General features: G+C 34.1%; 2 protein-coding genes across 9 annotated transcripts; one reads left to right on the top strand and one right to left on the bottom strand.

The window, feature by feature from the left end:
* The first annotated feature begins 15,998 nt into the window (after positions 1-15,998).
* On the top strand, positions 15,999-68,265 carry SAMD3 (sterile alpha motif domain containing 3). 3 transcript variants are annotated; one of them, XM_074187572.1, is made up of 11 exons: positions 15,999-16,052; positions 16,282-16,380; positions 17,123-17,315; positions 21,308-21,421; positions 37,402-37,587; positions 38,144-38,228; positions 44,024-44,191; positions 60,382-60,582; positions 66,204-66,375; positions 66,628-66,710; positions 67,787-68,265. In XM_074187572.1, exons 2-11 carry the CDS (start codon positions 16,302-16,304, stop codon positions 68,069-68,071), a joined length of 1,566 nt encoding a protein of 521 aa, XP_074043673.1. In that variant the 5' UTR covers positions 15,999-16,052; positions 16,282-16,301; the 3' UTR covers positions 68,072-68,265. The 3 variants fall into 3 exon arrangements, with proteins under 3 accessions (XP_074043673.1, XP_074043674.1, XP_074043672.1); XM_074187573.1 differs by having other exon boundaries at positions 16,026-16,380; positions 21,311-21,421; XM_074187571.1 differs by having other exon boundaries at positions 16,026-16,380.
* Positions 68,266-70,667: 2,402 nt separating this feature from the next.
* On the bottom strand, positions 70,668-239,609 carry L3MBTL3 (L3MBTL histone methyl-lysine binding protein 3). Of its 6 annotated transcripts, none has more exons than XM_074187567.1 (24): positions 239,523-239,609; positions 219,053-219,123; positions 217,798-217,909; positions 198,147-198,258; positions 195,902-196,061; positions 193,904-194,036; positions 186,165-186,215; positions 180,031-180,115; positions 178,662-178,753; positions 174,085-174,189; positions 173,075-173,210; positions 161,451-161,542; positions 156,453-156,604; positions 151,238-151,314; positions 137,136-137,221; positions 133,609-133,719; positions 125,089-125,203; positions 120,969-121,071; positions 113,114-113,263; positions 111,828-111,986; positions 89,020-89,105; positions 83,162-83,331; positions 82,853-82,915; positions 70,669-74,336 (listed from the first exon to the last, which is right to left on the bottom strand). In XM_074187567.1, exons 3-24 carry the CDS (start codon positions 217,897-217,899, stop codon positions 74,193-74,195), a joined length of 2,484 nt encoding a protein of 827 aa, XP_074043668.1. In that variant the 5' UTR covers positions 217,900-217,909; positions 219,053-219,123; positions 239,523-239,609; the 3' UTR covers positions 70,669-74,192. The 6 variants fall into 6 exon arrangements, with proteins under 6 accessions (XP_074043671.1, XP_074043668.1, XP_074043669.1 ...); XM_074187564.1 differs by having other exon boundaries at positions 70,670-74,336; positions 193,904-194,039; XM_074187565.1 differs by lacking the exon at positions 239,523-239,609 and adding an exon at positions 237,714-237,744 and having other exon boundaries at positions 70,670-74,336; positions 193,904-194,039.
* Positions 239,610-243,142: the final 3,533 nt, after the last annotated feature.

Raw genomic sequence — 243,142 nt, 5'->3', positions numbered from 1 at the left:
TTATTAATAAAGAGAACAGAAAAGATTGACTTATAATAAAGTGTTTCCTCCAGGCTCAACTAATTCATATTTTCTTTCAGGAAAGACGGTCCTACTAAGCTAATCATAAACTCTTATTTGCTTTTGCCAATCTGGATACTTGATATGATATTAGGGTTGTGTGTCTGTTTATTGTTTAATCATTTCAGTTCTATCCAACTTTTTGTGATCCCATTTGGTATTTTCCTTGGAAAAAACTGGAATGGTTTGCCATTTCTCCAGCTCCTATGACAGCTGAGGAAACTGAGGCAGAAGAATTAAGTGACTTGCCTAGCATCACACAACTAGTAAACTTCTGAGGCCAATTTGAACTCAGGAAAACAAGCCTTCTTGACTCCACACCCAACATTCTAACCATTGTGAAACTAGTTAGAGTTACTAGACAGCAAGAATTTGTTAATTCCTTACTACAGGTCAACTGCAGTACTAAGTGCTGAGGATGGAAAGAAAGGCAAAAGATATTCCCTTCTCTCAAGAAATTCATGGTTTTAAAGAAGAAGCAAACTATTTGCAAATAAGATAAATACAGGATAAATGGGTATGGCGGGGGGGGGGACAATTTCAAAGGGAAGTCACTAAGACTAAGAAAAAGAGAAAATATTTCTCATAGAAGGTGAGACTTTTGGCAAGAATTGAAGGAAGTAAAAGAAACTAAGAGGTGGAAATAAAGGGAGAACATGAACCAGGCTTGGGGAAAGTCAATGAAGATGCTTGGAGTCACAATAGGAGTGTTTTATTTGAAACACATTTAGCTCCTCACACATGGAGCAGTAGCACTGGATCAAAGAGTATGTGAAAAGGAGCAAATTGTAAGATGATGGAGGGTTTAAGGCTTAAGAGAAAAAGGGGTTGTAAAGGACTTTAAAAGCCAAATAGAGCATCTATATATAATCCTAGTGCTGATGCAGAGGAGTATATATTTCCTGTTTGTAAATGGCAAATTGTTCCTTCAATTTAGTTTGGTTGAACTAATGGACTGCCATGATAGCTTCTATTCTCATCTTCTCAATTGAAGCACTTTGATAGTTTTCTGGTTGTTATCCTGCCATTATTCTCTCCTCCATCTAAAAATAAGATGAATAGACTTCCCAATGCAGGGTTCTAATCATAATTTTATCTACTCAAAAATCTCCAGGAGCTCCCCATTATCTGCAATATAAAATGTTGACTCTGATCTAATATTTTAATAGCTTGAATCCAGGAAGCACTTTAAGATTTGCAAATCACTTAATTCATTAAATCCTCACAGTAATCCTACTGCTACTAGTCCTTCAAAGAACAAAGACCAAGAAGACCAACCAAATAAATGAATGGAAGCATGAGTTGCATGATTATGTTTATATATTATAATAAGGAGGTGCTGTGCAAGGCATCCTTCTCATTTGTCTATACCAAAATTAAACATCAAGGCCCTGATTTCTAGGAAACAGAAGTATTGGAGATGGACTGGCTACTGCAGGACTCTCAGCCTTAAATGGTTTGATTCCTTCCATTTCAGTGAGGCACCACAGCACTTCAAAAATGCAGAACAAGCACAAGTCAGTGCTATGTGGTCCCACATGCAATAATCCTATCAGATAGATGATTACTATCATCCCCATTTTATAGGTGAAGAAACTGAAGCTGAGAGGTCAAAGTCACTTGCTCAGTTATACAACTGGTAAGTTTCTGAGAATTTGAACTCAGGTCTTCCTGACTACAAGTCTTATGCCCTAGTCACTTTGCTACCTTATTGCTAAAGGTCTTCTATGTTTAATCAACCTGCAAGTTGCTAAGGTTACTCAGGTATTAGGGATCTGAGGTCAAATTTGAACTCAGGTCTTCCTGACCACAGGCTCAGTGCTTCATTCATTGTGTTACTTAGCTGTCTAACAGACACAATTCCACTTAGAGAAAAATTCTGGAATATTTCTATGACTTTGATTTTGTTTAATAATCTTATAAATACACTATTAAATATAATTCATTGATTTGTGAAGTACTCATAAAGTTTAAGAGAACAAATGACTTACCTGTAGTATATCCACAAATTAGCAACTCTTATGTGTGAGACCCTAGGAACAGTGAAATAAATCCTGCCTTCAAGGAACTTAGAACTTACTTTTTTTTTTTAGGTTTTTTGCAAGGCAAATGGGGTTAAGTGGCTTGCCCAAGGCTACACAGCTAGGTAATTATTAAGTGTCTTAGACCGGATTTGAACCCAAGTACTCCTGACTCCAGGGACAGTGCTTTATCCACTGCACCACCTAGCCGCCCCGAGGAACTTAACTTTCTATGGGGTAAAACAACAGGCAATTAAATGAAAATTACAGTTTTGTTATTTGGTTGTGTCCAAATCTTTGTGATATCATTCACAGTTTTGGCACAGTTATTGGAATTATTTCCCATTTCCTTCTCCAACTCATTTGACAGATGAGAAAAACTGAAGCAAATAGAATTAAATGACTTTTCCAGGGTCACATATTTAATTTTATGGAAGAAGCAATATTACTGCTGGAGCATCAGGAAAGTTCTTAGGATATGACACTTGAGTTGAATTTTGAAGGGAGCTAGGGATTCTGAGAAGTGGAGATAAAGAGGGAATACATTCAAGGTATGGAGGGGGTGGAGGGAAGGGAAACCTGGACAAAGCAATGGATATGAAAGATGAGATGGTATATATATATAAGAACATAAATAAGGACAATTTGGTTAGAAGTGAGTTGTTAATCTGAATTCTGTGAACCTAGATTTTTAAAGTACTTTAGAATAATTGGTTTTCTTCATAATTCTATGTCCTTAACAACATTATTCTGAGAAGGGAACTAGAGTCTTCACCAGATTGACAAAAGGGTCTTTGACAGAAATGTCAAAGGATTCATTGATAGGTACTGCTGCCAAACATACTTACCAATATTTATCAATACTCCAAGCATATAGCCATTTTCTTTGCCAACTTTAATGTTTATAAACATAAAGTTTATAATTTAAATGATCATATTCTTAGTCATTCCCCAGAGTACCTATTCAATGGGAACAAATCTGTTTTCCCTCTCTCTCCAGGAATTTAATTTGCTACTTCTGAGCCTATGGTCAGGAAGACCTGAATTCAAATTTGATCCCAGATCCCTAATACCTGATGAACCTTAATCAAGTCCTTAATCTCTATATGTCTATTTACTCATGTATAAGGTGGTAATAATAATAATAGCATCTATCTCCCAGGGTTGCTGTGAAGACAAAAATAAGATGATGTTTTTATAGATTGTATCAGGGATGAACCCTTTGAAAGCAAAGAGTATCTTTTTTTCACTTCTTCAGAACCTTAGTATGTAATCTGGTACCTGTTACATGGCAGGCATTTAATAAATGTCTATTGCCAATCATATATGCCAATTTTAAAACACTATAACAACTTTAAAGTACCATATAAATGCAAGCTATTATTATTATTATTATTACATGCATTATTTCATTCTGCTCTCCTTCCACTATTCCCTTTTTCTGTTTTTTTTTTTCAAGTCAATGGGGTTAGGTGATTTGCCCAAGGTCATACAACTAGATAATTATTAAGTGTCTGAGACTGGATTTGAACTCAGTTCCTCCTGACTCCAGGGCTGGTACTCTATCCACTGTGCCACCTAACTGCCTCTCTCCCACTTTTCTTTATGAAATTTACCTTTTAAATCAGTGGTGTCAATCTCAAAAAAGAAACAGGGCCATAAAACCATACATAAGAATCCCTGTGGGCAGATGTTAATTTAGAAAACCACATATGAACATTGTCTAAATTTTATAGTATTTATATTTATTTATAGTATTTTTATTATTTATTGATATCTAATACTGTAGGTTAACTGCAGCCTGGTATGCCTGCCCACTGGATTGTCTGTTTTAATTGATTCTCCTTGAATTCTTTTTAAAAATTTATTTACCAATTTCAATATTTTATTTTTTTAATTTTTTTGTATTTTGAGTTTTACAATTTTCCCCTAACCTTCTTTCCCTCCCCCCACCCCCACAGAAAGCAATTTGCCAGTCTTTCCATTGTTTCCACAATTTCAACATTTTTAAACCTGAATTTCATAGGGCAGCTTCTGCCAGGCAACAGGTTTCATTTCCCTGCATTCAAGATCTTACCAGATGTTCTTAGTTATTACCACTTCTAAGTCTGTCTCCCTTGGAATTCAATTGGAGAAACAGGAATCCCTGCTAAAATGAGAAGATCAAACAAAGTTTGATCCTGGGTCCTTTCCTTGTTGACATAGTCCCATTTTCTGCCTTCCTTGTGCCACATTCTTAGTTTATAAACCTCTTTGTCACTGACCCTTAGTCCTTCTGAATCCATTAATCTTTACCCATAATATATTTTTTCTACAATAAAGACAAATATCCCACTACATTTTTAAGTGATCAAAGACATATAGCAATATTTTTAAAAAGATGTGATTTAAACCAAGTCTTCCATCCCCTATTTCATGTTAAAATATTAGACTAAGAAATACTGAGATGGTCAATAAACATTTTTGAAATTGTGTTATTCTTACTGAAAGGCAACATTGAATAGATAGAAGGAAAGTCTTGGAGTCAGAAAGACCTGGATTCAAGTCTTGACTTTGACATATTCTAGTTGGGTGACTTTGGGTATGTCATTTAACATCTGCAGGGCTCAGTTTCTACCTCTATGTAATTCAGGAGATTGGACTAGATAACCTTATGAAGACCTGTCTAGCTCTAAATCTGTAAAATAGATCCTTCATTAATTGTCTTTTTTCTTTCATCTTGATATTTTTTTTACAACTTAGTGACAAATTTATTCCAATTTAGTAACAAATTTAAGTACAACTTCATAACAATCTGAGGAAAAAGCCAAGACAGGAATGATGAGTGGGGGGGGGGGGCTTGCACTCAGAGGCAAAAGAAGGTGTCATTATATTCTAAGAGATTAACTGAAGGCTCTAACTTTAAAGGAACAGCATAAATAAAAGATTTTGAAGGCTCTTGTTACCTTTCAGAACTACAAAATTAGTCATACTCCCTGGCACCCATCACCATATAAACTGAGAATCTGGGAATGATATTAAGCAGATTTCTGAGCTGAAATAAATTATGTGGAAGACTGTTGTTTTAAGTTTCAAGATACATAGTTAGGAAAATGAAATGTCAGGAAAATGAAACGCTTAGTACCCAAAGTTGTGATGTTCAGCACCTCAAGTACTCCTTGATCATCTTTTTACCCGCCTTGTTGGATTCTAACCCCCACCTCTACTCCCCACATACCATGTCCTAGAGAACTTAATTCTTTTAATGCCTGGAATTTCTAACCTGAAGGGGGTTCACTAGGGTCCTCTATATCTGGGCCAGTTACTCCTTGATCACATTTTTGACTAGCATCTTGAATATTCTTTTTGCTCTCCTCTTTTATGACTTCCAGTTATGGAACTGAAATCCAACAATCAGTATTGTCATTCCTATTTGAAAGGATGGGTCCACCTACGTGTTGCCCAAGAACCTTGAAGTTGACACCTCTAAATTCTAGTCCCATCCACCCATTTTTATAGATGAGAAAATCAAAGTATTTTGTACAGACTGAAAGAATCCAGTTTTATAAGAAGAAGACATCCAATTTCATGATTTTAAGATTCCAATGGAAGAGAACTCATTTTGGGACAAAGAGTAAAAAAGAATATTGCTAGAATCTCATTAAATCTTAAATATGAAATAAAAGAACCCTTATAGTCTTCCTACTAATAGCATTAGACTGGGTATACCTCATCAAGAGAAAAACACTAGGGGATAAATAATAAAATACCTTCTCATGGATCACACAATTCAAATTATCCACCAACCAAGACCTTACTTGAATGTTTGATGTCCCTCCTCACCTACAAAATCTATTTTGGACAAGGAATTTCTCCCCTGGATGCTTCCAGAGAATCAGTTTTGATTTTGTGTACTCCCTCTCTTCTTTATCTTGGGTACCTGGAGTTTCTGGGTAACCGGGGCTTTCTAAATTTGAATCTCTCTCTGTGCCCCTTTTAAAGTTCAAATATAATTCAAATGTGTGAATTGACTCTAACTCAATCATCCAAAATAATTTACATGATTTCAAGGCAAAAAGTATCAGGACAAGAAATAGGGTCACACCTTATCCAGGAGATAAAACCAATACCAGATCAGAGGCCTTAACATAGGAGCAAGAGGACTTTACACCTCATCAAGAAGTTAGTTTTATCAATGGTATTTCACACTTTATCAAGCAGATGATTGTCAAGGTCAAAATAAAGTCCTAATCAGTGAAGTAAAGAGGACTTTATACCTTCTGAGAGAGACTTCAGCAAAACTAGAACAAAGGATCCAATCAGTTGGAGGAGGAAAACCTAGGTTAATGATTGGACATACCCAATCCCGATATATTTAAATAATAAATATTGTAGGGGAAAGGATAGAGCCCTGTAGACCACAGTTCTTCAGAAAGGAGTATTAACCAGGGCAGATTTCCTAGTACCCAAAGGATTTAATTTCCATTACTTTGTAGGATATGAAGAGAAGATATCCTAGAAGGAATGACACACACATAATGAATCACCAACAACTTGAGGAATTGAAAGTATGTTAATTAATGCCTGATATTTTTGAGAGAAGGAGGGAGGTATGGAAAAGAAATCTCTGATCAATAAATGGAAAGGTTGCAACTGGAGAGCAAAAAAGAAAAGTCAAAAATTGAGAAGGAAGGTGTCAAATGGGTTATAGTATAGATGTTGATGAAAATATGACAAAAGTATGTTTCATTATAGAACTGTAATGGAAAGGAAGAATGGCAAGGTGGAAAGTTCATGGACTCTGGAGTTGGAGAACCAGGATTCAAAACCTCTCTGATATTTACTGCAGCCTATATGAACTTATTCATGCAATTTTGCCTTTCTGGAGCTCAATTTCTTTATCTGTAAATTAGAGGGTAGAACCAGATTCTGAGATTTCTCCCAGTTCTAGATCTTTAATCCTATAATGCATAGACGGATGGATGTGTCTTTTCATAAAAGGAAAAGTAGATTACAGAATTTGGGACTAGAAGGAACCTTAAAGATAATCTAGTTGTACTGGTCATTTTAAAGATGAGGAAACAGACCTTGTGTAAGTAGTAAGGGGTTGAATTGAGGATATAATAACCAAAGTCTATTGACTGAAAATTCTTTTACCTACATTGAAGTTTAACTGATCTAGCTAAGGAGTTGAAACGAATTCCAAATTATATGATAGATCAGTCAGATTTCACAGTATCATAGATAGAGATTTGAAAGGGACCTCAAAGGTATAAAAGGGAACATTGAAGTTCAACAAGTTTAGGTGACTTACTCAAAGTCACATAGGTGTTAAACATCCAAGATGGCATTTGAATTTGGGTCCTCTGGTTCCAAAGTCAGTGTAATGTAAAGATAAACAGGAGAAGAATGGCATACATAATTAATCATCATCAAAATGGAGAACTTGAAGTAAATTAAATTATCCCTGATGGGGGGAGGGGAAGGGAGAGAGGAGAAGGAGGTAGCTTTAGTAGGGAAATCTATGGTCAAAAAGGGAAAAGATAGTAACTGGGGATGGTGGGTAGTAACTCAATCCATAAGAGAATGGGCTTTATCACTACTCTATTAACTCTAAATTGATTTGAGGAAGAAAATTTAATAGTACATTATGATTTCATAGCTATATAATTTGATGCCAGTCTTGGAAACAGAAACATACAAGTTCAAATTCCATTTCAGAGACTTATGAACTGCATGTCCTTAGGCAAATCATTTAATTTTTGCCTTAATTTCATCATCTATAAAATGGGCACAATAACAGCACCTACCTCCCAGGATTATTGTGGGGACAAAATGAGGTAATATTAGTAAATCACTTTGTAATCCTTAAAATGTTATTATTTACATAGCCATAAGAATAATATATATATAATAACAGCTAGAATTCAGTTATTATTATTGTTATTAATTTATATCACAGCATCCCTATTAGGATTATAGGTCATACTTTGCCCAGTCAATATATATATATATATTTTTTAATAGCTTATTTTCACTGAGACCAATCACTTGATCTACAGTAAGGACCAGAAATGCTATTTTCCATGGTATAATAAAGTGCTGAGTCAGCTGAGGGATACGACTAATTCCTATGAATTTTTTGGGATGTTCTTTTTGCCTCTGTAATTGCAATAATGAAGGAAACTAACAAAAAAAGTAGCAGTATTTTAAAATAAAAATAAAATTAGATATTTCATAGAATCACAGAATTTTGAAAGTTGGAATGAACTTAAAGAGTTGCCTAGTCCAATCCAGCTATTTCTAGAATCACAAGAGGCAGTCAGGAATGATTAAAGGTTCAAGTCTTTTTCTTCAGGTTTTTAATATTTTTATTTAAAGTTTTGGGTTCCAAATTCTATCCCTCTCTCCCTCCCTGCCCCTCCATCACTTCTATGGTAAGCAATCATATATAGGTTATACATATGTAATTATATAAAACATTTCTATATTAGACATTCTTTACAAGAAGATTTGAATAAAATCAAACAATGAAAGAAAAAGTAAAAACTTGTATGCTTTAGTCTCTATTCAATTAATATCAATTCTTTATCTGGAGGTGGATAGTATGTTTCATCTTTGGAGTGTCTTAGATCATTATATAGCTGAGAATAGCTGTCATTCATAATTCTTCACTAAAAAATATTACTATTACTAAAAACTATGTTGCTATTACTATGTGCAATGTTCTCTTGGTTCTGTTCATGTAAGCTTTTCCAGGTTTTTGTGAAATCATCCTGCTTATAATTTCTAATAGTACAATAATATTTCATTACAATCATATACCATATCTTGTTTAATCATTCCCAAATTGATGATATCCCATTGATTTCCAATTCTTAAGCACCATGAAAAGGGCTGCCATAAATATTTTTGTGCAAATAGATCAGATCCTTTCCCCCTCTTTTGGAATGTCTTTGAAATATACACATAGCAAAGGTACTGCTGGTTCAAAGGGTATTCATAGTATTTTAGCCCTTTGGGCATAGTTCCAAATGGCTCTCCAGAATGCTTGTATCTGTTCACAAGTTCACCAACAGTGCATTAAGTGAAACAGTTTTCTCACATGCCCTCCAACAAGCAACATTTTCATTTTTTTGCCATATTATCCAGTCTGATAGGTGTAAAGTGGTACCTCAGAGTTGTTCTAATTTGCATTTCTCTGATCAATATTAATTTAGAGCATTTATTCATATGACTATAGATAGCTTTGATTTCTTCGTCTGAAAACTGCCTGTTCATATTTTTTGACCACAACAATTAGGGAATGACTTACATTTTTATAAATCTTAATCAGGTCTCTATTTATTTGGAAATGAGGCCTTTATCAGAGATATGCATTGTAAAAAATTTCCCCAGTTTTGTGCTTTCCTTAAAATTTTGTTTACTTTGGTTGTTTGTGCAAAAAGTTTTTAATTTGATATGGTCAAAATAATCTATTACACATTTTGTGCTGCTCTCTATATCTTTTTTGACCTAAATTCTTTCCTTTTTCCATAAATCTGATAAACAATTGCATATTCTCTTAATTATTTTGACTTTATCTTGATATATATGGTATAAGGTTTCTACCATAATATTTTCTAATTTTCCCAGCATTTTTTTGCCAAATAATAATTTTTGTTACAAAAGTACGCTTCTTTACATATACTAAATTATTATGGCCACTTATTATAATGTAATTTATACTTAATCTATTCCACTAATCTACTATTCTCTTTTTTTTATCCAGTATCAGATTTCTTTGATAATTACCACTCTATAATTAAGTTTGAGATTTGGTATTGTGAGACCACCTTCTTTTGCATTTATTTTTCCATTGATTGCATTTATATCTTAAGCTTTTGTTCTTCAAGATGAATTTTAAGTACTTTTTTCTAGCTCTATAAAACAATTTTTTGATAGTTTGATTATTAATGGCACTGAATAAATACATTAATTTAGATAGAATTGCCTTTTATATCATATTGACTTGGCCAACACATGAGCAATTAATATTTTTGCAATCTTTTTATCTGTGTGAAAAAGTGTTTTATAGTTGTATTCATATAATTCCAGGATTTTTCTTGGCAGTTAAGACTCCTAAGTATTTTATATTGTCTATAGTTATTTAAAATAGAATTTATCTCTAACTGCTACTTTGTTGGTAATATATAGAAATGCTAATGATTGCTGAAGATTTACTTTTTCTGCAACTTTGCAAAAGTTGTTAATTTCAAGTAGTTTTTAGTTGATTCTCTAGGATTTTCTAAGTATAACATATCTGCAAGAGTGATAGCTCTTGAAATATAGACATAGAAAAGGTATTGCTGGTTCAAAGAGTATTTATATTCTAATTTCTTTAATATCTTTTTCTTCTCTTATTGCTATAACTAACATTGATAAAATAATATTAAATGATGGAGATGATAATGGGCATCCTTCCTTCATCCCTGATTTTATTGGGAAGGCTTCTAGCTAATTCCTCCTCACATAAAATGCTTGCTGATGAGTTTAGATAGATATTATTTATTATTTTAAGGGAAGCTCCATTTATTCTTATGCTCACTAAGATTTTTAATAGAATGGGTGCTGTATTTTGTCAGAGATTCTGCATCAATTGAGATAATCATATAATTTCTGTTGGTTTGATTATTGATATGTCAATAATGTAATAATTTTCCTAATATTGTGTGTTCTTCCCTCTTTGAGACAATTTTGATGAAAGTAAAGTTTAAGCTTTGCCCTACCAACCCCATTTCTATCTTTCCCTTCAATATAATAATTCATTAATGATTCTTTTACATAGGATGATTTACCACATTCAGTCTCCCCACTCCTTTTTGTTCCAGTGCAATTTTCATTCTCACTACTTTACTTTGTTTTTTTTGGGGGGGATATAATACCCCATATAATCAAAATGATATTATGTCTATATCCTCTGCTTACGTAATATTCCTTCTAATTGCTCTTATAGTAATGAAGTGCATAATCTTGACTGCAGCTCCATGACATTTTAATTGTTTCTTTTTGGTGCTTACAATACTTTCTCCTTTATCCGTGAGCTCCGGAATTTGGTTATAATGTTCCTGGGAGTTCTCAACTTGGGATCTCTTTCAGGTATTGACTGGTGAATTATTTCAATTTCAACTTTGCCCCCTGGTTTTAATAAATCAGAGCAGTTTTCTTTGATATTTTTTGAAGGACATTTTCTAAGCTTTTTTAAATTATGGCTTTCAGGAGTCTAATAATTCTTTGTTTTTGTTGTTTTTACTGTTTTTGTAAGGCAATGGGGTTAAGTGACTTGCTCAAGGTTATGCAGCTAGGTATTTATTAAGTATCTGAGATTAAATTTGAACTCAGGTCCTCCTAACTCCAGGGCCTGTGCTCCATATACTGCACCACCTAGCTGCCCCAAATAAATATTCTATTAGCTCTTCTGAATCTATTTTTCTAGATCAGTTACTTTTCCAATGAGAAATTTCACATTTTCTTCTATTTTTAAAACTTTTTTTGATGTTGTTTTATTGTATCTTGTCATCTTATAGAGTCATTAGTTTCCAATTGTTCAATTCTATTTTTTAAGTAATTATTTTCCTCAGTGAATTTTTGTATTTCATTTTTCATTTGACCAATTCTAATTTTTAGGGAGTTATTTTCCTGTGCAAATTTTTGTATATCTTTTCCCATGCTATTTACTCTTTTTCATGATTTTCTTGTATTACTATTATTTCTTTTCCCGTTTTTTTCTTCTACTTCTCTAATTTGCTTTTTAAAAGCTTTTTTAAAAGCACTTCCAGGAATTCTTTCTGGGTCTGAGACCAAATTACATTTTTCTTTGGGGCTTTACACATAGCTATTTTGGCATTTATTGTCCTCTTCTGAGTATATGCCTCCATTAATCTTATCTCCCTAGTAACATTTTTATAGTCAAGTTCTATTGGGGCGGGGGGTGGGGGCTCTTTTCTGTTTTTTTAATGACCTGGTGTTTTTTTATGTGAGTTTTGGATTCTGATCCTATTCTATTCCAAGATTTTTGTGCTGGGACTCTGGATCTTTCTTCTTTCACTGTGCTTCAGTGTTTAGCAGTTTGTTTCCTCTGGAAGTTAGGCTTCCCTTTTGGCTTGTATTGGCGTGGGGGTGCCTCCCTGTTGACTTACCTTGGGTTTGGGACTTAGCAGCAGCTTTGCTTCAAGGATTGGGACTTGCTGCTGGGTTGCTGTGGAAATAGGGCCTGTCAGCTAGCAAGTCCCAGGGTCAGAATCTTATTGTTGACTAGTTCACAGTGAGACTTAATGAATGGTTGGCAGTGGAATAAAGGCCTTTCTGGCTTATGCTGGGGTGGGGGAACCTTACTGCCTTGCCCACACTGCTTGGAACCTTGCAGAAGGCCCCCTGCTAAGAGCCTGGTGGCTACAGATGCTGTTGCTTATTCTTCTTCTGCCACTGCTCTTGGACCTTGCTCACCTCCCACCCCAGTAAGACTGCCCTTTCCTGCCATGCTGGTAAAACTGCTTCCCTGCTTCTAGATCAATTCTGAAGCATTTTTCTAGTTGTTTGGAAGGGAATTTGGGAGGACTTCAGAGGTTTCCTACCTCACTCTGCCATCTTGGCATTAGAAGTCTCGACTCAAACCTTTCCTGTTACAGAGATGTTGGCCAAATCACTGAACCTATTATTATCTCCAAGTAAATAAGAGTAACCGGAAATTATAAATGAATTACCACTGAACATTAGTAGAGGATGTTTCCACACCAGGGAGATCTCCACAAATAATGAATTCATAGGTCTAATCAATTTCTGTCTAATTTGTTCTGTTACCACCTAGTTTTCCCATGGAGTATTAAATACATATGCTAAATAATCTCCCTTGGCTATAGGTTGCTTCAATTCATTTTTAGCCTGTCTGGTCTTAATTGGGTGAGTTTGTTTTAATATTTAATATAGGTTTCCTTTATCAGCTACAAGTTAACCAATTAGCACTTGCAACCAGCTATGGTTACTCCCAGTCTACAGAAATTTTGCTATACAGTAGCTCTATTTGTTTTATTGCACTTTAAAGCCTTCAGAAATAAAATCATATTCTTTTATAATCTTCAAACTTAAACAAAATATCTTTGGAACACCTGACAGATGTTGAGTACTATCATTTCTACTTATGAAATTACCTAGTACAGTTAACTTCTAACATTTTCTAGGGGCATGGCTGGTTAGTTGCTTTCTTTTACTGTTGTTTTTATTAAAATCTGGAATTTAGTAAATAGCATTTTATTCTGTATTTGTAAAACTAATTCCCTGATCTTAGCTATTTATTTATTTTATTTTTTTGCTAGGCTTTTCTAATTTCTCCCCAAGACAACTAAGTGCATATTCCCAAAGATTTTAGCCAAGAATGTGAATATTGACTTCCATGTAGGGCAAAGCTAATGATAAAGGATTTTCAAATGTTCATTTTATTTACTTTTATATTCAACTTTCCATCCTTCCCTTTAAACTTTAGAAACTTTAAACAGGACTTTAAGAAAAGTATCTTCTGCTTTGCATACCTTTTTATCTTAGGGGTTTGAAGGATTTTTTTTTTTAGTTCTACTCTTCACAAGGAAGCAAGAAGTGTGACAGGAAGGTGTGATTTTTAATTTACACCAAAGCTCTCAGCAAATAATGACTTTTCACACCCTGTTATTGCTGCTTAGCCTAGGGGAGGAGTTGGGGGCTACTGTTGTCATATCAAATTAAATCCACTGTTGTCATGCAGAAGGACATTCTTCTTCATTTAACCCTTATTTAAAAATTTTTCAAACTTCATGTCTGTGAATATTTGATGAGGACAAGGCTTAATATTATTTGGAAAAGTCTTTGATTTCTAGGAAATGGTTTTTGTAGACCTGGTTTTTTTATTTTGTCAAGCAAGAAAACATGTTTTCTCCCTTCTGATCCTCATATTGACCAGACAAGTAGGAAACTGTGGCATATTTAGACAACTGCAGAAAATATGTTTTTATTTATTTTTCAGAACTTCTGAGCAAAAGGAGTTTTAGAGAATTAAATTAAAGAATGTGTTTGCTATTTTTCTAATGTTCCCCCCCCACTGCTTAGCCAGAAGGCAATTTCTTCCAAGTTACCAAGGAGGAGTTAGTTGATGATTGCATTGTCAAAACTTGGTAACTTAGAATGTCAGTTGAAATTTTCTAATTAAAAAATAGTCATGGAATATCTTAAAGACCAAAACTTGAGAATACTTTTATGATTTGTTCATTGCATTTTTTAAAGCTTGAAATGTAATTAATCCTAAGGCAAAGTCTACCTTCACAAATATAAATCAACAACTCTTGGGGCAGCTAGGTGGTACAGTGGATAGAGCACTGAAGTCAGGAAGACCTTTGTTCAAATTCAACCTCAGATACTTAATAAATGCCTAGCTATGTGACCTTGGGCAACTCATTTAACCCTATTGCCTAAAATAAAATAAAAAAGCCCTCTTCAATAATTTATTAATTTTAAAGGGTGATAATGTTAGGTTAGAGCTACCCATAATCACATAGCAGTATTTGAACCCAGGACTTCTTGACTCTGGGAGTCAGGATGCTAAGAGACTTGTCCAAGGTCACACAGCAGGACTTCATGGACCCAAGGTGTGGACCTATTCAATAGAACTATGTCTCTCCTCCTCTATTGAGTACTCCATTAACATATTAAGGTCAGGTGAAGGAAATGTGGTATTTAGCCTGAGGGAGAGAGTACAATAGGATAGAATGATTGTTTTCAAGCAGTTAAGGGGCTGTCATAAAGAAAGGGAATTAGACTTATTCTGATTGGTTAAAGAGAACAGAACCAGAAGCAAGTTACAAACAATCAGTGTAGGCTTGTCAGAAAAAAAAAATCTCCTTACAGCTTTCCAAAAGTAGATGGAGATGTAACGATGGAGTAGGGGAAGAGTAGGAGTTTTTCTTTGAGATGTCTTTGAGCAGAGACTGAATGGTCACTTGTTAGGAAAGTTCTGATGAAGATGTATTGGGTATCATGAGCTGAACTATTACCCTAAAGTCCCTTCAACCTCTTAGAATTCTGTGACTTTGAAATTAATCGTAAAAATATAGTCTGAATTGCCTTTAAAAAATAGACTAGAATTACAATTAAAGGCAATGGAATCACACAATTTCAAAGCAGATACAAGAGAATGTTGATTTAGTGATGAGTGATAACTCTTTTTAAAAGCACCAATAAAACATTTTCTAAATTTTTAATAAAAATTTTTAAAGAAGAGAAGAAAACAAATTTTGATATTACTAATAAATTTAACAACTTAGAAAACAAACTATATAGGTCTGCATTTGTGTATATGATACTTTTTCTTGTTCTACTTTGTGTTGAAATGTTGTGTTTAATTGATATTATTAAGGTCACAATAAAAAAAATTCAAAAAAAAAATCTTGAACAAATTAGTACACTCCAACTCCAGGAATTTTGCCTGGAATGATAATGCTTGTCCCTGCGGATTTTATGCCTGAGAAAAGGTGTTAAATTCTGCGAGAGTAATAGAAGAAAGCAAAAATCTTCAAGCTCTCCCCCTATAAACTTTGTATGGGTTTACGTTGTCACTAGCCACTCTTCTCCTTTCACCTTACTCAAGTAATTTAAAGCAGGGACTAAATCTCCATTCTAGCTGTAAGACAGCAAAGGGTTAACCATTCTTGGTTTACAATAAACATCTCCGGCTGACTTTTATCTTATCCTTCCTAAGTTCTCCCCCCCCCCCCCCCCCCCCCCCGTAAATGTCAACCACTTCCTGATGAGTCTGGTGGTGGTGAATTTCACACCTTTCTTTTCTTTGTGAAGAAACCTGGGTGTTAATGGTAAGGAATTGGGTACCATTGTATGTCTGAGGCTGTCTGTTAGAAGAGCTGCGGGATGCCAGTGGGGGGGGGAAGTAAAAAGAGGTGAAGAAGATACTGAAGAAATTAGAACTGGAGAGAGGTTAAGAAATTAGTAATTTCTTTTCTATGAATCTGTCTTTTTCTTCTTTTATTAGTCTATGAGTATGTCTTTTAAAACAGTTTTTTAAAAAGGTGCTTAATATTTAGAGGGTCAGGACCAGCTAAACCATAAGGAATTTTGAGATTGGAATCAAAACGCAACCTGGGCAAGACTGGGCAAAAAAAAAAAAAATCAACCAAGCCAAGAACCTCCTTCCTCTGTTCTACAGGTGCTCGTCTAAAACAAGCCATGGAAACTTGGTCAGTTGATCAAGTCTGCAGTTGGTTGGTGCAGAAAAATTTAGGAGAACTAGTTCATAGGTTTCGAGGTGAGTTGTGTATCTTTATGCTCGTATGACTATGCTGAGTAATTTAGACTTGCTGTTCTCCAGGCTATTTTTCATTTTGACTTAATTCTCCTACTTTTTTGAGTGTACCTGCTTTGGAACAAGGTAAGAAAAGTTCAGTTTCTTTGTTGAATGGAACTTGGTGCAAATCTGATACATTAATGCCGGTGAGAGAAGGGGGTATTTTGGGAAAATCCAAGTCCAAAATTAGATTCCTAAGCTTTATTGAAGATTGGTATTTGCTTGGGGGCATTTTGTGTTGCTTTACAATTTTTTTAAGCACGGAGGACCAAAGAGTTCAATGTTACAGTGTTGGGGATGTGGGAGTATCACTTGCCAGTTTGGGAGCGAGCTAGCAGATTGCTTCGGTAATTTCCCTGGAGTGGGCTTTTTTTTTCTCTGCTCACAAATGTCTATTACAAGAGAAATTCAGGCATCTTGCACTTTTTAAAATGGGGAAGTAACAATCCTTACAGTGACCCCTCTGATCAATCATTCTTCTGGGGGAAGGAAATAGCTTTGGGATTAGCCAAGGTTAAAGTTTCCCAACTGAAATGAAAAATGTAATTTTCATATATAATTGTCCATCAAGGGCATTTCGGATGAGCTCGAGATGGCTTTTGTCCCTTGGAATTGCTCAGGCAATGGCTTTGTCTTTTAAGTTCGCCTCTATTTTATATGTTGATAGCGAAAAACCGAAGTGATTTTCTTTTTTTTCCCCAAGAGGAAGAAGTGAGTGGAGCTGCTCTCCTCGCACTGAATGATCGGATGGTTCAGCAGCTGGTAAAGAAGATTGGACATCAGGCGGTTCTGATGGACCTAATTAAGAAATACAAGCAAAAAAACGAGGACCTGCCGCAACCTTCTGCAAACTCCAGAGTGATAACCCCATCAAAGCAAGCTGAAACAGTCCATCAGTAAGTGAGATGCTGAAAAGATTCTTTTGGGATACAGGCTATTCTGAGGTGGTCCTGCATAGTCAAAGAAAAGCTTTCGAGTGCACTTCCTTCAGTTTGCAGACCACAAAACATCTTCAGGCATACTGGGACTATTTTGGTAACATTCTTTGCAGAAGGTAATTTCCTCAAAGATTTAAGAATAGTGAAGATACTCTATTACTTCACTAGTATTTTTCCCAATTGCCACTGAAACATTGAAACGAATGGTTACAAGTCATATATACAGATAAATTCCTACTAAGAGTAATTTCTCCTTTACAATTGAAACATGTGCAATACAAGTTGTAACACCTTCTGAGAGCTCAAAATTTTAAAGTGGTTGTTTATTTTAGGCTTTTTATTGGTCTTCTTTTCAGGTTTCCCAAACTTCTTGCCAGGGACTCCAATCTCCTATCCAACTCCGGTTCTCCCCTAGAGGTCTCAACTTTATAATTTGTGAAAACACAGCTGTAACAGAGGGAATTTAGAAAACTGGGGGTTTTTTTAGAACCCTAAGATACTAACACAGCATTCCAGGGAAATCTGAGGGAGAAAATTCATGGTGGCAGTGCATTGCTTTTTGTCTTTTGTTTGTTTGTTTCAATGTATGTTTGGAGTATAAAATTATACAGAGAAAAGAAGTAGCAGGAGGAGTTTATACCTGCAAGATTCTCCTTTAAAAAAAGATACTCACTTATGATAGTTTCAGGCATATACATTTGATTTTAGTTTTATGGAACTGACATTTGGAAAGTATTTGCTCATTTGAAAAGGGTAAAAAAATACTTCTGGAGTACTTCTTTCTCTTTTGGGCTTGATAGAATCTTTTCTATACTGGGTGCTCTGATTTTCAGAGTATGTTCCTACTTCTGCCTTTTCTCCCCCCCCCACACACACACACATTGAAATCTAGGTTAGTATCTGAGTTTGAGCAAGTCATTTAAATATGAACTGAGGAGAATGTTTCTTTTCCAGATCTTTGATTGAAGTTCCTATTTTGATGTTCCTACTTCTTAAAATTTTATCTCTAAAGTAGAGGCTCTTAACTTGGGGTTGAATGGTTTCAAGGGATCTGTGAACTTCTGAGTACAAAATTAGTTCTTTTTTTAAAACTAACCTTTGGTTTCCTTTGTAATGTTATATATTTTTTATGCATTTTACATTCATAATTCTGTGAAGGGGTTCACAGACTTCATCAGAGAGATACATTTTTAAAAAAGGTTAAGAATTATTTTATTATAGTCAAAATGTCTTCCTGAGGGAAAAGTAAATAAGCACACAGATCAAAGGGCATAGACCTGAAGATGGAAAAGATCTTAGATGCCATCTATTCTCAACCCCTTATTTTATAAATAAGGAAACTGAGGTTCAGAAAAGTATACTGAGTTGTCTAGGTTCACACAGGGAGTAATGAATTACCTCTGTTGAGCTAATGGTAGGAATTTTTAGCTTATTTGTTTCCTTCAATCCAAGTTAAAAGAAAATTATGTATTTCTATATTCATAGAATAGAACAAATCAGGGTCTCTTTTATATAACTTTCATCAAGAGATTTACAAAGGGAATACATATGGTGAGAACTTAAGACTTCTGGCTTCCAATCCAGAACCTGGATCTTGTCATTATTGCACACTTTCTGAGAAGATTGAAAATCTCTGTCACCCCACCTGGTCAGAAATAGTTTTGAGTCTTCATTGCTACAGATTTAATTTCATGTAGCTCAAAAGAAATGCCAGCATGTCATGGAGAGCAGAATTTTCTACAACAGAAACCACAGTTTCTAACATCAATGGTCAATAGACTCAACTTAGCCTAGAGAACTGGTCTTAGAGGCAAGAGGATCTGGGTTTAAAATCCTGCCTCTGATACCTACTAATTGTGTGACCTTAGGAAATCCATGTAACTTCTCAATATTCTAGGCAGCTCCAAAAGCTATAAATGGCAAATAAGTTACGAAAACTTACAATGTTTCATCATCTGAGTATTTACTATATTTATCAAATCACATCTGTCCCCAAATCTATCCTGGTCAGTCTATAGTTCAGAAAGTGGTAAATGAAGCATGTTGACAAGGAGAAGGGATATGGTAGTGAGGGTAGTGAGGGTAGAAGACTGTCAGTCTCTCATTGCACTTCTGCCTCCTTCCTGTTGCACCCTGAACAGCTGCTTACCTTGTCTATCTCACCAGTCCTGGCTCAGTGCTGGCATTCTTCATTTGTGCATGATCTTGCCATCTTGGGCACAATGTAGGTGCCACTTGAGGCAGTTTTGCTCTTTCTGAAATTGTTTTAGAATATTCCACAGCTGAGTTGGGCTCATTCAAGCTGAGCAACTAAACGACCCCTTGCTTAAAGTCACTTCCCCTTTCTAAACCTTGGTTTTCTTATCTGATAAATGAAGGAAGTTAAACTAGATGGGTTCTAAGGCCCCTTCTAGTTCTAATTCCAATGGCTTGATCACTTAGTCTCAGGGCCCTAGTTTCTGCACTAATGAATGGGGAAAACACAGAGGATTTCCACTTATTTCATGTATATACTGCAACTGTTCATGCGAATATCAATTAACATTTATTCATAACATGTTGTTTGATCATTTCAGGCTTGTCCCATTCATGAGAAATACCTCCATTTTGGGATTTTCTTGACAAAGATACAAGAATGGGTTGCCGTTTCCTTCTCCAACTCATTTTACATATGAGGAAACTGAAGCAAAAAGTAACTTGCTTAGGTTCACACAGCTATGGCATATCTGAGGCCAGCTTTGAATTCAGGCAGATTGTCTCCCTGTTTCCAAGCCCTACTGTGCCACCTTATTCAGTGCTTACCATGTACTAATCACTGAAGATACAAACACAAAGATTCTCAGGGAAGTCCATATTGTTCTTTAAGAACCCCACTTCCAAGATACTACCTCATTAAATATGGCCCCTTGTCATAGTATGGACTGATTTTGTAATATAAGGAATCCCCAACAAGGAAACTCCCTCTACCAACATTGAGCTAGCTGCAAATTATAGTCTTGCCTCTAGTAATGGGAGGTTATGTATAGCTCCTAAGGTTACACAATCAGTATGTGTCACAGATTTTCCTAATTCTTTTTCCTCTCTCTAAACCCAACTCTTTAGTCTTTGTAATGTCTAGTTAAATTATTTAATTTCATGCCTACTCAAGAATTCAAATACAATCAGTTGTTGAAGGAGTTAAATCTCCAATGAATAAGGAACTATGCACAAGAAAGAACTATAGGTGAACATCCCTATTAGGTAAAAAAGGTAAATTAGGTAAAAATAATTTTATCTCTTGTGTATTCGGATTGCAAATACACAGCTTTATCTTTTATAAGGGGCATAGATTGCTGCCATTTATAGGTAATCAGCTTTTTAAAAAAAATTAGAGGGCATACTGAATACTCTGCCTGGCATTAGATCTTTAAGGAGTTAAGCAAAGTAACTATTTTCTTCTTAAGGGAAGTCCTTAAAGTTTGTACCAGCACTTCATATAATGCCTGGCACATGTTAGGCATTTAATAAATGTTAATTGATTGGTTGATTGTTCATCAATTGAATATGAAGACCTAGTTGAAGTTCTGGCTACATAAATATTGTAGAAATAGCTGTGGTAACTTTTTTTTGCAAGGCAAATGGGGTTAAGTGGCTTGCCCAAGGCCACACAGCTAGGTAATTATTAAGTGTCTGAGACCAGATTTGAACCCAGGTACTCCTGACTCCAAGGCCGGTGCTTTATCCACTATGCCACCTAGCTGCCCTGTGGTAACTTTTTAAAAAATTATTTGGGCAAGATAGAGTCTGGTAGGGAATAAAGACATTCATGACCATCTCTGGGTAGAAAGTCAAACCACAGTAATAAGAAGTCAGCAGATAAAGCCCCACTTAAGTGGCCTTGGAGGAAGTCAGTCTTTTAGTAGTTATTTGTTAATCTGTATATTCTATCCATGAATATACCTCTTTCCTAGCAGCATTGATGAAGACTTCCATAATTCCATCAGCAACACCCAGCTGGAGCCATCCTTTCATCCAAATGAAAACCTTGATGTTGGCTTAGTTGACCAAAGGGTCCTGAAACAAAGGTAAGTCTGTATGATATCTTCTGAATTGCTGATTTGATTTGATTTAAAAATGAGTAATTGCTCCTTCAAATGATTTTCCATGCTAAAAAATTTTTAGCATTTTTAGTAAAAACTCCCTCATATTTTTTTCTTCAGAAAAGGAATTGTAATCAAATGTATTTGACACTAGTATTTGATGGATAGAACATTTGGTTGGAGGATTTCATTTTCCAACTTTATTTATCCACTCTTGAGAATGATCTGTATCGTGAGGATTAACTGGAGTACATTGGTCTGTACTCTACCTGAGAAGCAGAGAAGTGTTATTAAGTCTTTTTGACTTTCTGGATATAAGAGAGGTACTTGTTCCAGTATTTCAAAAGATTTGTGATTGACTACTCCCTCCAGTGATGCTGAGCATCCCTCCAAGTCTTTGTAGACATTTCTTATGAATTACAAAAAAAATCCAACTGGTAAACAATATTTAATAATGAACCCCTGAATTTAATTAGGTTGAGCACCAGATGATGGACATGCAATACAATGCTGGGTCTGTATGCAAAATTTCTTCAGGATGGTAGAACCTACCTGAGGGTGTGGTCCACTGACATAGCAATCAAGAGGCCATTAGTGCCTTCATGACCAATGAGTCATTGGAAGAGGACTAAAATAAAGAAAAAAATTATACATTTTATTTTTTTAAATTTCTGTTCTTTGATGAATGGTTGGGATATTTCAACCCTGAAGTCAGGTTGAGAGGAAAAAATCAATAGGTCCACCAATCCAAGCACAATTTCACCAGGCAAGATACTGAGAAAAACCAAGAAGCTGAAGATGATTGAAGCAAATCACTTTGTATCACTTAAAGGTGAATGGTCCACAGAATTGTACTTTCCTAAAGTCATTGCCATTTAGGAGCTATACTAGCTACATCATTGTTAGCCTCAAGTGTCCTGAGGTCACCTCTCTATACCTCTTGTCCTAGATGGCTATTGAGCTTTTGAGTTTGAGATGTATAATAATGTATTCCCCCTCTCCCTCCTTTCCATGGAAACAGGCACTAGAGTAGACAGACAGCACAAAATAGAGTCAGGCAAGGTAGGTTGATAAGTTGCCATTTTGAGTTATATCTAGTTATATCATATATCCAGGAAGACTAGGCAGGGTTCTAGATTAAAAACTGGAGTTTAATAATGAGGCTAATAGACATGCAGGAAAAAGCTGCTTATGATATCTAGAGACTATGGGAAAGCATTTAATTAAGCATCCTCTGCATCCTGACTTACATCTTTTGTCCAATGGATCCTTCTTCCTAGCAGAATCATAGGTTTTAAAGGACCAAGATCAGAGAGAGTACATCTAGCTGGGAAGAATCCAGATCTAATTAGATTTTATGCTGTTATTATTTTAGGAAAAGATTGGATTTTAGGGAAATCTGATTGGATTTGGGATTCTACTAAAATATCTATTTTCCTTAGAGACATTTGGGGATTGGCCCCCAGAGGAAAACAGTAATGGGTTTATTAGATTAGCCACACAAAATCAGACTCTAATCCAACCTGTATGTAAAAGAATTTCTCATTATGTTATACGTGGGGTTGTCCATCTTGAGCTTAAAATCTTCTGGGGAGCTCACTACCTTTCAATAAACACTTAGACAACTCTGCTTGGTAAGATTTTTTTCCTGACATCAAACCTAAATTTTCTTCCCCCACTTTTTTTCCCCTTTTCTTTTCTGCCACTTCCACTCCTGGTGCTACCCTCTGAGGTCAAACAGAACCTGTCTTTTCTCTCCCCCAAATGGAAAAAATCCCTTTCAAATACTTAAGATATTTGTCATGTTTCTCTTGCATCTTCTCCAGGCTAAACATGTTCAATAACTTCAAATATACTTCATATAACTAGGACTCAGAAGTCTTCACATTCTGTTCTCCTTTGGACACTCTCCAGATTATCAGTGTCCTTAAATGTGGCACCCAGAATTGAACGCAGAATTCCAAGTAAGATCTCATAAGGGCAAAGTCACATGGTAATCTTCCTTGGAGGCAGTCTCTCAAAATTATATTGGTTCTCTTTGGGTGCTTCATCATATTGATGACTAATTGAAATTTCAGGCCACTACTTATGGTTAACCTTGCCTATCACTTGTGAGTTTGATATTTTATATGCAAATATTGTACTATATTTATTCCTATTGCAGTTTGTTATTAGATTTAGTCCAATGCATTCACTTATCAAGATCCTTTTGGATCTCAGCTGTCATCCAGAGTTCAAAAAGCTCCTTTCAACATTGTGTCATCTGTAAACATGATGAGTATGTGTTTATCCAAGTCGATGATTAACTGTCCTTAATATGCTTGCATTATACTTGTCCCCCCCACAAATTCCCCAGATTTGGGTTATGGATTCTAGTGATCAGTTTTTTTTTGCTTGTTTTTTTACTAAAAACAGTACTCACCAGAGTGCCTCTGTCAATACAACTTGACTCTATGCTCACCCCACTATTCTATGGCAGCAAACCATAGAACTCAACTCTGATTATCTTCTGAAACCCACTCCTACCCACTGTGAAAAGAAATGTAGGTATAGGAAAGCGGTGGTTTTCTCTGAAACAGCAGCATATCTGTTCAGAGAACTAGAACAGAGATTCCAGGAACAGGGGGTACATATGTATATGTGGAGAAGAGCTGCACCAAACCTGAAAGAAAGGGGATTGGTATCCAGCTGAGGACAATTCTTACTCTCCCTTCTGTCTTTTGGGTCAGGGAGTAAATCAGTGAAAAATGGAAGGATGCTGAAATAGATAGCTTTGAAGTCTTGCCTGGGAAATTAGATCTGTCATCAGAGGAGGGGAGAAGTCATAAAGTGAACAATAAGGGAATATAAAGGGGAAAAACAGTCTGGAATTACCAAAGTCCTCATGATGGAAAAAAACAAATCTCAGTAAAAAAAAATTGGGCAAAGATAAATTGAAAGCAGAGGTAAAGTAGGCTCTAAACAAGACCAAACAAGTCCAATCTCCAAATAAAGATTGCAAGACAAAGTAAATTAAATCAACAGCTGATGAGACAAAATACCTTGTAGATTTTCAGAGAGCATGGATGCACAGTAGGAAATTCCCAAATGGTTTAAAAGGAAAATAAGAATTGTGAAAGTAGAATATATGACTTACAGAGCAGAAATAGTTGTCAAAAGAAAAATCTTGAATCCATAATAGCAAGTCTCTCCAAAGAACTGAGAGAAAAAAATTGATTGAGAATAAAAATATACATCAGTGAAAGACTTCTGGTAAAAAAAAAATCTGCTCTTCCCAGATATACAAAAAAAAAATTTATAGTAGCACTTTTTGTGATAGCAAAGATTCGGAAACATAGTAGATTGGGAAAAGGCTAAGCATGTCATAGTACATGAATGTAACTCAAGGTTAAGTAATATTGCATTATTACTATGCTGTAAGAAATGATATATGGGATGAAAATAGAGAAACATGAAAAGAACTGATGCAGAGTGAAGTAAGCAAATCCAAGAAATAATATAAACAGTAGCTACAACAATATAAAAGGAAAGAACAAACAGACAAGAATTGAGTAAAGGCAACAAAATTATGGAAATCAAGCATGAATCTTATAAAGCAAGATGCAAGACACCCCCAAATTACTACTCTGTGGAGGTAGTCAGGCAGGCCACAGGTGTTGATACATTGTATTCATTATTAGATTTTTTCAATATATTCATTAGTTGGGATGACTTTCCCTCTTTTGTCTTTTTCTTTTCCAATGTTTTTAAAACCTATTATTTGTGACATGGGAAGGCCCTCTGGGATGTGGAAAGGGATAGATACTTAAGATAAGGATGATATAAAAATAAAGAAACTTTTTTTAAAGTTTAGGAAAAGGGAGGGGAAAAAGACAGGTTCTGTTTGACCACAGAGGGTAGCACAGTTTAAAGAGAAACAAATAGCAGTAATATTTCTTTTAAAGTCTTTGAAGACGGAATGTATAGAGAAACTTAAGAATCATGAGTCTCCCAGAAGAACACCAAAAGTCAAGAAATGGCTCAGAATTTTGCATATAGAAAAGAATTTGCATATAGAAAGAATTGCATATGAATAAAATATAAATTGTATAACAAAACTGGAGGAATACACAAATTACAAGGGAAACACCAAGACCAAACAAACTGAACTAAACTTAGTAATTCTAATGACAAATCACATATTTTGTAGGAGAATGACCATCAAATAAATAAAAAGGAAAGGAAAGGAAAAAAAGACAAAACTATTTTGCACTCACTAGAAATCCCCCCCACCCTTCACCAAACATCTTTTTAATGCTCTCTTCTAGACTTTCTTCAAGAATTAAAGACAAGATTATTATTCTCCCTATTTTTTTTCCCTGGAAAATTTGTGCTTCTCCATTCTTGAAGGACTTTCCCCCTTTTCTCTCATCTTTCAAATAGCACTGATAGTGTTGCCCTTTTCTTTCAGGAGCCCAGGATGTAGCTTGAATTAGGCGATTTGAATTATGATATAAAATTTCCTCCAAGACCACTAAATTCCTTCCTAAAATCTTTTCTTGATAGTTTCTTCTTAGAGTTTGGAGTCATATAAGTTTTGACATATACAAGGATAATTAGGGAGCTTTTTGGTAGAAATAAAAAAAATATTTTAGCATTTTAGGTGACTAAACAGAGAAAGGGAACCAAATGAGATTGTGTTATTTATTTCCATTTCTAGTACCAGATCAGGTACAGCCTTAGACATATAGAACAAATTCCCTAAATAATGTAGATTGTTCTGATTTCTATGTTAGTATTATGGTACATTATTGATATTAAAAAAACTCCCCAGCTCTGAACAAATAATCAGGTGAGTACCTTAAGAGACCCAAAACAATCATTATTCCTATAGATCTCTATAAGAATGAACTTCCATTAAAACTGTAGAATTATTGAAAGGAAATTTCCCAATAGAAATGAGAGCTCTCTGGGAATCAATAATTCAATTTAGTGCATTCAACTTAATTTAATTATCAAATAATTAGATGGCCTGGGATTACAAAGATAAAAAATAAAAAGAATACAAAAATAAAAAAAATAAATATCTTGAGGAACTTAGAATTGTTCTTTGCAACTTTGAGTCTCACAATTTTCTTTTTCATCTTTTCCCAATTAAAGCTTTTTAATTCTTCTTCACTCTGATCTCAAGGAGTAGGGATAGTGGAGGAAAAAATGTGTTCTTCCCCAAGGGCAACACAAAACGATTCTGGAATATAAGTGGCTTCTTTACCCCTTGCTAACTAGTAGATAATAAAACAAAATATTCAGTATGATATATGATTTCCTCAGTGTGGTAATTGCCTCTGTCAGTTTAGATTACAAAATTCCAATTCTCTGTAACTCTTAACCAAATATTGCCATAGATCTCTCCTCAAGGAACTTGCCAATCCGTTTCTTCTTGTTCTTTTTTTATATATTAGAAATAACAGTGTGTAACACTGGTACATTATTGACATAATCTATCTTTGGAGTCCAGATGTAGACATTGACTGTTCCTCTTCCCTGAATACTTTCTCCTTTCATCTATAGTCTTCTCTGGATTCCTCCTAATCCTAGCTAACATTTCATCTCCTATGAGGAGATTTTCCTGAGCTTCTTTAATGCTTATGCCTTCCCTCCATTGATTATCTTGTTTTTCTGTACATATTTTGTTTGCACTTGATTGTTTCTCCCATGATATTGTAGTTTTCTTGAGGGAAAGTATGATCTTTTAAGTCTTTCTTTGTATCTTCAGCACTTAATATAGTATCTGGCAAATAGTAGGTGCTTCTTAAATGACTACTGGCTGCTGAGGGATATGAAGGAGCATCATGAGTCTGAATCCTAATCCCAACAAGTTTTTATTTTCTTTTTTTCCCCCTTCATAGTTTTATTTATTAATAGTGGAAACATCTTTAAATCAAGGTAGTTAAAAGAGCAAAATGAAAACCAAATCAGTTTAAATGATTATAAATTTGAAATATATATTTAGAGAAAATCACAGATACACTAACAAAAGGTTTTGATTCCATTATGCCTAAGGAAATAATGAAAAAAATAAAAAAAAACATTTATTTTATTCTATGCCCTGTTTTGTCTTTTTTAGACTGCAACAGGATACATAAATGACAGAACAACGATGAGTACTAGGGAGCAGCTATCCAAGACAAGAGCCCCTCACTGCTCTTTTTATTTAAAAAATATTTTTATTTATGTTTTTCCAACTACATGCAACAATAGTTTTTTTCTGAGCATTTTTTGCAGGCTTTTGAGACTTTTCTTTCTTCCTTCTCTTCCCTCCTCTCTTCCTCTGATAGAAAATAGTCTGATACAGGTTCTATATTTATAATCATGCTAAATATAGTTTGATATTGAATATGTTGTGAGAGAAGAATCATATCCAAATGGAAGATAGAATATATAGAGAAAATGAAATAATAAATAAGACAAACTTTAAAAATTGAAGATAATAAGCTTAGGTCTTCATTTACACTCCACAGTTCCTTCTCTGGATATGGATGGTATTTTTCATCACAAGTGTAAGTTTTTCTTTTCAAGGACAACTCAGTGAGATATCAAGGAGCAAGCAGAGGGAGAATGTTACCAAGTCCAAGTTCACATTTTTCACAATGCAAAATAAGGAATTTGGGTACAATGTACTAGGAAGATGAGAAGAACAACAACCAATTTTCCAGACTAGTGTTAAAAAATTGCAAGAGGTCTAACAGAGTTTGTAAAGTGGAAATAGAACAAGAGATATTTATTTACTCAAAGGTTGTTTGAAGCCATCTGTTCTTCAAGTCTTTCTCACCTAAATAAGACTGATTGGATTCAGCCATCACTGATGCCACGTCACTGAGTGATACCTTGAATTAGTATTTCATGGGGAGATGATGTTGCATTCTTTTAAGATGATGACTAAATGGGCCTTTTCCATTAAGAAGCAACTGACCTGCTATGTCAGTAGTTTTTTGGAAGTTACTGAGGGAAAGTAAATTATAATTAGTGCTAGCTATAGCAGCTGTCCCAGATAAAACTCATTCCTTTAAGTGCTATTCAATCATGTTTCCTTTCCATTCTTGTGGTGTTTAGTTAAGGAAGGGTATGAATTAAAATAAACTTGTAGATGTTTCTTCTTTTTTAAAAAAAGACATTATAAACTTTATTAAATGTAAATAAAATTAATTAAACTTTCATTATAGTTATATATTAGAAAGAATTTCAGCACATCACTACTTGTCAGGCAGTCCTTCTGACTCAACTTCTTTTATTTGTCCATTCATTCCCTTCCCTTTTGCCTTTCATATGATTTCAATTAGTATATATTTAGTTCATCTGTTTCTGCTTCCCCATCCCCCATCAAATTAGATCTTTTGAGATTTCTTTATATTCCTTGCTCTTATCTATCTCAATTGCATTACACTATTTCATTACTCAGGCAAAGACTCCTTAAAGAATAGGTAGGAAAATACATGAGTATTAGAAAAGTCTGTTAGAAGAAACTGATAAAGATAAATAACTTCAGCTCCAATTTCACCATATTTCTAAAGGAACACAAATACTTTCTTTCCAGAGAAGCATCATTGCATATTAGCTTTGAATGAGTAAATACTTACTCTAATATTTTATGGAGAATGGTGGAGTACTAAGGGGTGACCTGAGAGTCAGAAACTCAAAGCTCTCATACATACAAATTATGTGAACTTGGGAAAATCACTTGACCTTTCAGTCTCCCATGTAATTCTCAGAGATTATAAATTATAGATATTGTGAATCTGCATCTGTAAATTCCCACACCAGTAATTCTAGAGATTAACTTAATCATTCTGGGATATAACTTTGTAACTCAAGTGTCATTCTCTTATCTTCATTTTCTCTCACCCCTCATCTAATCTACTGACTAGTCCTGTTGATTCTACCTCTTACCTTGCCAGTGCCTTATATTTGAGATTACTTCCAGTTTACCTGTGTTTATCATGTGTGTGTGTGTGTGTGTGTGTGTGTGTTAGCTGTTATATCTATATATGTTTTTCTCCATAATATTTTTGACTCACTTGGACATGTGCTGAAATATACATGGAACACAGATGTATTGATGTGATCACATTTGCAACTTTTTCTGGCATCTGACAAAGGCAAAAATTATTCAAGTATTTGGCTAAGGAGCAGAATATCATAATGGAAGGAATAGTGGGCTAGGATTCATGAGACATTGTTCTACCACTGTGAATCTGTGAGCCTACCCAAGGATTTCACTTCCTTGGGCCAGAGTTCCCTAACCTGCCATTCAGTTTTCTAAAGTTAAGTAGGCAGCAAAAGAGTTCTTTCTATGTTTAATAATCTATGGGTTTTTGAAAGTTTAGAGATTAGACTTTGGGATTTGATATCAGTTTAAATCCTTCCTTACATACTAGTTGCAACTCTAAATAAGTCATATAACCTTTGTCTGACTTAGTTTCTTCACAAGTAAAATGGTGTCAATAATAGCACCTACCTCCCAGGTGTGTTGTGAGGATAAAAAGAGATAATGTTTATAAACAACTTTGAAAACCTTAAAGTGGTACGTGAATGCAAGCTATTATTACTTTTACAAAGGTTGAGTTAAAACAACTTTTGGTAATAAGCTCGTTCACATAAACTGATGGGTGGTTAGATATTATCTGTCCTTGGTATTCTATATATCTTTAAATGTTAATTAATTGAACTCTTATTGAACAGAATGGGGAATAAAAGAGTCCTATAGGACTTTTCAGGGTGAACCATTCTTTGATTGTATCCATTCCCATTAATTCTTTTATCTAAGTAGTATCAAGGTTCATATTATGCTGATAGATTCAATAGCAAAATTGATGCCTATCAAAAAAGTTTTAATTTCTATCCTGAAAGATAGCTGCATAAGGCAGAAGGAAATTAAAGAAGTCCAGATGCAAGTAAAATTGCTCTGTAATTTCCCTGATCAATTGGAATTTCTAAAAAGAGAACATCCAACTGGAATCAGTCTAGATAATTGAGTTAATCAATACATTAAAAGTAGACTGCCTAATACTAAGATTAAGCAAGAATCCATTTACTTTACAGTATTTCTAATAAATGATCTAATCTCTACTTGGACACTTCTAAAGAGGGAGAAATTCCACATCTCAAGGCAGTCCATTCCAACATCTTACAGCCCAAATTGTTAATAAATTTTTCTTTGCCTCAAGTCAAAATTTGAAAAATTTGGATGTGCATTGCTTTTAATTCTGAAACCTGGACATTAGCTCAAAATGGGGGACCTGGCTATTCTGAGAGGTAGCATAGCCTAGACCATGGGTTCTTAACCTAGGGTCTATAAACTTGTTTTAAAAAATATTTTGATAACTGCTTTTCATTATAATTGGTTTTCTTTGTAATCCCATGTATTTTATTTTATTAACTTAAAATCAAGACTCAGAGGAGTCTGTAGACTTCACCAAACTATAACAAGGTCATATGACAACAGACAATATAGTTAAGAAATCTGTTATAGTACATAGAGAGCTGACCTGCAAGTCAGGAAGAAATGATATAGACAGGGTCTAATCCTGACTATACCACATACTAGCTGAATGATCATGAAACAGATGTTTAATAGCTCATTGCCTTAGAGAATTGCAGAACATTGCTGATTGGCCTTTATCAAAGTAATTTCTTCATTGGGAGATTTCTAAATCAACAAAATTACAGATTCATATCCCTCCAAAAACATAGTTATACTACTGAAGTTATACTATAAACATACATTATACTACTGAAGTATAACTTAAATATATCCCTTATTATTAGCTGATTATCATTAAAGTTTTTCTTAATACTTCAGTAGTATAATTATTTAGAATTACTGAATTCACAACCCTAATATGTAGTCTGAATATCAGCACTTCTTTCCCCATTTCTTCCATCCTTAGATTTTCTTACTCACTAGATATAAGACCAATCCATTAATAGAATATGAATTCTTTGAACTTCAGATCCTGAGCAGCAAAGTAAAGGTGTGCCCATTGCCTCATATATGTATGTATATATATATATATATATATATATATATATATATATATACAGAGAGAGAGAGAGAGAGAGAGAGAGAGAGAGAGAGAGAGAGAGAGAGAGGAGATGACATAGCATCAACTTGCCCTGGTCTTATAGGACCAATCCACATATAAACACAGTATTTTATGACTTAAAGGAAAAGTTATCATGTAGTCAGGTTACCCCTGCTTAAAAGATGCTAATGTCACTAAAATCTATGTAAGATACTGTACTTAACATAAGAAATATTTTAAACTTCAGTTTGAGTTATAAGGAAAGTGACAAAATATTTATAAAATGACTTATTGCCATCCTAGGCATTTGAAACTTGCTATTAGTAAGGCAGATAAAAATAAAAAAACAAATTAAATTTTCTTGCTTCAAGCTCACCCAAACTACAAAAGAATAGTGTTGTACCCCTTTTTAGTGTCGACAGTCAATTTATTATTTAATTATCTGACTACTACAGGAAGAGATGGGAAAAGCATAAAATGACCAATTCTGTTTGTGTGTGTGTGTGTGTGTGTGTGTGTGTGTGTGTGTGTGTGTGTGTTTTGGTTTCTTTCATAATCTCAGGGTTCCAAATCTTAAAACTAAAGCACTAGATTTTTAGTTGGAAATCTAGATTTATACTCAGGTTAAGGATGATGGGGAATTAGGAAAATTATTATTGATGTTTTGTTTTCTATATATTGCATAGGATCCTAGAGAAAATTCATCAACACTTCTACTACTATGTATTTACATCTACTTGCAAAGGCATCAGGGGATTTAAGTGAGTTCTGTTTGTAATCACTCAGTACTTTGCCCATTGGCTGTCCACATGTTCTCTCATTTTTCTTCTCTATTCTTGAATCATCATATGTGTCCCTAAATATGCATTTCATTGACTTAATCCTCTGTGAGTATTGTAAAGTGATGATTTATGTGGGTCAAAGGCAATAGAATAGTAAATAGCAAAAAAATCCCTAGAATTTGAAGCATTTGTGTTATGCATTCTTATTTGAAGACTGTCACTTAACTAGACCACAATTAGCCTATCTCTTCAATCTGAATTGTAAATCTTCTCTTGTTTGGTAACCAAAATGCAAAAATGTTCATATAAGAAGACAGCCAGTCCTTCATGAATAATATGCATGACTACATGCTAAACATTCTTGCCCAACTTGTAATTTTGAAGATTAGATCATATCTAAGAGGCCTCTATTTTTCTGTCTTCAGGGTTCAATAGTGAATAGAAATGATAACCATGTTCATGACCACTCAAGCATCCTAATTTCACTCACTAGATATGACACTAATCCATTGGTAGCTGTTTTTAAACATATTTCTTCATGTTCTTGTACATTCCTCCATACCTCTTTTTCCTCCCTTGATGTCTTAAATCTGTATATATTGCCATGCTATTAATTTTTATAGTGTACAATGTTCTAAATATATATTTATATTTATTTCATTATATAAATATATTTATATTATATTTAATATATGTTTAAATATTTATTTTTATAGCTGAACAGTGTTCTAGATTTATAGGTGTACAATTGTTCTAAATGCCTAATCCCTGAGCTCTATGAGTATAAAGGGGTATATAATTCAGGATACATTGATGAAGTTCAATAAGAGCCAAACCTGGTGGAGTTGTGAGTTTCTTTAATGTGGTTGTTCTGCCTTGTAGCTCATGAACATTTTGCCTTGTCCCTGAGTAGTACCTGTCACCTTTTACTGGTCTCTTTTCAGCAGTGGACCTAGTCTGAGCAGTGCTTCCAAAGTGAAGAGCAGATATGGAAATAAGAACAGCAAAGAGAACTCCATCTACATCCTCCAGTCTTCTTTCTATTATATATAAGTGAGGACATTATTAAAAGTCCCTTCCTTAGTAGAAAACTATTTATAACAAGTCTACTCTTGGAAAATGTGTTTACATGATGCAGAAAGTCTGGGCAACAGAGAAGAGATATGAGTTGATTTATTCTTTCAAACAGTGTTTATTAAGCACTCACTTGTATGCAGAACACTGGAGAAGATAACAAAGCTTCATTAATATGTAGTATCTGCTCTTATGTAACTCAGGATGGAAAGAAGAGATAATTAGAATCCATAGCATGATATGGTGTAACATGTACTATAACAAAGCTTAACAAAGTACAAAATGATAAAGATAACTATATTAAGAAGATACAGAATAATGTGCTATTTAAAACCCCAAATGTTTATGTGTTCAGTTTGGTAGCATTTGAAATCTAACTACAACATTGTAAAATCACAGCATGGTAACACTGAGAGCAGCTGAAATGCTAAAAGATAGCTTTGGGCTAATGTTATCTACCATTGAATAATATCAAGAACATTAAAGCCTCTGCTCAGTTATTACCTTATTGTTATATGCTCAATACATACTTTACATATCAAATAGCACATGCTCCAATGCCTAAAGTTGTCTCTGTTGAAGACCCCTGGATCTGCTTCAGGTCACAAATACAAGGTCCACTCGAAAAGTGAACTTTCCTTTAAGGAAGTTCTTAGACTGGATACATAAGTTGATCATCCATATGGGCTATTGTACCTTGTGGTTTATCTATTCCTTCAAACAATTTCTCTGTATTTTAAAGATGGTGTTACTTTGATTCTAATAAGTAAATAAATAAATAAATAAATATGACTTTTTTTGGAAATAAAGATAGTCTTAATATAGTACAGATCATTCCTTTTATTTATTTATTTTCTCCATTCTTGAATGTCACTTAAATGTCTCTACATCATCTTTAAGTTTCACCTTTTTAAGCATGAATGCAAAAATAGACAAAACAGATTTACTCAATACATGTAAATTTATTGAATGTCTTTTGAGTATTCAACACTATTCTACGTCATTTACTTTCCTATCAAAGATAAAGTAACATAATCTTTTAAAATATCATGTTGTCTGTGTTGAAGGCATGGGATGGAGGAAAAGGACCTGAAGAGGATCCAAATGGGGTTGATGTCAACCATTTTAGTAAAAGAAGAAAAACTGGAGCAATAACAGCATGACACCATGGTGGAAGGTAGAGGTGGTCAATACCAGTGCTCAGGGAAATGTCCTTCACCCATGGACATGACCACAGAAAACTTTGCAAGCACAAATATCAGCAGATGTTTTGTAACCTTCCATGTCCTGCTGAATATGTGCCATAAACCTCTACCGTAGGATAGCTGTAATTATGTTTACTTCACGCTGAGAGAAACTTTTAATACTGCATTATACTCTATTGCCCTGAATGTTCTTTATAACCAACAAATAATAAATTCAATAATATCCTATTTTCTCTACATCATTGTCAGTTTTGTGGCAGTCAAGATATAATTGACTATAGAATACTGTATAGAATACTGATTGCAAAAGCTTATCTTTTCCATTTTCATATCCTTTTGGGGGGAGGAGGAGGTAGGAGCCAGGAGACAACTAGGTGATACAGTAGAAAGAGTACCAGAATTGAAGTCAGAAAAACATTTCCCTAAGTTCAAATTTGGCCTTAGACACTAACTGTTTGACTCTGGGCAAGTCACTTAACCCTGTGGTCTCAAAAAATGGCATCTAGTATCTTGGCCAAGAAAGCCTCAAATAAAATTTATGAAGAATCACAAGACTGAAAATGAGTCAGTGCCTTTAAAATTTTGAAATCTCCAACATGAACATCATCTCTGTATTATTTGATCTTGTCTAGTGCTCTCTCTCTCTCTCTCTCTCTCTCTCTCTCTCTCTCTCTCTTTCTCTCTCTCACTCTCATTCAGTTTTCATGTTTTCCTTCCTTCCTTCCTTCCTTCCTTCCTTCCTTCCTTCCTTCCTTCCTTCCTTCCTTCCTTCCCTCCCTCCCTAGAGCAATAGGAAAGCATAATATAGCACTCATTCCCCAAAAGCATAAATTCTCAGTTCCTTCTAAGACTCATAACTCAAAAATATGGAATGAGAGGTTAGCCACTAGACATCTGAACTCACAACTAGACCAAGACTGTTGAGCTTCTCCAGCATAGAATCTGGGTCCCACTCACAATTTTTTTTTGTCATAATTCCATAACCTAGAGCCTTCCTATTGTGAATCTCAGGAACATACTGGGATTATTGAATTCCTAGACACCACCATCGGAGCCTTGGACTTCCCTCATTTGGACCCTATGTGCTGGCTTCCTTTTTTTCTTTTTTTAATATTTTGTTGATTCTTTTTTAAACATTGTTGTCACTTCACAATATTTCCTCATCCAATCCATTCTGTAATGAACTACAGTTAAGAAAAACAAACAAACACTGGATGTGTCTGATGTCATATGCCTCATTCCTCACCTTTGGTATAACTCTCTATGAGAGAACAGATTTATTTAAGTTTCATCATCTCTAGAGTCAAGATTGATCATTGACTTGATCTGCATTTGCCACATTTACTATTTTTCATTTACTTGATTGTGGTTATTAAGTACATTTTTATCTTTGTCTGCTTGACCCTCTCTATATCAATTTGTATAAATCTAAACAAGTCTGAATTCTCAATATTTGCCTTTTTATAGTACAATAATATTGCATTTCATTATAAAACATTTGTTCAGATATGCCCCGATTGATGGAAGCTCATTTTATTCCAGATTTCTGCTACCATACAAAGTGCTACAATAAGTATTTTGGATATATGAGACCTTTTCTGGTGTCTATTGACTTCCTTGGGCAAAATGCTTGGTAGTAATTTTATTGGAACACATCATTTTTCTAACAAAGAGAACAATCATTTAAAATGTGGGTCATACCTCTCTGCAAGACAAAGAGGTGTAGATGACCTCAAAATAGGAGTACTTTCATTTTAACCATTGGTAAACTCAATATCAGATATAAATAGTCTTATTATTTAGTCTCATTGTAAAGTTTTATTTATTAATATATATTTATTTATTTTACCTTAGATAGTACAAATACCATCTGCCTGTTGAACAAGAGTATTTAAAGTTATGGTTTGCCAGCATCTGCTGCCAAAGTAGGATTTATTTTTAATTCTTTATGAGTCACTTGTCTTGTGTAGAATTAGATTGAATTTGTGTTAGTTGGCATAGCTTGGAATTTACTCTACCCCCAGAACATCATTAAGATATTTTTTTGCTTTTCAAAGCCATGTAATTGTACACAAAGGGAAAATTCAATTCTTCTGATCTGCACAGCAAGGCTGCTATCTGAATAATATTTACTGACAGTTCACTTATGCACAGAGTAGTTCTAGGTATTGGACAGAAATGCTGCTACTACCTTTCATAATCCCACCTTTGGCATCACTGACTTAGGAAATAAGATAGGGATATCTTATTGAAATCAATGAATAGAGAGCAGATGAGCAGTCATCATGCAAAGTTCTGGGGAGGGGTGAGGGGCAGAATTGTATTGCTTGTTGTGGTTTTCTTGCTTTTATTTGAGTTATTTTTCATTTTCAAGGGAATGTCACAGTGGCTTCCTGTTCACCTGGTACTCCTTTCTCCTTTGGAGACCCCAAAATGTTCTCTAAATCACAAACCCAACTCCAATCATTCATCTGATTCTCCTCAGTTATAATCCTCCCCTCTATTAGAAGCAGTCTGTCTCATTGGGAACTCTTGATCCGTGGTCTCTTTTCCTCCAGATGAGAACCTAACACAAATCTACATTATGTTAGTATCTTTTAATGGAGAAAAGAAGGAAAAGGGATGGAGGCGAAAGATATTATAGAAAATAGAATTGTGCCAAGATAGTCATTCCTACTAGGTATATAAAGATGAATAGAATACATCCACCCAAGTGACTTCCCAGCCAACAATTTACATTATTGCTTAGGGCAAAGATAATAAATGAATGACATATATAATGAAAAATGAAAGTGCCTATTTTTATTATATTTTGTTTTGTTTTGATTTGGTTTGGCTGACAGAAAAAATATGAAACATCTTCTTGCAAGAAATAAGGCACTACAGTGGACAAAATCCTATATTTTACCAGACTTCCCATATGATGTCAAATGCATGTTAACTGAGCAAAAGTGTCCAGATCACAGCATGAGGATAAGGATCATTGAGTTTTTACAAGCAGACATGACAAAGTATCTGGAAGGATCATTGTAAGTATGAATTTTCTGGATACATTGCTTTAGGGGAGCATCTGTTCACAATGTAGTTTCTAAATCATACAGACTTGGTTCTTTTCAAGTGTTTAAATGATGAAATGCCAAAGCTTTCAACAGTGTCTATTATTCAAATGTTCTTATATATTCTATTTGTTCCTAAAAGGACTGTAAGTAGAGAAATTTGAGGAACCAATCACAATCCATCTGCTATTATGTAAATCCCAGTTTTGCCAAAGGAAGAGATTATAAGCTTATTTTTGTTAATGACCTCTTTGTAGAAAGTATTCTTGTTTAGGTTGGTCTAGAATAGAGGTGTCACAATTAGAGAATTCTCAAGCAGAAACATTAAAATGTAAGGGAAATGTTTTAAATATATAAATAAAATACTACATAACATAGTTAATATTAATTTGTAGTGTTCTAAGTTAATATGTGGTTGCAGGTATCCAGTTCTATTTGAGTTTAACATTCAAACTGTTCCAGATGACTTTTGAGCTGCTTTCCAAGAGATTCTTTGAAATCATTTCTCTTTGTCATCTTGTTTGAACAGGTATCCAACTACCCAACAGTACAATGATGTTGTCAATGCCCTGCTTCAGGCATATCCATTCCTTGATGAAAATGGCAGTGGTTTTGTAAGTATCTTCAGTGATTTAACTCTTTTTAACCTTACTTTTTGTTGTTATTATTATTCAGTCATTGTTCAGTTGTCTCAGGCTCTACATGACCCCATTTGGAGTTTTCTTGACAAAGATACTTGTAGTGGTTTGCTGCTCCCTTATCCAGCTCATTTAATAGATGAAAATACTGAGGCAAACAAGGTTAAAGTAATTTGCACAGGATCACTCAGACAGTAAGTGTATGAGGTTGGATTTGAATTCAGGTGCTCCTGACTGCAGGCCTGGCACTGTATCCATTTGGCCTCCTAGCTACCTCAATCTTATTTAACTTTAAGTACCTGTGGGCCTATGTATAAGAATTTAGTGGAAATATGTATAGGAGTGTCTAGATGAATCTGGACACCTCATTTGACTTCCCAGTTGCTTTAACTCTCTAAGGGAACGTGCTGACTTGCATTGATAAAAGTTTCCTCTCTTGGAAGAAATTTTAGAAGATACATATAGAAAGAGAACGCTGTTCTTCCCATGTAAAAATACTATTTTGTTGCATCATTTTCATATTTCCCTGACTGTCAGGTTTTCTTGACCTCTTCATCTTTTTTCTTGCCTTCTAATTGAACTCCAATGTAAATACTTCCTTCAGTAGCACAGAGTACAGTCTACACTTGGAGTAAGGAAGACTGGATTCAAATCCTGCCTTAGTCATAAACTATGTCACCCTGGTTAAGTCACTTAATGTTTTGCAGCCTCAGTTTCCTCATCTGTACAATGGGGATCTACAGCAGCATCTACCATAGGGGGTCATTGTGAAGACTAAATAAGATAATAAATATATTATACTGTTATATAAATGCTAGCTATTATAATTCCCTTTCTTCCCCCACCTCTGAGTTCTGAAGATTGGTTTGTATACTTTAAAAAGAAAGGGGAAAAAAGCAGGAAACCTGAGGACCTAGAAAGTTCTATACTAATCATTGTTTAGGGTCTAGTACAGTTTCCTAGATCCTGACCTGGAGCCTCAATAATCATTGTTTGCAAGCCTAACCAAAATGCCTTGTGATGAGGAAAGAGCAAAAGATTTGCAATCAGACAATTTGATCATGTTACTAAGTCCAGTGACATTTAATTTTTTTTAGTTAAAAGTAGGACAAGTGGCATCAACTGACATAACAATATTATTAAATTTTTTGCTTAAAAAATAAGTTTCCTTCTATTTCTATTTGCTTTGTCTTATAGATTTCAAAAAATGCACTACATCAATTGACACTGGTTAGCTTGAAGATATTCTTAAATTCTGGTTCTGTAATAAGCATAGTTTTCTCTCACTCTCATCTCCTTAAAACAAATATAGTGAATCAAAACAAATTACCTCATTAACCATGTCCAAAATGTATGTTTCATTTTATATTTTAAGTCCAGCACTGCACTTATAACAAGGTGGCAATATACCTCATCATTGGTCCTCTAGAAATGTGGTTGGTAATGGCATTGAACAAAATTATCAAACCTTTCAAAATAGTTTGTCTTCACAATAATGCCATTATTGTATAAATTTCTCTCCTCAATTCACTCTTCAAAAGTTCACACTGTCTTTCCTCATTTCTTCTGAAACTATTATTATTTCTTATGACCCAATAAAGAGTACATTGATTTTAAACAAATCACATTCCTGAACCTCAATTAAATATGCATAAAATGGGAATAATAGGATTATAGATTTAGATTTGAAAGAGAACATCAATGCCATCTCACTCAAAATCTTTAGATGAGGACCCTAAGGGTCAGAGAGCTTAGATGGCCAGTAAGAAGTGACAGAAATGAGATTTAAACTTCGATCCTCTGACTCAAAATTCATTATTTACTCTCCACCTTGGGGGGTACAATTTTCTGTCCAACCCAGAAACATAAATAGAGCACCAAACTCTGTAGTCAGAAGGACCTAAATTCAAATCTGATCTCAGACACTTGGTACTCATTAGCTGGTGACCTTGGGCAAGTCATTGCCTCAGATCCAGGGCCCTTTCCAGTCATCCTGACTCAAATCTGGTCACTGGACCCAGAATGGTCTAAGGTGGCAGCCATTATTTGTATAGCTCTTTAAGTCTCAATTACTATTTGGTTTAATGAATATCAAAAAAAGATTTCATAATAATGATACTGTTCAGTTGTGTCTGACCCTTCATAACCCCATTAGGGTTTTTTGTCATTTCCTTCTCCAGCTCATTTTACAGTTGAGAAAACTGAGAAAAACAGGGTTAGGTGACTTGCCAGTGTCTGAGGTTGGATTCAAACACAGATATTCTTGACTCTAGCCCTGCTGCACCAACTAACTGCCAATTAAAAAACATAAATGATTATTTATCATAAGTACTTTTTGCCCATTTTGATATCAAAATCTTTGCTGGTGAAGAGATGAACAAAATTATTTAATAAACTTCTAGTCCAAATGTGGGCATGAATGTTGTAAGCTGAAACATGAACAAGTAGGCAATTGCCAAAAATTATTTGGTAAATGGGTCCAAATTTCTATCATTATTCTTATGTCGAGTGTGGAGTCAGTGTAAAATGTTCCGAGAATAGGAAGAATGTGAAAATTTTTGTGAATGTTTAGTGGGTGTATCATTTAAATGTGCTTAGAAAATGCATGGAAAAGGTCCATGGCTGACCTTCATAATACCTTCTCTAGTATAAAGGTATAGAGATGGAGAAGTCATGAATTGCTAGCAAGATAACTTGTAATTGGTCAATTTGCCTGACTTTGGCAACACCTTTTCAATGACTGTCTCCTCTATCTGGAATGCTTTTCCTCCTCATCTCATTTTCTGGGCTTCTCTCCTGGTCTCCATTAAGACTCAGTTTAGATTCTATTTTTCTCCAAGAGGCCCAATACTAGTGCATTCTTCCCCTCTGAGATTATTTTCCATCCACTCTCTATGTATCTCCTGTGAACCTATTTACTAAGAGTTGTTAGACTGTGAGTTCCTTAAGGAAAAAGACTGAGTTTTTTTTTTTTAAATTCTAGTATCCTCAGCATTGCTGTGTCTAGCAGCAATGTTTAATAAGTTCTTGACTCATTGGGCGCGTGGTACTTCTTCAGGATTTCAGAAGATCTCTGATCTAATCAGTAGGGAAACTGTGTGCTAGGACAAATCACAGCCCTTTATACCTTAGTAGATAATGTTTGTGAGCTGCATTGGTAGAAACAGATATCACTCTGCTGATTGTCCTTTTACTGATGAATTTCTTTGTCCTAACTTAGAGATACGAGCAGGTGTTTTGTCTTCGGGTCCATCCTCCAAGACTTTTCCGATTTGGTAGGAATTGCCAGAGTTTGTGATTTGCTGAACCTAGAAATACCTCTTTGCTGAAGAATCATAGGATCATAGTTTTAGAGCAAGAAGGCATCTTAAAAGGCCACATAATGAATAGGCCACTATTCCTGGAGTCAGAAAGACCCGAGTTCAAATCCAGCATCAGATATTTACTAGCTGTGGGACCCTAGACAAACCACTTAATCTCTGTTTGCCTCAGTTTCCTCACCTATAAAATGGGAATAATAATAGTACCTATCTTGCAAAACTGTTCTAAGGATCAGATTAGATAATAACTTAACACTGTCAAAAATGTTAGCTACTTTGTTATTGTAATTACTATTATGTAACACAGACTTTTAATTTTACAGATGACGAAATGGAGACACAGAGAAGTTAAAAGGATTAGCCAAGATCACACATCTAATAGGGTCTAAAGCAGAATTTAAACATGGTGTCTTCCTGATTCCAAATCTAATACCTATAACTATAGTTAAGATAGGCAGGTGGTCAACAAGTATTAATTAAGCAGATAATTAATTAAGCAATTACTTTGTATCACTTATTACTGTTCTGGGGCTATAAAGAAAGATGAAAACAATTCCTGACCTTAGAGAGCTTACATTCTAATGGACATTTAGTAGATTCTCAATAAATATATGCTGACAAATTCTGTAGGCCAGCCAATCAATAAGCATTTATTAAGTGCCTGTTATATATTAGGTATTGTGTTAAGCACTAGGGTTACAGAAAATAGCAGAAAACTTTCAAGTCCAGTTGGGGAAACAAACTATTTCTATACATGATAAACTGAAAATATAAGAGAAAAAACACTTTAATTAAGGGGTGTTGACTTCTCTGTCTCAGTTTCCTCTGATATCCTGTCCTCAGATCATGGTGTCTAACTATTGGATTCTGTCCTGGGTTTGCTTCTCTTCTTCTTTTATACTACTTCACTTGATGATCTTATCAGCTCCCGTGGATTTAGTCACTATACTGGTCACTCTTCAATCTCCCTGTTCTGATCCAGTCTCTCTGCTTATCTCCAATTATTCATCTCCAATTACCTTTCAGACATCTCAAACTGTCTTGTCCAATTGACATCTTAACCTCAAATGTCCAAAACAGGGCAAATTATCTTCCACCCCCCCCTCCCCCCTCCCCCACTACTCTCAGGCTCACAATTTAGGAGTCTTCCTGTCTTCCTCATTCTCTCTCACTCTCTTCACTCCATACCAAAACTATTGCCAAAGTCTGTTGATTTTATCTTTTCAACTCTCATGAATAACATATCCCATTCTCTCCTCTGACACTGTTACCACTCTTGTGCAGGCACTCATCACCTCAACACTTGGACTATTACAGTAATCTATTGGTGGGTCAGTCTACCTTAAGTCTCTTCCCACTCCTATGTATCCTCTATCCAGTCCCTAAAGTAATTGTCCTAGAACTCAGAACTAATCATGTCACCCCCTGACTCCTATACTTCCACTCAATAAACCCCAATAGCTTCCTATTGCTTCCAGGAGCAAATACAAAATGCTGTTTTTGACATTTAATACCTTTCATAACCTAGTCCCTATCTTTGAAATTTTCTTTCACTGTACTCCCCAAGACATACTCTTTGATTCAGTGACACAGACTTGCTGAAAGTGAAAAGGACACTCCGTCTCTCAGGTCTGGCCATTCTCTCTGACTGTCTTCTCTCTGAAACAGTCTCCCTCCTCTTCTTCAAGTACTTACCTCTATTATTCCCTTATTTCCTCTAAGTTCCACCTAAAATCCCACCTTTTAATCTCCCCCAAATTATTTGTAATTATAGTACTTTTCCTCTGTTGTTTTCTATTTATCCTGCACATAACTTGTTTTATGGTTATTCTTTGCTTGTTGGCAAAGGGATTAGATTGTTAATTCCTTGGGGTCAAGGACTATTTTTTGCGTCTTTGGGGAATTTGAAGGTGATGAGGGTGTGCACCAGGGTGGTGACAGTGTCAAGGGAGAGAAGGGGGTATATAGGAGAGATATTAAAAAAGTTCATGGATTGGATATGGGGAGGGTCAGAGACAGTGAGAGATGAGGAGAAGAAGACACCTAGGTTTTGAACCTGGGGGTCTAGGAAGATAGTAGTACCCTCAAGATGAATAAGAAGTTGGGAAAAAAGGGAAGGTTTTGAAAACAAGATGAGTTCAGTTCTAGACATGTAGTTTAAGATTTTCATTTCCTCTCTTCTCTCTCTCTCTTCTTAACTCTCTACAGTCTGGTTTCCAAGTTCATCATTCAACTAAAATGGGTCCATGAAAACTGCTTGTTGAGAATTTTTCAATCCTCCATCTAGGAGATTTGTAGTCAAAGACCAACATCAGCAAATGAATGAAGTATGCTTTACTGTGAAAATGTCTCCAAAGTCAGAACTAACAGTAAAGTGAGATCTCCTGGTTTATGGAGGATTGTCTCAAACCTCATGGCAAGTAACAAAAGTCTATCTGTTACTTTATATAGTTTCTGTGGAAAAGAGCACTCAAAGACCGCTTCAAGTATGTCCGGAGACCCATAGAAGATGATGAGCAGGTGATGAGGAATAAGTGTAAATTTGGTCACAGAAAAGGACAGACAAGGAAATCTCTCACAGAAATCAGGTGTGAAGAAATTCAGATTGTCCAGATAAAGGTAAGTTTGAACATCCTGGCATCATGCTCAAAGGAAAATGATTGACATTAGTTTGTTTCCCATTTATTTGAAAGTTGTATGACCTCCATGAAAATATGAGTGGCTAAAAAGTAATGTGCCTAATTTTTGTTTTTATTTGTTTTTAGGGTTTTTTGGTAAGGCAAATGGGGTAAAGTGGCTTGACCAAGGCCACACAGCTAGGTAATTATTAAGTGTCTTGAGACCAGATTTGAACCCAGGTACTCCTGACTCCAGGCCAGTGCTTTATCCACTGCACCACCTAGCTGCCCCTTGTGCCTAATTTTTGTAAGTAACTTGTAAGTTGATCTTGAAAGCAATCATAAGTTCCAAAGATACTTTGATCTAAGACTGCATTGTTTGAATATGTTTAGACTCTGAATGTGCAAACATTAAAGGACAACTATAAAATAGGCTTTCTGGGGAGGTAGAATGGGACTATGTTAAAAAGTATTGGACTGTAGTGTGGGACTATGTTAACAAATATTGGACTATCTATCCAGACACATGTGTTCTAGTCCTGTATGGTAGATAGATAGATGAATCGATGGAAGGATGGATGGATGGATAGGCAGATAGATAGATAGATAGATTAGATAGATACATAGATACATAGATAGATGATAGATAGATATAAATAGATAGGTAGATAAAAGATCATGTATTAAGCATTTAGGTGCTTCTATACACTGAGAATAATGCAAGCAAAATACTTCTCACCCTTCAGGAGTCTTCATTTTTATGGGGGGGGGAGACACTACTATAGAGGGGGTACTGGAAAGAGAAAGTAGAAAGAGCACTGGACCTGGAGTCAAGAAAACTCAAATTCAAAGTCAGTCTTAGACACTTAGTCATGTGATCCTGATTAAGGAACTTAACCTTGATCTACCTCGGTTTCCTCAACTATATAATACTTGTACTTCCTATCTCACAGAAGGGAAAACTTTGCAACCCTTTTTTATATGTATGTCTACTATTATCATATTCACACAAACTTCATTCTTGATCTTAATCCACCATGAACCTTCAAATTCTGGTTTAAACTCAAATTTGCTTGTCCTCAAACAAACTTGCTTGATTTGAAAATTCTTTTGTTGATGAAACAATGTTCCTAAGAGGGAGACATCAATGCCCTGTAGTTCAATCTGGTATCATATCATGCCTAACATATCACTTTTGTAAAAATGGATATTTAATGCATATTTAAATTTTAATAGCACATTTGACAGTTAAGATAAATTGGAGCTGCATTTTCCTTTGACCAAAGATACATAATCAATGGAAAAGTACTCTGGATTTAAATATGTCAGATTTCTAGGCAATTTGAAACCAAGTGGGGGAAAAGTTAAGCTTGTGTAACTGAACTTTTAAAAAAAAATTTCTTTTGCTTTTTGTAGGGCAGGAGGGATAAATAACTTTTCCAAGGTCACATAGCTAGGTAATTATTAGTATCTGAGGTTGGATTTGAACTCACATCCTCCTAACTCCAGGGCCCAGGCTCGATCCACTAGTATACTTAGCTAACCCTGTAACTGAGGTTTTTTAAACACCTGTTATTTTGTTAGTTTGTGAAGATAAGGGCATTAATGGGAAATTTGATTCAACCATAAAATTATAATATTTTCTTGTCAATTTAGAAATGAAGTTTATTTAAGCAAAAAAAGCACAAATTTATAAATTACTTTTAAATAGCATACATTTTTGTTGAAGAAACTGAAATGGAATCTCACATTTTAATACCAATTGGTTTATGAGAAACACACGAATACTTAAGTCAGTCAAGCAATATTTGTAAATGCCTACTATTTTCTAGGCAGAATTTATCTGCATTATAGTAAAACAAAGATAATTTTTTCTGGACTTAATATCTTCCATCATATCAAACAAACTTTAAAATTTACAATTGCAGGACCTTGAGAGTAGAGAAAGAAATTTAAATACTGGCTTTAATACTTCCTGGTTGTGCGACACCCCACCCTAGTGATCTAGGATGTTAACATTTTTGGAAAAGAAGCTAAAGCAAAGAACTGAGAAAGAAATTTATTCTGACTACTACTACTCATAATAATAATGATAATCATTAAAATAGGGTTTATATAGTATTAGCAAAGAATAACTAATATTTATATAGTACTATAAGGTTTACAAAGAACTTTACAAATATTATTTCATTTTTATCCTGACAATAACCTTGGGAAATAGATGTTCTTATTATACTTATTTTTAGGAGAAGGAAATGAAGTAAATGGGTTAAATGACTTGCCCAGGGTCGCAGTGCTAGGAAGTATCTGAGACAAGATATGAACTCAAGTTTGGCTCTTAAATATTTTATGTTTCTTTTATTTCTGTCTTTTCAACTAGATTGTAAGCTTTTTGAGGTCAGAGATAGGATTTTAATCTCTATGACCTCCACAGTGACTGGGATCTAAGAGGCATGCTTCTATTAAAACATATTTTTTGTGAGTCTCAGCAGAACCTATGCTGACTTTAACTGTATGCTTAATTGTGTGGAAGAGTCTACAAGAATTTTGACTTGATCCTTTTATACCTACACACATAAGAAACAGAAAAAAGAAAAGTAGCTCAGAATTACTCCTTTTTAGACTATTTAAATCATGGATTCTTAGAGCTGAGAGACGGTATAGGGGATAGAATGCCAGGACTAGAGTCAGGAAGATCTGAATTCAAATACACCCTCTGAAGCTAGCTGTTTGACCCTTGGCAAGTCGTTTAACCCTGTTTGCCTCCATTTTCTTATCTATAAAATTAGCTGGAGAAGGAAATGGCAAACCACTTCAGGATCTTTGTCAAGAAAACCCCAAATGGGGACACAAATAGTTGGACACAATGAAAATCAAACAACATTTTATTGATAAGGAAGCTGAGATGTGAATAACTGAAAAATCACACATCTTGTAGTGAAGCTCTCCAGTTCAGGCACTACTATAAACATCATATTAATTTAAAGACAATTTTCAAAATAACTTGAAAAAATATAAAGGTGAATCTTGAACTGCCTTGATTCTATTTCCAAGGCTTATTCTGACAAAAAAATGCTAGGCATGGAGGAAGAGAAAGAAAACAGTTCTAGAACAGTAGGTGTGAATGGTGAAAGGTGAAGAAAAATTAAAAGGAAACAGATGGTAAAGAAATAGCTTTTAAAATACACACATGGTGTTTACTTAACAGGTCTCAACAATGACAATTTTGATTGACATGGGTGGGAATGAAGAAATAATGAAAATAACAAAAAGCAGATATTAAAGAAGGCAAGAAAGAATGGATTTTTATAGAGCAATGTATGAAAAATATGCCACTGAATGTTCACCTTACAAGTGAATTATTTTTCTTTTTTGTGAAACTTAATCATTCCTTCATCAAGCAGCCACTGAGTTGGTTGAGTATTTTTATCTTCTTGATTGATTATCTTTCTGATGTCCATATTTATATCTATGCATGCACATGACCATGCCAATTTGACTATTTCGGTTATAAAACAATTTTTTTTATTACTACCACAAAGTCTGAGCAACATTTTTAAAGAGATTATGAAGAAATTCTGTTCTTTTGGGGAAATGTAGTGGCAGATTGTTCCTGTTAAATGGGTAAGCATGGTGAAATTGCTTTTTATTCATTTAGAGTGATCATTTTAAGAGGGTAGAGAAAGCAGAAATCAATCTGTTTAGATTTTAAAAGTTTTGGTCATGATGAGATCATAGGATCAAAGAAGGAATCTAAGAGGAGATGTTGATGAGTTTGTTATTGTATGCATATAGTAAAATAGTGTTTAAATTAGAATATTATATTTTGTAAAAATGAAAAATTATCATTGATTCATTCATTTTACAAAATCTATCACATGAAAGGTACTGACAAGAACCAGGGGAACATAACAGATTGATGATGATGATGATGATGATGATGATGAAGATGAAAAAGAATATGACATCAAGGTGGTGATACCATGACAAACACATAAATTGGATTTGAGGTTCTGTAAAATAAACCACCAGCCTTGCTTTCTCCCCCAGAGCCATCTTAATCCAGTGGTCAGCTATGAATTAACTGGAGATGGCCCTGGATATGAGGAGATCAGGGTTAAGTGACTTGCCCAAGGTCACATAGCTAGTAAGTGTTAAGTGTCTGAGGCTGAATTCAAACTCCTATCCTCCTGACTCCAAGGCCAGTGCTCTATGCTTGATAGAACAAATACACATTTTGACTACTCAAAGCAAAGATCCTTAATTGCAGCTCATTAACTCTTTCCTGAAGCAATGAAGTATGTAACAGAAGAAAATGGAATTAAATGTTCTAATATTTCCATTGTGAAAGATGTTCAGTTTTTTCAATTAAAAATACTAGAAAAACGAACAAATTAAAAATCTGCAGTTAAGAAACAAATTAGACATTCTAAAATTTCAAGGTGAAATTAATAAAGCTGAATGTAAGAAAAGCATTGAATCAATGAATAAAAGTAGAAGTTAATCTCATGTAAAAATAAAATAGATAAAGCATTGGTTAATATGATAAAAATAAAATTATTAGCATCAAAAAAGTGAATATATCATCATTTAAGATGAAATCAAAGTAATTATTTTGCTCAGGTATATGCTAATTAATTGAACAATTTGAGTGAAATAGGAGAATATTTATAAAAATATAAACTGTTGAGATTAACAGAAGAGGAAATATTATATCTAAATAAACCTATTTTAGAAAAAAGAAATTGAACAGGCCATAAATGAACTTCCTAAGGAAAAAACTGGGGACCAGATGGATTTACATGTTAATTCTACCAAACCTTTTAAAGATCAATTAAATCCAAAATTAAATAGATTATTTGAAATAATAGACAAAGAAGAAATGCTACCAAACTCCTTTTATGAAACAAAAATGGTGCAGATTAACTAAAAAGAGAAAAAGAAAGAAAAAAATTATAGACTAATTTCATTAAGGAATATGGATGCCAAAATTCTAAATAAAATACTAGCTAGGAGACTATAGCAATATATCACAAAGATTATACATGGTGGCCCAGTGGAATTTATACTAGGACTGCAGGGATAGTTTAACATAGGGAAGACAATTAACATAATTGATTATATTATATAATTATATCCATAGAAGAAAAAAAAGTTTTTGACAAAACTTTTCACAAAATACTCATCACTATTAAAAATATTTGAAAGAATATATATATATATATATATAATTGGATTTTTTCTTAAAAAGATAAGCATTTACCTAAATCCATGAGCAAATATTATTTTGTAATGCAATAAGTTAGAAGACTTCCCAATAAGATCAGGAAAGAAACAAAGATGTTATTTTTATGGTTATTCAATATTCTATTAGAAATACTAGAGAACAAATTTGAAGAAATCAGAATGGACACTGAGGTAATAAAACTATCTCTTTTTTGCAGATGATATGATGATGTACCTGAAAAGTACTAAAGGTTCACATGAAGTTAGTTGAAACAATCATTTTAGCAAAGAAGTAGGATAAAAAAGTAAATAATCAGTATTTTTATATAGCAGTAACATAATCCTTTAAGAAGGTAAAATAAAAGATATCACTTTTAACTGTAGATTATTTATAGTTACATTAATTAATTTACAGTTAAATTTATAGTTAAAATAACTGTAAATTATTTAAAACACCTGGGAGTATATCTATCAAGACAAAACCAGAAACTACATGAGCATAAGTATAAAACACTATACAAATGAAATCAGTTTTCAGTAATTAGAGAGATTCTAATTGTTCCTGGGTAGACAGTGTTAATATAATAAGAATGATAATTCTACCCAAACAAATAAATTTATTCAATACTATCTCAATTAAATTATCAAAAGAATTATTGAATTAGAAAAAATAATAAAAAAATAATTTGAAAGAACAAAAAAAGAATATCAAATGAATTAATGAACAAAATATAATAAGGAGTTTTAATAGTACCACATCATAAACTATACTATACAGCAGTATTTATCAAAGCTACCTGGAAGTAGGTGGCAGCTAGGTGGCACAGTGAATAGAGCACCAGCCCTGGAGTCAGGAGGACCTGAGTTCAAATCCAGCCTCAAACACTTAATAATTGCCTAGCAGTGTGGTAAGCCACTTAACCCCATTACCTTGCAAAAAAACTCTTTAAAAAAACTACCTGGAAGTAAGAAATAAAAGGGTGGCTCATTTGTCTTAAAATAGTAAATGATTATGCTAACTTTGTGTTTGACAAATGTAAAAACCGAATGTAAGAAAAGCATTGAATCAATGAATAAAAGTAGAAAATAAATAAAACATTGGTTAATATGATAAAAATAAAATTATTAACATCAATGGAATAAGAATATATTATTTGATGGTAATAATAATGATGATGATAATAATGATAATAAGGAAAAACTGGGAAGTGGTCTGTTTTAAATTGGGTATAGATTAATATTTTACACCATTTTCCAAGATAAGGTCAAAATGACCTGAATATAAGAGGAGACAACATAAAAAAACTAGAACATAGAACATATTACTGAAAAGATTTATTGGTAGGAGAAAAATTTATGAATATGTAAAATGAGATGTAAAATTGATAATTTTGATTTCATTAAATTAAAAATGGTTTGCATAAAAAATCGATGTAGCCAAGATTTAAAGAAAATCAGAAAAATGGGGGGGGGATTTTATAGTTTCTTGAATAAAAGTTTCCTATCTTAAATATATAGAGAACTTTGTCAGATTTATAAAAATGGACCATTCCCAACTGATAATTTGCCAAAGGATATGAGCAGGCATTTTTTTATGAACAAATCAGAATTTATATATTATATATATATATATATATATATATAATATCATGTGAAGAAATACTCTAAATCATTATTGATTAGCAAAAAGCAAAATAAAACAACTTTGAGATATACCTATCAGATTGGCTAAAATGATAGAAAGAGAAAATGACAAAAATTGGAAGGAATACCAAAAAATTGGGACATTAATATACTATTGGTGGAACTATGAACTGATCCATTTTGGTTAGCAATCTGGAATTATGCCCAAAGAGTTATCAAACTGCATAGATCCTTTGACCCAGGAATACTATTATATCTATTCTCTAATGGGATCAGGACAAAGAAAAAGAACCTATATGTTTTAAGATATTTATAGTAACTCTATTTGTGTTGGCAAAGAACTGGAAATTGAGGGCATACCTATCAACTGGGGAATGACTGAACAAGTATGATATTGTGATGGTATACTACTAGAAAAACATAGAAATATTTGCTTAAAAAATGAAAAATGAGTTGAAGCAAAAGAATGTTGTCCCCAGTAACAGTAATATCATATAAAGAACAATTGTGAACAATCAAGTTATTCTAAGTACTATAGACAAATCACTTATAAAAGACCCTTTGAAGGGAAGGAGGTGGCACAGTAAATAGGGCAGCTAGGTGGCAAACTGGATAGAGCAGCAGCCCTGAAGTCAGGAAAACCTGAGTTCAAATTCAACCTCAGACACTTAATAATTGCCTAGCGGTGGGGGGGGGGGGGGGGCTAGGTGGTACAGTGGATAAAACACCAGCCCTGGAGTCAGGAGTACCTGGGTTCAAATCAGGTCTCAGACACTTGACCATTACCTCGTTGTGTGACCTTGGGCAAGCCACTTAATCCCATTGCCTTGAAAAAAAAAATATATATATATATACACACACACACGTATACATATAAAACGAAAAAACAAATCCCACTTTTAGGATATACATTCCAGATGTCAAATTTTACTTTGCATAGGTAATGAAGTAGATTCAATAGGAAGTAATGTAAGTTCCTTCAGGACACTAAGGATATGCTGGCAAGTGTTTAATGAATGATCTTTGAAAAAATAAGTACACATGACATACTTCTAAGTTTAATTTATATTATCAACATTTTGTCCTTCACTTTCTTAAGTTTTCCCAATTTGTAGTGGTTGCTTTTTTGCTCATACTGTAAATGCTCACCCTAAAAATTTAACATCTCTTGAAATGGTTGAACTGGCTTCAGCATAATCTCCAACTATATTTTATACTTCCTTTTTACCAGGTCAATCCCTATTACCTGGCAACTAACATCAAAAACAATGTTAGGAAAATAATCCATACTTGATTCACTACCTCAACCAGCCAACCAATTGTAATTGATCTTGCAATTCAGGTGCCCCAGAATCTTTTTTCCCTATTCCTGGGTGTATTTTGACCCCATTAACTCTGAAAACCAAGAAAACAGTTGTGCCAGACTAATTTATTTGGATTTGAAAAGGAAATCAAATTTTGATTCTCTGCAAGCAGCTGGTTTCAAGCAGCTGAATGTTAAGAACATTAGTTGGTTCCCCTGGATTTCTGTTACAGTATGTATTGCTTGTTTCTCATAGCACCCAAAGTATAATGATTTATTTTGCAAATACCAATCATTTTTATGACCTTTCATGCAGAAATATTTCCTGTGGTGTAAAATTGAGCAAGGCAGCAAGAGAAGGAAAAAAAAATCTTGACAGTTAATTGCATTCTGTGTTTAAAGCAATTACTCCTAGCAGCAGGTGGTGAATTTACTAATACTGAAAAGCGTTAAAAGTCAGCTGTGGGTTTGGAAATAGCAATGTAATTTGAATGGGATGCCCCACCTTGTAAAAGTATGTAAACTTTTTTTTTCTGAAGAGGGGATAAAACACCTGATTTAACACTTTGCTTAGAAATTGTTAAAGGTTACAGAGTGAAAAAAAAATCACTTCTGATCTCCCTTTAGTGGAAGGTGGAATGAATACTGGAGTGAGAGAGGAAGTTTTGAACAATACTATCTGACAATTTATGGGAGGACAAGTGAAAAGATGAGTGGATATCACAGCAGTCAGTAACAAAATGTCTTGAACACTATAAACCAGTTGTACCACATGGGATGGGTCTCAAATTTATAATCTTCAAAATTTAATTCATTATCTTCTCTTCCTCCAAAATTTCCACTCTTCCAAACTTCTTTTCTAACAAAACAACATCATTCTTCAAACCTCCCAGATTTCTTGGATCATTAGTCACCATCACTCCACATATGTAACTAGTTGCCAACTACTTTTATGACATCTCTTACCTATGATCTCTTCTTTCCAGTTTCCCAACTAACACCTCAGTTCACTTGCTTACCATCTTTTGCCTAGATTATGGCAACAAACATATTGTTTGTCATAACTCAAACATCTCACCACTAAAGTACATTTTATATGTAAACTCATACAGATTATATAATATAGATTTTTTTAAAAAATTATATAAAATATGTGGAAAGAGCTACAGTTTTATCTTTTAAATAATACTATAATATAGAGGAAAGAATTTTTAGATTTGGAGTTAAAAGACCTGGATTTGAATCTTAGTTCTGCCACTTATTTCCCACATGATCTTCAACAAATCATTTCACTCCTCATTTCCTAATTCTCTTAGGTTTTAGTTAGCAGTTTCCATTTTGTGTCATGATCCACATTAGAAAGTTGAAGAGAAGAAATGTCCACATCCCCATTACTGTTCAAATTGTTAACTGAGTAACTCTGGTCTACTTAAATGTAGTATGCCCTAGGAGATTAGCTTTTGATTTAGGAGATGATGGGTAAATGATTGGCTCCCGACTCTATCTTGCTCACAATTAATATGGGAACCCAAAAGTTCTCTCATAAGCAGGGAGTTGACCATTTTTAGGTAGAAGTACAGATTCAACATGGTGTTTATCTAAGACTTTACCTCACAGGATTTCTTGGCAGTTTTGGCCTCATTACTTATAATGTCTGAGTATTTTTTTTATTTTCCATATGCATACTCTGTATTTCATTTTTTTGCTTTCAATACCTTTTGTTATCTTGGTTAGAAATAGCCTTGTACCTAGATCCTATTTTGTTTTGTTTTTTTCCCCTCCTTCCCTTTCAGTTGTTTCTTTGGTAATTTTTCTTTCCTTATCTTCACTTATATATAGCCCTTAGCCTGTACAGAAGGAATATGTTACTCCTGTACAGTTAAAATTCAGACTGTCTTCATCTCTTACATTGTATTTAAACTCAGAATTGGGTTTGAATTCTGACTCAGTCACTTACTGGCTGTGAAACAAGTCTCTTCCCCTCTAATGGGCTTCATTTTCCTCCATGTAAAATGAGGAGATTGGAGGTTCCATTTCAGTTCCAAATCTATAACCTTTAGTTCTCTTCCCTCAAAATGAGAATAAAATTTTATCTCAGTCTTTCCTTGGCCATCTTTTGATAACTTCAACTGCTCATCTCCTACCTGTAGCATCTCAAAATTCTTACCTTTGCATATTAACTGTTCATATTCTACCATTTTATTCTACCATTTTATTATACAATCTTCTGTCCATCTGATCAATTGAAGTCTTCCTAAGATAAATACTTCTATATTCTAACTGAAGGTGTAATTTGAAGAGAAGGTATATTGTATTGGTAGAAAACATGATTTGCAAGAATACTCTTCTTTGTCAAATTAGTAAAAATATTTTTATCTAGATTTCTTCTCCTGGCACTTAAAAGTCCAACCAATTCAGTTATATTCCTGCTACATTCACATTATACATATAATAACTCTTTTGGTAGTGATTTGTTTACTTAATCATTGGGCATTTATTAAATTCCTACTCTGTCAAATGTTGCTCAGAGAACTAGAGCTACAAAGGCAATGAAGTTTGCATTGTTTCAGAAGTTATTTAAAGCACAAATGATCTACAAAACAAGAAAACAGTCAGGAGATTACTCATACCACAGAATTCCATTTTTCTGACTTTGCTATCTCTTCTCCCTTTAATGGCTAAACTCCTTGAAAAGGCCATCTACAATCATTACCTCACCTTCCTTTCCCTATTTTCTTTATTATAGATTGGCTTCTGACTTCATCAGTAAACTGAAACTGTTCTCTCCTAAGTTACTAATGATCTCTTATTATTTTTTTTTTACGTTTGGGGTGGGGGCCACAGGTAATAGGATGAAATGACTTGCTCAAGATCACACAGCCAGTGTCTGAGTCCAGATCTGAATTTGAATTCAATTCATCATGACTCCAGGGCCAGTGCTCTAAGCATTGTGCCACGTAGATGCCCCCGAATGCTCTCTTAATTTACCAATTCTTATGACCTTTACTCAATCGTTATCCTTCTTGACTTTGCAACTTTTACATTCTTATCACTATCTTCTCCATGATCCCCTTCTTCTCTCTAGGTTTTCAGCATCTAGACACTACTCTCCCTAGCTCTCCTTCATGGCTGGCAGCTTCTTCTCAGTCATGTTTGCTATATCTTTATCCAAGTGATGTTCACAAATTATGGGTATGCCCAGGCTCTCTCCAGAGCCTTTTCTCTTCTCTCTCTGAACTATCTTGTATGATGATCTCATTGGCTGTCATGGTTTCCATTAGTCGCTCTTATGTTAATGATTTTCAGATCTATTATCCAATCTTACCTCTTTCCCGATCTCTAGTTTCAAGTCTCCAACTCCTATTAGATAGATCACACTGAACATTCTATCTTAAACTCAATATGTCTAAAACTAAAGTCATTATCTTTTCTTCAAATTCTTCCCCACTTCCTGACCTTATTGGTGTGGAGTGCACCACCATCCCCTCAATCACTTAAGCTTACAACCTTGATATCATCCCTGATTCCTCACTCTCCTTCAGTTCTCATATACAATCTGTTGTCTAGTGCTGTCATTTCTACTTTCCCAACATCTCATATGTGTATATATATATATATATATATATATATATATATATATATGTATATATTATCTTCCCTTTACTTACACAGTGTGGATGGAGACCCATATCACTTCATGCCTGGATATTGGAATAGACTTCTGGTTGTTTGGTCTTCTTTTTTCCAAATCTCTTTCCACTTCATTTATACTCTACCTAGCTGCCAAAGTGATCTTTCTAAAACATGGATTTGACAACGGAACCCCCTCTTCTCTTCAGTAAACTCCAGTGACTCTCAGTGTCTTCCAGAATCAAATATAAAACCCTTTATATTTCTTACATTTTCCTTCCTTCCATGGGTTATATTAGCAACACTAGTTTCCTTTCTTAAAAGGCACAGATCTAATTTCAAGTCCTCCATATAATTTCCCTGACTTGAAAATGGGTGACTCCATGGCTTAAAGTATTAATACATTGCCACAAAATGTTTATGTAGGGTGAGCGGGAATGAGTATTCAAGGATGAGATTAAGGTCAGGAATTAGGATGACTGAAAGGATGGTGATACCTTATATGGGGGTGTCAAATAGAAACCAGGGCCACTAAACTGTACTTAGGATCTCTGTGGGTTCATGTTTACTTATAATACTAGCTATATTTGCATAACAATCAACTATTATGTGTTTTATTGAATTTAATTTACTTTTTAAAATATTTTCTATTTTTATCTTAGGGGCTGCAGGTAATTCTGCTGGTGTTTAATATATTTGCCATATGGAAGACAGGACAGGAAGATAATGGCTTCACTTTTGGATGTATTAATTTTAAAATGCCTATAACACATTTAATGAAAATGTCCAATAGCAATTTGTGATATAAAACTGGAGTCTGAATCAGGAGATCTAAGAATAATCAGCATAGAGACAAGAGTTGAAGCAGTGGGAACTGATGAAATCACTGATCATGATAGTATAGTTGGTGTAAAGGGCCTAGGACCACAGAGCTTTAGGGGACACCCACAAGTATCTAGACTCAATCTAGAGGACCATTCAATAAAGGAGATTAATAAGAAGCAATTAGATATAGAAAAGAACCAGGAAAGAACAGTGTCACAAAAACCTAGAAAGGAGAGAGGGAAATGTAAAAAAAATATAAAATGTCAAAGGTTGCAGAGAGGGCAAGAAGAATGAGGACTAAGAAAATACCATTAGATGTGGAAATTAAGGAATCACTGGTAACAGAAAAAGCAATATCAGTGGAATGATAGGTAAGGTAGAAAAGGGGAAATGGATGCACTATTTAAGAATTGCTACAAAATGAAAGAAATAAACTGAAAAACTAGCAGGTATTTGGATTAAATTAGGGTTCTTTTTTTCTTTAAGGAAAAGGAAGACACGACCATGTTTATACATTACAGGGTAGCAAACACTATTTAGGGAGAATCTCGAAATCTTTTAGAGTGTGGATGACAGAAGAAGCACTCTGTTAAGAGTACATAGGATGAAATAAAATCAGGGATCCATATAGAAGAATTCATCTTGACAAAAAAGGTCACTTTTATGGGAGCTGGTGAAGAAGATGACATATGGATAATATCAAATAAGGAGGAGGAGGGAAAAGGTATCCCTTGATAAGTGGCCCCAATTTTTGATGTAGTATGAAGCAAGGTCCTTAGATCAGATCATGAGAGGAGAGGTGCTATGGAAAAATGGGGGGAGAGATAAAAAGATTTGGAATGGCAATCCTGTGAAGAGGATAGTTAACTGATTAGGGAGACACAAAAGGATTTCCTTCATGTGAGGGAGATATAAAAAGATTGCAATGAAAGGCCTGCCTTGACTGACATTGCCTACCCTAGTTCCTAAAAGAGATGGGGCAATTGAATTCCATCTGCCTCAAACTGCTCTGCTACATAATTGACACCTCTCATTGAATCTCTTGGGGCTAAAGAAAACATACCTATTTCTTATTATTTACCTGACTCCCATCATTCACTTAAGTAACTAGAAAGGAAGGTGAGGAACAAAGTTTGGGAGGCAAAGACTTAGGTTTCTATTACATTTGTATTTCTAGTAGTTAGCACAGCTCCCTGTGTTCATAATGATAATGGTGATGATGATGGTCCTTCATTCTGTTTTTTAAATTTTTATTGCAAGGCAATGGGGTTAAGTGACTTGCCCTAGGCCACACAGCTAGGTAATTATTAAATGTCTGAGGCTGGATTTGAACTCAGGTCCTCCTGACTCCAGGGTTGGTGCTCTATCCACTGCACCACCTAGCTGCCCCTGGTCCTTCATTCTTGAAGAAGACCATGACATCAGGGCAGTGATGCAATGGCAAGGAAATGAATTGGATTTGAGTGAAGGGGTGCTGTTCTAAGTCACAAGTCTCACTTTTTCCTCCAGAGCCCTGGATGCCCTAGGGTAAGTGACTTGCCTAAAGTCATACAGCTGGTATATAATAAATCTTTGTTGAATGAATTAATTAATGTTCCAATAAGTGATGAATTGCACAGATAATAACACAGATCTTTCATTGTAGTTGGAGCTTTCACTTAGCAAAAAGCTATATTGCCAAAGAATGAGAACTTTCCATCAAATTCAGATAGACATTTTAACCTCCTCTGTACCTATTTGGAAATCCATGCTAGTGACTTTATTAGAAAGATTGACTTACTTCTTTTCTTCTTAGTGTTAACCCAAAACTTCATTTTGGATTCATTTGAGACCTTCATTTTATACAGCTGACTAGGAATGGGGATTTACATTTAATTTTTTAGTTAATTTTAATTAGTTGCTTACTTACTAGAATGCTATTATTCTGTCTTCTCTTATCTTCCCCCAAGTTACAATGAGCATATTTAAATCTCTTTGATTCAGGATCTCAAAATGAAAAGAGCAATAATATAAATTAATTTGTAAAATGTAACCACAAGTGGTTTACTGAGGGAATGGCTAAAATCTAAGACTGAAATCAAAAGGAACCACTATAGGTGACATACCCATGAACTCACTCAAAAATATCTCGCCAAAGAAATGCTGAACAAATGACTCAATTATGGAGTTTTGTTTCTGGAAATGGAGGTTATATGATGATGATGACAATTCACTGCCTACAGAAGCTACAGAAAAATTATTCTTATGTCACAATCTAGTAATCATTTTAGATTATACAGGAAACTTAAATGTTATTGAAAACATAAAATTACAAATTACAAAAGTTTAGCATCTATAATAATAGCTTAAACATGATATGGTGGCTAATATTATAAGATCACTATTTTTCATGGACTGACAGACAGAAACTTCAGGATAACTAAACCAATAAATGACATTAGAATCAGACCATTCACAAGAACCAAACTGTGGTCTATAATAGACAGGATATCACATTAGCTCATAAAAACTAAAGAACATAATTTTAATAGCTGCTGCATCCCAAATACTCATTATCCCCCCCCCCCAAATCTGGAAAGCTTCCAAAGTACAGAAATCTGACTGAGGAGATGAAAATCATATGGGAATAAGGTACATTTAGTATAACATCCCTCTTATTCTGTCTACTGCTGGGGTTGGAGAGAGAATGCTTACAGTGAGTCTACAGAGAATAAATTTATATGCTAATACTTTTTTAACTTTTTAAATCAAATATTTTAGATATTTGTATAGTAGTCCATAGAACAGAATATAATGGGATAAGAGAGGGAATAAGAGCGAGATAATGACATTCCAGAACTGTTTCTATGAGAACCTCATCAAAAAAAAATAAAAGAGTGAAATAATAACTCCCATTTATATATATATAGCATATTTAGAATTGTTTCTCATAATAGCTCTGAGGTAGGTTGAATAACTATCATTATCGCCATTTTCCAGATGAGTAAACTGAGATTCAGGGGATTGAGGCAGAATTCAAACCCAGTTCTTACTGATTCCAAGCCCAGCATTTTTCATCGTGCATTAAATTCACTATTCTGAACACATTCTTTTGTGTTATTATATTATAAACAGAATTATACTGCATAAAATTGAACCTAGCTACTCTTGGGAATTATTTTGTAAGGAAAAAAAACATGGAGTGTTTCCTACTTTTCTCTCTTCTTGCCTCTGTTTCTGTTTTCTTCTCACTTCATCCTAATAGTTAAATTAAGAAAGGAAAAGTTATGGGCTTTGGGAATATCTGATTTTACTGCTAGAGAAGTGGTTTGGGAGATGCAATAACTCTTTGTGCTTGTACAGTACAGATTAGCACAGTCATGGGGCCTAATTAGCCAGGTTGTTTGCAGTCTAATAGATTCTGTTTATTAGCACCCTACCTTAAAAGCCAAAGTAAAACTGTTAATAGTAATGCTTAACTAATTATTGCATTATTAAGTGTATGCAGGAACAGATTGTAAATGCTATTTTTTAAAGTCTCAAACTGCCTTTGGAAACTCAGATGTTTTGTAAATATTTTTCAGGAAGAAGATGTTTATTTAGATTCTGAGGTAGATGAACATATTAACTGGTTCCATCAAGAATATGTCAAAGCTGAAAAGAACTGGGGAGAAATCGATAAGAGGATGAGCCAGACTTTGGAAATTCGGAGAAAGATGATTAACAACAAGACACCTTTGAAGGAAATTCTCAAAATGTTTCCTTTCTTGAAGTGTCCTTATCAGGTAGATTTTCTCACTCATAATACTTTGTCATATTCTCAATAATGTTGCTTCCTCTCCACTCCTGGACCCTTCTAGTCACCTACTGGATTAGGGTAGTTAAGTAGCACAGCAGATAGAGCTCTGACCTTGGAATCAGGAGGGCAGGAGTTCAAATCCACTCTCAGACACTTGACACTTACTAGCTGTAGAATCCTGAGCAAGTCACTTAACCTTGATTGCCTCAAATTCAGGGCCATCTTCAGTCATCCTAATTCATATCTGGCCACTGGACCCAAATGCCTCTGGAGGAGAAAATGAGGCTGGTGACTAAGCACAGAACCCCCTCACTCAAATCCAATTCATGTGTTTGTCATGGCATCACCTGCCCGATGTCATGATCTTCTTTAAGAATGAAGGACAAAATATCACCATCATCATCATCATCATCATCATCATCAAAGAAGTGGTGTGATGTATGATTTATAAAATGTCATTTATTTGAATTATTTCAGAGACCCATGTTTTAGCATAGTTTGTAATGGGATTGAACTTTCTAAACCCACTGTTGATCATTAAAAGTGATGATTGGAAAGCTGTCACCAGAAGTCTGCATTCTAAACCTGCTCAATTTCATGGGTGATTCCTATTATGTTCCTGATAGACTAGCTGCTCAGGAAGTGTTAGATTCCTGCCAGCTAGCTTATCCTTAGCCAGGAGAATGTGGAAGGGGTGGGAGACAAGTTCTCCTTAACGTTCTCCCTAAAGTTCTCCAAGATTTCTATTTCTTTCCCCAAAACAAGTGCTTAAATATCCTCCCCAGTCCCTGGTCCACTCCCACTCCCATGGCACTTAGTAAAATAATGCTGTTGGGAGAGGACACCAGGTGATAAAAGTTTACAGTACTCCCATAAACAACAGTCCCTTACATATTCCCATGCCTTTTTATCTTAGAAACACAGGAAGTAGAAGAGTTCTCAAAAACCATCTACACCACCTTTTACCTAAATCATAAATCTTTTCCACAATATCCCAAATAAATGGTCACCAATCCTCCACTTGAAATCTCTAGTGATGAGGAATTTTTGCCTCAAGGCAAATCTAAAAGGTGCCAAAATCTTCCTGTAAATCATTCCTCATTCTTAATCCTGTCTTTTGGATCAAACAGTATAAGCCCAGATACTACTTCTGTATGACAGTCCTTCAATACATTTCTCATCAACCTATTCTCATATTAGGATTTGAAACTCCTCTTCATCCCAGGTAGGCTCTTCTGGATATTCTCCATCTTTGTCAGTGTCCCCTTATGAGAGCACACATTCTGGACATTATGCTTTGGCTAGTTGAAGCCCAACATTGAATGAACTCTTTTGACTGCCCCATTAATCTTGTCATGCAGTCAGCCCCCTTGAAGCTTTTTCAGATTAGAGATGTTCTACTTTCTCTTTCAATGCCTCATTATCCTCAGTTATGATTTGATGAAATGAATCCAATATTTTTCCTCAAAACATTGTTTTTAAATTAGTGGTCTCAGCATCCCAGGGTACAGATTTCTATTGCAGGTATCTATTATAGATGAGTATAAATTAAAAATTTCAAGCATGCATCAAATATTCTTTCTAATGAATTTACTGATACAGTCTTTAGGTTATTTTCACTTGCTTAGTGTGATTTTAATAGTAAGAGATATTAAAATAGTGTTATGATGGCAATCTGGTCATAAATTTGATTTATAAAATTCAGTTAAGTAGCAGTAGGTGAAATCTTTCAAATTTCCAGTTGGTAGATTGACATCATTTTCTAAAAAAGATATTTAAAAAAAATTGTTGGGGAGTTTTGATAAGGCAATCAGGGTTAAGGGATTTGCCTAGGATCACATAACTGATAATTAATATCAGAGGTCATATTTGAATGTAGGTCTTCTTGATTCCAGGGTTAATGCTCCATCTACCTAACTGCCCTCTGAAAATATCTTAAGATATGACTTAAATGGAAATATGTTTTATATTATTGAATATGCATAATCTGTGTCAAATTGCCTGCCCTTTCAATGGAGGAGGGGTAGGAAAGGAGGGAGAAAAATTTGAACTCAAAATTTGAAAAAAAGGATGTTAAAATTATTTTTACATGTAATTGAGGAAAATAAAATATGAAATGAAAAAACTATTTTAAGAGGTACATTATCTTGTCTTCTTTAAATATGAATTTTATGGTTGTTGCTATTTTCTTCTGGATCTTTTTTTTAAAGTCTAGGAACTTTGAACAATTGCTTTTTAAGGGAGCAGGAAAAAGGTCTCTGCATAGTCTCCTCAGATATATTTTTTAATTTATTTTTTTGTTTTTTGCAAGGCAATGGAGTTAAATGACTTACCCAAGGTCACACAGTTAGGTAATTATTATGTGTCTAAGTCTGGATTTGAACTCAGGTCCTCCTAACTCCAAGGCTTATGCTCTACCCACTGTGCCACCTAGCTGCCCCCTCAGTTGTATTTATAAGGTAATCTTGTTTGATTTTTAACATGTGTAAGTGAAACACTTTAAGGAAAAAGAGTCTTAAAATTGTATTTTGTTCTACTAAGTCAATTTTCTTTTTTTCCAATTAATGAATACTAATCTTGCATATTATACTCCTTAATCAGTTATGTGATTGAAGATGTGGTGTGCATGACATATATATTCCTGCAAAAAATATTATTGAGAAAAGCTTGTACTATAGTAAACTTTCTAGTCACTTTTCCCAGTAGTAATTCTATTCTATCCTCGAGTATTTCTTTGACACTCCGTTATCTTAAGAAGCAGCTTCTCAATTCCCTCTCCTTCCTCCTTCCCCCAATCCACTTTCACCATAAGGGTTTCCTCTGACCCAGATGCTTTTTTCATCTTTGTATTTATTAATTAGTGTCATATTTGCTTCCTCATTTAGCACATTGGGGCCTAAGATTTTAAAGTTCAAATATGATGATCCCACTGTTTTGAATGAAGAAAATAAACTGTTATAGAAGTTCTGGCAGATATTTCATTTTATTTCTTATTATCTAGCTTCCAGTTCCTGAGCTCAATATTTTTTATACCTGGACTAGAATTATAGTGACTAAAGGTCCATTTTAGTGACTATTACCCCCTTTCCAACTGGTCCATCATGTCAAATATCAATTGCTATTGATACCAATTTTTTTCTGTTAATGGGAATTCCCCTTCCCCCTCAACAAATAACAATGAGACCCCTGGGGGAAGTTGGAGAACCAGGAGAGGCCATCTTTTGATTCTTCTCTAAGATTAGTCATGCATCTTCTACTTCAGTCAACTAATATTTAAGAAAAAACAAAAATTTTCCCCTCTGTAACTGGGTGGATCATTTAGCTGGTCATTTTGTATGGTCCCTGCCTCACAACTTCTTTGCTCTTTTGTTGTGCTAAAAGTATTATCATAATTCCCATTCTTGGGATAAGAGCACTAGTTCAGAATTTGACTCTTAAGTTATGGCTGGGATGCAGCATAAATGCTGTCTAGGTTACATATTCAGTAGGGTTGATTAATTCCTTCACATCCTATCTGATGTCTAGGTTGGTTGGCACCAGTCACCTGATTCCCCAGCATTACTGAGAACAAAGAGTTGTGTTATCTTCAGGTTAAGTCCTTTGAACCTTGTTCCTATGAGATTACTGGGAGAAGTTCCCTAGGTCACACTGATCTAAACTAATTGGATTATCTAATGCTTTGACTAAAAGTCAAGTGGTGGGAATGTGTGGTACTTGCTCTCTTTGGACTAGAGCTGAGGTCACAAAAGTTTATAAATGAACTCTTAAGTCCATTGTAGCTGGGACCTAAAATGATAACTAGGGAATTAGGATGGGGAATAATTGAATAAGCATTTGAACTCTACTTCAGGTCCAGTACTCTATGGACTGAGCAGGTAGGAACTTAAGAGTTAGATCTTGAGGGAAGAGATTTATATATCTAGAGTTGGGTAGGTTACATTTTCAGGCCTATTGCTTATGCAGGTCTCTATATGGTTTTCCAAGTTCTATACCCACAAAGAATGGGTCAGATCATGGGAATTAAACTAAAAGATCCCTTTTTATGGTTACCCCAATCCAGAATTTACCCTGGGAAAAACCTCTGAATATTGTTCATATATAATTTTCCACATATGCAGATTAAAGGAAAGCCACATCCTGGATAGGTTTTCAGAGTATAAGGTACAAGCCTCTTTTTTTCCTTCCCCAAAGAAAGTGTAGGAGTAGCCAGGGAGAGCCCATAAACAATGTGGAAAACATAATGGAGTCATTTGTCCCTATCCCCTGGCACAAAGTCAGTGTTTTCATAAATACTTGCTGACTAACTGTCCATACAAAAAATCAATTCTCCTTCCTTTCAAATAGGACTGACTTGTTTTTTTTTTTCTCCACCAGGTTCAGGCAATTATGATTTGAATTTCCCCTGGAAAGAAACTGAACTTGGGGATGCTAAATGGTCAACACATTCCAGTGGATCTTTTTTTTGATTCCCATAGATATATGTATATACATGTATATATTATATATGCATAGATATATACATATATGCATATTTACATATATACCAACATTACAGTACTTCTCTGAGGGTTTGAACTTCCTTTGAAAGTAAACACACTTGGGCAGATTGATAGACAGGCAAGACCCTTTTAAACCCACTTTACCCTATAACTCACTATATATTAATGAACTGCTGAGTTCAAATCCCTTAAATCTCATATCATGCTCTTAATCTCTTGTCAAGTTCCTCCAAACACTGTGAATCCTATGTTCAAATTTCTTCTCTTGACCAAAGGTGTTCTGTTGACATTTCTCTTACCTTGAGAAAAAGTCAATGCTTGACTTTTTATCCAGATCATATCTTCTCTGGATAAAAGATTAGATTCTAGAATTTAATTAACCAGGAAAACCCTGGTTTCTAACTTGGAGGTCAAAGAGGTCAGGAACTCCCCTCTTGGACTAAATAAGTGAATCCCTCTTTCCATGTTCCTCTCCAGAAAATCTTAACTTGCATCCACTTCTATTTGAATTGAGTTCAGTCTCCAAGTGGCAGAAGTGGACTCAGTATTCCTTAGGTTGCAGTAGTTCCTAAGCTCAGTAGACTGGGAGAAAAGTCTGCCACAAATTTTGCTACAATTGAAGGTAGGATTCAATATGAATATGTTACAAAATGAACATGGGAAGGATGGTGGGTGCCCAACCAACCAAGATATCATGTCTATGCAGAGGCAATCATTTCAGATGTTTATTTATTAAAACAATTTCATGTCAAATTTTCTTAGTCTTGGAAGAGTTAGCATATTCTTTGATCCATTGCCCCTCTGAAGCCAGTGAATCTTGGATTTATAAAAGGATTTAACTGGACTAGCCTGGCTCTTAGACAAATAGTTTATCACCAGGTTCCCTGCTTGGTAAGATCCACCAGGATTTGTGCTTTGTAGGGGAAAACTTTGGATAACTCAGCATATAATGAAGTTGCAGAGAAAGACCTTAATTCAAACTTCAAACTACTAAGATTTCAAATTAGTGGGTGAAAATAAGATTCTAAAAATCAGCTCATTTCTCAGTTGTATATATTAAACCAATTTTCCTTCTTATTAATATGACTTTGTCTTCCCATTTTGTCAGCTGTTCAGAGAATTCCAACTACTCACCAGAACTGACATTTATAAGAAAACACGACAGATCTTGGAGACCTATTCAGAAAGTGTACTGACCTCTTTTTCAATGGTGGAAAATCCAATCACTACTATGTTGCATGAGAGAATGAAACAGTTTACAGATGAAGACATCCTAAAATGTTAGTAAACACAAACTGGGAGAGTATTAGTGGCAGAACATATAGTACCAATCAGGTACGACTTAACCAATCAGGAGATGGTCCTGTTTATGATATATTTAAATGAGGGAACTGAGTAGATGAAACATCTAAAGAATTGTTGCCTCTTTGCCAAAGGAAAAAAAAAGCTTAAAAAAATAAAACCCCAGAAGTTTAAATGCAGAATATCTATTTTGTTTTCATTTAGGTTAAAATCATGTTTGCTTTTGACAGATATGAAGATGACAGCCACATGTTTACTTCTACCAGATGTTTTTGGTGATGATCCTACCCTATTTGTTGTTGTGAATGAAGAGGTATGCAAATGTGTCAGCAAACATCAGTTATGCTAAAATATTGGCAAATTTTGAGGGTGTTTACTGACTATTAACATTTTAAAGAAAGGAAACTTCATTTCATTTCATTTTGTAACATCAATTGGACATTCAGAATGAGAGGCTATTAGATTTAATTTTCAAGTCTTGCTTAGATCATTGTAAAAACTGATTTGAAGATTTCAATTTAGAGTTGGAAGGGACTGTAGGGGGCCTTGGAATTCAACCCTCTTATTTTATTGATGAGAAACAGAGGGATTACTTGATTTGCCTATTGTGAACTTTCCCCCATAATTCAGTTTAGATTGTAATATAGTTACTACATTCATACAATGATATGTAATAACCATTTAGTTTTTATTCTGTTGATGTATGGGATGGGATTTGAATTTGGGTCTTTCTATCTTGAAATGAAATGCCATATCCACCACACAACACTGCCTCTTCTTGCATGATGTATGATCCTTCAATATATTATTTGTCTATTAAAATACCCCTCCATTTTCCAACTAAATATCTGTGTGAGGCTGGATTGTCTTCATCCACTTCAATCAAAACAACATATTGCATCAGATTTAATGCAGAAGAAAATAAGAGAATCCAGCTGTCTTCTAAGTCAGGCAATAAAGGCATTTGGAAAAAACATGTAAAACATCACTCTTTTCACTAAATTGTATTTTTAGAAAATAGTTATTTTTTAAAAAACAATATTTGTAATAAACATATAGTGGGGTTTTTTAATGAATCAATATTTTTAAATGTTGCTAGTTTAATTTCTAAAACAGAGAAATATAATAGATACAACCCACATAAACTAAAGCTCTTTGGGTTCCTCCATAATTTTCAAGAGTTTAGAAATTAATTTAAGAGTTTTGGAAACCAAAAAGCTTGAGAATCATTATTTTAGTGAGACAGTAATTAAAACCACCTTATTTCAGAGGATTTATTTTGCCAGTTTTAAAAATTGTGAACTTCCCCCATAATTCAGTTTAGATCATAGTATAGTTGCTACTTTTACACATTGATATGTAATAACCATTTAATTTTTTTTATTACAGGTGCAAGTGTCAACACCAGTCTTAAAAGTTAAAAACCCTTTCCACATCAATGCTTGTGAATTTACTCTGTATCTTGAAAAAGAAAAATTGACTCAAGTGGATGACTGCACAATGGCCTTGGCTGCTCTTATAGCTGCATTTCATGTGTTTGGTGTGCAGTACCCAGGAAGGTTATATCACACATTGAACTTTTTAGATACTCTGATCTTTGATATGAGCAGTCCACATTTTCCTTGTATTAGAGAAACGGGAAAAAATGAAGAATTTCAACATCGACTCATTTAATTATACATAAAACATTTATTCTTTTTAGTAATAAAGTTTGTGAAATTTTATTTTTAAAGGATATCAATTTGTTGTGCTAGGGGAAAGATATTAGAGTATTATTGACTATGTATATTTATATTAGAGAAATGTTCATGATATCTGAGTTTTGTGTTTCATTTATCCCGCTAACAATTAAAACCATTAAAGTGACTTTAATGACATTCCATACTTTAATGACTCTGAGATCTCATTAATGTGAGTCCAGATTGCAAGCCACCAAATGATTTCTCATTCTGTGTAGTTCCTGTCTTGTCTCTTTCCACAAGTAATCTACCCAGTGTACTGGAGACTTTTCTTTAGGCTTTCCTTTCAGTGTATATTAGTACATTACTTAGTCCCATACTATCACTCCCTATTGCTACATGACAAGTTCATCTCGGCATGACAGTGGATATGAAGCTGGATTTGTAGGTGTCCTTGATTGTTCATGCCTTCATTTAGATTCCCTACAGAGGGTTCATGCAATGGTACTTCTCTAAGTTCTTGGGGAGACCACCATGGTCCCTGAAAGGGTCTGTTATCTTCAGGGATATGCCCCTGACCTGCATCCAGGAGGTGTGGGCATATCTGCACTCCTTCCAGCAGGAGCTCTACAGGGATGTGATGCTAGAGAACTACAGCTATTTGGTCTCCCTGGGACTTCAATGTTCAGATCAGATGTGCTTGACCAGTTGGAGTGAGGATGAGCACCTTGAATATCAGAGGTGCCAATCTAGATTCCAAGATTAGAAATGAACCCAAACAACTCCAGAGCTGGACACATCAATGGAACAGTCCTTCCAGAAGAGTCACAAGGAATGACCACTTTGTCTTCCTCTTGGGAGAAGCCTGGCAGGAAGATTCCAGGTTAATGTGGCAGCAGAGCAATAAGAATGTTTAGCAAGAAAATGTCACCAAGAGAAAACTCAGTCAAATGAGAGGCATTGGGTATGTGTCCACATGGTCTGCCCTTGTATCAACAGAAAGTCTTTGTAGAAGGGAAGGCTAGTAGGTGCCCAACCAAGCTCGCAGGGTCTCTCTCAATGCTGGTCAGCAACTCCTTGTAACTTGTAGCTTTAGAGAGTTCCCTGGAGCTTGACGAAGTACAAAACCAGTATATATTAGAGATAGGACTTAAAGTTTTCCTGGTTATAGTTCTCTCTTGGTCCAGTCTTCTTCACTGAAGACATTTCTACCTTATATATTGTTTGTGTCAAGATTTGCTCTTCTCTGTTCCTTTACTTTGCAATGTGGAATGAGCTATATGGAGTGAACTTATTTCACTCTCCTTATCCTAGAATTTGATTCCTCTTTTTTCAAGAAACATACAAAATCCTTGGCTGAGTTGCCAAGATTACCATATTGTCTTGTATAAACTAAATATCTATTATACATGTCATATCCACATTATTATGTTGCAAGCTTCTTGAGATGAGACCTTGAGTTGGATCATCTTAGCATCTCCACATGTATTAGGTATTTAATTAATGTTTGTTGAACTGAGTTCTTTTGAGGTTTCCTTATTGGCATGTCTGTTGCTCACAGGGTTTACTTGGATTCTGAATGATTTCCAGGGAGCTTGCTCTCCCTTCCCCCCATCATTACCCTCAACAATTTGTGCTATTTTTTAGTTCTTGTGGAATTGATAGTTTTTATTTATCTGCCTGTTTCCCATTTCAGTATCCCATCACTCTACCGAGCTTTTGATATGGATTAAAGTCCTTATTTTGGTGACTGACTTGTTTCAACCCACTCTCTTAACCTGATACCTTTATCTACTACCTTGCACTCTCATTTCTCTACCAAGCCCCCTTCCCACATTATTGTTATATGTTTTTTTTTGCAAGGCAATGAGATTGAATGACTTGTGTCCAAGGTCACCTAGCTAAGTAACTATTATGGATCTGAGACCAAATTTGAACTCAGGTCCTACTGACTCCAGTGATCTAAACACTGTGCCACATAGCTGCCCCTCTCTTCCACTTTGGACATCACTTTCTGATTTATTCTTGGACCTTCCTCACCCTCTCTCCCAAACCCAACCTCATCTGCTGTTCCTATAACCACAACTTGATATTGTCTATAATATTAATATATCTGTTTGGAATCATGCTTTTCTTCCTTTCTCCTCCATTTTGATACAGTTTATAAGAAATTCTAAGATTATACTTTTGGGGGTTGAGTGGTGGTTCGAAGGGGATATACCAGGATTCATGTATCTTTACTGTTTTCAAAGATGATAATTCACCAAGGAAAGCCATTTCTGAGGTTTCTTCCTTTTTACAAAAATAGCTTTGTTAGTTACTAGTTTGTAAATAATAGGAGGTTGCAATACTGGCTTGAAATCTATTTTATAAATTTCAATTTTTGTCATAAATATTATTTTCTGGTTCATAGATACCATTTGGTAATCTAGTAAAACCCGTGGACCCTTTCTTCAGATAATGTTCTTAAATGCATAAAATATATAGGATCACAAAGGATATTGATTATTTTCAAATAATTATCAAAACAAGTTCTTAGTCCTCAGACTAGATTTACAAATACTTAGATTTAATTTTACTGACTAATTAAAACATTTCTTAGGTTGAAAAGATAAAGAGGGAAATAATAGCTAGTAAGGACTTCTTTTATTGGAAAGTAGTGATAAATCCTGTGCCATTGATTGATTTTTTAAAATTTTTGTTTTTTTTTCTGATTGCTTTTAAACTCAAGGAACCTAAGTTCTCAAAGGCTACACAAGCTGAGCACAAACCCAGTCAATGATGGACCTAAGTCTGGAAAGGCATATAACTAGGTTGACTAGGAATCACTAGCCAACTCTTACTAGGTATAATTTATTCAGTCAAACCAGTTCTCAAAAATCATCTACCAAGTCAAGGGAAGACTAGTCTACAGCAGTGCTGGGAGAGCCCTCTATAACAAAAACCATAGATCCTTGCAATATAAAATTGCTCTGAGCAATTAAGAGAATCATCAATTCTTGCTAAAAAAGTTCTTTACCTAATAATTGTCATGAAATTTTTCAGATGATCTTATCAGTCCCTGCATCCTGTTGAAAAGATAATGTACTCTACAAATCTCCCCTGAATTCAAGGGTTCTTAACTTTTCTTATATCAAAGCTCCTTTGAGCAGTCTGGTGAAGCCTATAGGTCCCTTTTCTCGATGATGTTTTTAAATGCATAAAATAAAATGCTAGGATCATAAAGAAAACTGATTCATTGAAATGAAGATGTAATTTTCCATCTAATTCACTGACTCTCTGGAATTTCTTCATTGGCCATCATGTTGCATCCTACCTTATTCTTGCCCCCAGTTTGAGCTCCTGTCTTATTTGATTATTCCAGGACAGAATATAGAAATATTTTGTAATGTATTATCATAATAGGTTACCCTCTTCTAATATTCTTTTTCATTGTCCCTCTGTGACAATATCTTCTCTTCCTGTTGTTTCACTCTCATCTGGACCCTGCTCTTCCAAATTTTATCTGTCCCTACATTTATATAATCCAGTAATTTTAGTATATAAATTCTAAACAGGCAAAAAACAAACCAAAAAAACTCACTGACATCTATACAGTGAAATAAATGGTATGTTGGCAATCTCTTTCCACTCTTCTATCTTTTCTATCAGACATACCTATATTTTAATCCTTTTTCCCCCAGTTTACCTTGTTCACCATTATGAAGACTTTCAGAGGAGATTTTTCATTTTTGAGACCACAGCTCTAAGGAGCCCTTCCTTCTTTCTGAACTGAGGTTTAATTTCCCTAGTCAAAGAGCTGAAGGTGGTAACAGAGAGATGAGAAACTGCAGCAAAGAATAGACCTGAAGACCACAGCAAAGATATAGAAATACCTCTGATTTCTCTCTGGTGTTTGGTGCTTCCTGGTATCATCTCCTCTCTGAAAAATTGCATCAAGATGGATCCTGAAAGAAGTGAAGTTTCTCTGTCTCCTCTCCCCCATCCCCCTTTCTTGGGACATCTTGAATCCTGTATCATTGCTAAAGAGATGTATGGAATTAAATCACATATGCTACCTTGATGAGTCACTTGTTACACAAAATACTGGTTAGAATAAATTAAACTTTTGAATATGAAATGTCTTTAAACCAGAGAGAAAGGCCCCAAGGTGGATAAATTTCCACTGCTATGATCAGAGTAGAATGTCACATCAGTAAGTATAAGCAGTCTGACAGACAACTGGGAAGAGTTTTATATTTGCAACCCAGCCATCTATCTTCTGTCTCCACAGTTGTTCCTGCTCTTCTGCTGTGACAACCTCTCTTAAAAAGCATACAAATGTGAAAAGGCGTCTCCAATTCAGATTTTATTTCATGTCAGAAGATATAACAAGTGTAATTTGAATGTACAAATTCTGAACAAAATGTTTTTAAAAAAAGTCATTAATGCAAATTCATGCAAGTAAATGAATGGGGTACTGCAGGCTATTTCACTGACCCTGTTTTACCTTGTTATTATGGCAGATGAAAAGGGCTGCTAAGAGACCCCTTCAGAAGTCTTCAAAGAAAGTACTATATTAGCAGAGCTGGAGATATTAAAGAAAATTCTATACTAGAAGATATGAGACCAACTAAAGAGAGAGGTAGAAGTTCCCCAGAGTTAAGACAGCATGCTACAAAGCTACTTTATATCTCAAAAAATGTACTTTGAACAATTTTTCATTCCAAGAAATTAGAAACTGCAGTGGAAAGCTGATGAAGCTGTTCATCCTCTTCCTGCGAAGTGCATTCTCATAAAATAAAACACTACACCAGCTCTCAGTTTATAGGTAGTTGAGTATTCTCACTTAAAGTGCATCTGATCTGTACCATTATATATATTGAGTGCAATGTCTTAACACCTGGCAAAGAGTTTTGTAGAAAAAAAAAGTCCTTCCAAAAAGAAGGGCATTTTACACACATACCAGAATAACTGCTTTGGAAATTTTTCTTCTTGATTCCTGAACACGTTCAACAGATGATTCCATCAGTGTTTCTCCCATATAACTTCCCTTTCTAGCAAAAATCTATTAGTACACACACTTTCCCTCTCTTTCTCTCCTCAGTTTACCCTGAAGGAATCCTCTTGATGTGGAGGACTGTTGAAAGAAGGGAGAAATAGGTATTTTTCTACGGATGGCATTTCTTTCCTAAGCAGTAGGACCTTCATCTCCTTTAAGCACCACAGTTATATTAATGACTCAGAGAAGAGCTTAAAAGTCTCACAAAAACTTAAAGATCCTTTTAAAAACTGTCCCCATATTAGAACTTCATTTACTCTTTGATAAGTTTACTCCTACAAACCCCTGGGGTACTAGAGTGGAGTATTAGACTGATGCCATTCAAATACATTAGGTAAAGTTTTATTTTTTTTCAATTTCAGTCTTTTATATACTGGTCTTTTGGTAAATACAGTAAAGACGCTGGTGAAAAAGCAATTTGCTTAACATTTCATAAGTCGTGCAAAAGTAAAAACACTGATTTACTTAAAAAATTAATTTTTACAACTGTTCAGCCCCAATGAATTATTACAAGCAAGTAGGCAATTTCATGACTTGCAAAGTTATACTCAGCATAAATGTTGCAATTCAAAATATGGCACAAAATTAATAGTTATAACAGTCCCAACTGGCTAAACTAGTAGCCAGATTTTGGCTAACTGGGTTTAAAGTTCATTTTATTTGATTGTATAAAAAGGTTTCTGCAAATATTGAAAAAGAAAGTGTATGTGAAAGATAATTCAACGATGTTTACAAAAATGCAGAAAGTTCATAATTCCCCCTCCCCCCATCTTACTATACCATAAATAATCAACAATGTTGTTGTTTTTTTTCTGAAGCCTCAAAAAGGTTTACAAAGGTAAATTTAGCTCAATGAATAGAACTAAAAGATGGTATTTGTTACAGTACCTTAATAAAAACCCAAGCACTTCCATAATAATTCATGTATATCGTCTCTCGATGAATATAAATAATCCGGCAGCACTGATTTTTTACTTTTGAAGAATTCTTACTTAACAGCTACAACAGTCCTTGTGCTTTGAATAAGACATAAACTTTTAAGCAGAAAAGGGATGAAATGTGGCTTTTGCTGTCCTCAAAGTTCATTATGTGAATTTTTTTCTGCAGCTTTGAACATCAGGATAGAGTTGAAGATTTTTAGAGCTGGTCCCAGTTTAATGCTCATAATTTTAACAATGTCTGTTTGAGTCATAAGTAGAAATGCTTCTCCATCAATTTGCTAAAAAAATAAAAAAATACCATTAACATGGATTAATCTAATGCAGCCATATGGGAAATGTTAAGGAAGTCACAGAATCAATGAATTTTAGAGGTAAGGGACACTAAGGGAAGCTCAATGATCATCTAATTCAACCCCAAATCCCACTGAAGTGTACCTGACAATTAGTCAATGTTTTCTTAAAGACTTTTATGAAAGTGAACTTATTACCTCCTATAACAGTCTATTATAGTTTAGCAAGGCTATAAAAGCTAAAAAACTTTTTAAAGCTTTTTCTTATATGGTGCCAAAATATGTCTTTTTTGCAACCTTCACTTAGAGCTTCCTGCGGTTACCTCTGAACAAGTTTCACTCTCCTAATATGTAAGAACCCTTCAAATATTTGATGACAGTTATATTCCTTGGGTTCTTCTCCAGAATCTAAAAGCTCCCTGCTTCCAAATTTCCACCAGTCTTCCTCTAGGTTTCTTAAATTAGAGTCGATGAAGTTGAATTTTAAAAATGGTGGGTGGTTTCTTGATAATTGCATTTTAATAAATCAATTTCCTTCATAATCCTATGTATTTTATTTTAATAGTATTCCAAGGAGGTTTATTGTAATCCATGGACCCATTACTAATGCACTATTTTGATCTGAGAATAAGAAGCACTCAAACTAAAGGTAAGAGATCTAGAAACTATGACTATAATCCTATTGAAAGATTGAGTCTGTTTGAGGAATAACCCAGCTATTTATGTAAAGAATTATCACCACTTAGAGATGATGAGATGATTTTTTTTGGTCATGGCAGCCCATGAAACAAAGAAAAATAAAGAAATTACAAGAAATTACTATAGACAATTGTAATTTCTATAGAAGTTTAAATTATACAATGGAATTGCCACATCAAGGTCATAGAGTGCTTTCTTTTTCCAACCAGAAAGACATCAGGCAGGAACAACATGAGATTAAAATATAAACTTGTTTGCAAAAATTTTACATAGGTATTGGTTGGAAGATTTTAAGCAGTATTATGCCACAAAATAAGATTGGAAGTTAAAAACAGGTCTGAAAATGATTCGCAGTCAGAAGACTTTGGTTTGAATTTTGGCACTTCTACTTACCACCTATAGGTATATGAGTGGCCAGGATAGAGGACTGGACTCACAGTCAGGAAAATCTGAGTTCATATCCAGCCTCATATTTGCTGCTTATGTAACTCAGGTCATCTTACTTAACCTCTGTTTGCTTCAATTTCCTCAATTATAAAATGAGGACAATAATAGCATCTACTTTCCAGGATTTTTGTGACACTTCAAATGAGATATTTATAAAGTGCTTAGTCCCATGCCCTAGTACGATTTAATTAAGTACCTGTAAAGTTCTTAATTATTATTATATTATACATTATATTTGCATATGATATATAATATATCTTATATTATTATTAAATTATATTATTAAATTATATTATTTGTTAAGTAGATACTTAATAAATGCTTGTTTCTACCTGGCTCCTAGTTTCAGATTTCTGAAAACAAAATATCTTTCTACACTGATTCATGATACAAGAATAACACAGGTATATCCCATCTCATGTCACTGATTTTTGAAAAGATCAGGAAAAACAATGTTACAAGAAGAAAGACACAGAGTTAGATAATTTACTTAGCATCCCTGGACAATATAGTTTAGGAGCTTAAACATTACAGTAAGGTTGAGTCACAAAGTTGTTTTAAAATTGACATAATGTTACTTTGGACATCAATGTAATTGAAAAGCAGCAAAACATTCCATACCCTTTGGAAAGAAGTGAATTCCTGGCTTTTATATAGTGTTTTTCTTTTTTTTTTTTTAGGATTTTTTTTAATAGTATTTTTCAAAATAGGGAGTGGATCACTGGCTCTGAAATCAGAGTATGGCCTAGATTCAAATTCTTCCTATGAGACATTGAGCAAATCATTTAACTTCCCTGGGCCTCAGTTTCTTCATCTGAAAAGGGGGGACTGTACAAGATGGCCTTTGAGTTTCCTTCAAGCTCTGGAGCTGTGATTTGATCTTTCTGGTATGCATCACTTTATCTATGCTTAAGCACCAGCCCAGACTTAGGATGACCCGAGTTCAAATCCAGCCTCAGACACTTGACACTTGCTTAACTGTATGATCTTGGGCAAGTCACTTAACCCTGATTGCCCCACATCCAGTGCCATCTCCACTTATCCTGACTCATATCTGGCTACTGGACCCAGATGGCCCTGAAGGAGAAAGGGAAGCTGGTGACTTTGCAGAGTACCCCATCACTCAAATCCAATTCATATGCTTATCATGACACCACATCCCTGATATCACAGTCTTCTTTGAAAACAGAAGTCAACAACAACAGCAACATCTCACATAGCTCATGGACTGTGTTTGAAAAGGAATCTCTTAAGAAGTCATTCCTATTCATGGCTAATAAGAAAGAATGCTGCCATCACACACTAAAAGGACTGGTGATCTTTTAGAGTTACAAAGTTTAGGAAACAAACAATGATATTTGTTATAATTTCATTTTTGAATGCTTGATATCTCATGAAATATCAGTCAGAAATGCAGGTTTACTAACACATTAAATGAACCAGGCCCAGAATTCTCAGCATAAATGTACTGATTAGAAACCCATAATAGCATTAAAAAAAAACAAACTATCAACAAGTACAAAGGAATGAGTCTAAGAAATGAATGCCAATGACTAACTGGGTTTCCATAATCCCTACCTGCTTGCAATATTGCCAACAAGCTAATGTTTACCTACTGAGACAAAAGTCCTGGAGAGACTTAGGATGGAACATTATTTAAAAGAAGCTTCCTTCCAGGGAAGGAAAGATGTTGAAGGGGTGGAAGTTAAAAATAGGAAAGGCAGAATGGCAAATATTTTCAATAGACTTCTATTTAGAAAACTATATTAAAAGAACAAAAATAAAATACGATGATCATGGACAGCTATGCATATTGCATACAGGCACAAAAAAATTAAAATTAAAATTAAACAAGTAAGTTTGAGAGCACAAAACAGGGCTCTAGTCTCATCTAATCATCTGAGCAATAGAGTACAAGTTACCTAAATTGTCTGCAATTTGGTTCCTCATCTATAAAATAAAAGGGTTAGTCCATCTAGAAAAATTCTGGATCCCTTTTACTGATAATATTCCATGAGATGTTTAAGATAATAATCATTATAAGGTTTGATATTTTTCATTTTAATAATTGTGGTTTTTGTCATCATGACCTACTGAAAACATTACATTTAATCAATATTTCTCTTGTAATTCTCTTTGCAAAACTGTAGACTTAGAATAAAAAGGATTAAATGTATGAAAATAAAAAGGATTGAGAACTGGATTTAAAAAAAACCTTAAAATTGCTTTTTTTCCTTTTTATGGTATGACCATTTTCTCTCTAGTAAAGGTTCTAAATTTGCAACTCTGAAGGGATATTTTTACAGGTTTAAGTAATCTCTGGTGAAATCTTTGCATTCATAAATTCAGAAACTGTTCAGTAATCTCCTCTAAAAGTTAATATAATACCACTACCACAAAGCCTAAATCTTCTAGTGAGAGGTAGGTTGCTCCCTTGGATAGGATCATGAGTTATTTTAGGACTACAAAAGTCCCACTGAATGATAATTTACTGAATTATAAGGATAGAAAGGACTGCAGTATCAGCTAATAACCCTTCTACTGCACTGGAAGTACAAATAATTTCAGGGGGATAGATGACTTTTTTTCCCTTTTTTTTTAAACTTCAGAAGGTACTTTCCTAGCCTCTACTGATAACACTTCAATTCCATATCTTTTGGAAACAAAATTCACACAGTAGTTATTTATATCTGACAACTACCAACTTTCTCTTACAAGGCCTACTGACAAAGCTTTTTGTAGGTTTTGCTAAAACTTTCCTCCTGACATTAGAGCTTTGAACTGAAAACATTATTCTTATATTGTTCATGATGATGATGTTTGTCCTTCATTCTTGAAGACCATGACATCAGGAAGGTGATAATATGATAAGCACATGAATAGTGAGAGGAAGGCGATGCTAAGTCAGCAGCCTCATTTTCTCCTCTGGAGTCAAGTGAGTCCAGTGGCCATACGTGAATCAGGATGACTGGAGATCGTCCTAGATGTGATGCTATGTGAGTTAAGTGACTTGTCCAAGGTCACAGAGCTAGTATGTATTAAGTGTCTGAAGCTGAATTTGAACTCCCATCCTCCTGACTCCAAGGCCAGTGTTCAATCCACTGTACCTCCTAGTGTCCCTGTTGTCCATAGTAAATGTTTAACAAATCTTTGTGAAATTAAATTGAATTAAATATATACTTTGTAAGGTGCTGCCATAGAAAATTATAATAATCTGAGGAACTCACAATATACTAGAAAGATAAGACATGTAATCAAATGAAATGATATATATTAGATTATAATTGATCAATAAGAGAGATAACAAAGAATCTTAGGAATCACAATAGAATAATTTGAGATTAAAAAAAAAGAGAATAACCACTTCTAGATGTGTGTAGGAGGGCAGTTAAGGAGCTAGTGAGGAAGGAGGAATGGAGAGAATTAGAGAAAGTTTAAAGGGGGAGGTAAAAACTGATTTGGATATAACAGGAAAATGATTTAAGAGGCAGAGAATTGTGAGTAGTCACTTCTAGGCATAGGAAATGCTTTGTGTAGATATATGAAAGGTCAAAATGAATTCTATGAAGAACTAAAAGTTGAGTCTTGAAGGAGTTTATGAAGTAGAATAGATGGTAGTGTAAAATGTCTGAAGGGTAGTACAGTAGTTAGTTTCTGGGGGATCTTTAATGTCATACTAAGGAATTTGGGCTTTATCAAATAGGAAAGAAAGTTTTTCATTGCTTAACTGTGGGTTTTGGTGAGGAAAGAGTCAAAAATGACTCCAGATTTTGAGTCAGTGATATAGGTAATGGTAGTAAGATAAGCAGAAAGAATAATGTTAGGATGAGGGAGGTGATAAGTTGTATTTAAGGCATTCTAAACTTGAGTTGTCTGGGAGGCACTTAGGTGATGATGTCCAATAGGCACTGAAAATAAGAAATGCCCTCAGAGAAGAGGTCAAGAAGGAGATGTAGACTTGGGTGTGATAAACACAGAAATGACAATTCGTTTAAGATGAGAAGATGAAATTGGCAAGAAAGAAAATATATAAAGAGAAGAACAAGGACAATATTTTGGAGAATGGCTAGACTTAGGAAAAAGAAGAAAGAGAAAAAAATTTAAGGAGTTAATCACAAAAGTTTATAGAGATAGGAGAACTGGGATAGAATCATATTACAAAATCCAAGGAAGATGAGAGTAAACAAAGAAGGGATGGTTTACAGCAAGGGTATCAAACTCAAATAGAAAGGGGGTCCCCTATACTGTGTTTAAGATTCTTGTGGGGAACTTGCTGACTTAGAAAACCATAAATTATGTTTATTTATTTTTATTAACTTTCTCAATAACATTTTAATCTGATCCAAGTCCTACTCTGGAATATTGTGGATTCAATTTGATACACCTTCATTATTTTTTGGTCTACAGCATCAAATGCTGAAGAAAAGTCAAAGAGAATGAAAGATCATTGAATTTAGCTGTAAAAAAAGGACATTGTTAATTTTGGGAGAGTTTTAGTACAACCTAGGAACAGAAACCAAATTGTGAGAGTTTGAGGAATGACTAGATAGTGAAGGAGAAACAATAAGTGAAGACTAGTACTATTCCTAGAACTTTGACATGAGAGATATGATTGCAGGTTGCAGGGATAGTATAGTAAATAGATACTTTTGTGTATGTTTGTGTATGTGTATTATTTATTTAAAGGTCAGAAACCTCCCTAGTAAGCTTGTTGTCATCAACATTCTAGAATCATAGAATTAGCTCTAGAAGGCAACCTCAGAAACCTTTAAGTTCACCTTGTTTTACAAATAAGAAAATTGAGGGGGTGGCTAGGTGGTGCAGTGGATAGAGCACCAGCCCTGGAGTCAGGAGGACCTGAGTTCAAATCCAGCCTCAGACACTTAATAATTACCTAGCTGTGTGGCCTTGGGCAAGCCACCTAACCCCATTTGCCTTGCAAAATCCTAAAAAAAAGAGAGAAAACTGAGGCATAAAGTAGTTAAATATATTTCCTGGGGTCACATAACTAGTAAGCATTAGATGGAAGATTCAAACTCCTTTCAATCTAATACAAATCCAACCCTTTCTTTAGCTTCTATACCAACCAGCTGCCTAATGAAAGGAACCAAGGGAGAGTTAGAGGCTAAAGATGCAAGGGAAGAAAGGGAAGAGGGAGAACATAACATGAGACATGGGTTGGGTCAGGTGTACAGAGGGACGATTTTGCTTTCACAAAACAGGGAGCTACTTCCTCTACTGGTACTGGATAGGAGGAAAAAAGAGATACTGGATAGCCTGAATCTTGAGGAAGTAGAAGATCTGCTGAAAGAGTTGAGAATGGAGATTTAAAAAAGAATAGAAAAACAACTATATAGACTGTTCTAAGAAACTAACAAACGAGTATCATATGGCAGTGAGAGCAGAATTTGAGAGAGCAAAGTTGGAAAGTATAAATTTGTTATATGGTGCAGAACAACAGAGAAAATGTAAACAAATTATAAACTGATTAGGGAATGAGCATTCATCGAGCTAAATGTTTCTTCCTTTTACAAAACAACTCACCCAAAAGTTCTTTTAATGGGGGTTACCTTAGTGTGCTAAGTGATTTGCTTTAAGAGATCATTTATTTTTGTGACCAGTTCTGGGATGGAGAGCATAAATAAATCTAAAAGAAGTTCAAGTGTTAGGAGTCACTTGCCTTGAAATGAGCAGTGAAATATGAAGATAAAAGCATCTTTGAAATTAAAATGTTAATCAGTTTTCAATTAAAAAAAATTTCTATTTTGTACATAAAATGACAAATACACTGCCTAGAATCCTTAGTAGAACTAATCTCTTTATCAAACCGCATTACAATGCATTGGTTTATGTGTGTTTTCCTGCCCTGACTTTAGAAATCAAGGGCTTGTTGTCAGTTTCCTAGTTTTTATTTAAGACGATCTATTCCTTGTGGGTAACTATTTTATTCTAAAAGGATGACAATTTGGTAACTTGCTCTCAAAGGTCTGAAGTAAGATTCAGGCTTTAGCTTCCTCTGTCAATCTATGCTATTGTTTAGTCAAAATCCTTCAAGCTTCATCCAACAATATTTCCTCTAATTATTACAATTTTCAGTACACTTGCAGACTGCTATGAAATTTTTTTGGATAACACCTTTGATTTTTTTTTTTACTGGCATCAAGAAATTCCATAAGGAAACTCTTTCAGTAAAGTAGTTGGGAACCTATTTAGAAACTTATAGATTTAAAGAGCTGATAGGGTCTGAGAGGTTTAATGATTTGTTCCAGTAAATCTGTGTCAGAAATCACACTTGAACCCAAGACTTCCTAACTCCAAGGCCATCTCCCTTAACCTCTATGCTGTGTGGGTCCTTCTGAGCCTGAGATTAAAAATCTTTCAAAAAAGTATTGTAGTATCAAATATTATGAAGAAACATAAGATTACTCCTTAGAAGTCACTGAATTCTGAATAAATGTTATGATAGTTAATTATATTTAACTAATAATTTTTTAATATTATGAACAGGAAAAAGCAGTCAAATTTAAATCCTTCTCAGTAACTGTTAGTCCTAAGAAAATTTATGAAAACAGGAAAGATATTAAATGGATTACCCTAGTATTACAATAACCTCAGAAGTTTTCTAAACTGGATGGAAACAAATAGGATTAAAATTTTGGACTGACTAGACAAGTATGATAAGATGATCTGGGTGAAAGAAAAGAGTGAAGAACTATAAGTGTTCCAATCTCTAAAAAAACATTCATGGATAGTTCCACTCAAAGATTTCTATTTTCCCTTTCATTTACTTTGTTATAAGTGATAGTTCAACGGGGTAGGGAAGGCCTAGAAGCTAAGAGGGGATATATTGAGAAAAAATATGTTAAAAAATTCTCTCTTCCCTCCCTCTCTCCATTTGCATGTGTGTATAAATATGTATATATATATATATATATATATATATATATATACACACCCATACACACATATAAAAAATGCACACATATATAAGATATATATTTAAATTTTTAAGCCATACAGAAATAAAACTACAACAAACACTGCAACAACCCCCCCCCCAATTAAATTAGCTCTTACACTGTGCCACATACTATACAAATACATACAACTATGGTTTTTTGTCATGTATCTATTAATATACCACTAAGCTAATATAATAGGATTTAACAATTTAACAATCCTCTAAGAAATTTATATAAGTTCATTTACTCCTACTCATTTAGGGAATTAAAATTAATTTAGCAATTTACAATCCTATTACCAAGATTACCATCCTCCCCTGTCCCCATCCATTTACCAAAGTATTTCAGGATTCTAAATCTATTAAACTATCTGCTAGAATTGAGTAGAATACTTACCTCATCCTTAAATACTTTGCCATGTTCTTCACATCCAGGTAAGCTTTGTATAAATTCTGATACCTGCCAAAAACAGTCACATTAAAACTTCAAATCCACAACTAAGAATTTAAATGTTACAAACTCAAAATATTTAATATAATCTTTCTCATTGCCCATCCCTGGGCCTCTTTATTCCCCACCAAGGGAAAATGAGGGGCCAACTATGTTCCTCTTAGAGGGAAAAGCAACATAGATCACCATTCATTTCTTCTCTTTTCTCCCCTTTCTCTCTTTCCCCTCACAATATACAAAGAAATTAAAGTGCACCTCATCTGTGCTCCACTTGGAAACTTTACTGGCAGGAATTCCAGCAACAGTTGGAAGAAGTTTGCTTTGCTGTTCCCAACGCAAGGGCAGACAAGGAATTGGTGACTTAAAAGAGAGGAAGACAGCTGACCGACGCTGAGCCTGCTGTGAACTTGGCTCTGCTCCTATACCTAGCCAGTAGAAAAACACATGATAAATTACTCACTGAAATCAAGACAGACCCAGCAAGACCTAGATAGACAGATGCAAAAGCATGCACATATACACAGTCTCTGTCTCTGTCTCTCTCTGTCTCTCTCTCTCTGTCTCTCTCTCTCTCTCTCTCTCTCTGTCTCTCTCTCTCTCTCTCCAGGATCAGACAACCATCTAGAATATGTTGATTTCACTGGAATTTTATTTCAATTTATTTATAAATTACTTGGAATATCTAATGATGTATATAATAAATTCACTTTAATACAAATTAAATCAAATGAACCCAAATACTATTTTATGATTATTTCTCCTCCAGAATTTACTAAAAGCAGACAGCTCCTTTTATCTGAAGCAAGCATTATTGTATTGCTCTCATTTCCTCCCCAAACAGGATGTAATGGATGCTAGAAAGGTACATATAAAAAAATGAATGCACATTTCTTTAATTTAAAAAAAAATAAATCTCTCAGAAGAAAGTGACCACATACTATGATATAAAAAACGATGACCTGGAGATTCTTTCTAATCCCAGCTCTCTGTTATTTTATCTTGAACAAATGATATATCAGTTGAAGTCCTCAGTTTCCTGATCTGTATAATGTATCACTTGTACCAAATGGAACTGAGATCTTTGTTAGTTCTAAAACTCTTTTGATCTTTGATTTGAAATAAAATGAATAATGAAAAGAAAATGTAATTCAAAGGGTGAAAAAACCCAAATGTCATTATAAGTACATTTTCTACCTCCTCTAAATAATTCAATCATAAATAGACAAACAATTTGGAAAATATTCTCAATATTCCTCTTAGGTTTTGCTAAGAGAAGAGCCTGCACTGTAGAGATAAGTATCTAAGAAATTAGTCAGAATATGACTCCTCTAAAACTAGTCAGCAACACAATAAACTTTGACATTTCCTCTTTTCTGAAATTTTTCTATACACACTTGCACTGTTGTTCCACCACTGCAGTTCAACTCCATTTTTCTGTTAAGAGTTATGTTGATCATACTTTATCTGCATTCCTCCTACATTAGATTTTAAAAGCAGAGTCACAACCACTACAAAGTTTTCAGAGTATTCATTTCATCTGTCTAGTTGGATGTGCCTTTAATCTCACACTATGGAAAGGAGAACTATTATAAAACAAAATGCTCATCTTTGATTTATATAAATCAGATAATATCTCCTGACAATCCACCCCTCCCCATTTCCATGTCTCTTTTCATTTTAAGAATATCTGGCCCTTTCAATAATTCATCTAGGACACGAGAGAATGGGCTACTTCTTTTGGCCCGATAAGAGTGATAGAATAGGATCAATCTGATTGATAAATCAGATTGAAGTTCTTTCCTATTAAAAAATGCACCCCAGAAACAAGGCATTTATTAAATAAATTTCAGTGTAACAGGATAGAAAAAATGGTATCTGATTATGGGAAATTTCATCTTGAATTATATGGGAGAAAATTACTCCATGTTTTGTTTCTAATATGTGGACAGAGACTATAAAATAAATTCAAACGGATTTTAGATTAAAATATTAATGTGATAGGAAGCATAAAGAAAAACCTGTATATGTGTGTGTGTGTGTGTGTGTGTGTGTGTGTGTGTGTGTGTGTGTGTGTAGAATAGTATTCTAATTTAAGTATTTTGGTAGCTCTAGGTATTCTATGACCCTCTCCTTTTTTTTTTTTTAGGCTTTTGCAAGGCAAATGGGGTTAAGTGGCTTGCCCAAGGCCACACAGCTAGGTAATTATTAAATGTTTGAGACCAGATTTGAACCCAGGTACTCCTGACTACAGGGCCAGTGCTTTATACACTGTGCCACCTAGCTGACCCTGACCCTCTCCTTCTTAGTGTGATTTACTGAACTTTTCTGTGAGCCTGGAGATTAAATTTCAAGAAAGGGAATCCATTCAAATTGTTTTTATGCCTCAACCAGGATAATGCAAGTAAAACACTCTAAATGAAAAAAAAAAACATAGAAAATTAAACTGTTATTTTTAATCCATTTGGCTTCCAAATTTTTTATACACCTTTTCATTATAGCAAGGGATATAAAAATAGTAAAAGAATGAATTTTAATGCCTTAAAAATGCATCAAATTTTATCTGTGGGGAAGGAGATTCAGTAGTAGGTCCTAAAAGTCTTTTGTATATTCTAGAAGTGTGTCAAAAAAACAAATTTTCCATATGGTCAAGGAGGAGTTATTCATAAAGCTCATTAAAAATGAGTGGTACCCTGAGGTGATTGTTTAGTCAGGTAGAATTTTTAAAAATACCCATTAGAGTCTTGACCTAGCCCTTAATTTGTTTTTTCCCTTTGATTTTTCCTATTTGATGTAAAAATATATAAAAATAATTTTGTAGGCAAATGTGAATTAAATTATTCTGTCTATCTAAGTCCACGGGAAAAAATTACAATTATTCTATAATAATACAGTACAAATTCATCCTACTTTTTGATTAAAAACAATTTAACAAACATTTTACCCATGGAACTTTGTCATACTCACTAATATAAAATACCAAGAAGAATTTTCCAATATATTTTAAAGCAAGAAATTATTATTTTCTGTTAGAGAAAAAAATAAGAAAAATAAATGTCCTTTCGTTTTATGCATAAATTTATCTTCCCAGGATACTTAAAACAATTAGCCTCTCTGCCCTATTTCAAATACATTTATTTCTTAGTAAGGTGCTGTTATTGGAGTATTCATAAGTGATTTCTAACATACTCACACATCTGCCTCTTTCTCAATGTTCCTATGCACTAAACAAACAATGATATGGGGGTGGGGGGGTAGTTAGGTGGCTCAGTGAATAGAGCACTTGGAGTCAGGAGGACTTGAGGTCAAATGCAGCCTCAGACACTTAGTTACCTAGCTGTGTGTCCTTGGAGCAAGTCACAACCCCATTGCTTTGCAAAAACAAAAACCAAACAAACAAATGAAAATAAAATGATATAGGAAGCCCCATGAGTCAAACACAGCACAAGATAATGCTGAGTTAGTGTCTTTTAGTTAGATATTTTAAAATAATGCACTGCCAACTTCCTGTAAACCCTTGAACATTACAAAAGCAGCCTTATATACACAGGGATAAGGAAAACAGGATAAAGAACTCTATCCTTGGCAGCTCTGCTTCTGGGTTCCAAAATGTTCTTTTTACTATAAAACAGAATAGGAAGCAGAAAGGTCAAATAGTGTAAAATTAAGTATAACAAATTTAGAATAGGACAGTGGAATAGAGGTTAAATAAGTTCACAGGTTAAACTGACAGTTGTTCTATGAGTAACTCCCAAAAATTCTCTTTGAGCTGAGTCCTCAAGCAACCTTAGTAGTCATTTAGTACAACTCCCTTGTTTTAGAGGTAAGGAAATGAGACCCTGAGAAGTAAAACGGCTTGTCCAACATCAGTTTTACTGACTAAGCATTAGGGAACAGGGATTGGATCAATAATTTCACTGGTACAGAAAACTCTCAGGTGAGGAAACTTCACCTATCACTGTTGGCTGGTGTACTTTGAAGTTAAGTGAGGAAGATAACCTGAAAATACATCTATACAAAAATAACTACATACAGTCAACTGCAAAGGGGAAGCTGTACCAAATGTCCTGAGGTCCCTTCCAGTTTTTATGTATTCCTGGAGCTGGGTGTTAAGAGGGGAAAAGTAAATTGAATTTTAAACAAGCAAGTAAGTTTTATTTAGTAGAATGTCAAGTGAAAAAGTTGGGTCCACTACAATTGGTTGATGGAGTCCACTAAAGGAGTTTTACATCTGTGAAAGCACATGCTCCAGAACTTTCCATAAGACTCTCATAGATCCATCCTACTAAGCTAGGGAACATAAAGGCTCTGGTTGATACCTTTCAACCTATTTGCTTTGAAATGCAATTATATTCTAGGGGTAGTATAAAGTCACAGGCTTCTCCCTTGATCTTTGGGCTTCCTAAAGTTGAAATTCTATGAGCATAAACCCTTAGGCTGAATCTTGACCCTTAGGGTTGTTAACTAAAAACAGCATCACAAGTCCATGAGACATTGCATTGCAACTAGATTTATTTCAAGAGAAAAGAACATGCACATGGAACCCTAGGTTTGGGCAAATCAAATGGAAGCTTGCTTATTTAAAAAATTTTGACAAAGAGAGAAAGAGAAATAGAAATCTCCACCTAAATAGGCCTGGCAGAAGAAGAAAAATCATGAATAATTAAGATGACAAAAGTAGCATCTGTTCCCTTGGGAACTGCCAGACAATGAAGATAGGATGGTCAACTTATCTACAAAGCTGCCAACTGCACAAGCAGTTTTCCAATCTAGTACAGACAGATTGGTGCCTGTCTGGACTCCCAAAGACAACACAGGGAGTCTAGCCTGGGGTATAAACAACAAATAATGTCAGCTGGGTGGAGGGGAGAACCTTCATTCTTTATACATCAAGGGTCTCTTGCATACTCTGAGTCCAGTGTTTCTGGAAAAATATGATAGTTCAAAGAGACAAGTTCAGGAAGTCCCTTAAAAGGATTAGTGGAAAAAAAGCCAAAGATTTAGGCTTCTATTGAAGAAAAAAATGACTGCTGTAAACTCATATCAGTTTTTGGAAGCCTGATTAAAAGGAAATTCTATTAAATTCCAATAAATTAGGAAATTCCATTATGAATAAATGGATTACATTTTTATGTTATTTCATATATGTAGTAAAAAAAAATTCAACTCCAAATACACTGAACGGCAACTTACTGATCTGGAAGAATGAACAGATCTTCAGAATTGAGCAATTTTCCACCCACTTAAATGATTGGACACATTAAGTACCAACAAGATGTTGATAACTATATGGGAGATGATTGCTAAATTAGATTTTAAAACTGCTTAACTAAAATCAAATGAAAAATACAAAAAAAATTATTTATGGAACTTACCATTTACATGAGAGTAGAGATTTTAAAAGCCATTTTTTTTCTTGTGTAATTGAAAATAAAAATGCGTATGCAAGGTCAAAGTACCAAGAAGTAGTCAGGCAAATGTTAATTACATCATGGTAGATATAATACAATATAATCAGATATAAATTACAAATATAATTCATAATGATTAACACTTTCCAATCTAATTAAAATTTGAACAATTTAAAAAGTTAAACATCTTCAAAATTGGATGCAGCATAATTTAAAGTAAAAATTCCTCTCCCTGTTATAGTATCAATCATTCAAGAGATTATTTTAATGAAATGGAGATGACATTTGGTTTGAACAGAGATGATGCTTGTTTCAAAAATAAAAAGACAATATTTAAGTGATATTTTTTTACAATATAGATGAATAAAAAATATCGATGAATACATTAACAGGGAGATTGAGATTGTTTTATGACACTGATGGTATATAGGGTTACTGACATTTTATAGATCTCTGAAGCTATACCAGGCTTGTTATATGAGTGTAGTATGAGACAGTGGATATGATAAGACAGCAAAATTAAATCTATGTAATGAAATATCAGCAAATATACCTTATGTGTAACTAATTACTGATTGTTATAACCAAGCTGATTTTACATTTAATTTGCAGATGAATCAGAAATTCAGTTTTCTTATTTAGGATAATCAAAAGAAAACGAATGTCACAAAATATGTCAGGAGTATAAGAAAACATAGTTACTACCTTTGGTTTGATTTGAAGTTCTAACTTCACTTTTTATCCCTTCTTCACATTCTTCTTTAATAGACTTATCTTCAATTTGCTGTTCTCTGGTAAAAAAAATAGGTATTTCAATGATTTAATACAATGAATAAAATCTTATGAATGTTTGTTAGCAGTACTGTTTCTTTTGTCATTATTGAAAAAATCAGAGAAAATAAGTATAGCTCTTCACATGGAGGTGCTCAATGCATTCTATATCATGCAAATGATAATAGCAAGAGTCTAGATAACTCTATTTTCCCTCAAGACATGCTTCATGCACTTTCCAAAAAAGTCACCATTTTTCTTCTTATTGTTTCTAAGAATATTAATCATCCTAGAAAATTCAGTTTTTCATTATCTACAAATAGATATATTTTGTGCATCTACAATTTCATTCTCATTATAGTGTACTATGTGGAATGAGAGGATAAGAAACATGTCTTAATAGAAAATTACTTAGTTTGGAAGTGTAGTCATAGATTGGCATTGACCTAATGGGTATGCAACAATTTAAGCCCAGATCAGGTTTCATTTTATTTTGAACTCATGGGATGTCAGAAGATACTGTTAATTTTAAAAAAAAAAGAATAAGAAAAAATACCAAGGTCAGTTCAACTTTAACATGCAGGATTCATCTCCTATTTAGTGATGAAACCAGGGCTGAATCCCAGGGCCACTCCAAAGTGGAGTAGAATTTCTGAGTCTTGGGTCTCTTCAAATATCTTTACTCTCAAGTTGGAGATGAAAGTCAGTCACATTTGTTTTTTAGGTTGAAGGAACTAAAGGGTGGACTCATATATAATTATTTTAATTTCAGTTTAAAGGAACTACAATCTTTTCCTACCAAATCTTGCTCATCCTTCTAGACTCAAATCAAGTTCTATGATGAACTTTGTCTTCTCCTCTGAATTTCTCTAATGCAAAACACAATTAAACAAATCTATATAATTTGATACTTTCCATTACTACATGTTTGCTATGTTAGTGTGCTATGCACTAAATCTATAAATAAAAAAGTTAAGATAGTCTAATGGAAGAGACAACAAATACAGCAAAGTGGTTGCCAGTACAGGGCATTTTGTTTTGGAGTGTCACTGGGATCACAAACAAAGTCATAGGGGAGCATACTGCAACTCCTTTTCCAGGAGCAATGGTAAGAAATAGTTTGATTACTGTTTTTCACAGCAAGATCCTTGAAGATAGATCATTCTTCTACTATATATTTTTAAATGTGACTAAAAACTTCAGACATTAAGTCATGTTATAACAGTTTAAAAAGAGTTCTGTAATTCCATTGACAAATGTATTTATTTTATTCTGGATTTCTGGATATAGTGGAAAGAAAAAGCACTTACATCACAACTCAGAATACACAATAAATACTTAAGGAAGTGTTATTCATTTCCTACAAGGGCAAATGCTTTAGTAAAAGCTTCTGAGTTTGAGGTTTTCAAATGAGGTCCAACTGCCACAATTTAAAAAAAAAATACCCATCTGGAATTAGACTGATTTAATTACCATTTTAAGTCACTAAACTGACATTCAGAAGAAATTAATTTGATCATAAGGGATTAGAGGTGAAAAACTACTCTCTAATTAACTATTAAACCACTTGATGATTAAAACCTATTTTCTAGCTAACCTAATATTCTTCATACTACCTTAGGTATCCATGGAGTGGTCAAATCTTAGACCTCACTAGCATTACTTCCATAATCTTGAACCTTGAAATTTCTGATCAACACTTCTTGTCCTTTTCTCTCTCTGCCTCACTCTTCCTAAAACTCCACTTTTTCCTTACTGAGATCTCTAATCCTTCTAATTCTTGTTTTCACAGACTAATCCCTGGTCAAGTCTCACTTTTCTCCTTACAGTCTGGCTCCTAGTTAACCAATGCTCCCTCCACCACAATCCTGACCTTGAATCCTTTGATCCCTTTTCCCCTAGTGGGGCGTCCCCCTTAATTCTGGGGCATGTATCTCTAGCTTTTGACTACTCTGCTTATACTCCTGGGCTGCTGAACTTCTCTAGAGAAAATCATGTACTGATATGATGAAGAACTCTAAAAATATATGTTGCTTAAACTCTATGAGGCTTTCATTGCTTCATAGCTATCCTTTTATAATTTCCCTGATTGGTTATGATCTTCCCCAGAGTGGTTTAACCTAATGTCTCTGAGTAGATTTCTAAATCTATAAAACGGGGATGACAATACAATGTTAAATCCTAGAATACATGTAAAAAAAGTTTATTATTATAAAGCACTATATTATGTCAGATGTTGTTATTATTTTGATTTTAAAAGGGAAATGTACTGTTAGTTGGATACCACCATTTCTGGAGGGAGATAAGACCTCTCTGCTTTAACAAATCACCCATGCGAATTTACATGGCTAAAAAATTCTATCACTGGCTGATCAAATTTTGAATGTTCATATCCTCTTACTTTAGTAAACTGAAACAAAATTTGCTGCTAAATACATATTTCAAGCTTTTGGTAGGACTTACTAGAATCTGACCTCCACTGGCATTCCAGACATCATACCCAAGACGTGAAAAAGTATTCACAGCAAGAGTTTGTTAATAGTATCAACAACAATTCAGGGAATTTCATGAACAATAATAACAATGGATATAAAGTCAGCCTTAGAGTCAAAAGACTCGAAAGCCAAGTCCTGCCCTTTCACATACAAGCTGTGTGACTGAGAAAATCAATGAACTTTTCAGTGTTCCAGGCAAAAAATCCAGAGGATTTTATATTTGATCCTGGAGGTAAAAGAGATTGATATGGACAGATCTGAGCTATAGACATTTGAGAGGATAGACAAGAATGGGGAGATACTTGAAGCAGGGAGGCCAATAAGCAGGTTGCTGCAATTGTACAGGCAGGGACAATAAGGACCCATTTAAGAGGGGTGGTAGCGTCAGGGATTAGCAGGGATTTCTCCCCTCACTGAACAGTCCCTTCAACAATGAAATCAAAATTTGGTCAAAACAACAGCAATAACAATTAAAAAGGACAAGATTATACTTGTGATTTTAAAAACCTGCTATTAACAACCATATTACATTAAAGGGACTAGTTGGAAAGTAAATTATTTTTCCTAAGTCCTTCAAACCACTTAAATCAATTTATCTTTCATTAGATATTCTTTCATATCATAAGTTCTAGTCTGATAAATATTTTACTAAGGAAGAAAAGTTCTTTGTTTAACTATTGAACAGGTATAGTGATTATTCAGCACACAATACACATGTGGGATATAATTTAAAACTGGGGATCAACATCACTTGCAATTTTTTTAAAAAAAATATCTTTTTAGCTACCAATTTCTTGTAATGAAAGTTACCTCCTTCTGTAAGTCCCCATTCATTTGTTTTGATATTATGTAATTTTTAAAAAAATTGAACATGTTTTAATCAATATTTTAGAGATATGGAATTCAAGATGACTGTATTCTATATTCTAATCATCTGAAAACTTTTTTCTTTTTTTTTTAGATTTTTTTCAAGGCAATGGGGTTAAGTGGCTTGCCCAAGGTCACACGGCTAGGTAATCATTAAGTGTCTGAGGTCGGATTTGAACCCAGGTACTCTTGACTCCAAGGCTGGTGCTCTAAACCATTGCACCACTTAGCCACCCCGAAAACTTTGTTTCTTTAAGACTAATCCAGTCTTAAGAGTTAAGTTTTTAAAAAGTGCATTTTTTCATAGATAAACTCCTGCCTATCTTTACCTTTGGCATTTGATTAAAGATAAGTAACTAATTTTATTAATTATTCAGATCCAATTTGCTAAAGTATCGACTATTCATGCCCCTTTTTGCTGCTTCTAGTCATTTTGTGGCTCTAATTAGATTTTCCCAGAAGCAAGAAAAATTGCAGTGTCATTTTTACTTTTTTAGTAGATCTAATAATTAATTTTGAAGTTTTAGGGTTTTCTTTAGATCTCAGTGATTTATCATAAAAGTTTCATGCACTCTTTGCCTCTTGGGTCTTTTTTCCTTCTGGTTGGATATGTGGGAGCTACTCCTAGACCCCAATTTGAGAAGGGCACCCAAGGAATTCACCCCATCATTTTCCACCTTAATGAGTACCTAGATTTCATCATCTCCAAAACTTTTTCATTTTGTATGATAAATTCATTCCGTAACTCACACCTTCTCTTATCATTTCCCACTTCAGGAATTCACCAACCTCTAGCCTCCCCACCTATCAAATTCTTTTTATGATTGTCTTCTCCCATTAGATTATGAACTCATCAAAAGGAAGGTCTGTCTTGTGTCTTTCTTTTTTCCCCCAAGCACTTAAGATAATACCTGGCACATAATCAAAGGAGTTTAATAAATGTTTACTGACTGACATTCTGACTGATTCCCTAACCCCTGACTTTGTCAAGTGCTTTTCAATCCATTCCTCAATCAACCAATCAATATACATTTCTTAAGTTCCTACTATTGACTGTTATACACATCAGAGATATAAAAATAAAAAATGACTGAGTCCTACTTCCCTCAAGAAGCTTAAATGATAAAGATGATACAAACATGATGAAGTATGTACAAAAATATATACAAGGAAATGTGGGAGGATGGTAGACAAGAAGGTACAAACAACTAAAGGGAAAGGAACTGGGTCAGGCTTCAAGTAAATGATGATATTTAGAATTTTGAAGGAAACTAGAGATTCTATGACATACAAGTGAGAAGGAACTACATTCCAGGTCAATGCAAGTTCAGTGCAAAGACACTGAGACTGTTTCAACACTTTGGTATGGTCTCTGAATGTGTAGAGAATAACATGTGATGGGATGAGAACTATAGAGTGGGGACAGCTTGTCAAGGGATTTCACTACCAAAGAAATTTGTTTCTATTTAATTCTAGAGGTAACATGGAATCATTGGAATCTACTGAGTAGGGATAGGGGGTGGTATTGTTACAATGGTTAGAACTGTGCTTCAGGAAGATCCATTTAGTTGTAATGTAAAACACAAACTGGAGAAGGGAGGAGGAGACAAGAGACAGGGAAATCAATTAAAGAGGATATTGTGATATCCAGGAAAGAGATAATGAGGATTAGAACCAGGCTGGTGTCAGGGTACAAAGAGAAGAAAAGAGGAGAGAGATATTGTGGAGGTAGATGCACAACACTTAAACAATTAGATACTTAATTTTGGGACAGTTGGGAATTGAGGGAAATTCTAAGGCTGTAAATTGTACAAGAATGTTTGTGTTCTTGACAGAAATAAAGAAGTTTAGAAGAAGGTCTAAGCAGGGCAGTAATGACAATAAATATTATTTTGAATGTGGTGAGTTGTTCCTGGTAAGGACTATCACAACAAGAATGAATCTTATCCAGGATGCAGCCTCCAATGACTCAAACCAGTATTCATCAAACCAAATCCTATGGTGGAAATATACTTATTTCCTGTGCAGTGAATGAACTATAACCAGGAGCCCATACATTCCACTTAGCATTTCTGGAGGTTTCAAGGTTAGCAGAACCATAGAGCAAAAACACATAACACCCCTACTGCTCCCACTTGGACTTTGTTCTTCCAAGTAGTCTATATTGGCCAAGGTTCTCAAAATACACAAGCTATACATTGTTTCCTTAAAAACCTTGAGCATTATAGCTTAATAATGAAAGAACTGATGTATTTCATTGGTACCTGCTGAATTGTCCCCTAGTGCCTACACAATTCCCTTCTGCAATTTTCTCCCATTAGTATGACACTTGTTTATCCTTTTCAGTAGAAAAATGTAAGGAAGACCTAAGCATTCTTTTAAAATATCAAAACAGTCCTATTTTAAATGGGGGTAATGTTTGTTCAAAATCCAAATAGCACGATAAATGCATAATTCTCTCCTACTATTTTAGATAGCATCCACATACTCTACTATTTAATAACTGAGACTTAAGAACATTTTAAGGACAAAAAAAAGAAGGAAGTGTCTTTCAAATTTTCTGCATACTTAGTCCAAAAGAGAAGCAAAATGGTACCTGTTTTAGTTATAATATTTTATGCTTGTCATAAGAGTATTTAAATTTTTATTTATATTTTAACTCATTTATTTCAAATTATTTTGTAAGTCCTGAGACTCGTTGGTTGGTTTTAAAGACAGACAAACAGATAGACAGACATCTGTCTAGATAAACATGTAAATACATATGTATTATGTGTGGAGATATACATATATATGTACATACAAACTTTGAAAGAACTATAATTTTATCAACAAAGATGTTCTCCACTGGAACAGATGGTAATTCTTCCATGCCTTTATATCCTGTGCTTCTTTTTCAAGTTTTTCTAAAAATCCTTCATTGAGATAATACCTCCGATATGTTAAAGGTCTTTCTCTTAATTTTTGTTTTTTAAATTAGTAACATAAATAGAAATGCAACATAACATAATGAAGAGTGATGACCTTGGGGTCAGAAAGAACTGGGGTTCAAATTCTCTTCTGGTACTTAATAGATCTATGACCATAGATAAATGAATTAACCTAGGAGAGTCTCTTAACCCTTCTTCTACTCTAAACTGTTTCACAAGTCTAAACAAGTTAATATATATGAAAAATACTATATAAAGCATAAATCATCATATATAAATGTTTATCATTTATATATACTTGTAATTATATAAAAGATAGTTGTAAAACACTCAGAAAACTGTCACAATTTATTTTTCTCTAGATCTAAATATGGATAACCAGAGGGCTTTTCCCTCTCTGCCATATTTCATTGGTAGAATTCTGTTTGAAATCAAAATCTAATATACTCAGGCTGATAGCATAACAATTGTTATTGTGAAAATTATACTTAAGAATATGAAAGTACATACATATTCATGGTAACACTGACACTGACATTTGATTGTGTTAACAAACGAAAACTACCACCTCTATCTTAGGAGAGAAGATACTCCTATTTCATAAATAAATAGTCCTGCTTTCTGCATGTACTAAAAGTAAGCTTTCCTCTTGAAATTCCAGATCTTTTAAAAAACTTCCCTTTTAAAGAATCAATGTATTTTGACATTTTCTCCACAGGAATTGTTACAAAATCTTAGTTAAATAAAACTCTGCTTACTGAAGAATATTAGTTAGCATCTAATTAAAGCATACTGATATCCAAACAATGGATGATACCTTCTTTATTGAGTTACATTACATCACTGACCTATAATTCTCTTTTTTCTGTAATTATGCATCCTATCTGGATATTTTACTATCATATTCTAATTATGTGTTTGAGTAAATATTAGTGAGACAAATATTACAGCAATAAATGTAAGTGCTTTGGCTTTTGGGCTACATAAATGTAATTCTCTGTCAATATTTGTTGCTCACTTCAGGGAGTGTATGATCATGTCATAAATTCTTTATACAAAGAAAAAATAGGGAAGAAAATCTTGCCTCATAATCAGGAATGTATTGACAATCAAACGTTTGGAGATTTACAAACTAGAAGAGATCTTCAAAATCATCTAGTCAAAAGTTCTCTGGATTTTGTGTTCTTTCCAGGTAAGGAAATGGAGACCCAGAGAAGTTAAGTAATTTGTTCAATGTGTTACAAGTTAGTAATGATAATTTGGCAAGAAAATGAGACATTAATACCTTTTATAATCTTAGTGGTTGAAGTGACCTTAGACCACCTAGACCAAGTTCCCATTATCTGGAACATTTCTAAAAGGGCTTTACAGTCTCTACTGTAACATGTCTAGAGTCAAGGAACTCAAGACATCAAAAGGGAGCCCACTCTGTTATTGGATGGCATTCTTATATGATGTCTAGATCTTCTGTTAAAAACAGAGAAAAAGTCTACTCTTCTCCATTTCAAAAATTTAAAGGCAACTATCATAATTCCCTTCCCAGGTATTCCTCTTCTCCAGATAAATGGTTCCAATTCCAATGCCTGTCCCTCATAATGACAAGGCTTTCAGAACCCTCCCCATCTTAGCTGTTCTTTAGAGAGACTATAATTCAAATTGACCATATAATGTCATTTATTGTCTTTCTGTCCATCACAGAGTATAATGAAACTAATGCTAGTGATCTCCCTTTGGACTGAGATGGATCCATTTATTATCAGTTTTTTGTTATTCAGCTAAATACACACTTAACTGTCCCCTCAACTAACCCACATTTTCCTCTTATCCACTAGGATGTCAAGACAGATATGGGTCAAGTACTTTGCTCAAACATATGCATAAATAAATTTACATACACATAAATGTACATATACAGACATACATGGCATACCTCTGATCTATTAAATCGATCTGTTTTGACCCCTCTTTTCTCTTTATTTTCTCTTAATGACCTCATCAGAAGCCATGAATTTAAACATCACTTCTCTGAAGATAACTTTGAATCAAACACTGGTTTATTTCCTGAACTATAGTCTTGTAACTTCAACTACCTGTTAGACATTACAAATCTTATATTCTATCATTAAATCGATCTGCTTTGACCCCTCTTTTCTCTTTATTTTCTCTTAATGACCTCATCAGAAGCCATGAATTTAAACATCACTTCTCTGAAGATAACTTTGAATCAAACACTGGTTTATTTCCTGAACTATAGTCTTGTAACTTCAACTACCTGTTAAACATTACAAATCTTATATTCTATAGATATCTTATTCAATAAACATTTAAGCAACTGCTATACACTGGGCCACAGATGTCCAAAAAGGATTTGTAATCTTCCCCAAACTTCCTGAGATTGGCAACCTCAACTCTTCACTTTTCCCCCCCTCACCCCTACTTCAAAATTCCCATTTCAAAGATGAGGAAACTAAGGCTAAGAAAGTTAGGGTAGTGTGCTGCTGGCACCAGACTTGCCCTCCAATGAATCCTTGTTAAAGTATTTCAAGTGTACTCATTCCAACCATGAAAAAGGGTAAAAATCCCAAATGTACAAAAATATTCATAGCAGCTCATTTTATAGTGGCAAAGAATAGGAAATTGAGGGTCACCTCTTAATTGGGGAATGACTAAACTAATTGTAGTATATGTAATGTGATGGAATACTATTTTTCTATAAGAAATCAAGAGGAATGGGATTTCAGAAAAGCCTGGAAATACTTACATGAATTGATGCTGAGTGAAATGAGCAAAACCAGAAGAACATTATATGCTTTGACAACAACACAGGATCATGATCAATCATGATGGACTTGCTCATTTCAGAAGCACAATAATTAAAGATAATTTTAAATGACTTGTGATGGAAAATACCATCTATATCCAAAGAAGGGACCATGGAGTTTGAATGAAGTTTGAATGAAGACCAAAGTTTATTACCTTCATTTTTTAAAAGTTCTGTTATAGGGGTGGCTAGGTGGTGCAGTGGATAGAGCACCAGCCCTGGAGTCAGGAGGACCTGAGTTCAAATCTGACCTCAGACAGTTAATAATTACCTAGCTGTGTGGCCTTGGGCAAGCCACTTAACCTCATTGCCTTGCAAAAACCTAAAAAAAGAAGTTCTATTATGTATTAGCCCTTTTTTTTTTTCCTCTCTAATGTTTTCTTTCTTCCATTTGGATCTGATTCTTCTTTCACAACATGTTCAATATTGATCTGTGTTTAATATAGTTATAAATATAGTGCTTATATCAGATTGTTTTCTGTTGGGGGGAGGAAGGAGGGAGAAAAATTTTAAAACTCAAAACCTTTTGAAAAAAATGACTGGTAAACTACCATTGCATGTATTTCCTGACTCAAATGTCTTCTCACTATCCAATTCAAAATCTTTATGAGTCAATCATACACACACACACACACACACACACACACACACACACACACACACACTGAGGACATCCTCAGTGGGATGTATTAGTAAGTAAAGCAGGCTTTGACACATGATATTTAATAATGAACCACATCTTTATCATCTCACAACTGACCTAAAGGAGAAGAGAAAACAAAAAATATTTTTAAAGTGTACTCATTCCAATTACAGGATCTTGTAATAGTACTGTATTTTATTTTTCATCACTACTTCCACAGGTAGGAGTGGGCAATTTGTATATATCCTCCCCTGGAAAATAGGTATTATTTTTCACCATTTTACAGATAAGGAAGCTTAGTCAGAGATAAATGACAACTCTCTAAACATTTTTTATTGTACAACTTCAACTGTTTAACATTCCCAATGCTAAATTAGGTGCCAATCAACTAGGAATATGATATATTATGAAATATTAATGTAATAGAGTGGCAATTGGGTAGGACAGTGAATAAAAAGCCCTAGGCCATATCTAAAATCAGAAAAACTGATCTTTCTGAGTATCATATCCAGCCTCAGACACTAATTGTGTGACCTTGGGCAAGTCATTTAACCCAGCTGGCCTCAGTTTCCTTATCCATAAAATTAGCTGGAGAATAAAATGTATTTATCCACTCCAATATCTTTGCTGAGAAAAACCTCAAATGGGGTCATGAAGAGGAAGACACAATTGGAAAACAATTGGATGACAATATGAAATAAAATGTGACTATGACATAAAAATGATAAATAAGAAAAAAGAAAAATCAGAGAAATAAGCAACTAACATCTCAAAGAGATGCATTGTAAAGAACGAAAATAGCAATAAACATACATTTTAGATTACTACAGTAACTAAAACACCCCCCCCCACTAAATAGAATAAAATCCTGTAAGGCACTGTAAAGTACAATCTCAGTCCTGGAAAACTGATGATGAATCACAACTCCTTCCTCTTTGTATTGTTTTCTCATCTGTAAAAGCAATGGGGTAGACCCAATTGCTGTTGAGATCCCTTTCAGCTCTGGAATGTTGACCCTATGGCTATAGATAAAAAATGAGTTATACTTTGTAATATGTGGTTGCTCTGTAAAATGACTTTGCTTAGATGTTGGTGTCACTGCTATAGAGATAAGGAAAGATTCAATGGGGAAATAAGTTACAAGGCATAAAGGCAAAAGATTAAAATAAAAAAAAATAAGCTTTTGAATTAAAGAGAACATGTGCATCACACACACATGCACACACTCCTCAAACATTCCTGATCCTACGTTTACAAGTTCATGCCATTCATTTTTCAGTTTATAGAGGAAATAATATCGACACCAATTACATTTAGAAGGGAAATGCAATGGTACTAGATCAAGACTATACAGAGGATATCTGGGCTAGAAGTGATACAATTGTGAATATACAGAGGAACTGATTTATTAAGTTATCTAAAAGAAAGGAGTACACTAATTGTATGGGGGAACAAAAAACTCAGGTCTTATTAATACCAAAAAAGGTGACCCAGAGAACATCAACAACTACTGAACTATATGACAACAGCTAACATTTATACAGGGTTTACTACGTAAGTGATTTACAATTGCTGCTTCATTTGATCTTCACAAAAACCCTGAGAGGTGGGGTCTATTACTATCTTCCTTTTACAGATGAGGAAACTGAGCCAAACAGAGATTAAGTGTCTTTCCCAGGATTACACAACTGCTAAATGTTTAAAGTCCTATGTGAATTCAGGTCTGACTCAAATGTCTATTCACTCTCCAATTCAAAATCTTTATGAGTCAATCATACACACACCGAGGACATCCTCAATGGGATGTATTAGTAAGTAAGGTTCCCCACATATGATATTTAACAATGAACCACATCTTCATCATCTCACAATTGACCTAAAGAAGAAGAGAAAAACCTGCCCCCATTGTACTTACTGTTTTTATTACAAAAAAGCTTTTCAAGTTGATAGTGTAAAATGCTGTTTTATAAAGGTAATTTTAGATATTTTAGAAGATAGAAAAGACATGACCCCATTCACTGACTCTCTAGTGGTAACTATCAGGTGAGGCATAACATGGAGAGATGTATGCTCACCACATATCTAGACATTGTTAGGGAAGAAACCTAGGGTGAAGTTCAGGATGAGAAGGGACACACTATGGATAGTGAAGTACCCCCAGAAATTCTGTTTCGGAAAGACACTGATGCATTTGAGAGACTTTGATTTATTTTCATCCTTGGTCATGGGCCCTTCTTTCTTTGGTACACGTCTTTTAAAAAATAGCAGCCTTTAAAAAAGATTTTTAAGAGTAGTCATTTTTTGAAAAGTCTCCCTATCTTCTTCTTCATCAAGATTATTATTTTTAGCTATTTTGTCTTCTGTTTTAATTTCAGTTCTCCCAACTTTCCTAGGCCATTGTCTCTCTTCAAAATCCAACCAGTAGGTTCCAAAAAGTGCCACCAAGATGGATGGGTGACAAAGTTCAGGGGCATCTGAACTCAAAATAAAAGAATAGTGTGTTGAATTTGCAGAGACAACCCCTGGACTCAGGGACATGTCACTCTAACCACCAGCACTTCCTTTTGTATAGCAAGTACACAAGTCTAACACAGGAGTTGTTTTTTAAATATTTTTTTTTTTGGTTGGGGATGTGGTTGAAAATGATCTTTTCCTTCTCCACCGCAACAACTTGGTTTGGATTTGTTGAAGCCACTTCAGAATTCAAACAGAGCCAAATGAGTAATTAACTGAAAGGCACATAGCTTGAGAATGAGAATTAGTTTGGGGAACAGAGAGTAACAAGGAATGCTTGCTCTGTCTATGAACAAAATTGGTTATTCTTATTTTTAAATCCCTCTACTTTAGGACAAAAGTAATTCATAGGAGAGAAAAAAAGGAGAAAGGGAAAGGAAGGATGTGGGAATTGTGGCCAATGAGTTTTGAATTTTTTCCATGGCTAACATTCAAAGATTGTTTTTTTTAAAATGAACTTCTTTTAAGATGAAATACAAGAACACTTTTATTTATTACTAAATATTTATGGTTTTAAAAACCATTAGGATCATAAGATAACAATTTCAGAGCTAGAAGAGACCTTAGAGATCATCAGCTAATGAAAAATTTCCACTTCTGTGTCATCTGGTCAAAAAGTGCTTTATGATTTTGACAATAACAAAATTATTGTTTGCTTATTAAAACCTAGTTGTTAGTGAAGCATAAACTATGAGAAATGTTAACTATTTTGATATCATCAAGATATCATAGAGAATCTTCAAGTATACTAATAACAACCCTATGAGCTAAAATAGAAACAAGAAATGAGATTTAGGTTATGGATATATCTTTCAGAAGAAGGTCAGAACACTATGAACAAAACACCTGTTATTAGAGACAGATGCTTTTGTAGTATTTGATTCCCTTGAATATGAAATTGTGTTCAAAGAAATAAAATAAGATCTCTGCTTCAATATTATTGCAACAACTTTACAGATACACAACAATAATGCAGGCCTTTTTCCTCTTCACTTTGTATGGTTGCCTTGGTATCACAGCAGGTGGCACAAGAGATGGAAGTATTAAACTCAAATTGATGTTATAGCTGCCACACACAAAATGTACCAATTTGATTCAGAATTTCAACAGATAAAATATTTAAGGATTTCACACATGATGGTCTGATAATTCAATGGAAAGCAAGAAGTGATTTAAAAGTAACAAATTAATTACTATTTGCTATAGACAATTCTTTCAGCAAACCACTTTAAAGTGACCTTATATGGCCAAGGTTAAGTCAATGCCCTCAAAATTAAGATGTGCTTAATTAATTTCAATTGTGCTCTAAAGTTCATAGATTTAGAGCCTGAAGAGACTTTAAAAGTTTTCTAGTCCAACTTTCTTATTTTTATAAATGAGGAAACTGAGACTCAGGGAGGAAAAGTGCTGAAATACGTTAAAACCATACAAAAGTGTCTTAAAAATAGCTAACATTTCTTTAAAGTTTCAAAATGGAAGTGACTAGCTGCAGACCACACAGTAGAGTTAAATGATACAGCTGGTGCTTCTGTTCAAGTCCTCTGGCACCAAATTTAGCCTTCTTCTCACTCTAATAGTTTTAAGTAAGCATATATACATACATACACATGTATATATGTAATTCAATATTTATATCAACAAAATGAGGCTTAAAATTTATTATGTGCAAGGATCTTCAAAAAAAAAAACCCACTTGATAGTCATTGAATTACTGCAGAGTACAAACCCTAAATAGACTGGCTTTTTAGTACAGTTCCAGTCGCAGACTGTTTGATGAGGGCCATCTTAACTAAATGTGGAGAGAGCTCATCACCAGAAGGCTGGCCTCTAGGTGATTAACTTTTTTGGCTTTGATAACCTCTGAAATAATAAAAATGACAAATACTGTGTGATCCATACAGTTTTATGTAATAGTGGCAGAAAAATTCATTTTCATAAAAATTCATTTAATGTTGGCATTCTAATTATGAAATCTTTGTCCAGTAATGAATTCTGCAAACCAGAGGAATAAAACCAGGTGAATATTGACATTCATTAAAAATGAAACCGGAAGATATAAAAGACATTTCAGCTGAATGAAAGAACAGCTCATAGAAAAATTATGTTGCCTCGTTAAATTTAATGTTTTTTTAAAAACTATATGTAACACTGGTTTATAGTTTCTTAGAGTCTTTTCTTGTTATTCTTTGCAGATTGGTATAGTAGATACTGTTGGACTGAAGTCATGAAAGCCAGGAATCAAATCCAGACTTAGCTACTAGCTATCTGACCCTGGAGAAGTCACTTAACCTCTCTCTCTGCCTCAGTTTCTTCATTTGCAAAATGAGAGAAAAGCATCTACATCAAAGACTTATTATAAGGATAAAAACAGATAACGTATTAAAGTACTTCACAAATCTAGATCACATTGAAATTAGTGATTATAATTAGTATAATCAAAATAGGTGTTGCTTGATGATTAAGTTGAAAATTTAATGTGGGGGAAAAAACATTTCCAGATTTCCTCAAAAAAAAAATAATCAAGGAATTGGCATAGTTTACTTTTTCATGTATTTTCAGGCAAAAAGAAATGTCCCTTCAGCTGATACTTTTCAGGGTGATTTGTAATTTTCATGAGGAACACAAGCCAAAAAGAACATAAGGGTAATGGTAATTTAGGCTCCAACTGTAATCGATAGTAAGCACCTAGTTCAAGACCCAAAATGAAGGGGGATCCCTAGTGGAAGAAATTCCTGAGGGTCTTACTAGTTGGTGAGAGTGCACTCAGAAAAGACCAGGGTCTCAATGAGGTTCTCAAGCACTCAAAAGAATTAAAGAATACATATTTCTCAGAGTAGAAGTCACAAGGTGTGGGTGTGGCTTCTGGCTCTGCTATCATCATGTCTGACAAGTTCACAGAAGTCACTTCTTGTCTGAACTTTATGTTCTTTACTTGTCAAATAAGGAGGATGGATAAGACAAACTAGCTGTGCTAAAATAACTACTAGGTAAAGCAGAGAACAGCAGAATAAAGCTGAGTCAACTTGTGGATGGTCTGAAATGCTAATGTGCATCATTGGGAAAATAATAGGGAGACAATAAAAGTTTTTGACTAGTGGAGAATTATAGAGTGATGTACTGAGAAGACTCTGGGAATATGAAGATACAGAGTAGACAGTTAAATATTTAGTCAACTATTACAATAGTTTAAGGAGGAAGAAACTAAAGATTGAAGAGGATGTTTGCTTCAAGAATGAAAACCAGTTATGTCTGTGACTAGCAGAATGGACAATAACAACTGACCAATAACTGGTTAACTAGGCAAATGAAAAGCTGTGGAGTAGGAATGAAGATTTTCCTTTTATCTCAGACCCATAGGTAGGGCAAGTCTGAATGGTTACCTAGACTCCATCCTCCTGGCAATATTTACAAACATGAAGAATGGCCTAGGATTGGTCTTTTCTACTCAGTCTTAGATCACATGGGTGACACATAATATACAACTGATATAGCTTACTTTTTCCTAATTATATCAGTCAATCTTCTTGGGCAGCCCTCAAGAAAATATGATATATTTAAATTAAATTCTATTTTGTTTTCATGAAGATCCCACTAATTTCCCTCCTCTGAGCTCCACTGTGAAGGCAGTCAAAAAACAAAAATCAAAAATTAAAAAAACCAAAAAATTCCCTCATTTCAAAACTGTATGTTCAAGTCAAATAAATTTCTGAATTAGCCATGTCTTAAAAAATGTTAAGTCTCTAGTAGCCCTGTTTGTTGGTGGCAAAGAATTGGAAATCAAGTAAATGTCCTTCATTTGGGGAGTGGCTTAGCAAACTGTGGTATACGTATGTCATGGAACATTATTGTTCAATTAGAAACCAGGAGGGATGGAAATTCGGGGAAGTCTGGAGGGATTTGCATGAACTGATGCTGAGTGAGCTGAGCAGAACCAGAAAAACACTGTACACCCTAACAGCAACATGGGGGTGATGATCAGCCTTGATGGATTCGTTCATTCCATCAGTGTAACAATCAGGGACAATTTGGGGGTGTCTGCAATGGAGAATCCCATCTGTATCCAGAGAAACAACTGTGGAGTTTGAACAAAGACCAAGGACTATTACCTTTAATTTAGAAAAAAAACATATCTTATTGTCTGATCTTGCTATCTTTTATATTTTGTTTCCTCCTTAAGGATATGATTTCTCTCTCATCACATTCAATTTGGATCAATGTATACCATGGAACCAATGTAAAGAGTGACAAATTGCCTTCTGAGTGGGGGTGGGGGAGAGGGAAGTAAGATCAAGGGAAAATTGTAAAACTCAAATAAAATATTTATTAAAAAAAAGTTAAGTCTCAACCAGTACTCAGAATCCCACTGCTTCTTTCTAGAAGGACAAGATGCTTTATCATGAGTCATTTAGAATTGTTTGGTCATTGTGTTGATCAGAGTTCTTAAGTTTTTCAAATCATTTGACTTTATAATATTGTTGTTATTGTGTAAGTTTTTTTCATTTCACTTTGCATCACTTCATACAAGTCTTCCCAGGTTTTTCTGAAACCACTTCCTTCATCATTTCTTACAGAACAACAGTTTTTCAAAATATTCATAAACCACAACTTGTGCAACCATTCCCCATCTCATGAACACTCCCCCTCAGTTTTCAGTTCTTTGCCACCCCAAAAAGAGTTGCTATAAATATTTGGTACATAGATGTCCTGTTCCTCCTTCTTTGATTCATTTGGATAAACGTAATGGTAATGCTGAATCAAATACCACAGTTTAAGATAGGCTGATATTTTTTGAAGGTAGTTGTGTAACTACACTTTTTTTAGTTCTGTTTTCAAATTACTTGTAGAAACATTATTTGCCAATTTGCTCACATTTTTCTATCAAGTATTCTAGAAACTTTAATGAATTAATTGCTGACAATCTCTCAATTTCACTAGATTTAACTGCTTTTTAATGAAGTAAAAAGCTTCAATCATCTTCACATTACAAAAAATTTTTATACTGTTTATGCTCTTAAACAAAAAATTAAATATCAAAGGGTGTTTAATATTATTAAGGCTTGACTTTGTTTGAGAGAAGGATAAGAAATGCAGAATTTAGCACTAAGTTTTGAGGTCAAAAGTTAAATCAACTGCAGGTGCATATTGTAGCAGTACCCCTTTTCCCTAAAATTCCTAGAGAATGAAGAACTAGGTAAGGTCAATAGGAAAGGGTGGGAAATGGAAAACTACTATGAGAGAGAGATCTACAATGGAGTCAGGAGGACGTAAGTTAAAATTTGGCTTCAGACACTTACTGTCTGAGTGACCCTGAGCAAATCACTTCACCTCAATGTCTTTCTCCCAAAGAAAATTACTATTAGGGAGGGTATCATAGGATCACATAGTATCTCCTCCCTGTGGATAAAAGCCAGGGGTCTTCCACAAGAAAGGGAAGATGAGGGTATGTTTTTTTTGGTTTTGTTTTGTTTAGTTTTGTTTTGTTTTTGCAAAGCAATGAGGTTAAGTGGCTTGTCCAAGGCCACAGGTAGGTAATTATTAAGTGTATGAGGCCGGATTTGAACTCAGGTACTCCTGACTCCAGGGCCAGTGCTCTATCCACTGTGCACCTAGCTGCAGGATGATGGTATGTTGAAAATTCTCCTTTCTTTGGTTAGCTATACCTTTTAGGCAAATCATTTTACCTCTTTCATTATTCAATTTACTCATCTATAAAATGGAGAAAATATCTGCCATGCCTTCTTCAAATGAAGATCAAATAAAATAAAACATGAAATTACTATGGAAAATCATAAAATGTTATGCATTTAATATAAGATAACTGAATGTCATTTTAATAGGATCCCAATAGGAGATTCATCCTGTTAGTTAAAAAAATAAGGAAATTAAATAATTTGAGGAGATAAATTTTTTCTTAGGTATTTTACATTTCTCTGATATAAACCTAATGGGTGAATGAATAAACAAAGGAAGTATTCCCTCCAAAAAGATAACAGGGCCATGAATGAGGAAAGGCCGGCCAGCTAAAGGAAAAAGCTGGTCCTGCCTCCCTCATGAAAGCAGTGGAACTTTCTCCTCCTGGTGATCACCTTACAAAGTTGCAAAGGACAGCAGAAGAACAATCAGAAGAAAGAATCAATTAATTAATTCACAGACTAATTAAAAAAGTCATTAAATCCTATGAAATTTGTAGATCATCAGCAACTTAATTCATTAAAGTATCTAGAGTACTTGACAGAAGAACAAGAACTAATTAGTAAATAATTCATATATCTACACGTAATTTGAAAAAAAAAGTATAATTACACAGGTGCCTTCCCAAAATATTATATAATATTAATGCTGCATAATTTTAACAAAGCATAACCACTAGTAAATCTATATTCCAAAGGCATTATAGAAAGAGAATATATATATATATATATATATATATATATATCATATAAGGACATATAAATACAAGAATATTTATATCAGCTTATTTCCTGACTGGATTCCTGAAAAAGAAATACACATACTTTGTCTACAAGTTAAACATTTTAGCATATTTATACTGACATTATGTTTTTTAGTTCCCCTTTAAGTCTTAGGTTTACATAGACTAATTGCAATCCAGTGATAAAAAAGTACAAGTATATTGCCTTACAGTAAAGATATACTCATTTAAATTTACTGATCCACACAGAAAAACTCAGGGTTAAAGAGAACAATTGTTTTCCTTAGAAAGTTAGGGAATAACCCAGAGGTCTGTAGACTCTGGAAATAGAGATAAGAACAAAATTCTAATAACTGGTTACAATGGACTTAGGCAGTGTTTGCCTAGTACACAAGAAAGAGCAATTGATTCAATTCAACCATTTATTAAGTACAAAGTATGCAGTAGGAGAGGAGAAAAAGTATGCACAGAGTCTAATATATGATCAAGCTAATAGATTTTTCCTTAGAGCCTTTGAAGTAGCTAAATGGTACAGTATAAGGAGTGCTGGGCTTAAAGCTAGGAAGATACAAGTTTAAATCCAGTCTCAGACATCTAACCAGCTGTGTGACCTTAACCCCTTTCTGCTTCAGTTTGTTATAAAGATAACAATATCACCTACGTTCTAGGGGTGTTGTAGGAATTACATTATTATATATTTGTAAAGCAGTCAGGCAGTGTTTGTTACATAAAGGCTATAACATAAATTCCAACTATCATTACTATTATATTAAACTAAAAAAAAAAGACAATAAAATGGGTTTTTGAAGAACAGACCTACTGGTACTTCTATTTTCAACAATTCTTCATCCTGCAAACCTGGGGCACGATGTGAAGTAGTTGTGGCACTTAAGAATATGAGGTTAGTATTTGATTTGATTATGTACATATGGAAGAAATCTATGCTTGGGGCAATATAATATTTAAAAAACTAGACTTAAATGAAATTAAACTGTTCAAATGATATTTCAAAAAGGGTGTTTTTAAAAGAATATATTAATTAAATAATGACCTCTGGAGAATCTCTATAAAAATTTGTATGAGAACTAATAGAATCCTATCTCATTTTTATGCATAATTGAGAGAATTCAAGGTTGTATTTTGCTACTAAAATGTCAAATGTGTCAACAAAATCAATAAGCATAGCCAAGAGCTTATGTTTTTTATGCTTCACCAATGAATGGACTGTAACATTATAATGTAGTTTCAAGGGCTACAAATGGATAATCATTTGGATAAGGGATAATCATCATCATCATCATGATCATCATCATTATTATTATTATTATTATTATTATTATTATTATTATTATTATTATCCCCCCAATCTTAGGGCTGGATTGTATCTGGGAAATTGCTCAAGACTACAAATTGGTCAATCATTATGCATTTATTAAGTGCCTACTATATTCCAGGCAATTTACTAAGCACTAGGCATACAAAGGCAAAATATAGTTTCTGACCTCTAGGAGTTAGTAGTCCAATAGGGAAAGAACATTAAAAAAAATTTTAAAAAAACCTATGGACAAACAAGATATATACATAATAAAGTGTAGATAATCAATAGAAGGAAGATCTTTGCATCAATTCTTTAATATCAGTGCTCACATAGTGTGTCCATCTTTGCTCTCAGTGGTTGCTATAGAAATTAATGAGGGCAGCAGGGATAGGGAAATATCTCCAGATAAAAGAGTTCAAACAAGGGACCCAGTTTCACACTGCTATACATTCCAAATGGTAACCCCCGAATCTTCAAAAGAGCAAGAATAAATGTGCTATCATATCTTATAGATCCTCTGTAGAGAATTTTTGGTCAAACATAATAAAAATTGGATAGGTTGTATAGGCAGGAAGAAGTATAAACCTGCATAGGTGGCTGAAATCCTCACATAAAAGAAGTCACAGAATAAACCGATGACTTCATTTGATTTCAGTTACTAAACCTCAGGAAAGATATGATAGACCTGAGAATGATAGAGACAAATTAAAAGGATTAAGGTTCTTGAACATATTAAGACAAAGGCTGAGAATCACATGATTGGTCTAAAAAATTAATATTTATTGAATTCAAATTATGATAAGTAAAAAGAGAAGATGCATTTATTATTTACCAAATCCAACTACATTAGAATTAAGAGTTTATTCCCTGAAGAAAAATATCTGTTGTTGTTAATTGTTCAGTTGTTTTAGTTATGTCCAACTCTTTAGAACCCAATTTGGAATTCTTGCCAAAGATAATGGAGTATGTTTCATATCAAGAAAGTATTACTTTATAGAATAAGTAATAGGTTTATGTAATTTTTTTCAAGAGTTGAGACAGAAGAAATTATAAACTTGATTCCTAAGTTATTTAGATAAAGAGAAGATAGCAAGCATTTATTAAATGCTTACTAAGATATAGCCATAAAAGGAAGATAATATTTGGGCATCACTCTATTAATCTTTTAAGTTAATAAAATGGAAGACAGTCATGTCCTTCCACAACATAATCTTGTGTATCTCTGTCAGAGCTAGAATAACAGGATGGTTAAAACATGGATCTGAAAAAAATTCTGAATCTAGCTATTTTCAATTGCTACCTACCAAATAAAATGCACATTCCTTCACCTAGCTTTTAAGGTCCTACCTAATCAGGTCACCTTATTGCACCCTACCTCTAACAGCAACCCATGTTCTATTTGTCAGAAAATAAGATGACTCTAGTGTCCATGTACATTTCACATCTTCCTGTCTCCATGCTTCTATTTATCCCATTCCCTGTGTCAGTAATCTCCCTCCCCCCAATTTCTGCCTATTAAACTACTATACATCTTTCAAAACCTACCTTAAATGACCCCCCCCCCCAAGAAAGACAACCTCCTTGATTCTACTCCATCTAGCCAGTCAGAAATTTTCTTTTTGTCTCTTTCATCTAGTATAGAACTTTTGTTAGTAGTTGTCATGTGTATTTATTTTGCCCTAATTTGTATTATTTTTATATATAATGATATGTTCACCTACTAGATTTTTTAAATTCTATTAGGACAGAGCCATATCTTGTTGATTTTCTGCATCTGACACAACTTCAACAGTGTTCTATTTGTAAGAGGCACTGAATATGTGTGCATAAAATTTAACTGAACTCATATGAATTATCCCTTCTAAGAATCCTAACAAGGGAGGTAGGTCTACTGGAGATTCCCTTTGATTATCTTTTTGTTATGAAACCATCTTTTGGATAAGACTTCCTAAATCAAGTCCTTTTGGTACTTCAGTAAATAAGTTTCTTTGTATAGGGTCATTCACCATAATAAAGTTTAGTGGTTTTCACATCATATTATGTAGAAAGAATACATAGCGAAGAAATATCAGTATGAACAGCTCAGATTTTAGCTGAATTTTAGTTTCATCCCAGATCATGGGTTTCATAAAAAAAATACCCTCCCACCCCTACCCCTACCATCCTTACAAAGTCAAATCAAATCAAAGATCTTTACTGATTTATATTCTAAAACTTTTTAACACTAATTTTCAAAAATCTGGTCCATTAAAAAAAGCAATGTTATAATGAGATTCTCTTGTTTAAGTCTTTTTTTAAGTTTTTGCAAGGTGATGGGGTTAAGTGGCTTGCCCAAGGCCACAAAGTTAGGTAATTATTAATTGTCTGAGGCTGGATTTGAACTCAGGTACTCCTGACTCCAGGGCCACTGCGTGACCTAGCCATCCCCATGTTTCAGTCTTAATTGAAAACTCTGTATTGTAAGTCCATAAATACATTCAAATACTTGCAGTTTGGATGAAATGATGCAAAGAGGAATTATCATCATCATTTCTAAGATTATTTACTCTCAAAATTTAAAGAGTGCATTTGGGAGAATTCTTGTTTTATGAATTTCACAAATAAATACCATATGCATGAGATCTATTTGTGAAATCTTAGATTATTTAAATGATATGCTGCCAACAACAAAAGAATTAAGCCTATTCCCAACTTTTTTTTAATGATTGAAAAGAAAATTACCTAGATGACTTCTTTTCGTTATCATCGCATAACAGTGGCTTCTTGTAAGGAGGTTTGCCTTCCATATCCTCCTGTATGTTTTTGTCTGGCACAGATTTTCCAGATGATCGATTCTGAATCAACGATTTGGAGTCAGTGTGCTCAGGACTAGGACATTTTCTGTTGATATTTTAAACAAATGGAAAGACTTTTGAAATCCAAACCTTCTTAATTTAAATATTTGAAGGTTAAAGACTCATCATTGTAGCTCATACCTGAAGTTGTATGTATGGACTTTTTTTAAAACTAATTTGAAGGGCAAAATTTTCCACATGACAAGGATGCCATTTATAAACACTATTTAGGTCAAAAATTTTTATAAGGAATTATGGGTGATATTTTATGAATATCTAGTTGGCAAAGAAAATGTAGCAGTATCAGTTCAGATGTTCAACTTTGCATCACCATGGAAGCCATGAAATACAAACATTTCATCATCAGAAAACTATTCCAAGTTTAAACATTTAAAAAACCTCCAAAAATTTTCACATCTAGACTTATTTTTCTACCAAATCCACTTTTACTTGTCTTAGACCTTTCAACTAATAAAGGCTTTGGTCATTTTATTTAAAGACATTCCTCTGTAGCGTCTCATTCTTAAATAGCACAGATTAAAAAACAATCTCTTTTTTCCTTCATACCACTTCTAGAAATGAACCCAAAACTAGATGATGACTAATACAAGCCCCTAGGGCAACAACTAGCTTCAGCTACAAGGAACACAAAAAAACTGTTGTAATTGGTCTGCTCGATTCATCTAGGACCACTTTATTGATGCCCAAGTAGAAAAAATGGTATTTTCAGATTGTTTTCATCCAGTACATAAATCACATGCATAAGAAAGATGGCTCCAAAAATGAATAAAGAGTAACATTTAAAATTGGAAACCTCTGGTCAAGTTCTTGAACTGCATCTTTCTATTGGTTAAAACTGAGCAAATCATGTTATCCTTGAATCATAGTTTTCTTATCTATAAAATAGATGATTGGACTCAAGAATCTCTAAGCTTCCTTCTCAGGCTAATGATTTTAATCAAGACTTAGTCATGCTAATATAGACAAAAACAAAAGCTTTTCTTAAGGTTAATCATTGCTTAAACAAATTATTTTATATTTTCATTTGGGACTTTAATTATTTTAGACAAACAATATTGTGGGTTCTACATTTGAAAATACAAAACAGCATTTAATAACAGTCTTGTACTAATTAATTACCATTATCACTATTATTAAAATTATATGAATTACTTGATTTCAGGAGATGAGGAGCGTTCATTTATTTCCGTCTTTTTATTCCTTGTTAATGATGGGCTAGCTGGAGACATCTCACCACTTAAACGATCTGGGAGGATGCGATCTTTGTTCAAATTGATTTCTGAATAAGGACAATTGATAGCACTGAAAGATGAAAAGATCAGAAGAACCAATTTTATTAGAAAACTCACTTTTATCTATTAAAGGGAATAGCTTAAAGATCACAAATTACAACAATTAAAGAAATACATAGCAGGGAGTATTTTTTATTAAAATAGTATTACACTTATTGAATTTGAAGAGCTCTTATTTGCTCTAGATTTTGAGAAGTTTATTGATGTGAGTGTTTATGGCTACATGGATAGATGTAAAGTCTGTGGATAATCCCAAGAGTTATACCTTCAAAAAAAGTTAGCAGAAGTAGAGAACAGGCAAGATTTCTACAAGTACTGCTCCCTCCTAAACATTATACCCACCCCCACCCCCAGTCCAGAGTCTTCCAAATTCCTAATGTTCTTTCAGGGCTACTAATGAAATTGTTCTGCAGACTCTTCAGAACTATTCTTCTGCCTTTTCACACTGGCACTTCACATGCCAGTCACTCACCAGAACAGATAGAACCATCAAGTCACAGATGCAGATTTCACCTTGAAAATGTGGTTTAAATAAATGGGCTGTTCTTTTCAGGAGTGAGGAGAATCAGTGGACCTTATGAAATCTGATCTTAGAACCTCAGGGCCTTAGATCACTAGAAAGCTCAATCACTAAGCCTGCTAAAATGCTGTTGACTTTCTAGATAGGAAGTAGCACTGACATGGAGTTAATCAAGGTGTAAAGTCCACCAGCTCCAATATTCTGACGTCAGAGAAAGTTTGAAAAGAAAAGAGGGCTCATGAAGTCAGGAGTCAGGGACATATGGCGTCAATGGAGTATAGGTAGCAACTCAACTAAACTCTCTCAACATTCAAAACAATTTTAAAATAATGTCTCAAACTGAATTTTGAAGAGGCAGCACCAACAGAAGGTTAGGATGAGATATTTTTCTTGTCCAAGATAATTCAGGAGTCAGTCAGGAAAGGTCTTATGACACCAGACAGGAGAAACAGCAGAATATGCAGAGGCAACACCTTGAAGGTGACTGTGTAAACAGAAGTAGCAGTTCAGGAGCTCTCAGTCCAATGACAGTAAGAGGATTGGACAACAGATCAGAAAGAGATTACAGGGGACCCTTTGCTGGCATTCTTTGTAGGATTTCATCATATTGCCTATACAGTTCTAGGGCAAAGAAGAGCACTTTTTGTGACTTTGATGGGGCAGGGGATGTAGTCACATTTCCAAGGCAGGAACAAATGCTTGTGTTTGCTCACAACCTGAGAACCTGGTTTCAGTTCTAAGGCAGAATGGAGCACAAGACAAGAGCAGAGAACACACATTTTCTGGGTCAATAGGAGCATTAGAACTTATAACTACAGGGAAGCAAGATCCCTTTCTACATAAAGTTAGGCAAGTAAAGTACAGGCAAGAAAAGCAGGGAAACTCTCCTTGGAAGTACCCCAAACTTAACAGACTCCCCAGAACAAGCTCTGACAAGAGCAGCATGAAAAATCTAAAGGCTGGCACTGTGTCTTCTCCACCCCAGAAGCAGAGCCAACTTTTACTATCTATATCCTCTTGTAACTTATTAAACTTTTCCTGTAAGAATTTGAATGCTAAATCATTTAAACTGTAGAAGTGGGGGATCTCAACTGTTTCTTTTCAGACCCAGATAAATCTAATCATAAATTAAATGAAAAAAAGATAAAAGAGATGAAAAGATTTTTAGAAAGTTAGATTGCTAATTTTTTTAAAGAAAATTGAATGGAATAGTAAGCAGAGTACCTTCACAAAACATGGTCATGTATTAGGCATAAAAACTTTACAAGCAAATGCAGAAAAGTAGAAATATTAAATGTAAACTTTTCAGATCAAAATAAATAAAAATAACATTCAAGAAAGGACTATGGAAACATAAATTCAAAATTAATTGAAAAATAACAAAACACAGAAATGATCACTAATTTCATTAAAGAGAAAGACAACAAAGAGACAACATAGCAAAATTTGAAGGATATAGCCAAAGCAGTATTTAGGGGAAAAATTTACATATCTAAATGCTTACATCAATGAAAGAAAAAAAACAGATCAAAGAACTGGGCATGCATCCAAAGAAACTAGAAAAAGAACAAATTAAAAATCTCAATTTAAAGATCAAATTGGAGATCCTGAAAATGAAAGAGATTAGTAAAATTGAAAGGTATAAAATTGAACTAACAAATAAAACTAGGAAGCGGTTATATAGAAAAGACATGAATAAAATAATAGTTAATTTGATATTTAAAAAGGAAGAAAACCAAATTACTAGTATCAAAAAATGAAAAGGGTGATTGCACCACTAATGAAGATGAAATGAAAACAATTATTAGCAGCTATGTTGCCCAATTACATGCCAACATATCTAATAATCTAATTAAAATGGATGAATTTTTACAAAAATATAAATTGCTCAGAAGAAGAAATACAATACTGTACTTAAATAATCTTATCTTAGAAAAAGAAATTTAATAGCCCATCAATGAACTTGCTAAGAAAAAATCCCCAGGATCAGAAGGATTCACAAATAAATTATAATACACATTTAAAAAATATTTAATTTCAACACTTTATAAATAAAACATTAGCAAGATGACTACAGCAATATAGCACAAGTTCATATGCTATGATAACACAGAATTTAAAACAGGAATGAAGGATTGTTTTGATTCTAAGAAAATTGTCACCATAACTGACAATAACTAAGAACAAAACTCATGATTATCTCAAGAGATGAAAAAAAAGCTTTTAACAAAATACAACATACAACCATAAATGGAACTTTTCTTAAAATGATAAATAGCATCTATTGAAAATATCAGCAAGCATTATCTATAATGGAGATAAGCTCAAAGCTTTCCCAATGAGATAGGGTGAAGACAGTAAGAACAACTATGAAGGTGACCTAGTAGTACCAGATCTCAAACTAAACTATAAAGTGGTCATCATCAAAACAATCTGGTACTCCTTAAGAAACAGAAGGGTGGATCAGTGAAATAGATTAATAGATAAAGTGAATTGAGGCAAAGTGAAATGAGCCTTGTACGAGAATGTTGTATATAGTAACAGCAATATTGTATGATTAACTATGGATGAGTTTAATTATTCTCAGCATTACAATGACCCAAAACAATTCAGAAGGACTTATGAGGAAAAATACTATACGCCTCCAGAGAAAGAACTAATAGTAGTGTGAATGAAGATTGAAGCATAATTTCTCACCTTAATTTTCTTGATATTTTTATAACATGGTTAATTTGGAAATATTCTTTGTATAATTTCACATATATAACTGAGATTATGTTTCTTGGTTTCTCAATGGATGTAGGAGAATGGGAAGGACAGAGTGAATTTAGACTCAAAATTTAAAAGAAAATGAATGCTAAAAATAACAAACTTAAAAAAAAAGAGGGCCCCCAATAGCAAAGGGCCCCTAGACAGAAAGCTTTCCTTTCCATCAATCTGATAAAGTTGGTGTGAACATTTGTTATCCTTTTATCTCTACCACAATCTGATCTGTCTGCTGATTTGCTAGGTTTGTTGACATTGTTGATATAGTATCCATGTACCTTACAGGAACTCATAATAAATACTAAAATACTAAATACTCAAAAATTCTTATTACTATATGTCATAGTGTGGAGGACTATACAAATTACATTTAAGAAAAATCATTTCAACTCTAAACTCCAAACCCCTGGGTCCCTGAAATCACTTCTTTGGTTTAGTTAAATCCAAGGCAGTTATAATTAATAATCTATAACATAGTACATAAATATATATGTACTATTATATATTACTGCTGTCTAGGTCAATGGCAGTTAAATGTAATAACCAAATATATATATATACATATATATATATATATATATATATATATATATATATATATATATATATATATATATAGTCACACATCAAAACTTCCACAAGATCAAGAACTATTTCTTTTTTTTTTTATTTGCTTGTTTTTGTTGTTGGGGGTGGGGTTTGTTTTTGCAAGGCAATGGGGTTAAGTGATTTGCCCAAGATCACACAGATAGGTAATTATTAAGTGTCTGAGGTCACATTTGAACTCAAGTCCTCCTGACACCAGGGCTGGTGCTCTATCTACTGTGCCACCTAGCTGCCCCAGAACTATTTCTTATACTTCATATTATTTAAATTTATCAGTCTAAACAATATAGCCTTTGAAAAGATGTAGTGAGGTTACAAAAGACAATCTTTGACCCCCAAGGAGCTCACAATCTAATGGGTAGGAAAAGCTAACTAATATGACAAATTATATACAAGATAAATATATAGGGAGTAATTAAAAGAAGAAAGCCCAGTAGTATTAAGGAGGGTTGGAAAACTTATTCCTTCTTTTCATAGAGGCTTTGGGTGGGGGAGGGATGTAGGTAGAGAATGACCTCAAATGGAATGCCAAGGGAGAATTTCAAGAAGGAAAAAAGTGACTTGTAGTATCAAGTATTTCAAAGAAATCAAGAAGCATAAGGACTAGAAAAAAAGTCATTCATATATTTGGTAACTAGAAGACCACTGATTTCATTCGAGAGAGAAGTTTCAGGACAGTGATAGAAGCAGAAAATGAGAATATAAAGACTTTAGAAATGTATAGGTAGTTGACAGGGAAGCAGAAGCAACAACACAACTTATATTTCAGTAAATTTGCAGGTAAATTGCAAGACTAATCAAAAATCTTATCCTTCAATGAAATCAGATATTTCTGTCATTACCTAGTTGAAGCAAAGGGAATTATTCTCTTCTGAGCAGCCTGCCACTACTAAGTCTAGTTCAAAGGACAACTCTTTATTTCATGTTTTCACAAAACTGATTTTATTCACATTGAAGAGTTTCCTTACCCATTTATTAAGACATGTCAATATTCATGCATTCTAAATCCAACAAAAATTATTCCCATGTTTCTTTCCAATAACACAAAAGTCTTTCAAATAAGTCAAAAGCAAATTCTTATGAAATGAATGTATCAATTGTTATTACACAAATCTATCAAAGAATCTTCCTTCTGAAGATGTGTATCTAACCCTTATCAACAGCTTTAAAAATATGACTACAAAGTCAATGGTATTGTAATTGAATCACTCATAAGATCATCCTGATCTGGGAATCCAAACCTAATGAACTGGCAGTAAAAAGAGAATTCAACTTCCCAAAAATGGAAACAAAGCACTTTTTAGTAAGGTCATTAAAGATGACAATCTAATGCAAAGGCAATTTACAGATGAGGAGATCAAAGCAATCCATAGTCATATGAAAAATTGCTCTAAATCATTACTTATTAGAGAGGTGCAAATTAAAGCTTCTATGAGGTACCACCTCACACCTCTCAGACTGGTCAATATGACCAGAAAGGATAATGATCATTGTTGGAAGGGTTGTGGGAAATCTGGGACACTAATACATTGTTGGTGGAGCTGTGAACTCATCCAACCTTGCTGGAGAGAAATTTGAAACTACACCCAAAGGGCAACAAAAATGTACATACCCTTTGATCCAGCAATACTATTAAAGAGTTTAAACCCTGAAGAGATGATGAAAAAGGGTAAAAACATCACTTGTAAAAAATATTCATAGCAGCCCTGTTTGTGGTGGCAAAGAATTGAAAATTAAGTAAATGTTCTTCAACTGGGGAATGGCTTAGCAAATGGCTTTCTGTGGTATATGTATGTCATGGAACACAACTGTTCTATTAGAAACCAGGAGGGACGGGATTTCAGGGAAGCCTGGAGGGATTTGCATGAACTGATGCTGAGTGAGATGTGCAGAACCAGGAAAACACTGTACACTCTAACAGCAACATGGGGGGTGATGGTCAAACTTGAAGGACTTGCTCATTCCATCAGTGCAACAATCGGGGACAATTTTGGGCTGTCTGCAATGGAGAATATCATCTGTATCCAGAGAAAGAACTGTGGAGTTTGAACAAAATCCAAGGACTATTTCCTTTAATTTAGGGGGAAAAAACTGCTATCTTATTGTATGATCCTGTCATCTCTTATACTTTAATGTTTCTTCCTTAAGAATATGATTTCTCTCTCATCACACTTAATTTGGATCAATGTACAACATGGAAACAATGTAAAGACTGACAAATTGCTTTCTATGGGGGGGAAGTAAGATTAGGGGGGAAAATTGTAAAAACTCAAAATAAATAAAATCTTTAATTATAAAAAGATGACAATCTTACGGAGAAAAGAATCCAACTAATTCCTTTGTAAATGAATGATGACCTTTCTTAATGAAGTTATGGAATCAAGTTTTGTTTATTTCATTCTATGAAATAAATTATCTTGAGTAGGCAGCCCTCCAATTTAAAAAATCACATTTCTATTGGTAGTTTAGTATGATTAATGAAGTATTTGTGTCCACTGGATTTCCTTAACGTTGACAGATTACTACATTTACTGTCTAGCATCTAATAATTTATAGAATTCCATACTGTCTTTGTAAATCTAATCATGCTATATAGTTTGAAACTGACTTCAGCATTTATGTATTCACATGATTATAAACAGCACCATATAAAATAATCTGTGTATGGTCTTTATTTTCAAGTATATATTTTCCACACAGTTGTAATTCTTTGATGACCTCAATCTTTATCTGTTGTTAACTGACTATTTAAAAAGATTTAAAAACTATCCACTGAAAATGTGAATCATAACTAAATTCAGGCTTTTCCTTCCTTATCAGTCAGTCAACAAGCATTAAATGCTTATTGTGTGCCAGCAACACTGCATATCATTTTTCCAAAAACACAAAGAGGTATAAAAAAGGCTTCCCATCTTATATCATGGTTGGAGATGACAGAATGAAGAAAACTGTAGCTTGATGAGGATAATTATACCAATTCTGTACCATCTGTTAATTCATGAGGAAGAAGGTTGTACAATATTAAGATTTTTTCAGAATGACCTGGTTTCTTCCTTCTGTGTATATAAGATAAAGAAGAAGCTTCATTTTCTTTTTCTCAGAATCATTCAGAATTTTCTTTGTATGGAACAAACTAAATAATGAAATAGGGTATCCTGCTAAGTGTGAGATGAGCAACTAAAGTTAGGAATAAAAACCTAAACATGATTAACTTTTCCCCTTAAACCCCCCCTCCCAGTTAAACTAAAACCATTTCTAACATATCATTAATATTTCACACTTTATTGTGTCTAATATATAGAACAACTTTAATTATGTAAATCATATTTCAGTTCTACATTTATAATATAGGAAGGAAAAATCAACATAACATGTATTACTAAATATTATTTTTAGTGTTTATTTTTGAAATCCTTAATGATTCACAGAAATTGTTACTCATATTACTGAAATATTCAGGTCACTTGGAGCATACAGAAGAAAATTTCTTGTTAGTATCTACTGTTATCACTACAGGTGGTCAAAGAACAAAATGATTGTTTTCTAATCAAAATTTCCTCAAATGCAGGCATATTGCAAATAAAAAAAAATAGTCAAGTTAAAACTATTCTTGGCAACAAGTTAACTCATTGCAAATATATTTTCCCCCTACATTTCTATAGTTATTCTTTAATTTTATATGCTCACCATGGCAACAACATTTAGTATGGATCTGATTGTAAAACCTGGTTGTCACCTCTTTTAATTCAGATAAATTTATACACCTAGGGAAAGCACTCTTTCACATGAACAATGTAAGACAAGGAGTAATGAGTATATCTACCTATGATAGCTTGGGTGTCTAGCTCTCTTTATGTGTCCAATTCCTTTGCATCCTGCAGTTGGGCACCCTCCTTGCTCAGAAGCTTCCACCAATTCCAGAGGACCTATAGATGTAAAGTAAGAAATAAAGTTATTCAGCCAATCACAGAGTTGAAGAAGGAGGGAGAAGAGATTAGAGAAGAGAAATAGATTGCCTTAAATCCAACTTCAGTTAAAGTTAATGACTAATGAAAATGCTCAGTTTTTAAAAAGATGTCTTGAAACAATCTTTTTGTTCTTTTATAACACTCAAAGATGTTTCAAGTAATCCTATTTTAGCATTTCTATTGATTCTTTTTTATTATGCATTATCAATCAATAAATTAATCAATAAGCATTTATTTAATAATGACAATGAGCCAGTACTTTGCCAAGCCCCGAATTGCAAAGAAAAATCAAAAATAGTCCTTGAGATCAAGAAGTTTAAGGTCTAAAGGGAGACAAAGCATAGAAACATTGGACATGCAAGGTCAATACAGAAAGCGGAAGATGACCTTAATTTTGATTTAGTCTTTGTCCAGATAATCATAAATTCCAGCTGAATTTTGTATTGATGAATTCCTAAACAAATGCTTTTCACCAAAATAATTTTTGCCCATATTTATAGGTAGATCTCTCATTCTCCCCCTCTCTTTTTTCTCTCTCTCTTCTCCAACCCATCATTCTCTATCTCTCTGTATCTATCTCTCTAGCTCATCACTTCTTCATTTGCCTGTAACAAATTACCTTCTTGCAGTGCCCTTCCTCTTTTGGAGGGAGGGGGTAGAAAGGAATACTTGACAAATGACTTCATTGGTATTAGAAACTCCTTTTACCATAGTAGAGAAGTACCTACTTTGAAATACAGTCTTAAAGAGTAGCCTGGGACACCAAAGGGTCTTGCCCAGAAACACAGAGCCAGAATTTGTTAGAAACGATTTGAATCCAGGTCTTCCTGACTCATGAGTCCAATTTTCTGGTTACCTCTAATGTCTTTTTCTGTTTAGAGTAAATTAAATTTTTAGGAACTATGAAAACTTAGTCATATATTCCAAGTCAACAATTTAATTACTTTGAAAATTTCTAATTTGTTCATACTCTAATCCAAGAGGAAGTTTGGCATTGTCAATAGAGAATTGGTTTCAATAAGGGGAAGGCCTGGATTAAAGTTCCACTTTTTCTAAAGCCTTGTTATGTAGTACCCCAGAAAATTTGCTATGATTATAAATTGCAGAAGAATAACGTACTTACACTGGTAGAGATTTCCTAACAAGAAGTTTCTATACCAATAAAAGGCCCTAATTTAAAATTTCCTTTAAAAAAAAGGATAAATCCCATACATCTTACAAAGTATTATCATCTCCCAGCTAATAAAATTGCTATACTGGTTGAATAACCTTTCATTAAAGCTTTTCAAATCTCTTTAATATAAAAACTTTTCAATAAACCCATTGTTACTCCAAATACATGTCAACATAATATACAAAATAAAAGATCATTCACAATAAATATGGTCTCCTAAAGAAATTGTGTTCATTGAAACTTTTCTATTATTCAAATTAGGAAACATTAACAATAAATACTTAATAGGTCCTAAACACTGTGCTAAATTGTCAGCATACAAAATTTGCAAAGATGTCCCCTGCCCTCAAAGAGCTTAAACTCATCTATATATGAAACACAAATAAATTAGTCAGAACACTATTAAGTGCATAGGAGACATTGAACAGTTTAGTGTTACTGAAATGCAGGGCATGTAAAATACACTATGAAATAAGGTTGAAAAGTTGGCTTGTGGCCAGCCAGGAATGAAATTTAATCATGCTAAAGACTCTGTATTCTGTTGAATGATAAATGGAGTTTAAAAAGAAATGGAAGAGAAATAATGGACTCAAGATGCAGAACCAGACATTTATATTTTTATCATGGCCAATGTAGGAATTTGCTTTGTGTATTTGCTAAGGTTTTCCCTTTTGCTTTTAATTCAACGTGGGCAGAGGTGAGATGAAAGGAACAGAAAATAAATGCTTGTTAATTTTTTTTTAATTTAAGGAAAAAAATAACAAGCAGTGAAGAGCCAATAAATCTTTCTGAGCATGTGACTGGCTATATAGAGGGAAATTGTTTGACAGTTGTATGCATAGGAGAGGAGAAGACTTAAAACAAAAAGAAATTAGGAAACTTTTGCAACAGTCAAGGTAAGAGATGATGAACTTTATTGGTGAATATAGAAATGAAAAGGAAGGGAATGATATGTCATATTGTTCCTAAATATTCTTTCCTAAAATAATTATTTTAATTCTTAGTTGTATGAAAGTAAAATAATCAGTCAACATATCAAATCAATTAAGAAACATTAAAAACAAGTATAAAATAAGGTATGTTAAAATAAGAAATATCATGATAAGAACTGAATGATATTTTTTTAAATGGGGGGTAGGGAGAAAAGTGGATCCATTTCTTTATGAGGAGGAAAAAAACAGAGAATCTGCAATTTAGGACTGAAAAACTGGGGAACTGAATGAAACAGATGAGGTGCACCTTGGTCTCCCTTTTTCTCCACCCTTAGAAATTTCTTCTTTAGACATGATGGATAATGCATCTACCTCCAGAGAAAGAACTAATGGAGTCTGAATGCAGATTGAAATATTTTTTTTATTTTATTATTCTTGGGTTTTTTGGTATATTTTCTTTTGCAACATGGCCACTATGAAAATGTTTTACATGACTGCACATATATAATCTATGCCAAATTTCTTGCCTTATGTATATCTTTTTTTTTAGGTTTTTGCAAGGCAAATGGGGTTAAGTGGCTTGCCCAAGGCCACATAGCTAGGTAATTATTAAGTGTACCCCTGACTCCAGGGCCGGTGCTTTATCCACTGCACCATCTAGCCACCCCAATTGCTTGTCTTCTCAACAAGTAGGGAAGGAGAGAGTGAGAAATTGGCACTCAAAATTTTTAACAGAAAAAGTTAAAAATTTTTTGTTTACATGTCATTAAGAAAAGCAATTTTTTTTAAAAGAAAGAATTTTCCCTTCAGTTGACAGGAGGTGGTATATCTTGACACTGTTTTCTTTCTTATCATCAGTTTTATTTTGTTACCATTTCTACTTATTATTCTCCTTATTATAAAATATAAGTAAGTACAAATGCTCTCCATTTCCCACTGCTTGAGAAATAAATAACACCATTGAGCCCTAACAAAGACCTCTCAACTCCCAACAACTCGATGTATATGAATAATTATATCCCTGTGGATATGTATCTTAACACAAACATTTCCGGCACACAAATTTCTGATGTTGTAGGCCCTTGAAGATGGGGGAAAGAATGTGAGAGAGAATAAATGAGAAAAACAGTCATTTAATTTTATATCTCAGGTTTAACATATCTCAGTTTTCTTATATACATATACATATATATATACATATATGTACATATATGTATATATATATATATGTATATATATAAAGCAGGAGTGATAGCTTCTCCTTTCAACTAATTTCAATAACTTAAGGCAAAATAACTTGTGAAACTAAGCAAAAAATTTACAATGGATCAGAAGTGCTAGGTTGCCAAAGGTTAATCCAGCAAGCTGAACTGTTTCTATAAGTCACAATAATTTTTTTTTTAGTTTTTTGCTAGGCAATGGAGTTAAGTGGCTTGCCCAAGGCCACACAGCTAGGTAATTATTAAGTGTCTGAGGCCGGGTTTGAACTCAGGTACTCCTGACTCCAGGGCCAGTGCTCTATCCCCTGCTCCACCTAGCTGCCCTGTCACAATAATTTTTAAGGTAGCTAGGTGGTCTAATAGTTGGAGGGTCAGAACTGGGGTCAGGAAGATCCAATTTCTTGATTCAAAGATTCAGTAATATCCAAATTCTTGATTCTAACACTTCATAGCTATGTGACCTTGGTCAAGTCATGGGTCATTACTCATTCTTACTTTTCTTTTGTAAAACAAGGATAATAATGGCACTTATCACAGAGGAGTACTTTGAGGATCAAATAAGATAACAGATCTAAAATACTTTTCAAACCTAAAAGTACTATTCAGTGTTAATTATTGTTATTGTTATTATTATTCTAAGTTTTCTTACTAAGAGGAGGCTGAAGAGGATGTCCAGTTTTTGCACACCAGCCAACCGGATGAATGTCAGGAGAATCTGCTTCAATCCAATAATCATAGCTATTACTCCAGCCATCAAAGTGCACCTAGAGACATACAAGAGATAAATAATATATTTCAAAGAATAACAAAGAGGAAAAAGTTACTGTCTACATTATTAACTCATCATAAGTTTGATTTGTCAAGTAGATACTAATGTCTTTTCTACTACTTAAAAAGAATCTAAAGTTATTTTCCTGTATTATGTAGCCTCAATGTATTAAAAAAGATAAGAAACATTAAATGGTCAAGTCTTAAACATAGAGATCTTGGAGCAATTATAGTAAAATAAAATTTAAATAAAATCTTAACTATGCTATATTCACTTGGTTTTAGTTGGAAAAGTAATGAATACTTTAAAAACAGTTTAAGCAAAAAAATATACCCATAGGATAACAATCACTGATATAAAAATCAATATTTCATCTTTTGATACTAATATCTAAAAAGCAGGCATGACTGGTTTGAAGAACAGACTTAACCCAAATACCAAAGGAAGAATCCCTCATGATGATGGAGTAATAATAGCTTTATGTGGTCGCCAAATGTAAAGACAGGATATAACTATGGGTGGTGGGAAAATATAATCTACTTAGCAGCTGGTTAAAAGCTCTTTCCCTTTACTGGATTTTTGTTTTATTGATCTGTTTAGTTATTAAGGGTGACTTTTACCTTCTTTCCTTTGCTCCAACACCACCGGGAGCTACAGTGAAAGAAATTACTTGGCTTATCCTTTACTAAAATAGTTTAAAAGATACATGCAGTTTCTAATTTAAAACTGTTGTGTTCTAAAAATTCCTCTACAACTCAGCTGTCTGGAATACAAAAGGCATTTTCCTATAAAAAATACTGCAATTCTCAATATACATATATATATATATATGAAAAATTAATTCATATGTCAAGATAAGCTCTTACGCCACTATAGAGAAAAATGAAACCTCCTACATGGGAATGAGGAAGGGAAAGAAATGTTAGTGGATAGAGGTACAAGAAAAGGAGCATGAATTTATTTTTTACATACACAGAAGGAAAAAAGAAATTCAGAAAGGAATACTGACAAACAGGGTAGTTTCATTCCTTCTTCGCTAAATGTAATACTTAACAAAAACTATAACAACTCCATTTCATAACGTACTTAGCAAAGTAACTAGAATTAATGTCTATATAAATATTAGCGATTATTTATTATAAAATACATTTTTATCATTTTTTGTTGCTAAAAAGTTCTTTATCTTTTTGTTGATGATTAAGTCCAAAATAATTTTTTTTAAAGAAAGAGTGGATGTCCTTATCGCCTAGATTGTTTCCAAACTACCATAAAGATTCAACATTCAACCATAAACCAGTTCCCAATAAATAGCCAAACACATAGGTATATACTTGTCATTTAAGTTCTGTACTCTTCATTGGTGTAGCTCCCCTTTGTTACCTTGTAACTGTACTTCATTAGATGTGATTAAAATATTATGAATATTTCTGTGCAAATGTCAGGATGTTTTAAACCCTTGTTATTGAGCATGCACATTATAAGTCATCTTAAAGCCATCAGAGATTATCACAAATGTTCAACAGAAACAGGTCTTATATCATCGCCATCTTTTTAATTGTATTATGTTATGGAAATACTTTGTTTTATTCCACAAATTATAAATAAAAATAAAATTAAAAAAACAGAAAAGGGGGGAATGTTTTCTGATTTTATTTTCTACTTGTTACTATCCTACTACCTGACAGATTTTCAAATGAACCAGTTGGCAACTGGTCAGTTGGTCAGCAGAGTTTCTATGTGACTGTAGCTGTTTTGTCAGTGGTAGAAGAAAAGAAAATCATATCTAAAGAGCTTTTTTCCTTATAAAGATTAATTATATATAAATAATGTATTAAAAATGGTCATATATGCCATTAAACATCAATTAAGCACATTTACCATTTAATACAGAATCATTAGCCAGGAGAAAAGTAAATACTTTATATTGTTGCTAGCTATGTACATTTTTATCAATAGATTAGATGGCTGAAATTGAAAACTTCTCATATGCCAACAGTAGAGTTTGTAAAATTCTCCTACCATTTTTACCATATTCCTATGAAAAAACATTTTCACTTTATTTTTATTTTGAATCAGAATGCAAATATAAACTCAATGAAGAACCAGATTTAAGATTGTTGGCCTAGTGTTGCCCTACATATTGTATACCTTCATTCAAATTAAAAAGACCACAACAAAATTAAATTTACATATAATTATTATATGTAATCTAATATATGTATTGTTTTTATATAATACCTAAGTTGCGATTTACCTCACTTAAAAAAAGGTTAATATTTAACTAAGTCTTTTTTTTTAGGTTTTTGCAAGGCAAACAGGGTTAAGTGGCTTGCCCAAGGCCATACAGCTAGGTAATTATTAAGTGTCTGAGACCGGATTTGAACCCAGGTACTCCTGACTCCAGGGCCGGTGCTTTATCCACTGCGCTAACTAAGTCTTATAGATAATAATAAGCACATTCTTTAAAATGTCCTATATAAAATACTAATAATTATTTTATAATTGGCATTGTATAATTTTATATTCTTCATAACTATAGATAGAATAAAACTATTTTATAATATAATTAAATAATATACATTTTAACTTGTCTTTTTTGAGCTAAAGTTATCACTAATTATAAGTATTTTATGACTAAATCTAAAAGAATATTGAGAGGAATATACTAAATTGCTCAGGAAGTTTCAACACATTCTTTGGGTTGAAAGGGGTTCATGAGACAAAAACACTGGGAACTACTGCTCTATAACCCTAATACTGAAAGAAATGCAAATTGAAACAACTCTGAGGTGCTACCCTCACAATATAAGATTAGAAAGGCCGACAAAACAAGGAAAATGACAAATTCTAGAAGGGTTGTGAGAAAACAGATACGTTATTATAGTATTGGGGGAGCTGTGATGTGAAGGTAGAATCAATGAACTTGGCATAAAATTGTTACATGGGATATCAGGTAAATTATGGACCTACAGACAGAGGGAAAAATGAGACAGATAAATAAGTTTAGCTTTGACAGGCTAAGATTAAGGTAGTGAGGCAGAAAGTCAGTCTGTCAATAAACATTTGGATTCCTACTATATCCCAGTGCTAAGCTGTAAGGATACAAAGAAAGGTAAAAGACAACCTCTGCCCTTGAGGAGCTCACAGTCTATGAAGAGACAACATGCAAACAACCATGTATGTCCATTGAATACTAGATAAACTGGAGATAATCAATGAAAGGAAGGATTAAGGATTAACAAAGCATTAATGAAGGTTCAGAAATGATTCTTATAGAAGATAGGATGTTTGTTGGCTGCAACGTAAAGGAAGCCAAGAAGCAAACATGGAAAAGTAGAGAATTTCAGGCATGAAGGACAGCTTATAAAAATTTCTGGAGTTGGGAGATGAAGTCTTGTGCAAGGAAGAAAGAGAAAAAGAACTCATGTCACCGTGTTGCAGAAGGCTGGGGGATAGGGTGGGATTGAAAGATAAGGTATAAATCACAAGGGAAAAGAATGTCTGGAACAATGGGTTTCATAATTTTAAAAACTGAAAGGGTAGACTGTGTTTGGGAAATTGCAATTTTATAACCACAAATTTTTCCATGAAACAAAGATTCATCTTTTAAATAGCTTTTTAAAGTATCAGTATTCAGCATGCCATATTCTTGCACTCCAGTTTCCACTTCCAACTTGGCATGCCAGCTCTACCTTGGTTTCTGAATGGTGAATTTTCCCATAGTCTGGCCTGAGATCTACCAGGGTGCCACTCTGAGTCATGGTCACATATTATTTTCCTTATCTGCATATCTATTCACCTCTAACTCTGGTAACAGTAATCAAATCAAACTACCAATTCTAGAAAGGATATATTAGTCAAGTGCCCTAAAACTCCAATTTTGTGACTTTTCTGTTCAAATTTTCCTTCATTGCCATCACCATCCTATGTTTTGAAAGCTCCTTGAATACAGGAACTATTTTGGATTTTTTCTTTGTTTCCTCCAAGCTGTACATATGGTATATAATGCATACTTTTTCATTCATTCAATCCATTCTGGTGCTATAGTCAGGAAGATATGGAATAGCGTCTAAAGAAACAAAATTGAAAACTACTCAAAGGACAATGGGAAGTCAGAAAGTGGATATAGATATTCTGCAATCTGTTACTGATGAAGAAATATAAAGAAACAAAGGATGTCAAAGAAATATAAGAGTAAAAAGGTGGACTTTTGTTGGAAACAATGAAGGATGATCACTGGATAAACTGTAGGCTGTACTGGCATCGTAGTCACAAAGATAAACAGAAAACTCTCATTACTTGTGAACTAATGAAGAAGACTGACAAGAACTACAAGTGAAAGGTAGCCATGAACTGGAGGCAATCTGTATCACTGAACATAATATGCAAATCAATGAAATCAAAAATTTATTTCATTGTCAAGTATTTAAACTGAATAACATAGCTGAAAATGCCACTTAGAAGAGCTTAAAAATCATTTAAAAGAATGAAATTAATCTGCTGTGATCAGGACAAATAAATTACTCAATGCTACTATTTCCTACTTTTTTGACTTTAGAACATTTGAATTTTGGATGGTTGTGTTTTGAAAACAAATAAATGAGAAAATATATAAAGCTGTTAGGAAATTGAGTTAAAGTGTGGTAGATTATAATATCTAATTCTGCCTTTAAAAAGCAGCTAGTAAGAGGGCTTGGAATGGGGAAATGCAATTCTAATGAAGAGATTATGATCTCTGATAGGAATTTATTCTTATTTTCTTAGGATTGAAAGAATTATTTCCAACCTAAAGTGTAAGGTTATAAATCATTAGGATCCACAGGTCTTAATATCTTAATAAATTATCCTTGGAAGTTTCTTACTGCCTTCCCTCCAACATCTGGCAAACATAAATTGAATTAAAAACAGATACCATTTAAGTGGGAAGGTTTTTTTTTCAATAACACCATCCTATACTATTTGTCAGCACTTTTTAAAAATCACTTCTCAACTCGACAGATTAGAATTATTTAATTTTAACTGTATCTTATATCATAGTCAAATATTCTACCTACCTGACTGGTAGGTATTCTTGAAATTTTGGAGACTCTAGAAGCCTCTGGGTGGGATTCCGCTGGCCCACACCAGTTTGGCGGAATGGATACCTAATTTTATGTTAAGTTTGGCAATCCAGTTGTTAAAATGGCATTTGAGACCAGAATTCTCTCTTTGGTGGGTATCTGGGCAGCTACCCAATGTGGAAATCACAAATTTACATTCATTTCTCTTTTTTAAGCACCTATAGTAATGGTCATTTCATCCATAGGTGGAAAAAAACTGACAGAACTATGCTTGTAATATCTATTTAATTCATTTCTTAAAACTCACTATACTTTTTTATGAAATATTACATTTTAATTCCTCATTTTTGTTTCTTAAGTAAAAATATATATATATATATATATATAAAATAAAAAGAAAAAGTGCCAAACAACCAGGGTATGACAAGCTATCATTTGTTTCTTCTTTTTTATTACACTCAAAATTCCCCCAAGATATTATGAGTGCACTGGTATTCCCTAAACAGAGAAACCAATAAGAAGCTGGGACACAATGATCAAATAGAAACATAGATTTCAAGGGTTATCTTATCATCTATTATGGGAAGCCACAGAAGTAGAAGTAAAAAAAAAAACAATTAGAATAGGCAGAATGAGTATTGATTCTATATATGTTCCAACATTAGTTGCTGTGGTCATGTGGCTGCTTCATTCCATAAGGATATGCTTACCTACATAACCTAGTTTTGAATACTTCTTATTTGAATATTAAATGCATGAAATATTAAACTAACTTTTGGTGTATCTTTTTGTATACTTACAACAATCATTAAGGCAACGAACCAGCTGCTAATTTATTTGAATTCCACTACTGCTCTAAGGGTTAAAGAACTTCATGCTGTCAACTAAATTCTTGCTCTTTGAAAAAAAATCAGAAAATGCAGCTTAAAATATACTACCTAAAATTAATCTGTTATAAATTAACCTTAACTCCCAAACAGTGGTTGTGCCTTAGAAGTTAATACCCCATTAATTATTTTACCAGAGTACCTATGATCTCATCTGACTCTGTTTAAGAGGGTTCATTTTCAACTGACCTCATGTCTCAGAATGTCAAGAGGACTGAATAAGCAACATAAAAGTTCTAGAAATGTAAAATGATACTGCTCTTCTATTATGCAATACTTTGTACAAAAATGGAATGCTTGTAGGAAACAACAATAATAATGCTAAATACATGGTAAAAATTAACACCATGGAAAAATGAAATGATTCTTGTTTCCTCAAAGAAAAATATGGAAAGCTGGGTGACACAGGACCCCATCCATATAGACGTGATCACTGTTTGAACTAACACTAGGAGGAAACTTCCTATAGGATACAACCAATGTGAATAATAATCAAGAAAACTTAACTGTATTGTTTCCCCCCTAAAAATTTATACATTGTTTGCTCACAAGATTTAGAGCTATAAGGAGATATATGTATCACTTAGTCCAAGCCAGTTACTCTGAAGTCCAGAGAAAGTACATCAACTTGCCCAAGACCACATGGTTAGTAATAGCAGACTTAGGAGACACAATGGATGAAGTTCTGAGTCTAGAGTCAGGAAAACTACTTTCTGAGTTTAAATCTGGCCTCAGATACTTTCAAGTTCTTTGACCTTGGACAAATTACATAACCCTGTTTGACTCAGTTTCTTAATACATAAAATGAGCTTGAGAAGGAAATGAATAGCAAATGATTCATGTCTCTTTGCCAAGAAAACTCACAGGGTTACAAAGAATCAGACTCAACTGAAAAGAGACAGAACAAGAATAACAAGCTCTGACTAACATTCTTTCCAAGAAGGTCTAAGAGTTATTAAATGCTGTTATCACTCTAGTCATCTCTCCTTACTCAAGTTGCTTAAGGCACCTTCATCAGTCTAATGCCTTTTCTTTTAAAAATCTTAAAAACAAAAGCCATGACTATCCCTACTAACAAAGATGATTGCTAAATGCCTGTTATTTCTTTAGACACTAGAGATTAACTGGGGCGGGGGGGCTGGGAAGAGGGGAAGAAAGCATTGTACTAAGAGTCAGGAGATCCAAAAAGCTAGGCTGTCCTTTGTTACTCTCTGGGCCTCAGTTTCCTCATTTATAAAATGAGATATTTTACGATTCCTCAGATTATGTACATGACAGTAAATACCTGACTTATCTATTATCCTACAAACTGTATTCCTACTAAAAATAATCTGATACTTGGATACACCACTTAGAATTTTCTTGTCTCCAATATAAGTAATTAAGAATTATGATTACTATACTGTAATGAATAAAACAATGTCCTATACTTTTATATAATTTTTTATAGTTTACAAAATGATGAATATTTCATCATGTTCTCAGATCGAGTTTATGAGATTAATGGGGTTAGATATTAATACTCTAATTTTTTAAATGCAGAAACTGAGACACAGATTATATACGTGTATATACATAAATGTGTGCATGCATATGCATGTATTCATATATGCTGGAAAATTAATTTAAGGTGACTACAGGACCAAAATTCCTACTGATTCCTAAGTCAGTATTGAAGATTGTATTGTGATGTACCTGAATACACCTTGAATGAGAAGCAACAAGGAACAGTGGAAAAATTATTAGATTTCGAGACAAAGGAAATCAATGCGAGTGTTAATCATGATGTTACTACTACTCAGAATGTAAACTTGTGGAAGGCAGGGATTATTTAAATTTTCTGTCTCTATATCTCCACTGATCAGCATATTGTCTAACACATAGATGTTTAATTGATTGATATTCTATCTCTGTATGCCTCAATTTTTCTTAAGGAGAAATGGCAGAGTTTGGACTAGAGGGCTAATTTTTAAACTATGATCCTCTCTTATCTGAGAAAAACGACTTTTACATATTCATTTGTTTTTTTTCTCATAAAACATTTTAAAACAAATGTAAATAAAAACCCAAGTTTAAAACAAAATAAAGTCATTTATTTTCTTCTATTTTGGCTCAGGGATATTTTTCTGGAAAGGAAAAGTTTTATATTTATCAAAATGATAAATGTATTTTGCAAAACTTAAAATGCCACATACGTGTAACTCTTTTCTTGTTTCTGTGAACTGAATATTATTGTTATAAACTACCTTCCTACCACACTACTATCATCATCACATACTCATCACTTATTATCACACCAGATATGAAGATAGAAAATCTGTTTTATTATACAAACTAAAGATAAAGAGAGAGTAGTGGGTGAACTTTTAGACTTAATCCCCAGATGCCCCTGCAGTTTGCATATTCCTAGGGTAAGAAAAATTAAAATCAAATTCAAGACAAAAAATACTTACTTTTATTCTGTGCTCATCAGTATCTGCAACAGTGGCTACTCTAATAAACACAGGATTTCTTTTATCTACAATCTCAAATTTCATTTTTTTCTGGAATCCATGTGCTGGTTTCTAAAATAACAGAAGATAATTTTTAATGAAATGTTTAAAAAGCAATTATGTCAGGAAAAATTTTAAACTACAAATCTAATTCAAAAGAAAAAAAAAGTTTAAGTCTTCTTAGCCCAAGTACATTAGCAATAGAATGGGTCTAGATGAGAAAATTAATCAGAATTGGGGAAAGACATATTCAGTTCAGGAAGTAAAAGGTCTATTTTGTAGAAAAGTCCATAGAAACTCCAAATTAACTGTGAAAAAGACATTTTGGCACAAAAACTAGGCATGACTATGAAAACCAGACCTTCATGAAAATTACATTTTCATTTCTTTAATGCAAATATCCAAATTAATCTCTTAGCAGTCAATGGAAAACACCTCATTACCAGAGGCAAGACATGCAGCATAAAGGACTTCAGTTCTTTTGGTCAGGAGCCATCTCATTATGGCATCCGAGTTCCACTGGAAAAAAGCTATCTCTACCTGAAAGAAATTGAAAGCTGCTGCAGACCAAAGTATGCAACAGATCTTTTCTATAACATAGGAATTAAAAGTAAAACTGGAGAAACTGCTGCCTGTGGCATCAGAGGATGAAGAAGGAGAGAATATTCACAGGATCTACATCATTTGCTCCATTGTCCATGAACAAGCAAATCCAGGATGCCAGGATAGTGGATGATAAGCTGAGGCTCACTCTGATCCATTCTGTGGGCTAATGGTAAGATAAACATAGATGTTTTAAAGGTGCTGACAAGTCAAATGACAATGGGGGAAAATGAAATAAAATACTTTTTTTTTTCCTGGAAGAGAAGAAAACCACTAAAGAGAAGGTCACTTTAAGAATTAGCTTTGCAAAAATAGTAGTCAAAGCACTCTTCTCAGGAAGTCAGGCAGCTGATCATTTTATTCCACGTTTATGAGCAAAAGGTAAATAGTCCAAAAAGGAAGAGGGTATCTAGGGATTTTTTTCCCCAAGAAAGCTTCAAAATATCTCAAATCAGGAACCACTCAATTCTGTGTTTCACCCCAGCTTCATCTATCTGTACCTGTATCCACAAATTTTTCATGACAGTGGATACTTATAACATCAACCATAAACAAGTCATCAATATAAATGATAAATGTTAATTTTCTCAACAATCATTTCCTGTTCAATACATTATAATTTAAAATGTTCTAGTATGCAATGAACTAACCTAATCATCAACTATCTAAAAAAGCTGCTACCTATAATATTTCATTCCCTAAGGGTTCTAAATTGCCAAATTGTCACTATAAAAACCTTTTTATATGCCACTTATGTAGATCAGGAATTTTAAAGTTCAAACTTTTCGAGAATTTAAGTGGACTTTAATTCATACTTTCTTCAAAGGTAAGAAAAAAGAAGTAACAAAACAAAAAAGAATTTTTAAACTCTAAAAATATCTGTCTTAAAGTCAAGACTATATAACTTTTACACTTCAATTCATAGTATTTGCTGTTAACTTAATTTCATAAGTAATTCAAACTTACATCATCTGATTTCTCAGACCTTTGTAGATAAGAATCAAATTAAAAGCTGTCACGTGGATAATAAAAATCACAGCTGAAATTAGCACCAAGAGAAAAAAACAGAAAAACTACTGCAATGGTAAAAAAAAATTAGGATAATGATTATAAATCTGAGTAATCTATAAAAGGTTAAATTATGCTCAGTAGCTTAATCTGTTTAAGAAAGCAAAGATATATAATATATACATATGAAAGTTTCCTCATTATTAAAAAATAATTCAAAGGATAAATGTCAATTATTTGGAAAATGTATTCCTGTGGAATACTGATTCCGTGCCAATGCTGAATAAGTGATGGGTTATTCTACAAATTATTCTTTCTTTGGAACTCATAATTGAAAAAACAACCTTCATCTAATAGGATCACACACATACTTAAAAATAAGATTTCTTTGGAAACTTTTATTTTTTTTTACAAAATATGGTATCTTTCCCTTTTATTTCTCTTCCTCTCAGTAAGATATAATTATCACCAAATTTTTTTTTAAAAACTTAGCATCCTAGCAAATCTAAAATGATACCAAAGAAAAGTTCTTTTCCATTTCCTGCAGACTCATGAGCCATATTTTTTTTAGGTTTTTGCAAGGCAAATGGGGTTAAGTGGCTTGCCAAGGCCATACAGCTAGGTAATTATTAAGTGTCTGAGACCGGATTTGAACCCAGGTACTCCTGACTCCAGGGCTGGTGCTTTATCCACTGCGCCACCTAGCCGCCCCATGAACCATATTTTTTAAAAAGACAAAAACAAATACTTTTAACAGATATTTTTTCCTCCTTTTTACTTTGAACTTCTTTGAACTAGGAAAATTTTTGTTCTGCTTGTGGCTAGGGGGAAAAGCAATGCCACAACGTCTCTGTATCTTTCTTCTCACAGTAAACATGTTCACTTACAATTCTAACAGGAGAGAGGCATCCATGTCAAGCTTGAGTCATTCCTCATATCATCAAAAAAGAAACTAGAAATATACTGTAATAAATAGATTCTGCTGCATTTAACTTTATAAATACAATGGACTAAAAGCATTAAAAGAATCATAGTTTAACTTGGTTTATGGCATTTCCACTAAAATTATAGAAAAATAGTTCTGATCAATCAAAAGTCTCTTATTTTACACTGCAAAGGTTTCCAGGAAGTCTAATTAGAAAAATAAACAGCTAATAATACCATTTACTCTAGACTGCTTCTAATGACTTTATGGAAATAGGCTATTTTTTGAATTTTATATATAAACTTAAGCATAAAGCAGATAAAATTGGTGAACCCTTTAATTTAAAAAATCATTTGCTGACTATAAATGACTAATCAAAATTGCATTGAATTTTTTTTACATTTATAAAAATAATTCTGAACTACTCTGTTTGGAAATAGGAATTCTTTAGTTTAACTTTCAAATTATAATTTTTTATTCTGTTCTCTGCCTTCTGTTTTGACTTCTCTAGCATAATCTATTTTGCTCTTTGATTTCATTGTATAAATCTGTCATATGGAACTAAAATATAATATAAAAATGGCTTAAGGAACTTGTTTCCTTATGCATAACTACATATATATGGGTACAATATACATATTTGTAATGGATTTTGCTTTTCTTGCCTTCTTTAATAGGTAAGGAAGGGAGAGGATAGAGGGAGAAAATTTGGAACTGAAAATTAAATAAAACTGAATTTTTCAAAAACCAGACTAACTTTATTTAGATTAATAATTCAAAGTGCCATACAAGGTTGTTTTGATTAACAAATATTAATGTTCCTGATTTGAAAAGCAAAAAAGTTGATGAGAAAGTAATCATTTGTAACTTTCTAGAATTGATTTAGAAAAATTAAAAACTTGTTTTTTCACTAACAAAAATTAAGAGGACACCATAAAATATAGTCACTTACCACTTTAAAGGCCCTTGCAGGAGCAGGCAAAGAATTAGTTTCTTCTAGGTATTTGTCCCAGGAAAAATGTTTCACATTTGGGTAATCTACAAGGAAATTAAAAATAAAAATATATAAATAAAAGATAAATGCAAATAAACAAAATGATGTACAAAATTATTCTTACAATCAGAAAATATTATGATTCCATTTTCACATGATAATCCCAAACAACCTTTAGGATAGGTCACACATGTATGTGATTCCAGATCATCTATATAAATTAAATAGTTCTTTTTCATGCCAACCACTAGATTTTCACCTTCAGAAATTTTAAGTTAAAAATATAAGGATAAATAGCTTTCAATTTTTTAAAAACAGAAAAAACTCACATTAGTCATTTAATAATGACACTTTGTATGTATTATTTAAGTTTTTATATGTCAGTCTATTTCTTTATGCATATCTGTCTTTTCTCCTCAACTCAATTTGAACAACACTGAGGCAGGGACCATTATTCATATCCCACACAATACCTGGCCCATAGCACCCAGCAGTTTGATTAAATAATTAAATCAGCCAAAGATAAGCAAACTCCTGCCCACTGTCAAAAAAATCTATGGGGCCAGTGTGTTGCTTTCAAACAAAAGAAAAAGAAGAAACAACTCTAAGATATCACTTCATATATACCTATATAACATAACAAGAAAGGAAAATGAAAACTTCTGGCAGAGATGTGGAAAAATATGGATGCTAATGTATTCCACTATTGGTTAAGTTGTGAAATAGTTTAACCACTCTGAAGAAAAATTAGGGGTTATAAAGTTGTCCTTTGATCTAGCAACACCACTAACAAGATAAGAGATCAAAGACAAGTGATAAGGAAATATAGGTACAAAAATATTTATAGCAGCTCTTTTTGTGGTGGCAAAGAACTGGAAATTGAGGAGATGCCTGTCATTTTGGGAGTAGTTGGGAAAATTGTGGTATACAACTGTGATAGAATATAATTGTGCTATAAGAAATGATGAAAAGATGCTCTCAGGAAAAGCTGGTAAGATTTATATAACCTGATACAAGGTGAAATGAGCAGAACCAGAAAATCATTTTATATAATAAAAGCAATATTATTACAATTATCTATTGTGAAAGACTTAGCTACTCTGATCAAGGCAATGATCTAAGACAATTCCAAAGGACCCATGATGAGAAATACTACCTCCCAGAGAGAGAACAGATGAATTCTGAATGAAGAAGACTGAAGCATATTTTTCTCTTTTTTTATGTTTCCTACTTTTTATGAATTTTAGCAACATAGTTAATATGCAAATGTTTTGTATGACTCCAAATGTATAATCAATATATTGCTTGCCTATTCATTGGGTGGATGTGGTGGGGCATGAGAGAGGGACAAAATTTGGAATTCAAAAATTTTGTGAAAGGTTGTTAAAAATAAATTAATGAATTAAAAAACTTAGGAAGTTCTTTCTACAAATGTAAAGGACTGCGTGTAGGAATCAATCATTCAATCTATCAGAAAGTATGTTTTATGCTTCTCTCAAATGATAGATACTATGAAAACAAAGACAAAAGTAAAAATTATCCTACTTCTCAAAGAGCTTACCTTCTAATGTAAGAGAGAATATGTGTGTATGTAGATATAAATATAGACAGATAAGTAGATTTAGCTATCTACATGCATTTACCTATCCATATACAAAACAGATACAAAATAACACTGGAGGAAAACAGAGGAGCAGCTGGGGAAAGACCACATGAAGAAAGTGGTATTTGATCTACCTTAAAGAAAAGGAAGATTTCCAAAAAGCAAAAGTGATGAGGGTAAGCATTCTATGTCAAAGTAAAGTCATAAAGATCAGAGACAGGGCATCACATGTGAGGACTAAGAAGGCCAGTTTAATTGTGTGGAGAGGGGTGATGTGTAATAAGTCTGGATAGAATAAAGCAGATTTTAAAGACATAAATGTCAAAGAAGATTATCTATTTGATTTTTTTTCTATGTAAAGAGATACAGTCAAATCTTTGCTTTAGGAAAATCAGTGTGGCAATTGTGTGGAGGGGAAACTGGAGTAAAAAAAGACTTGAAGCAGAGATATCAATTAGGATAATACTGAACTCACCTAGATGAGGGTCTGACCTAGAGTGGTGGCTGTCTAAATTGTGAGAAAGGGATATTTCAGAGAAATTCTGAGGAGAGGGAAATGACTACATATCCACAAATAGCAGTATATGAGGAATAAGTAAAACTGACTTGAGGCCAATATCAAGGCTGAAAAGCTGAATGACTATAAAGATGTAGCAAATTTAACAGAAATAGAGAAGTTCAAATGAAGGGTGGTTTGGGAGAAAAGATGAATTTAGGATACAGAATCATAGAACTGAAGCTGGATGAGGGCTCTTAGGTCATCTAGTCCAAATTTGCCATTTTACACATGAGAAAACCATGTTACAGGAAGTAAAGAGAAAAGTAGGTGCTATTAAATATCTGAGATGGAGCTTGAACTTAGGACTTTCTGACTCCAAGCACGGCACTCTATTCAATATGCTATCTAGCTACCTGAAAAAACATTTGAGTTTGAAATCCCTGATGTGACATCTAGTTTGAAGGGCACATAGTGATGCAAGATGTAGGATAAGTGAGAGGACAGGACTCGATGTATATAGATCTGTACAGTTATAAGTATTATCAATGACAAAAAAAAGTTTTGGGGTTGATGAGATCACCAAGTAAGACAGTAGAGAAAAGAGGAAAGATAAACAGAGGGAATGTACATCCAAGGAAAGTCAATGTAAGCCAGGATGGAGGGAAAGGGAAGGTAATAGAAGGGAAAAGTTATGTGGGCTTATAACCACATGATCTCAACTGTCGAGTCATAGGACACACCTGGATCCAGCTCATAGTTTTCTGGGCACTTTGCCCTCCTGAATATATGTGTCTCCTATTCTAGTTGCATGCTAGTTTGTTAGATATGTGGTTGTTATAAATAAATTTTATGAGAAATGGTTCCCTGGGTAACGAAGTGCCCAAGGATTCTAAATGAAATACTAAAGCAGCCAAAAGAAGCCCTAAGAAAACAACCACTTACTATGACAGTAATGAAAATGACTATAACAGCTTTAAACAAAGTAAAAACATAGGTCCTAAGCTGACAAATACTGCTGTCAACATTTTGTAATATGGCCATGAAAGACTTCAAGTAGTTGAACCCTTGAGAAGCATTATATCTAAGAGAAGTAGTTGTTCTGATATGATTGCAGTCACCATCACACAGTGAACAAAAATGAATAATAATGATGATGATAGTTATCATTTCTGTAGCACTTTAAAGGTTCAGAAAATGTTTATGTTGTCCCATATGACCCTAAAACAACCCCGTGCTATTATTATCTTCTTTTCATAGTAGAAGAAATTGAGGTTAACTTTCGCAGGGTCAAATGGATAATTAAGGGCATGAGAAATGATTTGAAATCTGGTGAAAACTTCCTGACTCCAAGGTCAGCACTTTCTCCCAATATCATGTAGCTGCCCTATCATTTGTATACACAGTCCACTTTTCTCCAGTATTAGACTGTGAGCTACTGAGGAAGTCTGATTTTTATATTTCTTTTTATCTCCAACACATAACATGCTGTCTGGAACATCATTGGAACTTAATAAATACTTGCAATGTTGAATTCTGTAGAAAATGAGTATATGTTTAATTAAGTATACTGTAATCAAGATTAATGGAGACCAAAATGATGAAGGAATATTAATGAACTTCTCAGTATACGAAAATAATAAATGGATAGGAAAAGTTATTCCTCATACAATGAATGTGGTTAGAAACCTAAAGGGGGAAACAAAGAATCTGTCTAAGGTTATTAAGTACCTGCTCTGATTGGTATATAAGGGACCTTCAAGTGGCAGGAATATGCTCTGGATTAAAACAGTCATGAGAGGGAAGAGAGACATTTGATCAGAAAATTTAAGATCAAAGATCATATCACTGATGTGAATAAAATGCCAATAAAAGGTAGTAGGGTATATTTACTCTACATTACAGACTATTAGAACTATAAGGGATCTTAGAAGTCTTCTAAGCGAACCCCCACCTCCAATTTTACAAGTGAAAAAAACCAAGAACTTAGTTTCCAAAATCATGGAGACCTGAGCTTTACAATAAACTTTGTAACGATAAGGATGGTGCTTACCTAAACTTGTTTATTTCTTCCATGGAACAGCAAAAAAGTCTTTAAAGTACACACATAATAATTATTTGCTGAATGAATAAATAACTAATGAGATTAAGCAACTTGTCCAAGTTTACTTGACTGGTAGTCTAATGCTCTTCTCATGATAATGGACTATCCCAAAGCAATTATTGAAAACTTTTTATTCATTTCTGTTTCTGAATATATCACTTTCCTGAATCCTACCAATTGAGTTATCCCCTATAATAAAGAATAAAATCTTAAAAGGAGTGAAGGGAGGAAAGAAGTTCAGTAAAACCAATCGAGATATCAACTGAGTCTGACAAAGTATGAATGGTTCCACATCCAGAATTCCACACCTCTACATATATTTTCTCAACTTTTCTCCAGGCTCAAGTCTAGTCATTTTTTTTTTAGGTTTTTGCAAGGCAAATGGGGTTAAGTGGCTTGCCCAAGGCCACACAGCTAGGTAATTATTAAGTGTCTGAGACCGGATTTGAACCTAGGTACTCCTGACTCCATGGCTGGTGCTTTATCCACTATGCCACCTAGCCACCCCAAGTCTAGTCATTTCAATGACCCAGTACTCTTTATTTCATTTTTTTTATTTTGTTGCAGTCATTGTGTCATTGTAGTCATTAATGACACTGTGCCCCATGACATAAGTGCCCTTTGATATAAATCTTCTCATGCTTCCCTAATTATTTGTAGTAACCATTTCTAATTGGTAAAGAAATATTCCATTACATTCAAGTACCAAATTTTGATCAGTCATTTCCTAATAAAAGGCATCTTAGATTTCAGTTCTTTGTTACCACAAGGTGTTGCTATAAATAGTACATATATTTCTGACCTTTCTTTCTGTCTTTGTCCTTCAGCTTGCCTAGCAGAGGGAGCTCTGCTAGGACCTCAAAGGGATGAAAATTTGAGAAACTTTGAAAGAAAATTGTCTTTTTAAAACTGTTAAACCAAGAAATCCAAACTATGAATAGCAATATAGAAAAATTCTTCAGTTACTAAAAATTATCGAAACAAAACAACTGAGGATCTACTTCACTTCCATCAGATTGACAAAGTGGATTATTGCCCCTCACTAAAAAAGAAAATGACAAATGTTGGAGAGGCTTTGGGAAAACAGGAACATGAATGTCTTCATGATGGAACAATGAAAAGATTCAGGGCTTCTGTAACTTTACTGTAAAAGTAATTTGGAACCATATCCCAAAAAGTAAGAACTCAATCCAGCAATACCACTAGTAAACCAACACCCCAAAGAGTTCAAAGAAAGGATCCACATGCACAAAAATACTAACAGCATCTCTTTTTGTATTTGCAAGATATAGAAATTAAGGGGGGTACTTATCAATTGGATAATGGCTGAATAAACTATGGTATACAAATGCAAAGGAATACTATTGTGTCAAAAGAAATAATGAAAGGATTTTTTTTCACAAAGACCTCAGAGAATTTGTATAATCTGATGCAGAATGAAGTGAGCAGAGCCAGAACAATGCTTGCATTGATAATATCCGAAAGAAAAAAAAAAGGCAAACAAAACTTGAAAAGCTTGAGTGCTCTAATCCATTCATAATTCCAGAGGATGAATCATATTAACCACCTTCTGACAGAAGTAAAAGTTTCAGGGCACAGTAGGGGTCAGAAGCAACATTTGAATCCATTTGGCATACTGTTTCAGGTATGTAGATTAAGTTATCTATTTATTTTAGATATTATATCCTTGTCGAAAAATTATATGTGATACAAATATTTTCCTCAAGTCAGCCAGTTCCTCTTCCTACTCTAGTTGCATTTATTTTACTTGTATGAAAGCTTTTCAAACTTATATCATGAAAATTTTGTATTTAACCTTTAATGATTTTTTCCTATTTTTAATGACTATTCTCAAAGCATGTATACACTGTGATAAAATGGCACAGACTCTTTTTTTTGGATATCTCTCAATAGGAATAAAAAGTACAGAGCAGAGATTCATACAGAGGCAAGAGCATTGGACCTATTAAAAGATGGAAGATAAGCAAAAGATACAGTTCTAATTCCTAACTCTGACACTAAAGCTACATGCCTTATAGGAATTTACAAAATAAGGTACCTTGCACTTACAGTTAGAGGACTTGATACCTACATTCAAATTCTTGCTCTGTTTCTTACTATCTATATGACCTTAGATAAGTCATTTAACATTTCTTCCAGCTCTAAATCTAAAGTCCTCTTAAGGGTTATATAGCTATTTTCTATTTTTATCTCTGTCTTGAAAAGAAGGTACATTTACCAAACCTGAAGAGATGATACAAAGTTGGAAAGGATGGCTAGCATGCTAGGGTGAAAATCAAACTTGATAGGGCATAATGACAAGCTGCTATATTTTTAGAAGGACAAACTCCAAAGGTTCCAAGTGAGGCTGATCAGCACAGTGAAGGCTAGAGGAATTAGGGTTATTTAGGGAGAAAAAAAGTAATCAATAGAGAAATGGGAGCCATCTTTAAATGATAAACTAGCTACCACACAATAATTTCTGTGGAGTTACTATGTAGTAGATGAATTGAATTTGTATAATTTGGCCTAAGAAGGCAGAAGCAGGCAACAAGGTGGGTATTTCTGTTCAGGTATGAGTTGGAAGAAATAATCTCTGCATCCCATGCCAACTTCTTGACTCTCAGAAGATAAAAGAAAGTTTAGTCATTTGGGCACAATGGCCAATAGTGTCAGAATTTATTGAGCACTCAAAGATGGCTGAGTAGCTTTCTAAGGCAATCAGAAAAGACTGACTTAGCACTGATTGCAGAGGAAAGCAACATCACTAGCTTAGTACAACATTGCATTTATACCTAAAGAATCCTTAAATGAACAGTAATGATGTTCAATGGAGAAGACAGTAAAGACATTATTTTTTTTTTAGTCCTCTTAATATTTTCTATCCTTCTGATCATAGTTCTCTCCAGAATGAATGGGGGTTAAAGAAATAAAAATGAGAAGTATATAACTTCATTAACCTCCATTGGATAATAAAAAGGACAGAGTGTATAAGGAGATGACTTCTATCACCTTGAGTCCTGTTCTTTCTCTTGTCTATGGCAGTTCTATTATTGTAAAGATAAATATCTGGGGGTTTTAGGCTTACAATTCAGGCTTCAGTACAGCTCTGCAATTATGACTCTTGATTTCTTTTGAAATTACTACTACATATTAAGATAAAACCAGAGTGTCCTTTTAAAAGTTCAATTAATTCAAAATGGTTCTTTGAGATCATTATCTTTATATTTCTGATGATGAAGAAATTGTAATTAAGTAGCAAATTGTCCTTTTTACATTTAAACTATGTGGAAGAGGATTAGATTTATTCCCTTCAGTTCCAGGGAGAAGCACTAAGAGCAATGGGAACAAGTGGCAGAAGCAAATTTAGACCTGATATCAGGAAGAATTTCTTAACAATTGGGGTTGTCCTGTAGTGGAGAGGGATACTTTATGAGGTGTTAGGCTCTTTTTTTTTTTACCACTTAAAAATTAAACTTGAGAGCTTGAAGTTTAAGAAGATAAAGAAGAGCATGAAAACAACCAGTAGGGTAATATATAATTCGGTTTTTTTTTTAGATTTTTGCAAGGTAAATGGGGTTAAGTGGCTTGCCCAAGGCCATACAGCTAGGTAATTATTAAGTGTCTGAGACTGGATTTGAACCCAGATACTCCTGACTCCAGAGCCGGTGCTTTATCCACTGCACCACCTAGCCACCCCATAATACATAATTCTAAAAAGGTTAATGTGGTAAAATTTAGCAGAAGAAGAGACCATGGAATATGATATTAAAGAAGCAGAGACCATGGAATATGATATTCTGGAAGGTAAAAGGGCTAGGGTGACAACTAGAATAACCTACCCAGTAAAGTTGAGCATAATTCTTCAGAAGAATGGGGAAAATTATGTCACATAAGAAACATGCAAGGAAAAGATTTCACAGGGGAAAATGGGGAAATTGGGAGGGAAATGCTTGAACATCATTCACATCTAAATTCATTCAAAAAGATGTAAAATAAACACACATACAAATATACATAGTTGGTAGCAAATATATCTTACCCTACAGGGAAGGGGAGAGGGAGTAAGAGAAAAAGGGTTGGGGGGGGTGCGATAAAAAGGAAGGCATATTTTAAAAAGGCAGTAATCAGAAACAAAACAATACTTTAGAGGAGAGAAAAGATAAAAAGAGAGAAAAAAGGCTCAACAGAAGAAAATAGGATAGAGGAAAATGCAACATTATAAATCATAACTGTGAATGTGAATAGGATGAACTCAATCATAAAACTGAAGTAGACAGATTAGAAACCAAAATCCAGCAATATGTTGTTTACAAAGAAATACACTTGAAACAGATACACACAGAGTTCAAATAAGGAGCTGGAGTAGAATCTATTATACTTCAGCTGATGTAAACAAGGCAGCAATAGCAATCATGATCATAGAAAAAAAATCAAAAACAAATCTAATTAAAAGGGATAAGCAAAGTTTCACTAAAATGCACCACAGACAATAAAGTAATATAAATATTAAACATTTATGCATCAAATGATAAAACATTCAAATTCTTAAAGGAAAAAGTTAAATGAATTAGAGAAGAAAATAAACAATAAAACTATACTAGTGAGGGACTTAACTTTCTGCTTTCAGAGTTAAACACATCTAACCATAAAATAAAGAGAGGAGGCAAGGAGATAAATAGAAGCCTAAGAAAAATTAGAAATGCTAGACCTCTGGGGGAAAAAAATAAATGAGAATAGAAAGAAGTACACTTTCTTTTTCAGCTGTACATAATACCTTCACAAAAATTGCTCATTTATTAGAAGGACATAAAAACCTCGCAAGGAAATTCAGAAAAACAGAAATAGTAGATGTATCCTTTTCACGACATAAGGCAATAAAAACTGTATTAACTGAAAACTAAATAATGTAAACCTAAAGAATGACAAGAATGAGAAAATACTTCAAAATTTGTGGAATGCAGCCAAGCAGTAAATAGGAGAAAATCATATCACTAAATGTATGCATTAATAAAAGAGAGATTAGATCAATGAGATGAGCACATAACCAAAAAACTGTAAATAGAATAAAATAAAAACACCAACTAAACATAAAAATGAAAATTTTGAAATTCAAAAAACAGACTAACAAAATTTTAAGCAAAAATATCATTGAACTAATAAGACAAAACTAGATGTTTTTATTCTTTAAAAGTCAATAAAATAGATAAAACATTGGTTAATTTTAAAAAAAGAAAACCAAATCACTAACATCAAAAATGAAAGGGGTAAATATACTACCAGTGAAGAGAAAAATGAATATTTTGCCCAGTTATATATCAGTGAAATTAACAAACTAAGAAAAGGATAAATATTAAAAATATATAAATTGCCCCAATTTGTAGAGGATGAATGGAATACTTAAATAACTTTGTTAGAAATTGAAATTGAACAAACTATCAATGAAATCCCTTAAGAATCTCCAGGACTACATGCATTTACAAGTGAATTCTACCAAACATTAATGAACTATTAACCTCACTACTATATAAACTACAAGAAAAAGGTAAAGAAATTCCTATCAGATTCCTTTTACGATACAAAAATGGTTTTGATACCTAAAACAAGGAGAGCAAAAAAAAGGAAGAAAACTACAAACTAATTTCCTTAATAAATACTGATGTGAAAATTTAAAATAAAACGAGTCAAGATATTGTAGAACTATGTCATAAAAATCATATGGGATGTAGGCATTTTAGCAGGAATGCAGGGCTCATTCAATATCGGGGAAATTATCAGCATAATTGACCAAATTAAAAAAAAAAAACAAAAAACCATGTGATCATATCAACGGATGCAGAAAAAGTCAATGACAAAATACAATATCCTTCCTATTTTTAAAAAAACACCCAGAAAACATAGGAACCAAAGGAGCATTTTAATAAATGATTAACAGTATTTGTTTAAAACCCAAAAGCAAACATTATTATATTTAACAGATATCACTTTTAAATCTTCCCAATAAGATCAGAGTGAAGCAAGTATGTCCATTATAACCACGATTTTCAATGTAGTTAAAGCAGTAAATCAAGAAAAAGAAACTGAAGGATTAAAAACATGCAATGAGGAAAAGCTATCATTCTTTCCAATTGCCCTGATTTCTATATGGCTACTGGATCCAGATGGCTCTGAAGGAGAAAGTGAGGCTGGTGTCATAACATAGCACCCCCACCCCCTCACTACAATTCATGTGCTTGTCATGACATCACTTCTCGTGCTTGTCATGACATCACTTCTCCTGATGTCATGATCTTCTGAAAGAATGAAAGAAAAACATCCATCATCATTATTATTATAATCATCAACATCATGAAGTGACTAAAAAATGACTGAACTACAATTACAATAATAATAATAACCTTTTGTCCTTCATTTCCGAAGAATACTAAAACATTAGGGAGGTGATACTTTGACAAGCATATGAATTGGATTTGAATGGGGGGGGGGTGGCATACTAAGTCACCAGTCTCACTTTTTGCTCCAGAGCCATCTAGATCCAGTGACCAGATATTAATCAGGACAACTGGAGACAGCCCTGATGCAAGTCAGGATGAAGTAACTTGCCCAAGGTCATACAGCTAGTAAGAGTCAAGGGTTTGAGGCTGGATGTGAACTCCTGTCCTCCCGACTCCAAGGCCAGTGTGCCACCTAGCTATCCTCTGAACAACAAAAGAACTGAGCCAATATTTAATAAAAGTGACAATCCTATCTGCTAATTTATTTATACAGTGCCAGATGAATCAAACTATCAAAAAATTATTTTATAGAACTAGAAAAACCAAACAAAATACATCTGAAAAATAAAAAGATCAAGAATATTAAGGGAATCAGTGAAAAAAATTGTAAAAGAAGGTAGCGTCACAGTAACAAATCACAGTGTTTAACAATTTATCAAGCATACTGGTTAAGAAATAAGAGTGATGATGGGGTGGCTAGGTGGCATTGACAGAGTGGCAGTGGATAGAGCACCAACCCTGGAGTCAGGAGTACCTGAGTTCAAATCCAACCTCAGACACTTAATCATTACCTAGCTGTGTGGCCTTGCACAAGCCACTTAACCCTATTTGCCTTGCAAAAAAAGGAAAAAAAAGAAAGAAGAGTGATGGATCAGTAAAATAGATTAGATACATAATAGACAGTAGCAAATGATCAGAATAATTTAGTTTGCTAAACCACAAAGATCTAAGCTTCTGAGGTAAAAACTCACCTTTTAATAAAAATGGTGATAAAACTGGGAGGCAGTTTGACAGAAACCATATAGGGATCAGATCTTACACCATATATATCAAGATCAGGTCAAAATGGAGAAATGATTCAGACATAAATGGTTTTATTGCAAGTAAATTAGGGAACCACAGAAGAGTTTATGACCAAAAAAGACATAAAGAAAATCAAGGAAAGCTAAATAGATAATTTTGATTATATGGAATTAAAAGGCTTTTGCAGAAACAAAATAAAGCAGCCAAAATGAGAAAGAAAACAGGTAACTGAGGTGTGTGTGTGTGTGGGGGGGTAATTTATAGCAAATTTTTCTGATACAGGCTTCATTTCTCAAATATATAGAGAATTGAATTAGCCTATAAAAATAAGAAACTTTCTCCAGTTGATAAATGTTTAAAGGATATCATCAGGCAGTTTTCAAAAGATAAAATCAATAGTAACCTAAAAATGCTCTAAGTCCCTATTGATTAGAAAAATGTACATTAAAATAATTCTTCGATACCATCTCAAAAAAAGTTTAAAAGTCTAATATTGGATAGGATAAATTTAACAATATTGATGTTTATTTCCTCTTCTGAAGATTCAGTTTTAAAAGAAATGAGCAGATAACTAGTGAATTATTAATAACTACCTATTGTATAAGACATTAATATTTTAATACTCCACTAGATCTGTGATCTCATTTATGTGGGCATGCAAGCATGTCCACCAATACCTATGTGACCCTAGTTCATGGGTCTCCCATAAATTTCTGACAGGAGGTACTAACTGTTCTAGGGCTGATTAGCCTTACATTTCATTGAGTACATCTTTACTTTTTTTTTTACTTTTTGCTCAAACTTATTATTTCATTAGTTAATGGAGCTCAACAGTCTGGAATCTCCCTTTACCAATGAAGATCAGAAATTTTTCTGCAATATGAAGTTTTATACCTACCAAGGGCACTGAAAGTTAAACCAAATGAAAAGTTAAATAAAAAAGTTAAAAATTAAGGTAACATAGTATGTATCAGAGACAGGATTTAAACTCAAATTGTCCTTGGCTCTAAGGCTAGCAATCTTAATTCATTATGTTATGTGATCTTTTCTATTATGTTTACTTTTCCTAATTCTTTGTCTGTAAGATTTTGCAATCTGGTAGTCTGATTACACATAGAGAGTTATTTTAAGAATGATTCCAAATTGTTGGGGCAGCTAGGTGGCACAGTGGATATAGCACCAGCCTTGGAGGACCTGAGTTCAAATTCCACCTCAGACACTTAATAATTACCTAGCTGTTTGACCTTAGGCAAGTCACTTAACCCCATTACCTTGCAAAAACACATAAACAAACAAACAAAAAGAATGACTCCACATCTATAATGAGCCATTTACTTTCTGCAAAAATATTATGCATTTAAGTTTTATTATATTGCTACATTTAGCAACTCCTAATTCTTTTTTTGATGTATGGGTATGAAGTAATAAATTTGTAGTCTCTTTTATTATTTATTCCTGAACCATATTTTCCAACATTTTTTGCATCTTCCTCACTGTCCACCTCTGTTAAAAAATCAGCAAGTGTTTAATATGGAGAGTCTTTTGAACTTTTTCATAGAAATTCTCTATTTCATCACTCTATAAAGATGTCATTGCATAAGTTGCAATTAACATGATGATCTTTTTGCAAAAAAAAAGAAATGTGTGTGCTCATAAGCACTGTGACATGAGATGCTTACACATACATCTATGAATTGGGAGATACTTAACACCTCTACTTCCTTTTATTCTGACACATTGATACAGAAAACACACAGCTACACATGACTGGGGGCCATTTTATATTGATGTTTATTTCATAGATTTCCACAGTCAATTCATCACTCAGAGGTCAACATACTGATGATAATTTTTATGTCCTTAGCTAAGCTAGTCCTTGGGAAGCAGACATTGATATAATCTGCTGATGGGACTCAAGGTCTTTCCGGAATACTGTAGTTCAGAAGACCTTGTATTTTATTAGAGCAGCCTTCAAGAACTCAGGGTCAGATCCATGCTACAAAGAGGCACTGAAGTAGAACTATTATGATAATAATGATAATAATGACCGTAATATAGAATTTTAAAGTTTGCAAATCACTTTCTTCAAAAGATTCTGTTAGGTAGTATTGTTATTATCCTCATTTTAAAAATTGAACAAATATGATTCTGGGAAGTCAAGAGATTTGCTCCATGGCCATACTGGTCCAAAGTAGGATTCAATCAAACCCAGTTCTCCTGACTCTATGTCAGGCACATGACAATACTCCCTATGACAGTATTCCTAACACTTAGCAAAATCTTGGACATAATAATTAAATATACAATAAATACTTCTTGTCTTCTTCTAAAATTTATAATCCTATATTTAACTTACAAGACTTAGATGATCCAATTCTATGGTGATAAAAATATATCCAAATATGAATACAGAATATGAAGAATAAATTTGAGTTAAATGAAAAAACTACAAATAGAATTTTAAATTATTTTAAAGACTGCAGTGATTTCTATCATGGACAAAAATCTGATACTACTTTTAATTTAAGGTATTTAAAAAGTCACAGATATACAGTATACCTGGTGGAGTGATAAGGGTTCTTCTATGTTCTTTGCACCAACCCACTGGATGAATGTGTGGACTTGCTGCTTCACACCTGAGGAGAAGGTAAACAATGAAATTCCACTGGTAAGAATGAATTCACACAATGATTTGACTAGCTTAGAAGATGTTTTAAAAGAATGACTCTTCTATCATAGCCAAACTATTTTTTAAATATTTTTATGAAATGCTCCATAAGACCCCATCCAAAGCAGCAAGGTGGACTATTCCTTACACCTCTCCTAAACACTCCATTGCATCCTCTCCAAACCAGTGCATATCCATGGGTGAAGTTTTCCATGTGGGCTGCTTCTATGGTCTCCAGACCATGGAGCACTGTTAGCTGTCCTGATGGTATGCTTTAGGGATCCCTGGACCTTACAATTGTGTTGATGCTGTACCTATAGGAATTCTAGGTCTGTTATTCTATTCTGTAACTTATGTTGTTGTTTCCAAATAGAAAGTAAGATCCATGAAGGCTGGGACTGTCTTTTTTTCTATTCATTTTCCTGTACTTAGCACACAGTATACTTTTAAAAAAGTTGATATTTTTTAAAAAATTTATGTAATGGTTGTTGCACTCTTCCAGAAGAGAACTTATAGAAACTAAAAAATCATTTTCAATCTACAACTTAAAATATAAGACTTACATTTTTAAATGAATAATTCATAAATGATACTAATAAGCAGAAGTCAATATCTAAGAGAAAACATGAGTAAATACATCTCATGCGTAAGAAATAATGCTAAACACTAGCGACACAAAGAAAAGGCAAAAGATCTCCAAACCCTGCCCCTCAAGATACTTACAATCTAATGGAAGAAGGCACTGTATAAAAAGAAACTGAAAAGTGAGGTGATGAAAAGGGAATCACCCACAAAATGATTACAATGGAAATAAAAAAGACAATAACCACAAAACAATTTAAATCAATGTTATAAAATTATAACAATCAAAAAAGAAAGAAAGAAATGAGAATGGCCTTAAAAAAGAGAGAAATGAGAAGTCACTTCTTTCTGCTCCTGAACAGATATCAGGGTCCAAAGGCTTGGAACACTGCAAATATATATCATTAGATTTTCTTGTTGTATTTGTGAGTTTTAATCAACTTTTCCTTCTATTTAAAAAACATTATTTGTTATTAATGAGTGGTTGTCTGGAAACAGGCAGGAGGAAGGACACAGAAGAAAATCTAAACAAAGCAAATACAAAAGATATCAATGAAAATCTGTTTTCAAAATATTGAGGATTTCTTCCTAAGTCTATGCAATGAAAAAATATTCATTTTAGCAAATCCCAGTCTACTCTTACACTAGTTTAATTAGGTGTAAGACTATCAGAGTCACTAAAATTTGACCACAGTCCATACTTAAACAATGAAGTCCTTTCAATATAGTACTAAAAATAGAAGGGGGAAAAGAGAACCAAAAATGTATCAGCAAATGGGCAATCTATTTCACAGTTGGAAGGTTATGAAATTCATCTTGCAGGACTAAAAAGAATCATCTCTTAGCCCCATCTAGTGATCATAAATGGAAATATTACCAAAAAAATTTTGTATTAAATATTAATGTAAATAAGACAGGAGTCTCTAACTTTATTGTTTTTGTATTCTTAAACACATTACATAAAAAATATATCCCTTGAACTACTTGAATAATCTTCAAGAATTCTTGTCTTCTTGAAGCACAAACACAGATAATGAAATAGTCTGTACTGGTTTTAAATTATGACTAGAAACAAAAGTGAACAGGACCATTCGGAAAAGGGGAAAACATATTACATTTGAAGGCAGGACAAGACTTCACAGAAATTATCTTTATCTTTAAATATCCCCCACTACTGACTGTGCAATCCAGATTTAAACTTCCTTGAGAAGTGACAGATATGTGAGAAGTTATAAGAAGATAGAAAATAAGCCTAACACATTCATTATGCATCCTCTCTCTATTGGTACCAGATATTACAGTTAGGAAACTCTCAGGTCATTTACAATAGTAAACGACTATTTCAAGAGTGATTTTCTCCAAAGAGTTCTGAGCATTTAAGAGCACATAACAAAGGTTAGGTCCAATTATTATTATTCCCATTTATAGTATGTGAAATCAGAGGAACAAATAAATTGAATGCCTAACCAAATTTACACAATAGGTTAGAAACAATATGTAATATGAGCAATATTACTATTCATTATAGCTTTCTATTTCACAGATTCACTTATCCTTCAGCTTGATTCACTCATTCTGGCTTACTCAAGGGACAAAAATGTACTTCAACCTAATATTCAGATATTTTTAAATCTTATGCTTTTTAAAGAAAAGGTCAAGTGAGTAAATCATTGCTCTAATTATTCATTTTAAGAAAGAGTAGTCAAAAGTAAATGTTTGAAGTAGAATTTGATTGAATATGGATTAAATGTTTAATCAATGTGATATTCTCAATTTTTATTTTATCTCCTCATTCCTTTATATTTGAAAAACTAAAATTAATTCTTTGCTAAATTATATTAGGTTAATACAAAACAAAAAGGAAAGTAATGATGTGTAGCTATTATAGATAGTATGAGACTAAATAGCATTCTGAAAAAGTGTGATGAGTGCCAAAGGGGCAAAATTTAATAGTTACCAAAACTGAGTGTTACAAACAAAAAACTATAATCCAAATGAACACTATAAGCAGGCTTCTGTCTCATAAAGGAATATTACTTCAATCTTAGGTACAGTTTCCTAGCTCAAGTTATATCTCTGCTGACATAAATGAGTAGCAGAAATATGTTTCAAGGCCTTGAATTTCCAGACATTTAGACATTCCCTATTGAATCTTGGGAGTCACTTCAGAAAATTTCAACTTTTTTAATATATCAAAAGTTTGGATCTCAATGATTTCAAGTCATTGTAAACACCACCACAATTCAGAATGACTACTTTCCATCACAGAAACAAACTTGACTTGGACACTAAATAAAGTGATGTGATCTATTCAGAGACAAAAAAAAAAATAACTAAATAAAGGAAGTTTCTCCTTCAGGTGAAGTAACTCACTGAAGTTTAAAAAATTCCCAACACATTTCTCATCGATAAGATCAATAAATAAATTCTGAGAACAATCTTCTATTTTACAAAACTACTTTAGATCAGGGAAGGCAATCCAATTTGTAACCTCAATTACACACCTGGTGAGCAAGTTTATACTGCTAAAAATAAGTGCGATCTTTCCACAATTCAAAGATTAAAGGGTGAAATATCAAATAACACTGTAGATACCTCAGACCATTTAAACTGTTTTCAAAATGTTCCTTAATTGCAGGTTAGGGGAAAAAAAGACAAAAGTAAAAATGTAGTAGACATTTTATTCTCAGTGGGAGAAAAATTTCAATGATATCTTAATATCTATAGTTACATAGTTCCACAAATACTTAAGAGTGTGCTCAAATAAACTGTGCAAATTATTCAGCCTGAATATATGTATCAAACCTGTTTTTTCAGGCTTCAAAAGCATAAGTAAAGAAATTTCATTTTGTAAGTAGTAGAAAATGAAAGTGAATGATATAAAAATTTAATGAAAATACACATCTTACAATAAAATAAATAGATCAAAATTCTGCTTTCAATAATCTTTCTTGTTCAGTGTCACTCTACTTTCATATTGAGGACTGAAGTCAACTTTATAATACTCCACCAATTTTTGAAAATAAGGTTATTCTTTTTAACTATTCTTTTTAACACTGTAAGACTTATGGCTAAAAGCTCCATGATTATTTTAAAGGTATTTACTATTTATTGTTATTGCTTCATATAATTATTAAATAAATTATTTATTTATTAAATATTATTTATTAAATAAGTGGTATTAATTTTAATGTGATTATAATTATTTTACCATTCAAATAAACAATCAAACAACAAAATCTTATTAAGGGCTTTCTATGTGTCCATTCCAGGACTTAATATAGTGCCTAGTCTATAGAAGACAATAATAAGTCTCAGACTGGTACCAAGAAGAAGAGATGGGAGAAAATATGGACTAGGCAAGGCAAAGAAATACCACCTCCCTGACTACTTCTTCTCATTGGATACTGATTCTGAACCCTGGATCCTCGGGAATAGCAACAGCAGTGTCCTGAATCATTATCTCAGGAAGAAACTCCTTTGGAGATGGGGCCTGGCTACCATCCACAGCTAATGAAATAAAATTCCCATCACAAAATCCATGGCACTGTAAAATGTTTCATTATCTGAAACTGATATCATTTTATCAGTAGGCATTTTTCCATCTAATAGTTTAGAATGAGTTCCTTGAGAGCAGGGGCCATATTACTTTTCTCTCTATGTTTCTAGAGCTTAGTTAGCACAATACTTTGTATATAGTAAGCACTTAATATATCTTGTTGCCATTTGTTCCTTAATAAATACTTGTTGATTGACTGATTTCTTCTTCAACCCCAAAAAGAAAACTCAGGGGTATATACAAATGACTGAAGTAAAGTTCATCAATATTTCATAAGAAAACCATTATCAAATTATTCCAATTACTTCATGTTAGGAGAGAGGGCAGAGATTTTGAAACTGAAAATCTCTAGGTGACGTCTAAGAAAGTAAATGACATGGTGGTCTAATGGGCATCTGTCAAAGAACTAGAAATGGTGCATGGAATTGATAAATTGGTTGATAAAACTGATAAAAAAAAAAAACCTGTCTCCTCCATTAGACCTGGAAAGCAGGGGCTGTTTTTTTGTATCTTTCTTTTATATTTCCAGTTTTTAACACAATGCTGGCTTATAGTATGTTCTTAATAAATCTTTACTGATGGAATACTGGAGAAGATAGCACCAGGAGCTAAGGAGAAAAAGAGGGGAAGACACCTATCTGCAATAGTCCTGCTACTGCAGGTTAGTCCTAGGGTTATGTAAGGAATAAGGACCCAAGAGAAAATGGAAAATCAGTCACTGTAGATACTGCCTGGGACAGGAAAGGAAAAAGAAGACAGTATCCAAAAGGATCTAGGTAAGTAGAGGTCCTTTGACTTCAGGCAATTCCTAGGTTTTCCAGGTGTCAGGTGAATGTAAAAAGGGGAGCAATAGCATTCAGTTGTAATGGATTGCTAAATAAGTTTTGTACAAATGCAAGATTAAGATAATTTTCTAGTAACAAAATTAAAGAAATGAGGAAAGGAGAAAAAATCTCAAACCTTACCAATAGTCATAACTCTCATCCCAGTTATCAAAGTGCACCAGAAACCGATTGTCCACCATATCAGTTACTGTAGCAACACAGATGAATGCAGGATTCTTTTTGTCAACAGCTTCAAGTTTCATTCCCACACGAAAACCTGATGGGATCACCGTCTACTCAGAAAGACAGATTTAATTAATGATAAATATATATATATATATATATATATATATATATATATATATATTTTAATGTTCAAATTATCCCAAGATCAACTATTAATACAATCAATGCATTTATAGCTTGTTTATAGAATGTTGCTCCTGAAAAAGCATCATTAGAAATTAACTAGTTCTCTCAGCCACTGAACTAAAGTTTTCAGATGCATCAAGGGGTTAGGAGATTATATATCTATATATACCATCCATGGTTTGTAAGTTCAGTTGGTAAGAATGGAGTGCTGTAAAGGCTAAAGATAATAGGCTTGTTGCTCCTTAAGGTCTAGTTAACTGTTGTTTTTTATGACTAAAGAATTTAACCAGCTGTCTCTGTTCACAAGTAAGAAAGCATTGATCCAAATCTATTATCATTGCTGAAAAGAAAAGCCCTAAAAAAGCACACCCTCCAAGTAGTGGTCTGTTTTTATACAGAAGGGACAGCAAATGACTACTGAAATTCAATGCTAGAGATATTTCATTAAATACAATTAAAATATTTATAAAACATCTACTATGTTCAAGAGGTGTCTTATAATATTTTAATTTTAATAGAAAATGGCTGTTGAGATACAAAAATCACTTAAAATAGATATATTTTAAGCAAATTAACTGATTATACCAAACATTTGGAACATAAAGAACCCAGTACAGTGAAATAGAAATGTAGTTTTTAAAAAGAAAAGGAAAGAAGGAACAATGAAAAGAAGAATGAAAGAGTAAAATGAACTTTTTTTTTCAATTCTTTTATGAAAACAAAAATAGGACTTCTTTCCTAATAAGAACATTGACACATGGATAACAACTATAGAATTCTTGAGTCTTTTATCACTTTCTAACTTATTACTTCTCCTTTGCCTTAGTAAAAGAAGATGCTCAGGTATTTCAGAAATGATAACATCAGGCATCAGGTTCTAAGCTCACAATGCAATAGTAGATACATACATACATACATATATATATATACATATATATACATATATATGTATATATATATTCCCAAAATGAGCTGGACAAGTTGATCTCTAATGTTCCCTCTAGCTATAAATCTCATGATCTTTTTACTATAACTAACTACTATTAAGACTTAGGGAAGTTGAAATGTACAATGCAGTTTTTAATAATATTTCTGTAAATGGGGTGGCTAGGTGGCACAGTGGACAGAGCACCGGCCCTGGAGTCAGGAGTACCTGAGTACAAATTCAGCCTCAGACACTTAATAATTACCTAGCTGTGTGGCCTTGGGCAAGCCACTTAACCCCATTGTCTTGCAAAAAACCTAAAATAATAATAATAATAATAATAATAATAATAATAATAATAATAATATTTCTCTAAGTATGTAAAATGCATACTACCTGAATTGATGAACTAAGCATTAAAGCTGGATGTACTTCTACTGCTATCTTGGCAACATTTCTATCTAAGTTTTTTTTTACTGGAATTTATCATAAAAATATTTATTGAACATTTCTGCCCATAAATATTTGTGTTACAACACAGAGTAATTTAGCAAAGAGAGTGATTTATCACTTATATGAAAAGCATACATTAAGTTGTGGGACAACAGTGAAAAGAATTTAGTGAGACAATGAATAAAATCACTGCTGAAACTCACAGGCAAGGGACCAAAAGGGGATCAGGAAGCATGGTGCAGCTTCTTCCAACATAGCTGTTTTCTACTTAAGTGGATTTCAGTGGTTTAAAAAAGAGTGTTTGTTGTCAATGCCAGATTTACATTTCAACAATTAGGCTGTGATCTTGATGAAAATCTTTACATATAATAGCCTGGCTTCCTTCCAGCTCCACCAAGTTGAAAAATGCCTCTCTTTTGCGGTCTCTAGAACTCTACTTGAACCAGTCTATCATTAGTTGGATCAGATAATTTGTTCCATTGTTGGCAAAGTGTTAAAAGTTTCCTTGGTGCCTCTTAAAAACCCTTAAAAGATTCTTGAAGTGGACAATATGCTGACTGGGGAAATGGCTATTGGTGGTGTGTATAGGGGTCATAAATTTAGAGCAATCTGTATTATTCACACACACTGATTTCAATGCAAGGACTGAATTGCTTCAGTTTTTGTAGTTATAAGTGCTAGTTAGTCGTAAAGTAGCAATAGGATCAAGGCTCAAATAAGAACAAGATGGAAAACACAACTAGTCTTTGACACAATGCATCTAATATAGGATTCTGTGAGCAACAAGTTTATGTCATGGTAATATTACAAAGCTCCTTTTTACATAGGACTCTGCATGTCTTAGGACCCTATTATTTTTCTTTCTTTTGATAGATAAGTTAACTGGGGCTCATAGATCTTGAGTTGCTAGATTCTGCCTACAAGGTAATTTTTAGGGCTAAGAAGAATGTCCAACCCTGACTGTAGTCCAGTAATCTTTTCAATATACCATACCATATGTCCAACTAATGCAGAAGGAAATTTTTATTCTTTCCTAAATGTGCAGCTAAAGATGTTATCTTCTAGTCAGGGCAAAGACTTCATGACCTATGCTGTCATTCCATCTCACCCAACCTCAGGGATGGCAATTAAGTTCTCATTTATGATTAACTCCATTATAGTTATACCCATAATTACATTAAATTTATTTTCTTGAACTCTCAAATTCTTCTTCCAGATCATAAAATCCTTTTCTTTCATATCTATCTTCCTAAACTTCTTTATTTTGAATGCAACCTACCAACTCTCCCTGTTTGTCCAGTTCATCATTCCTACAATGGTCTCAATCTTTCTAACTCACTCATCTTCAATATTACCATATATACTGACACTTTTCACTTTCATGTTGCCTATATAAAATTGCCAATGTCTTCACAATTCTTAAAAAAATTTTCACCTGACACTCAAGCTATCATCTTATTTCTCATTTTCCCATTCAGTCAAACCCCTTAAATGCATAACCATACTGTTGTCAACTACAATGACCACCTCTACAAGCTCCACTTGCAATCACTTCTCAGCACCTGACAATCTGACTTCCAACTGTATTTCTTGACAGAAACTGCACTCTTGAAGGTTCTCAGCAACTTCTACTTGACATCTAAATTTTACTTGACATCTCTGCTACCAAGAATATTACAAACCCTTCCCTTCTCTAAGATAATCTATTTTGCTTTGACTTCTCTTGCATCTCTTCCTCCCTATTCAATCACTCCTTTGCTGTCCATCTCCCATTCTCTAAGCATGGGTGTTCTCTCAGACTCTGTCCTAAACCCTCTTCTCTTTTATCTCTATACTCATTTTTGGTGATTTTTTTTTATGTGATCTCACTGGTTCAACTATTACCTTGATGTAGAGGATATCCAAATCTATGTGGGACTAGAACTGTGATTTCAGTGGTATAGGGAATCCTCAATGTGTAAAATGCCTTTACATATACCATGGAGCACCTTATAATTTATAGGTTTAGAGAGTTGCCTTCATCTCTCTCCTGAATACATTTTCTACTTAACTACTTTCTGGATACTCCACTTGGTTGGCTTTTTCACATGGCCAACATACAACAGAAACCATTATCTTTTCCTTAAATCTTTCTGACCTCCATACTTTCAATCGCTATTAAGAGCAGCAACCACCAATTTATGTTCACAATTTCAAAGTCCTCTTCAACTCTTCTCTCTCGCCCTCAAACCCGCTGTCTAATCTGTTGCTAAATCTTATCAACAGTTAATTCCACAATAGTTTACCTATCTGTCCCATTCTCACACTCACAGATTCTACTCTAAACCCTCAACTGGATTAATATAATAGCTTTCAAACTGAACTACTCCTTGTTTCTAAACTTTCTCCTCTCCACATCACACTCCATACAGCTGCCAAAACTGGCAAAATTTTGACCATGTCAGAAACTTCCCTAGCTCCTTATTGCTTCTATGAGACATCACAATACCTAAAACTAGCATTTAAAGACCACATTCCCTTGCGATCATTCTTCATGCAATCTGTTCAAGTCAATGTGGATCTGGCAATGAATTTTGTTGTCTCTAAGTCATTATGAAGGCTGCCCTTTATGCCTCTAATATTATGCTTTCTTACCTTCCTCAGAATCATTAACTTCTTTCTAGCTGGATCAAGCCATCAATTATAAGAGCTCTCTTCCTTCTCAAATTATCTTGTATTTACTAATCTCTTAATACCTCAAACAGGAGAAAAATGCATACACCTGGAGGGCAGGGATTGTTTTGTTGGTCTTTGTATGACCAGCATCAAGCACCTCTGGCCACACAGATGAACTGAACTGACTGTTATCCTAGCTTCATCAAGTATATCAGGGAGAAGCAAATTTACTTTTTACAAGTTCTACTAAAACAACAGACAAAATATTTTGATTTGCCATTTTAGTGAGAGCTCTGCAGTAGTTCATCTTCGTTTACTAGAGCATTTAGTAAACTCATGGTGGGGGGGTCATATAAAATCAGCAAGTCACATTTTGGACAAACCTGATGTAGATAACAAGATTCAACTAAAAATATCACAGTTAATATGCATATAATAGCTATAAGAAAAAGAATATTCAGTAAAACTAAGTTGTTGTTCACACAGGATCCAACAAATTAATGGACATTTCGCAAGTTAAAAAGAATCAGGACTAGTGCTGTATTGCCTTCTAAAACACTTTTCGCTATAAAATTGTAATTGTGTAACTTTATTCAGGAAGAAGAGTACTGTATCTCTCATACTAACTAAATAAAGCAATAAAAAGTTGTCACATTTTCTTGCTAAGATTTCTGAGCATCTTGTCCTGGAAAACACATTATTGATAGATCAGAAATATACTGACAAATACTTACAGTATTTTGATTTTCAAATAAGGACTTTGGAGCAGCTTGTGCTTTGCATGTCTTAAGGTATGTCTGCCAATTGAATTCTTCTTCTTTATACCCTAAAAATAGGTATTTAAATAAATTAAATATACTTCGCCTTACAAAATTCAATTCAAAATTTTCTTCAATTGACCTGCCAAAAACAATCATTATGGTTTTAAAGAGAGTCAAGTGCATTTCATGTATGTTATATGATTTGACCAAATAAATATTATAAGTATAATTATCCTCATTATACACACACACACACACACACACACACACACACACACACACACATATATGTATTAGGAAAATGAAGCTAGAAAAGTTAAGTGAATTGCTTATATTATTCTGCTAGTAGACACATCAGTTTTGACTTTGTTTAACATTTTTTTCATTATAACTTCCACAAAACACACACACACACACACACACACACACACACACACACACTCAAAAACAAAACAAAACAAAACTTAATTTATTTTCAATATTACTTTTACTTTAACACCTTAAACCAAACCTGCAATGGAAATTTTAAAAATCAAAATATTGTTTAACGCACAATAATTTCAGCTCAATGAAATTAGAATCAAACATATAATTTATTTTTGCTTCAAATATAATTTTTTTCTTTTTAAAGGTTTTATTTGAGTTTTACAATTTTTCCCTTAATGTTACTTCCCTCCCCCCACCCTCACAGAAGGCAATTTGCCAGTCTTTACATTGTTTCCATGGTATACATTGATCCAAATTCAATGTGATGAGAGAGAAATCATATCCTTAAGGAAGAAACAAAGTAAAAAGATAGCAAGATCAAACAATAAAAGATCGGCTTTTTTTTCTAATTTAAAGGTAATATCCCTGGTATTTGTTTAAACTCCACAGTTCTTTCTCTGGATATAGATGGCACTCTCCATTGCAGAGAGAATCAAATTGTCCCTGACAGTTGCACTGATGGAATGAGCGAGTCCATGAAGGTTGATCATCACCCCCATGTTGCTGTTAGAATGTACAGTGTTTTTCTGGTTCTGCTCATCTCGCTCAGCATCAGTTCATGCAAATCCCTCCAGGCTTCCCTGAATTCCCATCCCTCCTGGTTTCTAATTGAACAATAGTGTTCCATGACATACACATACCACAGTTTGCTAAGCCATACCCCAATTGAAATTCATTTTCAATTCTTTGCCACCACAAACAGGGCTGCTATGCATATTTTTGTACAAGTGATGTTTTTACCCTTTTTTATCATCTCTTCAAGGTATAGAACCATGAGTGGTATTACTGGATCAAAATGTATGCACATTTTTATTGCCCTTTGGGCATAATTCCAAATTTCTCTCCAGAAAGGTTGGATGAGTTCACAGCTCCACCAACAATATAATAGTGTCCCAGATTTCCCACAGCCCTTCCAACAATGATCATTATCCTTTCTGGTCATATTGGTCAGTCTGAGAGGTGTGAGGTGTTATCTCAGAGATCCTTTAATTTGCATATCTCTAATAAGCAATGATTTAGAGCAATTTTTCATATGACTATGGATCACTTTGATGGATCATCTGTAAAATGCCTTTGCATAGCCTTTGACCATTTGTCAACTGGGGAATGGCTTTTTTAAAAAAAAAATTGACTCAGTTCTCTGTCTATTTTAGAAATGAGTCCTTTGTCAGAAATACTAGTTGTAAAGATTGTTATCCAGTTTACAATATTTCCTTTGATCTTGGTTACTGTGGTTTTGTCTGTGTAAAAGCTTTTTAATTTGATGTAATCAAAATTATCTAGTTTCTTTTTAGTGATGTTGTCTATCTCTTTTGTAAGTCATAAACTGCTTCCCTTTCCATGGATCTTCTAGTTTGCTTATAATATTGTTTTTTATGTCTAAATCCTTTATCCATTTGGATCTTATCTTGGTATAGGGTGTGAGGTGTTGGTCTAATCTAAGTTTCTTCCATACTAACTTCCAATTTTCCCAACAATTTCTAACAAAGAGAGTTTTTATCCCAATAGCTGGAATCTTTGGGTTTATCAAATAGCAGATAACTATAATCATTTCCTGCTATTGCACCTGGTCTATACCAATGATCCACCACTCTATTCCTTAGCCAATACCAGACAGTTTTGATGATTGATGCTTTAGAATATAATTTTAGATCTGGTAGGGCTAAGCTACCTTCGTTTGCAATTTTTTATTGAATCCCTAAAATTTCTTGACTTTTTATTTTTCCATATGAATTTACATACAACTTTTTTAACTCATTAAAGTAATTTTTTTGCAATTTTGTTTAGCAGGACACTAAACAGGTAGCTTAGTTGTGGTAGAATTGTTATTTTTATTATATTAGCTCAACCTATCCACGAGCAGTAGACGTTTTCCCAGTTATTTAAATCTGATTTTTTTTGTGTGAGAAGTGTTTTGTAGTTGTTTTCAAAAAGTTTCTAATTCTGCTTTGGCAAATAGACCCCCAGGTATTTTATATTGTCTGAGGTTACTTTGAATGGGATTTCTCTTTCTAGCTCTTCCTGCTGTATCTTGCTAGTCATATATAGAAAAATTGAGGATTTATGAGGGTTTACTTTATATCCTGTAACTTTGCTAAAGTTGTTAATTGTTTCCAATAGTTTTTTTGGTTGATTTCTTAGCATTCTCTAGGTATACTATCATGTCATCTGAGAAGAGTGAGAATTTTGTCTCTTCCTTCCCAATACTAATTCCTTCAATTTCTTTTTCTTCTCTAATTGCAGAAGCTAAAATTTTACTTTTAGGTTTTTTGCAAAGCAACAGGGGTAAGTGGCTTGCCCAAGGCCACATAGCTAGGTAATTAGTAGGTTTCTGAGGCCGAATTTGAACTCAGGTACTCCTGACTCCAGGGCCAGTGCTCTATCCACTGCACCACCTAGCTGCCCCAAAGCTAACATTTCAAATAAGATATTGAATAGTAGTGGTGATAATGGGCATCCTTGTTTCACCCCTGATCTTACTGGGAATGCCACTAGGCTCTCCCCATTGAATATAATGCTTGTTGATGGTTTCAGATAGATACTGCTTATTATTTTAAAGAACAGTCCATTCATTCCTACACTCTCTAGTGTTTTTAGTAGGAATGGGTGCTATATTTTGTCAAAATCTTTTTCAGCATCTATTGATATAATCGTATAATTTCTGATAGGTTTTGTTGATATAATTAATTATACTAACAGTTTTCCTAATAGTGAACAAACCTTGCATTCCTGGGATAAATCCTACTTGGTCATAATCTATTATCCTAGTGATAACTTGTAATCATTTTGCTAAGATTTTATTTAAGATTTTTGCATCTATATACATCAGGGAGATAGGTCTATAATTTTCTTTCTGTTTTAACTCTTCCAGGTTTAGTTATCAGCACCAAATTGGTGTCATAGAAAGAGTTACGCAGAGTTCCATATTTCCCTATTTTTCCAAAGAGTTTATATAGAATTGGAACCAATTGTTCCTTAAAAACTTGGTGGAATTCACTTGTGAATCCATCAGGCCCTGGAGACTTTTTTCTTAGGGAGTACAATGATGGCTTGTTGTATTTCTTTTACTGAGACAGGATTATTTAGGTATTAATCTCCTTGTCATTTAACCTCAGCAATTTATACTTTTGTAAATATTCATCCATTTCAGATTGTCAAATTTACTGTCATAGAGTTGGGCAAAATAATTCTGAATTATTACTTTTATTTCCTGCTCATTAATGGTAAGTTCACCTTTTTTCAATTATGATACTAGCAATTTGGTTTTCTTCTTTCTTTTTTTTATCAAATTGACCGGAGGTTTATCAATTTTATTGGCTTTTTTTCATAAAAGCAACTCTTGGTTTTATTTATTTATTCAATAGTTCTTTTGCTTTCAATTTTATTAATTTCTCCTTTAATTTTTAGAATTTCTAATTTGGTATTTAATTGGAGGTTTTTAATTTGTTCTTTCTTTAATATTTTAGTTGCATATTTAGTTCATTGATTTCCTCTTTCTCTAATTTCTTCATGTAAGCACTTAAAGATACAACACATAATACCTGACAGCCATTTTGAGTGAAGCCCATAGGTTTTGGTATGTTGTTTTGTATTGTCATTATCTGGGACAAAATAATTAATTCTTTCTATATTTTATCAGTTGATCCACTCATTCTTTAAAATGACGTTATTTAGTTTCCAATTAGTTCTGGGTCTATATCTCCCTGGCCCAATATTGAATATGATTTTTATTGCATTGTGATCTGAGAAAGATGTATTCACTATTTCTGCCTTAATGCAATTTATTATTAGGTTTTTTATGCCCTAGTATATGTTCAATTTTTGTATAAGTGTCATGTACTGCAGGGAAAAAGGTATATTCCTTTCTATCCCCATTCAGTTTCCTCCACAAGTCTATCACATCTAGGTTTTCTAACAATCTATTTACCTCCTTAACTTCTTTCTTGTTTATTTTATGATTCGATTTATCTAAATCTAAGAGCAGGAAGTTGAAGTCTCCTACCAGTAGAGTTTTTCTATGTCTTCCTCTAGTTCTTTCAGTTTCTCCTCTAAGAATTTTGATGCTATACCATTGGGTGCATACATATTCTGTATTGAAATTACTTTATTGTCTATGGTACCCTTTAGGAGGATATAATTTCCTTCCTTATCTCTTTAAATGCTCTATTTTTGCAACTGCTCTGTCTGAGATAAGGACTGCTACCCCTGCTTTTTTCACTTCAACTGAAGCAAAATATATTTTTCTCCAACCTTTTACCTTTACTCTATATGTATCTCTCTGCTTCAAGTGAGTTTCATGTAAGCAGCATATTGTAGGATTCTGGTTTTTTATGCAGTCTGCTTTTTGCTTATGTTTTTGGGGATTTTTGTTATTGCTGTTGTTTGGGGGATTTTTTTACGATTTTGCAAGGCAAATGGGGTTAAGTGGCTTGCCCAAGGTCACACAGCTAGATAATTATTAAGTGTCTGAGGTCAAATTTGAACTCAGGTACTCCTGATTCTAGGGCTGCTGCTCTATCCACTGGGCCACCTAGCCACCCCCCTTGCTTATGTTTTAAGGGAGAATTCATCCCATTACCATTCATAGTTATAATTACTAACTCTTTATTGCCCTCCATGCTATCTTCCCTGTTTGTATTTTCCCCCTTTTCCCCCCTTTATCCATATTCCTCAGTATTTTGTTTCTGAATACCACCACCTTCAGTGTGTTTACCCTCCTATATCCACCCCCCCCTTTCTTTCTCCTTTCCCATTTTTCCCTTTTCCCTTCCCTTCCCTTCCTTCTGTTAGTTCCCATTTTTCTCCAGCTCCTTGTCTCTGTCTCCACCCCCTTCCCCCTTTAATACTTGAAAGGTAAGATGTTTTGTAAGTTAACTGAGTATGTGTAAGTTAACTTTAAGCCAAATCTGATGAGATGATGATTCAGGTGTTTCTCATCTCCTCCCTTCTTTCCCTCGATTACACCAGGTCTTTTGTACCTCTTAATGTAATGAGATTTACCCCCATTCAATCCTCTCCATCCTCCCATCTCCTTCCTGTCCAGCTTTTTAAGGAGAAAGTGTTTTTAAATCATTCTATCTGAGTCATAGTCCTGAGTATCCATCATTTCTGACTAAGTATATTCTCCCTCTCTCTAATAGAGTTACAATTCTTGAAAGTTATTAGAGTCTTTCTCCCAAGAAGGGATATAGCCAATTTCATCATTTCATCCCATTGGATAGCAGCAGTCTCATGGCTAAGTCATGATTGTCCATCACTTCTGGTTATGTATATTCTCTCTCTGATAGAGTTACAATTCTCAAGAGTTATGGGAATCTTTTCCCCATGCTGGGATATAGCCAGTTTCATCTTTGGATAGCAGTTTTTTTCTTTACCCCCCCCTTTTTTTAACCTTTTTATGTGTCTCTTGAACCTCCTGTTGATATCCAAATTTTCTAATTAGTTCTTGTTTTTTCATCAGAAATTGTTGGAAGTCTTCCATTTCATTAAATGTCCATCTTGTTCCCTTAAAGTAAAGGCTTAGCTTCACAAGATAGTGGATTCTTGGCTGCATTCCAAGTTCCCATGCTCTTTGGAATATCTTGTTCCAGGCCCTTTGATCCCTTAATGTTGATGCAGCCAGATCCTGCATAATCCTTACTGTGACTCCTTGGTATTTAAATTGTTTCTTTCTGGCTGCTTGCAGGATTTTCTATTTTATCTGATAGTTCTGGAATTTGGCCACAACATTCCTTAGTGTTTTCCTTTTAGGATCTCTTTCCAGAGGGGATCAATGTATTCTTTCAATAACTATTTTGTCCTCTGGTTCCATGATATCAGGGCATTTTTCCATTATGAAATCCTGTAATATTAAGTCTAGGATTTTTTTCTCTTCAATGTTTTCAGAAAGGCCGATAATTCTCAGGTTGTCCATTCTTGATCTATGCTCTAGGGCAGTGGTTTTGCTGATGAGATATTTTACATTTTCTTTTATTTTTTCTATATATTTTTTGGTTTTGTTTAACAGGCTCTTGCTGTCTCATGAAGTCATTAGTCTCCATTCTTTTTTTTTAGAGAATTTTCCTCATTTACCTTTCGCAACTCCTTTTCCAATTGGTCGATTCCATTTTTGAAAGAGTTTCATTTGATCATTTGACGTTTTGAGAGAATTATTTTCTTTTTGCATTCATCCAATTGTATTTTCCAATGATTTGTTTTCTTGTTGCAAGGTGTTAATTTTCTCTCCCAAATTTTCCAATTGATTTTTAAACTCCTTTATTATTTCTTCAAGAAGTCTTTCTGTGCTGCAGAGCAGGTCATATTCTCCTCAGAGGTAATAGGTCTTTCTGAGTTAGTGTCTTTTCCTTCCAAAATTTTTTCTATGGACTCTCCTTTTTAACTGGCCTTTCTTCATTATCCTAAGACCTTGTGATGGTGAGGGGCTGGTTCACAGAGGTTTGATGTTGGGATCTCTAGAAGCTTTACTCACTGAATGTAGTGTCTCCAGTTGGCCAGTAGGTTGTGCCAGAGATTTTGCTCACTGAGTGAAATATCCTCAGCTGGCCAGTAGGGGGTGCTAGAGGGTTTGCTCACTGAGTGTAATATCTCCAGGTGGCCAGTAGGGGGTGTTGACTGCTTTCTCTGGAATGTCTGTGACCTTGATTGAGGTCCTCTCCCTTTCCAAATATATTTTTGCCCATTTTAAACATATCAGAGAAAAGTAATAGAGTGGTAAAGGTATAATTGTTCTTTTTACAAACTTCCCATTATTTTTATTAGTAATTTCCCAGCAAAAGTTTATCAAAAGTAAGAATTAAGACCTCTGGTTTGCTGGGGGAAGGAAAGTAACTGTTTGTTGATTAACAAGTTTTTATTGAGCTCCTATTATATGCAAGGTGACAATTATTCCTCTGTATTTACAGTAATTTGTTCAACATAGAAAATAATGAGATGCTTTTTTAAAAATGGTAAAAAAAAAAGTATTTATAATAATAGCCTGCATTTGCATATTGCTATTATAAGAACCATTTTAAAATGGAAGAAACTGAAGCAGGAAAAAGTTATGTGATTTGCCCAAGTCACATGGCTAGTAAGCCTCTGAAAACAGATATGAACTTGGGTCTTCCTGACTCCAGGCTCTACTGTATCCATTGAGCCACTAATATTCCTAAGTTTACTTTTGTAAGAGTAGTTAGCTCAAAACTTAAAACACACATTCAATATGCATGTTTCTTAAGTGTCATGGATCAATGTTCTTGGATTGATGCTTGAATACCACTGAAGCAAGCATTTCCTAAAAGAGAAAATTGGCTATTTAACTTTATTTTTCCTACCGGTGTGGGCACTTTACTTCTATTAGTTCAGAAGGCAGTGTTACCCAAAAAAGAAAAATAAAACCCAACAACAATAAAACTTCAGGTTTTTCCCTATTTTAATATTTCCAATGTACAAATATTAATTTTATCTAAAAATTCACCTCTTTCTTTCATTTTTTTTTCCTTTCCACATGTTTTAGTTTAGCTTTGGATAATTACCATTCTTTCATTTTTTTCTCCTAACAAGGAAGAGTCTGTTAACTAATTATCTATAGACAGACTTCTCCCAACAAAAACAGATTTAGTAAACTGTCCTTTTGGTATTAAGTAATAAGAAATATCAACTCTTTGAATTTTAAAATAGAAAAACCCTTGTTGACCCTCCACTGGGAATGAAAAATCCATTAGAAAAAAACATATAAAATAGCTGGATAAACAAGTACAATGTTGTTCTAAAATGTTTTCATTGAAATGTATTCACTTTTCAAGACTTTAAAAAAAAAAGAAAATTCATTAAACAGATAAATAAAATGTGATTAACCTGTTTGGCAAAAGAATTTTGCCTGACAAAAAAGAATCATTGGCAAGTTCCATTAAATAATGTTTCCTTAAAAATTTGAGTTTGAATTTATTAAAAATTTATTTATGTATGCATTTTTGAGGCTAAGTGGTACAGAGTAATGAGCCTGGAGTGAGGAAGCTCTAAGTTGTGATCATCTGACCTTAAACATTTATTGGCAGTGTTATCCTGGGCAAGTTACTGAACTATTCTCTGTCTTACTTTCCTCATTTATAAAATGAACATAATAATAGCACATGTGTCCCAGGCTTGTTGTGAAAATGAAATGAGATAGTAATAAAATATTTTGCAAACTTAAAGTAGTATATGAATGCTAACTATTTTATGAAACTATCTTTTGGATAAAGGCAATAGAGAGCTACTAAATAGTTTTAAGCAGAGGAATGATGATACCTAAAAATAAGGAAGCAGGCTGAAGATTATGAAATATGGGAAGGCATGAAGACAGGGTACAAGTAGGAGTATCTGCTATTTGGAATGATTGATTATGAGATCTCCTAGAAGAGCAATAGCTTTGTGAACAGAGAGCAAAGGATTGTTTTCTGATAATAGCATTTGGAATTTCTGAGTATTTTCTCAATTTTCTAGAAAATTTTGATCCATAACAAATGCTAAACTGCGATTTAGTTTAGTAATATTTTTCTGTCTTCAAGGAACTACCACATTAAGGAAACCATTTTCATCTCACCTTTTCAGATACCAAAATGAAATTCTAAAATGATTCTGTGTATCAATTAATCAACAAGCATTTTGGATGAATCACTGTGCTAAGACTGATGATAACAAAGATAAAGATAAAGCTGTCTCTGTCCTCAAGAAGCTTAGAATAATTCAAGGAAATCAGTAGTTACAACTGTAAGTAAATACAAGGCAAGTAGGAGGCTTTAGTATCAAAAGATCTTAAGGAAACATTTTATCTAAACTTCGAATGAAAGTAAGCAGTCAAAAAAGCAAAAGGAAGGAAACAGTGTATTCTAGGCATGTCTTCCCTTTGGGCAAGGTCATGAAGACAGAAAAGGAAATGTCATGTGAGTGATAGTAGACCTGTTTGGGTAGAAGGCAAAATAAGAGTGTATGAAGGGGAATAAGAAATCCAGAAAGGAAATCAAATTTAGAGTCTGAAAGGCTTTAGATGCCAAAAAGAATAGGTTATCTTTGATCTTAGAGGCAATACATAACCACTGAAACTTCTTGGGCAAACAAGTGATATGGCACACCTGTGCTTTAGGAATAACATATAGAATCTGGATTTGACAGAAGAGAGACAAAGAGGCATGAAGATAAATTAGGAAGCTACTACAATGGTTCTGACCAGAAATGTTGGCTATCTGAACTGGTGAGTGGATGGAGGAAGATTCATATGCAAGACATATTACAAAGGCAGAAACACTAAGTCTTAGTAACTGTTTGAATATGGGAATTGAGGGAAAGAGAAATATCAAGAATGATTCTGAGCCTGCAAATCTATATGATTAGGAGAAAAGTGGTACTCTCAACAACAATAGGTAAGTTTGGAATAACAGTGAGGAGGGGGAGGGAAAGGAGAAAGGAGAAAGATAGTGTTTGGGACATGTTGAGTAGAGACTTACAGGACATAGAGTTCAACCAGTTATATTGGTGTGGGACTACAGCTCAAGAAAATGTAGCTCTAATAAGCATTTACATAGAATTGTTAATTTAATTCACTCTTTAAAAGCTAATAAGGTCATCAAAAATGTAGAGGGAGAAGAAAGTCTAGAAGAGAGTTTTCATGTATATGTGTGTATATATATATGTATATATACATATATATATACACATATACACATACAGTTAAGGTTTAGGATATAGAACAGGGCTGTCCAACTTTACTTAGAAAAATTTTTACTGAAAGAATAGACAATATATTTTATTTTAGTGAGAGCTCTGAGGTAGCTCAGCTTTGTTTACTAAAGCATTTAGTAAATACACAGGGGGGCCCATTTTGCACAGCCCTGAAATAGAAGATCTCCAGGAAAGGAGACTGAGAAAGACTCCACACAAGAAGGAGGAGAACCAAGAGAAAAGTCATGTGTCATTATTCAACTACATATAACTCTGATGGAGATCTTTCTATCATAGTCCAGCCATTAATCACAAATATGTCCCTCAGGAACTCCATATTCCATCCTTGGAATACCCTGGGCTCTTACAGCTTTCACCTTATCCAGATTTATGATTCTTACACCATTCCCCAGATAATTCCACAACATGTTGCCTCTACTACCACCATCATTTACACTACTTCCCCCACAAGAATCTTTGGGACTTTCTTGTATATGAATCTTACTTTCTTTCTTACCCTCTGTACTTAGCACAGTGCCTAACATAGAGTTTAGATTAATAAATGTTTTATTTAGTTAGCTAACAAACCAGTTGATTAATTTTTTGGCTTGGTTTACTGACATCTTATATTATGTTCTGTTTGATATTTTTGTTAATGACTCACATGAAGGCACAGATAACATACTTATTAAATTTTCAGGTGGTACAAAACTGAAGATAGTTAAAACTCTGGAAAACTGAATCAGATTTCCAAAAATTATCAAAGACTAAATCAATGAATAGAACAAATAATATAAAATTTAACAAATATTCTAAAACAGTCTGTTTATATCATAATGTATTTAAAGTTTTTCTCATATTAAAAATGTAAATCTGGGGGTGGCTAGGTGGCGCAGCAGATAAAGCACCGGCCCTGGAGTCAGGAGTACCTGGGTTCAAATCCGGTCTCAGACACTTAATAATTACCTAGCTGTATGGCCTTGGGCAAGCCACTTAACCCCATTTGCCTTGCAAAAACTAAAATAAATAAATAAATAAATATATATATATATATGAATCCAAGCTAATACCATCTGAATTATTATGTTTTATTGTTATGAACTCCAAATTTATATTATCTAAACAGATGGCTCATACTCAATTTAAAATTTTAAGGAATTTCACCACCACCACCACCATGAGAAAATGCCTTACCCTTATTTTGTGGCAGAGATGGGGGCTTTTTAGAATGTAATTTTACAAAGAACATCAGACTCAGTTGATAATGTAATTAATTTTGTTGAATTTTTCTTTCTTCTTTTTTTTACTCTAGGGTAATATTCAATGGATAGGAGGGTGAAGGTATACATTTGGAAATGAAGAAAATATAAAACAAATACTCTCAATAAAATTAATGTTAATAATTATAATAATAAACAAAAGTGTAAGAATACCTTTTGGTGGATGAAGTTTGTGACCAGTTTTTTCACACCACCCAACTGGATGAATGTCTAAAGCATCAGCATTTACCCAGAAGTCATAACAATCAGGATAGCCATCAAAGTGAAGTCTAATCCTATAGCCACAAACCTGAAACATGGAAAAGATATTAATTAAAATATTAATTTTTAATTCAAAATGCTTATTTTCATAATACAGCCAAATTTTAAAAAAAGCTATGCCATATATAAATACGTAGCCTATGCTAATAAAACCACTGATTAAAGAAAAATAATAACATTATAAAAACCTTAGGTCAAGGCTGTACTGAAGGGAGTTAAAATATGGTATATATGTATATTGGTAATAATTATATACATTTATGCAAGGTAAAAAAATTAACATTTCTCATGAGAAAATAAAGATGGATACTATCACCACTCCTTCTAAATTACCAGTGAAATTGACCAGGTTAAGTCAGAGAAAACTGCAATTACATAAAAGAGAAGATTTTTAAAAGACAAACCCATCAGAAGGAAAAAGAAGGAAGAATTCAGGAAAGAAGCAATATTACTCAATTATAATGAGTAGGGAAACTTTTTCTGCCAAGAACCACTTAGAAATTCATAACATCATTTACAGGTTATATTTGGTCAAATATTTAATTAATTCATCCCTAAAATACTACTAGATTTACTGAATTTCAAGTCCTGCCTATGGTTGTCTTGGTAACACCAGACCGATATGGCTTGCAGATTGGTGGTTTCCTGCCCCTGCTCTAAGTGATAAAGTATATGTTTTAGGGCAGAAATCTTTTACTGACAAATTCTACTCCAAAAACTAATATGTGTATATATATATATATGTATATATATATGTATATATATACATATATATATATATATACACAAACACACACACAATTCAACTATCATTCACATGAATTCACTATTTTAGAATTCTTTCCAAGTTCATAGTTATAATAAGTTTTTTTTAATAAATTACAGAATTAGGTTGTTTTTACCTCAGCAACAGTGAGTACACAGTACATTGATTGGTGCTCAGGGTCCACACCTTCTAACTTCATTCCAACTTTGAATCCATTTTTGTTATAAGGAAAGGACTGGTACTAGAAAATAAAATGACAAGTTTCAAAATTACTACTGTATTTTAGGATAAAAAGGTGAGAAGATCAAAGAATCATTTCTAATCATCCTGGTAAAAATAATTTGGAAATTAAAAATCCAGATTAAATTTTTTAAGCAATCAACTGGTAGACTAGATAAAGACACACACACACACACACACACACGCGCGCGCGCTTAATAGTATTAACCGTTTAATGTTAAAAACCAGCAACAACATGAAATACTGGAAGAAATGCTTATAAAGGATAGAAATCACAGTAGAAATGTTTATAAAGGAAGAAGTCTTCTAGAAAAATGTGCTAATTAAATATGAAGTGAAAGTCTACAAAAGTTTACATAATCTGCCACTATTTTTAAGCAAATTATATTGCCATGGATATATTTACTCTAGTATTTGATTCATTACTATTCCAAAGAAACATCCCAGATTTGCTATATGAGAACTAAATTTTATAAGCAATTTATACCAGGAGAACAAGCTCCTACACAAAAACAAACTTTTGTTTATTGTTTTCAAATCTGAGCAATAGTACCCTGACAAATCTCATTTAGCAAAGGTCCACCATAACAATGAAAAAAATCCTATTATATATTTATATAGTCATCTGGCTGATCACCTTATAAAGTAACAGAGTTTTAAAATTTACAATGCATATTTTACAAAAGTTATAAAATCAGTCTTTATTCCTTGGTGTGTGTGTGTGTGTGTGTGTGTGTGTGTGTGTGTGTGTGTGTTTTGTATCTTCTGAACCTAACACAATGGTATGATATATACATCTCAGAAAAAAAGTGATGGGATTCCCAGTATAAATTTTCACAAATGAGCTAAGGGCCCAAACCAGATCTTTGATGCCCTTTCCTTACCATTTCTTTCTGTTTGTTTGTTTTTTGCAAAATAATGGGGTTAAGTGACTTGCCCAAGGTCACAAAGCTAGGTAATTATTAAGTATCTGAGACTGGATTTGAACTCAGATCTTCCTGACTCCAGGACTAGTGCTCTATCCACCGTGACACCAAACTGCCCCTCCATCTCAATTACTGAGTTACAACAAGTTACCTCTCACCTGCTGTCCTTGCTTCCACTTCCCAGGCATTACAAAGTCTTTCCCACAATACTTCCAGTCCATTTGCCCAGGAAGTGAGACTCATTTTCCTGCCAATTCAAAGAAGTTGTGGGACTTCACAACTAATGTCTCCTCCCCAAAATACAGCCTCTTCCTTATCAAGGCTTTAATTCCTCTTTCAGAGATGACAGTTTTAAGTTCTATGCCTGCTACTCTCTCTCTCTCTCTCTCTCCCTCTGCTATAATCCTAAATTAAGCAACTTAGACTGAGACTCAACTACTCTCCCCATTCAGTTCAACCCTATCACTTCAAATTCCTATTATAATTCACTTTTTGGCAATGAATAACTAAACTTTTATGACATGCATTTCTCTGCTCAGGTACACTTCTCTAATCAGTAACACAATTCAGTGAAATTAGCTATCCCCCTATACTGCTATTTCCCTTCCTTGGCATAGCAGAGGGACTTGCATAGCTCAGTGAAATGAAGTTATGCCATATAGGGTTACCCAAGATGGAGAGGTCATAATAGAAAATTCAAACAAAAGATGATCAACTAGAAAAGGAAATGGCAAATCTCTCCAGTATGTTTGCCAAGAAAACTCAGTGGACAGTATAAAATTATAAAAGGTATGAGACTGGAAGTTAAGTCCCTCAGATGGAGGAAGGTGTTCAACATATTACTGGGAAGATTGAAGAACAAATGGCAAATAGCTCTAGTACTAATGAAGTAGCTGGGCCATATCCAAAAAAAGAAGCTCCCCTGCAGGTATATCTAGTGACAAAAGGAAAGTCTAATGCTATTAAGATCAATATAGAATATAAACCTGAAATATAAGATCTACGAACCAAGGTAAGCTGAATTTGGATAAATAGGAGCCAGAAATTTAAACACTGACACTTGGATGTCAGTATACTCAAATGGACAGGAATGGGAGAATTTAATTTAGGTGATCATTATATTTACCACTTTGGGCAATAATCCCTAAGAGGAACTGGAGTAGCCTTCATAGTCAATAAAACGGAGGGTGGAATTAAAGGCAAAAGTAAAAGGAAACAGCAGAATACAAGATGGATGTATAGTGTCATGGAAGTGTGAGGGAAAATTAATTTGAACAGACTTTGGGAAATGGCAGAGGATAGAAGGGTCAGACACATTATGGGTCCTGAGGTCACAAAAAGTTGGACTATTCATGACTTAATGATGGAACAATAATAACAACAACAACAATAATCATGCTGGTTTTCTTTTTGTAGAGATAATTAACTATATTAGGCAGAGCGTGTCTGAAAAACAAAACAGTAGTACTTTCTCATAGATGTGTGTTGTATTGTCACAAAACTGTTAACAAAAATAACGAAGACTATTGTCTAAAAGCAATTAGGTGTTGCAATGAATAGTGTACTGGTTCTACTGTTGAATACAGCCTCAGACATATACTAATAGTGTGACTTTGGGCATGTCACTTAACCTCCATTTGTCTCAGATTCCTTATCTGTAAAATAGACTAATAGCACCTACCTCTCAAGGATGTTGTGAGGATCAAATGAAGTAATATTTGTATAGCAATTAGAAAAGGACATATTTAATAAATGCTTATTTCCTTTTATTCTCCCAAGACTTTAAAACTGCTTTGAAATTTCATACCAATTCTTAATTTTCATAGGCTTCATGTAATAAAAAGACTATTCACACAATTAAAGCAGGAAAGCCCAGGGAAAACAACAAAGGGGAAAAGGGAAAAAAGAAAAAGTAAAACAAACACTCTAGAATGCTTTATAAACTCTCGATAATCTGTGATCATAAGGTTCCTGTGTCATTTTATAACCAGTAAAAGCTAAAATAAAAATGAAAACCCCCAAAATGTTCTCCCACCTATTCAAATCAGGGTACTTAATTATTGTCATACAAAGGTCACTTCTGGCACAAACAATCTAAATAAATAAATCCTTAAATTATCTTTGAGTCATGTTAAAAAAAAAAAAGACTTTCTTATCTTAAACATCAGGATGTGTCTAGCCATGCTCAGTAGAAAACTGAGGTTTAAAACTATTTTCCCTCAATTATTTGGATGTTTGAGTTGAAAGTCTATTTTTGGTCTGAATTATACAGTTCTCACAATTCTTTTTCAAAGTTTATGTATAAGGGTTGTAAAATGAATCGGACTGCAATATATGAGAACCTGTAAGTCGAATTTGACATGGCCTGAAATAAAAAGTTTCAGTGGCTCCCTATTGCCCTTATAATAAAATGCAAATTCCTTTATGATACTTAAAGCCCTTAAGAATCTGGCAAGAACCCATCTTTCAAGGCTGACAATACATTATTCTAAATATTATACACTCTACTTTGCAGCCTAAAGGCTCTACATCCATGTGCTGCCACCTTACTTCTGTCCAGGCTTACTCCAGTCTGGAAATACTCTGTCCTCAATCCAACTCCCTTCAAAGCTGAAATGAACCAATCCTTCCTTCAAGGAGTCTTTCTTGATCTTCCCACCTCTTAGAGTCTCATCATCCAACATCATTTTGCATGTATTTTGAATAACTCTACAATTTAATTCTCTGCAAGTGTATTGTATCACCCGTGCTAATAGAAAATGAATTCCTTGAGGGCAGGGACTATATCACTTTTGTCTTTTTAATATGACTGGGACAATGCTTGACACCCATTAATTTAAATGCTTGTTGACTGTTTGCTAAGTCTGGATACACCATTGTCCAGCAATATACTTATGTAATTACCTGCCTTGTTACCAGATCATCGAGGTGCTGATCTCTCTATCCAATAGTCTCATTGCTCCAGACCTCTATTTCACCACTCCTACCTTACCAATAAAGATACTGACACTGAACAAAGCATGGCTCTTATTCAATATGCAGGTCAGCTAGGTGGCAGAGTAGACAGTGTAGTAGACCTGAAGTCAGGAAGATTTGAGTTTGAATTTACTCTTATTTAACTTCTCCCTCTCAATTTCCCATTATATAAACCTTATAAGGTTGTTGTGATAATAAAAATGAGGTATTTGTAATGTAATTTGCAAATACTAAAGTATTGTATACATACTAGTTAAAGCATATTCCGGGGTGAGAATAATTGCCCTTGACCAGTCAAGACACATGTATCATCATGAAGTAGGGACTGACTTGTATCAATTCTATAGTTAATTGGATTAATTATTAGGATGCACCTTAAAATTGAAATTAATTTTATGATATTAAGATAAATTATTCTGGCATACCATATTTTATTCATTTAGGAAATGGGATGGGATAAGACTGGATCATGTAACCTGAAGTAGGAAACTTGGAAAGGAAATGATCTCATCAGCTTTTATTGTCTTATCCTTCAAGTTCTAATATTCCATGACTTGAAGGAGCATCATACCTCTTTAAAAAGTTTAGTTGGCACAGCAATAGCTTTTTCTTCTTCCAAATAGGAAGCCCAACACCATGTTTTCTTTCCTTTAGGAGGTAAACCTAAAACAGAAAATCAAAGTTAACTATAACTTTCAGTGAACAAAGCATTATGTTAGTGATTGTGGGGGGTTAAAATGCTAAGAACATGGTTCTAGATCTCAAACAGTTTGCAACCTGACAGACATGCATATCTGCTGTCAAGATAGAATGCTTCTAAGTGCCATAAGAGACATATAAGCAAAGGTACAGTAAGAATGAAAGAGAGATAACTTCTGTCTATGGTATCACAAAAGATTTCATTGAGAAGAGAGCATTTGAATGGGGACTTCAAGGATGATGAGGAGTTTGACAAGCACAAGGCAAGATGTCAGGAGGAAAAAAGTCAGTATTTCAGTCAGAGGAATGTGTGGAAGATGGGAAATTGAACTGAGTTTACTTAGAATATTCCAAAGTACAGGTAGTTGGGAGATAAGGTTTGAAAGCTGGGAGTGTTAATTAATACCAAGCAATCAAAATTAAAATTGCTCAATGTGAGATCCAGTTAAAAAAACCAAGTGAAATATTAAGACTTGAGCTGAACATTGGGAAACAGGGAGGGATCAAGGATCAGAAGGCAAATATGAGAGTGATAAAGGTGAAAAGCAGAAACAGGAATGAATGAGCAGGAAAAAAAAGTAGAAGGTAAGAAGAGCAGTTCAAAAGTGATAATGAGCTTCATGGTATAGTTACATTGGTGAGTGGTTAAAGGAGAAGAGAGTTGAAGATTTGAAAGAAATTTGAAGGAAATCAAAATGTTAGAAGGGTCATCCAGGTAGCTGCTGAAATCAATAAGAATGATGATAGGGAACAGAACAGAAAGGAATACACTGAAACATATGCTCCAGAAATCACTGAAGCTAGAAAAGTGTTCTGGTGTATCATAGATGAGAATGGTGAAAGGGCATGAAGTTAAAAGGTGTTGAGTGATCTAGATATGATAGCAGAAAACAAGAAATATATCAATTTTACTTTCTTATCTCAGTAATTCCAAGGTAAGAGAGATAAGGAAAATGGTGTTGTCAAAAGAAAGTCATGCTAAGACTTAGAAGCTGTATTTGTGAGAAAAAGGAAGGATGTCATACTTTTTAAAGGCCACTAGAAAGTTAGCTCTTTAGTTTTCATTCTTTAAATAAAAAATATTCCAAGCACAATTTTTAGTAGATAATAATTTATCAAGGAAGAGCCAATGGGAAAAAAACATCATTAAAAAGATAGAAAACTGAAGTGAAACAAAGTGGTTGAAAGTCTTTCCTTTTAATAAAAATATCAAGAAGTAAATTTATCTGCCATCAACTTACTCTGTTTTAAAACAGCGGAATCGTTTCGTCTTTTTCTTCGGGCTCTCTGAGAGCCCCTCAGGATTCTGCCATCATGCTTGTTTTCCTAGATTAACAAATTAAATTAATGACTTACAGGTTTTGTTCATTCTTCACCAAGGAAAGGTTAAGATACAAAAATAAAACTTTGCGATAAATTCTCTAGCTTACATTTCTTTTTATTTTATAGTAATTACTCATGCAATTGAATATTTTGCTATTAAATGTTCAAAGAACATGGAACTTGTCACACAGTTTTGCTGTTTAGGTCAAAAGCTCTTCAAGATGAGAACATAAAACTTAGTCTCACAACTCAGCCAAACCAATATTTTATTTCTTGAAATAGAACCAAGTGACATATTAAGGAACAGACATTGTGTTCTCAATGTCAAAGATTAAACCCCAAGAAAAGCCTCAAATCATTAGTTTATCCCTTTTTAAATAATATTTACTCTTTTGGTCCAAAAAATTTGAATGATTTTTCCAAAAATGCATTACTTTTCATTTACTCACACTAAAAATGATCTGCCACTTTTAAGCCAGTCCCATAGTCTCACATGATCTTCAATTTTTCATAGACAAATTTGTATTGAGATTTTTCCATTATAACTTTTCTGTATTATTCATATATGCACACACAAATGTGCATGCAATCATACACACACACACACACACACACACACACACACACACACAAAATAGAACTTATTCTAGCAATTTTTCCTTAGGAAATTCCATGGTTACCACTGAGAGCAGGAACCAAAGTGTCTTTAGCCTGTGATTCTTATCTCTAAGGCATGTAAAAAACATGCCACTTCAATTGCTTTACATAGCCTTAGTATGAACCTTGTCAAATCCATAAAATTAAGCTCAATGTACCTTTATTAAACACCTCCAAAGCATTGTATAGTAGTGTCTAGAGATACAGTGACAGAAACAGCATAGTTCCATAACTCAAGGAGATAGAATATAAATATAAGAAAGGTAATTTTAGTAGGTAGTAAGAAAGTAACAACTGAGGGGAAATTAGCATGGGTTTTAAAGAGGAGAGAGTATCTAAAATGGGTTTTGGAGAAAGGCAAAGTTTCTGAAACATAGGGATAGGAACTGAGTGCATTCCAGGAAAAAGAAGCTGGCTTGGTGAATTCAACAAGTAGTGTACTGTCAAGTCTGTGGAAAAGCTAAGAGGCCAATCTGACTAGAACAAATGAAGGAGACCAATATGCAATACAGCTAGAAATGCAAAAAGGTCACATATTGTAAGGCGGGGTTCTTAGTGAGCAGAGAGACATGTTATACCCTGTACTTGAATATTATTTTGGCAGTCACATAAAAGATGGATTCAATATTAGAGAGGATAAAAGTAGAAATAGGGAGATAAATTTGGAAGTTTATTACTGTAAATGAAGGGAAAAGTGATGAGAGATTCTACTAGGATAGTGGCTATGTGATTAAAGAGAAGGGGATGGTTACAAGCCATGTTATAGTGACAGAATTGACAAGAATCAGAGACCAAATAGCTATGGGGAAGAATAACAGTAAATTTGAAAAAGAAGAGCAAAGTTCAGAATAGCAGAATGGTGGTGCTCTAAATAAAAATATGGAATTTGTAGGAGGGATGGGTTTAAGAGCAGATAATCATTTCCATTCTGAACATGTTGAATTTGAGATATCAAGGGAATACCCAGGTGGAGATATCAATCAGGATCTGGCACTACAGGAAGACTAAAGTCAAACATATAAATGTTATAGTCATGATTATGATGATTGAACACAAGGAAGTTATCAAGCTAGAGAATCTAAAGAAAGAAGAAGAGATTGCAGGATAGAGCCTTAGTTGACAACCAAATTGAGGAAGACAAAAGATAGAAAATGATTACACCTTATTTAGTTGACAGAGAAATGGAAGCCATAGCAAGAGATAGCATTCAAGAGAAGAGAATGGTCAAAAGTTGTGGAAAAGTCACAGAGAACCAGAAGAAAAAAGGCAAATGAATCTAAGTATTATGAAATTTAGTCAATTTTGTCAAAAACTTTTTAAAAATGTTACTGATTATATCCAATAGTTCCTTCATCTCCATATTTTATATCTTTTAAAGATCTGTGAGATTAATCAAGCATGATGTCCTACTAAAGAATCTTATTAAGTTTTTCAAACAGGTTATAATGGCTCTCTCAATGGCTTAATTTTAAATTATACATTATCAGTACAAAAGTATTTGACTTTTAAGAACATCCCAAAAACCTTAGCAATCTACTAGTTACTAGGTAAAGTGACTTGAAGTTTCAAAATTTTTGGTGATATCCACATACTTCTTTTGTTGCTAAGTTCTAGAATATCTTGCACATGTAGCCCTATTTGATCTAAGACCTTTAATGACTTTGTTTTAAAGGATAATTGAGGTTTTTTTATATATATCTTACTTGGTTATAAAGATGCCAAACAACAAATTCTGTCTTGTGCTATTTTATTTTTCATGCAATACTATCATTGATTCAAGAGATGATTTCTCTGTAATCTATTTAAATAACTTCTTAGAAAGTAGTGCAAGAATTATTTTTGACCCAATAGCAGATAATCATTTCTAATTTGCAAACAGCCTTGCATACTTTATGGATTTTTCTGTTTTATTCACTTGGATTATTTTCCATTTAAAAATAAAATTCCTCTTTTACTACCAGTTAAGGCAGTTATTTGTCTTTATGAACTTTAACAAAGAGGTTTCATTTGTCCCAGAGCATGAATCTTGGAAATGTGAAAAGCTTCCTAAGAACTTGTCAAAACTGATTATTACTATTCCATTCTTATGATTCATATAAGTACAAAAAATACTATCAAAGGGGAAATGAGAATGCTATTAAATGTATCACATCACCAACAAGATAGAACGTGAGGTCCTTGAGATTAGGAATTGTTTCATTTATTGTCTGTGTCATGGTGAATAAAACATAGTAGATGTTTATTAAATAATTGAGGTTCTATGTCATATATAGAGTAACTAAAGTTAGTCTTTCATATTATTACATAGAAATACTAATCAAGGCAAAAACCTCATGAAATAATATCACCAGACTTAATCATTCACAGAGTTCTCAATTACTCATTAGTACCCCACCTTCCAAATCAATACACATGAACATGAGAGAACTAACTGTTGGTTCCCTGCCCAGTTCCATCCATAGGAATGATTCAGCCTCAACTCAACTCTCATCCCATAAGAGGTGGCAGATATATATTTTGTTCAATCACAATGAAGGAAAATGAAAGCAAGTAGAAGGGATGTGGGGAGTGGAGGTGGGAGATAAAACACGGACAGAAAAGAGCACATCACAGAACATAGGTTGAGAGAAACACAACTGAGGCCAGGACTCTCTCTTCCAGAATGAAGTTTTGGCAAAGATCAAAGAATAGGTCAGAGCCTTCAAAATCTGAGGATGCCCATCCTGAGATTGATCTATTCATCAAAGAAATGGGAAGAGACAATGAGTAAGTAGGAAAGACAAAGACAAATCACTGAAAATGCAAAAGGAAGGAGGAGTGGCCAAAATGCCAAGAAAGAAAAGTCAACAGAGACACTCATGAAGCAGAATGAGTAAGAACTCAAAGGGAGGACAGACGACTATGAACCAAAGCTTTATGAACTAAAATTCCCTGCTTCAAAAAAGAACTCTGCAACCTCTCCAGAGATCATATAACAACTACAACAAAATCTAGAATGGTTCAAAAAAGAAATAAAGCTATTAAAATAACATATCAGGAATCATAATTAGGTTATTGGAAATCAGCACTCAAAAAAGAACCAATAAGTAAACATAAAAGTACAAAGAAAAAATGAGCATTCTTTCAACAAATAAAGTTTCTGAAAGAGAAAATGGCAATTTGGGTTTAAAAACTGATGTAGAAATAAACTTAAGGAAAAGAGGCAACAATGTTAAAAGGACATATACATTCTAGAAAAGTCAAAGCAAATGACCTTCAAGACAGGATACAGAGATAACTTAAGCATCACAGTTTTTCCAGAAAAAAATGCAACAGAATAAAAATCCTTATTATATTGCAAGAAATGACACAAAAAAGCTGTCATGAATGTTTAACAATCAATTCCTTAGAACGACATAGAGAAAATAGAAAACCTACACATAAAATTTTACATTAATAGTCATTAGATGTCACAATGTCAGTAACAAACAAATTTTGTAAGTAAGTCAGGGAGAAAAACCTTGAAGAACACAAATTTAAATAACTCATGATTACTCTAAAATTATAAGAAATTGAAGAATGAAAGGAAATATAATATTCAAAAAATAAAGGTCTCTCTTTGGGAAAAAAAATCTCATAAAAAGAATATAGGGAACATAAGGGGGGAAAATTCAGAATCAAACATTTTACAAATTAAGGAAAAAGAGACAAAAGAGAAAGAGAGATAATTAGAAAGAGAAAAGAATATAAGTAAATCTAAGGAACCTGGAATATATCAGGCAAAGAAGGAAAAGTGATCAAAGGACAAAAATGACCTGAGAGACAGAAGACTTAAGGAGAATTTAAAGTTTCAAGGGAAAGGTAAGAAAGAAATGCTTAATATTCTATGGACTGAATCTCATGACCCTCAAGTATATTTTCACTGTAAAGTGGATGCAATGGGAAGATGCATAAATGGAAACAGGGAAGATAAAAAGCAGAGAAACTAAAGATGTGCTCTCACTAAATCTGTAGGTGTGAAGGGACAATGTGTTTATTCTTTCAACAAGAGCCAGTGTGATAAGAGAATAAGATAAATGCAATGGAGGATAAGAATTGGGATGAAAGATAAAGTGGACTCATCCTAGAAGAGGAACATTTCCATGGATCAAAGTTGTAATTCTATAATAAGAGACAAGAATATAACAATGAGTTTCGTCTGAAGGATATCTCTACATTAGTAGAATACTGTCCAGAGCTATAGCTTCCAAAACTGCATCTTATCCCAGGAAAGGATATGTGTGTGAACAAACTTTGCAAAGAAGTCAAAACTCACTTGTAGAAAAGATAGCAAATGAATGATGGGATAACCTAGCCTTAGGAGTGCAAAGTAAACATGGTAAAAATAGAGTAAAGGACTAAGCATTATGCCTTCAGAAAGTTATTCCTACTGTATGATACTGCTTCCATCCAAAACTATTTATTCCATGATCTGATATTTTTAAGAGAAAGATACAATAGAAAACAGGGATATCTTTTTAATGTCTATAAGTGAGTCATACAGAAATAGTTTAGAGGAGCAAGTTCATATCTGAATCCTTATGTAATAGACAAAGAATAAAGTTTTCCTAATTATGAGAATTCAGAATTTACTAAAAGATAAAAGAGAAAAATGAAACAAAGAAAAAAATTCTAGGGAAAAGGTTCAGCAAAAGAATATACTTAAAAGGGCACAAGGAATAAGGAAAAAAAGATTTAGAAGCATACATTTTACTGAGCTAGAAAAAAGAAGAATCAAAGGAGAAAAAAGAAATAAACAAAAAGAGGAAGTATTTTAAATAAATTCAAGAAATCTGAAATTCAGCAGGCAAATAGGAACAAAAGGACAGGAAGAGAATTGTTGTTGACAATTATAACTTTCAACATCAACAAACAATCCCCAAAACCAAAACTCAATCTGCAATATAAATAAAATAAATCTAAAAAATAAAGCTCCATACTAACTGAAAATGAGACAAACAAAATTTTCTATATATCAGGCATTTAACAGCCTGATATGCTATCAAAACAAAAATAAAAATCCACAATACTAAAAGTGATAAAAAAGAAAAAAAGACACATTATGTCTAAAAGAACCAAACACAGAAAATGAAGCAATATCAATAATTAATATAAACATACACTAAAGGGCAATATCTAAATTCATAAAAGAAAAGTTAACAACTACAGAAATCATGATACCTTAACAATTAGGAGACTTTAACTTAGAGCTGGAAAAATCTAACCAAAAAAAAAAAAAAAGAAAGAAAGAAAACGTAGAACTGAACAATAGTTCTGAAAGACTCATAGAATGCTTTAAGGGAAACATTAATGAATGATAAAAGAATGAACAATTAATAACAATCAAAAAGAGAATGATAAAAATAAAACAACTTACCAAAATTTCTGGGATACGACTAAAGCAATCCTCAGAGGAAAAACTGTATCTCTGAAAACACATAACAACAAAACCAAAGAGGGAAAAAAAGAAACAAAGGATTAATCGATTGATGATAATAATTTTTAAAATTAGAAAATCAGGAAGAAAACAAACTCAATGTAAATACAAAAAAAGGGAAATCAATAATAACAAGAAAATAGATCAGATAACAATGGAAAATTTTTTTTAAAAAAGTAATAATAAAATTGGGTCAATTAGGTGGTGCAGTGGATAGAACATGGGTCTTGGATTCAGGAGGACCTTAGTTCAAATCCAGACTCAGACATTTAATAATTACCTAGCTGAATGACCTTGGACAAGTCACTTAACCCCATTGTCTTGCAAAAAAACAAAAAAAATTAAATCTTTAACTAGCCTAATAAGAGGGGGAAAAAACAGCAACTAAAAAAAGGCAAACCAAGTGAAATTACAGCAGATGATAAATATAATTACCAGAACCTATTAAACACAAATTAAGAATTTTTTAAAACAAAAACTATCTATGAAAATGAAAATTGCTGAATTAACAAATTAGTAGATAAATGTCAAACAACTCAATCACAGGAAATACATTCTGAATCTTGAACTAGATATATTTAGAGATAAATTTTATCAAATATTTAATTAATACTTATTTAAATTATTTCAAAAACTGAGAAAAATATTTACAAAACTAAATTTTATAGTAAAATGTAAGCCTAATACTAAATCAGAAAAAATAGACCAATATTACAAATAACTATTGACAAATATTTTCATGATTATGTTGATAGGTGAAGAAAGTCTTTACCCAAATATAATATTCATCTATGCCAAAAACCTCCACAAAGCATACACAAAGAAGTCTCTTTTGACATGCTAAAAACATATATGTACATGAGTATATTTGTGTATTTTCTAAAGTTAGCAATATTTGAAATAAGCAAGGACTAGAAACTTTAATGATAAATACTGAAGCAGAAATAATGATCCTATTCCCCTTTCTATTCAATGTCATTCTAGAAATGCTAATGATCCCAACAGGACAAGAAAAAGAAATTAAAGACATAAACTCTGTCAAAAAATAAACAAAATTAGTGCTATTAGCTAGTGATATAATATTTTACTTAGAAAATCCCAGATTATCAATTCTTTATCCTAGGACACAAAAGCATTCATAATGAGGTTCCCTCATGCACTCTAAGCTCACAGAAACTCAGTCTCTTCAAATCCTAGGATTGATTTAAGCTTCTACATGATAGCACATACAGAGGCAGAAGTAGTCACATCTAAATCTCACAATTTTCCACAAATGTTCTATTTTCTTAATTAAACTGCAACTGATTATAATCTTCTATCATTTTCTCTGTTTCAACTCTACAAGAAACCTTCACTGTGAACTACTATCCTCCCAGCCCCCTGAATAGTAGTAATAATAATAATAATAATAGTAATAATAATAATAATAATTATGAGAGTGTATATGTATATCTCTGTGTGTATACAAGCAGCTACAACAATTTGCAATTAAGCATGGACACAGAGAAGAAATGAGAAAATGAAACTTCCTTCATTGCAGAGGTAAGGGACTTTGGGTATGGAATATTATTTATGCTATCAGGAAAGATCAATGTTGTTTTGGGGTTTTTCTTGGTTATATTACTCTCTGTCTTTGTCTCTCTCTTGTTCTTTACTATTCTTTGATAAAAAAAAAGAAAAACTTATACAGATAGAGAAAGGGAAAAGGAATGCATTAAAAAATGAAGATAAAACAAAAGACAACCATAAAAATAGGTTTTTTAAAAAAATTAAAAAAGGACTGTTAAGTATTATGAAGTCTTGGCCACGAAACTGAAGATTTTTAGGACAGGTGGCATTTTCATAATAGTTCCTGATCAGAGACAAAATAAAGAAATAGTTGAAAAATGAATATCTGGTTAATAAGATAATACATTAGAATGGGTACTGGATTTATGGATCATAGCACATAAACAGAAATGCTGGGTGTTTGGCCAGAATTAAAATATTTACCTAACAAAGGACTACTAAAAAACTATTTTAAAAAAGGTATTTCTTTAATTAAAACTCTGCAAATTTTTATCAAAAGCTTTAGTGTCAAAATAAAAGCAGAAAAAACTGTCTTCAAAAAAAAATCTAACATACCAGATAACAATTAACAATGCCAATTAATGAGCATTTATTTGAGTACCTAACATTTACCTGGTAGTTCCCTATTTCAATGAAATCAAAGATCCAGTCCCTATTCTTTATCTCTATTATTTGTCAGGTATTGTGATACTTGTGATAGGCAAAAGGGATACAAAGATAGAGTCAATGCAGGCCTAAAAAAGAACATACATTTAATAGAGGGATATGTGTTTACAGATCAAAAATACTAGATAAAAACAAAATAAATACACGACAGAAGTAGGGGAGAGCAATATCAGATAAGGGAATTGGGAAAGACCTCTTGAGAAAAGTGTTATTGACCTAAGTATTTAAAAAAGTTAGGGGGTTCCTAAATACAGAGAGAAGGAAGGAGAGAATTCCTGGAATGGGAGACACAGTATGCAAAGACCAAGAGGCAAGTGATGGAATAAAATATATAGGGAACGACAAGTAAAAGAGTTTACACTGGACTATTCAATAAACGGCAATCAGCCTGTAAAGATAGACAAGAACCATATTATGAAGGCCTTCGAATGCCAAATGGGAATCTCTATTTTATTCTAAAGGTAATAGAGAACCATGAAAGTTACTTGAACACTAATAACAAAATAAGATCAGAACTTTAGAAACATGAATTTAGCAGTTGTGGTGGAAAATGGATTGAAGAAGAGCCTAGATGCATGAAAAACTAAAAATAAAGCCTATTGTAATAGTACAGGCTACAGGCATGAAGACCTGGAGTAGGGTGGCTATGGAGCAGAGTAAAGGAGTCAAATTTGAGACATAACTGAATCTTGGAAATTCATATATAGAGAGTGAATAGGGTGAAAATTTAAGTATAACTCAATAGATGCAAATCTGAGTGATGAGAAGAAAGGCCTCTTGAATACAAACAACAGTTCAAAGAGGAATGAGTTTAAACAGGAAAAAAATTAATTTGATTAAGTTTGAGATTATCTATGGGACATCTAGGTGGAGATGTCAAGTAGGCATTTGGAGATGTACCACTGGAAGTCAGGAAATAAATGTGAAGTGGATATGTAGATTGGGAATCAACTGAATAGAGATGATAATTCTGGAAGATCTTTTCAGAACCTGTTGAGTTCATATGGAAAAAGTACATAGGGGAGGAAAGAGCACATATGGAGAAAAGAGGAAAGAATACAAGTTAGAACCCTGAGATGCATGCACCCATACACAAGAGAAATGGACTGGGAAAGAATTCTACAAAGGAGACAGAAAAGAACTGGCCTCTAAAGGCAAGAATACCAATAGAGTAGCATACAAAATACCTAGGGAAGACAGAATATTCTTTTGGGGGGGGGTGTTTTTGCAAGGCAATGGGGTTAAGTGGCTTGCCCAAGGCCACACAGCTAGGTAATTATTAAGTGTCTGAGGCCAGATTTGAACTCAGGTACTCCTGACTGCAGGGCCAGTGCTCTATCCACTACGCCACCTAGCCGCCCCTGATAGAATATTCTATATGAAGGAAAGGATCATCAGTGTCATGCTACAGGGATAGCAATATGACAGCTAAGGAAAGACCTTGGATTCAGCAATTAAGAGCTTGTTGACTATAAAGGGAATGGTATCAGTAATATAGTGAATTCAAAAATTAAATCTGTAGGGAGAAAAGAGGTATAGGCCTTCCTCTTATTTTCTCTTGTTTTTCTCTTTTTTCACTTTTGAGGGTGGTAAATGGGAAGGAGGAAAGTTAAAGAGAAAAAAAATTAGTATTTGTTCACTGAAAAAAAATTCAAAATAAAAGAAGAAAATTAAGTAGATAAAGGGATAGAACAAAATGAAGAACTCTTGGTGGAGATAGGAACAGATAGATCAAGGGGACAAGAAGAAGAAGAGCTGGTGCTGGCAAGAAGGTTTATCCTCCAGCATTACAGATAAGGAGACTGAAAAATGACTCTGTAGAGTGTCTGATGTGCCTAAGTGAGGGGTGGGGGTTAAAAACAGATGCAGTTTTCTATGGGATATGAGAAAAATGTCATCTGTTGAGAGAGAAGGTATAGGTAGTAGTGCACATGTCTTGAGAAAAGAAGGGGCTTTTTGGAATAGCTGCTGTGGAGAAATCCAGAGTTATCAAAGGATAAGTATGCAACAAAATGAATTCAGTTAATGATGGATATCATAAATCAATTATAGGCCCATCCAGGATGGCTATGTAACTTCCTACAGAAACATTCTCCAACAAGTTGAGTTGTCCAACACTAAAGTTTGAAAAGGAATGAGTGGAGATAGAACAATGAGGCAAAATATTGAAAAGTTATAGATAGTATAATGTTAAACCAAAGAAATGAAGAGTTATGAGTTTAAAGAAAGAAAAGGTAGAACAGGTAAATACAGGAAGTGGAACAGCCGGAAATTGCATGGAATGCAGAGGATACCATTTATGAGGAAAACTACATTTAAAAAAAAGAAGAAAGTCAAAAATTCAGTCTATCAAACCCAAGAAAGGAGTCATTAATAAACCTCAAAAAAAAGTTTTGATATCTATATACATGTGTCCAAAGTATGAATTAACAAGCAATTGTAATGCAAAGAAGCTAGCTTAGATCATAGATATAACTGAGTTTGGCAGAATGGGATCAACATTGGAATGTGGCTCTAGCAGGGGAAAATATCTACTTTAGACAGAATAGCTAAAAAGGAATAGCATGAAACAAGAAGAAGATATATTCATATGATGAAGTTCAGGAAACAGAAGAGAGAAAAATTATATGATAGGGGCAGCTAGGTGGTGCAGTGGATAGAACACTGGCCCTGAATCAGGACTTGAGTTCAAATCCAGACTCAGACACTTAATAATTACTGAGCTATGTGACATTGAGCAAGTCATTTAATCCTGTTGCTTTGCAAAAGACAAAGAAAGAAAAGAAAGAAAAATCATGATACACAAAGAATAAATTAGTAGTTCAGCAAACACATAATATGGTAGTTGATAAGAATTTTGATTACCTGGTAGAGTTCTTTCTCAGCCAAGAATAGATCAGCAAATAACTTCCTGACTTGTCTTAACAATTTCAATCTTCAAAAGGCATAGGCAACGATAAAAGGAGGGGTTTTGAAACTGTCTCAACCACAAAATAGGAATTAGTTAACTTTAAAAGGATAGGAACACCATACTGGAAAAGGATCACTCAATCTAAGGATTTGTGATAAAGATGAAGAATGCCAGACAGGCAGGGTCTGACATGTTCCCCAGATTTTGGTAGAAAAGATTTTAAAGGGTTTAGAAAATGGATAGGTCATGAGAGATAGAAGACTCTTAAGAATAAAATTCTGAAGATACAAAACAATTGTAAATGGGAGGAAAAGAGGGAGTTGTTTAAAGAGACTGATGCAAATGCTTGGGAATTCATCAACCAACATTATCTTTTGTTTAAAGAAAATACAGATACCAGGGCAAGTTCTACACAAGGGTATATCAAAGTCCCATAAGAAGTGCTAATTCTCTAAATTGTTTAGAAATGCTCCGGATAACCAAAAAGTTTATCTTAGCTATATTTAAAGGAAAGAAGTGTCTCAAAGAAAGAATAAGATCACTTCTTAAGACTAGTTAGAAAAATATAAAATGATGGAGAAGAATCAGAAATACTCAAGCACTCGTTTTGTTTTCTAAGTCAATTTTTCTGTGTCAAAATTTCATTTGTTTTCTGCATCTTTGACAAATTTTTAGACTAAAATGAACAGAACAAAACTGACTCTTTCAGAGATGAAATCCAACAGAAATCAAAACACAGCAAGAGAGTTTTAACTATCTTTGATGGATTCAGTTATCCAGAACCAGTTGAACTGAATTCTAGGATATAGAAAGAAGTTGTGAATGTGATTGCTGTCAGTTCAGTGACCTCTGAATGATCTTGCAGAAAGAGAAAACTTGTCATACAACAACAAAAAAGGGAAAATGCCCCAATTTTCAAAAAAAGAGGAAAATAAACAAGTTTGAAAATTATAAACCAGTTTTGTTGTTGTTCAGTCATTTAAGTCTGTGTCCAACTCTTTGTGATTCCATTTTGGAATATTGGAGTCATTTGCCATTTCTTTTCCCAAGTCAGGTGAGGAACTGAGGCAAACAGGGTTAAATGACTTGCCCAGAGTCACAAAGTCATTAAGTAACCGAGACCAATTTAGAACTCCTTAAGATGATTTCAGGTTCTTAGGTCTAGCACTCTACCTACTGGACCAAACTAGCTGTGCATAAACCAGTTAGCTTGGTAAAATGTTACAATACATTATTAAAGAGACAATAAACATTGAGGAAAGTCTGAGAGCTGAAGAGGAACCTTGGAAGTCCATGACATGCAATTCCCTCATTTTAAAGGGGAATAAATGAATATAGCTTCAACAAGGATGAGTTCAAGTCAAACTAACTTCACTTCTTTTTCTATAAGGTTACCAGATTGGTACATCATGGGAAAGATACATTTAGGATTTACCTAAAATCCAGTAGTACATTTGACAAAATCTCTTATCTTTTTCTTGGGGAAAAGACATTAAAAAAAAAACTGGGTTAGGGGCAGCTAGGTAGCATAGTGGATAGAACACCAGCCCTAGATCAGGTGGACCTGTGTTCAAAACCAGCCTCAGAAGCTTAATAATTGCCTAGCTGTGTGACCTTGGGCAAGTCACTTAACCCCATTGCTTTAAATAAATAAAAAAAATCAAAAACTGGGCTAGACAGTAGTTATGTAAATTCAGAAATTGCTTATAATTTCATAAAGAGGTCTCTAGTAGATTGCCCAGAGATATGTGCTTGATTCTATGTATTTAACATACTTATTGTGATTAAATCAAGGAAGGCATGTTTACCAAATTTGCGAATAACACAAAGGGAATAGAAAGAGCAAAGCTATCATTTGAACTTCAAAAGTAAAATGTTACTATCCCCAGAGTTAAGAGGTACCACCTGTTGGTTATTTTAAGATGATAGTTATCTAAATATTCTTGGTTCCAATTCTTTTTGTCAACATTTAATTTTACATCTTTAGAACAGGAAGCTAGTTCTCCCATATTCAGATCCACTGGTTCATGTACAAATACCAAGAACACTTCAAGAAAATGAAGAAATATCATGAATTTGCTTTTGATCTACTTAAAATGGAAACTCTCTCTATTGAGTACCAAGAAAAGTAGAAGGGCCAATGAAATAGCACAAATTGCATTCCAGCAAAACTAATTTTACTGGTCTATTTGTATTCAATTTGAAGTTCCAACATGGCAGACTGATAAATATTTCATTATTTTAAAATTCTTGGTTAATGAAGCAATCGCAGAGGCCTGGAATGAGTATCCTATTTCAACTTTCTATTTCATCTAGTAGAATGATATCTACATGCTTCAAGACTTTAGCCTTTGCGTGTTGAATTGAAAAACAGCTGCCTTATGGATATGAAAGCAGCAATACTGATGAAAAGTACTGAAGCAGCAATACACTCAAAGAAAAATAATTACATTTTATGAATACTAAATTTATCATTATTAAACGTACACAAGTTTGCTACTTCTTTTGAGTAAATGTAACTACTGGTACTAACATTTTCATCTTCTCTTTCCTCTCCATCTTCCTTAGGCTCTACCCTGAGAGGTAATTTTGCTTTCCTCTTCCGACTACACTTAGAGTCATCTTCTTCATTGTCTTCACCTACATCTTTCTCTTCCTTCTGTTCTCTGCTGTGAAAATAAACCAGATATTACTAAGAGATACCATCTGTCAAATATTTACATAATTATCAATGAAGAATGCATTAAAAATATTAAACTTCTCTAATAGAAACATTTTTAACCAAAGGGAAGAACTGGAACACAATGAAATATATATACACACACACACACACATATATATGTAACAACACACCTAAAGTTACTTATGTACACAACAGCTGTCGAGGTAGAGAAAGTTGAAACTACTTTATATTCATTACAAAAGAGACACCAACAGCATATGCTAAATGAGTACTATAAGCTAAAAATTATGTGCCTTTCACATCTGTCATGCAAACTAATAAAGAATCTATTTTTTTTTCAAAAAAAGGTGAAACTTCAGGTATACTTTAAAGCAAGGATTTAGTTAGTTATTCAGACAGACAAAACCCAAATGCAAAAGGCTAACTTGATAAAATATTACTCAGAGAAAAGAACCGATTTTTAAAATGATGTTCCATTAAATGACATCAGGAAATTCCACTAAATGTTTCAAATAATCATTTACAATAAATATATGCAATCAAAAATCTATTTTGATGATAGACTGATTTTGTTAAGATCTCCAAAGTGGAAACAGTTCAAACACTACTACATTTCTCTTCTAAAATGCAGTATGGACTTGAGTTGAGTGCACAGTATTATATAACTACCTAAAAACAGTGGTCATTTTCCTTCAAAGGAATTTCTAGCATTTTGTTACAAAAGACCTCAGCACAATTACTTTTACTGGTCAATAGAATTTCATAAGTGCTTTCTATGTGCTGGGAACTTTGCTAGAGATACAAAGTAAAGTAAAGGAGAGATACCAAAAAAAGTTTAAAAAAATCATTTACTCTGTTCTCAAAGAGCTCATATTCTAATGTTATTACTTGATTCAAAAGAGTTTGACTAATAAACTCAAAGATCTAGAACTAGAAGTGTCCTCAGAGGCCATATGATTTAAGAGATAAGAAAATTGAGGCCTGGGTAAATTAAGTAACTTCTCTAATATTACATGAGTGTAAGGAGGTATTTGAACCACAATTTTTTGAAGCCAGAGTCAGTGTCTTTAATCATGCTACCCATGATTGTCAATATCTGTATTACAGAAAATTTTTAAAAATATAATATTCCTGACTAACATTGTAATTACTGCAATGTAAAAGAGGCAATTATTGTAGTAACACTCAAGGAGCTTACAAAGTAGAAAGACAGCACCATAATAGAAGTCAATCTTAATAAGCCTATCAAAATTATTAAATATACTTAAACATTAAAAGGAAAGTCTTGGGGAAAAGAAAAAGAGGGGAATGGGAGGCAGGGAATTAGTAGGAAGAAACTGAAATACAAAAATAAAGAAAAGAAATGTACCAATGAAACAAGATTACATGGACAAAAATAAAAAGAAATATAAAAGGGGCTACAAATGGCAATTTAATTACTATTTTGCTAAATTTAATTGTAACCAACTCTATCCACCCAAGGAACCATCTCATTAGTCCATGAGAATTTGCAGGAGGAAATTATATATAAGTATGTATATATGTATGTAAATTAAATATTGCTACTATATTTATTATGTGTATTATAATTGTTGAAAATTGATAAAAATTTCTCCACTGGAAAGCAGAGTGCTTGCCTGTCTCTAAGTGTATACCTAGTACTTAGCATAATGCTGAGCATATAGCAAGAGCTTAATAAATGTTTTATCAAAATTACCATTAGCTTTAAAAAATTATTTTTGAAAAACAGAGAAATTGGCATAAATTAGAAAAAATTCATAGTCTTATTATCCTCCATTATCTTATAACTACAAATCCCATTTCATACATGACAGAAACAAAATTTACTTGTCTTTGTTTTGCCGTGCACATTTCTGACTGCAAAATTTTCCTCCAGAAAGAAACTCTTCTACAGTGCCATACTGATAACAGTTTTCACAGAACTGAAGTCCTTCTACTTTCATTGTTTCCTTCAGTCGGAAAGGTACCCCTGTCTTCTCTGAAAAAACTACAAGAAAACATGAGAGTATAATTAAATTAGTATCATTTCAAATGTTTTCCAAAATATATCACCAGCATAATAGTGTTATTAAAAGCCATATATGGTTTTGTAGTCATGAAGGAATTTGTATAGCATTCTCTCATTTCATTCTTATAATCACTCTGTGGAATAAGCAAAAAAAAGGAAATAGATCAATTTAAATAATCGATGATCAGGGAATATAAGTGACTTACCCAAGCCACAGTAAAGTTAGTAAATGGTAGATAAAGTGAAGATTTGAATATATCTTCTGAAGCTAGGTAAAGTGTTTTTTCCTTTATACAATGTAATATTTTGTAATCCTTTGATTAATGATAAAGGTATACTTAAATGATTTGGAGATAGGCAGATAAAGAGCAGAAAACAGAGGTAGAATTTTTAAAAAGAAAAATATATCTGTAATAAAACCAAACAATTAACGTATCTAAATACTACCTTGAGAGCAGGTGTGCCCAACCCTGTGGGTTGCATATGACCCTCAAAGTCCATATTTACAGCATTATTCCTTTAATATACTCAGGTAATATAGGTTACACAGTAATCTTTAAATATTAAAATCTATATGCAACACTTGATACATTTTTGTTGAGCAATGTGATCCCGAAGAGTTAAATGATTAGAAATCCATGCTAAAGCATGGGCTGTCTAAAATTCAGCCCACAGGGCAATTTTCTGCGACCCACCTGTGGGTTTACTAAAGCCTAATTACTGCAGAGCTCTCACTCAAATGGTAAATCAAAATATATTGTCCATTGTTTTAATAAAAACTCTTAAAAGTTTGCAACAGGGGCCGCTAGGTGGCTCAGTGGGTAGAGTACCGGCCCTGGAGTCAGGAGTACCTGAGTTCAAATCCGACCTCAGACACTTAGTAATTACCTAGCTCTGTGGCCCTGGACAAGCCACTTAACCCCCATTTGCCTTGCAAAAATCTAAAAAAAAAAGTTTGCAACAAAAACTTTTAAGGTTGGACCCCCTGCTTTAAGAAGGAAAAGGAAAATGTCAATTTGCCAACAAATTAGACTATTCTGGTGGCCAAATTGGAGTTCTATATTTCAGAAAATGGTTCTTTTTTGGTATATATACCCCAAAAAAATTTGCTACAAAAATTCATGTAAATAGTTTTTTGATTAATATAAGCTTTTCAAAACCTGAATCAGAACCTGAATCCAGCTAAAATACAAAATTTTAACATCTCTCCACTTCCCTTTTTTTGCCTAAGACCAATTATAAGCAATCTCAATTATCCAGATACTTTCTTTAAACAACAAAATTATTTTTTGTTTAAAATATTTGGTAAATTAAAGTGGTTATACTTTTGCTAAAGTACCTGCATGCACTATCGTTTTATATGAGTTATCTGGAGAGTAACCAATCCTCCAAATCATTCTATGCTAACCATATCTAGAATTAGAAATCTAGGCTATAGTTTTTTAAAAAAAATATTAGAGTTCATTCTTGTTAAAATTTATCTTATTAAAATTTATATAAAATATGTTCCATGGACATCTTCCAGTGCTGTTTTACATTTCAAAACTTCATTTTTATTATGAACTTAAACATGAACAAATATAGATATTTTCATATATAAACCCCCAAGCCTTATAAACCAAAATTCTTAACTATTTTTGGTCATGGAACTCTGGCAAAGTCTATGGACTCCTTTTAAGAATAAAGTCTTTAGGGGTAGCTAGGTGGAGCAGTGGATAGAGAACTAACCCCTCAAGTCAGGAGGACCTGAGTTCAAATCTGACCTCAGTCACTTAATAATTGCCTAATTGTGTGACCTTGGGCAAGTCACTTAACCTTACTGCCTTGCAAAAACAACCAAAAAAGAATAAGGTTTTTAAATACATAAAATAAAATACATAGAATTACAAGGTAAATCAATTATACAGAAATAAAGATGCTTTTCCATCCAAGTTCATAAACCCTTAAAACTGAAGATTTCCTTTCATAAGACTTTCAATATTTATATTAATATGTTTACATTAAAATACTTTTAAACATTCAAAACAGAAAAGAAACAAAAAATAAAAGCCATTTCTTTCTAACCTTCTTGTGCAGTAGGCACCATCCAGGTTGTGGTAGCAGTAGCCTTTTTAACACTTTCTATTTCAGTCTCATCAGTAATCACTTCCAAGGCTCCAAACTCATTTACCCGGAACTATGTAAGGGAATACAAAAGAAATGAGGTAAAATTTGCTAAGGTTCTTATGTCCAGTATCTATTTAATGGGAAACATTAGTTTTAAAGAATATTATTTAGATCTTAAACAACTGTATCTATTTAGATAATAAAAATACCACATTGCAAAAAATGAAGAAAAATAGCATCATTTCTAATATGAGAAGCAACAATCTTTCATTTACTATAAAGTTATAATAAATAATAAAAACATATTGTTCTGTATAGCCAAATGATAAATTTAAGTGTCATTTGTGTAGGTCATTATTCTCTGTGGTTTCAGTTTTCTTCTCTATAAAGTAAGGGTTTTAGAATATATGATCTAATAAAGTCACTTTTGGTTCTAAATTCAATGATCATAGAAATTCAGTATCATGTCTTTATTCTTGAAAAATAAACAGGGCATCTTAAATTAGAAAGAGCAAAAGTGAAGACAACAGAACTATCATGGAAATGGTCACTGGGCACTCACAGGAAGCTAAACTTTCTAGTATAGTACCTTCTTCTGCTGTCCCAGGAATTCTTTCTGTTCGTGCAGAAGAGAAAAATTAACTGTGAGAGCAAGCATATCTAATAGCTAAAGCTAATTTAGTTTCAAGAAGTAGTCTGAAAGTACAATTCCCTCTTAGGGACATTGCAATCTCTTCAACAGAAAAATAAAAAAAAAGTTGTAAATGTTGGCAGGACATCTTTTGTTACTATAATGCCAGCATATAATAATGCTTTTTCCAGGATTCTGATACTAACATTTAAAAGATTTAAAAACAAAATACTATCTTCCATTTACTCTAATATTTTTCTCTCTGAAATGATCCTCTGGTATTGTTAACTAATTAAAATTAATTTTGTCTTAAGTATTTCTATTTTATAGAAACAAATAGCATTAATCAGAAATTATTATTTTACAGACAATGAAGAATGTTTTAAAAAAGAATTTTTAGCACTTTTAGCACTTACCTGCTTCAAACAATTTAATAAATAAAGCATTCTATCTGCCAATCTAAAAAATATTATCATTAACTAACGCAAAAATGAAGCTATTTGTCTCGAAAATTTCAAGAAAAAAGATTCTGTCAAATTAGCAAAGAATTTATATGCTAAACTGAACTCAATACTTCTGTCTTTTAGCAGAACAGTCGATGCATGTTAACAGGTCAAAAAAGCTGTTGAGGACAAGTGAAAATGTCTTCTCTCATTTACTCATAGCATGAATGGTCTCAGTCAGGCAAATGCACTGCTCCCAGTGAGCAGGGCCCAAGGAGAAGAGAGCATGTTTTCTAGGCAAAAACTCAATTCTACCCATACAGGAATCCCTTTCCTCTTTCCCTCTTGGATCTTCCTTCCCCTCACATACAAAATGTGAACACAGCTAGAGTTCTTTTGGATGTTTCAGAAAGACAGGGCTCAGTCCTACAATTGTGGAACAAGGGAAAAAGCACTGCTTGCTAAGCCTAGGAAAAGTATTTCATGACAAGGAGAAAAATGAGCAAATTATCATTTAGCTAAAAAAAAAAAAAGAATAGGGAAGGAAGATTTGACTTTTCCAAAGCAATCAAAATAAATGTTAAAGTGAAAAGTTCAACATCAGGACCAAAATGCATGAAAGCTTTAAGTTTCAAAACAAGACTAACAGTACCATCTACTGGGCAAGGCTAGACAAAACAGGTTGTCACAATAATTACTGTTAATTAATAAATCTAATAGGATTGGCAATGATTTTGAGAAAAATTATCCAAAGAATACTTATCAAAGAAAAATAATATGTGGATTTTTAAATTCCTATTAGTAAAATCATATTTCATTTTTATACTTCATTCTTCATCTCATTGTTGGATCATGTGAGTATCAGTATGCATGAATCTGTCATTAAGAAATGTAAGAAGCATCTGTGAAAAATTAGAGAACACATCAAATCAAGTGGGGCTTAAATTTCTTAACTAAATTTCTAAATCAAATTGTCCTAGGCTTTTTTTGCACAAAGGGATTAAATACTTAAAGTAAAAATAAAATTCAACAGCTATGTAAATTGTCATTGATGTTCCTTGAAATAAAGACATATAACAAAGAGATTATAAATTCTGATGGCTTCAGAACTGGAGGTATCTATGATCAAGACAATATTTTGATCCCATTCTCTTAAGCAGACAGACACTATCTTTCTGACTCTAAGCTTCATTAGCTACCATAGATGTAACAATCTTTTTTATTAATTAACTGAAGGTTTTACTAACTTTTAGCACAGTTAATTTCTAATAAAAGTTGCTACATCTCAAAAATTAAAGTACCTCAAACAATTGTCCGAGTTTTATTGGAAATTTATTTTATTTTCTCCCCTTTTATTTTATATAAATTGATGGGATCAAGTGTTCTTTTTTTTTTACCTAGTTCTTCTGTATTATCCATGTTTTCAGGGTAATTTGAATATATATCTCAACAGCATCTCTAAGAGCTATCTTTTTCTTTGAACTCACATGGAGGAGACACAGCTTTATTCCTTCATCAACTCTCTCCTGCAATATTATAATCTCCTAATTGGTGTCACTTTCTCATGTATCCCTTCTCTCCAAATTATCCTGTGCATAACTTCCAAAGTGATCTTCCTAAAACTTAGGTTCAACAAAGTCGTTCTCCTCTTCAATAAGTCACAGTGGCTCCCTGTTTTATCCTAGGATCAAATATGAACCCCTGTTTAGTATTAATAGTCATTTTATACCCTAGGTCCAAGTTTCCTTACCAGTCTGGTTATACATTTTTCCTTTTTCTGTATTTCACCATACAGTCAAAATACTTATTGATGCTACTCACGTGCACCACCCCATCTCTAAAATCTGAGCCTTCATTCTATAACATATAATTCCTCTTACAATTTCTGATAAATTTTCTGGAAGAATTTCTTGTTTTCTTCAAATTCACCTTCCACTTGAAGTCTTTCATGATTCCCTCCTTCCTCTACTTCTAATGCTTTCTTCCAACAAGCTACCTTATATGTTTGAAGATACTTATAAAGGTAGAAACTGTCTCCCCTCGCAAAATGTAAACACCTTAAGGGCAGGAAATGTTCCATTTTTATCTTTGCATTCTCAGCACCTAGTATATGGTTTACAATATAAAATATATTTAATAAATGCTTACTGATTGAAAATAGATGAAAATCTTAGATTTAATATGATTATATTTTCTATACAATGTGACTCAAGTTTCAGACATACAGTTGCATAAAGACTAATCATCATCAATTTCAGTCTGAAAAAGACACTCAGATTCTGAGGCTTTAACAAGATATTGTGAATGCATTTAGAATAATAGCTAAAAATTTATGTTTTTACCTGTACTCTGCTTTGAAGTCATCAATTTGGATGACCTGCACAATTTAAAGCAATATGAAACAAGTGCTTCAGTTCTATAAAAATTCTCTGCACTAACAATGATAAAAATGCTAAATTTATCAAACAATGTTGTCTACTCATACCTTAAAATTATAGTTTGTACTACGACTATAGCTACACAAACCAAATATAGATATTTATACCATAAAACTTCAAAAATTTCCTGAAACATAGGGATGTTTCAGACCTACTCATCCCTTTCATGTACCTCTTCTTGTCTTCAAGAGTGAACCTTTAGACTTCTGGGGCAGAGCAAAGATGGCAGCATTAAGCTAACATATTCTGGAGCTTTTCCCTACTGTATAGGGGAAAAATTAAATGAAACCTCTGCATAGACATTAAAGCTACAGATCCCACCAAAAATAGACAAGATCCAAAGAAGTTTTCAATGGTAGATATCCTGCAGGATCTACAGTGAAGGTCTGTCTCTTTGGGGGAAATAAGAAGTAAAGCCCATCTAGGAGGGAGAGTGGGAAAGACAGGGAGGCTTTTAGCCATAGTGCAGCCCAGGTCCAGGTTCTAAAAGCTTGACAACAGCAAAGTACTGGCAGCTATATAGCAAGCTAGTGAAGAGGGTTCCAACCTCAAACAAAATATGAACACTGGGAACACTGGGGCAAAAGACAGGACTGGAAAGGAACAAACTGCTGCATGGGCAGAACATGAACATGAAGGGGAACCCTCTGCAAAGGAAATGCCTGGACTGCAAAGGCAATATCTTAGCCAATGACAAGCCAGTGATCAAAACCCAGAACTAGAATAAAAAGCTTGGGACAATACTCCCTTTACCCCAGGATTAGAGCTAAGACACTTCAAGATAAGCAAAAAAGCTAAAAGAGCTCTCACTATAGAAAGTTACTATGCAGATAAAAATGACAACAACACCACCTTAGAAGAAATTACCCACAGGGGAAGACTCAAAAGAGCCTATGAATTGGATTCAAATCCAAAAGCTCACAGAAGACCTTATAGAAGAATTTAAAAACCAAAGACGAGAAAAAGAAAAATCAAAAAAAGAATTGAGCCATGCAGGAAAATTATGAAAAACTGACCAAAGTAATTAACTCCTTTAAAAGTAAAAATAATCAGCTGGAAAAAAAGAATGTAACTCTACAAAAAAAAATAAAAGGAATGCAACTCAGCAAAGAGTAAAAATAACCAACTGGAATAGAAACTACAAAAGCTAACTGAAGAAAACAAAACCCTAAAAATTAGAACTGGACAAACACAAACCAATGAATGTATGAGACTGTAAGATTCCATTAAACAAAGTAAAAAGACTGAAAAAATGAAGAAAACAGAAATTACCTTTTAGCAAAAACAAATGACCTGGAAAACAGATCCAGAAGAGAAAATTTACAAATTATTGGACTACTAGAAAGCCTAGATCAAAAGAAAAAAAAGAACTTGGAAAACATCTTGCAGGAAATTATCAGAGAAAACTGTTCAACTCTGCAAGAGGAAGAAGATAAAATAGCCATTGAAAGAATATACAGAACTCCTCCAGAGACTCTAGGATAAAAACTCCAAGGGCTAGCCAAATTCCAGAATTCTCACATAAAGGAAAAAACACTACAAGCAGAAAAAAAAGAAGCAATTAAAATACAAAGGAAACACAATCAGACTTACACAGGACTTATCAACTTCTACAATGAAGATCCAGGGGGACCTGGAAACCATATATCAGAGGGCAAATGACCTTGGATTACAACCAAGAATTTACTACCCTGAAAAATTCAGCATATTCTATCAGATGAAAAGATCGATGTTCATCAAAATAGGGGACTTCCAAAATTTCCTGATAAAAAATCTTGAACTGGGGGTGGAGCCAAGATGGCGACAAGAAGGGATCGAGTCTTAGGAGCTCTCTGATAAAATTCATCAGCTAAGGACTCTAACTAAACTTTCGAGAGACAGAACCCACAAAGGGACCCAGTGAGGCAGTTCTCCTACTCAAGGTAACCAGGAAAAGAGCAGAAAGACTCTGCTCCCCGGGATTGGAGAGGCGGCCGCCAGAGGGGTGGCCCGCCAGAGCCAAAGAACCTCAGCCTCCCGGAGGCAGCCCCAGGGCGCTGGGAGTCTCAGCTCACAGCAGCGGAGGAGTCTCCTGAGCTGCACCTCAAAGAGCTCCGGGCACAAAGTGGAGGAACAGCGGAGGACCTCTGCCAGAGCCCAGCCCTCAGGGCACACAGCAAGCAGCATCCTCTTTCCCCAGCCCTGATCCAGGAAACAGAAGCAGGCTGAGCGGGTAAGCAGGAGTCTCCAGGGCATGAGCCCATTAAGCTGAGGGAGGGGAGTGAAGAGAGACTGCAGAGCTCTGTCCTCTGCCTCTGGAACAGGACTCTGGGGATCTGACCACATTCAGATCCTGACCACAGTCTAGGCCCCCCCCATAGAACAGCAGCCCCCCCCCCCCACATCAGCCCTTTGGCAGAGGGGGGAGCTTATGGTCATTCACAGACCAGGAGGGAGGACAGAGCCTCACACACTGAGACCCTTATGGGAGTGTCCCAAAAGCTCAAGAAACACCCCAAACCAGGCCCAGGCTGGGAAAATGAGCAAGCAGAGAAACAAAAAGAAGACTATTGAGAAATATTTTGCAAATGAGCCCAAGAAGGATCAAAATACTCAGTCTGAAGATGAGGAAGCACAAGCTCCTGCATTTAAAGACTCCAAGAAAAACAGAAATTGGGCTCAGGCTATGATAGAGCTCAAAAAAGACTTTGAAAATCAAATGAGGGAGCTGGAAGAAAAACTGGGAAAAGAAAGGAGAGAGATGCAGGAAAAACATGAAAATGAAGTCAGCAGCTTAGTCAAGGAAATCCAAAAAAATGCTGAAGAAAATAGCATGCTAAAAACCAGCTTAGGTCAAATGGATAGAACAGTTCAAAAAATTTATTGAGGAGAATGCTTTAAAAAGCAAAATTGGCCAGATGGAAAAAGAGATAAGAAAACTCTCTGAGGAGAACAAATCCTTCAGACAAAGAATAGAATTCAGGGAGATTGATGAATTTACCAGAAATCAGGAATCAATGCTTCAAAACCAAAAAAAAATGAAAAATTAGAAGAAAATGTGAAATATCTCATTGAAAAAACAACTGATATGGAAAACAGACTTAGGAAAGATAATTTAAAAATTATTGAAATACCTGAAAGTCATGATCAGGAAAAGAGCCTTGACATCATTTTCAAAGAATTACTACAGGAAAATTGCGCTGATATTCTAGAAGCAGAGGGCAAAATAGAAATGGAGAGAATCCACCGATCCCCCAGAGAAAGAGATCCCAAAAAACCAACCCCTAGGAATATTATAGCCAAGTTCCAGAACTCCCAAGTCAAAGAGAAAATATTACAAGCAGCCAGAAGGACACAGTTCAAATATCGTGGAGCTGCAGTCAGGATCACACAGGACTTAGCAGCAGCTACATTGGAAACTAGTAGGGCTTTGAATACAATATACCGGAAGGCAAAAGAGCTTAGAATGCAGCCAAGAATGAACTACCCAGCAAGGCTGAATGTCCTCTTCCAGGGAAAAAGATGGACTTTCAATGAACCAGGGGAATTTCAAAGGTTCCTTTTGGAATGGCCAGAGCTGAACAGAAGGTTTGATCTTTCAGATACAGGACTCAGGTGAAGCATGGAGATTGGAGGAGAGGGGGGAAATATGAGGGACATAATGAGAAATAATGAGGATGAACTGCAAGTATTCCTGCGTAGAAAAATGACACTGATAATACTCATATGAACCTTCTCAGTTAATAGAGCAGGTAGAGAGAGCTTTTATAGTTGAAGCACAGGAGAAAGCTGAATTCGAAGATAAAATATGGTGTAAAAATGGAGTCAATAGAAAAAAAGGGAAATGGAAGGGAAGAAAGAAAAAGGAGAGGGGGGGGAATAGTCCAAGATATTTCACATAAGATTTTTTTTATTACAATGAGCTATTGCAATGATATGGAAGGGGGGAGGCAAGGGGGAATGAGGGAAACTTTGCTCTCATCAGAGATGGCTAGGAGAGGAAACAGCAAATATACTCAATGGGGTATAGACATCTGGAGTAAGAAGGACGGGGGAGCAGGGGGAAGGGGTGGGGATGTGAATAAAGGAGGAGAGGATGGACAATGGGGGGAGAGTGGTCAGATATAACACATTTTCTTTTTTACTTCTTGCAAGGGGCTGGGATTGGAAGGCCTGCCCAGGACCATAGCGCCAGGTGGATTCTGGGCCTAAGGGGTGGTATGGGGGCTCAGGGCTTCTTGGCCCCAGGACCAGGGATCTGTCTGCTGCGCCACTCAGCGACCCTACAGCAGAGTCATAGTGAAAGGAGAGAGAAAATAGAGTACATGGTAGTGGAGAAATAAGAAAGGAGGGAGTTGTGATCAGCAATGGCAAAGGTGGAAAAATATGGAAATAACTTTTGTGATGGACTTATCATAAAGAATGAGATCCACCCATGACAGAGTTGTTGGTGTTGGAACAAAGACTGAAGCACATTTTTTGTTATGATTATTTGGGGGAGGGTGCAGGGCAAGTAGGGCTGGATGGCCTGCCTGGGGCCACATAACAGGGTGATCTTTGGGTGTCTGGGGCCCTATTTGGACCCAGGTGCTCCTGGCTCAAGGGCCAATGCTCTGTCTGCCACGCAGCCACCCCTACTATTATTAATATTTTATATTATTTTGGGTCTTTTTTTTCTTTCTTTCTTTTTTTTTTGGTTTTTGCAGGGCAGTGGGGATCAAGTGGCTTGCATGTCACATGGCTGGGTGATTGTTGGGTTTACAAGGCTGGATGTGGACTCGGGTGCTCATAGCTCCAGGGCTGTTGCTTCATCCATTACTATTATTATTTTTTTATATTTATATTTTATATTTATATTTATTATTATATTTATATTATATTAATTATTATTTTATTTTAATTTTTTCCTCTAACCTTTACTTTTTTCGCCCAAACAAGTCTATCTATATCCATGGGGGAGGAGGGGTATTTTGTTTACTTGTAAACAAGAATATTTTATTAATGTAAAAAAACATTTGTACAAAATGAGAATAACAAATAAATTAAACACTGAAGAAGAAAAAAAATAAAATGCTATGAATTCTAAAAAAAAAATCTTGAACTGAACATATAATTCAAACTCCAAATACAAGACTCAAGAGATGAATGAAAAGAAAAAGGAGAAGGAGAACGAAAAAATAAAACTAAACAAATGTCAGTGGAGAACTTCAAGGGAAAATATAACACTTGTAACTTTTTTTTTTTAGATTTTTGCAAGGCAAATGGGGTTAAGTGGCTTGCCCAAGGCCACACAGCTAGTAATTATTAAGTGTCTGAGGCTGAATTTGAACTCAGGGACTCCTGACTCCAGGGTCAGTGCTCTATCCACTGTGCCACCTAGAGGCCCCAACATTTATAACTCTTAAGAATTGCATGTCTTGTAGGACAGTTAAAGTGCTGAATACAATTGAAGAGATTGGATTTAGATGATATGAGTATGGGTTGGTTCTTATCTTTCCACTGAAGAGGACCAAAATGACATCACTATGCTTAAGACAAAAAGTCCAGATTAAAAACTGGAATGTTTATTCTAAACTTATCATTTCTCAGTTGGCTACTTAATTCTGCTTTGCTCATAAAACTCAGCACTTTGTCAGATGAGGGCATTCTATACTGGGCAGTATCACTCATACCTTACAATCAGCTGTAAAGGTCTTAAGAAAGACCTTCAGAGTGTCCCTGTAAATAGAGCACTTAGAGACACAATAGTTAATTAAATCAGAAGTGGTTTTAGGAACAGAGGGTGGGAACCTACTTAGAAGGGTAAGACTTAATCCATACTTCAATCAACAGGGGTTTAAAGTACCCTGGTTGGGGAGCTAAAGGGGGGTGGGGTGTAGTAGAATGAGTATGCTGGGGGGGGGGGGGTACAAATGGTTCCTGAAATGATTTGGCTTTGGATGATACTTTTGCTAATGAGGATTATGTGTCCTTGGAAGGTACTTGAAAACAAGGTAAAGTATAAAATGATTAAAATTTGATATGATTCAAGATTCTTGAGAAGTATATTTCTAATGAGACAGAAGGGGGAAGGGGACTTAATGACTATGAGGCAATGCTGCTTAGAAAACAAGCAAGCAAGCAATCTGTGACTGTATTTTGATAGTACTTAGAGTTTATCAAGCAATCATTTAAACAAATTTTGATTGATGGTACTTGATTGACTGTACTATCAATAAATAAGAGCAAGTGGAGAGGAACAAAGATCTATTATGTTAGATGAAAGAAGAGAGGATGTGAACACTGATTAAATTCTATTCAATAGATTTGGCCCAGAGAGGGAATAAGATATATTCCCTCTTGGGTTTAAAAATCTATCCAACTCTACAGGGAACTTGGGTGGAGGGTGGGAAGGGAAGGAAAAGGAAAAAAGAGAATGATAAAAGGGAAGGTAGAGGAATAGGTGAAAATAAACAAAGTTAAATTTAAAGGGGAAATGGAGTAAAACTTTGGTGAGGAGGAATAGGCGGAAAGGAAAGAGAAAAATATAAATAGGGAAAGCATGGAGGGAAATATAGAACTAGTAATCTTAACTGTAAATGTGAATGAGATGAATTCTCCCATAAAATGGAAGCGGATAGCAAAATGGATTAAAAACCAGAATTCTACAATATATTGTTTATAAGAAACACATTTGAATCAGAGAGATATACCCAGGGTAAACACAAAAGGCTAGAGCAAAAATGTATTATGCTTCAGCTGAAGTAAAAAAATCAGGGGTAGCAATCCTGATATCAGATAAAGTAAAAGCAAAACTTAATCTCATTAAAATGGATAAGGAAGGAAATTACACTATAAGTAATGAAACTATAGAATTATTAAACATGTATGCATCCAGTGGTATAGCATACAAATTCCTAGAGGAAAATGGAGTGAATTACAAGGAGACATAGAGAGCAAAACTTTAAGAATGTGGGACTTTAACCTCCCCCTCTCAGAACTAGATAAATCTAATCACAAAATAAATAAGAAAATTAAGAAGGTGAATAAAATCTTAGAAAACTTAGATATGATAGACCTCTGGAGAAAATGTAATGGGGATATGCAGTACAGAGCACCTATACCAAAATTGACCACATACTAAGGCATTAAAAAACTTATAATCAAATGCAGAAGGGTAGAAATAATAAACGCAAGCTTTTCAGATCATGATGAAATAAAAATTACATGTAACAAAGGGTCATGAAAAAATAAACCAAAATTAATTGGAAACTAAATAATTTTAAATAATAAGTAGATCAAGGAGCAAATCAGAGAAATAATCAATAATTACATACAAGAAAATGATAACAATGAGACATTATGCCAAAATTTGTGGGATGCAGCCTGGGCAGTTTTTAGGAAAAACTGGTTATCTCTAAATGCTTGAATGAAATGGAGAGGGTAAAGATCAGTGAACTGGGTATGCAACAAGGGGCTAGAAGAGGAACAAATTGAGGATTCCTAATCAGACACCAAAGTAGAAATTCTGAAGATCAGGGGAGAAATTGATAAAATTAGAAGCAAGAAAACCATTGATCTAGAGAAAATAAAACAAAGAGTTGGTTTTATGAAAGGACCAATGATCTGATTGAAAAGAAGGATAGCCAAATTGCCTATATCAAGAACGAAAAGAGTGAACTAACCTCTAATGAGGCGGAAATTAAAGAGATAATTTGGAGCTATTTTACCTAACTATATGTCAATAAGTTTGATAACCTAAGTGAAATGGATGAATATATTTACAAAAATATAAACTGCCCAGATTAACAAAAGAGAAAATAAAATACGTAAATAACCTCATTTCAGGAAAAAGAAATTGAAGAAACCATCAATAAACTCCCTACGAAATAGTCTCCAGGTCCAAATGGATTTATAAGTGAATTCTATCAAACTTAAAGGTATAATTAATTGCTATTCTATATAAATTAAGGTATGGGTGAGACTACCCAGTATAGGATTCACATTTTTATTTTTAAAAAGTCATTATAAAAGTATTTATTAAAAAAAGAAGTTCTGCCAACCTTTTATGATACCAATATGATGCTGATGCCTAAACCAGGGAGAACCAAAATAGACAAAGAAAATTATATACCAATCCCCCTAATGAACATTGATGCAAAAATCTCAAAAAATATTAGCAATAAGATTACATTAAGTTATTACTAGGATAATACACCATGATCAGGTAGGATTTATGCCAGGTAGGCAGAAATAATTCAATACAAAGGACACATACAATATAATTTTAAATCAATAGCAAAATCAACTGAAATCATATGATTTTTCTCAATAGATGCTGAAAACGCTTTTGATAAAAATACAATCAATATCCATTCTTAGTAAAAACACTAGAAAGTATAGGAAGAAATGGAGTTTTCCTTAAAATGATAAGCAGTATTTATCTAAAACATCAATGAATATTATATGTAATGTGGATAAACTAGGAGCATTTCCAATGAGATCAGGGGTTCAACAAGGATGCCCACTGACACCATTACCATTAGACATAGTATTAGAAATGTCAACTTTAGCAATAATCAGAATTGGCAATGAGGAAGCAAAGCTTTCACTTTTTGTAGATGATATAATGGTATACTTAGAGAACCCAAGAAAATCATCTTAAAAAATTATTTGAAACAATTAACAAATTCAGTAAAGTATCAGAATATAAAATAAATCCTCAGAAATCATCAGCATTTCTATATATATGAACAACCAAGCCCAAGAGCAAGAGATAGAAAGAGAAATTCCATTTAAAGTAACTGCAGACAATATTAAATACTTGGGAATCTACCTCCCAAGCAAGCCAGAAACTATATGAACACAATTACAAAGCACTTCTCACATAAATAAAGTGGTCAGGTCTAAACAATTGGAAAAATGTCAATTACTCATGGCTAGGTTGAGCTAATATAATAAAAATGACAATTCTAACCAAAATAAATTACTTATTCAGTATCATACCAATCAAAACATCAAATAATTATTTTACCAAGCTGGGGAAAATATTAACAAAATTCATCTGGAGCAACAAAAGGTCAAGAATATGATGACTGCTATCTTATTATCTGATCTTGTTATCTCTTATACTTTATGTTTCTTCTTTAAGGATATGATTTCTCTCTCATCACACTCAATTTGGATCAATGTACAACATGGAAACAATGTAAAGACTGACAAATTGCTTTCTGTGGCGGGGGAGGGAAGTGAGATTGGGGGAAAAATTGTAAAACTCAAAATAAATAAAATCTTTAATTAAAAATTAAAAAGAAATATAAATGATGAAAAAATGTAAAGGAAGGTAGCCTAGTTCAACCAGATCTAACACTATACTATAAAGCAGCAGTCATCAAAACTGCTTGATACTGAATAAGAAATAGAGTAATGGATCAGTGCATTAGGATATGTTCAAAAGAAACAGTAGTAAATGACTATAGTAATCTAATGTTTGACAAACTCAAAGTCATAAGCTTCTGGGGAAAAAACTCACTATTTGACAAAAATTGTTGGGAAAACTGGAAAATAGTATGGCAAAAACTAGACATAGACCCACATCTCACACCCTACACTAAAATGAGGTGAAAATATTTACAGGATTTGAATATAAAGTGAGTCACCCTAAATCAATTTACAGATCATGAAATACTCTGTCAGATCTATGGAAAGGGGAAAATATTATGACAAAGCAAGAAAAAGAATAAAGTATAAGTTGCAAGAAATGGAAGATTTTGACCATATTAAATTAAAAGTGTTTGCACTAATAAAACCAATACTGCTAAAATTAGAAGGAAAACAAGAAATCTGGGGAAAAAATCTTCACAGTAAGGGGTGCTGATAAAGGTCTCATTTATAAAATATTTAGAGAATTGGAACAAATTTATAAGCATATAAGTCATTCCCCAATTGATAATGGTCAAAAGATATAACAGTTTTCAAATGAATTAAAACTACATATATAATCATATGAAAAAATACCCCAAATCATTACTGATTAGAGAACTACAAATTAAAACAACTATAAGGTATCACCCCACACTTATCAAATTGGTTAAGATGACAAAAAGGCAAAATGATCAATGTTGGAGAGGTTGTGGGAGGAATGGGACATTAATGCATTGTTGGTGGAGCTGTGAACTGATCCAACCATTCTGGGGAACAGTACAGAAATATGACCAAAGAGTAATAAAACTGATCATAAGTTTTGACCCCAAAATTCCAATACTAGGCCTATATCCAGAAGAAATTACAAAGAATGGAAAAGTCCTACATGTTTCAAAATATACATAGCAACTTTTTGTGTAGTGGCAAAAAATTGGAAATTGAAGGGATGCCCATCAATTGGAGAATAACTGAACAAGTTATGGTATATGGAATACTATTGTCCTATAAGAAACCATAAATGATTAGACTAGAAAACAATGAATATATGGTATAGGGTATATGGAATACTATTGTTCTATAAGAAACCATAAATGATTAGACTAGAAAAGAATGAAATAAATTATAGAAACTGATGTTGAGTAAAGGGAGCAGAACCAAAAGAACTGTGAACACATTAACAACATTGTGAGCTGATCAACCTTGATGATCAACTCCCTCAGAGAGCTAGGGCAACTCTAGGAGACCAGGTACGGATATCCAGAGGAAGAAAAACAAAACAAAACAAAACAAAATAAAAAAAAATTCTTCAGGATCTGAGGTTTTTGCAAGGCAAATGGGGTTAAGTGGCTTGCCCAAGGCCACACAGCTAGGTAATTATTAAGTGTCTGAGACTGGATTTGAACCCAGATACTCTTCACTCCAGAGCTAGTGCTTTATCCACTGCACCACCTAGCCATCCCTACATTCACTTTTTAAAATTTCTTTGATGTAATTCTTTCCAATCTCATGGTTTTCTTTCTTTTCCATTAATCCTAATTCCTCATACCAAAAACAACTAATCTGTAAACATATACAATATTTACCTGACTGTTCATCACAGAGGGGAGTGGAGTGGGAAGGGAGAGTGGAAGGAAATTATGTAACTTAAAAATAAGCATATGCAAGTAGATGAATGTTGAAAAACTATCATAACATGTAATTGGAAAAACAAAATAAAATATCAATTGAGAAAAAAAGAGTGAACCTTAACTTTAATTCTTTGAAAAACTATGATATTTCATTACTTACAGTCATAGAACATTGCTGGAAGAATACTGTTGCTAAATAGACAGGTTGTTAACCTGTTCAATTCTGAGTGCAGCACATTGTTCATTTTAGTGTTTTTGAACACAATCTGTACAAGCTCTACAGGTTGTTTAGCCAACTGCTGCTTTAACAATAGGCAGCCTTCATTTTATATGATCTTTTCATTTTATTTTCATTTTTCTCTGAGTGGTCTGTTAGGCCAAATTCATTTAGATCTCATTTAGGAAGCCCTGACACATTCCAAGGATTAAGGCATTCACAGCACAATGTTGTCCATGACCAAGAGTATCTGAAGGACCTTGTCATCTATGATGAGTGCCAGTAGGCTGCAAACAGCTCTGTTCTGTTTTGAAACATGTGTAAAATAAGATTTTAAGAAACCCTCAAAGCTATAAGGTAAGTACATTAACAATGTTTTTAAAAATTCCCTAAGAAAGAATGCAAGGTGTGTAGTATTAAGACCTTATTAACAAGTGTGAGTCTTAGCTCCAACAATTATAGGTCATACATCTTAACAAAAAACTGAAACTCCCAGAGATTCCTCTTCAGGAAATTAGGGATTGTAATATTTCTACTACTTACAATAAGAACCTGTAATGATAAAAGTATTTAGGGAACCTTTAAGTCAATACCATGTAAAGGTTATTATGTGTAGTATATGCAATATTTTTATATAATCTGTACTAGTGATAATTAGCAATGTGTAAAATTTTTCATATAATAGTTTTAGATAATTATTTTATGTAGATGCTAAATCCTTACTTTACATTTAATCTGTTCAAAACCCTGACTATGCCACTTACTTTTGTAACCTTGGAAAACTTGAATAACCTGTTGGAGCCTCAGTTTCCTCATCTGTAACAGAAGAGGATCAAAACAGATGATCCTCACATTCCCTTCCAAATCTTGTTCCTAGGTCACAATTCTACATCAAATCACAGAAGATCTGGAAGGCATCTTAGAGGTCACTTGACAAGTGTGTTTTTCCAACAATTCTGTTATTCAGTCTCAAGTATTTTTTTATTTTCCTATTAGTTGTCCATAAGCTGTTATGGTTATACTGGATATATAAAGCTTCCTAACTAAAAGCTTATCAGAAGACTCTTCAGGCAAACCTCTTCAAAACAGAAATACATCCCACTGTAAAGAAACATTCTATAGAGCTTACAAAGCATCCCTTGCATTAATTGATTTATTTCTGAAACCTGAGCTTGCTGTTTTGCTGGGGGAAAATAGGTCTACGTCACAGTCTACATATTTCAGAAACACATTATGAGTACCTTGTATCTATATAATGCTTTATAGTCATCAAATAGTTTTAACTTCTACTATTTTATTTGTCCAACTTTAGGATGACATAAATTATTATCTCCATTACATAGATGAGTAAATTGAGGCTTAGAAAATATTTGACTTGTGCCAAGGTCATGATGCTGATTAGAAATAGGGCTTCTATCCCCTGTAAGAGTTCTTTTCATTAAAACAAACAACTTTTCTAGAAACTAAGTTATCAATCGATAATACTTACATATATATTAAATCAAAAATAGTTTTCCCAGACGATGGGACTATGGATAAAAGATAAGAAAGATTCCATGATAAATTCAGTTTTACTGTAATCTTGTTTCCATGAGACCAAATTCCCTTCAGATTTCTTATGTAACTCAGGTTTTAATACAAAAACAAAATTTTATGTATAGGGGATCTGGATTGCCTCAAGGGGAAAAAAGAGTAATACAAACCTAAAACACCAATAATGTATAATAATGAAGACTACAGTGACCATAAAAGATAATGAAACTATTTCTGGCTATATCTATACAATACAAAATGAGGAAAATATATCACAATTAAGACAGGTAATCTGATGAGCTTTAGCAGTTGAATTAGATAATTCAAACTAAAAAGGGTATCATTACTTTTCTATGCTAACCAAATGAATAGAGAAATTGTTAAAATCCCATTGATTGGTTAACCTTGAAGCAATCCAAATTATTCAATAAGATGGATCCTCTCTCCATGAAATTGTATCTGAACCTGACTATGACAGCACAGAGAGGTTATAGAAAGTTTTATTATTATAGGAAATGAATCATTAAAAAAAAAGATCAGAGAGAAAAAATAGCATTAGGTGATTAAAGTAAAAATTAACAAATATAGACCTAAAACAGAGGATAATAAATGGCAACAGAGAAAGACATACATAAGCATCATAAAATTTATTTATATAGCGCAGTAATCTGCAAATACTTGGCAGAATAGCTAGAAAGGAGGTCTTGAGTCAGGAAGACTCAGGTTAAAGCCCTCACTTATACAGCCACATGAGCTTTAAAAAGTACCCTCATCTTCTAGAGTAGCCAGGAAATTCTCCTAAGATTCTAAATTGCCTAGTAGATGCCCACATGCATTAGGAAAAGCAATTTCCTAACCTATCCTCAACTGTACCAATGAAATAACAAGAGCTTTTAAAAAAATTTTTCTGAGTGTTTTACCCCTCTTGTGACAATAAGCCTCTGCAAACAAACCTATAAGAATATATTTTTGAAACTATATTAAACATGAGGACAAGTTCCAGATCAAACTTCATAGTATCAAACCCAGAATGCTGCAGCAGGATAGGACTTATAATAGCTAGATGTCCAACACTAATTCTACAAATGAGAAAACTCAGGCAGAGGGAAATGGAATAACTCAAGGTCAGACAAACTAGTAGCAGCTGGACTACAACTCAGATCTCTTGAATCTTCATTCAATGCTCCTTCAAAAATAGCCTTTCATGGAGCCATCATTTAATTGAGGCAGATGCTCCCTCTATTAATGAATATTGTAAACCCTCTTCCATTAAGTTTATCCTATTAGAGTTGCCATACATGAAAAATCAATCTTCCTGTATTCAGTTTGGTGATGTCTTAACTTGGTGACTTTTCTAAATGATATAAATTCTGTACTTATACCATTCTCAAAAAGCATTCCAATTTGATGAAACCTGCCAGAGCTATAATTTCAATGAATTACATTGACTTCTAATGTCCAGAATCACCTCTGCCCAATAAGGAATTGGAATGTTCCTTCAATGTTTTTCTGTGATCTAATTTAGGGAGATATACAGGTGGAAACAGGGGTGTTGTGAGGCTCATTGAGAATGGTTATATCTAAAGTTCAGTGTCATATAAACATCAGATAACATCATCATCATTATTATGATGATGATAGAATTATTGGGGCTTCTGTCTGGTGGTGATGTCATTCCTTTGAGCCTCCTATTACACTCCTGCTGAGCTCAAGCAACATTTACAGAGCAATATAAGAGTGTACTGGTAAATGTTTAACAACTGAGAGTCTAGGTGGTGCAGGGGATAGAGCACTGCCTTGGAGTCAGAAGTTCCAATCTTATCTTTACCAAGAGGACTTGATTGATAGGAACAGTCTTCCTGAAAAAAAGTATTCAATAACCTCTATTTACAAAGTAGATAATTTAAATAATAATTGACCTGTTTACAAAAAAGACATTCATTTAACAAAAGTACATTGCCTAGCACATAATAAGTTCTATAACCTATTATCAAATGTTTGATCAATAGGTTGTTTTAAAATATAAGTACTGTACTACATTTAAAGTGATTCTATTTACAAAGAAGAATTTATATGACAATTCAAGAAAACACTTGGATTTTATATATTATATATGCATATATATTGTATATTATAAATATATATATATATATATATATATATATATATATATATATATATATATATATATAAATGGTTACTTTTGTATAAACCCAGAGTAGAAACTTATCAGATCAAGGTATATTTATCTTCTCATATAGCATCTTCATTCAATTCACACATTTAGGAAAATATGTGCAATTATTCTATTCTAAAATAATATGGAACATAGGTCTTGAATTTCAGATAAGATTATTCATTCCAATATTATTACATTTATACCTGGACCTAAAGATTTAGAGCGAGGTCCAACACATCTTTTAATGACAAGATAGACTTTGGATATATTTTACAATGGGAGAAAATAAGAAGTTTATTAACTCTATGAAAACACTATACTACCAATTAGTAAGTTACTCTCCGGCAAAGTAGTATCAAAAAGAATGTGACAGCTGGCGCTTGATTTACTCAAAAAGCAGCTACTCACTAGAAGAAAAACAAAATACAAAACATTTATATTTTTAAATTTTTCTCCCCAAGGAGGAAAAGTGCTTCTCAAAATTATTTCTATTTACCATTATTATAACAAAATATCCACTTTATGTAGGGAACCTGAAATAAAAAGTTTAAATAATTTATTTAAAATCACATAGCCATGAGGTAGCTTGGTGGCACAGTAGATAAAGCACCAGCCCTAGAGGCAGGAGGACCTGAGTAAAATTCCAGTCTCAGACATTTGAAACCTATTAGCTGTGTAATATTAGGTAAATCACTTAACCCCACTGACTCACAAAAAAGCGATGATGATGATGATAATAATAATAATAATAATAATAATATAAAATCACATAGCCAATAGAACAAGAAACAGGGCTCATATAATTCTTTTCAGCGTTAAAATACACTTGAAAAGTTAAATACTGATGTTGTTACTTAAATTCTGCAAAATGATCAAAAGTAGGAAGTTCCCTAGTTCTCTGCATTTGGGACTCATAACTTTTGGAAATGAAAGTCTCTTAATATTTTTAATTTGGAGAAATAATAGAATGGCTTCATAGCTTATTTTAGGGACCTATAAGTCAAAAGAGAAATATGCAAATTTCAATTTTATGCTAAGTACTCACTCAATGTGTGCTTAAGTAATTATTTTTGTACCTATGTATTTGACAGAATGAATATAAATACACATATTTATTAAAAATGAACTGGCAATAAAAATCTACCTGAAGACAACTTACCTTTAAATCACTTCCTGGCAGAGTGCCTACTCCATCTTTCCAGTCCATGACACTGAATACATCAAATTCTTGGCCACTTGTGCTAGAAGCAGGTTCATTCATGATGTGTATTCTGAAAATATCAATAATGTCATATAACTAAAAATTGAACTCCATACTCAGATTTACTTCTGAGATTCAATTTTTATATTCATTTCCTCAAAGTCACTTAATTCTACATCTTTCATAATCCAAAATGATTTTTAAATGACTGCTTCATAAAAGATTAACAATTTAAATTTTTCAGTTGAAGCAAATATTAAATTATGGAACAGAAAAAGAAAACTCTTACTTGAATCTTACGTGAATGTGAAAAATAGTATCATGGCATAATTTTGCTATTCTGCAAAAGATCTGATTTAATCACTGCTTGGCTTAATACTACTTAAAATTTCAAATTTTGAACAATGTGCATAATAACAGAATATCAAATTTTCTTGCCATGAATTACTTATCCCAGGTTGACAATGATATTTCTCAGTTTTGTTTTTCTAAGCGCAGAAAGTAAACAGCACAGGGAATATTGTTACTATAGAAATTTGACACTGACATGAATCATGGTGGCTGTGTGGACAGTGAAAATTCTCTCAAGTGAATTCTTTTATTGAACTAATTGATTATCTAACTAAATTGACAATCAGTTGCTTATTTTGAGTTTCAGGAAACAGGTCTGAGATATCCAAATGACAAGAGTAAAATTTACCCAGCAACCTCTAATGCCATTTTAATTCTCAAGAAAATGACATTAATAGGACCACCATTATATTGTATCCATGCATGCACACATACATAAATAAATACCTTCACACATAAATGTTTATATTTTGTTCAGTCATTTCCTTTAAATCACTTTCTGGAAAAGTACCTACTCCATATTTCCAATCCATTTCTAAATCTTCATGACTCCAATTTGGGCATTTCTTGGCCAAAGATACTGGATAGTCTGCCATTTCTTTCTCCAGCTCAATTTACAGATGAAGAAACTGAGATAAACAGGATTATGTGACTTCGCCATGATCATACAGCTAGTAAGTATTTGAGGCCAAATTTGAACTCAGGTCTCCCTAATTCCAGAATTCTATCCATTGAGCCACTTAGTTACTCATTATATACATATATACATACATATATACATATAAACATACATATATATATATATATATACATCTATACATAAAACAAATATATTTTTAATTCAAAAAGGAACAGTCTATACCTGTGTGCTAATTTCAGTTCTGCTGTTAAGATTGACTGATGTCTTCAATATTTTTTCTTCTTTTTTTCTTTCTTTAGAGAAAGAAAATGTCACATGTTAGATTTGTATTCCTAAGTTCATTTTTGACTGTTCAGAATCAAAACACAAAATTTGAGAAAATAGTAGAATTTCCTGATGGATTTGATTCCCATTGCTTTAGGAAAGGACTGGGCATAAAGAGGAAATGAGCCAAGCATGATGAGCTTTTTTTTTTTATAATCCCAACTAAGGTTGGTAGACCATCTTGAGCATGATCCTTCTCAGATGAAGCATGGCTAAAGCTGACTGAGTATCCAAAATAAGAACACCAGTATGATGAAGCCTAAAACAGGAGAGTCATCAGGTTGCCAAAGAGGAGAGAATTCCCTCAGATCCAAAAAAAAAATGGAACAATTCAAAGATTCTCTTCCCATCAATCCTGGGATCAGCATAGAAATAATCACAATTACTTCCAGACTGGATAAAATAGACCCAGTCATCAAAAAAGAAAAGGTGGGATTAGGAGGGGAGGAAGAAATTAACCCATGGAAATAACAAAATATTGGGTGAACAAAAAATAACCACTAGAAAGCACTGCTTTTCACCTGTACTGTATGTTTTGCCTTACCCAAAATGCATTAGCTAATGGCAAAGTGATTTCCTTGTAATTACACAATTTCTTCCAGAATAGGAGCTGAATAAACCTCAATAGTCCTTTAGAGAAAAGTTTCAATGTGGTTTTTTTTTGGTCACTCATTCAATAAAAAGTATGTTAGTCCTAATGTTTTCTTTTGTAACTGAAGAATAAAAGTTATTTTTGAAAAAGGAAAATATCAAGACATTATTTACAACATAAATATTTTTTCTTATATGTCAGATACGACTATATGGAAGGTCATCATGTACCTTTCTTGTTCATTGTGAGTTGCTACTTAAAACAGAAAATAAATAGTCAATTCTCACTAACAGCAGGGAAGGGAGTAGTAAAATTCATGAATTTCAAATATTACTATATAAACACACACATACATACACAAGTCAATACACCTTGTTACTGCAAAGTAATGCTTGAGAAGTAGTCAATTAAAATACTGAGCAGAACTAATTATCTACATACCTAAATTTCATAAACACCTACAAAAATCACACTAGTTAACTTCCAATGCCCTTTTCTCAAGTAAAAAATGTTCTAAAATACTGTATGTATTTTCAAAGACTATAAAAAGATAAAGTTGTAGATAAATGTTAAACAATACCTAAAAGAAAAGTTTCCTACTGTTTTGCATCATATTAAATTTATGATGCAACATAGAATAATGAGTAGATAACAGGACTATAAATCGTATGATCTGGGTTCAAGTCTCACTTCTAACTCACTTTGGCTTTGTAACTCTGCAGATTATTTAACCTCTGAGTACACCCAGACCACCATGTAAAACTTTGAACTGCAGAATTATATGCCAATCTATAATGATATTTGTAAATTCCTCACTCAAAGCTCTCTATCCACAACAGTGAAATTAAAGTTATACATGGTAACCCATATAGCCAAGATATGGCTTCAAATTCAAAATGCTTTATCCTTAGGATCATACCTTTTATTAGCTTTTTAAAAATTTTTGAATATTTTTTCAATTACATGTCAAGATGATTTTCAATATTCATTTTTGAAAGATTTTGAATTCTACATTGATCTTGCTCTTCTCCCTCTCCCCTTGACAGTGAGTAATCTGAAGTACATGTACAATTATGTCAAACATATTTTCATATTAGTCAAAGATCATGACTTTTTAAATTTTCTATCAAAATGATAGCATGAAGAGTATTTTACCATGTTTCTATCCTAGTAAAACAATTTTAAAGTCAGTGGCTACTTTGCACCTTCATTAAATATCACTGCTAAGTCCTGGAGCCAGTGGCACAAAGTATACATTTTTCTTCCATCTACTAATCAGGTACCACTGCCAACAGTCAATATAATTTTGGCAGGAACTGCCTATTCTGTGACATTACAAATCCTTCCTCCTCAGTTTTCATTTTTCTCCTTCCACAGGCAAAAAGAAAAAGGAAATGATGATGATGATGATGATGATGATGATGGAGATGATGGAAAAGAAGGAAAAGGGAGTAGACTTTATACTTCAAATTGCCTTCTGAAAGGCAATACTTTAAATACAGTGTGGAACCTTTTTTCCCTCTTCATTTCAACTAGTGCATGCACCATCAACACTGACAGTAATGAAACTAGTTTACTCTGTTCAGAAACCTTGTTACAATTCTGTTTCATTTTGTATAAGGGACTTTGTTCCTCTAATTGAGGCAATTTCTAATTGATGCCACTATATACTAAGCCACTGCCTGGAAGTTGCTAAGAGGAATCAACTGGCTAACTAAAACTGATATTTAATTCAACTACTTTATATAAAATTATCATACTGGACTGTGGAAAGGGAAAGACAATTCTGAAAGGCTTAAAAACTCTAATCAATTAAATGCTCAACCAGGATTTCAGAAATATGATGAAAAAGAATGCTTTCCACCTCATGACAAAGAGATGATGAACCAATAAAAAATGCATTTTTGGATATGTCCAATATATGAATTTATTTCATATTACTATATTTAAATGATGCAGGTCTTCTGTATTCCCTTCTTTTTCTTTCTTTTTTCTCCCCAGTGCATAGAGAAGAAAGAAGAGAGAGGGGTTGAAACAAAACACTTTTTTTATAAAGGAAAAGAAAAGGGGTCCTTTAATGCCTCTACTCAGGAAGTAGAAAAAGCTTTGTCTTCCTGACACATGACTCCTACCTTGTTATAAAAAATGGATCTCCAAGTACAATTAGAGTGAAAAGGTAAACCAAAGTTTTTTTCAATATTGCCCTAACTGGCAGGTAGAACAGAAAGAAGTAAAAATCACTTATGGTAGTGTCCCATATGTTCTTTTAGTCTACATGCCAAGTCACTATGATACTGAATCAGCCTGATGAGATGTCCACATGACACTAGTTTCTGCCTGAAATGACTAATTGAAATTAGGTCTTCATGTTGGATGTCTAAGTCCACGATATACACATTAAAACATAGGACCATCTCTAATATACCACTACTGACCATCTAAAATATCACTTCTTGAAAATAATAAGAAGCTCAATAGTTTCTTGGCTCTCCTCAAAGCTTAGCTATCTCTGTTGCTATACACCATGGAAAGATGCCACATAGTACACTTCTAGTGAATGCCACTTGCCAGGCAGCTAGTCTGATAAATGCTTACTGAGATCACTATAGCAGGTATTCTCTTCATCATTACAATAGCCAAGAATGCAGTAGCTATGACTTCCTGCAGAAAATAGGAAGAACAATGCCCACCCAAAATCATCTCATCAATCTGAATCTATCATAAAAACAGAGGAGAAAGAAGACAAGGGAAGAGATAACAGTTAACTACTTGCTTGACCCCACGCAATCTTCATCCAACAATTTCATTAATTCATTAATTGAATTTCATTCAATTCAGCAAATTAAACAAATATTTAAGGTCCTACTTTTCCCAGAGTAATATGTTAGTTACATTGTTGACAATGTTAGGTAGGGAAAGGTGATTTCCTTCACAGAGCTTGCAGTCAAATAAGGGAATAAGATAAACAAGTTAATTTAGTATTTTTGTTGAATTTTTAATTGTTCTATGCAATCAAGTAGAGAAATAACAATCATGAATAACAGAAATACACAATGTGAGCATAAAAAGGCAGGAACCATACCTGATTTGATTGGTATACAGAACTTCATCTACCAATTATAGAGCCCCTGCTCTATAATTTGTAGTCTTAAGAGGGTTGCTCAGAATACAGTAAGGAAAAGTGACTTGCCCCATACCCTGAATTACAAATGTTTTATATCTCTATTTCTTTTTCTTCTTCCTCCAGTCTCCAATCTGTTCTTCATGCCATTATTAAAGACATGGAACTGAAAAACAGATCTTTCTGGTTCTGGAGTTTGCTTTATCTATTACCACCATGTTGCCTCTGTCTAAGTCAATCATAAGGTACAAAAAAGAATTATATGAGGCCTGAAGGGAAAGCTCTATCAAAAACATTTGAGTTGGGCATTCTAACATAGATGTGGAAGAGATCAAGGTAAGAAAGAGGCTTACTTTGAAGGACAGAGAGAATGGAGATGTGTTTGGAGGCTACACAGAAATGATAAGGTGGTGTCAAACTGTAGAGTTTGGACTTTAATTACTGGCAATAGGGAACAATATGAATTCTGAACAAGCGAACAATATGACTAGATCAAGATCTCCAAAGATTATTTTGACAATGATATTAAACTAGAGACGGGAAGAAGAAAAAAAAGAAAAATCTATTAAAATTCAAGGCATATGGCAACAAGTGCCTGTAATCAAGTAGGAACATGAGGGAAAGGAGAGGAAGAAGAGAACTCAAAGAAACAGATTCTAAAAGAATATGTTAGGAAATAAAAATTATCTGAAGAATTCTCTCATAACAGGTGGAATCTAGCTTTGTCAGGTAGAATCAGTAAGGTTTATTAGTAAATGATTTGATGGAAGTGAAGAAGGAAGTTTTCAAAAATGGCAGACAACTGGGTGAATGGCAGAGTTATTCAAAGAAATGATGAAGAAAGAGCAAATTTAGGGTCAAGTTTGATTTGAGGCCTGAATTTGAGGCTCTTAAGAATATTAAGGTGAAGCCCTGAACGTAGCAGTAGATATAGGTAACAATAATAATGACAGTTGTCTTTTGATTTCAAAGAGTACCACACAAACCAAATTAATGGTGGGATGAACTGCATGTTATATTTATTATACTGATTGTTATGTTATGCAAAGAGATCTCTCTCATTTGTCTTTTTCAGAATCATTCCACCTCATGGATCACCAGGACTAATGGTGATCATCTAAATGCTACTGGAGTCTCTTAGTCTTTATATTGCTTTGTCATCTTCCCCTACCAGGGAGGGACCTTGACACACCATCAATACTGGGCATGCACCAGCAGATGATATCTGGGGACAAAATATGACAACTGAGTAAATCCCAACCTGTCTTTTGATGGACAATTAGTACTTATAGGTATAAGTTATTAAGAGAAAGGAGGGCTGGAGATTTAAAGTTGGAAGTAATCTGCACAGAGATAGTATTTGAAACTATGGAAATGAATGATGAGACAGAAGAGTTTCAAGGATAGAATTTGGGGGACATTCACCTAAAGGGGTGAAGAAGGTAGGACTTAAACAAAGGAAATATAAAGGGTATGGTTGCAAAAGTAGAAGATGCAGTATCTTTGAACCATAGGAAAATAGTATGCACCTGATATTTCTTTGTAGGAAGATCTGGTAGAGAGATAAAATAGAGTTGTGCATCTTAGATCAAATCTTTGGTCTACCTTTCCTTTACTAATGTGAGGCAGGGGTAAATGACTTGTCCAGGGTCATAAGTAGCTGAAACTGAACTTGAATTCAGATCTACTTAGATCTAAGTTTAGCACTCGATCCACCTGACTATCTACCTGCTTCCAGAAAAGACATTTCCCATTTGGAATAGCTATAGCAGAGTCTATAATCTCAACCTGATAAAGTAAATCAAAGTTCTATATAACAACTGTGCTCTAAGTTATTTGCTTCTCTTTGAAGCAAAAGAGGCACAATCACTGCCCCCTGGGAAACCCTCTTACTTCCTAGGATCAGTGGGAAAGAACAAATTAAGAAATAGTAAAATCTAGACCTTTAAAGCAGGTTTATTCAATAAAGACTTGTGTGTCTTCTGATGAAGTCAAACTCAAAGCATCTTTCAACAAACAGATATTGCTACAAAGAAAAAACTTCCTTTCAAATCAGGAATGACAGATGTCCGCTTTGATAGTGGGCTCATGCTGCCTGATAGGAACTACGAGTTACACACAGATTAGAATAGAGAACAGTTGTATAGAGACCTGAAATTTTGTTCTTGAGACCCATCTCATACATCCTAGTGAAGTCAGTAAAATCTAGATTTCAAAGTAAGTTTTAAAGCCAAAATTGTACCTTACTAAAGTATTTGGTTATCTGACTATTGTCCATGCTTATTTTGAGATACGGAAAAAACCCTTTAAAATATATCTATTTATTTTTTGATTATTTATATGAATTCTAAACTATTTCTTTCCCTTTCATAGTGCCCTGACAAGACTCTTTTGTTTATAATGTAGTAATTGTGTATTTGGCATTTTTACTGTTGCTTCCATGAAGATTATATGCTAAGCATTAGCTACCAGAGACACCAATTCTTTATAAATCTTGACTTCCTGCCTTTCTGGTGTTACCATAAGAAGGATAAATTATTTGAGGCTGAAACCTAACCTATTTCCTTTCTAAAAGAGGGAGGTAGGGGAAAGTGGATAGCTGAAGATTTAGAAAAATAAGAAAAGATGCTAACCCCCAAAATTAATTAAAATAGATTAGAGAATTCATAGAAATTGGAATCTGAAACTATCTCTGAGAGTGTAAAAAATGTTATTTTTGCTATACTCTGCTCTCATTTTGTTTCATTTTAAGTTAAATACACACTCTCCAAGATAAGAAGCAAAAACACTAGTATGACAAAATCTTAATATACTAGGAAAAACCAGTACTCAAAAATAAACATTTTTGGAACAGGCAATGTCAAAGTGCCTACTTTGAAGGAAGAGTAGTAGCTTTGTTAAGAACATAAATTTTTTTTTAAAGTCACATACCATGAGACTAAAAAAATAAAGCTGCTTATTCTCCATTAATTTTCTTTAACATTTCCATAAATATACAAACAATAATAAATAGATTTAAATGAAAGAATCAATATTATGCAGGATTCAGATTTGAGTATGATTTTGTTTTTATTTTTCCCCCATAAAAAACTCACATTTTCATATTTAACTCAGCCAATAATTTGCAGGTCAATAGGAAAATGAAGCCATTTAGATTAATCATTTAGTTGAGACAATCAAAATAACAAGGCCACAAATGGAGTATGATCATGCTGTTAATTCTAATGCCCAAATTATATTGACCACTTGGGTTTCAATTCACTTCTCTAACCTCAATCATTTTAACAGATGGGGGAGGGGTGATACTAATCAGATTTCCTACTCTAGTACCAGAATCCTGGTATATAATTTATTCTAGTATCCACTGATTTATAACAATTACATACAGCATAAAGCTGTGGTCTCTCTAGTAGCTAAGATTTCCAGCTAATGGAAATCTAATTCCTTTCTATATATCCCAGACTTCCGGGAAGGCAGGCATTGAGATTTTTTTTAAGTGACTTGCCCAAGTTCATACAGCTAAGTATAAGTGTCCAAGGCCAGTGTTCTATACACTGTATCAGTGTATAGGCATTGAGATATTTAACAGAACTTTTTATGAACATTTCTTTAGTTCCACCTAATTCTAAGTATATTACCTATCTATAAGATACTATAGTAACATAAACTGATCTTCTAAGATCCCCTCCAGTTCTAATGAGTAGAGGATTCTAAGTACTGGGGGTATTATAATGTTCACTACAACTTGAAACCACTTCAAAGGGGTCAAATGAAGTTCTTTGTTTGCAACACTGAATGACTATCCAGGATACAGTTTTAAAGACTTAATTGTTGTTTCTGGCTGCTTCTAGGAACTTAGAAAGATTCTCTTTAGTCATCCAAATAAATTTTTAGCCATATTTCCAGAAATGTTATCTTTCAATTCATTTGATTTTTTTCTCTCCCAAATATTTCCTCATTTTTCCCTCTGTTTCTCTGCATTTTTGTCTTATTGGTTTTTATAGACCTGGACGACTAATTGTGACTTTACCTTCCTTTTTCTTGAGAGTTAACTCTACTTGTGTCATCAGGTTTTCTCTATAAATAGCAACTGAAATCCCTGCCACAGAGTTACAAAGATACTCAAATCTATACCACTGCTAGGTCTCTATCCCAAAGACATACCAGAGAGAGAGAGAGAGAGAGAGAGAGAGAGAGAGAGAGAGAGAGAGAGAGAGAGAGAATTATTTGTGCAAAAATATTTATGGCAGCTATTTTTTAGTGATGGCTAAGAATTAAAGGATGCCCATCAGTTAGGCAGTGGCAAAACAATCTGTGATATATACATATAATGGAATATTATTGTGTTATAAGAAATGACAAACTGATTTCAGGAAAAAATTGTAAAGACTTACAAGAACTGATATATAGTGAATTGAACAGAAGCAGGAGAATATTTTATATAAAGTAACAAACAATGCTATTGGATGAAGTGTTCATTACTTAACTACTCTCAGGAATACAATGTTCCAAAGGATTGATGATAGAATAATATCTACCTCCAGAGAAAGAACTAATATTGACAGAATAGAGACTGAAGCAGGCTATTTTTTTTACTTTCTTTTTTTTATATTCGAGTCTTCTACAAAATGACTAATATGTAAATATTTTATTTGCCTATGCAAAACCTTTATCTGATTGCTTACTGTCTCAGAGGGGGGGAGGCAAGAGGGAAGGAGAATGTGGAATTCAAAATTTTAAATAAATGTTAAAAAAATTATGAAGAAAAAAAATCTATACCTGCAGCATGCTTTCTTCTAGATACGATTAATGTTCAACAATAAGCCAGTATTGGTTATGTCTGATGGGTGGTCTGATGTTCACTGTAAAGCAGAACACCGGTACTATTCATTTTATGCTTAAGCCATGGCAAGTATAGTTATCTCTTAATGTACATATCTTTTTTATCTCCCTGGAAGGCAGGGGGTTAAGAGGTTCCATATATCTACTGCCCACCAGTCAAGTACATCAACTTCTTTATTAGACTCTTAAATAAAAAAAGTGTTGATCAAACAACAGCAGACACTAACTTATGCTTTTAATGTTTCTGAGATCCAGTAAATGTGTCTTTCCTGACCCATCTTGTAAATTAAAATGGTCATGCCTCAAGGGGACATTTTTCTCCAGTTTTAGGTTTGCCCCCACCACCACTCCCCATTTTCTCAAAAGAATTTCCGTTTACTGACTTCATGCTGAACATTGGTTGGAATAGATACAACCTACTTCCTAAGCTGTCACCAACTATTCAGATCTGTTTGAATTATCAATAGAACAAGAGTAATCATCAAAACAATAAAGAACTATTTGAAAACATTACCCGAACATAAGAAAGCTCTTTATAAAATATATCTTTCTGCTCCTTCATGCAGCTCCCAAAGACATGCAATTCGTTCTTATTTATCATATTACATCTATGAGAAAAGAATCATATTTTTCCCTTAACTCTATAAAAGAATTCTTTATCCATAATGAGTCTCTTCCTAGGAAGAGGTCAGCAAAATCAGAATTGTATCCTATCCAGACTGTCATCTTCAGAATATGCCATTGGTCACAAAGTACAATGGAAATGAGACCGTGGGTGGATCAGTACAAATCTATAACCATCCCTGGAAAAATTCAATGAGCATATTCTACTAGATAGCATCATAAAATTCTTGACTTAGAACAAAATATGAAAGTGATACATTTAAATGTAACTACAGGGATCTCAAAATAGTTAATGCTCCAGGTTCTGTAGAAAGAGCAGGTTTGCAACTTACAAGTCATTTTAGTTCTTTAGGGCTCAGTTTACTCATTTGTAAAAGGAGAAAGTTTGAATAGATCAATGGTGTTAAATTCAAATGGAAACAGATCCCAATAACTTAGGAAAACAGAAACTAAGATTATCTTCATTGTACTGAGTTATTTATTTTGTTATACATTTTCCACTTACATCATAATCTGTTTCAAATCACACTCAGGAGTTTGCTAATTTGACATCTCCAGACTGGGTGAAATCTAAGTTACCTTCTAGCTATGATAGTGTGTAATCTATTATTTTTCTAGGAGATTCTGTCTCAATGGCTCCCAACAAAGATTCAGGCCTAATCTCTTTCCACTCATATTTTGAAACTGTAACAATGTCATCACCATTATAATAGCTATTAAAGGATTCTAACAAACAAATAATAAATTCTAAAAAATATAATGGGTATTAAAGGATTCTAATAAATGAAAGGCAGTGTAGCTTAGCAGATAAAGAGATAGTCCTATATTCGGGAAGCCTGGAGTTCAAGACTATTCTCTAATATATATCTAAACTGTGACACTGGTAAAGTCACTTAAGGTCTAAGTACAAGTGTGTGTGTGTGTGTGTGTGTGTGTGTGTGTGTGTGTGTGTGTGTGTGTGCATGTATACACAAATATGTGAAATATGTATATATATATGTGTGTGTGTGTGTGTACACACACACACACACACACACACACACATAATTCGTTCTTTTCAACAGTGAGAGGTAGAATTATTAGCCCCATTTTCCAGATGAAGAAGTAGAAGGCTAAAGGGCTTAAATGACTGGCCTTAAAGTCTTAAGCCCAGATCTTCCTAACTCCTAAAATTAATAAATTGAAGATTTGTACACTAAGACTTCCTACACCAACCAGGAAGAAACTGCATTTAGACCACCAAAGGGAAAAAAATTAAACTCCTTTAAGGCAAAAACTTCTGCACACAGTAGGCATTACATAAAAGCTAGTTAGCTAACCTGCAAAAATATAACTCAATTACAGCTAACTTGCAAAACAAATTTTTGACACTAAGTTTTCAAAAAAGGCAAGTATCCTACACCATATAAAATGTAACTACTTACAAACCAGTCATCTTAATTATCTGTTAGTTGAGAAAGTTTGGTTTGGGAAAAAAAATTGTCATACTTTTCCTTCCTCAACAATTTGGGTTTTGACTGTATAGCAATTTCATCAGGGAATATACCAATAATCAAAGAAAAAGTTAAAACTCAAAACCATCAATAATCACCTTTGTAAAGGCAAGTATAGACAAGGTTTGAAAATAATATAGAGTATCAGAATATTAGACTCTAGACTTGCACCAAGAAAGAATCCAGACCTTAGTCAATTAAAAGTTCCAAAACACTGGTTCAAGGTAGGGGTGGGGAAATGAACCAAGTAGCAGATCCAAGTTCTAGTTCCAGCCCTATCACTGGGGTTCTGTTACCATAGTAAGTTCTTCAGATTCTCCTTTTCCTTGCCTACAAAATGAGGGGGGGCTAGAAAATCTCTCAAGTCATCTTACATCTATAGCTTTCCATGATTCTAGTCCACTTAACTTTTATCTTCACTTTTCTTAATTTTTATCTTTACTTTTCTTAACTCCAATACTAATTATGGCATTTAAGTTTACATCATCAGTTCTCCTATGGATAGTCAGTTTATCACTTTTGTAACTAAAATCAACACTTCCATATTTGGAGTATTTGTTTCTGTTATTTACAACTATCACTTAAGTATCCAATTATTACTATCCTACCCAGTTTTTTTTACAAGTGTAATTATGCAAAACATATTTCTATATTAGTCATGTAAAAAATAGATAAAAATAAAAACTCAAGAAAAACAAAGTTAAAAGTATGTTTTAATGTGCATTCAGATTTCATCAGTTCTTTTTTTCTCTGGGGACGGATAGCATTTTTCCCAAAATTTCATAAATCAGCTTCAGAGTTGTCTTTAATCATTGTATTGCTTAGTTTAGCTAAGTCATTCAGTTGATCATCTTACAACATTGCTATGTACAATATTCTCTGGTTCTACTCATTTCACTTTGCATCAATACATGTAAGTCTCTCCAGGTTTTTCTGAGAGGATTTAACCCATCAATTCTTATATATTTACATCATAATCATATGCCACAAATTTTTCAGTCATTCCCCAACTGATTTGCATCCCCTAAATTTTCAATTATTTACCACCAGAAAAGAATCACCATAAATATTTAAGTGTAGTTCCAAATTGCTCTACATCAGAGTTGTCCAATAGGGTAGGCTGAATGCAGCCAACAGGACAATTTTATGCAGCCTGCCTGTGGGTATACTAAATACTTAGTAAATGAAGCTGAGCTATGCAGGGCTCTCACTAAAATGGCAAATCAAAATATATTGTCTATTGTTTCAATAGATTTTTATAACATACACATGTCTCTATACACTAGAAGAGTATAAAAAGTGATCTCTGCCTTATGTAAAAGACAAAGATAAGTTATTAAAGAGCCAGAAGTCACATTCTTTTACAAAAAGGCAATCCAGAATTTTGAAAAGTCAATACACAATACTTCTAAAAACAATATGACTTAGGAACTGAATCTCTATACTTTGTCCTTGAAATCTCCCTTTCACAAAGATGGTAATTTCAACAAATCACCATGTTTTAATAAGCAACATACTGTTCTCTTTGTACAAAAAGAATATATATTTTTGTGCCTGCAGTGTTTTCATATATTTACTTCCCCCATGATATCTGTGGTGAACTGTACACAAGGTTACTATCTGTAAGAGTATGGAACAAATCTGTTTAATATGTTGAATACAGTCTTGAAGACAATTCTACATGGTTGACAGATATAGAAAATAATTTTTTTAGTTATTTTCTAAGTTTTTCATAAATCAGGCCTTTTAGATTTTATATACAAGTGCTTAGACCTTATATGTGTATGTGCTATATACATTCAGAGTTGCTATTCAATCTGCATTAATCATTATCATTTAAAGCAAAGAAAGGAAAATAAAAAGTTGAAGTGTAAGACAATAAGGGAAGACATACAAAAGATTTAAATTCACTATAAATTCCATAAGAGCAGAAATAATCTTCTTGTAAATTATCTATCCTTGTTCCCTATAACATGTGATACACATACATTAGTGTTCTGCACATAGTAGGTACTTAATGTTTCTTGACAGTGAATGAAACAGTAGAATATCAGTTGACTGACATACTATACCCATGTCACCAATTACCTCCCACTGACCTCACAAGTTCTTTACTCAGAAAAAAAAAAGAAAAAACCCTAGAGAAGAGATGGGTTACAACAAAAACCTTATGGGACTCAAGCTGAATTGACTTTGCCATAGAAAAGTTGGCACATAATATACTGGAAAGTCACTATAACTCTATTATGCTATGGACTAGTTTGAGGCAGATTATCTTGGACCTCAACCAAGGGGGGTTTTAGTTACCCAAAGGACCTCATTATAAATTTCCTTCAGCTCCCAAAGAACAGTTATAGTGAGGATGCAGTGTAAGATCTTTCAGAGTACTGCTATTATGCAAATTTAAAATATTTCATTCCAGTTCCCCAGTACTTAAGAATAAAACAATCTAACTCCAGTAATGATTATGTGCAATTGAAATGCTAGTTAAGAACCTGCCATCCAGAAAAGAATCAAGGATAACTTAAGGGCTATTTAAAACTGTCAATTCAAGTCCTTCTTAGACAAATGGTAGAGCAGGTAAGGGAGAATAGACACCTGCAAACTCTTCTCATCCAGGATTTTCATCTTTGATCCAGAAAAACAAATATATATATATATACATATATATATATATATGTATATATATATATATATTCACCAAGTACACCAGAACCTCTTCTTCAACCAATGTTTCTGCTAGTGTCCAAGCACAGACACCTTATAACTTACATATGTAACTCATTACATTGATGTTATGACAAGAAAGCAAACAAAAAATTACAAAAGAAGTTTTTTCCATAAAGTCCCAATTTAATGTCTCCTGGAGATTTGTAAATGACCTTGGATTCTTCAAAAAATATTCTAGAGGAACACAAACTCTAAGTCAGCTTTCCAAAGACCAACTTAGCTAAATGCAGAGAAACTCATCATTAGTAGGCTGGCCATGTGGTGACAAATTCCTTGGCTATGGTAACTGATAAAACAAAGAAAAATACAAAATGGACTTCAATCACATGTGGTCCTGTTCTTATTGTAATGACAGTACCAGATGGGCAAAAAAGGGGATGGAGAAGACTAAGAATCAAATCTTTTTAGATTCTCCATAGTCTTTGACACTACCATTGGCATTCTAACTGTGAGATCACTGTCCAATGACCAATGGTCCAGTAATGGTCCCACTACTGGAAAAATTGAACCACATTAATCATGACTGGTTTTTTTTGCTACAAATGAAATCAGTAGGGGAAAAAAAGAAAGGAAGAAAAACTAAATGGAAAGATGACTTAAAGTATTTTTCTTGAGAGCAAATTAAAGAGTTTTAGATATTGCATTTGTTATGCCCCCAAAGGCAACAAGAATCATCATTGCATGGGATATTCAATCAGCCCCAAATGCATTGCTTATTATAAATATATGCAAAAAGACCACCAGAAGATAAGTGCTGATTAAGTCTGGGTATCTCTTGCAGAGGATGAAGAGAAAGGGGAATTCTTCAAAGAACTTGATAACATCTCCAAATGAAATAAACATACATTTTGATACTTTATGATTTCAATGCAAGGGTAGAAATAGATGAAAACAATGAAAAATATTAGAAAACATTAATCAGTGGGACAAGAGGCAAAATACTATTCTGACTAAATGGATACAAGCCTCACTGCTATCAAATGAATATTTTATTTAATAAAAAATACCAGAAAGTACAAAATAGACACAATGAACACCAAATTCTATAACATAAGATGAAATGAATTATATTTCAATAAATAGGAAATGCCTCATTACTGCTTTTTGAGGTTAATTTTTTATTACCTGTTTACCAAATTAGACCACTAACTTACTAAAGTGAAGACTAAGATTAGTACAAAACTACAAGAAAAATGAGAAAAAGATATGACTTGAAATCATAGCAATTCTATATTAACCTAATTAACCCAATGACTTGTGATGAAAATGGCATATGGGTAGAACTAAGACACTATAATAATAGCATACAGAACTTCATCCATGTGCATCAGCTTCCATAAAAGCGAGTCTAAAAGGTCTAAAAAAAACCTTAACCTTAATTAGAAATCATTTAATGTAATTGCCAAGAAAATATGTATGTGCATACATACATACATACAGACATACATACATATATATATATATATATGTATGTATACACAGATACACATATAGAGATAGAGATATATAGATACGGTAGATCAACAGCAGATGTCTTTGATGAAGGATGTGGCCAGTTTATAAGTGGTATCACCAGGGGGAAAAAATCATTTTACAACATGCTAAGAAACCTAACTAAAGTCACCCCAAAGGTTTTAAGGTTGAGGATGGAAGAACCACAATCAGAGGAAAAATGGGAACAATCTGTAAAACTTTCATAATAAATATATATAAATGTGTCTATATATGTGTGTGTGTGTTTAAACCATCAAGGACTATAGAGTCCTTAGCACTTGGATGCCAACAACACAGTCCTAGATAAACAGAAGAGGTAGAAATGGCATCAAAGAGAACAAAGATAAGGAAAAGCAGCTAGATTAGACAATATAAAAGATCCATGCTGGAAGTGACACAATTGTGGGGATGCTAAGAAATCTTTCCTGGAGATACCTGGAGATGGGGAAATTACCAAAGTCTTAAGAGAATCTCAGACCTGTTAATATGGCAATCAGATTATCAGCAAATACATACATATATGTATATATATATATATATATATATATATTCCTACTTTACAATCAATATAAATGTTTTTATGAAAATTATCTATACACACAAAGAGAAAACATCCACTTTCAATGAAGGCATCAGTAAAGAATAAGCAGATCTTTGCAACCAATATTCCAGAGGTTCCATCTTTACAAAATAACAAATCATTGAAAGAAGTATCTAATGCAAGATCCAACTTGTCATTGTTTCTTGTATACAAAGAAGCATTTGATTCCATGTAGCAAAATATGGTCTTAAATGGTCTCTTCCAACTAGGTATCATCCATCCAAACATCAAAAGACCCCTTGAAAGATTTAGCAACATAGACAGCCTTTTCTGACAATCATCTGATCACAAATAAAACAGTAAACTGTATCTAGTCAGAGATATTCTTTAAGGTCATAGAAAAAATTCAGTCCAGGGTCCCAGTTGAAAGGGATCTCTATGGATGAGTTCCTGCAAGTGCTACTATTGGTAGATGACATTGTGATAGTTGCCTCAAACATCAGAATATTTGCAGTCAGCTACTCAAGAATTCAGACCATCTACACAAGAAAAGCCAAGTGAATAATAACTATTGTTCAGATTACATTATATAGAGTTGGATGGGCAACCTATAGAACTTGTCCATCTATGTGTATACATCTTGATCAGACAATACAAAAGGGCAAGTTGGGCACAGAACTGAATAAGAGGAGAAACTGCAAAGTGACTCTTATGACCTCAAATTTCTGCCAGAAATAAAGGTCCATCTTTTTAATACCAATAACAGTGTTTTCATTATGTCTGTGAAGTCATGGAACACTCATAATTATGAAAGAATTAAAAATGAATATCACCCAGAGGACAATACAGAGGAACAAAGGAGTGTGTGAGTAAAGTAAAAGCATGAAACAAAATAGTAACCTAAAAGAAGTAAAGGATGTTCCACAGAAATGTATGATCAAAAAACTGGCTGATGACACAGCCAGAACAAGGAATTTGAGTAGAAAACTTTTGTATTTCTGTTATTTTCCACTTGTCAGGAGCAAGCAAAAAAGGTCTCTAGCACAACCTATAGACTCCCTGTACTGAACTCAGATGAGGTCATGGATGAGAGTCACACAGGATAGGCAAACATGTGTGATTTATGATCTTCATCCATAGAGGAAACACCCATTCTGATGAAATCAAGGTCTAGGAGGCTTCCTTTCATAATTTCTGCATTGAAAAATTAAGTTCTGAAGCAAAGACAATGAATACAAAATGGATCTGTGAACTGATTGCCTCCAGCAAGTGACACAAATTGCAACTCATTTGTCTGCCCATCCTATGCAAGTCTTGTCAACACCAAATTTGCTAGCAACTTTCCTTGATTTCTTCTGATATTTTGAGGATACCCTGTAGAGCACTCTGGTTGTTCAGTTGTCATTCCTCGTCACATAACCAACCCATATACTCTTCCTATAATACAGTTCCTTTGATGACATACTTTATAGCTTTGTTTAAAACTAAAATGCAACAAAGTTTTAAGTTTTCCCCAAATAGTAACCATACCAAAAAATTGCCTTTTAAAAACCTTAAAAAGTCTAGACTGGCCTCCTAAAGATGAAGTCATTTGTTTCACTGGGTCTCTACATATCAGATTTTAAATCTATAATCTCAAAAAAAAATCAAAACCATTTTGCACATGGGAAGTGGAAAGGGAAAGTAGAAGAAACTGCTTTAAATACTCTTTGCATATATCTAAAGATTTTTTAATTATAAAAAATTCAAAGTAAATTTGATTTTTTATTCAAATTGAAGATTTCTTTGAATCATTTTAAGTCAAACTGACATTCCATGTTTTAAAAATATAAGCATTAGCCTTTGTATCGTTACAAAATTTACTTTCAAATCCATTTTGCCATAAAGCTCAAAACAGTACTATGCCTATTGGAAGCTGTGACTCAAACACAGAGTCGTTCACAGGATCTATAAATACTTGTTGCTCATCTAGGGACCTTCGGATCTCAAGATAAAGCGCAGATCTCTGGGTTCTATTCGTACCTTCACACCTTTATGATTTAGCAAATTCACTGCTCTTTGGTACCCAGCATTCCACATCCACTCTTGGACACTGGTTGAGAGCTCCTAATTACTTCCAGGTCTAAATAGATACTTTCCTCCAAGTAAAGGCCAGACTTTGTATGTTTTGCCTTCCGAACTTGAAGACGCGACTTTAACCACTAGAGGTCTCCCCTTGGCCAGTTTTGCACGTACGCTATTTTTGCTGCACTTGAAACTTTCAGGAGAAATGCTCTCTCCTCGACTCAGCCAGTGTTTTTTTTCCTGAAAAACTTGCGCAAAAATCCACGCGACCGAGGTTCAGCAATAACCACGTCTCAGGCTTTACAGGATCAGAAATGAAGGCAGCCCCAAAGAAGGTCCGAGTGCTTTTTAAAGAATTAACCAACCTGCCAACCCCCAGGCGGGTTATAACCAACGCCCCCCCCCCACTCACCTCCCCCCAAGTTCTTTCTTCTCTAGTGAATTTCACATCTGTGATCTGACTTTTCTTGTGAACTTGGAGAACAATTAGAAATCTATTTCCGCCTTGGTGAAGGCACACTTTCCTTTCTCTCTTAATCAATTTTTCTGTCGGGTTTTTTTTTTGAAAAGCAGAAAAAAAAACAAGGCGGTAAAGGGAGGGATGAATCCTGAGTTGGGGGAAGGGAAAGGAAGGGCTGGGGTGTTCAATGCGCCTGAGGAAGTTGCATAAGGAAAGAGGCTCCGTTTTTTTTCGGGTGCTCTTCTCCTCCAACAAAGTCGGCGGTGTGTCCGAGGAGCGGGAAGCGGCCAGGGGAACGCCGGCAAATTTTACCTCTATCTCCCGGGGACTGAGGCTCGCCCGGGTCCTACCCACCCCGCCAGGAGAGAGCGGACGGGCTCCCGGACACCCCCACCCCTCCAAGGGGAAGGCGGAAAGGAAGCCGCCCTCTTTTTAAACTTTCTCTCACGGTCTAACCGTGGGTCGGGTTCGGCCCCAAAAGGGGGGGGGGAAAAAGCCAACATCGGGACTTTTTAAAAAATCTGTAGGGGTAATAAAGTTTGGGGAAGGCTGGCAGCCCGTGCCCCCCCCCCCCGCCGCCCCCGCCCGCTTCCCTCACCTCGGGGGGCCGTGGGGGTGCGCGGCCGCCACCTCCGCATCCCCGGGCCGGCCCCGACTCTCCCGCCCGCCGCCGGGCGGGTCGCGGGCCCAGCACCCCCCAGCCCCGGGCGCCTGGGCGGCTGCACCCGCACGCGCGGCGGGCGCCTGGGCGCAGGCTGGACTTTGCCTCCACCTCTCCCCCTCCGCACACTCGCTCGCTCGCACACCCTCCCCAACGCGCCGACCCCCCTTTCCCCTTCCCCCAAATCCGGGCGTAAACAAGTTGGGGAGCAGCCGCCGCCGCCGCGCCTCCCCCTCCCCCGCCGCGGCTTGCACACTCACTCACACTCACACACCCGCGCCCGCGCCCGGCCGAGTGCAGCGAGCCGGCGGCGGCGGCGGCGGCGGCGGCCCAGACCCTGGCGGTCCTCGGGAGCCCCCTCCTCCCGGCCCCCCCCCCGAAACGGGACCCGAGGGCCCCCGGCGCCTCCCGCCCCCGAGCACTTTCCTGCCTCTGGCAGAAATAAACCGGGGCGTGTGTGTGTGTGTGTACGAGGGAGGGAGAGGGGGTATTTTTGTGCAACTTTCCCAAAATGGCGGAAATTGGAGCCGATCTATATTAAATTCTCACACACTCCGTAGGAGAGGAGGAGGAGGAGGAGAGGGAGAGAAGAAGAAAATGCAAAGTCCCCTTCCTCCTCCTCCTCTCCTCTCCCCCTCCGCGTGTGCGCGAGCGAGTGTGTGTGAGTGCGTGTGCGCGCCGTGGGTCGGGGAGGCCTCTCCGCCGCGCACACGGCGAGCACACCCTGGGGGAGACGCGCTTGCACATTCAACCAGTCCAGCCTCCGCAGCCCGAGTCGGCAGAAAGTCCCCCGGCCCCTTTTTCCCACTGCCTCGGGCCCCCGGACTTGTCCTGCCGGCTCGCTCGGCCGCTCTCCCCTCCCGAGCGCTCGCTCGGCACAAAGGCCAGCCCCGGGGGGGGGGGGGGGGAGCGGAGCCCGCGGGGGAGCGGAGCCCGGGGGCCGGGGGCCCGGAGCCGGGCCCGGGCGGGGGCGGCGGGGGCCGATGGGCACGGGGACACCGGCCTCCCTCCCCGCCGCCCTCCCCTCCCCGCCCTCGGCCACCACCTAGCCCCCCTCCCCTCGGTCCCCGCCTCCCCCCCCTCCCCGGGCTGCGGCTCCGCTGCACCCACACATGCACGCACCCGGGGCCGGCGACACCGCTCTCCCCGCCCTCCCCTCCCCCTCCCCGCACCGACCCCGCGCTCCGCGTCGGCCGAGACCCCGAAGTGACCGTCTCCGGGGGGTGGGGGGTGCGCGGGGGAGGGGGCGCCCCCACGCATCCCGGAGCCTGTGCGCCTGGCGAGAGCCTTCAGGCGGCCGAGCTGCGCCCCGGCTCCCCTCCTCGCAGCCCCCCACACCCTCCTCCCAGTGCACGCCAAAGGAAAAAAAAAAGACAAGTCTCTCCTCCTCCCCCCCCATTTTTTTCCTTTCTCTTTTCTCTCTCTTTTGTTCCTCTTTCACACTCTCACACACTCTACTTCGGAGGGTGATGCCCAGGGACGCCCCTCTCCAGCCATTTCGGAGTCACTTGCCCACTTTTTCCCCGGGATTAAGTTTGCTCCTCTTTCCCAGAGGCGGAGAGAAGTGGGGGAAAAGCCCCTTCTGTCCTTTTCCCCTCCCCTGATCGTTTCACAAGAGAAGGGTGCGCTCCCTTCCTTCTCGAGGGCTCGGAACTTTCATCTTCACCCAGAAAAATCAATGAATGGCTTTGGCACGTACAAATCTTCGGATTAATTAGAGATTAGATCAGATCAACCGCTTCTTACCCCCAAATTTTCTCTTTTTTTTTCTCCGTCTCACGAGTAGTCCTGACAAATGGTCCAGGGCTGTGGGCGCAGTGCGCATGTGCGCGTAGAGTCAGGGCTGGGGAGAGGGGAAACTGCGCTGCTGCTGCTGCCGCCGCCGCCGCCGCCGCCGCCGCTGCTGCCGCTGCTTCTGCTGCCGCCGCCGTCGCCGCCGCCGCCGCCGGGGGCCGCCGCTGCCGCTGCCGCTGCCGCCGCCGCTGCCGCCGCCGCCGCCGCCGCCGGGGTGGCTCATTCTGGCTTCCCCGTTTCTAAGCTGCTTCGCCTTCGCGGCTGCATTTAAAGCCTGTTAGCAAATACAGCGACCAGCAGATACTATTTCAGGTGCATCTTTTTTTCTACAGCCTTGTCAAACGACTCGGAGCCGTTAAGGCACAGTAAAAACACAGATACACACACGTACACACACACATGCTCACACACACACACACCAAAATGGAAATGAGTGCCCAGGTCTTAGGCGTCTTCATTTTTTTTTTTAACTTTACTTTTCTCAAAACAATGTTCATGGCTGCTAATCTTCAACGTATGCTTTCGGCCATTAGAGATTTTTTTTTTAACAAAAGCATCTCTCACACAAAGCCTAGAGAAGTAGCGGTACGTGCCACAGGTAGAGAAAAATAAGAAATCAAGTTTCAATTCTTGAAGTGATAAAGGTTCAGCGTCTTTAGGACTCCAGCTATGGGTAAAAAAATGTGACTGAAACTTTGAGTTCTTCAGGTTCTATGGTCTCTTATTGAAAATGTGAAAGGTTTAGGTCTAGGTCACGACTTGGAAAGCAGGGTTTTAAGTATTTGACAATGAAACGCACAGAAATCGCTACATTATTGAAAGCGTTAATTACTTCAATCAATTATAAAGTAACCATGAAGTCCTAGGATTGAGAATTATAAACTTTTATTAACATTCCAAAACTGGAAGGGGTCAGCAGAGCATTTAGATAGTGACAATTTTCCACTATTGGCAACATACCTTCATTTAGACCTCTCAGTGCTTCTCTTTTTCTATTAACTAAAAAAAAAAAGCAAATAAAGCAAAACAACAAAACACACCCAAATAACTGAGGCTCTATTAAATATCTGTATGTCAATAACACAACAGTTGACAATCTGAAGAAAAGATTAGCAAGTGTGATTCCAGGAATCAGAAATAAAAGGTGTAAAAGCTGTCCTTGAGAACTGAGGAGGGGAGGGGCCCCCTCTCTGCTGAAGAGAGGCCTATTTCTTTTGCATCTCAACAAAGGGGAAGAGAGTCTTTTCCGAAATTTTTCAGTAAGGCCTACCTAGAATTTAAATTTATCTCACTGTTGAGTGTTTCATATTTTTTAAACTTCCATAATTAAGATTATTCTTGATGTTTATCTTTCAGTGAGGAAATGTTTTCCTGAACCAAATTGAGAAAATATAACTATTAAATTCCTTTTTTTGGAATTGTAAAATTAATTATTTAAGAAAAACATACTTTAAGATCTGTACCATTGGGTATGTGAAGTAGACAGGGTTTAAGCAGTGTGTAAGTAAATGAAAACCATGGATAATCCCAAACTTTTAGTTGGCTTTTGATTTCAAAATCTTCTCTGTGTCCAGTCTTTCTAAGAGCTGTTACCAAACACCCTAATGAACTGATTTGAATTTCAGCTCCTCTCCCACTCTCAACTGGCCTTGTTAAGAATGAGCTGTGAAATGACCAAAGATAGCAAAAGGAAAAAAGGGAAGAGAAAAATGGGCTGTGAATTAGGTAAAAATTTGTTAATCCACCCCATGGTGAACTCAAAGGGATTTCAAATTATTCTAAAAATCTCTTCTAAGTACTTTCTTTGGATAAATTTTGTATCAGATTTACATTGTACCCCCAATCTTAGATTTTTTTGAGGTATCTTATTGAAAATAGGTATATTCCCAAAATCTCCTATAGACATTTCCAGTTATGATAAAATTTCATTTTGCTTTCCTCTTCAGAAAGCAAGATTTCCAAGATTCTGACCCAACTCTTCCCAAATTTCAATTAAAAGAATGTTTTTCATAGTTGAGCATAATATGTTGTGTTTAAAAAACCTCGGGAACATTGAGAGATACATCTCTAACCTTTCAGGGTAATGACATTCTCTCACAAAAAAAAATACTCCATGATGCCACTCTCACTCAAAGAGAAGGTCAGACTTGACTATTGCTCAGGCCTAGTACTTTTGTTTTATAATGTTCTTAGACTTCACAAAAACAATGCTATTTTCCAACCTGTCCTCCAAACTCAAAGTTTTAGGGCAATTTTAGATGCCTCTATGACTTTTGATCTTTACACACAGTCAATGGCTAATGGTAACTGCTTCCACACCATAGCTAGAATCCTACCATTCTTCCCTTTCTCCAGATCTAGATCATTTTTTCATGCATGAACTACACCAACCTCATTGCTGGCCTCTCTATTAGAGTTTTATTCTACATCTCAAATACTGCTGAATAAAACACTTTCCAGACCAAACCCTGTAACCCTGCCATTCATGGCCTTTCTGTGGTTTCTTATCACCATTCAGATCTAGTTCCAAGTTCTGACTCTGGACTTCAAAAATTTTTAGCCACCCTTATTGCCTCCTCAAGTCTGCAAACAGGAATTCTGTACCAGTGAAGCCCCAAATATAGCTAAGGTCACATAAAGATGTAAATAATAAGGGTAAAAATAGAGGGTAAAGCATTTGGGGTGGTGTCTAGGTATACTCAAAAAAGGAAATGTCTCCAAATGGCCCAGTGTAGTTCTGACCTAGCTCTTCTTCCATCAATTTCTTTTGTAGCCCACTAGAACTTAGACATCCCTCCCTATCTCTAATAGTGTTTTATCTCCTTACAAGGCAATCTCCTCCTAGAACCTTCCACAGATTAACCCTATCAATTAATTTGTGCTTCCCCTTAAATTCTATTTCTTTCTTTGTTGTATTCATTGTACAACCCTAACACAGATTAGAGAGTCAGACTGATTATAGGATTGACCTTGAAGTCCAGGAGAGTTGAGTTCAAATCCAGACCCTAACACATAATAGTTATGTAACCAAAAATATTTTTTTTAATGTTGACCAAGTGGTATGATGAGAATAAAAATCAAAATACTCAGAATACTGGAATACAGAATACTGGAATAAAAATCAAGAGACTAAAATTCTAATCCCAATTCTACTGCTGATTAGCTTTAAAGCCTGAGAAAATGACAACTTTTCTGAGCTACTTTCAAATATGTATAATGATACCTTCCCAGCCAATCATGTAAATTTATTGTGAGAATCAACTAAGAATGCATATTAAAACATTTTGGACATTGTTATGCACCAAGCAAATATAAGATGCAATTATAATTTTCAAATGACATAATGAATGTAACTTTAACATATATATTATTAGTATTGTTTTTAATGTCATACCTCTTCCATTATATTTAAAGTTTCTTAAAGGTACTCCTCTTAAACACTAATAGACACTTGTGATATAGAGAATAGTAAACTGAATTGGAGGCAAGAAGTTGTGGGTTCAAGTACTACCTCTGACACATATACTATGTCAATTTTCATGTCATTCAACCTACCAGTGTCCTACAAACTC

The sequence above is a fragment of the Macrotis lagotis genome, chromosome 5, assembly GCF_037893015.1.
Source record: "Macrotis lagotis isolate mMagLag1 chromosome 5, bilby.v1.9.chrom.fasta, whole genome shotgun sequence".
Lineage (NCBI taxonomy): Eukaryota > Metazoa > Chordata > Mammalia > Peramelemorphia > Peramelidae > Macrotis > Macrotis lagotis.
This window is presented reverse-complemented; position numbering and strand designations above follow the sequence as displayed.

What these genes read in the sequence shown, in the direction of transcription:
- SAMD3 (XM_074187572.1), top strand. Translation starts at nt 16,302, where the DNA reads ATGGAAACTTGGTCAGTTGATCAAGTCTGCAGTTGGTTGGTGCAGAAA. An exon ending in ATGAAAATGGCAGTGGTTTT is followed by an intron (nt 38,229 to 44,023) that starts GTAAGTATCTTC and finishes TACTTTATATAG; the next exon opens with TTTCTGTGGAAAAGAGCACT. An exon ending in TCTTGAAGTGTCCTTATCAG is followed by an intron (nt 60,583 to 66,203) that starts GTAGATTTTCTC and finishes CCATTTTGTCAG; the next exon opens with CTGTTCAGAGAATTCCAACT.
- L3MBTL3 (XM_074187566.1), bottom strand. Translation starts at nt 217,899, where the DNA reads ATGAATGAACCTGCTTCTAGCACAAGTGGCCAAGAATTTGATGTATTC. An exon ending in AGACACCCAAGCTATCATAG is followed by an intron (nt 113,264 to 120,968) that starts GTAGATATACTC and finishes TTCATCTTTCAG; the next exon opens with TGCTATCAATTGTCCTTATT. An exon ending in AACTTCAAATCAAACCAAAG is followed by an intron (nt 83,332 to 89,019) that starts GTAGTAACTATG and finishes TCTACTGGCTAG; the next exon opens with GTATAGGAGCAGAGCCAAGT.